Genomic DNA, 241,153 nt, shown 5'->3' on the forward strand with positions numbered 1-241,153 from the left:
TGCAGTGTGTGACTGTGTGTGACAGAAGACAGAAGAACTAAAGTCACTTCTTGCAACTTGCAGGCAAAAGTATCTCTCTCTCTCTCTCTGCTGCTGGAGGCAAAGCTCAGCAGAAGCCATAACCTAAGGGAAATAGGACAGCCTTTCAGCTACCCTGCAGAACCAAGTGTGTCCAAACCAAAGTCAGCTCTACTGGAATCACCCAACTTAATAGCTGCAACGTACTGCCATCTACACCTCACAGACAAGTCAAAGACATTCATATAAATACTTTTTGAACTTTTATTTGGACTCTTAACTTCTCATTTCTGATCTGTGTGTAGGTGTGTTACATTTTTATTATTTTTTCTCGAGTTTTAGTAACCAATAAACTTACTCTTTCTTTGACTCAAGAAAGCGTGGTTAAATTGCCCCCTTCTAAGAAATAAATACGTTTGGACTGGGGAAAGGTATCCATGGGCGGGGGGGTTGGTGGTGGGGGGAAGGAATCCCCTTTACATTAATCTTGTTGCGAGCAACCAAGGGGGTTGAATAAAGAAGGGGAGTCAGCACATTCCTCCATATCCGGGAGCGTAACAAAATTGGGGTCCTGTTTGGGAAGTTAACGAATTGGGGGAATCCTGTCCGGGGACTGGTCGTAACATTAGTCACTGCGTATTAAAACTTGTTGCTTAAAGTCACTTGGGTCTGAGTCGCAGGGAGATTATTGTTGCAGGTCTGACAATACTTTGTTATGACCATAAACATATGCAATCCACTAACAGCGAGTCTTTGATTGAAATGAATGATTCCCTTTCAAGTTATGTCTCAAACTTTTCAATGTCACAAGTTTGTTTTCCTTTTCTAGGTTTTGACCTGGCAGGGCAGCTAGCCATTGGTCTGTCTGGATGGTCAGCACCCTATCCTCAAGATGGCCCATTGCCTTCCCCTCAACTCCAGTACACGTGTAAGGACTTCCGGCTGCCTCCTTCCAAGCCATTTGTTTTGCAGATGGAACAGTCAGCCCCTGCCTCATGTCCGGCTTCGCTCTCCATCACTCCAGTGCCTTCTTGTGACAGCAGCAGCCAGGAAACTCTCAGCCAAGAAACTGAAGGTAGGATAAATAACAAGGCACTTTTCCCCTTGTTTTTTTTTTAACATTGAAAGTGATAACTCAACATTTCAGCCAAATAAGGTCACCTACCTGCACTTGCGTTTCAGCAGCACCTTCTAAACCCACGGCCGCTACCACCTAGAATGACAAGGGCAGCAGATAGATGGGAACACCACCACCTGCAAAGGCACTCACCATCCTGACTTGGAAATATATCGCTGTTCCTTCACTGTCATTGGGTCAAAATCCTGAAACTCCCTCCCTAACAGCACTGTGGGTGTACCTACACCACAGGGACTGCAGCGGCTCAAGAAGGCAGCTCACCACCACCTTCTCAAGGGTAACTAGGGATGGGCAATAAATGCCCACGTCCCAAGAACGAATTTGTTATAAAGAAAATAGCTGGGACTGGCACCTCTTTAATGAGTCCGCCACATTGAGAAAGTAAAACACCCCAAGGCTTTTCACAGGAGTGTTATTAAACGAAATGGAGCGTTTTTTTTCTTTATTCTTTCATGGGATGTGGGCGTCACTGGCAGTCAGCATATGTTGCCCATCCCTAAGTGCCCATGAACTTTGTGGCTTGCTCAGCCATTTCAGAGGGGCAGTTAAAAGTCAACCGCACTGCTGTGGGCCTGGAGTCACGTGTAGGCCAGAACAAGTAAGGACGGCAGTTTACTTCCCTAAAGCCTGGGCCTCTGGATTATTAGTCCAGTGACATTGCCACTACACCACCATCTCCCCTGAGAGTTAAGAATTAGAGCTGTATCCTGGATTCAGGCTGCCCTCCTGTGTTAATGAGTGCCATCAGTTACAATGGCCCAGGCCTAGCACTGACCCTGCCAGCCCTACACTCACCCAGGTTAAAACTAGGGCGCCAGAAAGAGGAATTATTATAACTTCGTTAAGTGCTATTTCTCTCCTCCACACCTTGAGGTCTAGACTGCTCCTTGTCTCCGCTCCTTCTCGTCCATCTTTCAGTCAGTGTGATCCACTTCTTCAGCAGCTCCCTGTCCACTTCCTTCCATCTCACTATCTCATTCTGCCATTCCTGAAACCCTCTCATCAACCCTGGCTCTGATCCTAACTCTCTCCATGGGCCGGAATTTTACAGCCCTGTTACAGTGGGGATGGGGTCAGAAAATGCAGCGAAACATTCTAAACTCCATTGACTTCAACGGGACCGTAAAATCCCACTGCCATAAAATTCTGCCGCATGTTCTGTTTCCTCCCCCTTTTAGTGTGAAATACTTTGCAATATCTATGACAAGACGTATAGAATTGTATAGTGCTGTCTTTGTTCCTTTATTCCGATGGGTTTGATGCTGTGACACTCCACTAAAATTGCAATTTCTAATGAGCTGAATTTCTAAACACTCAGCAACAACGGTCCCAGCAAAATTCTCACCAAAAAAACACAATTATTTCAATAATGGAAAATAGTGGAAATATGTAAATTGCACCTTCTTCACTGGTGGTGTTTTATCATTCATGGTTCGATGATTTAATGGGTTGACAGTATGCACTGATCTGGATTCAGTGCCTGATCTGGGATCGATTGATTGCAGGACTACTTTGATACGGAATTTATTCAAAATAAATAGGTTTTCTGCACTATAGGGATGCAGAGGGAAGTAAAATAACTTTCTGGACCTCTTCCGCGTTGGTCCCATTTCCTGAGAGGTTTTAACCAGCAGTGAAAACCACATGGTTTTCCTCACACAGTTTTTGCCTTAGGAATGCATTGTGTCCCAATGACATTGTCAGAGCTCTGATGTGATTTAAGGAAGGAACTGCCCCAGCTTTAGGGCAGGTGCCTGTCATTTAAAGTTGCAGTCAGAAAGGACTGGTGTAGGAGGTCAATGGCCACAATCAGGTTGGCCATGATCATATTGAGTTGCGAAGCAGGCTCGATGGGCCGAATGCCTACTCCTGTTCCTATATAATCCGATGACGAGACATAAATGCAAACTGGTAAAGGGCAGGTTCATGACCTATAGGCTCCCAAAACACACATTATAATCGATTTACCTCATACCTGATTGTGAGAAGATTGACTCCTGCAGGTTTGTATTCAGTTATTCAGAACTCTAATTTAAACTGAGGTTCTTCATTCTTGAATTTGTAATTAGTTGCGAGGCTGAATGACAAACAATATTAAGCAGATTACTGGCAGTTGGAAATGGGTAGATTTGACATTTATGTGCCTTTGGTGGTTTTAACCGGTAAACCTCCAGCGATTGTGGGCTGCAAATTTGTTAGACACTATTTTCCAATATTACTGAACCATTTTTGTCCCCCGAATAGTTTTATAAAAATTCATTCACAGGATGTGGGTGTCGCTGGCTAGGCCAGCATTTATTGCCCATCCCTAATTGCCCTTGAGAAGGTGGTGATGAGCTGCCTTCTTGAACCGCTGCAGTCCATGTGGTGTAGGTACACCCAGAGTGCTGTTAGGGAGGGAGTTCCAGGATTTTGACCCAGCGACAGCGAAGGAACGGCGATATATTTCCAAGTCAGGATGGTGAGTGACTTGGAAGGGATCTTCCAGGTGGTGGTGTTCCCATCTATCTGCTGCCCTTGTCCTTCTAGATGGTAGTAGTCATAGATTTGGGACAAGCACATCTCTTTCAAAGAAAAAGCAGCTTGAATAAGGTTAAAACACATTTGACCAAAATGTCAATGTTGATCTTGGATTATTGGTAGGAACAGAGGAACATAGGAGTAGGCCATTCGGCCCTTCAAACCTGCTCCGCTATTCAATAAGGTCATGGCTAATCTTATTGTGGCCTGAATTCTGCTTTCCTGTCTGTACACTCATAACCCTTTACTCCCTTGTCTATCAGAAATCTAACTCTGCCTTGAATAAATTCAATGAACCGGCTGCTCTCAGGGGAAGAAAATTCCACAGAATACCCTCTGAGAGAAAATATTTCTCCTCAACTCAGTCTTAAAAGAGAGACCTCTTGTTCTTAAACCGTATCCCTAGTTCTAGTCTCCCTCACAAGTGGAAACATCCTCCTGGTGCCCAGCCTGTTAAGTCCCCTCAGGATCTTATCATTTTCAATAACATCACCTCTCATTCTTCTAAAATCCAATGGGTATAGGCCCAGCTCAACCTCCATTCATAGGATAAGCCCTTCATCCCAGAAATGAGTTGAGTGTTGTATCATACTTTGCTTTGGGAAGAGGGGTATTTTCCTGGCTGTATCCCTTTTATTGCCTGAGGAGACATTTCTGAATAGCTTGACTCTGGATGGGCTGTGAATCAGCCATCACCTGATGTATGCTGTTCGACATCAGCAGAAAAGATTCTGTTCCTTGAACAAATGGTGCACAGTTGGGTTGCTGCAGAAGCCACTAGGTGAATACGTGATTTCTTAACATAATGTAAAGAGCAGCATTGATTGAGGAGTAGATCTGTGTATACAAATGAATCTTAGGCATCTATGCAATGGTCTGAAGCAATAGAGAAAAACCCACAGAATGAAGTGTGGGGGAAATTGGAGAGGTTTGGGGGGTGGTGGATGGGTTGTGGGGTGGGGGACTAAAATGAGAGGTCATCAATAAAAGATAGTCACTAATAAATCCAGTAATAAATTCAGGAGAAACCTCCTAACCCGACAAGTAGAGTGTGGAACTCACGACCGCAAGGATTAGTTGAAGCAAGTAGAATGGGTACATTTGCCAGAAAGTTAGAATTTTTAAGAATTCGTTCTTGGGATGTGGACTAGGCCAGCATTTATTGCCCATCCCTAAATACTCTTGAGAAGGTGGTGGTGAGCTGCCTTCTTGAACTGCTGCAGTCCATGTGGTGTAGGTATACCCATAGTGCTGTTAGGAAGGGAGTTCCAGGATTTTGACCCATTGACAGTGAAGGAACGGTGATATATTTCCAAGTCAGGATGGTGTGTGGATTGGAGGGAAACTTGCAGGTGGTGGTGTTTCCATCTATCTGCTGCCCTTGCCCTTCTAGATGGTAGAGGTCACGGCTTTGGAAGGTGCTGTTGAAGGAGCCTTGGTGAGTTAAACACATCAAAGGGGAAAAGAGTTGTAGGATATATTGATAGGATTGGATGAAGAAAGGTGGGAAGAGTTGACTCTTGTGGAGCATAACATCTGGCATAGGCCAGATGGGTGAATAGCCTGTTTCTGTGCTGTAAAAACTATGGCTGGTATTCTACCAGGCCAATGGGGGTCACACCCACCAGTTGGAGAATTGGCGGGGTACCCCATTAGTTCGGTGGGGGATGCCAGACAGAATCAGGTGCCTTTCAGCCATTTAATTGGCTGCAGAGAGGCCTTCCCCACAACTGAGGTCCTCAACAGTGAAAATCCTGCCTGCTGAGAGCTGCCGACCAATCAGAGGCCAGTAGCACATTGTTGCCACCAGCACCAACGATGGCTTTCAGTGGCCACACCCTGCCTGATCCCAGGTCCCTCATCACTGAATTGGGGATTGAGATCCTGCTGCTGGCCAGGAATCCCACCTCAGTCCCTTTCCCCCTCCGATTTAATCAGGCCAGGCTTTCCTGCCACTGGGAGACTGACACGGGGCCTCTCCTGCAAGTAAGTTGGCCCTGTGCCCTGGCTCCCACTGCATAAAATCCAGCTCTATGAATCTGGGATGAATCATGTAGGGCGCTAGGTCAATTGCTGAGTTTATTTTGGCAATGCTGATGGTTTGTAAAAGATAGTTAGTGACATATATATACAAGATAAACCAAGGATAAGGAAAAACATTGAGCTTCAAGTTGATGTTGAGTGAATGGAATGGAACTGGAGGTGAGAGAACACCAGTGGTTTGGTGATGTCTGATGTTGGGGGAGATGTGCTCTGCCAACAAAGTGAGAGGTGCAGAGTTCAAGAATCTGAACTTTGAGATGATTTTGTTTGCATGAAATGACACTCATGATAATGATGTGAAGCATCTTTGGTTTATAATCTGGCGAGCTTGTATGGAATAATCAATGACATTGCAACCCAGTCAATGATATTCTTGTCCCGTGTTCTGCATATGTGAAAATAACCTTGTCATACAGTTTGTCTGTTGAATTCTCTTTTTGTACATTGTGAGGAGGCACAGATTTTGCAGGTGCCTGAATAACATATGGAAATTGAAGTAGGAAGTATTTATGAAGTACATGTGCCTACTGATTGTGTTAGTCTTTCATTGTGATTAATAATATTTGCCTGCCGGCTTTGGGAAAGAACTCCTGTGGCCGTAATTGACAGTCAATGGCGAATGAGTGACGCTTACCTTTGCTCACAAAGCGTCAGTGAGCTGTCGCACGGCAACTTGTTCCAATTAGAGAACTGAAACAGCTCACTGACCTGTACAAGGAATCTTGGGATCTGAGTGACCAGGACAAGCAAGGTTCCGTCTCTCCAATGAATAGGATTGAAGAGTCTTTACTGAGGCACACAGGGCAGGGTTCACAGGCCCCGCCCACCGCCGGGATTGGTCCTGCCGTAAATCAACGGGTGGCTGGGCTGCCGAATCTGCCATGGCACATCCCATCAGACCGAGGCTGGAAAATCCCAGCCATAGAGTCTAAACCAAGAACTGTAAATTAGAATATTTAATTCAAAATAAAATCATGTACAGAGAGGGAAAGAAACACGGGATGAAGGAAGAAAATGTTGAACAAAACGTTTTTTTAAAAAAATCTCCAACAATAATTAAAATCTGAAGGAATGGAAATTGGAATATGGACAACCATGTCTGACACCAACAAGCTCGGAACAGCCTGAATCATCATGCAACAGGTTTTTCAAAGGCATTTGACAGGGTTGATCATACAGTTGCGGTTACAACGTTAATAAAATTAAACATACGTGAGACTTTTGTCCAACGGATTACTAACTTCCTCACTGATTACACTCAGTGGGCAGAATGTTATGCTGGTGGGAATTTACGGTCCTGCCAAAGAAAATGGACTTTTGAATGGCTCGCCGCATTTTACAGCCCTGCCCCCAACACGATGGGCGCATAAAATTCTGCCCAGTGTGTCCGATACCCTGGCTGTCTATGCAAAAATGTTCAGTTAGCAGCTGGTGTGCCTCAGGGTACTCGACTAGGTCCAAAACTTTTGCTAATCCTCATCAAAGATGCTTTCTCTTCTGGCCTCAAATCATAGAAACACATGGACAATGTGACGTGGACAGTGTCTGGGCTGCAGGCCAGTGAAGTTCAGAAAAATTTTGATGCCCTCAATGAACGGTGTGGGGAAAACAGCATAAAGTTAAATGCTACTAAATGTAATGCCATGCCAGTAGACTTTGGTACACATGAGCGCATTCCCTTTTATATAAAGTTAGGCAGTTGCACCCTGACATAGGTGAAAACCTTGAAAATCTTGGGTATATACATTTAAGCTAAGTTGAAGTGGGATAGCCAAATGGACAGTATGTTGAAACAAATAAACTGATATTTATTCTCAGACCCCTCATCTCTTTCAGACTCCCTATCCCTAACATATTGTTGATCCACACTGGCTACATCCATTGTCACACTCATGCAATATGGACACATGGATTTATGGATATAAATTCAAAGTGACGCCTTTACCCTGAAAAAAAATGGAGAATGGGCACTTTACTTGTAAAACAAAATGGCGTTGAGAGGTCAGGTGATCTTTTCTTTCCTGTCAATATACATAGAACTATACAAGGCCCTGAGCCATCCTTTATGTCTGGACAATACATTAAAATGCAAACAAACTTTTGAGACAATCTCATTGAGAAGTCATTAAAATGCAACAGACCTTTCCCGTGGATTAATGGTTGCCCTTACCCAAATAATTTTTAAAAAACTAGTTCACAAACTTCTTGCAGACTTTTCATCTACAGAGTGGAATTCCAAAGAATGGATGTGAGAAACCCATATTCTATCATGATGATATCTGAAAGGGTGAAACTCAGATCCCATTGTTTGACAATGGCCAAGTTGCCAGAGACCATTTGTGAGGACAATGAAAGACAGATACTCCGGTTACATAACAGAAACTCATTAAGGACATCTAATAAGGCACATTTTTGGAGCAGATACAGAGGAGAAAAGATCCAGGGCAGCAGAGGAACATTCATCAGCAGGCAAAAAAGTCTTTACCTATTTATTTGAAGAACCAAGCCATATTTTTGCTAGATGGGTTCAACTGCACCTTGACTGCAGGCAGTAAACCACTGCAAATCCATCCTCATCAACCTCCAGGCTCTATTTCTACAGTAGACCAAAGGAATGACAGGCCTGCAATGTTTCAAGACTCCATCTCGGGAGAAGTAAGTGTGACAGTGAACTTTTGGGCTTTTTATGACCTAAGTGCATGCTGTCTCCTTTGTGATCAGCATCTTTCCTTGAGTGTGTGTGTCTGTATGAGTGTGTGAGGATGCATGTGACTTTGCATGTGATAGCTTAGCGGTATTGCTGCTGGACTAGTAATCCAGCGACTCAGGGTAATGCTCTGGGGACCTGGGTTCGAATCCCACCACGGCAAATGGTGGAATTTGAATTCAATAAAAATCTGGAATTAAAAGTCTGATGATGATCATGAAACCATTGTTGATTGTTATAAAAACCCATCTGGTTCACTAATGCCCTTTAGGGAAGGAAATCTGCCATCCTTACCTGATCTGGCCTACATGTGACTCCAGACCCACAGACCCACAGCAAAGTGGTTGACTCTTAAAAGCCCTCTGAACAAGGGCAATTAGGGGAAATGTAAGAATTGCTGGCCTGGCCAGCGATGCCCACACTCCATGAATAAAAAAGAATACGTTTTGGGTGTTGAGCAATAAGCATTTATCCTTCACTTTTAAAACTCTGGAGGAAACCTGTCGTTTGTCTGTCCGTAACAGTTACAGCGCTTGGGGTTACAAAACGTTTTCTTTTTCAAAAACACATCTGTCTTCCGTCAGCTGAGGGATGGTGACCCTCTCTCCACTCTCTGTAACACTGTCCCTTGGTCGAATGCACTGTCCCTGTGGGGAACCCCGGTCTCACACACCTGCAAACAGCCCAGATCGAAAGAACACAGAAGCACATGCTGAGATTGATCTGAAGCCCTCAATATCAGTCACACGACAGCACGTTTCAACTCACAAAGCTCAAAACTCTACAAACAAGGAGAGTTAATATTTGTAGTAAGTTTGGAAAACCCCTTATGCAATCTCCCCAATTTCAGAACTGGCTACTCCCACCATGCCCAGAGCAATCATGGCATTAACATCTCATGAATGCCCGAGCCTCACCTAGAGATGTGACCCACCAAGGTGCGTGTCTATGTGCTGCTGGAGGGTGCGGGTGAGCGATGTGACAATTCTTCATCATCTTCTTCCTCGTGGTCTGGACGCTGGGCGTTTTGGTGGTGCCCCTTGTGGGCCTCGATCTGCAGACCCCTATGAGATAGAGAATGGAGTTGCAGTAGATGAACGTGAGGATTATAAGGCTGCATGTCACTCACTGTGATTGTCAGGATGTGATGAACTCATGGAGGAGTGATCCGTACTGGGTTGCTAACACAATCCGATCACCCCTTCCCCCACAGGAGCGACCCCTGTTCTCCCCAGCGATCTGGGTTGCAGCCTCCTCGATCTCTGTGAGGTCGATGATGTCGGCTGTGCTCCCCCCACAACCCCTGGTCCCGGTCTGGGAACTTTCCCGCCTGTTGAGGGCAAGCTTGGCCTGGGTGGAGACACAAGAAAGGCAGGTGAGGAGGAGGGATAGAGCATAGGTTAGCAAAGATGCATGCCCCCTGTGTGTGGTGAGCCCTCCACAGCAGGTGTGAGGATGGAGAGTGCGCAGCATGGTAGACGCGGTGGCTGTGATGTAAAAGGTTCCTTTAGTCTATCGGTGCTGATATGTGTCCCCTGGTAATGGTTGTGTGAGATCCCTGGAGAGAGTAACCATTTGAGCGCATGATGCCATGATGTTAGAGGAAGTTGAAGGACTTACCCTGACGGAGCGGGTGAGATCATTCATCCTCTTCCTGCACTGGATCTCATTCTGGGTGTGGCTGGGACCTGCGCTGACCTCGGTGTCGACGGCCTTCCAGGCCCAATAGGTGGGGCTGGTGTGCTTCCTGGAACCGTCCCTGGTATAGAGCACATCCCTATGCATCCGCACTCCTCTGGTCAGGGCCTGAAGGGCGTCGTGTCTAAAGCAGGGAGCAGCCTCCTTGTTGTGCATGGAAGATATCTGTAACGGTCTCCTGGAGACAGGTGGGCTGCAGAGAGTGAGATGTGTGTGTCCGACTGGCATTTAAATGTGGCGCCCTGACCTTCGACCCCGCCAGCTGATGATGGGGCAGATGAATCAGCTCCCAACCCACCAGGTCATCAGGCCCGATCATTGCCTGTGCGTAATTAATGAGTTTCCAAGAGCAGAGTATCGGGCACGGGTTCCCACCATTCCGAGCAGCGGCGTGGGTGCCAAAACAGCCGGAGACCCCACCTATTCTCATAAATGGAGAATTCTGCCCGTGGACTCTGTTCCTATGGAAACTTCTGGAATTGTCTTTCATTTTTTAAAAAAATTGGACACTGACAAGGTGGCTAAGATGGTTACCACAGAGTCAGGTGACCTTTGCAACTTCAACACAGACTATCTCCCGGAAAGTTCCAAATTGAATCATACTGGGTGGTGGGGAACCACCCACTTTGAATGGGCATGCTCAGACAGCACCCATTGGTGGAATTCACACTTGCCATTGTTCGTGGTTTACTCCAAATACAGAAGCAATAGACTCCTAGAGCCTCTGCCTCCAAGTTTGCAATTTAACAAAAGAGCGCTGGTGAGACTGTTTTCCTTGGAGAGGAGAAGGCTGAGCGGAGACTCGATCGAAGTTTTCAAAATCATGAGGGTTCTGGACAGAGTAGATAGGGAGAAACTGTTCCCACTCGTAAATGGATCGAGAACCAGCGGGCACAGTTTTAAAGTGTTTTGCAAAAGAAGCAAATGTGAGGTGGGAAAAAACTTTTTCACACAGCGAGTAGCTAGGGTCTGGAATGCACTGCCTGGAAGTTTGGTGGAGGGAGGTTCAATTGAGGCATTCAAGAGGGCATTGGATGATCATTTAAATAGAAACAACGTGCAGGGTTATGGGGGGAAAGGCAGGAGATTGGCACTAAGTTAAAATGTTCAGAGAACCAGTGCAGAAATGATGGGCGAAATGCCTTCCTTCTACATCATAACAATTCTGTGGGACCAGTTATCCATAAGTTAAGTGTGAAAGACCACCATCTATCTCTTCTTTTGTAGTGATGGCTTTGGACTTCCAAACTATTCTGGTTGGATTCTACCAGCGTTGGTCATGTGTCCGAAATGGGCGTGTGATAATGGGTTTTATCCCAAGATCCAGGAAAAGGCCTGGGAAGTCCACTGAAGAGCTCTGGAAGCCAGAGTAGCTGCAGAAAAGGCAGTGTCATGTTTGTCTTTTAAGAACCGGAAGGCTGAAAGTCTTTAATAGCCTCCCAGCCTGATTCCAAACTCCAAGCCCCTCTGTAAAGAAACTTGGCCTCCTAATGTGGAAACCATAACTGCCTAGCTTTGCAACCTGCTGAACATTCATCTCTACGAAGGAATCCTGCAACAATATGGATATTTGACTTCAGCTATTTGAACCCATATGAACTACCAGTCAAGAGTGGAAAAATATTTCTTTCTTTGTTGGGCGAGTGATGACTGATCTCTTACAACAAGACAAACAAGTGAGCTGTTAACTATTCTTTTCATTTAACACTTATAGAAGTGCACTATCTTCTTTAATTGTACCTTTCTTGAGTGTGTGGTGTGTGACTGACGTAGCGTTTAGATTTTGAGGATGAGTATGTGAGTAAATAGCCTTCTTTATTTTTAAACCCACAAAAGCCTGCTGCTGAATATTTAAATTGAAACACATGGTAACAACACTGATTACGGATAGTAAGAGAAGGGAAGTGGGGTCTATCAGTTTATCTCTCCTCCCTGTCCATAACAGTCACACTCCAATTCAGCCTTTGGGCTGCTAATGTGTTTCTTGAATAAGATATCATTATTAAAATACCATTATTAAGACTCTACACTTTAAGAGATCATTTTCAGTGTCAGCATCTTATTTTTGGAGGTAGTTAAGACTGGACATGCCCTTAAATATTCGCTTGTGTTTGAACGGACTAGTCCTAACTTGCCCTGGATTATTTAGTGGGTAAGCATTTCCCTTCACGCCCTTTATATGTTTCAAAGCAGAATCTTTCAGTTGGATACTGGTGTAGCAAAGCTTCAGGAGGAGCAGGGCAAATCAGACCAGCATCTTCTGTGTTTCCATATTTAACTGCGTAAGAGCGATGGCGAGAATTTGCTTTCTGATTTCCTCCATAACTGTGAGCACTGCTGGCCTCACTTATATCCCCAGTGCAAAATGTGGGCCAATACCTTTCTCAAAGTTCAGATTATCAAACTGTTCCCATTTTAGTTTTGCCTGTGAGCTGTAACCGCTGTTTGCACGGTAAGGGGTGTCATCAGAATGTGACTCCTGTGCAAGAACTTGCACATGTGCCAGTCGGGAAAAGATATGCTGGTCCACCTAAGCCTGTCCTGTGCCCCACGATTACAGACACTCCCGCTCCACCCAGAGCCATGTTATCTCCTGGGAGATGCAGAGAACACAAGGTAGAAACCTCAGGCCAATTATGGGGGCGATAAAATATGAAACACATGAACATAAGACTAAGGAGGAGGAGTAGGCCATTCGGCCCCTCGAGCCTGCTCCGCCATTCAATAAGATCATGGCTGATCTGAGTGTGGCCTCAACTCCACATTCCCGCTGACCCCCCCCCCATAACCTTTCACCCTCCTTGTTAGTCAAGAGTCTATCTACCTCTCTGCCTTAAAAATATTCCTTGACCCTGTCTCACTGCTCCCTGGGGCAGAGAGCCTCACAGACCCATGACCCTCTGAGAGATAAAACCTCCCCCATTCCCGAATTCCTCTGTGTCCCCTTTATGCAGTGGAAGTTCATCCTTGATGCGTGTGTGTACTCCAGGGTCATCTTACCTTTTGTGCAAGGTGATATCCACCTCTGCCGGAGGCTACAACAATGCAAAGCTAGTTCGGTGAGTATGAGATAAGGTCTGGTGGGGGGGTGGGGGGTGGTTAAATGGGCTCCCAGGACATTCAAAAAGGCGGAGAGGGCTTTTGTCAAGAAATATATGACCAGGATTTTCCGGTGGTCGGGCAGGCTCGGTGGGCGGGCCCGAGAGCGGTCAGGAAGCTGACCTCTGCCCTCGAGGGCCCCGACCCTGATTCCACGTTGGCCGGCCAATTAACAGCCGGCCAGCCTGAATCGCGCGCTGCAGTGCTCAGCGCTGCTGGGGTGCGGGGGTGCGGGGGTGCAGGAATTAGTGTATGTGCGCGGGGTGCGCGCTGTAAAACCTCCCTGACGCACAGAGCTGCCTCAGGGAGCTGAAGATTTTTAAAATAAAAAGTAAAGATATTAAAAACAATGAAAACATGCCCCCTCATGTGGTTCTGTCACATGAGCAGGGACATGTTAAATATGAACGTTAAAAGTTTTTATTTTTTTTTAAATCACTGGTCGAAACCTCGTCCTGCCCGTGGATGAGGTTTCGCCAAAACTGCAAAGGCCGCTTGGCCTTTTCACCCGCCCGCCAACCCAACGGTTGGACGGGCAGCGAAAAATTCCAGTCAATTCATTCGTGAAGGGCCTTAATAGGCAGCTTAACTGTCGGCGGGCGCGCAGCCGACTCCTGCACTCTCGCCCGCTGACTGAAATATCGCACGAGTGCCCGATGATTGTTGGGACACTCGCCCGACGTCATCGCGCGTCATTTTTACGCTCATTCGGGTCGGGCGCTCACCCGTCCGGCGAGGGAGAAATTCTGTCCTGCGTGTTTTTAACAGAACAAATCCCATTTCGTGCGATAGTTACAGCTCGCATTATATAACGCTGTCTCCAAGAGTCACCGCACTTGGGGCTTCTTCACATCACGCCCGATCTAAGATGCTTCTCTGTTAAATTGACTGGCTGCCCCAGTAGCTTTTAGTTATGAGGTTATGAAAAAAATTGCAGCTGTTCTTTTTGACTTTGAGAACCCAGTATGTTCCCTCATGAATGCTGTTTAAACGTGCAAGGGAGATAAAGACGTATATCTGCAAAATTATCTGAAGTTATTGGTGCTGAACAAAATCTGCAAAACATACACGCTGACGTTTTTATTTATTTTAAAAAATTTACTGTAATGCAAAAAAAAAAGGCAGGGCTTAATCAGTTAGTTTTCCTCCTTAATCCCTCAGACAATCAATTGTTATTGACTGAGGATTGTGTTATTATCACTCCAGCGCTCGGAAGTGCAGATGAGAAATTGCCTTCAACGCAATCAGCTAACAAGGCAAAATGATTTGGTCTTTACACGGCCCTCTGCCCTCCCATGAAGGACTGTTGACGGTCCAGTCTAGCTACAAGTACAAGTCTGTTGCTGCACTGCAGCACAATGGATTCAGAGTTGGAGGCTTCACTACCCCACAAAGTCCGACCACATCACCCTGCAGAGATTTTGGTTTTAAGATTTGCTTTTGAGCACATTGTAAGTTGGTGGCTAATGTTTGTGTTTTGTCTTTCTTGCAACAAATAATTTCCTGCATTCTGAAACCTATAGAGAACGCACCGGTCATTTTAATTTTGCTGCTAGGCTTTCAGATTCATTTGCATTGTCTTGATGTTATTGTGTTATTTAAAATAAAGATTCAGATGTTTGGAAGAATCGATTTAACTTTGTCTAAATTTAGAAGTTAATTGCATATTTTTTGTACTTGAGATTTTAATGTATTTTGCAGCATGTGCTTAAAGGGTTGAAATTAAAATGATGATAAAAGAAAAATCTATTTTTAAATCTTTTTTTATATTAGATTACAGCTACGATACCCTAGATTCTTTACATAGTCCAGCATCACTTACTGAAAGTGCTAACAATTATGTTACAATCTCCCGGCTACAAAAGCAGAATCAAAGTGTTGCCTGACTGCAATGTGTAAATATTGCTTCAGTTCTGAGGGTGAGCTGTTTGGAGGGGAGATCATTACTTCACGACTTTGAGCTGTGCCTAATCACAAGATGGATGAAGCGGGATGGTGTTCGGAGTCAGTGTTTGAGACAGGGAGCAGAGCCCTTGCTCGCTCGCACCCCGTGTTTCAGCATAATTATTATTTGGAAATCATGAACATGCTGCTCACCCCGTGGCCCCGGGATGTCCTGGCCTGGATTTTTAGCCCCGATGGGGTTGGGAGCCGAGGCTGACATGTGCTGAATTTCGTGTCATCGGCCTACGTGCCTGTCCCCCAGCTCTGTTTCACGCCTGGGCTGTTTTCCCAGAAGCTGGATGGGATGGGGGAGGGGGGAGTTCTGGGCACGACTGACTACCCACCCACAGGCACAGATAACTGATGAAGGCCTACAGAAGCCTATTATCAGAGGCCGACCGGGATTTTCCAGTTGGCCTCCATGCAGGTCCCTGCAGGCAGCGGGGGACAGTAAAACTGCTCGGACGTGACCTCCAAGCAGCAGACTGAGCGACCAGCACTCCCGGCAGGCTTAGGGGCACCCTCACGACCTGTGGGTTCAGCAGCCACACACACAGCCCCCAGCATACACATACACACACACACACACCCTGTGAAAAGACTCTCTATACCACCCCATTGTGGTAACCTGCAGCTTCAAAGGCCTTTTTTTTTAATATAAAAATTTATAAGTTGGAGAGGGTGCCTCCATTTTGAAGCACCCTTTTAATTTACCTGTCATGACATCTTGCTGCCACTTCCAATGGAGGCCTCCTGTTGGCTTCAAGAGCCCACCCCAATTACACTATAAGCAGGCCCTCTGGTCACAAATGGTCCAAATCACAGGTGAGTGACTATTCCCCACACAGGGCGACCTGAATTCGAACCTGATGCTGGGGCCCTGAAGCCCACAGGAAAATTCTGCCCATTTTGTATTGGCAGCCAGGCACAGGTGCAAATCAAACGCTAAAAGGTTGTGGCATTTTGGGCATCAGTGAGTGATGTGGGGAAGTACAATGCAGCCAGGTACCCACTTTTTTGCAATTTTTTATCGATCTTCCTTCCATCCGAACAGTTGTCTGATAGAATAATGCCCCCCTCCCCATAACATACAGAGCTAGGGGACAGAGAGCTCTGATCTCTGATAGAATAATGCCCCCCTCCCCGTAACTTACAGAGCTAGGGGACAGAGAGCTCTGACCTCTGATAGAATAATGCCCCCCTCCCCGTAACTTTCAGAACTGGGGAATACAGAATTCTGATCTCTGATAGAAAAATGCCCACCTCCCCCTAACTTACAGAGCGAGGGGATCGTAGTAATTATGGTTTTATTTAGTGTGTAATGTACCTTTAAGAATAATACTTATTAAGGATGATCACGTGACCTCAGCAGTCAGTCAGAGACAGAGTTTGAGTTGAAAGCGCTCGTGTAGTCGCTGTTGAGTATGTTGTAAATAAACTAAGTGTTTCCACCCAACAAGTGTCTGCAGATGAACTCTATCAATAGTAGAGTAGCAACTCGGCACCCTTACAACAAACTGGTGATGAGGATAAAACAGGATTGAATAGAAGAAATCAAGTTAGTATGAAATTGGCACTGGACCTTGCCCAGTGATTGTAAGTAGCAAGCTCTGTTAGAGTTGAAGAAGTTATCCTCTCTCAAAATGCTACAGTTTTGGAGAATTGATCCTTTTGAATCAGCCACAGATGATTGGTTTCATTACATAGAGCGCTTCACGTACTTTTTTCAAGCAAACTAGGTTATGGGGGAAGAGAAGAGGCGAGCGATCCTCTTAAGCACTTGTGGGACTAAAATGTATAGCTTGATTCAAAGTTTGATGGCACCCAATGCCCAGATTTGAAAAATTTTGATGAATTGGTGGACCTCGTGGAGGGTCAACTAAAGCCCTCAGTCACGATGCAGAGGTTCAGGTTTAATTCACGAAATAGAGCCGGGGTGAGACAATTGCATGCAATGTGACAAATTTGAAGCAGCTAATGGAACATTGTGAGTTGAGCACAACTCTAAATGACATGCTTATAGGTTGTTTAATGTGTGGTGTGAAAGAGAACTCTATTCAGAAAAGACTATTGCCCAAAGGGAATCTGGATTTCAGCACTAGAGATAACGTTGGTCGTGGAAAGCGTAGTAAGAGATCCAAAAGCAATACAGGGTGCGCAAAATGGTGCCGTCCTCCACATCGGGCAGGAAACCTCAGCTGAAAAGGGCACGAAAAAGTGAGACTCGGCTGAGAAGCCCCTGCTAGCCGAAGAATAAAGAAAAATAATTTAGCAGCGAAATTGAAGAATAAGTTTAATAGAGGTGGAAAGAAGCAGTTTTTTTTAGCAACTGGCAGTTTGAAAAAATGCACATATGATGAGGCAGTGCAAGGAAAGATTCAAGCAGGCTTCTAAACAAAAGAAGAAGAAATCTACAATGTAGAAGAGCCAATTCAGATACTTACCCATTGTTTAACCTGAAAGTTGGAAAGACAGAACCAATATTGTCACAGTGAAAGTAAATGGCAGACCTGTTAGAATGGAAGCGGACACGGGAGCTTCCACTACAGTAATTGGGGAACATACCTTCAGGTATCTGAATAATGGTGAACATCAATTAGAAGAAACAGCTGCCAAGCCAAAAACATATACAGGTGAAGACATTCAAGTAAAAGGCATAAACAGAGTAACTGTCCATTGTGGAAGCCAATCAGCAAAGCTACCAGTGTTGGTATTGAGAGGCAGAGGACCAAGCCTTCTAGGGCGAAATTGGCCAAGGGAAATCAACCTTGATTGGCCACTGAGATTTCAAAAGGAAGCTGGAAGCATTCCTGTTTTGAAAAAGGAGTGTGTAAGGACTCAACAACCTGAAGAAATGCAGGCTGTCTTAAGCCAAACCCTGGAAGAACAGCAGAAGAAACTTGAAGAGACGCTGCTTGATGACAGAGTTTGAGATGAGGTGAGAAATCTCCAAAGGGAAAAAGAAAACCTGTTAAAAGACCTTCACACACAACAACTTGCCCTCAAGTCAGAGTTTGTACCTCTGGTAAAGTATAAAGAGAAACAGAAAGAATTCAGCACCTCTCTGAACAAACTGAAGAATGAGTTGGCAGAGAAGACACAACAATGCTCAGTTTTCCAGGAGGCAGCAAACAAATACAAAAAAGAAATGGAAGAGCTGAAGAATCAGCTAAATGAAGCCAAAGAGGCTTTGGAAATAAAAGTCACAGAATTTTCCAAGAAGTAGACAGATAATTAAATTTCAGGAGACTCAGCTACTGAGCTCAGACAAGTTGAGCTTGCATCTGAGAGAAGTCTGACCAATGGTGAAGTCAAAAAGAAGGTCGAGCTTAAAGTCTGCGCTAGAGAGAAGAAGGCACATAGAAAGAAGATAAAGAAATACTAATAGGGCTTTAATTCTGGCAGCATACGAGTATGTTTTCGTACATAGTCCTGGCAATTAAATTCCAAACACCGATGCTCTTAGTCGTTTGCCTTTACGTCCCAGTTCCACGGGAACTTGTTTTACTGTTAAATTTCTTAGACTCCTCACCGGTATGTGCTCGACAAATCAGAGACTGGACAAGTTGGGACCCAGTCCTATCTCAAATACGAGAATAAGTGCTACAGGGTTGGACGCAGGAGCCTGCACCTGATTAAATGAAACCGTACTTCAACAGAAGACATGAAATAACCAGCCAGATGGTATCTTGTTATGGGGAGCATGAGTGATAGTTCCTCCAAAGGGAGGGCAGCCGCTTTCAATTGAACTACACAGTGCCCATCCAGGAATTTCCCGAATGAAGACCATAGCATGCAGTTATCTATGGTGGCCTGGGATGGATGGTGAAATAGAGAGTTTAGTAAAGCTTGTGTGCAATGTCAGCAACTGCAAAAGTTGCCAGTGACAGCTCCATTACACCCATGGGAGTGGCCAGATAGACCCTGGGTGCGGTTACACATTGACTACGTTGGACCTGTCCTGGGAACAATGTTTCTGCTCATTGTCGATGCCCATTCAAAATGGTTGGATGTGTATGAGGTGAAGTCACCAATGTCGACTGCTACAATTGAGAAACTACGCCAGAGTTTTGCCATTCACAGACTACAAGAAGTAATTGTTTCTGATAATGGCTTGGGCATTTGCGTGTGCTGAGTTTCAAGGGTTTATCAGCCTCAATGGTATATTCATGTAAAATCTCCACCATACCACCCTTCCTCAAACAGACTGGCTGAAAGGGTGGTTCAAATGTTCAAGGCAGGCATGAGAAAGCTAACTGGAGATACCTTGGCAACCAAGTTAGCACGCTTTCTTTTTCATTACAGGACCACCCCTCACACAACAACAGGTCTTACACCTGTGGAGTTATTGTTGAAACGCTGTCTCAGGACGAGATTGAGCTTAATAATGCTGTATTTAGAGGGGAAGGTAGAAAGGAGTCAGGGAAGTGAGAAAACTAGACACGACTGGCATAGTCGCTAGAGGAAATTTACTGTGGGAGAGACGGTGTACGTGAAGAATTTCACGGAAGGACCAAAGTGGTTACCGGGTGAAATAAGTGCGGTGACTGGACCTCTATCTTACCACATGGAGGTGGAAGGCATAACTGTGGTTTCATTTAGTGTGTAATGTAACTTTAAGAATACTACTGATCCAGAAACGTGTGGACCATTTAAGGAAGAGAGAGACAAATCACCAAGATAATCACCAATGATCAAGACCAGGTCTGCATTTCTTGTTGAGGATACTCAACCCAGGACAGACATGTCTGATTTTCATGTAAGAACTGAAGATACAGAACTGCGAGAACCCATCGAAGCACCTGATGTTCAGGCAACTCCGGAAAAGGAGGTTCCTGACAAAGAATCTGAAGTTGTGGAGTTGTGACGTTCCACACGTACCAGGAAACTACCTGAAAGACTGAACTTGTAAGTTCCTTACCCAGTGTAAATATTATGTTGTCTTGAAAAATATGTACTTGTAAATATAATATGTAAGGGGGAGGAATGTAGTAATTATGGTGTTATTTAGTGTGTAATGTACCTTTACGAATAATACTTGTTAAGGAAGATTACATGACCTGCAGTAACGACTAGGAGAATAGCGTGGATTACCTCAGCAGTCAGTGTAGAAATAGAGTTGGAGTTGAAAGCACACGTGTAGTTGCTGCTGAGTATGCTGTAAATAAACTAAGTGTTTCCATCCAAGAAGTGTCTACAGGTCATTAATATTACAACTCAGCCACCTTTACAACAGTGATGCAGAGCTCTGACTTCTGATAGAATAATGCCCACCTCCCCCTAACTTACAGAGCCTCATACATGAGTTTCCTGTCTTTGGTTCATTTTACAAGAGTGGAAGTTTCCTGTAACTTTTATGTAAATACACAAAACCTGTCCATCAAAAGTCATTTTTGTATGTTAACCAGTTCTGTCTTTAGAAATACAGGAGCTACTGTGGAACAAAAGGATAAAGCATTTGAATGTAGATACATGTCTGGTAATCTGAAGAATTTGAAAGTGAAGAGATCTTAGATGAGATTTTCATTGTTCATTGAAATTACCCAAAAATATAATACCATATCAATGGCAGTCAAATAATAGGATGCGTTTTACTCAAAGATGAATTGGTTTTGTTTAAGAACATAAGAAATAGGAGCAGGATTAGACCACACAACCTATCAAGCCTGCTCTGCCACTCAGTATGATCATAGCTGATCTTTGGCCTCAGCTCCACATTTCCCGCTCACTCTCCATATCCCTCGATCCCCTGAGAGACCAAAAATCTGTCTATCCCCGCCTTAAATGTATTCAACGATGGAGCACCCACAACCCTCTGGGGTAGAGAATTCCAAAGATTCACAACCCTTTGAGTGAAGTAATTTCTCCTCATTTCAGTCCTAAATGATCGGCCCCTTGTCCTGAGACTGGGCCCCCATGTTTACTAGATTGATACCTGGAATGAGTGGGTTGTCTTATGAGGAAAGGTTGGACAGACTGGGCTTGTTTCCACTGGAGTTTAGAAGAGTGAGGGGTGATTTGATTGAAGTAAACAAGATCCTGAATGGTTTCAACAAGGCAGACGTGGAAAGGATGTTTCCTCTTGTGGGTGAGTCCAGAACTAGGGGGCACTGTTTTAAAATTAGGGGTCACCCTTTTAGGACAGAGATGAGGAGAAATTTTTTCTCACAGAGGGTTGTGCGACTTTGGAACTCTCTGCCTCAGAAGGTGGTGGAGGCGGAGTCATTGAATATTTTTAAGGCAGAGGTAGATAGATTCTTGTTAGGCAAGGGAATCAGAGGATATTAGGGATAGATGGGAATGTGGAATTCAAAACACAAACAGATCAGCTAGAATCTTATTGAATGGAGGAGTAGGCTCAAGGGGCCGAACAGCTTAATTCTGCTCCTATGTCATATGTTTGTAGGTTCTAGATTCCCCAGCCAGGGGAAACAACCTCTCAGTGTCTCCCTGGGACCAGTTGCCTTGCAACTTCTCCGCCAATAAACCCCAAATATTGGTCCTCTAATATTTTAACAGGGTTACCAAAGGACTTGCCTGTTTAGGCCCATGTCTAATATGTATGTATGTATTCTGCGATGTGTACGGCACTCCGATTGCCATGCCTACTCAGATTAGTCCCTCTGGTATTGGAATCGAAGATGTCTGGGAAAGATCAAGCTTTCAAGTTTCTTAGTGAGGCCATGAGATGAAGGAATATTCCTCCAAGCCCAACGAAAATGCCCCTCCTGGGTTGGGATTGCACCTCTAAACCCCACCCCTGCCACCGCCCACCAGGGGGCCACCTGTAGGAGCTTACTGGCCCGATTCAGATGAGGCGCCCCTCTTCGTCCATTTCTGCACCACCCTGACCATTCGCTCAAAATTCGAAATCTGCCCGAATGATGTTGCGAGCATTTTAGAAAAAGCAATGATGTGAAATACAGGTGGATAATGCACCTTCCACCATTCAAGTAATGCCTGGATAGGTTGACTCCTTGAAGCTGATCTCTTTGGTCAAGCTTTTAACAGCTTTTAAGTGGCTCAGTGTCAGGTTTTGTCTGAAAACACTCCTGTAAGTGTCCTGGGATGTTTGACCATATTCGTGGTGCTATATAGATGCATGTGCCGGTGGTACTTGTTTGATAGAAACTGCATGATGTGAGCCAACTACTGTCTATGTGTCGTCTGATCTGTAGCTGGCCTCACACGGTGTTTATTATCCATTTTCTGCTCATTGCCTTTACCTACTGACCACGGGCCCCTGTGTGCTGACAGCATTGCATTGTCCTCAACTCAATGCTCTTGTATGTGTCAGAACCGGGTCATAAATTTGGATCATTCTTTGCTTTTTTTCTTAGTTCAGAATTCTGTAAGTAAATGAAACAAACCTGACTTTAATGCTTATCCATCCCTTTCTAATGTCTCCTGTTGTGGCTCAGTGTCAGATTTTGTTTAATAACACCCTCCTGTGAACGATCTTTAGATGTTTTCCTACATTCAAGGAGTTTCATAAAGTTCCACACAACAGGCTTGTCAGAAAAGGTGAAGTTTGTGGGATAAAAGGCACAGTGACAACATGGATATGAAGTTGGCTCAGTGACAGGAAACAGAAAGTTGTGGTGAGCAATAGGAAGGTTCCCAGGGGATCGGAATTTGAGCCACTGCTTTTCTTGATCTATATTATTTCCTTGACTTGAGTGTATAGGGCATAATTTCAAAATTTGCAGATGACACAAAATGTATTGTGAACTGTGAGGAGGATAATGATAGACTTCAGGAGGACAGAGACAGGCTGGCCGAATGAGTGGACACATGACAGATGAAATGTGATGCAGAGAAATTATTCACTTTGATCAGAAGAATGAGGAGAAGCAATATAAACTAAAAGGTAGAATTCTAAAAGCACTACAGGAGCAGAGAGGCACGTGTAGGAGTCATTGAAGGTGGCAGGACAGGTTTGAGAGGTCAGTTAATAAAACATACAGAATCCTGGGCTTTCTAAGTAGAGGTATAGAGAAAAGCAAAGAAGTTATATTGAACCTGTATAAAAGACTGGTCCAGCCTCAACTGTAGTATTGTGTCCAGTTCTGGGCACCACACTTAGGAAGGATGTGAAGGCATTAGAGAGGTTGCAGAAAAGATTCACGAGAATGGTTCCACGGATGAGGAACCATAGAACCATAGAAAAGTTTCGGTGCAGAAAGAGGCCATTCAGCCCATCTGCGCCGGTCAAAAAAGAGAGAAAGAAGGAAACTAGCCCCTCATTTTAATCCCATTCTCCAGCACCTGGTCTATAGCCTTTCAGGTTACAGCACTTCAGATGCAGATCCAGGCACCTTTTAAATGAGTTGAGAGTTTCACCTTCAACCACCAACTTAGGCAGTGAATTCCAGACACCCACCACCCTCTGGGTGAAAAAGTTTTTCCTCATGTCCCCTCTAATCCTTCTACCAATCACCTTAAATCTGTGCCCCCACCCCCCCCTCCACCCCACCCAGTAATTCCAGCAATTAACCCTCAGCTAGGGGAATCTTCATGTATGAAGATAGATTAGAGAGGTTGGGACTGTTTTCCTTGAAGAGAAGGCTGAGAGGAGGTTTGGTGGAGGTGACCAATATCATGAGAGGTCTGGACAGAATAGATAGGGAGAGACTGTTCCCATTGGTGGAAGGATCGAAAGCCAGAGAGTGCAAATTTGAGGTGATTGGCAAAGGAACCAAAGGTAACACAAGGAAAAATGTTTTCACGCAGCGAGTGGTTAGGATCCGGAATGAACTGCCTGAGAGTGTGGTGGAGGCAGGTTCAGTCGTGGTTTTCAAAGGGCATTGGAAATTATCCGATGAGAAAGGAAGTGTAGGGCTCCAGAGAAAAGGCAGGGGAGTGGGATTAGCTGAGTTGCTCTCATGGGGATCTAGTATGGACAGGATGGGCCAAATGAATTGGAACCATTCTGTGAGCAAACTGTTACCCTGTTCCAATAACTCAGAGATATCCCTCTAAAATGATAAACCTCTAAAAGTTTTGATTTTCCAGTTTATTTCACTCAATATTCTTTAATTGAAATATTTATGATACCATGCACTGCTTCAATACAAGCTAGGGAATCATTTGTACTCTTGTTATGAAGTATAATATTTGTAGGATTTAGCAATTTTAAAAAAAAATGATCCAACATTTTTATTACTTCAAACCAAATCATAGGATTCACTATTTTTAGTGGACAGGAAGCCCCCCATCAGTCCAGCCAGAGGTGTTCGAGTAGTTTCTTTACTTTCTCCTTCTTTGCTGAGATATTTTGCGAGTGTTATTTACTCAACAAGAGGTCGAGTGGCTAAACTTGATTGTGTGGGAGCTTTTCACTCATTTGCTGGAGCGTCGCTCTCACAGTAGATGCCCAATGCTGACACACTTCATTCTGCTGCGATTGGCTGACTGCAGTCCCTGCTCGGGAATACTAAAATCTTCATGCAGCTATAGCTCCTGGTCCAAATGTGCAGAAATCAGCCTGGAGTGTGCACGCTGCAGACAAGAGAGTGAGTGGCACATTGTGGAGTTGATTCTGATAGCCAGAATCAGCCAAGTGGACTCAGCAGATCTTCGGCAACACTTGACACCAGTCTGAACCTCCAGTGATTAATGACACCACCCCCCCCCAACCTTTTTTTTTTGTTGTTGTTGTTGTTTGCTAATGCCAGTCATGTGATTTTGCTGAGTTTTGCTCGGGTGTCTTGTGTGTGTGTGTTTTGTTTTTTTTGCATCCTTCTGAATGGGGCTGGCCAATTGCTGTCCCTTCGTATCGGATGCTGGTTAGACTCTGCCCGCAACAGATAAACGTAAATGGTCGATGCAGTTTTGAAGTGGACATTCATGCCTCTATTGGTAGGTGCTGAGATATTTGTAGTCGTTGTGTTAAGACTTCAGTCAGTGGCAGATTGCTGCACACTATAGTTCAGTGACCTTCAGTCTCAGCAAGGGCGAAATAAAATTGTGGTCATTATATATGCAAAACCTTCACAATCTTAAATTGTATCTAACGGGTTTTAAATGTTGCAGGAGGCTTCGGCTGCACTTAGAATGTTTTGTACTTTGCATGTCCTTGGCGAGGAGTAGATTGGATATTTAATTGTGTTCCCCCTCCCCTCCCCTCCCCTCCAACAGTCTATAGGTGCGAGGAGCTTGTTGTCTGTAACGTTGCGGCTGTGGATCCGGGAATGTTGTAAGGTAGGTAAGGGTTGTCGTGAGAGGTTCCAGTCCGCTTTTGTTTTAGCGGATGCGCTGTGTAAATACTGAAAGTTGCAGGTCTGGATTATGGTGTGGACACACACACACACATCCGAATGACACTGCAGAACGAGACTGTGGACAGGAGCTGAGCATCCCAGAGGTTAGCTGGACCGAGTGAACAGCGCACTTGACTACCTGGGCTTTGCACTGTTTTTTTAACATGTGCGATGTTTAAATGCTAATCAGGGTAATCTTCTTCTTTGCAATGAGCTGTGATGGTGTTTGTCTCTGAATTGAGTGCCGGCTGACGTTAATAGGATGTTAACTGAATGCTGACCTTGTGGAAGGAAAGCTGCCTAGTCTCTACGCAGTTGGTTGGATTTTGTAACACATCCCACGACCCTTTAACTGAACAGAAATTGGATCTGCTTGGGGTTTGTTTTTTAAAAAAAAATGTGGGAGGAAAAAGCTGTAGAGTACCTCTGTTCCTGAGCGTCTACTGCAGGGCAGTCCTGTGGCACATATAAACAAGATACTGTGACAGAATTATCAAGCTGAGACACTGCAGTTCTCATTCGTGTCTGGGACACCCATAGGGAAGTAGAATATTTGTGACTTATACAGGGGGGGGGGGAAGAAAAAAAGTTCATTTATTTAACATTATCCCAGAATCATCTTTTCAAAAATCTCTCTCCTTTTGTAAGGACAAGTTTGTTTCCCACAAGGGGTTATTGACCAAGTGCAATAATATTAACTGATAATGAGATCACTATTTATATTAAAAAAATGCTGGAGCATATCAAATGACTGCATTAAACCTTTTGTTTTTGAAGAGAGGCGTGAATTCACCTGCCCAAATTGTTTTTGGATCAGCTGTGGTGGATCAGGCTAAAAGATAAAAGCAAAATACTGCAGATGCTGGAAATCTGAAACAAAAACACAACATGCTAGACAAGCCCAGCATGTCTGACAGCATCTGTGGGGAGAGAAACAGAGTTAACCTTTTGAGTCCGTCTGACCCTGTTGTGGGAGGGCAGGCATTCAGCCCAATGCTTCTCGTCCTGTCGGTCAGGATGAGGAATTGTGCGACTGTGAGTTTTCCTTCTCTAAAAATATTAATAATGTTGGATGGAATTTTGTAGGTTTCTTGCTGCATCAGTTCTAGGGTTATAGTTTTCATTATGTAGAATCGTGGATGGCTGCAGCATAAAGGAGTCCTTTTGCCACGTCTGTAACCAATACAATACAGCTTTTGATGGCCGCTGATGTGAAGAAATTTGGTTTTATTTTCATTGAACTCTTGCAGGCTATTTGAGAACGATAGCATGATGTAGAAGAATTAGAAAAATGATTTGCAGAAGGTGTGTGTGTGTCTGTCTTTGTTTTGCTAGGGCTGGTTAAATATGTAGAGTGATGGAGGGGGAAAAGCTGGTAAACAGCTGTGTATTTTTATATTCTTTGTAGAAAACTGGAATGTGTTTTGTTTTTGAAAAAAAATAGCATATCCTAACACGTAGCTTTCCAAAAGGGATTAATGCAACCAACTGATGCAGTCATAGTTTCATTACACTTTCTGGGAGCTGTAAAATATGAAATTATTACTAAAGGGTCCATAAGAAATCATTTCTTTTAAGAGATTGAGCAGGCTGGGGCTATTCACTCTGGGTAAGAGGAGACCTATAGAGGCCTTTGACATGACGAAGGATTCATTGGGGGTCCCATCCACTGTCTTAAACACTCTCACTCCCTCCACCGTGAGCACACAGTGGCAGTAATATGTACCTTCAAAAAGCTGCTTCAGCAGCGTTTCCAAGCCCGTGACCTTTTACCATCTAGAAGGACAAGGGCAGCAGATATATGGGAACACCACCACCTGCAAGTTTCTCCCCCTCTTTCCCCCCCAACCCCCCCCATCCTGACTTGGAAATATATCGCCGTTCCTTCACTGTCACTGGGTCAAAATCCTGGAGCTCCCTCCCTAACAGCACTGTGGGTGTACCTACACCACATGGACTGCAGCGGTTCAAGAAGGCAGCTCACCACCACCACCTTGAGGGCAATGAATGTTAGCCTGGCCAGTGACACACACTTCACTCCATGAATGATATTTAAATTGCAGAGAAACTGTATCCACTTGAGTCTTGGAGCATCCATTGGAGTTTAGAAGATTGAGAGGTGATCTTTTTAAAACATAACATTCTGTGGGGACTTGACAGGCTGGATGCTGAGAGGATGTTTCCCCATGTGGGAGAGGCTGAAACTAGGGGACACAGTTTTAAAATAAGGGGTCTCCCATTTAAGATGGCGATGAAGGGAATTTTTTTGTGGGTCATTGGTCTGTGGAATTCTGTCCCCTAGGGAGCAGTGGTGGCTCGGTGATTGAATATAATTAAGGCTAAGTTAGATAAAGCCTTGATTGACAAGGGAGTCAAAGGGTTTGGTGGTTAGGCAGGAAAGTGGAGTTGAAGCCACAAATCAGCCGTGATCTTATCGAGGAGCCAAGTGGCCTTCTCCTTCGTATGAGCCCAAAACAAGGTGATAAATGAGTCACTAACAGATCAAATGAATAATTTTGGGAGGCATTTGAGTGGTGAGAATGAAACTTGCTGCCGTGTGGACTGGTTGATGCAAAACATCGATGCATTTAAGGGGAGGCCTGGTGCACACATGAGGGAGGAGGGATTAACGAGCAGAACGGGAATCATGTGGAATCAAAGCATCCCCATAGATCAGATGGGACGAATGGCCTGTGTGCTATAGGCTCTATGCACCTGTTTTACTGTGTGCTAAATGCTTTGAAGCTTTTTTTAAAAAAAAAACTGCATTGGGTCTGTTCTTGGCTGGAGAGTAAGTTACAGCTCGTGCGCATATTAACGTTAAGCTGTTAACATGTATTCCTGCATATTGCACATTTGCCTGTTTATTTAGTGATCGTATCTTTGATCATCTCATTTAGTGTATTGGTTGTGGTACAGCCTCTAAAACGAGGGTAGATAAGAGACACTTAACCCAATCAGCTGACTATTAGATGACATAGAAGCAGAAAGGCCAGGTCCGTGGATTGTGAGTTGGACTTGGTTGTTACGAGTCTACAGCCCAGTGATTCTTCTTTTAATATTCATAACTGCAATTGAGCCTCTGCAGCCCTCTATTAGTAAGCATGGCCTGGGAGAAGGTTCAGCACAATCTTCCCAAGTAACAATGTCTGAGGAAAGCCTTGGGGCGGTGAGGGTGATGCAGCTATTTTAATCTGAGAAGCTGGATGCAGGTACTGTGGGACCTCCCCTCCATCTCACTGTTAACTGTGAGGAGCATCTTGCCAACATGCTGTTTTTCTGCTATCTCTAATTTTTAAGTCTATTAATGGAATCTAACAGTACAAATACATCGTAATCCAATTATACCTCGTTGCTGATGAGCATTTCTAATGTAGATCCTTTCTCTCTCTCTCTCTCTCTCTCTCTCTCTCTCTCCAAACACTGTATGACTTCATGCGCACCACTCTTGAGTCTGAAGGTTGTGGCATCACTCGAGTGACTTGAGCACGGAGTCGGGGCTGACCCTCCCAGTGCAGTACTGAGGGTTTGCCACACTGTTGGAGGTCTTGTCTTTCAGATAAGGCAAATTGAGGCCCTGTCTGGCTCCTTGGGTGGGTATAAAAGATCCCAAGGCACTGCTTCCCAGGAAATAGGGGCTTTCCCTCTGGTGTTCTGGCCAGTATTTATCCCTTAACTGACATGACTAAATCGTACTATCTGTTTATTTAACTCTCTGCTGATTGTGTGCAAATGAGTTTACTGTGTTTGTTATATTATAGCAGTAACTATACTTCAGAAATTATCCCAGAAGGAAAAAGCAGTTTGGACCAGTATTCTTCTGTCCCAGTTTTTACTGATGTTCCATTTTAATGTATACAAGACCAGTTCGGACCAGTACTCCTTATTTCTCAGTTTTTACTATATTTTTTTCTCCTCCTGGGATTTCATTGGCTGGAAGGCAACTTGAGGTACCCTGAGATTGTAAAAGGAGCTACAAAAATGCAAGTTTTTGTTTAGTATGGAGTCCAAGAATGCTTAATGCATTCATTTCTGTAATCAGCACCTATCTATTACATCTGCTTATGAGTCTCTGCCAGAGTTAGGAATGCGAAGGGGGAGAGCTCAGGGCAGCTGTGTTCACCTTGGACAGTGTATTGGCCAATGTTTATCCCTCGATCAGATTTTGGTCATTGTTCACCATCATTGCTGTTTGTGGGAGCTTGTTCTGCACACAACTGGCTGCCTCATTTCCTATATTTTAACAGTGGCTACAATTTTTTTTAAAAAAAGTACTTCATTGGCTGTAAAATGCTTTGAATCTGGTTGTGAAAAGTCCTATATTAATGCAAGTCTCTTTATGGACCCCTAAATCTCCCCCTCTCCCTCCACACTTCTCGCCATTTAGCTGATACTTTGATCAAACATCGTTTTAGTTCAAAGTGGATGACTTCCCCACACTTGAACTCTGTTTTCCCCGCACTTTTGCTTATTCACATCACCTGTCACTGTCCCTTAGCAACATGTTCTTCCTATCTCCATTACTTGCTGTGCTGCTTAATGAGATTGCATTTGAAATTTCACTGATATTTCTGGAATTGAATTCAATAAATCTCCCAGCTTGTGGACTGGCAGCTGATAAATGACCCACTATGATTCCAGATTGTTGTATGAACCTGACTAGGCTGTTTTCTTTCAGGAATGTGAACAAGTTATTCCGACAAGTAACCCCAGCCCCAAGAAGTGGCTGACTCTCTCGAGCAAATCACTCGATTTGTACATTTTAATTTTAAGCGAATTTCCATCGGCTTTAAGATTTTGGGGGAAACCCGTTATTATTTCTTCGTGTGTTTACCTGCTTGCTGCTGGCATCTGTGAGTTGTGCAAAGGGATCTGGTCTGAAGCGTAAAGCCAGATCCTCTTAAAATTCAGCCTTGAGATTTTAAATGTTCACATTTCCTAAACTAACCGGAGTACTTGCAGTTTGTTAGGGGAAGCTGAGTCATGTGTTGCCTCTGCTTTGTCTATTTTACCAGGCGGCTACGCGGTTGACAGGCCAACTAAGCATGAGTGCAAAACCCACTTGTATGCCCCTCCTCAATTTTTTTTTAAATCACCCCTGCCTAACCTTGAGTGAAGTGTGGCAGCAACACTGAGGCCAACAATAGCATAAAACCCTTGCTGCCCCACTGGCCACTTCTGGTTTCGGTGGGTGGGGGGGGAGTGTTAAATTGGCATCCAAAACAGGGGTTAGAAAATAGCATGAACTTCATTTGAGGGGAGGCAGTGGCACAGTGGTATTGTCACTGGACTAGGATTCCAGAAACCCAGGGTAATGCTCTGTGGGCCAGGGTTCAAATCCCACCATAGCAGATGGTGAAATTTTGAATTTGATTTTAAAAATCTGGAATTTAAAAATCTGACCGAAACCATTGCTGATTGTCGTAGAAATTCATCTGATTCACTAATGTCCTTTTAGGGAAGGAAACCTGCCATTCTTACCTGGCCTGGCCTACCTGTGACTCCAGACCCAGAGCAATGTGGTTGACTCTGAAGAAAGGCATTTAGGGATGAGCAATAAATGCTGGTCTAGCCAGCGAACCCCGCATCCATGAATGAATAATTAAAAAAGGAAAACTCTTAAGAGTCACTCGGACTCGAAACGTTAACTGTGTTCCTCTCAGCAGATGCTGTCAGGCCTGCTGAGTTTTTCCAGGTATTTTTATTTTTGTTTCTGTCAAGTTTCGAGTTGGTTTACTGCAACCGGACACAGTCATGTCTTTTGTTGCTGCTTTCAGCACCAAAGTTAATGAACCAGGAAAGATGGTGACCATTGATTATTCACTGCATGTAGTTTGAACAGCTCCATCCTGCCTTCTGAGAGAACTGGAGCAGTAAAGGATGCTGTGTTTACCACATCCAAAATGTTTGTGTGTGTGCGTGTGTGTGTGACGCTGCTAAGTAAGCTGTGACTGACTAACCTTGCAAAGCATTGTTCATTAACTGAACATTAAACTGGCATTCCACTACTGTGCAACTGAAGGGCTATTGTGCTACTTGTGAAAACTGGGTTGGGATTCTTACCGGTATAGCAGTTAAATAAGAATAGTTATATCCTTCTGTCCCATGTAGCCATTTCAGGATCCACCAATTTGAACAAAGCTGTAAAGAGAGTTCTATATTTTTTTTTAAAAAGCGTATTTCACAAAAGTTATCACTGTATCAGCTGTGGTTCAGCGGGTAAAACACTCACCTCTTGAGCAAGAAGGTTTTGGCTTCAAGTCCCACTGCAAAGACTTGTAGTAATCTGATGTGTAATATACCTTTTAGAAGAATCTAAATGGAAGATCACATGATCTTAGTATCCAATAGCAGAGTAGGGTAGGCTACCTGAGTGGTCTAGAATCAGTCTGTAATGTAGAGACAGAGTTTGAGTTGTAAGTACATGAGTGTAACTGCTGAGTTACTTTGTAAATAAAGTGTTCTACATAAGAACCATCTGATAATCTACTGTCTATGGTATCAACTGGGCCTTCCCGAAACAAGCATGCAACCTGGATCTTTTAGTCCAACTAAGCTAAGGACCAGGGCCAACAAGACTGAGCACAAAAAAAAATTAGGTCCACTCAGTATTTTACTAGAGAGGGAGTGCTGCACTGTTGGGTATGCCATCTTCTGGCTGAGATGTTAAACGGAGGCCCCATCTGCTCTCTTGGGTCGATGTAAAAGATCACACGGCTTTCTTTGGAAGAGCAGAGAGGTTTCTGTTGTATTAGAGGTGATGGATAAATGCAAGTTGTTGTTGTTGTCAGTAGTCCATATCCTGGCAAATATTTATTCCTTGGCTAAAATCACCTAAAAACAGATTGTTATCATATTGCTGTTTGTGGGATCTTAGTGTGCACAAATTAGCTGTTAGGTTTCTGGCATGACGACAATGTCTACATTTGTAAAGTACTTGGGGATAAGTTCCAAATATCTGCAGCTCCACAGAAAATGAAAAACACTTTTTTTGTGGAATATTAAATATTTAGATAATTTAATTTTAATTGACTTTATTCTAAAAGCACCATGACACTGAGCTATTGAGTGATCAACTATTAGTTACATATCCTTATTTTAAAAGTGCACCATTTAAGAAACCTCTGTCATAGATGTGTAAAATGACACAGCTCAACAACTTATTTACATGGCATCATTTAACAAAATAAAACATCCCAAGGTGCTTCACAGGAGCATTATCAAACAAAATTTGACACTGAGAGACATGAGAGATTAGGTCAGATGACCAAAGGTTTGATCGAAGAGTGACGTCTCAAGGTGGAGAAGTGAGGTGGTGATGCAGAGAGCCTTGACAGATGAAGGCACAGCCACCAATGGTGGGGTGATTTTAAATTGGGGATGCTGAAGAGGCCAGAATTAGAGGAGCGCAGATACAAGGGTTGTGGGCTGGAGGAGATTAGAGATAGGGAGGGATGAGGCCATGGAGGGATTTGAAACAAAGATGAGCATTTTGTCATAGAAATGTTGCTTGACTGGGAACCCGTGTAGGTCAGTGAACATGGTGGTGGGGAATGGGACTTGGTGCGAGTTGTGACATAGGCAGCAAAAGATGGCCTCCAGTTTCTGGAGGGTAGAGTGTTGATGGCCAGCCAGGCGAAGGCCATTTGGCCCACAGTGCCTGTGATGGCTCTTTGAAAGAGTAACCCAATTAGTTCCACTCCCCTTGCTCTTTCCCTCCATAGCCCTGCACATTTTTCTCCAATTCTCTTTAGAAAGTTATTGTAGAATCTGCTTTCACTGCCCTTTCAAGCAGCACATTCAGGATCACTTAAGCTCTTTTTTTAAAGAAACAAATTCTCCTTGTTTCTACCAATGGGTCTTTTGCCAATTACCTTTAAACCTGTGTTCTCTTTGCAGCTGACCCTCCTACCACTGGAAATATGTTTTAATTTGCCTGATAAACATGCTTCATGATGTCCTTATGAATCATAGGCTACTGTTCTTTTACTCAACCTTCAGGAACAAATTTGTAACACTAAAATCTGATCATTATTCAAGCTCTCTCACCCATATACCTGGCGGAGTTCAGGTTGCCAATCTGAACTCCGCCAGGTATGTGGGCAATGTGAAATAAATCCTAGCTAAAAGCACTGATACGTATAGTGAATTAAATATTCCACTTCAGTTAGGATACTGGTTGTTCACAATATGCTGGAGTTGCAATCCTCCCACACTTTGCCTCTTTATTCTGATTAAGTATCATTCTTTTATACCTACAAACAATACTGAGACTGACAACTTTATTTAGGAAGCTTGCTGTGTACAAATTGGCTGCTGCATGTCTCACATCACAAGTGATTACATTTCAAAGATACCTCATTGGTTGTAAAGTGCATTAGGATATCCTGAGGTTGCGAAAGGTGCTTTATAAATGCAAGCCTTTTCCTTTACCGAAAATGCTTAGCACAACCAGCACTCACTCCTGTAATATCAATTTCCAAGTTTCTGAGAATGAGGAAAGTGAGCAAGACCATTATGCTGTTCTGCAGAGACTCGGCAAATGAGTATATGGACTGTGTAGTTCACGTAAAAGTGGTGTGCTTTGAAACAAAGCAGAGTGTCTGCAGACTCCCATCGATCATTGCAAAATGGAAAGGCAGTGGTACAAACCAACTCTATCAAAATCCATAAACCTCAAAGACAGACTGTGTGCTTTGATCACGATGTCGCTTACCACTTTGCCGTTTCTGATTTTTTTTACTCTGAAAGGTGTTGTTGGAATATAGTTTGGTTTTTTTTTAAATAGATTTTTGCTTTAGCAATTCACTTTTCTCCTCTTCATCTCTCTCCTCCTCCTCTCGCTCTTCTTGCATTTCTGCACCTCCCTCTTTTCCCTTTAACAGCATTACAAAGACACATGTATGGAGTAATAAAGACACATCTGAATTAATGAAGCACAATTTGCTCTTGAAGCATCAATACAAAATTATTGCTAATTTGTGCATAAACACTCCTCCACAGGGAGCTGTGTGGAAGGAGTGCTGCATTGCCATTGTTGTCTAATGATCCTGCTTTTCTTACCGGGCTGTAAAAAAATTCAGCTTGTAAAGTGAAGGTGGGATCCAAAACACAATTCCTGCCCATTCATCACATCGGGCTGCCTGTATAGGACCTTGCTGTGAAAATTAGCCGCTGCATTTATCCAATATTTAAATGAGCTTTAAAAATAATCTGTTGTATGTGAGGCACACTTTGCTATTCAGATACAAGTTTGTTCTTTCACACCAGATGCCTATGCTGAACAATTATTAATTTCACATTATTTGGTGTGCAGTCCCATTGCTTCATTGTGGAACAAGAAGGCTGAGTGCATCAAAATAGCTCTCGCCATGGCAAGTGAAGTATATATTGTCGATCAATTGCACATCCCACCAAATGTAATGAATTGCTAATCAGCCTCGGTGTAATTTATTTTCGCTCCCTACCCTTTTATTTTGTTCTAGTCATACTCCCTGCTGGTCAGAGGAATACCAGCACTTTCCTGACAGCTGATGTCAGGCTAACTGACTTGCTGTTCCCTGTTTTCACACTCCCTCCTTGAATGGTCGTGTTATATTTGCTACCCTCCAATCCACTGGGACTATTCCAGAATCTAGGGAACTTTGGAAGATTGCAATCAGTGCATCCACCTCTTCCCTGGCACTTGGGTCATCAGGTCCAGGGAATTTGTTGGGTTTTTTTTTAGTACCATTAATTTCTTCATTGTTTATTCTTTACTGTAAGCTCATCTCATTTAAACTCCTTCCCTATTATTTATGGAATTTTTAATGTCTTGTACTGTGAAGACAGGCACAACTTTTTTCATTTAATGTCTCTGCCATTCCCTTATTTTCCCCATTATAATTTCTCCTGTCTCCACTTCTAAGGGAGTCACCTTTTACTTCCACTACTCTCCACTGTTACATATTTGTAGAAGTTTTTGCAATCTGTTTTTATTTCTGGTTAGTGTTTTTTTTTATTCATGGAATGTGGGCATTGCTGGCTGGGCCAGCGTTTATTGCCCTTGAGAAGGTGGTGGTGAGCTGCCTTCTTGAACCGCTGCAGTCCATGTGGTGTAGGTACACCCACAGTGCTGTTAGGGAGGGAGCTCCAGGATTTTGACCCAGCGACAGTGAAGGAACGGTGATATATTTCCAAGTCAGGATGGTGTGTGGCTTGGAGGGGAACTTCCAGGTGGTGGTGTTTCTGTGTGTCGGCAGCCCTTGTCCTTCTAGATGGTAGTGGTCGTGGGTTTGGAAGGTGCTGTCTAAGGAGCCTTGGTGAGTTGCTGCAGTGCATCTTGTGGATCGGTGGTGAAGGAAGTGGATGTGGTGCCAATCAAGCAGGCTGCTTTGTCCTGGATGGTGTCAAGCTTCTTGTGTTGGTGCTGCTCTCATCCAGGCAAGTGGAAAGCATTCCATCACTCTCTGTAGATGTTGGACAGACTTTGGGAAGTCAGGAGGTGAGTTATTCACCACAGGATTCCTAGCTTCTGGACTCAAGTTTACTCTTATTCTACATTTCCCTCTACCAATTTTTTTTTCTTTTTTGCTGATATCTGCTTCTGGCTTATTTACATTCCTTCTTTATTTAAGTGCATTACCCTAGTTTTGGGCTTATGTACGTCACAAACTATGAAATTGATCATATTATGATCACTCTTTCCCAGAGGGTCCCTTGCTACGAAATTAATTAACCCTGATCATGACACAACAAGATCTAAAATAGCCTCTTCCCTGGTTGGTTCCATGATGTATTGCTCGAGGAGACCATCTTGAATGTATTTCATGAGTTCATCCTCCAAACCAATTTCCTCAATTTGATTTGTCCAGCCCATATGAAGATTTAAAGTCACCCAATAAGCTTATATTCTTTCTTGATTAATGCTCTACCCAGCAGTATAACTACTGTTAGGGGGCCTATAAACTACTCCCACAGCATTTGCTACCCTTCTTATCTCCATCCATACTGAATCTACTTTTTGCTCTTTCCAGTCATGATGTTTCCTCACCACTGTTTTTGTCATCCTTTATTATCAGTACTGCAGCCACCCACCCCCACTCCTTTTCCATTTTGTCTGTCTTTTCAAAATGTCATGTTTCCCAACTTTGATTGCCGTGCAACCTCATCTCTGTAATCGCTACCAGATCAAACTGTTTATCCGTGTGCAATTAATTCATCTATCTTGTTGCAAACGCTTTGTGCATTCCGATAGAATCACCCTTATGCTATTTTTTATTTTAACCTTTTTATTTACTGATATGCCAAAACATTTTGCCCCTGCCTGTCACGTAGTGTTTATCATTACTCAAAATACTACACTGCTCTGTGGCCTCAAACCTTTTTTCTCTTCAGATTTATTAATTTTTTTCTTCTCATGAAACCCCTTCCCCATTCCCACAACTGGAACTCACTTTTCTTGATGGGGAAAGACTGAAGTCTGTTAATCTTCTACAACAAAGAGCTGTAGTGGATTCAATGTTTTGGTTTATTTCTCATCCTACCCAGCGTAGACAGTGATTTTGATTTTCTGATTCTGTTTGCTGTGAGGTTCTCATGATCTGTCCCTCCTGGGAAATTCCAATCTCAAATTACTCTTGCCTGGTTCTATTGCATTGAGCAAGTGCTTGCTTGCTTTGTTTTTGTTTTGGCATTGGTTGGTGCCCAACAGACAGTGCCTACCTGGACAGACCAACACTGGCAGAAGGAGACCTCAATTATGTCAGGTGACCCAGCATTGTCAGGAAGCCACCTTGTGGGGCTGGATTAGAATGGGAGGGAAGTGATGTTTCGGCTGTGCTGAGCCTTGGCCAGACCCCTCCGGAGTAACTGTTCAGTTCTGTGCAGTGCACCTCAGGAAGGATAGAATGGTCTTGAGTGTGTGCAGTGCAGATTCACCAGGGTGATACTGGGGCTAAAAGTGGTAAATAATTTGCATCAGACTTGACTTGTACTCTCTTGAATTTAGATTGAGGGGTGATCTGACTGTAGTGTGTTAAGATGATTAAAGGATGTAATAGGATAGATAGAGAAAATATTCCTTGTCATGGGAGAATAGGGGGACATTTCTTAGTTTCGAATTAGTTCACTAGAGTCAAAATCAGGAAGTCACTTCTCCCCAGGAAGCACATGGGAAATTTGGAGCCCTCTCAAAATGGATGCTGAGGACCTGTTGGTGCTTTCATCCTCGAGCCTGATGGATTTTTGGGTAAGGGTTTGAGGGATATGGAGTGGAAATATTGATCTGATTGGCTGAACAGACTTAAGAGGCTTAATGGTCTCCCCCTGTTCCAGTGTTCATATGTGTTGTTTAACCCAATGAGCTAATGTTGCCAAAGAGTCCTTGTGTCAATAATAACTGGCACCTTGTTGCTCCCCAGAGTGGTATCCACATTCACTCAGTATAAACCATTGCTTCTATTCCTGGTATTTATTTGGGAAATTCCCAGTTGATGCTTGGATTCCTAATATTCCCTGATCTTCTCCTGTGTGGCACTCTGCTTCAGACTGCAATGATATAACTTCAGCAGTTGCCTCTTATTATCTGTGATTCAGAGGAATCTGGATCTGGTTGGAAGAAATCCCGCCATGTTGATTGTGTCCCCTCTTTTGGATTTTGTGGTTTTTACAACGGGCACAAACCTGGCAGGATATTGTACGATAAGGGTCTGGAACATATAGGGTTAATGTGCGACTGAGTATAGTACTGCCCACAGTGTTGTAAGAAGACACATGGCCCAGACCTAGGGTCAGTGTGGTGTTGAGCAGAGATGTGTCTAGACCTAAGCATGGAGACAACTCCTATCTTGTACTCTTTACTGTACATGTGTAAATAATTCTAGTAGTTAATAAAGACTTAGTTAACCTACTAAAGACTACAGAGACTTCTTTAAGACATAGTGTTCTGTAACCAACGCCCTCTCAACAGATATGCCCTCCCTTAGGCTCTCATCTCCTGGTGGGTATTCTCCCAGGAGTGGAATTTTGGGTTTGTTTCTAGATCCCTTAATTCATATCCTTCCTACGATTCCCTCTGCTTTCTCAAATAGCCTTCCCATCTACAAACTCAACTCTGAAATCCTCTTCTTTGTTGCCTAAGCCAGAATTATGCCTTGTTACGTACAGGACCACTTTCACTAATGGTAGGCTGATAACAGTACAAGAGGTGGAACACTTTTTGTGAGTAATTATTGAAATTAAGCCTTTCTCCCTGCAGAAGGGAGTGGGTGGAAACACTAAACAAAAAGTAAAAATCAAGTCAGATTATATAGTTCATATGTATTTTGCAACCAAATCAAGCGGTGACTGGATCCTGTTTTAAACACGCTTATTTTAGTGAAAACGCCTCTCACTGCTGACTGGTGTCAGCCATGACTCAGTGGGTAACACTCGCTTCTCTGATTCAGAGGATTGTGGGTTGAAGTTCCACTCTCGGTAATCCAGGCACACTTCAGTGCTGTACTGTTAGAGGTGCCATCTTTTGGATGAGATATTTTGGCCCATCTGCCCCATTGGGTGGATGGGTAATGTCACTAAGCTAGCAACCCAGAGGCTCAGGCTATGGGACATGGGTCAAATCCCACTATGGCAGCTGACGGAATTCAAATTTAATTAATAAATCTAATTATAAAGCTAGCCTCAGGAATGGTGACCATGCCAACTATTATCATAAGAACCCATCTGGTTAAGTAATGTCCTTTTTAGGTAAGGAAATCTGCTGACCTTACCTGGTCTGGCCTACGTGTGACTCCAGACCCACAGCAATGTGGTTAACTCTTAACTGCCCCCTGAAATGGCTGAGCAAGCCACTCAATTCAAGGGCCATTAGGGATGGGCAACAATTGCTGGCCTCCGTGATGCCAACATCCCATGAAAGAATAAAGACCATAAGACATAGGAGCAGAGATTAGGCCAATCGGCCCATCGAGTCTGCTCCGCCATTCAATCATGGCTGATAAGTTTCTCAACCCCGTTCTCCCGCCTTCTCCCCGTAACCTTTGATCCCCTTACCAATCAAGAACCTATCTATCTCGGAAGAAGAGAGGCTCTATTTTGAAGGGCAGGGGCGCTCCTCATGGCCAATATTTATCCCTCAACTGACACCTAAAATCTGGTCATTATCTCATTGCTGTCCACGGGAGCCTGCTGTGTGCATATTGACTGGTACATTTTCCTTCATTACAGCAATGGTTATGCTTCCAAAAAGTGTACTTCATTGGTTTTAAAGTGCTTTAGAACCAGTTGAGGTTGTAAAAGATGCTATAGGAATGTGAAGCTTTCTTTCCTCCTCTTTGTGAACAGAAGTGTTCAATGAACATTTGGAGGGAGTGCAACACAAGTTGACTAGATTAATTCCTGTGATGGCGAGGGGGCTGTCTTCTGAGGAAAGATTGACTAGATTGGGCCCATCTTTTGGCATTGAGAAGAATGAGAGGTGATCTCATTGAAACATTAAAAATTCCTGAGGGGGAGGGCTTGGCAGGGTACATGCTGAGAGCTTTCTTCACCCGGATGAAGAATCTGGAACACTGCATCAGTCCCAGGATAGAGGGATGACAGTTAGGACAGATGAGAAATTTCTTCAGTCGAGGGTTGTGAACCTTTGGAATTCTTCACCCCAGAGGTATTTGAGGTTGGGATTGACAAATTTTGGGGATCTTGAGGGCATGTGGAGTGGGCAAAGGGCAAGAAAGTGGAGTTGAGGCTGAAGCTCTTGTTTTGATCAGTTGAATGGCAGAACAGGCTCACAAGGCCATATGGCCCTACTCCTCCCATAGCATCTGTTTTCCAACAGATGATTTAGAAAGTAGATATTCCATTTCCAAAATAAAAGGACATAATTGACTCAGTGCTGGCCCTTATGAATGTTTACTTATGTGTTGATTTTGATCCAAACTGTAATTAGCACAAACCTTCCCTCTTGCTTCAAAGTCAGTCATTTATCACTGACTTAGACGCCAGTCTGGACCATCAATGTTTCCACAGAATCGGATTTGTTCGCATGTTCAGATTGCTAACTTATTCACACCTATTGGGTTTCACCTGCAATTTGATTTTTCAAAATGTGAATGTTATCAAGAACAAAATTAATCCGCTGCGCTGAAAGATTTAGGCCAGTTTTGATTCAATTGCACGTTTCCAGCAGGCATTCAGACTAGATTAGGGTTAGTAGAACACTTACGAATATGATTGTACACTGGCAATGCAGGATACCATCACTCCATTACTGTCCCTGTACTTTTAATTCTTCTATCTCTCTTCCTAAAATCCTTTTTTTGGCTGTTTGGTTCCAACAGAATCAGGTGAAAGACAGTGGCTTTGCTGGAGATTTTGACACATTCTGTATTGTCTCTCTACCATCTTCCCAGGGCACCAGCCACCATTCAATTCAAAACGGGAACACTTCTTGAAAGTGGATTTTAAAGCTGCCATCCCACGTTGCTATTGTCTCCAAGTGCCTTGCACTAAATGAAGTGAAGTCACTTAAGCCAACATCGCAGCCACTTTTCACACAGCAAGATCCCACAAATAACAATGAGAAGATGGCCTCTTTTTGTTTTGTGATGCTCATTGAGGGATAAATATTGGCTACGATGCTCGAGGACTCCCCTTCAAAACAATGCCATGGGATCTTTTACATCCACCTCTTAGACAATGGACAGAGATAGTGGCACAGTGGTAATGGTACTGGGCTGGTAATCCAGGCTAATGCTCTGGGGACACAGGTTCACATCCCACCAAAGCTGGTGGGATTTAACTTCAATTAATAAATTTGGAGTTAAAAGCTAATCTCATTGATTGTCATAACTAGCTCACTAATATCCTTGAGAAGGAAATCTGCCAACCTTACCCTGTCTGGCCTACGTGTGACTCCAGACCCATTGGCAATGTGGTTGACTCTTAATTGCCCCCTGAAATGACCTAACAAGCCTATCAGATCAAGGAAATTAGGGGATGGGCAACAAATGCTGGCCTTGCTAGTGATACCCACATCCCAGGAAACAATAAAAAAAAAAGACTAGACGAGGCCCCGGTTTAACATCTCATCCAAAAGAGAGCACCCCCTCGTGCTCTAGTGTAGTGCTGAGGGACTGTTGCCATGTTTAATTTTGTGCTCCAATCTCTGGAGGGGCACTTGAAACCATAACCATCTGACTCAGAGGTGAGAGTGCTGCTTCCTGAGCTGTTGCTCAGAAGGTGATGTACATCATCTTCCACCCTGCACTCCTCCTCCCTCTCTGTCATCATTCAGCTGTAGTTTTTGCTTTGAGATCATTTTTTTCCAGATGTCCCTTTGGGTTTCAAATATTGCACCTGTAATGACTGCCAAGTCTCTGTGTGCTCTCACCTCAGAACATAGTATCTCCATATCATAAACTAACCAAATCAAGTGCCAGTGAACTGTGCTTGTGTCTTTGGTACTGTCATCTGCCAAAAGTGCATGTCAAAGATTGTTTGTTTAATTGGTTAAACAGCATTGTTGTAGGCTCATAGATAAAGACAAAAAACTGTGGATGCTGGAAATCCAAAACAAAAACAGAAACAGAAATACCTGGAAAAACTCAGCAGGTCTGGCAGCATCGGCGGAGAAGAGCACAGTTGACGTTTCGAGTCCTCCTGACCCTTCAACAGAACTCTTGAACAGAACAGTTCTGTTGAAGGGTCATGAGGACTTGAAACGTCAACTGTGCTCTTCTCCGCCGATGCTGCCAGACCTGCTGAGATTTTCCAGGTATTTCTGTTTCTGTTTTTGTGTTGATGTAGGCTCATTATACTGACTCATTGAGTCATCTGTAAGTTATAAATCGTTCTTGTGGGTGTTATGGAAGTTGGAGGGGAATTCGATCTTTTTTTTTAAAAAAGAAAACCATTCTAACCAATCCAATCACTGCTTTTGAAATATTTTGCTTTAGAAAAGTTTGCTTAAAAGCATAACATCTGAAGGGTTGTTTTTATATTTATGGGATGTGTGCATCGTTGGCTAGACAAGCATTTATTGCCCTTGCAATTATCTTATCAAATGCTAAGCAATTGATATCTGGTCTTTGACATGTTGTTCAGCAATGTAGGGTCACTGGAATCCTTGAATGTTGAGGTAGTTAAAAAGTTTTAGTTTGCGATCTCCTATGGCACCAACTGATGGTGTGGAATTCATCTTGAGGGATTCCATGTATTTTTTATTTTGTCGCTTTCTGGCACATGATTGACGGATGCAATTTATTCCAAGTTCTGTGATTAAAACAGGATGAATGAAAACAAAGTGCCGGAAGCTGGGAGTCAGTGGATATCTTCATTATTGGCCCAATCTCCCATAAAACACAAACAGCTGATGCTCACAGATCCTGGGCAAGAGGGCACAATTATCTTGTTTCATATTGGATTTTCTAAATAGGAACAGGAGGCAGCCATTCAGCCCCTTGAGATTCTACTGCCATTCAGTTAGATCATGTCTGCGCTGTATCTCGCATGTTATAGGAATCATAAAATTAGACCTGGGTATGACTTTTTAATTGGGGTTGCAATTTTTAAATGTAAGATTTAAAAACTCCTGGTTTGAGGAGCTTGTAAGTGGACCTAAAGAAATTACAATTCATTTGATTAGGTCAGAGTTGGAAGTGGGGCAACACTAAACAATAGATGACCCCTCCTGAGTTTCTTCTTCTAGGAGATGAGTTGTCTACACCTGTCTTCATAGGAGGTTTAAATCATTCATATTGTTTCCCATCCAGGACATCCCAGGTGTGCCACGTTGTCATGGGGATGGATTGCAGGGAGGAATTTTCTTTTGGTTTTGGGTTTTCTCTGCGTAATTTCGCAAACGGAAAATCAGCTTTTGGACAGGCGGAGAGAATCTGCCAGTAGCTGGAACCGGGAGCAGAGGGCTGTCAGAGAAACAAAAGGTGTTTCCTGATTTGGAGTCACTCGGGAAGAAAGCAGTGATGCTTCTGCTTCAGCTAGGGAGTACACAATCGTGAGGGTTTGACTAGCTGGATGCCAGTGAAAGAACCTGAAGAAATCTCATGCCTTGGGAGAATAGCGGGAACAATCAAGTGAGTTCCTGAAAGCTGTGGCACACCTTGGTTTGGTCCCAGAAGTGAAGGAACCCTCAAGATCCTGGGAAGTATAGGAGAACTCTTGGGTGGGAATAAAGTAGAACAAGGAGTGTGCTATTGAGTTGAGACCTTCGGTTATTAAGTTCGTACTACTTTTAATCTTGTATATTTTAAGATTTTATGCTGTATTTTTTCAGCTAATAACTGGGAGTTTGAATTTCTTAAGTCACTGGTCTCCGGTGAGATCATCATAACAACCACCTATATGCTGTTGTTCCATATCCCATAACCCTCATGCAACAAAAATCCACTCATCTCAGTCTTAAATTTCGTTGAACTTCCAGCCTCTCTCGGGGGAATTCCAGATTCCTCTACCTGTGTGTTGGGGTGGGGGGCAGCCAGTGGGGTGGGGTGGTAAGGGGAGAGAGTACTTCCTGATCTCACTCCCAAATGGCTTAAGTTATATCTCCTTGTGCTGGACTCTTTCTCCTGCTGCCCGCTCCCCACCCCACTAGAAGAAATAGTTATTCTATATCTACCCTGTTGAATCCCTTTGTCATTACTAGATCATCTCTTAATCTTCTATACTTCAGGAAATACAAGCCTAACCTATGCAACCTGTCCTCATAATCTAACCTCCTTTAGTCCCGATGTGAGTCAGCGCTGCACCCCCCTCCAAGGCTGATTTTTATATCCTCCCATGTGGTTTGCTGCCCAGAAATGAATGGTTAGACCCCGTTTGGAGTAAATGCAAAGTCCTGTAAAATTGAAGCATCACTTTTTCTCCCCTTCAGAGAGTGCAGGTACCTGCCATGGGATAACCTTTGTTTGGTACAATTTTCTGAGCAGTAGACCATTTTATGGGAGTGTTCAGACTAGTTGAAACACCTTTTGCTTAAGCTCTGTCCTGCTCGCCATTTATGCTCTGCGTCTTATCAACATAATGTGTGTTTTGTGTGTGGTTTATTCCAGGTATGAGTGTAGCTATTCATGGGGCTGAAAACTGCGTTCAGATTCATCGGAGAAGTGTGCCCACCTATCAAAAATCGGCTCGGATGTCTGGGACTAGGCACCCCTCGTTTCCTCCAGTCACCAAGTCTGTGACCATGGACTGTTCCTCTTCAGGATCAATTGAATCTGCTGTTATCAATGGGAAATATCATTATCCAGGTTTGTGCTGTGGGACTTCTTTTTGCGTGTTGGTTTTCCAATTAATAATGGAATTTAGATAGTAATTTAATCACTGTTACTCCAATGAGTGCTTGTTGTGGAAGAACGAGCCCAAGGCTTGTCCTTTGCTTCAAGCAGGTTTATTCTCAAGACCAAAACAAAAATTGCTGGAAAAACTCCACAGGTCTGACAGCATCTGTGGAGAGAAAGACAGGGTTAACGTTTCGAGTCCGTATGACTCTTCTTCAGAACTAAAGAGGAGTAAAAATGTGGCGAAATATCTACTGTTTAAGGGGGGTGGGGACAAGTGAAGCTGGATAGAAGGCCAGCGATAGGTGGAGGCAAAGGAGAGATTGTGAAAGATGTCATAAACAAAAGGTTGAAGGGGTGTTGATGGTGGTGATACTGGCTAAAGTAGGTGCTGATGGTGACATTGAGTAGAAAGCAGAACCACTATCAACACCCCTTCAACCTTTTGTTTATGACATCTTTCGCAATCTCTCCTTTGCCTCCACCTATCACTGGCCTATCCAGCTTCACCTGTCCCACCCCCCTTAAACAGTATATATCTCACCACAATTCTATTTCTCTTTAGCTATGAAGAAGAGTCACCTGGACTCGAAACGTTAACTCTCTCTTTCTCTCCACAGATGCTGTCATCGCTGAATTTTTCCAGCACTTTTTTTTTGTTTCAGATTTCTAGCGTCCGCAGTATTTTGCCTTTATTCTCGAGACAGCTCTGCAGTGTAGCAAACTCTCCCAGTCCCTTCCACACTGGACTCTTATAGCTGTACCTGTTATAGGTGAACCAATGCACTTCACCTGTTTTAACAAGCACCGGTCTTAGTGTAATTGTTACACAATGTAATTGCCAGTCTACAAGAAGATTGTTGAGGTGTCAGCTGTGGCTCAGTTCATAGCACCCTCGCCTTTGAATCAGAAGGTTCTGGGTTCATGTCCCACTCCCGGAAACCAAGAACTGTGAATGTACTCGAAAGAGTTACATGCGATCTGTTGATAACTCGAAAGAGTTACAAGAAGATTGTTGAGGTCCAATAACAATGTAATTACTGACAGTGACATTTCAGAACTCAGTGGTACAGAGGAATCTGGATGTCCTGATGCAACAAAGGTTAGTATGCAGTTCGAGGAAGTGATTAGGAAGTCCAATGGAATGTTGGTGTTTATTGCAAGGGGAATGGAATGTAAAATTGGGAAGTTTTACTGCAGTTGTACAGGGTCTTGGTAAGACCACATCAGTTTGGTCATTACTTGAAAAAGGATATAAATACATTAAAGTTCAGAGAAGGTTCACATGACTCATTCCTGGGATTAAGGGCTTATTTTATGGAGAAAGGTTGAATAGGTTGGGCCTATACACATGGGTATTTTGGAAGAATGAGAGGTGATCTTAGTGAAACACCAAGACCTTGAGGAGACTTGACAGGGCAGCTGCTGAGAGGATGTTTCTCCCTTATGGGAGAGAGTTGAATTAGAGGACACAGTTTAAAAATGGGAGGTCTCCTTTTTAAGAATGAGATGAAATATTTCTGAGGGTTGTTAGTCTGTGGTTTCTCCCCCCCTGAGAATGGTGACAGTGAATTTATTCAAGGCTGAGTTGACAGATCTTTGATAGACAAGGGGGGGGGTGGGGGGGTGCAAACTGGAAGTTGGAGCTGAGACCACAACTAGACTAGCTGTGGTATTATTGAATAGCAGAGCAGGGCCAAATAGCCAACTCCTGTTCTTAAGTCCTATGTTCCTGGATGCTGCTTGACCTGACCTTTCCAGCAATTCATGGTTTATATCAAGAGGCCCTGATTCTCAAACATTAGAAAGATTCCTTTGCATCTCTGAACTCCCCAATGCAATCAGCAGCTTCATACTCCAGAGCCAGTGTTTCTGCCGGCAGTTTGAAGATTCCTATCACGCTCCTTTCCTCTTCACCGTCTTCCACTCAAAAAAAAACCATTTGCTTTTCACCCTCTTGTATTTGTGAAGTGGACTCTTCAGATTCTCACAGTGAGACGATTAGCTGTAACATCTTCCCTTTGGTCCTTGAAAGCAGTCACCGTGTGCCTACAAATAGAAATTGGTGCCTTCTTCCAGAAACAAAATTGTTATGCAGGTGATTGTCTCTTTTAAGAACCTTCCTGGTCAGATGATTTTTTTTTTTTCCCTATTATGTTGTGACGGTGAGTGAACAGAAATAAACTACAGGACCAAATTAGAAAGATTAAATTGAAAATAATAAAGGCTAACTTTTTTAAAGAGGGTGTCAAGGCCTTGGAGGCTGAAGAGGAGATTAATGAGAATTGTACCAGGGATGAGGAACTTCAGTCAGAAACTGGGAACTCTGTGGTAAGTAACTCACCACCTCACTCCCCAAAGCCTGTCCACCATCTACAAGGCATAAGTCAGGAACGTGATGGAATACTCCCCACTTGCAGCTCCAGCAACACTCGAGCTTGACACCATTCAGGACAAAGCAGCTACTTGATCACCCCATCCACTAACTTAAACACTCACTCCCTCCGCCACCAATCTACAGTGACAGCAGTGTCTATCATCTCCAAGTTGCACAGCAGTAGCTCATCAACCACCCTTCAACAGCACCTCCCAAACCTGGGACCTCTACCACCTAGAAGGACAAGGGCAGCAGATGCATTGGAAAGCCACCACCTGCAAGTTCCCCTCCTAAGCCTGACACCATCCTGACTTGGAAATATATCGCTGTCCCTTCACTGTCACTGGGTCAAAATCCTGGAACTCCATCCTAACAGCACTGTGGGTGTACCTATACTAGATGAACTGCAATGGTTGAAGGCTGTTCACCACCAACTCGAGGGAAATTGGGGATGGGTAACAGATGCTGGCCTTGTGCATGTCCCACAAACAAATGAAGAAAAAAAAAATGACATGAAGCAATAAGAGAGAAACTTGTGTTTGCCTTTTGAGCAGGGAAGGGTAGCTGTGTTTTAAATTGAGGGGCTTTGGTAAAGTAGATAGGGAGAGACTGGTCAGCTATTGTCCTGCCAAGGGAAACGGGGCACTGATTTAAGATAATGGGCAGGATTTTCCCGTTGGGGGGGCGGGGCCCACTCGCCGACATGGGCGGAACCCCCGACATCACCCCGCCCCATTTAAATTTTCAGGAAGGTGGGGGCACAGCAAAATCAGCTGCGGGCCCACCGACCTGTCAATGGCCACTTGAGGCCATTGACAGGATCAATTAAGCAATTAAATGACCTGCCCGTCCAACCTTAAGATTGGTGGGCAGGCCAGGAGCCCCAGGCGGCTAGAGAAAAACATGAAACCTCATCCAACGGCGGGATGAGGCTTCATGTAGGGTTTTAAAAATTGTAATAAAGTTATAATGGAAATTATGAACATGTCCCAACTCATGTGACATTGTCATGTGAAGGGACCTGTAAGGGATTTTTTTTCTTTATTTTTAATATTTTTAAAAGTCGAGGCGATCTCCCTGAGGCTGCACTTAGCCTCAGGGAGATGAGTGCGCTCTGTTGTGCGCATGTGCGGAAGAGCGCACTCTCGATGTTAGGGCTTCCCCTCCGTCCGCACAGGGAGCGTCCCTGCGGACGTCACGCCGGGCGGGCCTTAATTGGCCCGCCCACGTAAAATGGCGGCGCGGCCCCGATTGCTGGCGGCGATCGGGTCCGTGCCCGCCCGTGATTGGGTCAGCTCTGCCCGCTCGACAAACGGAAAATTCAGTCCGTTGAGTTTAAAAACCCGGGGGGGAGATGAGGAAATATTTTTATGCAGCAAGTTTTATGAGCTGAGATGCATTATCTCAAAGCAGATTCAACAGTAACTTTCCAAAGGCAATTGGATAAATAATTTGGAAAAAGAAATATTTAAGAGCTCCCAGGGAGCGGTGGGAGGAGTGGGACTATTAGCTTTTTTGCAAAGAGCCAAGACAGGCAGGATTGACTGAATGGCTGCCTCTGTTCTTACTCAAAATTATATCTGAAACAAAATGTAAGGATATTTGAGAACTTAGTGCAAACACCTTGGGTATTGTTTGAGCCCATTACAGGATCACTTGGACTGTTTCAACCTCCCCTGTGCATTGAATGCACAGGATCTTTTATTTTCTGTGAATTATTTATTATTTAATCATTTAAAACTAGTGGACGGTTATAAAAAAAATAATTGAAAAGGCTAATGGAATGTTGGTCTTGTTTCTCGAAGGTTGGAATACAAAGGGGTGGAAATTGTGCTTCAATTATGTAAAATTCTGGTCAGACCTTACCTGGAGTAACTCTGTACAGTTGTGGGCACTGCACCTCCGGAAGAATATACTGACCTTGAATGAAATGGATTCACCAAAGTGATACCAGAGTTTAACCATTTGAATTAAGAGGACATGTTGCATAGACTAGCCCTGTACTTCCTTCAATATAGAAGATTGAGTGATCTAATCGAGGTGGTGTTTAAAATGTCAAAAGGAATTTTATAGTGTAGTTGGAGAGAGACTTTACGCTGGTTTGGGAATCCAGAACAAGGTGGCAGAACCTTTAAAATTAGTGTTAGTAATTCCGGAATCATTTCTTGATGTGCAGTGGAAATCTGGAACGCTCTTCTTCCAGGAATCTGAGGCTGGGCATCAATTAAACATTCTGATTTTGTTGGTATGAAAAGCTCTTAAAGGGTAAATGGAGTTGAGGTACAGATCAGCCATGATTTGATTGAATGTTGGAACAGGCTCGAGGGGTTGAATGGCCTCCTCTCTAATAAGCACCCCAGTCCTAGAAGATCAAAGCATCTTCGCTACTGTAAAAGCATAAGAGAACTTCAAACTCAAAGAAAAGTCCAAGACAATAAAAGGTAAGAATTACAAAGGCAACATAAATGAAAAGGAATAAAATAAGAATGAATTAAAGAATATTGCAGGACAGGTTTTTGTTGTTAAAGTGAAGATTTTTTTCAAGTTGTCCCTAGATATGTCGCATGATCAAATAGACAGTGTCTTTTGCCATCAGCTCTTGAGACACAGATCTAAATTTTGACTCTGGAACAGTTCCTACAGATTGGAGGGTAGCTAATGTAACCCCACTGTTTAAAAAGGGAGGCAGAGAGAAAACAGGGGATTATAGACCAGTCAGCCTGACGTTGGTAGTGGGGAAAATTCTAGAGTCCATTATAAAAGGGATTTAATAGCTGAGCACATGGAAAACAGTGGCAGAATCGGACAGAGTCAGCATGGATTTACAAAAGAGAAATCATGCTTGACAAATCGACTGGAATTTTTCGAGGATGTAACTAGTAGAGTTGATGAGGGGGAGCCAATGGATGTGGTTTATTTGGACTTTCAGAAGGCTTTCGACAAAGTCCCACATAAGAGATTGGCATGTAAAATTAAAGCACATGGGATCGGGGGGGTAGTGTATTGAGATGGATAGAAAACTACAAACAAAAAACTACTGCGGATGCTGGAAATCCAAAACAAAAACAGAATTACCTGGAAAAACTCAGCAGGTCTGGCAGCATCGGCGGAGAAGAAAAGAGTCGGCGTTTCGAAAACGTCAACTCTTTTCTTCTCCGCCGATGCTGCCAGACCTGCTGAGTTTTTCCAGGTAATTCTGTTTTTGTTTTGGATAGAAAACTGGTTAGCAGACATGAAACAGAGTAGGAATAAATGGGTCTTTTTCCGAATGGCAGGCAGTGACTATTGGGGTACCGCAGGGATCGGTGCTGGGACCCCAGTTATTCACAACATATATTAATGATTTAGATGAGGGAGCTAAACGTAATATCTCCAAATTTGCAGATGACACAAAGCTGGGTGGGAGGGTGAGCTGTGAGGAGGCTGCAGAGATGCTTCAGTGTGATTTGGACAAGCTGAGTGAGTGGGCAAATGCATGGCAGATGTAGTATAATGTGGATAAATGTGAGGTTATCCATTTTGGTAGCAAAAACAGGAAGGCAGATTATCTGAATGGCTATAAATTAAGAGGGGAATGTGCAACGAAACCTGGGTGTCCTTGTACACCAGTCGCTGAAGGTAAGCATGTAGATGCGGCAAATGGTAAAGAAGGCAAATGCTATGTCGGCCTTCATAGCCAGAGGATTCGAGTACAGGAGCAGAGATGTCTTGCTGCAATTGTACAGGGCCTTGGTGAGACCACACCTGGAATATTGTGTGCAGTTTTGGTCTCCTTATCTGAGGAAGGATGTTCTTGCTATAGAGGGAGTGCAGCGAAGGTTTACCAGACTGAGTCCTGGGATGGTGGGACTGACATATGAGGAGAGATTGAGTCGATTAGGATTATATTTGCTGGAGTTCAGAAGACTGAGGGGGGATCTCATAGAAACCTATAAAATTCTAACAGGACTAGACAGGATAGATGCAGGAAGGATGTTCCCGATGGTGGGGGAGTCCAGAATCAGTGGTCACAGTCTGAGGATATGGGGTAGACCATTTAGGACTGAGATGAGGAGAAATTTCTTCACCCAGAGAGTGGTGAGCCTGTGGAATTCACTACCACAAAGTAGTTGAGACCAAAACATTGTGGACAGAATTTAGCCCTTGATGGGCGGGCAGGACCCACCGGCTCAGCGGTGGGCAGGCAGCCGAACTCTGCCGCCGAAACGGGCCCCACCGCCACTTTGAGTGGGCGGGCCAATTAAGGCCCACCTAGCGGCCTGCCCAACGGGAAGCGCTATGCACTTCCTGTGCGGGGGTGGGGAGGGAATCCCCATCTGTCAAAGTGCGCACTGCTCCCTGAGACTAAGTGCTGTCTCAGGGAGAGCGCTGAAAGTTTAATAAACCTAAAAAATAGCAAAATAAAAAAATTATTAACATGTCCCCCTCATGTGACAATGCCACACGAGATGGGACATGTTAATAAATATTGCATTAAGTTTTTAAAAACAGACATGAAACCTCATCCGGCCGGTGGATGAGGTTTCATGTCTTTTCAGAAGCCCGCTGGGGCTCCTGGCCTGCCCGCCAGCCTTAAGGTTGGACGGGCAGGTCCTTTTAATTGGGTTAATTATCCTGTCAATGGCCTCAATTGGCCATTGACAGGTCAGCGGATGGACAGCTGATTTTCCTGAAAATTTAAATGGGGCGGGATGTCATCGGGGGTTCCTCCCAACGTCATCCCGTGTCGGTGAGTGGGCCCCGCCCCCAACTCGCCAGCGGAAAAACTCTGGCCTGTGTGTTTTCAAGAAGGTGTTAGTTATAGCTCTTGGGGCGAAGGGGATCAAAGAATATGGGGAAAAAGCGGGAGCAGGCTATTGAGTTGGTTGATCAGCCATGATCGTAATGAATGGTGGAGCAGGCTCGATGGGCCGAATGGCCTACTCCTATTTTCTATGTTTCTATGTTTTCTAGTCCCACCCACTGGGAATCGTTGCAGGTGGGACCAGAAAATTTGACGGACCAACTAAAGGTCTGTTGACTTTGGGCAGGAATTGCCGGGCGGTTAGTAAAGTTGGTAAAGGCTGAGTTATTTAAAATCCCAGAGGGAAACTTTAAACAACTGTCATAACCTATATATATTCAAGTGGTATGTTTTGGAGATGCAGCTCTAAATTTGGGAATAAGACCACCAGTTCTCGAGAGGGTTTTTATATCACACTGAGACATTTACTAATTTACACAAGTTAAACATATACACATGGCTACAAATTACTATTGTCATAATTTTTAACAAATTCCCATACTAATCTCCACTAAGGAAACAACAGCCCGTTGATTTTAAGCAGACACCAGGCAAAGCATTTTCACCTTACAAATTCAAAATGAGGTTCCTTTCACTTTGGTTCCTGTGCAGACAGTCGTAGGCTTACAGCTGCTTTGATGTTACATTGCCTCTGCCCTACCCACGAACAACTGCTTTCTGTTATACCCAGCACTTCTCTTTGAATGTAAATTATCATTGTATCATCAGGCCCTTTGAACTCCACCTCTTCTAATGATAAAACTCCTTTCATAGTACCAATTTATTAGTAATATAAACATTGCTTGGTCTCTCCTAGCTAGGTGCAAGATTTCACCCCCCAGTCTTTGAATGCTCTATTCAACAAAATGCAGATGTCCTCTGCCTGTCTTTACATCCCAAAACTACTATACATCAAAGCACCCAGACTAGCTGTCTTTAATCCAATTCACACAGACACGCCCACAGACTAAACCTCCATTTAATTAAAAAAAAAATTCCAATAACATTATAGATGAATAGCTTCATGTCAGGACTGGTTACCAAAAGCTTACAGGGTTGGATTTTAAGGAGCATCTTGGAGGAGACAGTGGTAGAGAGGTTTAGGGAAGGAAAATTTGCTGATCTTGGGGCCCAGACAGTGGAAGGTACTGATACCAATGGCCAAATTTGAGGATGTGCAAGAGGCCAGAATTGGCGACAATGTTCAGGATTTTGGCCACTATTTGTGACAACACACAGTTGTGTGTTTTTAATTAAAGGAGGGTTGTTGTTGCAGTTCAAGCAGCCCCTGTGATAGTTTTCGCACATTGATTGGCCAGTACTAGTTGACCCAAGAATGCAGCAATCCACACTCTCTTGAATGCCTAGTTTGTAGCTTTTTGCGACTTAAGTGGCTTGAGAGCTACTTCCTCTAGTGTGATCAGAGAGAACCGAATTGACAATTAATTTTCACACTTGGCAAATCTACATTTTTTTTTATCATTGTAAGCAGGGAGATGCTCGTTGACAAATCTCTTAATTTCGCTCAAATAATCCATGAAAGATGAAGATGGCCAGTTAGCTCAGATGGTTAGAGGGTGGTGTTAATCAGGCCATGGCCACGGGTTTGATCCCCGTGCTGGCCATGAGCAGTCCCTGTGTTGAAACGGGCTTGAGGCTGACTGTGGTCAGTTGCAATTCCGATACGATTTGGGGTGCTCCACTGGGGCATTTGAAATGGGGGTCCTACAGCTATAGAAGCATATCGCTTCTTGCCAAATTTCTACGGGTGGCGCAGTGGTATTGTCACTGGACTAAGGTTCCAAAGACCCAGGGTAATACTCTAGGGACCTGGGTTCGAATCCCACCACAGCAGATGGTGAAATTCGAATTCAATAAAAATCTGGAATTAAAAGTCTGATGACCATGAAACCATTGTCGATTGTCATAAAAACCCATCTGGTTCACCAGTCTCCTTTTCAGGGAAGGAAATCTGCCTTCCTTACCTGGTCTGGCCTACATGTGACCCCAGACCCACAGCAATGTGGTTGACTCTTAAATGTCCTCTGAACAAGGGCAATTAAAGATGGGTAATAAATGCTGGCCTGGCCAGCAACACCCACATGAATGAATTTAAAAAAAAATGAAAAATGGAGACTATATTAAACTATTCATTCTAACAATGATGTGAAGCTTCAGTTGTATAGAAAATTAGAAAACAAATTTTGAGGGCTTGACAGAGTAGATGCTGAGAGACTGGCTGGAGAGTCTAAAACCAGGAAGTTCTAGAACCTGGGGTCACAGTCTCAGGATAAGGGTTAGGGGTTTAGAACAGATGAGAATTTTTTTCACCTGAGTGCTATGAAATTTTGGAATTCGCCACTCCAAATATCTGTGGATGTTTAGTCATTGGGTTGAGGGTGTCTCTGGCTAGGCCAGCATTTATTACCCACCCCTAATTTCCCTTGAAGGTGGTGGTGAGCTACCTTTGTGACTTGCTGCAGTCCATGTGGTGCAGATACACCCACAGTGCTGTTAAGGAGTTCCAGGATTTTGACCCAGTGATAGTGGAGAAATAGTGATTATAGTTTCAAGATAGGATGGTGTGTGGCTGAACACCACCTGAATCTACTGTCCTTGTCCTTCTAGATGGTAGAGGTCGTGGGTTTGGAAGGTGCAGTCATCTTGCAGATGGTGGTGGAGGGAGTGAATGGTGGATGGGCTGCCAGTCAAGTGGGCTGCACTGTGCTGGATGGTGTTGTGCTTGTTGGAGCTGCACTCGTCCAGGATAATCAGAGTATTCCATCACACTCCTGACTTGTGCCTTGGAATACTCCTACTATTCTTATGTTCTTATGAAAAACTGAATAACTATCAGGAAAGATTGAATAAGTTGAGGCTTTTTTATTGAGAAAACTGAGGGGTGAACTAATGGAGATCTTGTAAAAAATTTTTAAAGGGTTTTTACAAGAATACAGAAAAGATATTTTCACCTGTGGTGTGGCGCGCCAAAAGGTGGGGGCTGTAAATATAAGGTAGTCACTAATAAATCCAAGGGGGAGTTCAGGAGTGAGTTTGTATAACTTGCTGCCACAAGACATTATTGAGGTGAATAGCATAGATGCATATATGAGGAAGCAGGATACTCAAATGAGTGATGAAGGAAAGGCTAAGATAGTGGGAGAAGATTTTGTGCCAAGCAAAATTCTGGCACCCAGCTGTTAGGTTAGTTAGAATGTGCAGTGCAGAAACAGGCCATGCACTGTGGGCATCTCACCTCGTGTAGGAACGATAAAGTCATCAATTTATTCCCACTTTTCTTTTTTCCTCACCTGAGCAGCATTATGGGAGACTTGTATATTGTTTTTAGCATGTAATCATATTTCATTACTGACGAGCACAAACTCTATCTTCCCTAATCAATTTCCTGACATTGAGGATCATCAGGGTAGTGTCCTCGGCCCAACCATTTTCAGCTGCTTCATCAATGACCTTCCTTCCATCATAGGTCAGAAGTGGGGATGTTTGCTGATGACCGCACATGTTTGCTGGATGTGCAGAACTATTTGTGACTTCTCAGATGCTGAAGCAGTCCATGTCCAGGTTTTGCTGCATTTGGACAATATCCAGGCTTGGGCTGACAAGTGGCAAGTAACATTTATGCCCCACAAGTGCCAGGCAATGACCATCTCCAACAAGAGAGAATCTAACCATCGCCCCTTGACATGCAATGGCGTTACCATTGCTGAATCCCGCACTATCAACATCTGGGGGGTTACCATTGACCAGAAACTGAACTGGACTAGCCATATAAATACTGTGGCTACAAGAGCAGGTTAGAGGCTGGGAATCCTGTGGCGAGTAACTCACCTCCTGACTCCTCCTCAAAGCCTGTTCACCATCTACAAGGCACAAGTCAGGAGTGTGATGGAATACTCTCCACTTGCCTGGATGAGTGTAGCTTCAACAACACGCAAAGCTCAACACCATCTAGGAGAAAGCAGCCCACTTGATTTGCATCCCATCCACAAACATCACTCTCTCTCCTCCACTGTCTACAGTGGCAGCAGTGTGCACCATCGACAAGATGTGCTGCAGAAACTCACCAAGGCTCCTTACACAGCACCTTCCAAACCCACAACCACTACCACCTCGAAGGACAGGGGCAGCAGATACATGGAACACCACCACCTGGAATTTCCCCTCCAAGCCCCTCACCATCCTGACTTGGAAATATATCACCGTTCCTTCACTGTCGCTGGGTCAAAATCCTGGAACTCCCTCCCTAACAGCACAGTGGGTGTACCTACACCACATGGACTACAGCGGTTCTAGATGGCAGCTCACCACCACCTTCTCAAGGGGCAATTAGGGATGGGCAATCAATGCTGGCCTTGCCAGCAACGCCCACACCCCATAAATGAACCCCAAAAAAAAAAGGACACATGCAATTTGCAGTCAATGAATTTAAAAGGCGCATACCAGACCAGCTTAGTTATTAACTTAAAGGATGGCCCACTCCTGTCCCTATGTAATCTTCAGGACTATAACCAAGCCCACAGAGCAATGGGAAATGGCTGAGTGATCAGCTGCACATCAGTAACTGAGAGTTGTGATTCAGTGTCTTTAACTCAAACATCATCTTCACAATTAAATGTATTGCTTCCAATCTTTGGCAGAAAATGGAGATCCCAAAGTACTTGAGGAACATGCATCATAACTTACAAATCAAGCTTATCTTAACCGGGATGATGAAACAAGTTATTGCAAGCTTGCCTGCAGGAATTCATCTTAAATTTAATCCTTTATTTCCTTCAGTCTATCCTTGGCACCATGCCTTAACTGCCTGGGCCTTAAACTCGAGTTCCCACCCTAAGCCTCTCTCTCCTTTTAGGACCTTCCTGTAAACTTACCTCACCTGTCCCAAGTTCTCTTGTGGAGCTTGGTACCAAATCGTGTGAAACGTCTTTGGATTTCTTGCTGGAGGTAGTGTATAAAGGCAAGTCATATCATATTGCGCAGTATTTACAATACTGAATTGGGTCACTTTTTTTTATTTATTCTTTCATGGGATGTGGCCTTCGCTGGCTGGGCCAGCATTTATTACCCATCCCTAGTTGCTCTTTGAAGATGGTATTGAGCTGCCTTCCCGAACCACTGCAGTCCATGTGGTGTAGGTACACCCACAGTGCTGTTAGGAAGGGATTTTGACTCAGTGAAGGAACGGCGATATATTTCCAATTCAGAATGGTGAGTGACTTGGAGGGGAACTTCCAGCTGTTGGTGTTACCATCTATCTGCTGCCCTTGTCCTTCTAGATGATAGTGGTTGTGGGTGTGGAAGGTGCTGTCTAAGGAGCCTTGGTGAATTCCTGCAGTACATCTTGTAGATGGTACACACTGCTGCTACTGTGCATCGGTGGTGGAGGGAGTGAATGTTTGTGGATGTGGTGCCAGTCAAGGGGACTGCTTTGTCCTGGATGATGTCAAGCTTCTTCAGTGTTGTGGGAGCTGCACTCATCCAGGCAAGTGGGGAGTATTCCATCACACTCCTGACTTGTGCCTTGTAGATGGTGGACAGGCTTTGGGGAGTCGGGGTGAGTTACTCATCGCACTATTCCTAGCCTCTGACCTGCTCTTGTAGCAACAGTATTTACATAGCTAGTCCAGTTCAGTTTCTGGTCAATGGTAAACCCCAGGATGTTGATGGTGGGGGATTCAGTGATGGTAATGCAATTGAACATTATGGGGCAATGGTTAGATTCTCTCTTGTTGGAGATGGCCATTGCCTGGCACTTGTGGTGTGAATGTTACATGCCACTTGTCAGCCCAAGCCTGGATATTGTCCAGGTCTTGCTGCATTTGGACACGGACTGTTTCGGTATCTGAGGAGTCGTGAATGGTGCTGAACATTGTACAATCATCAGTGAACATCCCCACTTCTGACCTTATGATGGAGGGTTGGGCCAAGGACACTACCCTAAGGAACTCCTGCAGTGATGTCTTGGAGTTGAGATGACAGATCTCCAACAACCACAGCCATCCCCGATTCCCATTGACTCCAGTTTTGCTAGGGCTCCTTGATGACACACTGTCAAATGCTGCCTTGATGTCAAGGGCCGTCACTCTCACTTCACCTTGGAAGTTCAACTCTTTTGTCCATAAGTAGGCATAAGGGTAGGCTGATGGGGTGGCAATTGGCCGGGTTGGATTTGTCTTGCTTTTTGTGTACAGGACATATCTGGGCAATTTTCCACATAGCCGGGAAGATAACAGTCTAGTAGATGTACTGGAAGAGTTTGGCTAGGGGTGTGATAAGTTCTGGAGCACAGGTCTTCAATACTATTGCTGGAATATTGTCAGGACCCATAGCGCTTGCAGTATCCAGTGCCTTCAGCTGTTTTCTTGATATCACGTGGAGTGATATGCTACCATTTGTCAGTCTAACCACCTTTTAGCCTCTACTCTGGTCTCTGGCAAGGTTGCTATCTATTCAATAGTTTGTTCCCAACTCTACCTGTTCTGACCTTTTTTAATAACAAGTAATGTTCCCTCTCAGCTGCGTCAGTGTGTGGCTGAGCAGCAAACAATGCACTGTGCAGCGGGATAAACAAGCCATGCACAAGCTGCTGTCCCTCTAAGATATGTGCATGAGTTGCCACGCAGTAGTCTTAAAGGGGCGGCACAGCAAAGTGGCCAAAGCAGAAGGGGATTTGGAGGCAGCATTGGTCATTGGTCGCATGTCTCCTCTCAATGTTGAAGGCATCTTCTACATCTACTATGTTACCCTTGTTTAACCCTTGTTGCTACCTTCTGCTTTGAATTCTATTGTATCATCATGTACTTCATTAATTTGTATTATTTGATTTATGAAGAGCAAGAGTTGTAAGGTTGCAGGGAGAAACAATTATCTCCTTGAAATATTGCTGAAAAAAAAGAGACCTGGTATCTGAAATATTGCTGAAAAAAGAGACAAGGTATCGAAGCTTTTCATCTTGCACCCAGCAGAACAGCTATGCAAGATAAACCAACAGTGAAGGGAACAATGGTTTATACTACCTGAGAAGAGAGTGCTGATAGAGGTGTTTGCCACGGAGAATGCAGCAGAGAGCTTTTAACTTCCTAGCTTTTGTTTCAAATTCAAAGCAAGCAGGTCGACTCTGGTCAAGGCACTGACATGGAATGGCTGTCCCCCAGGCTTCTCCTTAATTGGAAAAGGAGTAATGCGTGGATACGCTCCTTCCTTCTGAAAAGCTGCCCTGATAAGTGCAAGGTGAAAAGCTTTGGCAGCATGGCTTTTTTTTCAACAATACATGAGTTCTGTGCTGCCAAACGACTATCTCCGATAGAAACATTTTTGACATGGAGGTACCAGAGAGAGGTTAGTAATGCAGGTTAATCATTTTGTTCAAATTTCTACATTATAACTAACCCTTACTACCTAGTAGTGCTTTTAAATCTATTATTACATATGGGCTGGATGGTAATAATGAGCAGAATAAGTATCAATTATCTGGAGATAAGTCAAAGTTGTGGGTGTTTTGTTGAATTCTGACTCACTCTGAAGTAATTTTAGCTGAATTGCCCTGTCTATTTTTTTGCAGATCACTTAAGTTGTCTTTTTAAATGTGTTCTTAAAAATTTGCATGGTGGACATTGAGCAGTGATCATATAAAATGTTCAAAATGAAGCAATTAGATAAGGTCAATACAGAGCAACTATTTCTTCTAGGGGAATAGTCTAGAACAAGGGGACATAACCTTAAAAGTTGAGTTAAGCCATTTAGGAGAGAAATCAGGAAACACTTTAGATGTAGACTGGATGCAGCTTCTGGCTGGGGTGAGGAGGGTGGGGGGGTGGTCTAGAACAGGGGGTCACAGTCTCAGGATACAGGGTAGACCATTTAGGACTGAGATGAGGAGAAACTTCTTCACTCAGAGGGTGGTGAACTTGAGGAATTCTCCACCACAGAAGTCTGTGGAGGCCAAGTTACTGAATATATTTTAAGAAGGAAATAGATTTCTTGGCTCTAAAGACATCTAGGGGAATGGGGAGAGAGCGGGAGTACGGCGTTGAGATGGAGGATCAGCCATGATCATATTGAATGTTGGAGCAGGCTCAAAGGGCTGAATGACCCAGTCCTGCTCCTATTTTCTATGTTTCTATGTCTCCATCACTATGGAAATGGTACATTGAAGGTCTCTTCAGACTGACTTGGCCCAGAAGGTGATTGTTTCTCTTTACAAAAGGATGATGCCAAAATTACCTCCTCCACTTCTACCTCCAACACTTGGAAGGACAATTTGAACTCTGAGCTGTAAGGGTCTGAACAACATGAGTGTGTCTCACTTGTGAATTCAAAATTACTTGGTTGTCCTTGCAATCCATATGGATAAAAATCTAGTTCCAGATTGGCTTTACGTCTAGGAGGAACTTTGTGTAATGAGTTTCGTACATCTCATCGAGTGTTTAATTGCTGCTCCGATCTGCAGTTACTCCAGACCCCGAGGTGGGGCATTTACTTGTGAGGAATGATCTTAATGCCTGTTTTCATTCTAGAGTGTGCCCAATACTAGTTGCCCTAAGGTTTGATACAACTAATCGGCTTGCCTCTTACACAGGTAGTTAAGCATCAACCACATTGCTGTCGACAGTTGCATAATAAGCCGAGACCTGATAAGGACAGCAGCTTTCCTTCCCTAAAGGACATTGTTGGTAAATCTTTAGGATTTTCCAATTTCATGGTAGCTTTACTGAAACCAAATGTCTGAACAGCTTCCAAAATCCTGTTTGGTGTTTGAAATTGTCCTTTTAGATGACTAGTCCAGTACCATGACCACTACCTGATCATAACCCACGATCATGACGTTTAGGGAAAGTTTTTTATCTTGGGTTTTTTTAATCTTGTCCTAACTTCTAATGGAATTGTCATTTTTGATATTCTTCCAAGGCATTTGGCACGGGAACCTCTAGCACTTAACATTTGCTTTGGTTGTTGAATGCTGACAGCCACCATTCATGATAATGCAGATTGTCTAGTTCATGTTTGCCAATTTCCCAATATTGATGATCTCCTGCCTAACTGTAGCTGTTAGCTCTCTGCCTTCCTCCCATGTATTTGAGCTATTCAGCATTATACTTCCCTTGTCAACTAGCAAGATTAATAATTTCCTACAACACTGCTCCCCATGACAGCAAGAATCCCAGCATCACAGGATCTTCTATTCAACCCTTGCCACCCGTTCTGTTTTTAATTTTACTCCTCATTAGTGAAAAATTTCTTCATGAGTGTGTACAATTGTAAACTCTTTGTCATTTTAAAGTAAATTTATCAGGTTTGGGGGGAAAAAAAGGTTTGGATAATTTTGGGTATGACATGATCTGAAATACCCCTGCATTAAAAACGTGGGACTTGGGCCAGGATTAAGGTTACCAATCCTCCAGAATTGGCTTGGATTCTCCAGGAATTAAAGATTAATATCCAGGACACTCCTGGAAGTAAAAACCCAGGAGAAAAATCATCAGGACATGAAAATAAATTCTAATTTTTATTTTCTTTCACGATATGAAAATTGGAGATGGATGTGGCAAGAAAGACTGTCTTGTCTGAAAGTCCAGCCAGAGAATGAATTTTTATCTCCCAATTGGTGATGAGAAGCTGGGGCACCATGGAGATAGAGGTGTTAGGTGACCAATGATGAGGCCAGGATGGTGTTATAAGGTCCTGTCTCCATTAAGCAAGCAATTAAGAAGAAATATGGCATGTTGGCCTTTTTTGCAAGGGGATGAGAGTGCAGGATTACAGTCTTGTTACAATTGTACAGGGCTTTGAGACCTCCTCTAGAATAATGTGTGTCGTTTTGGTATATTTAAGGAGAGATATCGTTGCATTGGAGGCACTATAGTGAAGATTCACTAAGTTGGTCCCTAGGTTGATTAAATTGGACCCATTACTATTTGGAGTTTAGAAGAATGAGAGACGATCATATTGAAACATACAAGATTCTAAAAGAGCTCAAGAGGGTAGACGCTGTTCTTCTGGTCAGGGGAACAGTCTCGGGATAAGGGGCTGATCATTTAAGACCAAGATGAGAAATTACTTTACTCAAAGGGTTGTGAATCTTTGGCATTTTCTACCCCAGAGGGTTACGGATGCTCCATTATTAAATACGTTTATGGCTGAGACAGATTTTCGGTGTCTCAGGGAATCGAGGGATATGGGAGCAGTTGGGAAAGTGAAGTTGAAGCCAGAGGTCGGCCGTGATTGTATTGAATGGCAGAGCAAGCTTGACGGGCCATATGGTCTACTCCTATTGTGTTCATTAAAATCTCGTGGGCAGGTATAAATAATCAAAGGGTAATGGAATCCTGTCCTTGATCTTGAGGAACAGAATACAAGAGAATAGAAGTCCTGCTTCCATTATACAAAGCCCTGTGAACAGTGCTGGGCACCTAACTTTGAAGGGCATGTTGGTCTTCGGAGGGAATGCAGTGTAGATTTACCAGAATGATACCTGGATTCCCAGGTATAGGAGGTGAGATTACACAAACTAGTGTCATATTCTTTGGAATTTAGAAGGTTATTGGGGATTTGATATTTAAGCTATTAAGGGGATCAATTAAGGTAGATAGAGAGAAACTACTTCCACTGGTTGAAATCCAGGATTAGGGGACATAATGTAACACTTGGGACAACTCCGTTCAGGAGTGAAATTGGGAAACACTTCTACACAGGGTGGTAGAAGTTTGGAACTCTTTCACAAGTGGCAATCTGTTAGATCAGTTGTTAGTTCTAAGTCTGATATTAAGATTATTGTTAAGCAAAAGTATTAAGGGATATGGGGCATAGGTGGGTATATGGAGTTCAGCCACTGTTCAACCATGATCTCATTGGTACAGGTTTGAGGGATTGAATGGCCTCCTTCTGTTCCTATTTCCCTGTTCTGCTTCACTTAACATTGTTGCCCCAATGTTTGTAGGCTGTTTTTATTTACCCTCACTCAATCCTACAATTCGACAATAATAGGTTGGGAAAATAATTTTCCTTGTGAGTTTCCACTCAGTTAGCAATCAAATTTGAGCTCTTGTGATATCGACTGCATGAAGAACATGGTCACTGGAATAAATGAATTTCCCAGGAATTCAGGTAGGAAATGCCTGTATAAAAATGACATTTAACCCTTGGCTCAATCTAGTGATGCTTTCAACATTTAGGATGCGGATGCGTTTTTTTCCCCACCAGTAGGACCCCTGCATTTTGACTGTTTAGCGATGGGTTTTGAGCCAAGACTTATTCAAAAATGGCTGCATATCAACAACCTGCATTTACAAAGAATAAAGAAAAGTACAGCCCAGGAACAGGCCCTTCGGCCCTCCAAGCCTGCGCCGATCACATTGCCCGTCAACTAAAGCATTTTGCACTTCCGGGGTCTGTATCCCTCTATTCCCATCCTATTCATGTATTTGTCAAGCTGCCTCTTAAACACCACTATCGTACCTGCTTCCACCACCTCCTCTGGCAGCGAATTCCAGACACTCACTACCCTCTGCGTAAAAAACTTGCCCCGCACATCTCCTCTATAGTTTTCTCCTCTCACCTTAAATCTATGTCCCCTAGTAATTGACTCTTCCACCCTGGGAAAAAGCTTCTGACTATCTACTCTGTCCATGCAACTCATAATTTTGTAAACATCTATCAAGTCGCCCCTCAATCTCTGTCGCTCTAGTGAGAACAATCCAAGTTTCTCCAACCTTTACTCATAGCTAATAACCTCCAGACCAGGCAGCATCCTGGTAAACCTCCTCTGCACCCTCTCCAATGCCTCCATATCCTTCTGGTAATGTGGCGACCAGAATTGCACGCAATATTCCAAGTGTGGCTTAACCAAGGTTCTATACAGCTGCAGCATGACTTCCCAGCTTTTATACTCAATACCCCTGCCAATGAAGGCAAGCATGCCATATGCCTTCCTGACTACCTTATCCACCTGCGTTGCCACTTTCACCCAGATCCCTCTGCCCGTCGATGCACTTAAGGGTTCTGCCATTTACTGTATAATTCCTGCCTGTATTAGACCTTCCAAAATGCATTACCTCGCATTCCCAAGTCTCCAAACGATCTATATCCCGTTCTATCCTTTGACAATCCTCTTCACTATCTGCAAGTCCTCCAACCTTAGTGTCGTCTGCAAACTTACTAATTAGTCCAGTTACATTTTCCTCCAAATCCATTTATGTATACTACAAACAGCAAAGGTCCCAGCACTGATCCCTGCGGAACTCCACTAGTCACAGCTCTCCATTCAGAAAAGTACCCTTCCACTGCTACCCTCTGTCTTCTATGACCAAGCCAATTCTGTATCCATCTTGCCAGCTCACCTCTGATCCCGTGTGACTTTACCTTCTGTACCAGTCTGCCATGAGGGACCTTGTCAAAGGCCTTACTGAAATCCATGTATATAACATCCACTGCCCTTCCATCGTCGATCATCTTTGTCACTTCCTCGAAAAACTCGATCAAGTTAGTGAGACACGACCTCCCTTTCACAAAACCATGCTGCCTCTCACTAATATGCCCATTTGCTTCCAAATGGTAGTAAATCCTGTCACGAAGAATCTTCTCCAATAATTTCCCTACCACTGATGTAAGGCTCACCAGCCTGTAATTTCCTGGATTATCCCTGCTACCCTTCTTAAACAACGGAACAACATTGGCCATTCTCCAGTCCTCTGGGATCTCACCCGTAGCCAGTGAGGATACAAAGATTTCTGTCAAGGCCCCAGCAATCTCCTCCCTTGCCTCCCTCAGTACTCTGGGGTAGATCCCATCTGGCCCTGGGGACTTATCCACCTTAATATTCTTCAAGACTCCCAACACCTTTTTTGATCTCAACATGACCCAGGCTATCTACACACTCTTCCCTAGACAAATCGACCGCTAAGTCCTTCTCTTTGGTGAATACTGATGAGAAATATTCATTTAGTATCTCTCCCATTTCCTTTGGCTCCACACACAGATTCCCACCTCTGTCCCTGAGTGGGCCTATTCCTTCCCTGGCTACCCTCTTGCTTTTTACATATGTATAAAAGGCCTTGGGATTTTCCTTAATCCTGGTTTCCAGTGACTTTTCATGGCCCCTTTTAGCCTTCCTGACTCCTTGCTTAAGTTTCTTCCTACTTTCTTTATATTCTCCACGGGCTTCATCTGTTCCCAACCTTCTAGCCCTTACGAATGCTTCCCTTTTCTTTTTGACTAATCTCACAATATCCTTCGTTATCCAAGGTTCCTGAAACTTGCCATGCTTATCCTTCATCCCAGCAGGAACATGCCAGTCCTGAATTCTTATTGACTGACGTTTGAAAGCCCCCCACATGTCAGTTGTTGATTTGCCCTCAAACATCCGCCTCCAGTCTAGATTCCTCAGTTCCTGCCTAATATTGTTATAATTAGCCTTCCCCCAATTAAGCACCTTAACCCGAGGACTCCTGTTATCCTTATCCACCAGTACCTAAACTTACTGAATTATGGTCACTTTTCCCGAAATGCTCCCCTACTGAAACTTCGACCACCTGGCTGGGTTCATTCCCTAATACCAGGTCCAGTATTGCCCCTTCCCTAGTTGGACTATCTACACATTGTCTCAGGAAGCCTTCCTGGATGCACCTTACAAATTCTGCACCATCCAAACCCATAGCGCTAAATGATTCCCAGTCAATATAGGGAAAGTTAAAATCACCCACCACAACAACCCTATTGCTTTTACATCTTTCCAAAATCTGCCTACATAACTGTTCCTCAATCTCCCGCCGGCAATTGGGAGGCCTATAGTAAACCCCCAACATTGTGACTGAACCCTTCCTATTCTGGAGCTCTACCCATATTGCCTCGCTGCATGAGCCCACCAAGGTGTCCTCCTGTCGTACAGCTGTGATATTCTCCTTAACCAGCAGTGCAACTCCCCCACCTCTTCTACATCCCTCTATCCTGCCTGAAACATCTAAATCCTGGAACCTTTATCTGCCAATCCTGTCCATCCTTCAACCAAGTCTCTGTAATAGCAATAACATCATAGTCCCAAGTACTAATCCAAGCTCTAAACTCATCTGCCTTGCCTGTTATACTTCTCGCATTGAAACAAATGCATTTCAGACCCCCAGTCCCACTGTGTTCAGTAATTTCTCCCTGCCTGCCCTTCCTCTTAGTCCTACTGGCCATATTCACTAGCTCCCAGTCATTTATTTCACCTGCTGACCTATTGCTCTGGTTCCCACCCCACTGACATACTAGTTTAAACCCTCCCAAGTGACACTAGCAAACATCGCAGCCAGGATATTGGTGCCCCTCCAGTTTAGATGCAACCCGTCCTTCTTGTACAGGTCCCATCAGCCCCGGAAGAGATCCCACTGATCCAGATATCAGAAACCCTCCCTCCTACACCATCTATTCAGCTGCACTATCTTCCTATTTCTAGCCTCACTGGCACGTGGCACAGGGAGTAATCCTGAGATTACAACCCTAGAGGTCCTGTTTTTTAACTTTCTGCCTAACTCCCTGAACTCTCGCTGCAGGACCTCGTCACCCTTCCTACCTTTGTCGTTAATACCAATGTGTACCACGACCTCTGGCTGTTCTCCCTCCCCCTTCAGAATGTCCCGTACCCGACCAGAGACATCCTGGACCCTGGCACCAGGGAGGCAACATACCATCCTGGTGTCTCTTTCACGACCACAGAACCGCCTATCTGAGCCCCTGACTGTAAAGTCCCCTATGACAATTGCTCTTCTGTGCTTTGACCCCCTCCTGCTGAACAACAGAGACAGCCGTGGGGCCACTGCTCTGGCTACTGCTGTTGTTTTCCCCTGATAGGCCATCCCCTCCAACAGTATCCAAAATGGTATACCTGTTAGAGAGTGGGTCAGCCACAGGGGATTTCTGCACTGACTGCCTGCCCCTTCTAGCGGTCACCCATCTATCTGCCTGTACCTTGGGTGTGACCACGTCTCCAAAGCTCCTGTCAATGACGCTTTCCGCCACCTGAATGCTCCTAAGTGCATCCAACTGCTGCTCCAACCGATCCATGCGGGTATGTGAGGAGTTGCAATCGGGTACACTTCCTGCAGATGTAGTTGTCCGGGACACTTGAAGCGTCACAGATTTCCCACATCCCACAGGTGAGGTATTTCACCCCAGCAACTGCCATTTCTAGAACTATTTAATAAATTAATTTAAATCTAATAACTGCTTATTGACTCCTTATTGACTATATGTTCCCTAGGGCTAGATTTCTACTATAAATGCTAAATTCTAAGAACAGTAATCCCCTGATTCTGGTCTAGATACCCTCTACTTATTAATTAAGTGATTAATTTATTTGGTTTAATTAGTTTAACAATGTTTTAGTTTCAAATTCAGTGTAGATTCTCTAGCAGCCAATCAGGTCCCAGATTTACCGTGACGCCACTTTTTTTTCAAGACCCGAGGTCCGCGAATCCCCGAGGTCAGGTTTTTATAATCAGCACCCGGCAACTCGGGCCCTCCCGCTCTGCTACCCCGCGTCTCTGCCGCTCTCCTTGCGCTCTTTTATCCTGTTTTTTATAGTAAAAGCACTTTTTTTATAGTAAAACATCCCAAGGTGAATCACAGGATCATAAAGCGGAACATTTGACACTCTCACAGGGAGATATTGGACTGGTGGCCAAAAGCTTGGGTCAAAGGTTTTAAAAATTGAATTAAGGAGGGAATCCCAGAACTTGGGGCTTAGCCAGCTGAAGACATGGTTGATATTTGAGTGATTAAAATCTCAGCTGACAAGCCGATGGAAGTCAAGTTTGCTTGTTTGTTTCAATTTGAAGAGGTCACAGACAATAGCCCAGTGTTTAGTGACGTCTGGTCATTTGAGAGACACTGATCACCTTTTTGGTGTTGACCGATTTTTTTTGTACTCTGCTTGTCTTTGAAGAGAAGCTTTTAAAAATCAATACACACCACAATGTCCATCCAGGCAGCAGAAAGGCCACGCAAAGAACTAACCTACACAAGTTGACAGGGTAGACCTTTGAGTTAGGGATCAATTCTCCCAAATGGGCTAGTGTAGTACTTCACGTGAAGAGAAATTGAAACCATTTTGTACCAAGTGACTTTCATTGCATTTTACCTACTGTTATGGATGGGGAAAGAAAATTGGAAGTAAATCGAGGCAAGCAACGCTTCACCTAGTGTTAACTCGGTCCAATTTCAGAGAGGTTAAAGAGAGAATTGAGCACTAAATCTAGTCTGACACACCCAGTGCAATACTAAGGGAGTGCTGCACTGTTGGAGGTGCTATCTTTTAGCTGAGGTGTTAAAACTGAGGCCCCTGGGTGAACCAGATAGATTCCATGCCTCTTTTGAAGAAAATAATTCTTCCTTGTTCACTGGCCAATATTTTGCCCTTGACTCAACATAATTAAAGGAATAAATTAGCTTGTCATGATCACATTTACCATTTGTGAGAGCTTGCTGTGCATAAATTGGCTGTTGTTTTTCCTACATTACAACATTGACTGCACCTTATAAAATGCTTCACTGACTGTAGAATGCAATGGGACGTTCTGAAGTTGTGAAAGACACTTCTATTGCAAGTTACTTCTCTGAGAAGGGTGGTGTGAGAATTGCCTTCTGCAAGAAGTAGATCACCACATCGCTCAAGGGAGTGATAACATTGCTGAACCCAATTTGATGCCTGTTTTTCTAGCAGCCCCTCTCTCTCTCACTCTCATTCTTTCTCAATGTCTGTTTCAGTGACTCGGGATGTAAATATTTACCTGGGTGAATCTGAGGGGAGGAACAGTCCTTCGAAAGATGACGATTCCCTGCTTCATCCTGGCAATTTGACCAGCACATCAGATGAAGCAAGTCGACTGGAAACTGGTGTCGAGGTAGGACATTTTTATCACCTTTTTTGATATGGATGCACAATTTTGAAATGTAGGTTTTCAGTTTATTAGAATGCTACAAGCATGAATTGCTGATTAAAAGTGAATTGTTAAAATGGTCATGTTTTGAGTTTTCTATTGCTCAATGAATCAGTAACTAAAGTCCACAAATTAAAAAGGCAACACTGATGAAAACGAAGCAAAGGATAGAGGCAATATTCCCCCCCCCCTCACCCCCCCGCCAAACAGAGGGCTATGTTTTAGCACAAACCGTAGCAAAGTCTATAACAACGTTGAAAGGGCATTGGAAAAAACGTTTGAAAATGGCAAATACTGTGATTGTATGGGAAGGCTTTAGTTTGAAATGAAGTAGTGCTGTCCCTTTTGTCACTGTTTTGATATACTCGCTGTAGCAGTGTGACACTTGATGCCTTAACAATGACCTTGGCACCAATGCTGCACACAAGTGAGCACTCAAATTTCCAATAGCTTTGGCAGGATTAATTATTCTACCCATCCCTTATTTCTATCCACAAATAATTGGGATATGTTTTGGGGATTACAGAAATTCCAACTGTTGAGCACCTTTTTTTTTGTACCAAGCCTAGATTTAGGTAAAGTTGGGCTTGCCAAATTCACTTGAAAAGGAATTAGTTATACACTCTAAGCCTTCATCATTGCTGGATCCAAATCCTGGAACTTTCTTCGGGACAGCACTGTGGGGACACCTTCACCACACAGACTGCGCCTACTCAAGAAGCAAGGAGGGGATGGGTAACAAATGCTGGCCTGGCCAATGATAAGTACATCTCTGGAATGGCCGTTTAACAAGAAAACAAGCGTATGTCAAACAGGAGTTAACTAGAATTAGCGAAAGGAGCTTAAACACTGGGACATAAATACAATAAGTTTAAAAGAGGCATTGGTGGTTCTTGTCTAAGTGGGATAACTTTTTAGAAACACATTGCATCTTGTGAAACCCAGTGCATTCACAAAATCTTGATGGAACTGAGGTTGACCTGGCTTTCAAATTCTCCGCTTAAATTCATCAAGTCTCAATTATGAATCAGTAACTGCATTCAAAAATGGTGATTTTGTGTTTTTCTGTTCACTGCCTTCCGATTGTAAATATGGATTTTTATCTGGAATTCTTGCCATAAAACCCATTACAAGCCTGAAAAGCCTAACTGAAATCAATTGCTGATTACATCATTTTGGGCATTTAGTTCAGTTTAGTTTAGTTTGAATTAAAATTTGAGTAGCGACCATTTTAAATATGAGCTGGGGACCTGGATTGTGCAATGGGTTAGACACTGGCTTCCTGGCTCTGGAGCCAGGCTGGACTCTAACTCTAGGATGTAGGTAAGCTTGGCCCGATGACCGAGAGTTCTTTGTGCAATGGGTATGGCCAGTCCAGTCCTGTTCCCGCTAGGCTGGGGGCTCTACAGCACAAGAGCCCTCCATTTGGTTGACCACGCCCACCCCATTCAGGCAGGCGTAAGGATAGCTGATGGAACATAATGTGAAATATTGCCATGGTGGTGCAGTAAGGGTGCCCCAGAGAGTCAGGCTTGAGGCATGTTGCTGGGGCAGGGAATAGAATTTGGTGCTAACGCTGACCAGCCTGAGATACAAAATGTTCACTTCCCCCCCACCCCTCATACTCTCCCCAGTCTACCATCCCTCGTCTTCATGAGCATAAGAAAATGTGACATGCGCTCTAGCTTTTTAATGCTGCATCTCAGAACAATTTCGTCTCCTGTCTGAGTGATGACACACAATATCAGTGCATATTGCTTCAGAAGCCCAGTGCAGTCTGTCATTAGCTGCAGACGACTCTGCAACTTCCAATGCTGTAGCAATCCTCAAGTACTTGCTGCAGCCATCTCTGCAGTCTTACTATATGCGGGGGGGTGGGGGGGGTGGTGGAATATCATTTACTCTTTCCTGATTCTTTTACTAAATTACGCAAATCTGCCTTGCCAACACGTTCTCCTTATTTACTCCGTCAGAGGCCTTCGTGATTTAATGGAGGTGTTTAGGATTTCCAGGATTTTAACAAACGAGTAATAAAATCATTGAACGGGAAAGCTGGAAAACGCTGTAAATTATTCCTAGGAAGAGTGGGAAGAACTTGTAGGTGCAGGGGAGATTTATTAGAATTGTCCTGGGGCATGAGGGGCTTCAGTTGTGTAGAGAGACTGGAGAAGCTGGGATTGTTCTCCTTAGAGCACAGGAGGTTAAGGGGGTTTTGTTGGAGGTGTTCAAAAATGGTGAAGGGTTTTGACCCAAGTGCGCTGGCAGGTAACCAGAAGACCGGATTTGAGGTAATTTGCAAAAGGATCAGAAGGGAGGTGGGATTTTTTAAAAAATTTTTTACATGGCAAGTTGTTGTAATCTGGAATGTGCTGCCTGAAAGGATGGTGGAAAACTGATTCGATAATAACTTTTTGGTTTGGATAAATACTTGGAAAGGGAGACATTTACAGGACTATGCAGAAAGAGTGAGGGACTAGAGACTAATTGGTTAGACCTTTCGAGGAGCTGGCATGGGCACTGGGCTGAATGACCTCCGACCTTGTAAGACACTGCGTGGACATTTTGTGTTGTTCCTCTGTAGGAAGCTGCGGATAGAAATAAAGGAAACGGCCTGTTCTTCAGGGATGGGAAGTGTCGAATTGATTACATCCTCGTGTACAGAAAATCTAACGTACAAACGGAGAAACGGGAGGTGTTTGAGAGAAACTTGAGAGCTGAAGGATTGAACCTTGAAAAGGAGGTAAGTCTGATTTATTATCTCTTTTTTTTAAAAAGCAACTGTTTGGTTATTTATAGTCTTACAATCAGCTTTCTTTAGCAGTTAGCAGCCTCGCAAGACCCCAGGAGGATCCCAGATAACCTCCCCTGACCCTGATCTTTTGGACATACCTTTCGAGTGCTGCAGGTTGAGCAATGGCACAGCTGCATTAAGGAGATGTAATCTAGGATTTTTTAAAATTCCGATTATAAGGTCCACCAGTGGCTAACATTTATTCATGTCTATCATTTGTTAAATATGTATTTGTGAATTTGATAGGTTAGAAGGATGTGCCCAAATTGAAGCTGCTGTGCTACTTGGATAGGAACAGGAGAGACCATTTAACCCCTCAAACCCGTTCTGCCATGCTTATTCCTTCATGGGATACGAGTGTAAGGCCAGCGTTTGCAGCCTATCCCCAATTGCCCTTTGAACTGAGTGGATTACTCAGCCATTTTCAGAGGGCAGTAAATAACCACATTGCTGTGGGTCTGGAGTCACATATAGGCCAGACCAGGTAAGAACAGCAGATTTCCTTCCCTCAGGAACGTTAGTGACCCAGATGGGTTTTTTACCACCAATCAATAATGGTTGCTATTACCGATTTTATTTAATTGAATTTAAGTTCCCCAGCTGCCCTGGGTGGGATTGGAGCACCTGACAATCGATGACAGTTGTCATGGTCACCATTACTGAGACTAGATTTTACATTCCAGATTTATTCATGGAGTTAGAATTCCACCAGCTGCTGTGGTGGGATTCGAACCCATTTCAACCCCGAACATTAGCCTAGGCCCCTGGGTTACTAGCCTAGCGACATTACCATGTCTCAGCCTCCCCATTGAATTAGATGATGACTGAATCTCAACTCCATCCTTTCAACTGACACCCCCCCCCACTTTACAGCAATGTATTTGAGGGAGAAAGTTCTGGATTTCCACTACTTTTTTTGTGTGAAGCAGAGCTTCCAGACCCCATCACCAGCGAAACAATGAATGACCCAGCTCTACTTTTAAGTTTATGCCTCCTTTTTAAAATAATTTCTGTACTTCAACCTGTTCTCTCTACGTTGGTTGGAAGCTGAATAATGGGGAATGCGCGGACAGACCAATGTTGGGGGATTTAATTCGTCGTTGTTTATAACTCTTCAAGAAATATTTTGGCAGAGTTTTTCCACTGGTAGTTAAATGAATATGTCAGACTCCACAGGATAGATTGTGTGGCTTACAGAACCTCCTTCAATCTATTTGCATGGAAAATGGTTTCATTCTAATTTTAATTAACAAAAAAGGTACATTTTGTCAAATTTTCCTTCGAATGGAAAAAAGAATATTGAGTCCATAATTTAGATGCGATCTGTAGCAGTTGGTCTCTCTCCTTTTGTCTGTTTTAAATTCAAACATATGAATACAAGGGACATCTGGGTCTATACTCGATGGAGTTTAGAAGGATGAGGGGGGATCTGATTGAAACTTACAGAATACTGAAAGGCCTGGATAGAGTGGACGTGGGGAAGATGTTTCCATTAGTAGGAGAGACTAGGACCCGAGGGCACAGCCTCAGAGTAAAGGGAAGACCTTTTAGAACAGAGATGAGGAGAAACTTCTTTAGCCAGAGAGTGGTGAATCTATGGAATTCATTGGCACAGAAGGCTGTGGAGGCCAGGTCATTGAGTGTATTTAAGACGGAGATAGATAGGTTCTTGATTGGTAAGGGGATCAAAGGTTACGGGGAGAAGGCGGGAGAATGGGGTTGAGAAACTTATCAGCCATGATTGAATGGCGGAGCAGACTCGATGGACCGAATGGCCTAATTTCTGCTCCTATGTCTTATGGACATGAATAGATCTGCTGGCCCACTGATCCTGGTGTAACTGTTACCAACCATGCCCCCATCTAACCACCCTCTGTCCATCAGCCAGGCAATCTCCTGGGAGAGGCAAAAAATAACATGGACCAATTCAAAAACCCCTGGGAAAGTTCCTCTCAGACCCCTGAAGATAATCGAACCCAGTCATGGTGACAGGGAGACACATCGCTCCACACGCCGACCACCTTCCCTGTATCATTTGGGTGGCTGCACTCGGGAGCTCTCCGCTTCCTGCTTTTCCCAATATTTTGATTCCCTGGTTTGCTTGGCACTCCCTCTGAGCCCTTCCGCCTTTTAGGGAAGGAATCCTGCCGCCCTTAACCGATCTGGGTGGGCCTACACGTGACTTCAGTTCCCATGCACTAGCCTGGTTAACCCTTAAGAGCCACTCGGTTGTATCAAACATGCAGCGATGCCGAGGAGGTGGCCCACCACCTCGGGCATGATGGAAATGGGGTAATAAATAAGTCTTGCCAGCTATGTTTCTGCTAAGCTGCCATGCGGTAGCCTGGAAGCTATTGTGTAGACCGTGTTTCATGATGCATAATGTGCAAACAACATTTTGAAGGAACCGTGCACTGAAAACAAAACTGGCCATGCACAACATTTTGAAAGGAGTGTGACTTGCCAGCAAACAAAATTTGCCCCCTCATCCCAGGGCCCCCTCTTGTACAATTGTGGTAACGGAACAGGGCTGTAGTGGTTTATAATTTCAGTCAGGCCTGACCTGACTTGCAGATGTAGATTGCTTGCTCAGCAATCGGACACTAAACACCCAGACACAAGCTTTCTGGTTCTAAATAGTTCAATCCGATGACTGTGGATTATTTAAAATAGTTTTAAGGTCTTTGATGTGCTTTGATGAAACTGGATGGACAGCACGCTCCCATTATTTCCTAATCGGCACGTGGTTGAATTGCCAGGGGATTATTTAGCCGTTGGTGTCGTGTTTGCATTTGTGGTGCAGACTGTTCCTCGCTAGTGGCCTCTCAGAGTGAGAAGATTATGAAAGGTGCAGCATGCTGTAAAGAGTTTTCACACACCGCCAGCAGTTATAAGGATTACTTGAGCTTTGAAACCAGCTGACGATTAGTCACTTTGGCTAATTGAGCACATCGCTAGTTGTACCTGCACTCTTGAGTATTACGATTGAGGGATAAGGGTTAGTTTCATATTCGAGCCATGACCCCCTGCTCCCCATGACTCTGCTTGCAACACACCAGCCAGACCCCTGCATTTGAAAGATGATGGGCGTGTCGCATCTGGATTCTGTGGTGTCGCATGTTGATGTGGCGGATCATTTTCCTGGGCGCTGCTGACTGCGTTCGTGCCAAACGTCTCCAGGTTGTGTACGATTGCTTTGACTGCAGGCACCAGTATCTCCAGGCCTGTGTAGTCACCTCCTAATGAACCCTGTCGAGACAGAATTGAGCCTGCCATCCTCCTGGAACAATGCATCAATCATCTCGCGAGTATAAGAATGTGTCGCCTTACTCGATATCTGGGAAATCAGCTGATACCCAAAGAAAGACGGTCAATGGAAAATTAATGGCTGCTGTCATTTTCCAATGATTTTGATTCCTCCTTTGACCCTGATTATATCTCACTGTGCACAAGGGATTAATATTGATTCGGGGCACCAGTGTACAATGTGTGACATTGCTTCCCCCTTTATAATTTTTATTAAAGGGCCTTGAGGGTAGATTGTGATGTTACCCCCTGGCTGGGGGAAATCTGGAAATGGGTGCAACTTCAGGACAAGGGACCCATCATTTAGGACTGAGATGAGACAAAATTACTTCACTCAAAGGGTTTTGAACCTTTGGAATTCCCTACCCCAGAGAGCTGTTGTGGATGCTCAGGTGTCGAGTATATTCAAGGCAGAGGTACAGATTTTTGATTTCTCGGGGGAATCCAGGGCCACAGGAAGTGGGCAGGAAAATGAAGTTGACATAGCAGATCAGCCACAACCTTGCTGAATGGAGGAGCAAACTCAAGGGGCCGAATGGCCTACTCCATAGTTCTTATGTTCTTTTGAGGAAATAGAATCAGAAAGGCATTTTGAGTGGCTGAGTTAATATTGCATATTTATTAATTTTTTTTATTCGTTCTTGGTATTTGAGTGTCCTAGTTGCCCTTGAGAAGGTGGTGGTGAGCTGCCTTCTTGAACCGCTGCAGTCCATGTGGTGTAGGTACACCCACAGTGCTGTTAGGGAGGGAGTTCCAGGATTTTGACCCAGTAACAGTGAAGGAACGGCCGATATATTTCCAAGTCAGGATGGTGAGTGGCTCGGAGGGGAACTTCCAGGTGGTCATGTTCCCATGTGTCTGTTGCCCTTGTCCTTCTAGATGGGTAGAGGCCAAGGCTTTGGAAGGTGCTGTCAAAGGAGCCTTGGTGAGCGGCTGCAGTGCATCTTGTAAATAGTTGCAGATGCTTTAACATGAGGTTATTGAGGAATAGATGTTAACATCATTTTAAATGGTGTCGAATGCATATTTGAAAAGGGGGAATACTAGATACTGTAAAAGGGCAGAGGGCTGGGATTGGCTTGGACTGCCCGAGTGGCAGCCATGTGCTATTGGTCTGCGCTGTAAATTCTGATCTTTTTGATTTTGTAGCTAACTTTTTTAAAGAAATACCAATGAGACCATTGCTTTGTGCATGTGCTGTGGTGTAGTAGAGACAGACTCTGGGTTCCGGTCATGGCTGGACTGAAAACAGGCATTACAGAGGATTCCATCCTCTCCCAGCGTACCGACAATTCTCCTGAGAACTGTTATCTCCCTGTACAACTGGGAGGGCTAATGTATCACGCCTCAGTGAGGTAATGAAAAATAAATGCTGCCAAAGTGATGCATAGTGCAGTGATCCATCTAAATGAGTTTGAAATCTTCTTCCCACTTAATTTGTGTGGTTTTTTGAAGACACCACAAAAAGCCCTTTGGAATTTAGTAATCATTTTAAACGTGCAGTAAACTTTAACTTCTTCCCTGCGCTCCTGCCCATACCCACCTCCCAAGTCAAGTGAAATTGACCTCCAAAGTCTCAAATGACCAGGTCTGTTTTTTTTTGTTCACCCTCCCCACCCAACCGAGGAGTACATATGTTGGCAAGACACCAGAAAGAATGTCCTGGAATTTAAATTCAATTAATAAAATCTGGAATTGAAAACTAGTCTCAGTAATAGTGACCATGAAATTGCCATTGATTGTCGTAAAACCCCAACTGGTTCACTAATGTCCTTTTTAGGGAAGAAAATCTGTGGTCCTTACCTGGTCTGGCCTACATGTGACTCCAGACCCACAGCAATGTGGTTGATTTAGCTGCCCTCTGAAATGGCCGAGCAAGTCACTCAGCTCAAGAGCAATTAGGGAAGGACAACAAATGCTGGCCTTGCCAGTGACACCCACATCCTGAGAGAATTTTTTTTGAAAAAGGACCGAGGGAGGCAGAGGAATGACTGACTGGGGTGGGGGAAGTGGAGCCTGGGGTGGGGGAAGTGGAGCCTGGGGTGGGGGAAGTGGAGCCTGGGGTGGGGGAAGTGGAGCCTGGGGTGGGGGAAGTGGAGCCTGGGGTGGAAGGGATGGGCGTAAACTCTCATGACTGGGGGAGGGGATGGTTTGAAGGAACAGGGAGGGTAAGTATCATTTCAGTCATTTAGTCCCACGACTGAGGCCATATGGCCAGGGTGTGAGATTAAAGCCAGTCCTGGAGCTGTATGGGTCATGCTACAGGATATGTGTGGTACATGTGCCATGGTCCCTGTCTGGGGGCAGTGGGGGGTGAAGGCCTGTCTGCACAATGGGGGTCATCTGCAGGATGATGTGCAGGGCATGGTCAGTGCCTCTCACATGGGGGTCCTGGGGATGCACAGCCCAGTAGTGGGCTGCAGATTATATTGTCATGGTCAGAGGAGGCATCTGCAACCTGTAGATTGGGGGGGGTCTCAATGTCACAGTGCAGACTGCCTTAAGATGGGGAGGGGTGAGGTCCACTGGGCATAGGGACATTTACAGTGATGGGCTCAGGAGGAGGGCAGGAATGTCCAAATCAATGGCGATGGGCTCCAATGTTACTGGGGGAGGTAGGAGAGTGACCAGAGGGAGGTCTGCCTGCCCATCGTGGTGTTCCAGGAAGATCAGAGGGACTTCCATGGGGGCTGTGAGCTGGTCTCAAAGTACAAGTGCAGCACCATGTTGAGTACCAGTGGAATGATGCAGTTAAAAAAGACTCTTAGAAATATATTGCCGGGGAGGGGTTGGAGGCTGTGGGAGAGGAGTCAATGGCTGGACTCATAAGTCCATTCAAGGAGCATCCTCCTCTTTCATTGAGATCTAGACTCAGCTGAGGTTTATTGAAAAGGGAATGATTGGCGAACTTTCTCCTGGTGCGCTTTGATGTGATAATGCACCAGGGCTTGGGCTCACGTTTGAGTTGGTGATATTGAGCCTGTTGCAGTTGAAGGAATGTGAGAAGGGAAGAGGGATCGCACCATTGAGAGTACAGCAGCAGGACGTATGCTTGTCTACAAGATGTTCCATGAGACCCTGCACATTGCTTTGTGGAATGGCTGACCGGGCACTAGGCTTCCAAACATTCAGAATGTGCCAGGCAGGGGTGTATTCAAACGAGGCAGCCTGACCGAGCCTGGGGATGAGGCTGAAAGCACATGGTGTGCTCAACCCTCTGCAATCCAATTATGATTTGTGCTGTCAAGTTGCTGTGGGGATTATTAGGCACTGATGAGGTAGAGCCTCGGCGGTAAGGGTGGAACAGGGGATGACGCACATTTTAAGGAGTGCAGCCCGAGGGCTTCACACTGGATTTCTGCCATGGAGTGGGAGGTTGATCATTGCAGGGTAAGCTGCAGCTTGATCTATCCCTCCACAGGGAGGAGGAGGAGAGCAGGATGGAGGGGGTGACAATGCTGCCTTCCTGATGGTTGTGTTCAGAAGGAGCAGGAGGGCCCATCGCCATCTGGCAGTGCTTTAAGAACCAAGGCCTGAGGCGTATGGTCTGGGGTGGGTCTCAGGAAGGCCGAGGAGGTGAGACCCTGCCCATGGAGGCAACTGGTGTGACCCAGGGTGCAACGAAGACTCCTCTTGTACTTGGAGATGAGAGAGTGTGAGTGCTGCAGATGCCTTCATTTGGTAAGGGATGTGGTGGTTCACATCTGCCAAATTCTTAGGGAGGATCTGATGCCATGTGCACTGGGTGGGGGGGCATCCCTTGCCAGGGGTTGTAAAGTTGGCTGCAGCACAATTTTTGCAAGCGACTTGTTCCAGGGATCTACTGGGGACCTATGCAGCATCTCTGGCATCCACACATATATGTATAAGGAAGTTATGGATGCCCTTTACCCTAAGGCACATCATTACATCTTGTTCACAATGGATGAAGCCAGCCAGACTGCTAGATTTCTGGGATCTGTGGCGATCGCTAGCTCCCCATGAGTACAGGCTGCTATAGATTGTACACGTCACTGAGCTGCCTGGCAGCAGCCACTGGTCTTCAGCAACAGGAAAGGGCTCCCTCCCTCAAAGTGCAGCTGCTCCGTGATTATCAGAAGAAGATCATGCACATCTGTGCCTCCGGAGTTCTTGTGACTCCTACATCCTGAGTCACTCCTGGGTGTCACAGATCTTTTGAGGGCTTGGCTGCTGAGTGATGAGGGGGACCTGCAGAATATTTGGCATGTGACACCCATGCATTGTCCTCCAAAAGTGCCTCAGGGGAGAGAGAACTTGGTGCACTCTGACAAAGTTCATCATAGAGCAAACCATTGGCATCCTGAAGATGTGCTTCCAAGGCTTGAACTGTTCAGGTGGGGCTCTGCAGTCCTCTCTCCTCAGAGGGTGTTGCACATCATTGTGGTCTGCCATGCATGGCACAGGCTGGTGCTTCAACAGGGAGATCACTTGCCAAAGGGAGACACGGAGGAGGCGGAGATTTCCTCGGACAAGGTGGAGTTGGAAGGGCAGGAACCTGAAGAGGGTGATGATGGAGACATTCGCATGAGGATGCCATCGCAGTGGCATGACATGGAAGATGTGCCCATGACCCATTGACTGCCACTATGTTCCAGTACATGCACACAAGATCCCTTAAAGGCATGAAAGTGATCAGGAAGTCCCTTCTTATCATTGATATCTCAAGCAAACTCTCATCATTCAGCCTGGGACCAGTAACCCTCCAAGGATAATGAAGGGATCAGTGTTGGAAAGGTCAGGCAGCATGTGCAGCAGTGGATGCTGTGAAATGCAGCACAGCAGTGCGCACCCTGAGTCGATGCACATTGTGCAGTCTTTGCCACCAGCACGCCACACTTTCAGTGGCCATTGAGAATTGGATTTGGTTGCAGTGAACATAATGCATCCAGGATGTGTGCTTTCACACTCCAGGAACACGACCCAGTGCTGATGTCACTCTCTAAGACACAACACATAATTCAAAGAACATTTCTCTACCTGCATGTACTGTCATGCTCTGGCATGACACATCGCCTTTAAATGACATGAGGGGCAAGTGACTAATTGTTGGATCCAGTGCCCCTGGTTTGTTGGGGCTAAAAGATCTAGTTTGCACACTTTGTTATATTCCGGGGTGACCAAGTTGGTACAGAGACAAAACATCCAGAGATGGTTGTTAGAATAAACATGATGTAACATGTTTACAAACTAAACTCTACAGCTACACTTGTGCGCTCATTACATAAAACTCTCTCCACTCATCAGTGACTAACTCAAGACTCTCCCACACAGAGGTAGCCCGCTCTACTCTGCTATTGGATATTAAGATCATGTGACCTTACATTGCAATACTTAAAGGTATATTACATATCAGATTACTACATCCCTCCCTTCCCCCTTTACTGAAAAATACATTTTACAATTTTTCAATATACCAAGTTAATTACACATCAATTATTTATGAAGTCAGCCTCTCTGGGGGTTCCCTTATGCATATAGAACCTCTCAGCTCTACAGTTTCTGAAGTTTCCTTTGGAATCTCTCTTACTGAAGTCTTCTGAGCATCAGGTTCTTCAGATCTGGTAAATTTTGTTTCTTCGACTCCTTTCAGGTACAATCAGCCCTTCAAATACATTTGTTCTTGGGTGAGCGAATCAACATTTCCTGTTGAAAGAAGTCACGAACACTGGAATCACGTCTGGAAGTGGTTTCCCCACTTCGTATGTGATCTACATGTCATCTTACTATTCGATCTCGACTCTCACGTGGTAGCAAAGAGGTCCCATTAGGGCACTTATTTCACCAAACAACCATGCTGGTCCTTCTCTGAAATTTTTCACAAATACTTCTCTCTCCTACATTTAAATGTTCCGTCCTAACTGTGACAATCATGTCCCAACTTCTAATTTTCCTGCTTGCTTGCTTTCTGCCTTCCCCCCGCAAGTTTGGCATGATTGGGCTCAGTCTCCACAATTCCGCAGGTGTGGACACCTGTTGTCGAATGAGGGGTGGTTCTATAATGGAATAGAAATCGTGCTAATTTAGTCGCAATCAAATCTCCACAAAATTCCTTCATACCAAATTTGAACATCTGAACTGCTCTCTTGGCGAGTCCATTTGAAGAAAGGTGGTATGGAGGTGTTTTCACATGAACAATACCATTTGAGGCTTGTAAATCAGCTAAATTCAGCACTTGTGAATACTGTTCCGTTATCTGATGCTAGCACTTCAGGTAATCCATTTTATACTGAAGCTTTGTCGTAGCTTGTCTATTGTCGCAGAAGATGTGGGTGACCTCACTTTGTCTACATCCATTTTGAGAGTCTATGATAAGGGGAAACATTGTTCCCATAAAAGGTCGCACATAGTTGATGTATACTCATACCCATGGCCTTCCTGGCCCCTCCCAGGGGTGTAGCGGAGCTGTTGCAGGTAATTTTTGCACTTGTTAACACCGCGTACAACTTCTCACTTAAGATTTCAATCTTTCCACCCATTCCCAGCCACACATGTAGTTACATGCTATTGCCTTCATTTTGGAAATTCCGGGATGTGCACTGTGATAACAAATGGCTTTTGTCCTTTTTGAAGGAACAATCACTCAAGCTCCCCACAATAAGATACCTTCTTGGCCGATTATCTTGTATCTTCTCTGGAAATACAGTTTCATTTCATCGGATTCTTGTGTTTGGGACCAACCATAAAGAACTTGATTTCTCACTTTGGATAATACTGGGTTTCGGTTTGTCCAATCGCTAATTTGTTTTGCACATATTGCACAGGGAGTTCAATAACGAGATGTATTCCTGAGGAATTGGAACATCCTCGTCTTTTACTTGCAAGGTTCTGTGAATGAAAGTATACTCATACACTGCCAAGATCAATGACCATCTTTGCACTCTAGCTGAGCCTATAGGGGGTATAGCCTTGTTTCACTGAATAGTCCTAATAATGGCTTGTGGTCCGTTATGATAGTAAAATGACGACCCTGTACATATTGATGAAACTTTCTAACACCGAAAATGATTGCCAGGCCTCCTTTTCCAATTTGAGTACTTTTTTTTCTCTGCAGTACTAAGTGTTCTTGACATATCCTACGGGCTGTTCTGACCTATCGTCCATTCAATAGGAAAGCACTGCTCCCACTCCATAAGGTGATGTCGCACATTAATGTTAACGCTTTCTTTGGGTCAAAATGTACTAGCAGTGTAGATACTGTAACAACCGTTCACTTTTATAACAGCTACTTCTTGTGGTGTTTGCCATGACCATCTCTGGTTTTATTTGAGCACGTAATAGTGGTGCCAGTTCTCTTGACAAATTAGTCAAGAAGTGTCCATAGTAATTTTAATCATCACCAAGAATGGTTTGAGTTTGGATCTATTCTTTGGCACTGGGGCTTCTCTAATGATTTTCACCTTCAATTGGATGTAGGGCTTGTGAATTGACCTTGTGACCTGGGTAAGTTACCTCCTTTGCCTGGAATGTGCACTTTTTTGTTTCCTTTTTCAATCTCTCTCCAACCTGCGAAAAACGTTTCTGAACTTCTTTCAAGTTCATCAAATGTTTCTTTTTCGGTGAGTCCAGTCACGAGAGCGTCATCCAGATAAACTACAACTTGAGGAAATCCCTGTAGTAAACTTTCCATGGTTCTTTGGATATGAGCAAAATATATGCCAAATGGTAAAGGGGTGTATTGGTACAATCCCTTATGTGTATTTATGTTGACAAACGTTCGGCATGCTTGCTCTAATTCCAATTACTGTTAGACATGATTCATATCTAACTTCATGCAGACCTGCCAGTTTCTCTCAAGTTATGGGGTGTCTATCCAGTTTTACCACTTTATTAACTGTTAATTTGTAGTCCCCACAAATTCTAATGCTTCAGTCAGGTTTGAGAACAGGTACAGTTGGTGCTGCCCACTCTGAAAACTGCACTGGTTGTATCACTCCCAGCTTTTCCAATCTGTCCAGTTTGGCGTCTACCTTATCTCGCATTGCATAAGGTACTGATCTTGCCTTCATGAATCTTGGTGTTGCCTCCTGGACCCACGTGGAATTTTGCTTGTAGCCCCTCAATTTTTCCAAGTTCTTCTTGAAAACATATTTTTGTAATAGCTGTGAAAACCCATTGGTTCTGCATCAGAAGATTTCAATCCATTCCAATCTAATTTATTTCAGCCAGTTCCATCTGAGGAGACTAGGTCCCTTGCCTGCTGCTACTATGAAGGGTAAATCTTCACTGTTTGACCTTCATAGTTCACTGTGACTCTAGATACGCTCTTGACTTGTATGTCTTCTCCTTTTATAAGTTTTTAATTTTTCATTAGTTTCTTCTAAATTCAACTTACATTCTCCATGATTCAGGTATTTGAACATATGCTCACCAATCATCACTGTAGTGGCTGCTCCAGTATCCACCTCCATTCTGAGAGCCTTCTCATTCACTCTTGTGGTTCCGTTCTTCCTACCTTTTAAATTATACAATGAATAAGTATCAGCACTATTACTTCAGGCTTTTCAACACTGTTTTATCTCATAGAGTTTTTGCTTTTGTCTGAAAGCCTGCCTGATTCTATCTTTACAATGCCTCATGAGGTGTCCATTACAATGGCACAAGAAACATTCAATCTTTTAAAGTTGTTTCAGTACAGGGCTGTCTTCTGTTACTATTATGCCATGTTTTTGTTCAGAAAGTTTTTTCCTAGTGCTCTAGCAGTGGCTGCTTCCCACTTCGGAACAGAGTGCAGAGCTTTTGTGCTTTCTGTTGTTGAAGCTCAACGTCCAGCTTGGAGGATGGCACCATTTTGCGCACCTTGAATGGCATCGGAATCTCGCACTGCGCTTTCCATTGCGGGAACAATTTCCAATGCTTTCTGAAAATCTAGATTTGATTCAGCCAATAATCTCCTCCTCTTCTGAATTGTGTTTCTATTTATACTGCAACCAAACAATCTCTAAGCATATCATTAATAGAAAACTCGCAACGCTCAGTTAATTGGTTCAGACTTGCCACATAACAAATGACCGTCTCCCCCACAGTTCTGTTTCTGGAGTTAAATTTAAACTGTTGTATCCTCACCGACAGCTTGGGCTGGTAATGATTTTTTGTTTACAAGATTCAATAAATCATCAGATCTGAGCCTGGGGCACTGGGCGCCAACAGATTCTGAATTAGTCTGTATGTCTTAAGTGGACAGGAGGATCACGCGCCTCTTCCCCTCCCCTGCAACGTCGCTTGCTTGGAAGAAGAACGCGAGGTGTTCAACATGAGTGAGACCAGTCGCCCGAGGTTGGATTGAAAGGCTCCACTCTTTCAAATTGTGCCGAGCTTTGAGGGGATTGCTTCGACTCTCAGCAGGAAATTGTCTTTTACTCGTGGCTACCATGCGAGACATGGCCCCATTTCAATTCTTCTGGATTCCTTTGGGTTTTTTTTTCTGAGCTTTTCACCTCCATCGCCATCAGTTTGTTGGATCCAGTGCTCTTGGTTCGATGGGGCTAAAGGATCCGGGTTGCACATTATTTCTGAGCGACCGAGCCGAGACGGAGGCAGAGAACATGATCATTGTTAGAGTAGACACATGCTGTTTATTTACAAGCTAAACTCTACAGCTATACTTGTGTGCTCACTAAAAAAATCTCTTCACTCATCAGTGGCTGACTCCAGACTCCTCACTTAGAGCCCACGCCACTCTGCTATTGGATATTAAGATCATGTGACCTTCCATTACAATACTTGTCTTAAAGGTGTATTAAATATCCGGTTACTACACAATGCCTCTGTTAAACATAACACGAATCTGAGGGACATGACCATTTGAGGAGTCGGAACTTGGGTCATCCTGGAAATACAGCTGCACTGCACATGGAGTCCGATACAAGAGGCATTCACATCATGAGAAGTTGAGTCCTAAAATCAAATTGTGTTTCCAAAGGTACATTATATATACAATGAGTGAGCACCCGTGTTCAATCATAATTTCTTAACTCTACACACTCATGCCTGGGTGCAGCCCCAACAACATCTCCAGCAAGGGTGGAGGCATCTTGCTGACGTCGGGTATCCTCTAGAGGCCCCAGCCCTGCTTTGGGTCTCTTGCTGCGGGGCAGGTAGAGCTGATGGGCTCACAGGCAGACGGCAGTTAATCATATTGCTGCGGGTCTGGAGTCACATGTAGGCCAGACCAGGTAAGGACGACAGATTTCCTTCCTTAAAGGACATTAGTGAAGGGTTTTCACAATAATTAACAAATGATTTCATGGTCGTCTTTGAATTCCATGTCTTTATTGAATCTGCTGTTGTGGGATTTGAACCCGGGTCCCCAGAAATCACCACCACTGTGTATCAACCTGCATTACCCTGGGTCTCTAGAGTACTAGACGAGTGACAAAACCACGACGTCACTCCCTCCCTCCTCTCTGGAGGGAGAAACGGCTAGCGGGTGGAATTGTCCATTTTTCAGACTAGGCTGTGATGGGTGGGATAGTCGGTGTGTTTCCTGCCGATCAGCTGGGTGAGTTCTCACGCCTGATCTTCCGCTTGAAAGCTGATAATGCAACAGTGAGCTGCTCACTGAATCGCATGGTGGGGCGGGCACTGATTCGACTGCCTGCCGTTACCTTATGAGGTCAAAGTTCCTGGTACCATATTTAAACTGCACCCAAACGCATGCACTCTGTACAGGCCAACTGTGTGGTGTAACCCAACCGAATGCCCACCACGAGAAGCCAGCCCTGTACACCACATTTCAGCCACGACTCCCTGGTGACTCTCTCCCAGGCCCTGCATGAATGCCCAGATGTCCTCCTTGCTTCCCAAGACATAATCGGGATCTAAATGAGACTTGAGCCCAAAATGGGCATTAGGCTTGCAAAATGGTTGCTTTGGAAACGGAGGCAGTCTGTGTTGGATTATGGCCTGAGCAGCCCTCTGAGCTTTACCAGCTGAATGAAGCCAGTACCGACGCCACTTGCCGGTCAGCGCCAGACCAATTCCAGATGGCTCCCATATGCAGCTGAGTCCTGGGAGCCCGGACCAGCAGCATTTGCATGGAGCAGACCTTCTGACTGGAGACTTTTCAATTTGGGAAAAGTTACTCCTCGAGCAAGTTCCAGCGGCCCTTTAAAGGCTGTTGCTCAAACTTGGTCCAATTGGACTGAGTGTTCACCCTGTGCATTTATAGCCCATGTCCTACAGCTGGGCATCTGGTCACTGTATTGCACCCACCGGTTGGCTAACACCTGTTTTGGGCAGATTGTCGGGAGTACTAAAAGTTTCTGACTTCAGATATAGTGACCATTATACTTAACAGCACAGAAGATCATATTTGTTTCAGATTTCCAGCATCTGCAGTATTTTGCTTTTAGGTCATATTTGACCCTTTTTTTAAAAAAGGTCTGTAATGAACAGTAAAAACATTTTAAGTTGAATTTCTCCCTTCTGATATTTGGGCCCACACTTCAGTCTACTGTTGTAACTTCCACTAGTCCAATAACAGGGAACATCCCAAAGCTTTCACCTGCTTTGTCTTTTCTATGCTCTCTAAAGATATATCTACATGTCCCAGTAAAATCTTAGGAAATAAATTTATCTTTTAAATTCAGTGGAATGTTATTAGCCATTCCTTTTCCGAGTTTGTGTCAGTGTGGCTCGGTGAGTAGCACCCTTGCCTTGGAGCCAGAGGGTCATGGTTCAAGCCTCAGAATGCAGGTCAACACTCCCAGTGCAGTACCGAGGGAGTGCTGCGCTTTCAGAGGCAATGTTAAATAGAGGCCGACCTCTCTCTTTCTTTTTTCCCCCACCCTACCTCCCCTCGGATGGACATAAAACCCCCGCAGCTTTCGAGAAAGAGCAGGAGAGTTCTCCCCAGTGAACTGTCCAATATTCATCAACATCACTATAAGAATAGATTATCTGGTCATTATCACGTTGCACATTCCCACACACAGCAATGCCCAAACTGGCTGCTGCATTTCCTACTTGACTGTAGTGACTGTGCTTGAAGAGTCCTCCATTGACTGTAAAGCATTTTGAGATGTTCTGCGATTCTGAAGCACGCTTAATGAGTGCAAGTACTTAATTCAAATATTTAATGACAAAAACAACGTTCCTTTTCCTTCAAGACTCGAACATTCCTGCCAGATGTAGAACCCTCAATACACATTCTATTTACAGAGTCTTAATTGAGGTCATTGAATATAGATATAGACTGTTTCACTCGAGACTGGGAGCAGGATTAGATGCCCATAAGTCACATTTTAAATCTTGTGTCTAGCAAATCCAATTATCCTATATGAACAAAAGCAATTAACTAGGCACTCAATCAAGGTGAAGTATTCCCTTCATTCTACATAACAGTTCTGAACAGACTCCCCCACTGGTTTTACCCTCTGATTTTTTTTTTAAACATGGTTTGTGTTTCTCGGGAGGTGGGGGCGGGGGGTGCTTTACATATTGGATGATTTGAGGAATGAAAACTAAATGTATTGTTCAGACGAAACTGTTAGCAGGCAGGGGAATCTTTGACTGAAGTAAAGTAAACTCTGACAAGCTGTCCTTTTTTTTATATACTTTCAATATTAACTCTTATGTCCACATTTATAATGGAAGCCGCTTTTATGTGGACGTGTGATGCGCACTCTCGCCAGTGGTTGTGCTGCGGTGTCTTCGATGAGAGCCCATGTGTAATCGCTGAGTAAGGAGTTTACATGAGGCGTTTCCATTAGAAACATGGGCAGGAGAATTTGGGCAGCAAGTGCTAGTGGGTATAATAATATTTCTAGATGTCAAAGTTTGTGAAGCAAAATTTTTCAAGAGTGAATGGTGAGCAGGGTACTGGCAGTCTTCAGAAGGACATGGATGGTCTGAAATGGGCAGACACGGCAGATGCAGTTGAGTCATTTGGTAGCACAGAACTTGAGTATTGCTGAAGAAAGGGGTGTCTAAGCTTTTCATCTTGCGCTCAGGATATTTCACAAGAATTTTTGACCGTTAACTGTCAGTGACCATCACTTGTGCATTCACCATGGCAATGCTACTTGTCAACCAATCAGCACTCTCTTTAAATATACAGTATAAATTGTTGTTTCCCCCTTTATTGGTATTCTTGAGAAGTGTCCTGATGAGTGCAAGACAAACTTCGACATGTCTTTCTCTTCAGCAAGACGCAGTTTAACATGGATAAGTGCTGCACTTTGGCAGGAGTGACATAGGGAGGCGGTAAAATTGGAATTGGTGCCATGCTGAGCAAGGTGCAAGAACAAAGGGACCAGGGGGTCATATTCACAAATTCTTGAAGTGGCACAGGGTAAATTTATCCTGCCACCTAAACTTTTGGGATACTTGGCTTTGTACACAAGCATTTGATATACACACAAGGAAGTTTTGCTAAAACTGTACAAATCTCTGGTTAGACCTCAGATGGAGTATTGTTTTTAGTTCTGGGTGCAACACCATGAAGAGAGGGGGCAGAGGAAGTTTACCAGGATGATACCAGGGATGAGGGATTTCAGTTATGTGGAAATATTGACAAAGCTGGGATCGTTCTCTTTGGCGCAACAGAAGGTTAAAGGGAGACCTAATAAACACATTTAAAATTAATGAGGGGCTTCAATAGAGCAACTAGAGAATAACCATTTCTGGTAACAGGATCTGTAACCAGAGGTCATACATTTAAAATAATTGACAGAAAAACTAGAGGACAGAGCTACCTTCACACAAGGTTATGGGAAACGATGAGGTGTAGGGCTAAATTGGATTGCCTCTGCGGGGAGGAACTAAGCCAAAAGGTCGTCATCTGCGCTGTAAGATTCTGCCCATGAAATCTTTGCCTCACTGAGAATTGTAGGTAAATGATGGCTGTGCAGCCGCTGTGTGAAGCCCATTCAAGCAACAAAGCTGTTATAAAGCATTCCACATTCTACACGGAAACTATGAAGCCTTTGTTTCACCATGGAGTGATGCTCCTTTTTACAGGGGGAGAATATGAGGTATCCCGGATGAACTAATTGGCCATCTGACTGGCAGAACAGAGACTGAGTAATGATGGGGACAATTTTACTCCGATCAATTCTCTTTAATGGAGTGTGAAATGGTGAAAATTACTTCCTACAATTGCCGTTACTTAACAGTTGGAAAACAAACAAACAATGTGTTGCAATGGAGAGGTGACTTTGTTTCGTAGTTAATAGTAAATCTTTTCCTAAAAGGTGCACTATATTTATTACTTTAGAATCTGCTTGTGGTTTATTGAATTTAATATTTACCTACCTTTTTTTAATGTAAGACATCAGATATTTCAGTAGAGAAACAAACCACAGGGAAACGAGACAGCCAAGCTAACGTGAGCATCGCTGGCTAGGCCAACGTTTATCGCCCACCCCTTGTTGCCATGGAGAAGGTGGTGGTGAACTGCTGCCTTGAACCACTGCAGTCCATGGGGTGCAGGTACTCCCACAGAGCTTTTAAGAAGGGAGTTCCAAGATTTTGACCCAATGACAGTGAAGAAGTGGTTGATGTACCGTGAAACTATGAAGCCTTTGTTTCATCATGGAGTGATGCTCCTTTTTACAGGGGAGAATATGAGGTATCCCGGATGAACTAATTGGCCATCTGACTAGCAGAATAGCTGCACTCATCCAGGCAAGTGGGGAATATTCCATCACATTCCTGACTTGTGCCTTGCAGATGGTGGACAGATTTTGGAGAGTCAGGGGATGAGTTACTCGCCACACGATTCCTAGTCTCTGACCTATTCTCGTAGCCACAGTACTTTATATGGCTAGTCCAGTTCCATTTCCGGTCAATGGTAACCCCCCCCACCCCAGGATGTTGATAGTGGGGGATTCAACAATGGCAATGCCATTGAATGTCAAGGGCAGATGGTTTGATTCTCTCTTGTTGGAGATGGTCATTGCCTGGCATTAATGCTTGCCACATTTAACTTTCTTTAGCTTGGCCTAATGCCAAAGACAGGAATTTACATTGTTGTGTGCCTCTCCTGAGGGAACCCGAAAGCATTTCACAATGAGTTACTTTGATGTGGAGTCAGTAAATTGCTACAACCGTTTGTGCACAGCAAGGTCCCACAAATATCACTGAGGGGATGGTCCGCTAAGCTGCCTTTTTTAGTGATGGTGTTTAAAGGATGAATATTCAGCAGTGACCGCTCCCTGCCCCTCTTTTTAAGATAGTGCCACAGGATTTTTTTAAATATATCTACCAAGAGATGCGGATGAGGCTTCCAGTAGACATCTCGCCTCATCCAAGAAACAGCATCTCTGACAATGCAGCACCTCCTTGGCCTGTCTTCAGCACTCTGGGCCTGGAGTGGGTCTTGAACCCACGTCCTTCTGACTTGGGACAAGACGATTACCAACTGAGCCAAGGCACCAAGATGCATAAAAAAGCATTTATGTTGTCTTTTGTGTGGAGAGAGGCTTATATTTATCCTGTTGTTGTGCACTTCAGTGAATTGTTTTATCACATTCTTTATCAAAACCTGAGAATATCAAATGTTATCATTTCTTAATCAAGTTTAATCTGTAGCCATACACTCTTATTGAGCCAATGAGCCAGAGACTTCTGTTCATGCAACTTAGAAATTTGTGTTCTCCATAGCAGTCCCAGGGACCTAGCCACTGTGGCACACTGTCCCTCTCACCGCTGAGTCAGAAGGTTGTGGGTTCGAGTCCCACTCTAGGACTTGAGTGAAGAAATGGAGGCTGACAGCAGTGCAGTGCTGCACTGTTGGCGATGCTGTTTTTCAGATGAAACGTTAAATCAAGACCACGTTCATCCCCTCGGATGGATGTAAAAGATCCTAATGCCAACTGTTTTGAAGAGCAAGGGAGTTCTCCCTGGGTTCCTGGCCATTGCTTATCCCTCAATCAACATCACAAAAACAGATTACCTGGCCTTTACCACATTGCTGATTGTGGGAGCTTGCTGTGTGCAAATTGACTGCCACATTTCCTATATTACACTTTTTTTAAAGGTATTTCATTGGCTGTGATGTGCTTCAAGACCTCTGCTGGCCATGGAAGGTGCTATATAAATGCAAATCTCTTATTTCGACCTGATGTCACCTGTTGTTTTACCCTTCAGGCAATTTCTTATGCAGTCACGGGGTTTATTCTAAGTCCTTTAACACTTGGAGATGGGCAGTGGTGTGGGGAGCGGGTGGGGTGGCGATGGGGGTGTGCGGTGAGAAATTGCAGCCAATGGAAAAGGGTGGAGAGGGGTGTAAAACAGACTGCTGATTCACTATTGCCAAACACCAATTTCACCAGAATATGGGATACACGACCTTGCAGGCTTTTCCATTATCTACTTGGAGTTTTGCTTCCTGAAGAAATTAAGCAGCCTGATCAGGCTGCATCTGATTCCATGCTGACTGCGATTTATTAGCTTCCTTTCGTACAATGAATCAAGTTTGCAGCTGATAATTGACTCAATGTCTTGCAATTTCACAATGCTATCATAATTCTCACCACGATGTGTGACATTGTGGTAACTTAGCAAAGTTAGATGAGTTGGGAGGTAGGCCTCTAACTGCTGGACTGTAAAGCAAATGAAGAATGAGAGGAAAGGCTTTCATTTTTATATAGCAAATTTCTGGATGTTCCAAAGCACACTGTAGCCAGTTTAAAAAAAATATATATTTAAGTGTGGTCATTGTCATAATGTAAAAAACTTTGGCAGCCAATTTGCACACAGCAAGATCCCATAAATGGGCAACCTGGCCATTCTTTTGTCAGCTGCCATTACTAAATTTTTGTTTGTGGGATCTTGCTGTGCTGTTCCATTAGCCAATATCAGTGTCTGCACTTCACAAAGAATTGAGAAGCGCTATGGGATATCTCGACGATGGAATAAAGCGCTATATGAACACCAGTATAGTTTTTTCTTTTTAGGTGTTAAAACTGATAGTTACGTTAGTTTTTCCAGCAGCTCTACTGAGGTAGATTGGGCCAGTTCAGCAGCTCGGGGCACCATTCAAAGTGAAAAGTCATCACTGAGATCAGCAGAAATACCCCCTTAGCTCATGCATCCCAGATCCATGTATTGGGAAGTACACTGCTTAGTTTGCAAAAGGAAAATATTTAGTTACACTCCTTCTAAGCACAGCACCAATACTTTGTTCAATCACTGGGATCACAGTGGGACTGGATTTGCATTGGGCCTTGGAGTGCTCCAAGCTACAGGGTGAGATTAACGTCACCTGCAACCTGGGCTGGTCTATTCAGTGAGGGTAAACTGTGGTTAAATGTTAAAGCTATAAGCACAAGGGAGGCAGCGGCGCAGTGGTATTGTCACTGGACTAGTAATCCAGAGACCCAGGGTAATGCTCTGGCAGATGGTGTAAGTTGAATTCAATAAAAATCTGGAATTAAAAGTCTAAAATTGACCATGAAATCATTGTCGGTTGTTGTTAAAAACCCATCTGGTTCACTAATGTCTTTTAGGGTGGGGGAAATCTGCTGTCCTTACCCAGTCTGGTCCACATGTGACTCCAGACCCACAGCAATGTGGCTGCCTCTTAAATGCCCGGAACTTATACCCCACGGACTGCAGCGGTTCAAGAAGGCAGTTCACCACCACCTTCTCAAGGGCAATTAGGGATGGATAAAAAATGCTGGCCCAGCCAGCGACACCCACATCCCAAGAATGAGTGGCGGGTGCGGGGGGGGAAACAAAAACCCCATGGATAGGTGAAAGACCCTCATTAGAGCTGGAAGTTGCTTGAAATGAGGACCCGTCTGGGTTTGGAGTAATGATTTTGTATGTGAGGCATATTCTCACTGGGATAGAGATGGTTAAGAGGTGATACGATTGTTTTTAAGATTGTAAACAGACTCGATAATGTTGACTACGATGAGCTGGTTCACCTTGTCTAGAACAGTGGATCCAGAGAACACAGCATGAAGGGGGAAAATTCAAAACAAACCTGCTGAAACAATATTTCAGTGAGTGGTGGGTCTATGGAACATGCTCCCTAGGGAGGTGGTGGGAATAGTCAGTATTGATTAATTCAGATGCAAGTTGGAGAGATTTGTTTTGGATTTTTAACATTTGGTGACTCGGGTGTCCTGAGCGTAGCCTGCTCAGGAGGAACAGGTAACTTTGGATCTATGGCTCCCAAAGCTCTCCGTCTCTGGGGTTTTCCCTTCACCATGTCTGGGGTCTGTTGTAGACTCATTGATGAGGATTAATCGCTGTGACTTTTTAATAACTCCATCACTGTAGAAGGTGAACTGGATGGACGCTGGTCTTTTTTTACCTCTCAGCAATTCCAGTGTTAACCCTACCTTCTTCACTATACTAATGCTGCCTGATCTGCCCGAGTGTCTGCAGTAATTTTATGCTGAACTAATTTGATATTGCGATGAACTGAGTGTCCTTGTCATCAGCTTGTCCAGCTAATGAACGCGTGACTGAGCCAGATCACAGGCTGGAACGCAGACTTCAAATCGTTCCTCGATTTCTCACGGGAGTTAAGGAAGTAGAAAATGCTATCGTCTCCAAAAATCAACGTGACAGAAAACCATATCTAAAAGCCGTTGAGTAATTTAAATGTCACAAACACCCTGGAATTTCTTAACTCTTATCTGCTCACAGATCATATTTTGAAGACAGATGGGGTTTGTCTAACTGTTTTATCTTATGGGTTAGTTTTATTTTTCCCTGGCAGGCCAATATCTAATAGAATTCTCTCGCACCAGGATCCATCGACCTTGAGGTCTCGATGTTGGGTTTTTACTGAAACCCATTTACCAGAACAGCCAACAGCAGCCGAAATTAATTATTTAGATTCGGAGTTCCTGGCAATTGTTTTGTTGTTTTTTTTAAATCAATTTGCTTCCACTTTTACCAAATATCAACCTTTCGCAAACATAATGATCCTTATCCCAGGGATTGACTTCCCACCATCATAAATCAGATCTCCCTATTCGTTGCCTGGTTTTCATTTTCACTTTATCAGAATTTTTGAACACTTGAACATCTTTTTGAAACATGTAGAGTATGAAATATTCAGAATCTAGTACATGGCGATTGATGTAGATTTAATTTTAATTTCTTCAACTCAACCCAATATAAATTCATAGAATCGGAGAAAGGTTTTTGGTCCATGTCCGTGCTGGCCCTCTGAAGGAACAGTTCATGTAGTGCCATTCTCGTGTCTTTTGCCCATGGCCCTGCCAATTCATCCTTTTCAGATAATGATCCAAATTCCTTTTGGAAACTTCAATTAACTCTTCCTCCGCCCGCACTCCCAGGTTGCACTCCAGTTCCTAACAACACACTTTCCTCATGTCATCATTGCTTCTTTCACCTCAAATCTGTGCCCCCTCATTCTCAATTTCTCCCTATCTATTCTGACCAGACCCCTCGTGATTTTGAACACCTCTATCAGACCTTGTCTCCTCCAAGGAAAACAGTCCCAACCTCTCCAATCTATCTACGTAATTGGTTCCATGGATGAGGAACCTCCATTCTTGTGAATCTCCTCTGCAGCCTCTCTGATGTTTATACATCATTCCTAAAGTGTGGGTCTGGAACTGGATGCAGTGCTGAAGTTGAGAGGAACCAGTATGTTGTACGGGTTTCAATGTACTCTCTCTTTGTTCACCCCCCTCCACTATTGATAAAGCCAGGATACTGTATACTTTAACGATTCTCTCAATCTGTCCTGCCATCTTCAATGACTTATTCACATTAACAGCCAGGTCCCTGTGCTCCTGCACCCCCTTTGGAGTTGTATCCTTTATTTTATATGGTGTCTCCATGTTCTTCCTTCACAAAATGATTCACAAAAATGAATCACTTCACACTTCTGTGAATTAAATTTAACTTGCCATTCCACTGACTTGGCTGTGACCTTTGGAAGTTCTATACTATCCTCCTCATTGATACTCAATACTTTCAAGTTTCATATCATCTGCAAATTTTCAAATTTTACCCTGTACACCAAGATCTCTGTCATTAATATATATTGGGAAGAGCTGGGATCCTAACACTGACCCCTGGGTAACTCCACTGTAAATCTCCCTCCAGTCTAAAAATAAACATTGCCCACTGCTTTGGCTTCCTGTCACTCAGCTAATTTCTTATTCTTGAGGCTACTTTCCCTTTTATTCCATGAGCTGTAACTTTGCTAACAAGTCTGTTGCGTAGCACTGCATCAAATGTCTTTTGGAAGTCCATGTACACCACATCAACAGCACTGCCCACGCCAACCTCCTGCAAGTTAGTTGAATGCTATTTTCCCTCCAGTCCATGCTAGCTTTCCTATAATTAACCTGTATTTGCCCAAGTGACTATTCATTTTGTTCCAGATTCATGTTTCTAAAAATTTGACCACTGAGATTAAACTGACAGGCTTGTAGTTGCTGGGCTTATCTTACACCCTTGTTCAAAAAAAAAGGGTGCAATCGTTTGCAATTCTCCAGTCACCTGGAACCACCCTGGAGTGTAATCGAGGTGGGAAAATTATGGCCAGTGCCTCTACTCTCTCTCTACCTTCAGTATCCTTGGGTGCATCTCATCCAGTCCTGGTGCTTTATCAACTCTTAAGTACAGACAGTCTATCTAATGCCATCTCTTTATCAATTTTAAACCCTTATGCCTGAATTACCACCTTTCACCATGACCTGGGTTGCATCATCTTCCTTGATGAAGACTCATGCAAAGTATTCATTTAATACCTCAGCGATACCCCCTAACTCCACGTGTAATTCCCCTTTTTGGTCCCTAGTGGGCCCCACTCTTCCTTTTACCACCTTTTTTTTGCTATTAACGTGCAAGTCTACTTTGGGATTCCCTTTTTTTTAATGTTAGCTGCTAGTCATGCGTCTGAATTGATGAAAGGTCACTTGGCCTGAAACATTAACTCTGTTTCTCTCCCCATATGCTGCCTGGCTTGAGTTTTTGTTTTTATTTCTAATATTCTGGGCTTATTTGAATTGCATTCACATCAGGAACTAAAAGTTATATTCTAAAACACATGAACCAGATATTTGCAACAACGTTAATCTCTCCCTCTCATCATCCAGGGAGCTCTGGATTTGTTTGCCTTATCTTTTTCCTTTGTGGGAATATACCTGTGGTGTTCAATGGTTTGTTTCATCTGTGTTTGATTATGCTAGTCTGGTAACTGATTCTTGTTCACTTGCTTGATTTCTTAAGCCTATGGTGGAGCTGGAGTGTTAAGATATGAGAAAATTCCAGAAAGGATTTGGGGCTCAGTGTGAAGACGTGTGAAACTCCAAGTTATGAGATGTTTTAAAGCTCTGTAAATAGGCTGTTTGTTTATTTGGATTTAGAATTAAACAGCCCTGCATTGCTCGGAGATAAATGAGATATACAGCAAACCAATGAATGCATAACAGTACCTTAACTATACTTGAACTACCTTTTTAAAGGCAGCCCATTGTTCACTTGCAGTTTTTTATCTGCTAATCTTTGATTCCGCGTTATCTGGGTCAGATGCATTCTTACCCCATTGAAGTTGGCTTTTCCGCAGTTAGTTAATCTTACTATTGATTACTGTCTTACTGTCCTTTTTCCTAAAGCTTATGATACAATGATTACATTTTCCCCTACTGATACTTCATCCGCTTGGCCCATCTCATTCCCAAGAACGAGGTCCAGCAATGCATCCTTTCTTATTGGAAACACCTGTTATAGAAACTTCTCCTGAACACCCTTTAGGAACTCTTGCCCCCCCCCTTTACTCTATTATCTCGGTCTATATTCAGATAATTAAAAGTCCTCCATTTATAACTACTCTCTAATTTTTGAACCTTTCTCTAACTTCCTTGCAAATTCGTTCCTCTACATTTTTCCGGCTAGCTGGTGGTCTATAGACTACACCGAGCAATGTAATTGCACCTTGACTTTTTTTTGATCCTTAGCTCTAGCCAAGTACTATAGATTCTGTCCATGACCCCTCTGGGACATCCTTTCTCCAGCACTGCAATATTCTCCTTAACAACTACTGCCACCTTTCCTTCCTTTTCCTATCTTTCCCGAACACCTTGTATCCAGGAATACTTAATACCAAGTCTTGCCCTTCCTTGAGCCAGGTCTCTGTTATCACCACAACAACACTTTGTTTTTTCTAATAGTTGCTATCTGCATCTGCAACTCGCCAATCTTATTTACCCCACATTCACACGTGCACTGTTACCCTTTTAATGAATGTGTATAAGGATAAGCTCATTACTATAGGGGGAATTTTTCTTGTCCTAGTAGCCAGTTATGACCGTTGGTTAATTTCCATTGATTAAATCTCTGGGAATTCTGAGATGTTGCAGAAAGTAGCATTGAACAGTTCAGCCCTTCTGGTGCTGGTCTGAGCAGTTATACTGCTTTACAAATTTAATTGTTTTTAACTGAACTGTTCTTTCTCTTACCGGAACAGTTTGTAAAAACATACCTCATCCTGAATGAGCATTAACCCAGTGAGGAATGTCTGCAATGGATCTTGGGCCAAGCTTTTGGTCATCTGTTCTACTATCTCCTTATGTGGCTTAGTGTCAAATGTTGCTTTATAATGCTTCTGTGAGGTGCCATTGGGCATTTTATTATATGTAAAGGCACTAAATGAATACAAAACGTTGTGTATTTTATGTTCTCAACAAAGTAGAGAATTTAGTAATTTAGTGGTTGTCATTGAACTAACCATCCAGAGAGATTAATTCCAATCCCGCCCCTCAGTGCAGCTGGGGAATTTAAATTCAACTAAATAAATCGGTAATGGTGACCATGAAACCATCGTTGATTTGTTGTAAAAACCCATCTGGTTCACTAATGTCCTTTTTAGGGAAGGAAACCTGCTGCCCTTACCTGGTCTGGCCTACATGTGACTCCAGATCCACAGCAATGAGGTTGACTTCTAACTGCCCTCTGAAATGGCCTAGCAAGCCACTCAGCTGCATTCAAGAAGTTGGCTCTCTGAATCGGAGATAAGCAATAAAGGCTGGCCCAAATCCCATCAGTGATTTAAAAATTCCAAAACCTCAATACATTGAGGTGTTAATATAAATTTATTTCTCTTTTTGCAGTCATCCCTGACCAACAGTGACATAATATTTGTGAAGTTGCATGCCCCTTGGGAAGTTCTTTGTAGATATGCAGAATTAATGAATGTACGAATGCCTTTCAGGTAAGCAAAACTATGCGACTTTTTTTCCCTCCAATTGTCCCGTTGATGGTTTTGTTGGTATTTTTGTTGGATTGGGGTAAACCTGGACTGTTAACGTGATGCTGGAAGTACACAGGTTGTTGGCACCTATAGGGAAAAGGTAGGTCGACATTTTGGGGAGCAGTTTCTACTCCAGATGTTGACCCCTCTCCTCTCTTTGCAGGAGTTGACAGTTCTGTGCTTTTCTGTGTTTTGTTTCCAAGACTTTTTGCAGTGTTTCCCTTTCCAAAACTCTTGGCTGTGTCCCACCATGAAAAATCGGACTAAGAAAATACATTACATTACATCATCTGCTTAGAATCAAATCTTGATTTATGTTCCCAGAACGTTCAGTGTTTTTTGGCTGGAAGCATTGTAGAAACATCCATTAACTGACCAGTGAGCTCCAATTAAATCAATATACAGTCTCAGTCAATTATCATTAGAAGGTCAAAGAGCCATCTGACCAAGGTCTTGAGGATTGAGTTATAATGTTTTCATTGGCTGAAGGGAGTAGTTATGCCACGATAAACCCAAGATATGTCCCACAGGCATGATGGGCTGAATGGTCTCCTGTGCTGTATCATGCTATGATTCTCAAAGTAACTGAGGGAATAAAAAAAGTTCATAGCACAGAAGGAGACCATTTGGGCCATCGTGTCAATGCCTGCTCTTAAAGCAATCCAAAACTAAATCCTACTGACCTGCTCTCTCTTCCCCATAGCCCTGTAACTTCCTCCACTACCCTTTAAAAGATGCAGCGTGTTCTCATCGACTCGTTTGCCAGAAAACCACTCCAAGCTCTGCGGAAAGAAATCTTGCCAAACCCCTCTCTTTCACTCTAATTTCTGTGGACCCGGGTTTAAAAATCTCCCTTTTCCATCCATCACAATGTTTGAAAAGCAAATTGTTTGACGGCTTCTCGTGTCTTTTTGAATTGTTTTCTTGTGTTTGATCTGTTAATCTCTCCTTTTAGTCTTTTTCTCCTACCTCTTGCAGGCTTATATCTTCAATCTCCCTTTCCTTCCTCGATAGTTCATACTGTAACTGACGACGGGTTTTCTTCTCGACTGGCTTCATTTTTGCTGTTCTTCCAGGAGAAAAATCTATTACCTGCAGCGGCGATACAAGTTCATGAGCAGGTTCGTGTGTCTGGGCATTGCCTGAAACCTACTCGGGCTGAACTGAAAGGGCTGTGCGTGCTTCTGTTTCCTGCTCAGAGACTAAGGTTCCCTGTTTCTTGACCACGTTTACATTGTCTCGAGACTCAATACTAAGTTAGGGCCACAACACGATAGAAGCTAAGACCCACTTTCGTTACCTTCTGACAGGACTACATTGCACAGCAGAATTTCCTAAATAAAAACACCTTGCTTTAGACCCCTGGTTACACCTTTTTATATTTTAGTTAAGTAAAAATATTGCACGGAGTCAACAGTGTCAATCTCCAAACTACTTGCTGACTGAATAAATTGTAATGCTGCTGACATGTGTATAGGTCCCTTAATGTTGTTGTGGGAAGTCTTTACTCAACTGGAGGTAATAGCACCATCTGCCATAGCTTTTTTTTTTAGAGGACTTGTGTGTCTTGCAAAAAGCTTTGCTTTGCATAGTAGGGCACTTTGCTAAGATTGAGCAGGAGCAAGCCATGTAAGGGCATTAATAAAAAATAGCAGCTGGAGTAGGTCACATGGGCTCGTGACCCTGCTCTGCTTTTCAACGAGATCATGGCTGATCTCCCGACCTCAACTCCACTTTCCCACCTGTTCCCCATATGTCTAATTCCCTCCTTAATACCCAAAAAATTATCAATCCCAGGCCGAATATTCTCGAGGACTGAGCTTCCACAGCTCTCTGGAGCGGAGAATTCCAAAGATTCGCAACCCTCTGAGAGAAGAAATTTTCCCTCCGTCTCAATCCAAAATGGCTGACTCCTTATCTGAGACTCTGACCCCTCGTCCCAGGCTCACTGTTAAACTGCGTAGGGTATAGGATGGGGCTGCCAACAAAGTGAGAAATATGTGCCATACCTTGTGGTAAATAGAATGAATCTCAGGGAATCAATTTTGTGCCATTGAGCTGACGAACAACGGGGAAATGTTCCATCATTATTAAAATATCTGTGGAATATAATCTAATTATACATACCAGCAACTCTCCTGTGGGGTTGCTGATGGGTAGGTTGCAGGAGGTGAGGAAAGTGACACCGTAAGCCCAGAATTTCCTGGAACTTGAAAATGTTGACGGACTGCAGTCATTAGACTCTTACACGTTCTGTGGAGAATTTGAGGCAAAGTCTGTTCTGTAACTGATTAGAATAAACTGCAATGAGCATCTGGATGGGTCCAGAGCAGAGATGGGAATGTTCAAGGTGACAGGGCCAGAGACGACTCTCAGCAGATCATTTTAACATTTTCATAAAAGTGACAAAAGCTGAACAATTCTTGCAAGTCTCACATTGCAAAAAAAAAAACAAATCTTTCTACTCCTTTTCCCCGAGTTGATTTCAATTCCAGTCACATCAGTTTATATTTGGGATGGCCAAATCAGTGCCAGAGCCAAAAACCAAGGCTCCTCATTAACCCAAGCGTCTTTTTTTTTTTAAATCTGAACTTTACTGGCGGATGTTTTGGCCCAAGGATGGGAAAAAAATTACCCAAACAACTTACTGCTGGGCAAGTTAACAAGGCAGAAACCTGGGCAATGGACCTTCTGAAGGCAAATGCTAAATGGACTCTAGGAAGCCATTTCTTGTCTCAAAATGTAGACAATTAAATTAATGAGATACCAGCAAAGCTGAATGTACTTTATATTGTCCAGATTAGATACTTTCAACTTTAAACTGCCCTTCAGTGATCGTACCATTTAACCAAGTAATCTAATGTTGTTTCACTGATGTTAAACGTATTGTGAGTGTCCTGTGTATAAAGTGATGACAAAGTTTAATTGTGAATCATGTAATCAGTTTAAATCTGATCACAACTGGTACAATGGATTTGCTTTGAGAATGTAAAGTGTAAAAGATAGATAAGAACTTGCATTTGTACAATGTCCCTGCAACCTCCCAATATCCGAAAGCACTTCTCAGCCACTTCTTTTGAAGTGTAGTCACTACCCTAACCCAGGAATTGTGCACAGCAAGATCCCACAATGTGACGGTGGCCAGATCACCTGTGTTAGGGATGTTCATGTATTTATTGACTCCCCCTGTGACCAAGCGCCCTTGGCACCAATTTTAAACAAAATACCCTTGATGGTCAGGGCGTTGTTAATTCGGCAAACTCGCGAGCGCCATCGGTTTTTGACAGGGACCGGGAGCTGTTGAAGTTAGCCGTTCAACATTTTTGGCCAAGTGAAACGGCAGAGCCATGCCAGAGTCCCAGGAAATTACCGTGTGACACAAGTAGTGGCGTGAGTCACTTACCCCAGAAGCCGCTGGGGGCAGTTGCGCCATCAAAGCGACCCCACAGCCTTGCTCTGTCATTACAAGGGCACAGGTTTCTGGGAAATTCTGAGTCAATGCACAGAGTCTATTACTCGGCTGTTAAATTGTGCTCTGTTCTTAGTGAAACCTGCTCCTAATCCTGCAAGGGCCACAAGGTGTAATTGTACCTGACCCAGGTCAGTAAGAGATTAATTGCTCTAGCAACTACGCAGATCTGTTAGAATTCAGACTGAATTCAGACTTGACATCTTTACTCTTTTTTTTAAAGTTGCATTTGCAATACCTGAAGTATTTGAATTTTTATTTGTGTATATATCCCGATAAGGTGTAAACATTTAAGATATTAGACCGTTAATAAAGATTATACGTTTTTATAAACAGGATGGAGAAAAGGTTGAGCAGGTTTCGAGGATGGTTACCTAGGAAACCTATGAAGCTGGACAAGGATACATTACCGGACCTGGAGGACACAGACTGCTACACTGCTCCTTTCAGCCAACAGAGGATCCATCAGTAAGTATTGCGCTCCTCTGTCGCAGCTCCAAACATTGAAAAATGGTGCTGGATGATGCCGTTTTTGGCTCTTCCACTCCAACTAAAGTAATTTCCCGAGTATTGGCAAAGTCCTCTGAAGATAAATGCAAAGTGGCCACTTCATACAAATTTAAAAGCAAAATACTGCAGATGCTGGAAATCTGAAATATAAACAAAGTACTGGAAATACTCAGCAGGGCTGATGGTATCCGTGGAGAGAGAAACAGAGTTTACGTTTGGAGTCCGATATGACTCCTCTGAAATGAGGGATGGTGGAAATGTGCCGGTTTTATACTGTTTGAAAGTGGGAGGGGGAGGAAGAACAAAAGGAAATGCCTGGGATAGGTTAAAGGGCAGGAGAGATTAAATAACAAAAGATGTCATGTAACAAAAGGCAATGGTAACAGTTGTAATAAAGATTGGCCCAGAGCAGGTGTCAATAGCAGAATAATGAACCGCTCTGTCTGAAAGCAAAATCGTGAAAACAAGGTGCAGACTTGCCCTTGGCAAAAAAAAAAAATCAAAATGGGGCTAGAGTCCCTGGTCTGAAGTTTGTTGAAATCAACGTTGACTCCATTGCGTCCCAAAAGGCTGTGAAGTGTCTGAATGGAAGATGAGCTGCTGTTCTTAAGCTTAGGCAGAGCTTCATTGGAACACTGCAGCAGGCCAAGGACTTAGTACTAAATACATTCCCTCTGCCTCCAGAGGAGCATCTTTGTTGTTGTCCCTAATTAGTCCTACCCTTCCTTTGCCTGTCCGTTTGGCTACACTTCTCAATGTCTTGGACGAAGCATTAGAGAATTCAGTTTCCAAGTTGACTAATGACACCCAGTTTGGTAACACAGTAATAATGTAGATAGGGGCTTTGGAATAACAGGAATATCTGAGACAGCATTTTTAGGGAAGAGAGTTCCAGATTTCCACTACCTTTTGTGTGTGAAGAAATTGCTTCCTGATTATGACTCCTGTACAACCTAGCTGACTTTTTATTTAAGGTTAGAGCCCATGTTCTGGACCCCTATACATGCTAACTTGGACCCTGTGGATGCTGTAGCATAGCTAAGAGTTTTGTCATAATGGCTTTAATCCAAAAGTCCCAACTAGCCTCACATTCAGTTATCGAGCTCAAATACTTCAGCTGGAAATTCGTAACTGCTCAGATAATATAACAGTCCGTGCCTTCATACTGCAAAACCGACACAGCATTGAGGCTTGGGCTGATAAGTGGCAAGTAACTGAAGTGCCTGGCAATGACCATCTCCAACAAAAGAATTTAGCCATTCCCCTCATTTGACATTCAATGGCATTACCATCACCAAATCAACTTAACTGGACTAGCCATATAAATACTGTGGCTACAAGAACAGGTCAGAGACTGGGAATTCTGCAATGAGTAACTCCTTTCCTGACTTCCTGAAGCCTGTCCACCATGTACAAGGCACAAGTCAGGAGTGTGGTGGAATAAGCTCCACCTGCCTGGATAAGTTCATATTCAACAACACTCTAAGCTGACACCATTCAGGACTTAACAGCCTGCTTGACTGGCACCCCATCCACCACCTTAAACATTAATTCCCTCCACTATCAATGCAGAGTGGCAGCAGTGTGTACCCATCTACAAGATGCACTGTTGCAGCTCACCAAGGTTCCTTCGACAGAACCTTCTAAACTCATGACCTCTACCACCTAGAAGGACAAGGGCAGCAGGTAGATGGGAACATCACCACCTGGAAGTTCCCCTCCAAGCCACTCACCATCCTACTTGGAAATATATCACCGTTCCTTCACTGTCGCTGGGTCAAAATCCTGGAACTCCCTCCCTAACAACACTGTGGGTGTATCTACACCACATGGACTGCAGCGGTTCAAGAAGGCAGCTCACCACTACTTTCTCATGGGCAATTAGGGATGGGCAATAAATGCTGGCCTAGCCAGCACTACTCACATTTTAGGAACGTGTATTTGTGAATGCAGATGAAGTTGTATACTGATTCTGGATTTTGTGGGGTGTGTTTAAATATACAAAGTCTTTCATCCTGGGCCGGCCACCATCTCCACATTGAATTGGTGGGATTTACCCCTATTGATAATGATGAAAACTTAATCACGCCCCTGGGGGAAAAGTTTAACATCTACCTTAATCATTTTGTTTTCCCAACAGGAAATGTTTACATTAAACCTTGTGTAGCCAATGGTTAGAGCGGACTATTCATAAACATTACCCTTTTTACCCAATCAACAATGATTGCACGGTTGAACAATGAGATTAAATGAAGCTACTGGAGTTAAAATACCCTAAATCTAATTTCTGGAACAGCGCATGTGTTATTAACTGACACTAGATGACCAACCAAAACTAGTCCTGGAATTGCAATCTAGCCTTATGTCTGTGGACCTGAGGACGACCAGCACCTTCTGGACCCAGTGTGGGTTATATTAACTGTCACGTTCCATAGAACCATAGAAGAGCTTTCCCTGTATACATACTCCTCGTTAAATCCACTTCAGTCTTTCTACTTGATTAACCATTCACCTTGGGAATTTCTCCCTAGGCTAGCAGTTTTACTAAAGGTACAACGTTCCAAGGTGACTTTACAGAGAGAAACTGGGCTGGATTAGAGGCTGAACAGCTGAAACTTCCTAATCATCAACGTGCAGGATGAAGAAAGTGAGGGAACTCGAATTGAAGGACCAATCTAACAAAGGGCCATTGACCCAGCACAGAGCCTGGCTTTAAGAGCCTCTTTAAGAGCCTCTTTAAGTATGGATGTTACTCTTTCTAGGAGCAAATATTTCACAAAGAAAGTAATCAGATACCCATTAAAATTACAAAAAAAAACTCATTGGTATACAATTCAACTTGAAGTGATGTGTGATGAAAATAGAAACTTAATTTAGCCAGTAAGCATCAGATATTAAGTTGGAGTAATAGAAAATGTTTTAATCCTAAATTAATGAATTGGTGGTGAAAGGAAAATAATTAAGTTATTACAATGAGTTTACAGAAAATTAGATTGAATGTTTCAGAACATAATTTGTCCAACTTTCCATGAATAGTCGTTTGGTAATGCAGAACTTGAGTATTGCTGAATAAGAGATTTTTTTTTGACTTGCACTCAGGACAATTTGCAAGAAAATACCAATGTCGGAGGAAACAGCATATTTATACTGTATGAGAAGAGGGTGCTGATTGGTTTTGTTGGCAAGTGGACTCCGGTAGAGACGCTGTGCCATGGAGAATGCACCAGTTGTCCTGATGAGTATAAGACAAAAAGCTTCAACAAAAATAAAAGCCTTTCTTTTCAGCAATATTCAACCTTTCATCAGTTAATGTTATGCATCAGGATGTTTCCTAAACACCAATAGTAGTCTGTTGCATTGTCCCACTTTTTAAAAAAATTCATTCATGGGATGTGGGCTTCGCTAGCTGGGCCAGCATTTATTGGCCTTGAGAATGTGGTGGTGAGCTGCCTTGACTGGATTAAAGAGAGACTTGCATTTGTATAGTGCCTTTCACTGCTTCAGGATGCTCCCACAGTGCTTTGCAGCCAGTGAAGTGCTCTTGGAAGTGTAGTCATTGTAATGTAGGAAACACCAGTAGCTAATTTGTGCACAGCAAGCTCCCACAAACAGCAATGTGAGAATGACCAGATCATCTGTTTTAGCGATGTTGGTTGAGGGATAAATATTGGCCAGGACACTGGGGAGAACTCCCCAGCTCTTCAAGTCGAGGCTGTAGGGGCTTTGTGCTGATAGACAGGGCCTCAATTTAACGTAACAAAATAATGCAGATGCTGGAAATCTGAAATAAAAACAGAAAATGCTGGAAACGCTCTGTAACTAAGCAGGTCTGGCAGCATCGGTGGAGAGTCGAGAACAGTTAATGTTTCAGCTCTGTGACCTGACATCAGAACTCATTTAATCCCTCAATCTTAACATCTCATCCAAGTGACTACACCTCCGTTGGAGGCGTTGTCCCTCAACAATGTGCTGGACTTTTGACCTATATTTTTGTGCTTGTGCTTCTGCTTCTGGAGTGGGACATGGACCCACGACCTCCTGATGGATGCCAGAATGCTATCCATTCAGCCTCGAGGCCCACAGCTTGGACCTTTTGGCTGGTCATAACCCCCTGGAAGATGTGCTTGGGGTTGGGGGGGGGGGGCCCTCTCTGATGTCCTAATACACTGGCTGTGGGAATTGTCTGGCAAATTTGGACTTTGATTGGGTAACTCCCCTGTGCCTGGAACCCTCAGAAACTGATTTAGACTCAGAGATTCCGAATGGTTCCAAGTCACTTAACCAGAATGGTTACCCAGAAAAAGTTAGAAGGATTAAAATCAGTCCTACCTCCTGGTTAATTAGACTACTGAGCTCCTCCTCCACCCACTTGCCTTATGCTTGTACCTTCTCTTGTATCGTAACGTGGAGCTCCGGTGCAAGTAAATAGGAGCAGAGTGGCAAGGTGACTATTGTCATTCTTCAGAAAATTCAGCCCAAAATGTTTGGAACTGAGTAGCATCGAAATCTGTCATGCACTGTTTATGTTTGTAAAATTCTTAACCTTTGTTAAGTTCTGCCAATGACCTCGCCCCTCCCTATCTCTTGCCCCTCCCTATCTCTCACCCCTCTAACATCCACCAGCCCAAAACCCTCAGATCTCTTCACTCCTGCACGTCTCTGAATCTAATTGCTCTGCTAATTAATGCCAGTACGTTTCTGCTCTCTGATTCAGGCAGGAGGATGTAAGGCTCATCCTGTGCGTTGTTTGATCAATATCAGTATATGCTTCAGTTAGCTTGGAGACTCCCTGAACCAGCAAATGTACTGTGCAATGGAAAACCTAAGCAGTTTATCTTTGAGTTAATCAATGCAAAATATGTGGTTGGTCTCACTCAATACTGCTTTGCAGAGGAAAATGCAAATAGCAAAAAAGCGCATAAACTAGATCCACACGTACAATCCCAAAGGGATTAATTTACACTGTAATGTTCTCACATTCATTCCTATCACTATATAGTTTGGGGGGGGGCTGCAGTGAAGTAAGCTTTACTTTACATGCATTATATGCGGGATATAAAGTAGGGAAGTTATGTTACAGCTGTACATGGCATTGGTGAGACCACATCTGGATTACTGTGTATAGTTTTGTTCTCCTTGCTCAAGGACGGATGTAATTGCATTAGAAACAGTTCAGAGAACGTTCACTTGACTGATTCCTGGGATTGGGGAGTGGGTGGGGGCGGGGGGGGGGTGGGGTTACCCTATGAGGAAAGGTTGGGCAGCCTGGAGTTTAGAAGAATGAGAGGTGGCTTTATTGTGAAACACAAGATCCTGAGAGGACTTGATGGGTGGATGCTGAGAAGATGTTTTCCCCTTGTGTGGGAGACTAGAACTGGAGGCACAGTTTAAGAAAAATAAGGGGCCTCCCGTTTAGGACGGAGATGAGGAGAAATTTTTTCTAAGGGTCGTTAGTCTGTAGAATTCCTCCCCCAGACAGCCGTGGAGGCTGGATCATTGAATATTTTTAAGGCCGAGTTAAATAGATTCTTGATTGACAAGGGAGTCTAAGGTTATGGGGGTTAGACGGGAAAGAGTTGAGGCCACAATAAGATGAGCTCATGGTGGAGCAGGCTTGACTGGCTGAATGGCCTACTCATATGCACTCTGAGCTTCAGACAGTAATAAAGCACACGACAGCAGCGGTCAGGGAGCCAAGTTAATTTGGTTGGAAAGGTGGTTGCTTTTGTAATGCCAAAATTATCTATTTCAGGAAAAATTAAAACTGTTGCCCCATAAAACTCTCTTCTTGCTGATGCCAGTGGTCAAAGTCTTGGAAATCATCCAAGAATCTCGGGAATCACTGTTCCTGTGCATAGGGAATCATACAGCACGGGATGAGGCCATTTGGCCCATTGCACCAATTAATCTCACTCCCCTGCTCCCTGCACTTTCTACAGAGCCCTTCAAACGGTTCCCTTTTCAGTATATTTCCAGTTTTCTTTTGAAAGTTGCTCTTGAATCTGATTCTACAACCCTTTCAAGAATTACGTTGAAATAATAATAATACATAGTGAGTTGTATAACTGGGCATAATGGACAGAAAGCACAAACACTTCGTACAAAATGCAGCTTAAAACTTAAAACGAGCAGGGTTGGTACTTTCTTAAAGGAAGTAGATTTCTCCGCTTTGATTATCTGAGTCAGCGTTGCTTTAACCCAACAGTAACCCATTGATCATAAAGAGGTTGACCCATTAAGACTGACCAGAAAATCCAGCCAGCCGACTAATGTAGTTTCTCCTGCTCGATCACTTATCCTGAGCTCCCCGTTCCTGCAATCACCAGGGGTTTTTTGGTTGGCAGACAGGTCCAGCCTGTGACCTTTTTACATAAACCTCCCTTTTATGGAAAGCCAATATTCCAACAATATATCAAAGCCAGGCTAATCCCCCCCAAACTGCAGGTGCACACATCTCGAAATAATTCTGCTCCACGAATTAGCTTTGGATAACTGCTGAGAGAATTGGATTTGTAGGGAGTTGTTAATATGCTTTGTGGTGCAGCTGTTACTGATGACTGGCATCCAACATTTATAACTTAATTAAGGTATTTTATTAAAAACTTTTGCAAAACTGCCAGCCCTGAACTCTGGCAATGTTTAACCTAAATGGTGAGGGAGCACAATATAAATGTAGGAGGTGTGTGTGTGTGTGAGGGTTTCTACCATGTTTACTCATGCTACAGTCACGGTTTAACTTGAAATGTTCAGGATCAATCATGACTATTCTTTTGGCCAACTTACTTTGCATTTTCAAGTCCAGGTCACTTTATTGTAGATCAGAAGCAGTGAGTACCTCAACTGTCCACACAGTACTTCTCCCCAGTCCAGCATCCATTTCTTTATTGGAGCTTGCTGCTCCCTTTATCAATGATCTTATTCCTTATCTGTACTTTTACTCAACATGCCCATACCTTGAGTTTGTGCAGTAGCCTTAGTCAGGGCCTATTGTATCATAGAATATTCAACATCACCCCCAGCTCCTCAAAACATGTTGAAGGGAGCTGGTTAAACCAGACATGATCCTTCTGAAACCACTTTGGCTGCCAGTTAACAGGGGATCCAGATAATTGTATATTTCTGTTGACCAATTTGTAGTGCCAATGCTGGAAATACTCGGGTTAAGCAGTTGAGAGAAGCAGAATTAAGGTGGTGAATTTTCTGGAGGGATGGAGTACCCTCCCTGCTCCCCACCTAAATCATTTGGCACTTGGCTAGTGTGAAATCCAGCAGCCCCACCCACAGAATTTTACACTTGGGGTCAGGGGGCATCCTTGATTAATTAAGAGTGGGATTTCCACCACTAAGGGGCAGGAAGTCCTGCCCGAGAGAGCTGCTGGCCAACCTGATTGGCTAGCAACTCTGTAGTCCCAGCAGCGCCAGAAGTGAGTGGTGGCCACTGCTGGCATTACAGGCAGCTCCCAAGAAGAAGGTGGATACAGGAGTTAAGGTAATTCCAGAGATTTTGGGCAGGCTGTGAGGCTCTAGGGAGAGAGGGTGAGGGGGTTAGAGAGTCCAAGGGTGGAGAGGTATAAAAAGGAGTACTACCTTTGGGGGTGGGTGCTTCCCATTGGCCCAGGGGACCCCCAAAGAAGGTACCCCCTCCCCCTCTCTGCCTGGCAGCAGCCCACTCTGTCAAAGCTGCTGGGCTGTTCACCTTCCTCCTGCCATACCCCACAAGCCAAATAATTGTGGCAGTGGCAGAGGGTGGCCCTTGAATGGCAGTTAATTATCCATTAAAGGGAGTCAGGCAGCCCGTCCACCCTTGGGCCTATTGACAACCTCCCTGCCCCTCATATAATATGAAGGGTAGGTCAGGGGTGGAGCCTAACAGGGGCTGTACAATTCATCGCAATGTCTCAGGTCTGTGACCTTCAATCAGAACCCTGTAGCCTCAGCTTTCTTTTGTCATCGTTTTGTTTCTGATCCAATTGGACCTCCCCTGTGTTCATTGACTCCGTTGTAATGAGTGCCAGCAGTTTGTAGGCTCCATCCCTTAACTCAATTACCATCCTAGGGTACATACACCGATTTACTGGTTTTGAGTCCTTTTAAACTTAGCTAGAATATTGAAACCAGTCAGTTCAGTTATGGAATCTTCTGTGGTGGATGATGTAGTAATGTGAGTGAGGCTGGTGTCGCTGGCCAGGCCAGCATTTATTGTCCACCCCCTAATTACTCTTGAGAAGGCGGTGGTGAGCTGCCACCTTGAACCGCTGCAGTCCATGTGGTGTAGGTACACCCATAGTGCTGTTAGGGAGGGTGTTCCAGGACTTTGACCAGCGGCAGTGAAGGAACAGCGATATATTTCCAAGTCAGGATGGTGAATGACTCGGAGGGGAACTTGCAGGTGGTGATGCTCCCAAGTATCTGTCTGTTCTAGCTGGTAGAGATTGCTGGTTTGGAAGCAGTCTTGGAGTTGTTTCAGTGCATCTTGAAGATGGCACACACTGCTGCCATTGCATTGGTGAAGGGAGTGATTGTTTGTTTAAGTTGGTGAATGGGGTGCTCATCAAACAGGCTGCTTTGTCATGGGTGGCTTGGAGTTTCTTGAGCGTTGTTGGAGCTGCACTCACCCAGGCAAGTAGACAGTACATGTTGTGTAGTGGAAAGTATTACTTATGTCTTGTAGATGGTGGACAGGCTTTGGGGAGTCGGAAGGTGACTTCTCAAAGCAGAATTCCCAGCCTCTGTTTTGCTGTTGTAACCACTCTGGTCCAGTTCAGTTTTGGTTCAATTCAGTTTTGGTTAATGGTAATACACAATATGATGATGATGGGGGATTCGGTGATTGGTGTCATTCAATGTCATGGGGAGATGGTTAAGTTCTCTCTCGTTGGAGATAGTCATTGCTTGGCACTTGTGTGGCAGAAATGTTACATGCCACTTATCATCGCAAGCCTGAATATTGTCCAGGCCTTTCTGCATGTAGGCAGTGACTGTTTCAGTTTCTGAGGTGTTACAAGTGGTACTGAACACTGCAATTCTAATCAGTGGTGAATATCTCCATTTCTGATCTTTAATGATGATGGGAAGGTCATTGATGAAGTAGCTGAAGATGGTTGGGCCGAGGACACTACCCTATGGAACTCCTGCAGTGATGTCCTGGGACTGAGATGAGTGACCTCCAACAACCACAACCAACTTCCTTTGTGCTAGGTATGACTCCAACCAGTGGAGAGTTTTTCCCCCAATTCCCATTGACTCCAATTTTGCTAGGTCTCCTTGATGCCACATTCGGTCAAATGCTGCCTTGATGTCAAGGGCAGTCACTCTGCATCTCACCTCTGGAGTTCAGCTCTTTTGTCCATGTTTTGACCAATTGGCTGTAATGAAGTCAAGAGCTGACTGGCCCTGGTAGAACCCAGGAGCAGGGTCTTGAGAGACTGTACAGCCTGCTCCTGTTGCTATGGTGAACTTTTGGTTGCTTCTCAGTTGCAATCTTGCTGAAAGAATTCTTAATATTGGATTTGGCTTAAACAATTATTCATTTCTACTTCTCTCTAACATTTTTACATTTCTCAGGATCATGGAATTTTACAGCATTTTGGCCCATCATGACCCTGCCAGGTCTTTGTAAAGAGCTGTTCAGTTTAGTCCCACACCTCAGTCCCAGCACTGCAAATTAGGGCTTATTAAATAAGAGCATAGGAGCAGGAAGAGACCATTTAATCCCTTTGCCTGTTCTGCCGTTCAATGAGATCATGACTTAGTCCATATACCTGTTTTTCCCCATATCCCTCAATATCTTTAACAAAAATCCATCAATTTCAGATTTAAAATTAATAATTGATCTATCATTTGCTGTTTGCAGAAGAGAGTTCTGAACTTCTGCCAACCTTTTGTGTAGAAACGTTTCCCCATTTCACGCCTGAACAAACTAGCTCACACTTTCAGACTGTCCCCTAGTTCTCATCTCCCCAAGCAGCAGAACTATTTTTATTCCATTTGTAATCTACTCTATTCCCCTGAATAGATCAAGTCGCCTCTTAACCTTCTAAATTGGAGAATACAACTCTAGTTTGTGTAACCTCTTCTTGTAATTTAACCCTTGGAGCCCAGGTATAATTCTGGTAAATCTACACTGCATTACCTCCGAGTCCAAAATATTCTTAAGATGTGGTGCTCAGAGCTGCTCTCAGTAATTCCCAGGTGTGGTCTAACCAGGGCTTTGTTTAGCAGCGGCGTGACTTCTACCCTTGCATTCTAGTCCTCTGGATATAAAGGCCAGCATTCCATCAGTCCTTTTGATTATTTCCTGTTCACGACAATTTAATTGTCTCTCTACCTGGACCCCAAAGTCACTTTGGACCTCCACAGTTTCAGCCTCTTAACAATGATTCCGAAAATACCCTGTTCCTTCCTTTTTGAGGTTTCGATAACCTTCAAGAGTGCTTTGTTGCACCGTTTCTCCTGCAGGCTTTGCCCAAATCCCTGCAAAGTTTCTCCTTTTTAAGTACTTATCCAGCTCCCTTTCGAAAGCCTCTGTTAAATCCCTTTTTGTGCAGTGAATTCAAGATCATAATAAATCACTTGCGCTCAAATAAAAAGATTCTCGTGTTACCTCTGAACCTGTGACTCTGGTTAATGACCTTTCAGCTATTGGAATGATGGTGTTGTTATGTTTATTATGTCATTGTGATAACAGTGATGCAATCATTTGCAAATTGCAAAGAAGTTGAAAACCTTTGGCTTTAGTGCATGGTGCTACCCCTCTTCAGGGGTTTCTTAAGCTTAAAAACGTAAATCAACATTTTAGGAGCCTCTACGTTTCTGATCAATGGCCTGCACATGCGATGAAAATGGTGACTGAGAAAAACCCATTCTGTTTCATTTCAGCTTCATTATAAACAACAAAGACACGTTCTTCAACAATGCAACAAGAAGCAGAATTCTGCACCACATTTTACAGAGGGTTAAATATGAGGAGGGCAAGAACAAAATTGGTAAGCCTTGTTGCTTTATTCCGAGAGAACGAGTGAATGCTATTGATTACCTGTTGTCAATAGCAGAATTTTTAAAGCTAGAAGCTGCTTGTAAGAGGCAAATGGACCATATCGTTTTCGGTCAATACGAATTGTATTTAAAAATTTGCCTTTGTCAATTCTTTCCTGTCAAGTTCCCCATTTTACAAATTCTTTTGTCTCCATTTATAACGGAAATTTCCGGTTAGCTCTAGCACCTCCACTGTCGAGAAGCGTGAGTTGTTGACGTGGGGCAGTTTCCATTATTAAAAAAAAAACGACTAAGCATTTTTGCAATAAGAATACAAAAATGACAATGTTTGACTTTAAAACCCGAATTGAATGCCATTTGCCTTGGTCTAATTAACCCCACCATCCAGACCATCTTTACCCACAAATTAGGCTTCATCTTGCTTCCCCAAGCCCAAAGCCATGCAAGCCAACCAGTAATTATTCTCCCAATCACCAGTAGATGCACAAATACACATAACACAAATTGCCCCACTTGTGTATAGGGGCTAATTTTAACATGTGATTTTATCCAATTAAGTAGAAAAGTGATCTTATGCCCACTGCCAGCAAGGAGTTTTGCTGTCAGCAATATTGTTGTGACTTCTCTTTATCGGCTCATATTTCTTAATGTGCCTGTATAACATGACTTATTCTCAATAGCTCATCAATACTTCGGTTCAAACAAGCCCTCTTTCTTTGAATAAAGAAATAAGAACCTTTGTCCAATAATATTTCCATAGTTTCCCATAAACTACCAATTGCTCTGGGTTATGAGTGTGATCATTTATATATCATTATTACACCCCCCGAGCCTCGACAATTCAGCAAATTAACTTCATGGAACAAAACTGAAAAGGAAAAATTAAGCCTTATTATTTTCAGGTGGAGCTGAATCCCTTGTTTAATATTCAGCATCACTTCAGTCCAAAATGATATCCTGAACTGATCTCTAAATATCCAGTGGGTTGGGAGTGATGCTATTGAAGATCTGCACTGCATTGCAGAGGAGTGTTAAGAGAATTTATTACACCTGAGAAAGGTCAATTTCCAGAATTCCCTAGATTTTGGAAACTTTCCATCAGACTGGAAAGTAGCAAATATAACCCCTCTATTCAAGAAGGGAGGGAGGCAGAAAACAGGAGACCATTGGCCAGTTAGCTTGATGTCTGCCGTGGGGAATGTGTTAGTCGATCATTAAAGAGGTTACAGCTGCACACTTTTTAAAAACTCCAGGTAATTGGAAAGAGTCAGCATGGTTTTCTCTTGTGGGTCCAGAACTGTTTTAAAATTAGGAATCGCCCTTATAGGACAGAGATGCGGAGAAATCTTTTCTTTTGGGAAAACTCTGCCTCAGGAAGCAGTGGAGGCGGAGTCACTGAATATTTTTAAGGCAGAAGTAGATAGAATCTTGTTAGGCAAGGGAATCAAATGTTATTCGGGATTAGATGGGAATGTGGAACTCAAAACACAAACAGATCAGCCATGACCTTATTGAATGGCAGAGCAGACTCGAGGGGCCGAATGGCCTACTTCTCTTATTTCATATGTTGGTATGTTTAAAGACACCACATGTTAAACATAAGTTAATCAGTCACTGGCAGGATTCTTACACTTCATTGAGAAGTTACTTTACATCACTCCATTCATCATCTCAGGTTATTATGCAAATTTATTCTGCAGGAGCGCACACTGAAGCCAAAGATGGTATTGCAAAAATTTAACATTTTATACTTTAGAAAGTAGCATGGAGCAACGTAAGTAAGAAGATAAATGGTGTGATGTAAAGTAAGCTTTCAACTAACTGAACAGAAAGCTGCCAATGACTGATTAACTTTTGTTTAATGTAACTCATTACTGTAGAATCCATAAGCTGTTGATTTAAAAACAATTGTAGATATAGCACTGAGAAGTTCATTGGCCCATTGACCTTTTTCTGATGTAACTATTACGCTTTACACTGTATTGCACAGGAGTGTTAAGTGTTAAGATGTTCAATAGCGTCAATCCCAACATATTTGTTGTTTATAGATCAGACAGTATATCATTTTTATTCTGAAATGATGCTGAATATTAAGCATTCAGCTGGACTTGGAGCCCCTATTGTCCATTAGTATTCACTGACCTGTTCTTGTGGTGTTACACCTATACCCTGTGTATGATTAACCGGAGTCATAGTCCAGAGAAACCACTAACAGTATGACCACCTTAAAAAAAAGAGGGGCGGGGGAAGCAATCGCACGATTTTTAGTCTTCTCAGAGTTGTCACAACACAGAAGGAGGCCATTCGAACCAACATATCTGTACTAGCTCTCCGAATGAGCACTTCACCTTGTGCTACTCCCCATCCTGGCCCTGTAACCCTGCATGTTCGCCCCTTTTTCAGATAATCTTGCTGGTTGTACAAGCTGTTAATCATAAGGAAATCTCCTCTTGTGCAGGAGAGTGTTGATGATGACTTTCTCCCCATTACTGAGTCTTTAAATTAACTTCCTTTTAATTCCTGTCCCAACCCCACCACCACCACATGGCAGTGATGGCTCAAAAATAAATTGTCACTTATGCAAATCTCGTGTGTGTCTGTGTGTGTGTGTGTGTGTCTGTGTGTGTGTGTGTCTGTGTGTGTGTGTGTCTGTGTGTCTGTGTGTGTGTGTGTCTGTGTGTGTGTGTGTCTGTGTGTGTGTGTGTCTGTGTGTGTGTGTGTCTGTGTGTCTGTGTGTGTGTGTGTCTGTGTCTGTGTCTGTGTGTGTGTCTGTGTCTGTGTGTGTGTCTGTGTCTGTGTGTGTGTGTGTGTCTGTGTGTGTGTGTGTGTCTGTGTGTGTGTGTGTGTCTGTGTGTCTGTGTGTGTGTGTGTCTGTGTGTGTGTGTCTGTGTGTGTGTGTCTGTGTGTGTGTGTGTGTCTGTGTGTGTGTGTCTGTGTCTGTGTCTGTGTCCATCCTGTGAAAGTCCAGATGAGGTACATTAGGAATGAGAGGGGCCAGAGGGGTGGAGTAAGGTGGTCAGTGGTTACCTCCACCTGTCAAACACTTCATCCCTGATTGAAAGGATGGGAATTAAACACCCCCGACTGGTTTTACTTCTGAATGAGACTTGCCAGGTCATAACCGAATCGGAGTGGGAGTGCTCATCAAAACACGGTGTCCGTATTAAAGACAGAGGGGCAAAGCCTGGCCTCCATCAGCTTAAATTGCCTTTTGCTGACCAAACTTGGACATCCCAAATAAATCTATAGCTGACCTGATTTGTAGGAAGGTTCATTAGTGATGGGCAGTTAACAAAGAAAGAATTGGAGGTGAGGGAAAGGTGACATTATTTCCATTAGGTAACACAGCGAGTAAGTTTGACACAGTTGTGTGGTAAGTTGCCTGTTTTAATCCTACTTGTCAGATTTTCAGCACTACTTAATGTTCATTTCTTTAGGACTCAATCGTTTACTTGGCAACAACACCTATGAGGCAGCATTCCCACTTCATGAGGTAAATGTGGAGCTTTGTGTCGGAAAATGATCATAACTTATTGCTTAACTGTATTAATCATGCTCTCCTGTGGTGCCAAATTCACCTGAAGCCTTGAATGAAAAGTTTGTTTTAATCGTAATTTTATTAATCTTCCCAAGCAGTGTGTCCGAAGCAAAATGCTGCAGTAAAATTCTGGAATAACCAATTAATTGCTGAACCTGACACAAGTTTTACTTAATAACAGCAGCAGCAGGGTTTGGTGGTGAGGAGCTGGGGTTGTGGGGTGGGCGAGGAGGCCGGGGGAAGACTAGTTCTAATATTTTAATCTTTTTACTGTTAAGTTTTTTTTTTGTGCGCTTTTCAGGGAAGCCACAGAAGCAAAAATTCCATAAAGACTCACGGAGCCGTGAACCACCGACACCTCCTCTTCGAGTGCTGGGCCTGGTGGGGAGTGTGGTACAAATATCAGCCACTTGACCTAGTCAGGTAACCCTGTCCAGTCACCACCTGCAATGTTGGAACAAAGTCATTGTTGTTGCGTGAATAATATATAATTTCGACACTCTCTCTCATCCGTTACTTGGCATCGTAGAATCTTGTAGCGCAGGAGGAGGCCATTCAGCCCATCGTGCTTGTGCCGGCTCTTTGAAGGAGCTGTCCAATTAGTCCCACAATCCGCCTCCTTTTTTCCTCATAGTCCTGCAAATTTTCCGTTTTGAGGGAATATCCAATTTCCTTTTGTAAATTACTATTGAATTAACTTTCAGACATTGCGTTCCAGATCATAACTCATGTGTGTTTATTTAAAAAGTTTCTCCTCACTCCCTCCAACGTTTCCTCCCACCCTCCTCCACAGCACCACCCTGGCTTTGCCAGTTACCTTAAACCTGTGTTATGGTTATTGGCCCTTCTGCCACTGGAAGTAGTTTTTCCCCCAATCTACACTATCATTGTCCTTCATGATCTTTAACCTTTCTGTCATGTCCTTAACTTTCTCTATTCTATGGGGAATAATCTCGGCTTCTCTGGTGACTCCACATAAGTAAACTCCCTCATCCCTGGGACCATTTTAGTAAGTCTTCCCTGTGGCCTCTTCACCCCTTTCTGAAGCATGGTGCCCCAGTATTAGACATATTCCAAGTGGTGCCTAACCAGTGACCAATAAAACTTTAACAAAAAATGCAAAAACAAGGATGTTTTGCTAATTTTCTTTCCATTTTCTAAAAATGTTTTGTTTGGTTGACCATGAATGATTTTCTTTTTTATTTGTTCATGGAATGAGGGCGTCACTGGCTGGGCCCAGCATTTATCGCCCATCTCTAATTGCCCTTGAGAAGGTGGTGGTGAGCTGCCTTCTTGAGCCGCTGCAGTCCATATGGTGTAGGTACACCCACAGTGCTGTTAGGGAGGGAGTTCCAGGATTTTGACCCAGCCACAGTGAAGGAACGTTGATATCGTTTCAAGTCTAGAAAAGCATTCCATGCTAGGGACCCATTTATTGTTGCGAGAACATGGGAAGTATATCTTAAAGTGTTGTCATAGATCAGATTGAAACCTATTACAGTGAGAGGCACAAGACTAGTTCCCATGAGAGAGACTCTGTCATTGTGGTTCCATGTGTGAGACTTCTGATCGTTGAGCAGCAAGGGTTGTGAATAGTGACAGTATAACCTACCTCCATTGGTTATGCACCACCTTATACAGGGTCCCAATCACAAGTTTATAGTACCAGTGATATAACCAGCCCATTGCATTGATCTAGAACCAAAACAGGCAAATTCACAGGAGCTATAATTGGACCTGTCTTTGTTCCTGCAGCAAGTCTTGTATTGTAAAGGGAGATTCATCCCTGCATTGCGAGTTTCTTTAGTCATAACAGAACATAGTCAGAACATAAGGAACAGGAAGAAGCCATTAGCTTATTTATTCTGTTCCACCATTCTGGTAGGTAGATGGTATTTGATCTGTATCTTAACTCTCATCTACCTGCATTGGTTCCATATCTATTAATGCCCTTGCCCAACAAAAACCTATCAACCTCAGTTTTGAAATTTTCCATTGACGTCCACTGTCCCCTACTCCCTCCCCCTCCCGAGCCTTAACTTTTGGAGGAGAGAGTTCTAGATTCCAACTACCCTTTGTGTGAAGAAGTGCTTCCTGACATCACTGCTGAACAGCCTGGCTCTCATTTTTAAGGTTCTGCCCTCTTGTTCTGGACACCCCCCCTAACATAAATAGTTTCTTTTCTATCTACCCAATCAAATCCTTTAATCATCTTAAACACCTCAATTGGACCATCCCTTAATATTCCATAATTCGAGGAAATACAAGCCTAGTCTTTGCAACCCTTTAGCCCTGTCTTTGTTAGGTGAATCAGTGCTGCACCCCCTCCAAGGACAATATATCCTTCCTGAGGTGCGGTGCTCTGAACCGAACACAGTTACTCCAGGTGCAGTCTAACCAAAAACTTATACAGCTGTAACTTGATTTTTTTAAATTATTTATTCATTCGTGGGACCTGGACGTCACTGGCTGGGCCCAACATTTATTACCCAACCCTAGTTACCCTTGTGAAGGTGGTGGTGAGCTGCTGCCTTGAACCGTTGCAGTCCCTGTGGCCCATGAAAATCCATGACTTTCACCCCTTTGTAATCTATCCCCCTTTTGAGATAAAGGAGAACACAATCTTATTAGTTTCGCTTTTAAAGATTCATGTACACGGACCCTTAAATCACTCTGCTCCTCCATGGTTTCTCACTTACGATTCAGAAGATTTTACCATTAGCTGTTGACAATGATTTCTTTTGTTTTAATTTACATTCCCTGGGAGAAGTTGATTAAGTGCAGGAAATATCACCAAATAAAAGCAGCTACAGAGAGCATCCTGATATTTCAGAGGCTTATGTTAACCTTCACATTGAGTTGAGTTTGACAGATGGATTTTGGAGATTAGTGGTTTTGTGCTGTTCCCTAGAGGAAGTGGTGAAATATTTATAACATTGAGAAATATCAGACTGTGGCGTGCAGGTCAGCTTATGAGAACCTTGAGGACAGTTACTTTGGAGTAGGTCCTGACTTTGCACAAGAGACTAAAACGGCCCATAGCGAGTAGCAGCCCTTTCATATCTCTCCACGTTGTTATTTCTGTTGGATTCAAGCGAGAGAGATGCGGAAAGGGTTGCCGACTTGCTGTTGCATGTTGGACTCTAACCTGTGAACTCTGAATTAGTGCCAGTGGGTGAGCTGATCGATCACTTACAAAAAAACTTGTTTCTGGTCCACAAGAAGCACCAAAGACCTTCAGAATTGAGATTGGATACATTGGATCCAGACGTTTATGAATACGTTTCTCAAATAAGTACTTCAAATCTCAGATTCGCTTATCCAGGGGAAAAGGAGCACGAAATTGAACTTAAAAGGCTTGTTCACACTACAGTTGTACTTTGGTGTGAGGCTGTTTGCCTTTGCAGTAATAGTGTGATCCCATTATAGAGATGTGTCAGGGTCTAGCACTTTACCAAAGATCCCTGACGGTTTGGCAGTGGTAGACCTGCTCAGCTTCACTTCGGAACCATTAGGGCTCTGTCACCTCCAAGTTGGTGCAAAATCAGTTTTGGATTTACACTAACCAGCTTGGGTGTGTTTAAAGCCGCTTCACTTTCTCAGCAAGAGAGCTAGAACTTACTGCAGTGATGAAACTTTGGCCAGTTTAAGTGTTTATAACGCCATTGAGTTCGCTTTGGCTTAAACTCTTTGACTTGTGCGGCACAGTATTGTATATTGTACTGGTTATTGCATTAATGCAACATATAGCTTTTAAAATAATGAGAACATTAAAGAGAGCCAAGTTCAGCAACACCAAACATGTTTGTCTGCCAAGCTTTCAAAGCCAGGGCACCACTGGCTCAGGGATAGCTCATAAAGGAATTAACAGCCCAGATTTTTGCTGAAAGCTGCAAACTGAAAGTTAGGGAAAAAAATCAATGACTTCTTGTAAAATGAGGAAACCCAGGATAACAGGACACTTTAAAACAAGAACAGGCTGTCACATCTAATCAGACGCAGTAAGCCTTTTGGGCCTAATGGTCTTCCCTTGTTTGATAGACGTGTTTCATTTCAACTTTACCTGCGTTGCTTTGAGCACCATGACTGACCTGTCATGTCATTTTCTTTCCCTTTTTTTTTCTGGGACTAAATAATTACAGGTGGTTATCCATGGATAGCCTCGCAGTTCAAGGAATTTTCAAGTCGTCTTCTCCACGTTCCTTAGATGCCAGCATTAGCGTTGGCTTCAACTGTAGCCTGAACCATTTTTTCTTTCTGTTCTTGAGTTCCTTTGGCTGTTTCGAAACCTTCTGCTTCCAATGGAGCAAGTCCTGCCAGCCTGTGTTTGGTGTAATCCAGGGCATTGTAAACGAAGCCTAAAAGGGTTCTCCATGTTTCACTTTCCATGCTATAGTGAGTTTGCCATCATTTGTCTCCTTGAATTGGGAAACCCGTGTTCGTTTATTGAACGGTTATTGGTGCGTTGGAAACTCGATCTAGAGGTATGTAGGTTAGCGGCTTCCCGCCTTCCATGTCTCACCAATAATCTGTTTCCTTCGATGTTTGCAGGCGCTATTTTGGTGAGAAGATTGGTTTATACTTTGCCTGGTTAGGCTGGTACACCGGAATGCTATTCCCAGCAGCCATTGTTGGCTTACTAGTGTTTTTGTATGGAGTTTTCACTCTTGATTACTGCCAAGTAAGGTAAGGATGAGAATCATGTTTGGGGATTTTTTTTTTCATTTGGTCTTCGATGGGATTAAGTTGCATTTAAAGTGTTGCTTTAAAACAGGGCGAACTTGGGCATTGTTTTTTGTTGTTGAAATTGTGCAGGCATTGAAAATTTGTGATCTAGGCCAGATGATTGTTGTTAGCTGCGGCTCAGTGGAAAGTGCGCACTCATCTTTGAGTCAGAAGCTCTTAGGCTCAAGTCCCGCTCCAGAGATTTGAGCGCAAAATCCAAGCGGACACTCCCGTTGCAGTACTCAGAGTGCTGCACTGTCAGAGCTGCCATCTTTTGAATGAGATGTTAAATCATGGCCACGTCTGCCCTTTAGGGTGGGTTTAAAAGATTGCGTGGCACTACTTTAAGAGGGAGAGCTCTCCCTAGTGTTCTGGCCAATATTTACCCCTCAACCAATGCCGCTTAGATTGTATGGTCGTTATCACATTGCTGCCTCTGGGAGCTTGCTGTGCATAAATTGGCTGCCACCTTTCCGACATTAACAATAGTCATTTCACTTGGAAAAAGTATGTCACTAGGTGTGACATGCTTGGGGATGTCCTGGGGTCATGAAAGTCGCTGTATAAATACAGTTGTAATCTCTACATACTTTGGCATAAAAAGCAGGTGAGGAAAAGTGAAAATGTATTTGCTAAACCCTGGTCACAGGTTGCTGGAATATACAGGGCCAAGTGCTGGAAAATGGGATTAAAATAGATAGGTGCTTGATGGCCGGCATGGACACTGGGCCGAAGGGCCTGTTTCTGTGCTGTATAACTCTGACTCTGTGACAATGAGCTCTGATGGATTTTATACCCGGCCACCTTTTTTTATTCATAAGTCCGGCTTCCTGCTAAAATGCACAAGGAGCTCTCTGCTCACTTTCTCACCCTGGACCTGCTGTCGATCTTTGCAATGCGAATCCCCTTTCATTCCAAATTTAATTTAGTTCACATCACCAGCACATGTCACCTGCATTAGTTACTTCTCTAAAATATTTTGAAGGATAAATCGCTCTGAATCAGTTGGATATTTACATGTAGTGCGCAGCTGGCTAGCAGCAAGGATGATATCAGCTGCTGAACCGTTTCTGATGATCAGTCTAGGCACTGTATCAATTTCACCATAAGTAAAGCATAGATTATTAATAATGAGAAATGAAGTATCTTGCCATTTTTATTTTAGAAAAATTTGTCACTAGGGACGAATTTTATTTGTTCATCCCCCTCCTCCAGAAGAATTTAGCATTTTCCTTTTACTGGTTTTGAGCAATCCAATGCTGTGAAAGTAGATGCAGCACAGAAGGAGGCCATTCAACCCATTAGGTCTGTGCTGGCCCTTCAAAAGAGCTATCCAATTAGTTCAACTCCCCTTGCTGTTCCCTGGAGCCCCGAAAATGTTACTCTTTCCAAATAGATCTCCAATTCCTATTTTAAAAGCTGATATTGAATCTACACGCAGTGCCGTCCAAATCATCATAACTCTGAATTTTTTTTTCTCTCCTTTTCTTTGCCAATTGCTTTCTATCTGTCCTCTGGTTGCCGGCCCTCCTGCCACTGGAAGCAGTTTCTCCTTATTGACTTTATCTAAACCTTTCATGATTTTAAACCCCTCTAACAAATCACCCCTTTAACTTGTCATGCTCTAAGGTGACCATTTCTAGGTCTCGCCATGTAATTCGAGTCTCTCGTCAGTGGCCTCTCCTGTATTCACTCAATACCTTCAATGTAATGTCATGTCTCTTCTTTCTTCCTCTAGTAAAGAAATCTGCCAAGCAACAGAAATAATTATGTGTCCTCTCTGTGACCAGCATTGCCGCTACATGCGGTTGTCATACAGCTGTGTATATGCCAAGGTATGGTATTCTACCAAATCTGCTTTAATGGTGATGCAAAAAAAAATGTTAAGGAAAAGTGAGGTAGATTTACAACTACTACAAGGTATTTTGGGGCATCTGCTTGTTACGGAAACCATTCTATTCTAAGCCAAAGCTGGACCTGATGTTTAAAGTGTGTCCGGTTTATGCTGGAAGTTAATCTTCCTCTTCCCATTGAGTTGGAACGTGGTCAACTGCGAGAGGATTGACTTAAAGATAGTTTTGTTTGTTAAATCTTTGGATTCTTCCCTTTTTTTTTCAAACGGCAATGATTGATTAACCAAAGCTGATTTTGAGCACTTGTTGTGCTTAAGGAATTTAAGGGGTGTAGGACCCAAGGACATTCAGCCCCTCAAGCCTGCTCTGCCATTCTGTTAGATCATAGCTGATCTTTAACTTGGGCTCCATCTACCTGCTTCCGATCTGCAATCCATAATACTCTTCAACAAAAATCTACCCATCTCCGTTTTGACACTTTCATTGGTTCCCAGGGCAAGATTTTCGATACTGAGGCTGAGATTTCCCAACGTGGCAGACCTGCCTCAGGTTTAAACGGTCCTGTCCCACCCAATTTTCTCCCAGAGGTAGGATAGAGTTGGGCCCCGCCAACTGGAAGCGGATCCTAGGCAACCACAATAGAGCCCCGGGTGAGACAGTTGCATGCTACGTGGCAAATGTGAAGCAGTTAACGGAACATTTGAGAGTTTGGTACATCTCTAAACAACATGCTCAGAGATTGTTTAGTGTGTGGTGTGAATGAGGGCACGATTCAAAAGAGATTATTGTCCAAAGTAAATCTGGATTTCAAGAAGGCTCTAGAGAGTGCTGGCCATGGAAAGCGCAGTAAGAGATTCAAAGGCAACGCAGGGCGTGCAAAATGGCGCCACCCTCCACATTGGGCAGGAAACCCCAGCCGAAAAGGGCATGAAAATGCAAGACTGCCGAGAAGCGGGGAAAACCCCCCCGCTAGCTGAAAAGTAAGGAAAAATTAACTTAGCAGCGACATTGAAGAATAATTTCAATAGAGGTGGAAATGAGCCGTCTTTTAACGATTGGCAGTTTAAAAAAACAAATGATATTTTCACAGAAATGGACATCTAATGAGAGAGTGCAAGGAAAGATTCAAGCAAACTTGCAAATAAAAGAAAAAGCCCAGTGAGATCGACAATGGAGAAGAGCCTGAAACAACAAATTCAGACATTTACTCGTTGTTTAATCTGAAAGTTGGAAAGACAGAACCAGTATTTGTCACAGTGAAAGTAAATAGCAGACCTGTTAGAATGGAAGTGGACACAGGAGCTTCCACTACAGTAATTGGGGAACATACCTGAAGATATTTGAATAATGGTGAATGTCAGTTAAGTTTAGAAGAAACAGCTGCCAAGCTAAAGACATATACGGGTGAAGACATTCAAGTAAAAGGCATAAGCAGAGTGACTGTCCATTATGGAAGCCAATCGGCAAAGCTACCCTTGATGGTGGTAGCAGGCAAGGGGCAAGCTTCCTGGGGTGAAACTGGTTTAAATGAGATTTAAGTTAGAATGGGCTGAAATATGCCAGCTGAGAGCAAGTGGGTTACCATTTGGAAAGTGTGCCACAGTCTTTATGGAGGAACTTGGGGAAAATCAGCTCTGCTGTAATAACATACGTTGGGAAATGTCATCAAAGAACTCTATTGAAATGGAACAGAGGGTAATGGTTTATTCTAACCTACATCAGATGGCCTGTGAATCAAAGCAGTCCAGCAGAGGGTGTTTATACTTTAAATTTTGACAGCTTTACCTATTTTATTTTTAACATTTAAAGAGTTGGGGATTTAAAAGGCTGCAGATCATGACACTTAAACAGACTTTGTCCACCCTTCAAGAATCATGACTCCCACACTACAGGTTAAGGCTCTTGAAACAGCCAAATATGGGTCTTTTTGAACTCAGCAGGACCATTTGAAATTAGTGCTGAGTTTGGGTTTTCTGCCTGTGTAGTTCACACCCTGCCCCCTTCCCCTGCCAGGAAAAAAACTGGGATCTGTTGGAAATGGGGGCAGGACTTCTGCACCTGGGCCCTGCCCACCATTTTGACATGTCTCTGGAGTTAGCCTAACTCTGTGACCACCTGGTCCCAGTCTCAGCAGCTTTTTTAGAGGAGAGTGTTCCAGAGAATTTTTTGAGGGGAATTCAGGCCTATCTTCTTCCGTTTTTTTTTAGTCGTTTCAGTGCAAGTTGAAATCTGTGGAGTGTAATATCTCCATCAGGAAGGTCACAGTGAAAAATATATAGAGCACTGTTCCTGGGCTCATCCACAGACTAACTAGTGAGAGCTAATATAATGTAAAATAAAAACTGAAAATGCTGAAGAACTCTGGTCAGGCTGTGGAGCAAGAAACTGTTTTGGGTCGATGAATTATTTTTGGCAGAACAGAGCACTGATGATAGATGAGCAATCTAAAATGTTAGCTCTGTTCCTCTCTCCACTGTCTGACTAGCTGAGCATTACCAGCACTCTGCGTGTCTGTCTTCCAGTTCTTGCAGTATTTTAGCTCTTGTGTAAGGAGCGAGGGTTCTTTGTCCATAAACCAATCATTGGAACTGCACCCAAGCACAGAACAGGTCCAGCAAGCCACAGAGTCCAGTTCATGTCCATTATGAATGGCTGTAAACCTCTCAGCATTCTGTATCAGCAACAGCGTCTGTAAAATCAATATGATGCTCTCTTGGGAAAAAAGGAGACTTGTGCCTTCAAGGCTACTTAAAGAAGGCTGATCTTCAGAGCAGATGATTGCCAAACCTTCCCCATTAAGGGGAACAGGAGGAGGCCATTTGGCCCGCGGGAACCAGCTCTGCCATTCAATCGGGTCATTCAATCGGGTCATACCATATGTGCACCTCAACTCGGCCTTTGCTCCATATCACTTGCCCAAGGAAATCTTATCGATTCCAGCTGCCCCTCTGCATCCACAGCCTTTAGAGAGAGGGCGTTCCAGGTTTCCAATACACTTGTGTGTGAAAGAGAGTCAATCACATTGGCGTGAGACTGGAGTCGCAGGCCCAGACCAGGTAAGGACAACAGGTTCTTCCCCGAAGGACATTCGCGAACCAGTTGGGTTTTTTACATCAATATGACAACTTCATAGTCGTTTTTACTGAGACCAGAAATTTATTTCCAGATTGAATTCAGTTAAACAGACTCTCAATCTGTATTGTGGAGGGTTTAATAATTTTCCACCTAGCTGCTAGGGGTTGGATCCCTGGGTCTCTGGATTATTAGTCCAGTAATGTAACTGCGACACTCTTGTTTTCCTCACGGATCTATGACTGATGGCCAAATTATCCTGTGCTTTCCATTTGGTATTCCAAAGGGACATTGGAAAGCTCCGAATACTTCAAGTGAATATCATATTTCAAGCACAGTCATTTAAACAACGTCCGGCAGTTTTACTGAAGCAAGTTGTTTCAAGGTTCTGAGGAGAAAATGTCACTTTCAGAAATCTGTTTATTGAGCTTAGGCAGGAAATGGGCAGTGTTATTGGCAGTGCATTGTGGGATGTTTGGAAAGTTCGCTCCTAAAGAGAAGTCCGCTAATTCCTAATGTGTCCAATAATGAAAGAATGTTTTCCATTTGCAGGTGACTCACCTCTTTGACAATGGAGCAACTGTATTCTTTGCTGTTTTCATGGCTGTGTGGGGTAAGATTCCTGTTGCTGAGGAAATTATGGGATAGAAATGGAGCTTGAGGGGGTGGGGGCGCCATTAGCAAATTGACAGCTGGTTTTACACGTTGCCTGATTTTCCTTCACCATTGACTACTTGGTTCACTATTGATTTTATATTGCTATAATTTTGATACCACACCACCAAAATGTGTATATTATCAAGGCATTGATGTGGAAAGCAACTGCTTTGTCATAATTAAACATCACTCTCTAAAATAAAGTTGGGTTCAGGCAGTGTTACTCCTTCCCCATTCCACAACCATGACAGGATGGAGTTAAGAGGTCATTTCATGAGGCCCCAAAGCCACTAAGCATTCTTACTAATGGATTGCAGAGCTGGAGTTGTAATCTCACCCTGACCTGTGTTCTCACTGGGCCAAACTCCGTGTCAACAACAACAATCCTGCAAGTTAATTTTCAATCTTTTAATTGGCTTGCTTTCTTTGGCAGGGGTGGGATCTGGGCATTTTGAGTGTCTGTTCAGTATTCAAGGTCTAATATGCATGAGGATGTAAAAGTTGGCTTGAAGTCAGGTGTAAATAATGGTGAATACATTGTACTTATAGTCCATAAAGAGGCTGTTTGACCTCATTAGTCTGTGCTGGTGTTTTATGGTCCACAGTCTCCTCCCACCCCTCTTCATCTCACCCTCTCACCATGTCCTTCTATTCCTTTCTACCTCGTGTGTTTATCAGCTTCCTCTTAAATGTATCTATACTATTCACCTCAATCACTCCCTGCTCTCTGTTGTAGTATGTGCCACGCTCTGGCTGAAGAGGTTTCTCCTGAATCCTTAGATTTCTGGCTCCCGGTCTCACCCAAAAGTGGAAAAATCTTCTCCACGTCTACCCTATCAAACGTAACCATAATGTTAAAGACCTCCTATTAGGTCAACCCCTCCATTCTCTCTTTTCTAGAGAGTAGCTCCTGAGCCTGTTGAGTTCTATCCCAACCCACAAACCTGCCCAAAACATTAAAGTTAAAATCAGAACAAGAACAGAATTACCTGGAAAAACTCAGCAGGTCTGGCAGCATCGGTGGAGAAGAAAAGAGTCGACGTTTCGAGTCCTCATGACCCTTCAACAGAACTGAGTATAGTTAGGAGAGGGGTGAAATATAAGTTTTTTGTTTTTAAAGTTAAAATCAGGAGCTGTAGAGACTCTACAAAAGTGCAGGACGCAGCTCCTTCACCTTTCCCAAAAAAAAAATAATCAAAAGTAAAGTTTGTTGATTATATTGTTTTTTTTAAAGCATGCCTTGGTCTAGATGTGGGGCATATTGAATGGACAATGTTTGTTGTATTTATCAATCAGAGTTCAGGTGTCAGCGAGAAGGAAGTGGAACAAAAATCCAGAGCTGAGTCCAACTTGGCAGTCACGGGTCCCCAGGTGAACCTGCAAGGCTGGTTGGGGTGGGGGGTGGTGGGTGGCATTTAAAAGACCCATGGTTTTTATATCAAGTGCGTTACACCTGTTCAGGATCCACTTGCAGTTTTTTTTTGTTCCCAACTGCCACCCGGTACAAATCATGTGCCGTCTGTCCATTTTTGCACAATTATATACCACAGAAGGAGGCCGTTTGGCCCATTTGTGCCTCTTCCAGCTCTTTGAAAGATTAGGCCCACTGCCCTGCTCTTCTCCTATAGTCCTGCAGCTTTTTCCTTTTTAAGAATTTATTCAACTCCCTTTTGGAAGCTCCTATTGAATTTACCTCCACCAGCCTCTTAGACAGCACGTTCCAGATCATCATAACTCACGATTTTTATTTATATATTTTTTTAAAAAGCCTTATCCCTTCTGTTTTGTTTTGCCAAGCATCTTAGGTTCTTAGAAGAGGGTTATCTGTTTTGGTCAGCAGTGAGGGACAGGAGGATGTGACTGTCAGTGAGGCAGGTAAAGGGTCTGAGCCGCCAGTAGTGGAGGACCCTCAGACTTCGCAGTTGTCCAACTGGTTTGAGGTGCTCACAACCTGTGTGGACGAAAGCGAGGCCTGCAAGGTGGATGAGCTGGCTGGCTACAGCATCATGGTATAGGAAGCTGTTCAAGCGGGTGGAGCAAAAAAGAATGTCATGATAATAGGGGACAGTAAAGTCAGGGGGATAGACACCGTTCTCTGCAGCCAAGAGTGGGAATCCAGAATCCTGCGTTGCCCAGTGTCAGGGTTTGGGATAAAAACAAAAAACTGCGGATGCTGGAAATCCAAAACAAAAACAGAAATACCTGGAAAAACTCAGCAGGTCTGGCAGCATCGGCGGAGAAGAACAAAGTTGACGTTTCGAGTCCTCATGACCCTTCAACAGTTCTGTTGAAGGGTCATGAGGACTCGCAACGTCAACTTTGTTCTTCTCCGCCGATGCCGCCAGACCTGCTGAGTTTTTCCAGGTATTTCTGTCAGGGTTTGGGACATCTGCTCAGGACTGGAGAGGAACTTGCAGTGGGAGGGGAAGAATCCAATCGTCGTGGTCCATGTAGGTACCAATGACGGGCAGGACGAGGAAAGAGGTTCTGCATAGCCAGTATGGAGCTAGGCACAAAATTAAAAAGCAGAACCTCAAAGGTGGTAATCTCTGGATTATTACCTGAGTCATGTGCAAATTGGCGTAAAATTAGAGACACGAATGTGTGGCTCAAAAACTGATGCGGGAGAAGTGAGTTCTGGTTGGTGGGGCAATGGCATCATATTAGGGAAAGTGGGGGCTGTACTGTTGGGACGTTCTACACCTGAACCATGCTCGGACCAGTGTTCTAGCGAGCTGCATAACTAGGAAGGTGGAGAGGGTTTTTAAACTAAATGGTGGCGGCAAGGGATCAAATTTGGGCAGATGTGGTAAATCAAGGAGTAGAGACAAGGCAACAGAGACAGGTATTAATATGGGAACTGACAGAACAGATTGTGACTGAAAGGGACAGAAGAGTAAATCAGATGAGGCTAGAGGTTACAAAAATAAAAGGACAAAACTAAAGGCTCTGCATCTGAATGCATGTAGCATTTAAAACAAAACAGATGAGCACAACTAGAAATAAGTAAGTACAATCTGATAGCCACTACAGAGACATGACTACAGGATGACATGGATTAGGGTCTGAATATTGAAGGGTATATGACATTTAGGAAGGAGGGGAAGCTAGGAAAAGGTGGAGGGGTGGCCCTATTCATTCAGGATGGTATTAGCACATTAGTGAGTGATGATATAAATTCAGGAAACCAAGTGGTTTGGTTAGAGATGAAAAATGATTAAGACAAAGAAGTCACTTATGGGAATGGTGTACCCTTAACAGTAAGCACATGGTATTGCGCAATGAGATGAGATAAATTAATGACCTCATAGTGAAGGTGCCTCTAGATAGCAATGATCATAATATGATTGAATTTTATATGCAGTTTGAGGGAGAGAACAGTGGGTCTAAAATTAGTATTTTAAACTTGAATCAGGACAATTATGAGGGATGAAAGCAGAATGCAACTAAAGTGAACTGGCAAATTAGGTTAATGGATAAGTCAATAGAGATGCAGTCACAAACATTTAAGGGGGTATTTCGGAATATACGAATAGATGCATTCCAATGGGAAGAAAAATCCAAGGGGAGGACCCATCATTCATCGATGAAAAAAAGTTAAAGATGGTATCAAACTTAAAGAAAAAGCATTTAATTGGATGGCTGGACAGAATATTAAAAAAACAGCAGAGGATGACTATAACATTAAGGAGGGTATGAGAGAAAGCTAGTTAGAAATATAAAGACAGGTAGTAAGAGTTTCTAAAGATGTTTAAAAACAATTAACAAAGTGAGCGTGGGTGCTATAGTGAGTCTGGGGAATTAATAATGGAAATAAGGAGATGGCAGATAAATTGAGCCTGTATTTTGCATGTATTTTGCATATTATACAGAGTACAAGTTCCAAAAATGGGTGTAAATCAGGAAATGGGAGGGAGGAGCTTGAGAAAATTACAATCACCAGGGAAGTGGTACTTAGCACAAGTCCCTGGGTCCCTGATGGACTTCAGCCTAGAGTCTTAAAAGAAGTGGCTAGTGAGACAGTTAATGCGTTGCTTTTAATTTTCCAAAATTCCCTAGATTCGGGGAAGGTTCCATGTAGATTGGGAAATAGCAAATGTAACTCCTTTATTCAAAAAGGGAGGAGGTTAGAAAGCAGGTAACTACAGGCTAGTTAACACCGGTCATAGGGAAAATGTTAGAAGCTTTTATTAAAGACGTTATAGCCGGGCACTTAGGAAAAATTCAAGGTAGCCAGGCAAAGTGAAAGGGGTATCATGTTTAACCAATTTATTGGAGTTCTTTGAAGAAGTAACACGTGCTGTGGATAAAGGGGATCCAGGGAATGTACTGTACTCTGATTTCCAGAAGGCATTTGATAAGGTCAAAGGTTATTGCTGAAAATAAAAGCTCATGGTGTAGGGGGTATCACGTTGGCATGGATAGGAGATTGGTTAGCTAACAGAAAACAGTAGGTATAAACAGGTCATTTTCTGGCTGGCAAAATCTAACGAGTGGAGTGCCACAGAGATCAGCGCTGGGGCCTCAACTTTTTACAATTTACATATAAATGACTTTGATGAAGGGACCGAAGGTATGGTTGCTAAATTTGCTGATTGCACAAAGATAGGTAGAAAGTAAGTTGTGAAGAGGACACCAAGAGGCTACAAAGGGATATAGCTGGGTTAAGTGAGTGGGCAAAGACCTGGCAATTGGGGTATAATATGGGCACGTGTGAAATTGTCCATTTTGCAGGAAGAATAAAAAAAAAAGAAGCATATTGTCTAATTGGTGAAAGATTGCCGATCTCTGAGATGCAGAGGGGTCTGTGTTGCCCATTTTAAGATAAGAGGGTCGTGAGTCTTTGGAACTCTCTTCATCAAAAGTGGGTGGAAGGGAAGTCTTTGATTATTTTGAAGGCAGAGGTGGATAGATTTTTGATGGCAAGGGGGTGAAAGATTATCAGAGGAGATGGGAGTGTGGAGTTGAGGTTACAATCAGAGCACAATCTTATTGAATGGCAGAGCAGGCTCGAGGGGCCAAGTGACCTCCTGCTCTTCATTTGTGTTATTGTACATGTTCTCGCATCTTAATAGTACAAGGACCACAGACCACAGACAGCACGTTGCAGTGATATCCCATCGTGTGCAAGCTACGCTTTGAACAAGCTTCATCTTGTCTTGATTTATTAACCAACAGAGCATTTTAGTTCCGCATAGAAATGATAAAAGCTCCCCTTTGATCTCTTTCTCCGTGAGAACCTAATAAATGGTGAGGTTTTCTGGCCTCTGAGGGCCTTTGAATCTAACCCCATCTCTCCTCTCTCTCTTGTCTCAGCCACTGTGTTCCTGGAGTTTTGGAAACGGAGACGAGCAGTTATTGCTTATGACTGGGATTTGATTGACTGGGAAGAGGAGGAGGTTAGTGATGAGTAACTAAAACCTGAAGAGCTGTCAATCGCATGTTCTAAACTTGACTGTGCTTGAGGGAAGCCAAATACTTTTAAAGATGTAGAAATCAGCAGCTCCAGTGGTCAATGGAATTAAGTTATGATGTTTACTGGTTCCCCCTCAGGAAAGCTGATTGGCTCAAACGTCCGATTAATTAAAATCACAGAATCGCTTGATGATCAAAACGGTCAGAACTGATCAGCTTTCAGCCATGGTTCAGCCAGCAGCTCTTTCTCTTCTTGCTGAGTCAGAAGGTTGTGGGTTCAAGACCCATTTCAGAGGCTTGAGTATATCACAGCACCAGCGCTGAGGGAGTGCTGTGCTGTTGGTGTGGGCAGCAAAGGACAGCGCCAGGGTGGGTTATGCCTGGGGAGCACCATTGGCGGGGAGGAGTGGCACTGACAGAGCGTCACATTGTCGGCGGGGGCAGTGCTGGGGCATGTCGTGCTGTCGGCGGGGAGGGAGCAATGCCAGGGGAGTGCCGCACTGTCGGCGAGGATGGGGCAGAACCAGGGGAGTGCTGCACTGTCGGCGGGGAGGGAGCAATGCCAGGGGAGTGCTGCACTGTCGGTGAGGAGGGGGCAGAGCCAGGGGAGTGCCGCACTGTCGGCGGGGAGGGAGCAATGCCAGGGGAGTGCTGCACTGTCGGCGAGGAGGGGGCAGAGCCAGGGGAGTGCAGCACTGTCAGCGAGGAGGGGGCAGAGCCAGGGGAGTGCAGCACTGTCAGCGAGGAGGGGGCAGAGCCAGGGGAGTGCAGCACTGTCGGCGAGGAGGGGGCAGAGCCAGGGGAGTGCCGCACTGTCAGCGAGGAGGGGGCAGAGCCAGGGGAGTGCAGCACTGTCAGCGAGGAGGGGGCAGAGCCAGGGGAGTGCAGCACTGTCAGCGAGGAGGGGGCAGAGCCAGGGGAGTGCAGCACTGTCAGCGAGGAGGGGGCAGAGCCAGGGGAGTGCAGCACTGTCGGCGAGGAGGGGGCAGAGCCAGGGGAGTGCAGCACTGTCAGCGAGGAGGGGGCAGAGCCAGGGGAGTGCAGCACTGTCAGCGAGGAGGGGGCAGAGCCAGGGGAGTGCAGCACTGTCGGCGAGGAGGGGGCAGAGCCAGGGGAGTGCAGCACTGTCAGAGGGGAGGGGGCAGAGCCGGGGGAGTGCAGCACTGTCAGCGAGGAGGGGGCAGAGCCGGGTGAGTGCCGCACTGTCGGCGAGGAGGGGGCAGAGCCAGGGGAGTGCAGCACTGTCGGCGAGGAGGGGGCAGAGCCAGGGGAGTGCAGCACTGTCAGCGAGGAGGGGGCAGAGCCAGGGGAGTGCAGCACTGTCGGCGAGGAGGGGGCAGAGCCAGGGGAGTGCTGCACTGTCGGCGAGGAGGGGGCAGAGCCAGGGGAGTGCAGCACTGTCAGCGAGGAGGGGGCAGAGCCAGGGGGGTGCAGCACTGTCGGCGAGGAGGGGGCAGAGCCAGGGGAGTGCAGCACTGTCGGCGAGGAGGGGGCAGAGCCAGGGGAGTGCAGCACTGTCGGCGAGGAGGGGGCAGAGCCAGGGGAGTGCAGCACTGTCGGCGAGGAGGGGGCAGAGCCAGGGGAGTGCAGCACTGTCGGCGAGGAGGGGGCAGAGCCAGGGGAGTGCAGCACTGTCGGCGAGGAGGGGGCAGAGCCAGGGGAGTGCAGCACTGTCGGCGAGGAGGGGGCAGAGCCAGGGGAGTGCCGCACTGTCGGCGAGGAGGGGGCAGAGCCAGGGGAGTGCCGCACTGTCGGCGAGGAGGGGGCAGAGCCAGGGGAGTGCCGCACTGTCAGCGGGGCGGTTCTGTGCAGTTGGAGGGGATCAGGGCCACACAGGTCAGGAATTCCAGCTGAGTTTTTACCCTATTGCAGAGTCTGAGCCAACAGGGGATATAGAAATGGGAAATGTTTATCTCTCTCCTGCAGGAAGAAATCCGGCCCCAGTTTGAAGCGAAGTATTCCAAGGAGGAGCGGATGAATCCCATATCTGGAAAACCAGAGCCTTATCAAGCTTTCACAGACAAATGCAGCAGAATCATTGTATCAGCTTCTGGAATATTCTTCATGGTTAGTCAATTACATAACATCGGCTTATACAGAATAAACTCCAGAGGAAAGGCCGTTCAGCCCACAAGCCCCTGCTCTGCCTGTGTCTCCTCCCAATTCCATCTGCTTCATCTCAGCCTTTCAGCCTATCCTCCCATCCCCTTTTCTCTCATGTACTCGTCTGAGAATATCAAAGCCTGTCATAGCGGATTCCACCTCCTAGCCACTCTCTGGGTAAAGACATTTCTCCTCGTGTTCCTACTGGATTAATTAGTAACTCTCTCTCTTGTGTTTAGGTTTTGGATTCTCCCGCTAGTGGAAACACTTTCTCCAGGTCTACCCTGTCCATACCATTCATAATTTTAAAGACCTCGATCAGCTCTTTTCTCAAGCGGAGAGCTCTGATTTGTTTCATCTTTCCCGGCAGCGCAAACCTCTTCCGTTCTGGCCCCATTCTTGTTGATCTTTGCACTCTCTCCAGGGTTCTTGGTCCTTTTTTTTACAGTTTGGAGACATGTGAGAGATGGTGGCCGAGATGGTGACATAGTGGGCCAATAATTCAGAGGCCCAGGTCAGTGCTCTTGGGACATGGGGTTAAATCCCACCATGGCAGCTGGTGGAATTTTAAATTCCAATTGATAAATCTGGAATTGTAAGGCCAATCTCAGTCTTGGTGACCATCAATTATCATAAAAGCCCTTCTGCTTCACTAATGTCCTTTTTTTATGGAAGGAAATCTGCCATCTTTACCCGGTCTGGTCTACGTGTGACTCCAGACCCACAGCAATGTGGTTGACTTTTAACTGCCCTCTGGAATGGCCGAGCAAGCCACCCAGTTCAAGGGCAATTAGGGATGGGCAACAAATCATGGCCTTGCCAGTGACGCCCACATCCCATGAAAGAATAAAGAAAAATAGCTACGCGAGTGCCTGAGGCTATCATTGTGTGGCCTGTGAGGCACAGGTTTCCAAAGTGTTGGCTGCTTAGACAGTCCTCCTCTCTGCCATGTGCCGTTAACATTAATTCTAGCTAATCCTTCAGCAGGATGACATGAAGAGATTGTTTATGCTAGACCCATCATTCACCATGTTGACTGCGTTGGCAGGATTTAAATCTCTAATGCATTTTCTGTTTTTATTTTTTAAGAGCAGCGACTGAATCTATCAACAAAATTGGGTTATCAATAACTTAACTCGTGGACAACGAGTTCAGAATTTGACTAATTCCTGATGCAGTTGAAAGTGTATAAATGTCTTTCTCTGCGCTAGTTTATAGGAATAGTCATTCTTCCTAATGCAATCAAACAGGCTAAAATAATTCTTTTTGACCTGAGGATACGTAGGGATGTGCCATGTCAGTGGAAGGACAACCAGAAAGTTCCGAAATTGAAAATGCTAGCTTTAGTGTGTGAGTAATAAGACATGACATGTGGTGAGTGGAGTGTGTCTGGGGAGGAACGTGTGACCTTGAGCCTATGGGTCCCAAAGCTCTCCTTCACTGGGGGCTTTCTCTCACTATCGTGGCTGAGTTTGTTGCAGACTCATTGATAGAGATTGAGCGCTGTGATTGGTCAATGGAATGTGAGTGTCGCTGGCAAGGTTGGTATTTATTGGCCATCCCAGTTGCCCCTTGTGAAGGTGGCGATGAGCTGCCTTCATGAACACTGCTGCAGTCAGGTGGTGAAGGTGCTGTGGTGTTGGGGAGGGAATTCCAGCACTCTGACCCACTAATTGGAAAGTGGCTAATGGTTTCCCCCAAGCAATGAATCAGACCCCACCTTTTCCTTTTCAATTGAGACTGATAACGTTTCAGCTAATTGATTTTAAATTTGACAACCTGTCTCTGAATTCCTTCTCTTTAGATCTGTGTGGTGATTGCTGCTGTTTTTGGAATCGTCATTTATCGGGTGGTGACTGTGAGCATTTTTGCTGCATTCGAGTGGGCTCTAATTAGGAATAACTCTCAGCTTGCTACAACAGGAACTGCAGTCTGCATCAACTTCTGCATCATCATGCTTCTGAACGTGGTAAACTTTCTTAGTCTGGACAAGAGATGCTAATGTTATTTTAATTGCATTTGAACACTCTGTAGGGAAGTTTGTGCTGCACTGCTGTGCTGTGCACCGATCTCATGTCTTGCATTATTTATATATTACCGTCTGGTCATCTCTGTGGAAAAGCATTGCAGTGGTACTTGATGAAATGATTGCAGTGAATGATCTACTTTGGTTTCATAATGGATCCAGATTCCTTTTCATTTAATGAAACCTGTTTTGAGGCTCATCGGAGAGAAATGAAATTGAAGACATCAACCCAGAGGTCAAACAGTTATTTCTAAAATTAAATTGGAACTATGTTTTGTAATTTTTATATTTAATATAGGAATGCTAATCCAGACTAAATCAAAATATCCATCTTGTTGTCACATTGGCGCTACAATTGATCCCTGAGTTGTTGCTTCAATACATCTTTCAATTAACAACATAGCTTGAAAAGGATTTAAGTTAAAGGTGAGGAAAGCCAAGGATAGATCTTTTGTTTTTACTGCTGACAATATTGTGTTATTGAGACAGCAAATCTCTCTTCCTTTCTGAACCTATGTTCTCGTTGGCAAGCTGCCTGTTCAGCAGAACCAGCTGAGACTGCAGAACGCGATTAAATTGATTCAAGGCTCTAGTTTGTAGAACCCAGCAGCCATTCAGCCCATCATGCCTATGCCGGCCCTCTGAGTGTACAGCCCAATTAATGCCACTTCCCTGCCCTTTTTTCCCCTTAGCCCTGCAAATCGTTTCCTTTTCAAGTCTTTATCTAATTCCTTTTTAAAAGTTTATTGCTGAATCTGCATCCACCAACTGGAAATATTTTGTACAGCCACAGAAGCTTTAACATATTGGATCTCTGCTGTCAATTCCAACAGTCCAGGTCTAGCCACGTGCACAGAGTATTGTGGATGTTCTGTTGTAGTTGGCATTGCGGAGTATCAAAGTAAAGGCACTCAACACTTAGTCGTAAGTAAATCAGGCTAATTTTACTACCATACAGAGGAGACCGTCTCTCGCCTGTGCCAGGGAATCGACTCAACTTGCATTCATTCAAAGAGTAAATTTATTGCCACACTTGTTCAGCTAGCTGCCTGTTTCAGCATATAGCTGCCTCTGTTCAATCTATCAGCTCCCAAGGCCTTCTAGCTGTAGCTACTCATTTTGTTCCCTTGTGTTTCACTCCCTTCCCTCGATCCTGTCATGTCCTAAGTTTATCTTGAGCATGACTCTGTCTCATACTTCTCAATAAAAACTTGCAGCTATCAGCTATTCACAGCGTTAGCAGTCCCCAACTTTGATATCATGAAATCCCATGGTTCTGCACTTCAGTTGGCAATGCCTAAATCAATTGTGCATTTTCCAAGGGTTCCGCAGCTCAGATTTCTGTCAGATAGCAATTCCCATTCACTTCTCTTTACCAAAATCCAACACTGGGCGACAGCACTGATTGTGCCCATGAATCCTCTGTGGCTCTCACCTCTAGTGCTGCTGTTGCCAAGTTCATACCCTTACAGCACAGAAAGAGGCCATTTGGCTCATTGTGTCTGTGGTGGAGTGTTGCTGGCACTGATCTTTCCCCGTCACCCTAATTTTTTATTCTCCCCTTCAAGTACATCCTTTTGGGTAGCCCATTCTAGAACATTAAAAATTGGAATTGGCTAAGATTGATGAGATTGCTGGTGACTGACTGACTGACTATTTTGAGTGCGATGCCTGTCCAGCAGATCAACCTTTCTCACAAGTCAGCGGTCAGCCTCCTTTGTCAGCTGGTCATCTCTGCTCCTTACTGACCCTTCCCAATAGCCTTGCTCGAATTGAAGGCTTCAAATGAGGACAGCATGGGATCACTGTCTACTGATTACTCAGTTATAGTTATCATCTTGGACCCTCTCTGCTAGTTTGGCTCACCCTATCTTCCTTCAGAAAGGTGATGGATGTTTACCATCGCAAGGACACAGGTTGTGTTTAAGGCCCCAGAGAGCACATGTCTGAGTGCAGCCCTCATGGAATTCAGATGGATTAAAAACACACCAAAATGAAGGCTGCAGAAAGAACAGTTGGTTCCTCAAACCTGCCTTGGTCTAAATTCTGAACTCCATCCTCCCAACCAGGCAGCCTTGGGGCCTTGGTTTAATACCTCCTCTGAAAAACAGCATCTCCCACAGTGCAGCACTCCCTCAGTACTGCACTGGAGTGTCAGCCTCGATTGTTGGTCTCAAGCCCTGGAGTGGGCCTTGAGCCTGGAACCGTCTCACTCGGGTGAGAGAGCTACCAACTGAGCCACAGCTCTCAAAGACCGGGGTGGGCCTGGTGGTGAGGCTCAGCTGTTCGATTCCAGTGAATTCAAATAATCAAACTTGCTCTGTAGGTTGCTGACTCTCCTGAAGAGTAACACTCCCTAATGCCGAATTTAATCGTGTGTGAGAAACTTTTACCTGTGAACCCTGGGCCTCCCTAGCACAACTAACTTGAGTTACCTATATGCATGGATTGAATCTAATCCTTTCATCGGGTGGGATTTTCCGGTCCCGCACACTTTGGGAATCGTCAAGGATGGAACGAAAATTTGACGGACCAGCAAAAGGTCCATCGACTTCGCGGTGGGTGGGACCGGAAAACGCCGCCCATCATTATTCCGAACGTCAGTCTCGTTAATTTAGACGAGCCAATTGTGAACTTTGTCAGTTGCACTTGTGGTTGAATATCCAATTCCGTGAGGCACCATCCATCCCGCAAAAGAGGTTTAGTGATTATTGATACGGGAAATTTTAACCGGCTACCCTCCCTTAACTGACTCTGAAGGCATAGCAGGGTTCTTGCAGTGGGATTTGTAGCACTATGTTCCCTGGGCTGGGCATTTCGATGATTTTTGGGACTAACTGTAATTTGGTTCTGGGTACCGGATCTCGGGAAGGATGTATTTACCTTGGAGGCCAGATTCACCAGCATAACGCTGGGGCTGAGTGGGTTCAATTGAGGCTATGTTGAAAGGCTAGGCTTGCTTTCCATTGAGTTTAAGAAGCAACCTGGTTGGGGTGTTAAAGATGATTTAAGGATTTGATGGAGTAGACAGGGAGAAACTATTTCCTGTGGCGAGGAGTGTCCAGAACAAGGGGGAAGAAGCACAAAATTAGAGCCAGGCCGTTCAGGGGTGATATAAGGAAAAACTTATTCACACAAAGAATAATGGAAATCTGGGACTATCAACAGAAGCTGTTGAGGGTGGAGGTCAGTTAAAAATGTCAAAAACTGAGATTGATAGATTTTTGTTAGGTAAGGATATTGAGGGATATGTATAAAAGCAAAATATTGTGGATGCTGGAAATCTGAAATAAGAACAGAAAAACTCAGCAGTTCTGACAGCATCTGTGGAGAGAGAAACAGAGTTAACATTTTGAGTCTGTATGACCCTTCTTCAGAGCTGAAGGGCCAGGGATAATTGAGGGATATGGAGTTGAGGTACAGATCTAATTGGCTGGGCAGAACAGGTCGGATGGGCTGAATGGTCTGCTCCTGGTCCTGTGTTCTAGATGATGGGAAAGCAGGTATTGGGGACCTAATGAGGTAACTAAAGAGAAACGTGACAGTTTCCCAAATGATAAGGTGGGGAATCAGCCATTCAACTTCCTAACGAGTGATTCAACACCCTTCAAACAAATTGCAACTTAAATCTTCTCTCTGGTGTCCCTTGCACCCAATGTTTTTATATTGCAAATAACCAGAAATATTTTGCAGTTTGCAATTATAATAATAACAATATATACATGTGTTATATACTCTGGTCGCTTCACGAAACAGGGTGACATCAGTTAGGGGTTTGGGGGAGAGTTGGGGAGAAATGGGTTTTTGTCCCACCCCCTTCAATTGTTTTGAAGTCAGTCAGTGCACCTCTGGAGAACAGCTCCCACTCCCAGAGACCTTCATCTCTTAGCTCAGTCTTCCTACTTGATAAGTCACCCGTTCCTAGCTCGGTCTTGCTACCCGCCAAGTTGGCTTAATCTTTAGTTTCAAGCACCCACCAGCACCGCAGTTGACTAAACACAAACTCTGTGGTTGACTGGGTGAATGAGAAGTGGGGGGGTGGGGAGCTGGCAAAGTGGCTTCCGAAGGGTTTCCTGATACCCTCCACCTGACTTACCCCTTGCGAGTTTGGTTACAACTCATGCTGTTAGCTCAGCGTCATTACTCAATTAAGTAAAACCACATAGTGACGTGGGAAAACTGGCCACAACCAATTTTTATGTCTCGACAATAACTTATTTAAAATATTTATTTTTCAGCTATATGAGAAAGTTGCACTTCTTCTGACCAATTTAGGTAAGTGCTTATGCCTTTCTACTGATGGCGTGTTTCGGGGAAGGTTAATATGCGGGTTAGTGAAATCTCAAAGACCACGAGGTAGAATTAACCATCACCATGGCGATTGGTGGAAAATTAATGGAAATGGATGAGCTTCTCGTGATGAACTCCAGTCAGCTTCCTATCGAGGGCAAACCCCATGGTCTTTGAGGATTTAATGATGATAGAATGATACAGCACAGGAGGGGGGCCATTTGGCCCATCGTTCCTATACCGACTCTTTAAAAGAGCAATCCACTCCCAGTCCCAAAGCCCACCCCTCAGCTCCTTCCCCATTGCAATGCAAATTTTCTCCCCGTGTTTAACCAATTTCCTTTTTTTGAAGGTTATTAATGAATCTACTTCTCCTGCCCTTTTCAGGTAGCGCATTCCAGATCACAACTCGCTGTGTTTAAAAAAAAACCCAGAAAATATTCATCTCCCCTGTCGTTATTTCTAATTAACTTAAATTTTGCATGTCATTTGGATGAAAACTATTACAGAAGTCTTGTGCTGGTTTATTTGTAGATGTTAAACTTGAAAGAGATTCAGACTCAAGCTTGTTGTTACATTCCTAGTTTCAGGTTGTTTAATTTCTCCTATACCTGAGTGTGGTGCATTGCTTTACAGCCAGGAGATTGACATCAAAGCTTTGTGCTGATGTTACCCATGATGTAACCCTGTGTAGATGTGACTGCCACGAGGGTGAATTCCCACTTTATTTACCCACCCCCGCCCGGCACCATCTCACACTCTTAAGAGATGAGAGGGAATGTGAGGGGGAACCTTTTTACACAGGGCGTGGGGATGACCTGGAACTCGCTGCCCACGAGGGGCAGGGTGGGGGGGGGTGGTAAGCGGTGACGATCGATGATTTTAAATTGCAATTGGACGGGCACTTGAAGGAAATTAACCTGCAGGGCTACAGGGATTGAGCGGCTGAGTGCAACTGACTGGATTGCTCCATGGGGAGCCGGCATTGCACTCGATGGGCCGAGTGGCCCCCCTTCTGTGCTGTAAATGACCTCACGCCTCCGCCACTCCCCTCCGCAGCTTGGGCTCCATTCTGTGCCCTTATATGGCAGAGCTAAAATCTTTTTAAGTTTATTGTGTGGGGAATTTGATTTTCTCTTTTGGGTTGTACAGAAGGGGACAATTTAAGAACAATTATTAAATGGAGAAAATGATTTCGCCTTACAAAGTTCATGTGCATTAAGACTGAATGAGACACATGGGCTGTACCTTCCTTAACCACTTTCCAGTATATAGGTATCCAAAAGCCCACGTTTTATCCTAACCTGCCCAGTAGGAATAAATCTTGTCCTTTGTTTTGCACTCTGCCCATTGACTTCATGTGTTTAAAAGAGGGTCCAATCTACCCCCTGGGCAAGTCGGGTTCAAATCGGGTCTTAAATGTATACACATTTAAACAAATGTCTAATTGTTCACGCTCTGAAATGTCCTATGACAGCTAGAGTAATCTAATGCACTATGGCAAGGAAACAGATTTCTGGACTCCAAAGGTGCCAAGGGTTATGGGAAGAGTGCGGGAGTGCGGTGTTGAGATAGAGGGTCAGTCATGATCGTATTGAAGGGCAGAGCGGGCTCGAAGGGCTGAATGACCTTCCTCCCACTCCCATTTTCTATGTTCTTATGGTACGGTGTGGGATTGGGAAAGAGGAGGGTTAGAAGGACGATGGAGGGACTGACACCCCGAATACTTCCTCCTGCTTCTTCGGCCTTTGGTGATGATTTTATCTGAAGTAACTTCCCACGTCTGAGTAATTTATCAAAACAGAAATTCACATTAGGGCATATCTATCAGTATGGAATAGCAGCAGAAGTAGGCCATTCGGCCCCTCGAGTCTGCTCTGCCAAGAAAAGTAAGGATAAGCTCTTTTTCTTTCTGGTGTAAAACCTTCATCAAAAGGTTCCTACAACCTGGGAATAAGGCCTGAATATTTTTGTTCCTCTCTCTCTCTCTCTCTCTCTCTCTCTCTCTTTTACAGAACAGCCTCGGACTGAGTCAGAGTGGGAGAACAGCTTCACGCTAAAAATGTTTTTGTTCCAGTTTGTTAACTTGAACAGCTCCACGTTTTACATAGCGTTTTTCCTGGGCAGGTAAACCCTTTTATTTGGCATTGGTCAGATTGTTTTTTTTTTGAGAGAAAGCCATGGTCAAGCAGCTCTGAACGTGCCGATGATGCATAACATCTGCTTGCAAGTTTAATGAGCGGGGGTGGAGGGGCTTACAAAGGTGAGGCACATTCAACCCCAGCATCCCTGGGACTCTGGCCTGTGAAGCTCAGCGAGTCCCATCGTGATTTTGCTTATCCATCTGCTGATTGGCCTGAATATTGTGGGTCTGGAGGAGGTTCAGAAAGAGCCGCCCTTTAGTTGCCTTGGTTAAATCCCCGGGTCAGAACTCTTGACGCATTGGCATCATCGGTTTATGATTTCATCTGCGGACGAAGGAAGGAGTGAATTTCAGCTTTGTAAAAACCCTCTGACACTCCCGAGGCCCCTCGAAATGCAAGGATAGTGGCCAAGAATAAAATACTGCGGATGCTGGAAATACGCGGCAGGTCTGGAAGCGTCTGTTGGCCGGGGGCGGGGTGGGGGTGGAGGAAGAAACAGAGTTAACGTTTTGAATCTTCAGGTCTTCTGAAGAAGTCATTGGGCTCAAAACATAAACTCTGTTTTTCTCTCTCCACAGACGCTGCCAGACCTGAGCTGCTTTTTGTTTTTATTTTGTTTACTTCAGATTTCCACCATCCGCAGTATTTTGTTGTCAGACGGGTAACATTATGTGTTTCTGAGGTAGATCCCTGATACCTTTTTTAAGGCATGAATCTGCAACTATTTTATGATCAATGAAGCAGTATCCTCAGGACAAATGAAGCAGAAACCGCCTGGCTCTAAAAGATGACAAATTCGAAATTGGATTCTTGTCCTGATCAGACCTTTCCCGGCTGACCTTGGTGTGTGTTTTTTTTTTGAGTACTTTCCTGCAAGCTCATTCCGATCGACACAAAACCTGGCACCAAAAAAAAGGCTGTCAGTTCCTCCTCAGTCAGCATTCATGTCAGATTCATATCATAGATTTTCTCCCACTCCATCGCCAGCCTGACTATAAAAATCGACCGGTTAACCTCCTTTTTAGCGAGATAGGTTTCCTTCCTCCTCGACACCCACCACCCCTGCATTCCCTGGGGAAATAAATGGAGATACGTGCCGCTGATGCCTCTCTCCCTTCCTTAACCGATTAGCAATCATTTTTAACCCCGTCATTTGACCCCAGATTTCCTGAGAACATATAGCTTTGTCCCGGGGAGGGAAGTATTTTTTTTAATTCCTCACATTCTTTTCCAAGAATTTTGCTCTTGAATATAAACCCACTAAGAATATCACAAGGGAGCAATTTCCACCTTTTGCCCTCCCTCTCTCCCCATTCGTTTTTCTCTGACTATTCGACGCGGTAGTTTGCTCCCCCTGTCGACGTATTATCTAATGAACTTTTCTTCCTTTCTGTTCTCAAACGTTTTTAAGAATCTAAGAAATGGGATTGTGGCTGATCTTCTGTCTCTATTCCAGCCTCTTCCCCCATTTCCCTTCCGACTCTTTCACAGGATGCGGGCGTTGCTGGCAAGGCCCAGCATTTGAGGCCCATCCCTAATTGCCTAATTAAATTGAGTGGGGGCTTGCTAGGCCATTTCGGAGGGCAGTTGAGAACCAACCACATTTGCTGTGGGTTTGGAGTCATGTGTAGGCCAGACCAGGTGAGGATGGCAGATTTCCACATCGCGATGGGTTTTTCTGACAATTGATAGTTTCGTCACTGAAACCAGCTTTATATTCCAGATTTTAACTGACGTTAAACTCCACCAGCTGCCATGGTGGGATTTGAACCCATGTCCCCAGAGCATTACCCTGGGCCTTTGGATTATTAGTCCAGTGACATTACCATGGTGCCACCATCTCCCCTTAACTCCCTAATGCCTTGAACGTACTCCTCTGGATCAGACAATTTCAAAGATTTGCAGCCCTCTGTGTGAAGAAATCGCTCCTCCTCCTCTTTGTCCGAAATGACCGAGCCTTTGAGGATGTTCCCTCGTTCTAGATGCTGCAGCCAGGGGAAAATGGCATCCGCCACGTCAAGTCCTCTCAGAATCTGATGTTTCAAAGAGATCACCTCTTAAATTTTCTAAATTCCAGCGCATAAAAGCCTATTTCGCTCGATCTCTCCTCCATAGAGCAACTCCCTCTTGTGACAGAAATCAATCTATTGTTGTGCTCCCTCTGAGGCAAGTATACTCTCCCTTGGGTAAAGAGGGCAGAACTGTACACAGTACTCCGTGTGCTCACGCCAAAGCCCTAGATAACTTCAGCAAGACTTCCTTACTGTCATACCACAATCACCTGAAAATGAAGGCTAACATACCATCTGCCTTCCTATTTTCTGGCTGTTATCTGCATATTAACTTTGATTTGTGTAAAGGCACACCCAAAACATTTACTGGTGTCTCACCTGTTTTTTAAAAAAAAATGCTGCTTTTAAATCACAAGATCGTAATAGGAGTAGGCCCATCCAGCGTCTTCTGCCTTTGGGTCAAAATTCTGGAACTTCGTCCCTAACAGCACTGTAGGTGCACCTACACCACATGGACTGCAGCGGTTCAGGAAGGCAGCTCATCACCACCTTCTCAAGGGCAATTAATAATGGGCAACAAATGCTGGCCTAGCCAGTGACGACCATATCCCATGAATGTATTTTTTTTAAAAATTCAGAAAGATCATAGCTGATCTGATTGTTGCCTTAATTCCACTTTCCTGCCTGTACCCCATAACCCTTGACTTCCTTGTCGATCAAAAATCTGCCTAACTCCACCTTATGTATGAATATATTCAATGACTGCTCTCTAGGGAAGGGAATTCCAAAGACTAACAACCCTCTTGAGTGAAGAAATTCCTCCTCCTCTCACTCTTAAATGGGAGACTCCTTATTTTGAAACTGTGCCCCCTAGTGCAAGATTCCCCAACGAGGGGAAATCTCCCCTCAGCATCTACCTTGTCATGACCCCCAAGAAATTTGTTTCACTAAGAATGAGGGGTCATTCTTCTAAACGCCAATGAGTATAGCCTGAACCTTTCCTCATAAGAAAACCCTTTCATCTCAGAACATAAGAAATAGGAGCAGGAATAGGCCATTCGGCCCCTCAAGTCTGCTCCGCCATTCAATAAGATCATGGCTGATCTGCCCCAGGCCTCAACTTCTCTTTCGTGCCAGCTCCTCATAGCCCTCAACTCCCCGATATTTCAAAAATCTATCTACCTCCTCTTTAAGTACTTTCAGTGATCTAGCCTCCACAGCTCTCTGAGGTAGAGAATTCCAAACATTCACTACCCTCTGAGAGAAGAAACTCCTTTGCATCTCAGTTTTAAATGAGTGTCCCCTTATTCTGTAACTAAGTCCTCTAGTTTGAGATTCCCCCACTAGTGGAAACATCTTCTCAACATCTACCCAGTCAAGCCCCCTCAGAATCTAGTACATTTCAATAAGATCACCCTTTATTTTTCTAAACTCTAATGAATAAAGGCCTAACCTGTTTAGCTGTCAACCCCTTCATCCCAGGAATCAGCCGAGTGAACCTTCTCTGAACTGCTTCCAATGCCAGTATATCCCTCCTTAAGTAAGGAGACCAAAACTGTACACAGTACTCCAGGTGCAGTCTCACCAACGCCCTGAATGGTTATAGCAAGACTTCCCTGCCTTTAAACTCCATCCCTATTCTCCCTAACCAAGTGGATTATTTCACACTTTCCCCTATATTATACCCCACCTACCACCACCTAGTCCAATTACCTAATCAGACTATATCTCTTTACAGCCATTCTGCATCCTCCTCATAGCTTACTTTCCCATCTTATTTCTATCTCTCTATCCTGAATATCCCATCTCCCTTTGTCTTTCTCCTCCATGTAATAGAGCATGAAATCCCTTAGAATATGGGTTTAACAAGAACTGCTTGAATCCAGTAAATATTTTGTATGTGTCAATATATTTGAAACATTTCCAAGTTCCTTTTCTATTACACATGGAGTAATCCTACTGGCATTGCACTGAGCACCCCTCTAATCTAAAACATTAATGATTTTCTTATTCCTCTTATATGCTCTTTGTTGTCATATAAAGACAGCAAGGCAGTGTGTAAATTAATGTTTTCTTCCGTGTGAAAACAGGGTCATTAGCCAAATTGTGCAATTGATTTATATGCTTATTATGTCAAGAGCTTGCATTTATGTAGTGCCTTTAACATTGTAAATTGCCTTGGGACATTTTGCTATAACATAATCAGCCCAGGGAGCTACAGAAGGAGATATTAGGTGGATAAAACCTCGGTCAAAGAGGAAGGTTTTAAGGAGTGTCTTAAAGAAGGAGAGGGGGGCAGAGGGGTTTAGGGAGGGACGTCCAGAGTTTTAAGGCCCTAAGCAGTTGAAGGCATGATGGGTGGAAGAGAGTTGGAGAATTAGAAATGAGTTACCGAGGCATTTGCGTGAAATGTCAGAGAAATCAATGAGAAAACAGGCTGACGAGAGGGGAAAAGATGCACGTTGATTGGTTAGTTTCTGCTCTTCCTGTTATTGAACTCCATCCAACTCCCATTTTAATTGGGTATTTAAAGCAATTTTTTTTGCTTACCAAAGGAGGAAAATATATCTCTTATTTTATGCTAAGATATTTTTAGGTGCTGCTGTTCAGCTAGTGATTGTACCTTTCTCTTAGATTAACAGGGCGCCCAGGAGCCTATCTGAGAGTCCTGAACAGGTGGAGGCTGGAGGAGGTTAGTACCCCTGGCCATAAAATTATGTCACACAGGAACATTACAACCCAGTAAGCATGTTATATATATAAATATATATTTAAACATTTCCATCTCATTTTCTTTTCCATTTAACAAGAAGGCTGCAGAAGTACAAGAATTGTTCAGTTTGATCAGAATATAGACTGCCTAGTTGGTTTCTTCAAACCAAACACCAGTGAGCCTTCAAGCTGTCCCGTGCACTGGTCCAACATGTACAGAGCATCCACACCCATCCTTTCCTCCTCCTCTAACTCCAGCTATTTTTCTCCTAGTGTGTTTGTTTTTATTCATTCATGGGATGTGGGAGTCACTGGCTAGGCCAGCATCTATTGCCCTTGAGAAGGTGGTGGTGAGCCACTTGCTTGAACCGCTGCAGTCCATGTGGTGTAGGTACACGCACAGGGAGGGAGTTCCAGGATTTTGACCCAGTGACAGTGAAGGAACAGCGATACTTTTCCGATTCAGGATGGCGAGTGGCTTGGAGGGGAACTTCCGGGTGTGGTGTTCCTATGTGGCTGCGTCTGCTGTCCTGGTCCTTCTGGGTAGCAGGAATCACGGGTTTGGAAGGTGCTGTCGAGGGAGACGTGTTTAGTTGCTACAATGCATCTTGTAGATGGTACATACTGCAGCTACTGTGTGTCGGTGGTGGATGGGGTGCCAGTCAAGTGGGCTGCTTTGTCCTGGATAATGTTGAACTGCTTGTGCTGTTGCAGCTGCACTCATCCAGGCATTCTGATGTTTCTATCAAAATCCCCACAGTTAATTGAACAACCTGCTCAACTTCAGGAGTTTAGCTGGGTCTCTGATAATTCTCTCACTATGCTTTTCAGATTGAATATTGTTTCATTTTGTACGCTGTATCCCCCTTCCACTGTTTTTGTGTGAGTGTGCACACTTTTGTTTTGCTACCTGTGTTTATTTGTGTACATGTGGTGTTTTACAATTGGAGCTTTGTACTTGGAGCTATTGAGATCAGGTGTACTGCTCAATTCATTTCCCTCAACTTCAGCCAGAGGGAGCTAGACCCAAGGACACATAACTGGGCCCACTGAATCCAACTTGTGCCCCATCCAAAGGAAGGAAACCTGTCAAGAGTCTTACCCTCTTCCTGATGCTCTAAATTTCAGTAATATTTTAGCTCGATTGTAGTTTTCCCAGATATTATAATGGTCTGGATAAAATTCCTCTGAAAATATTCCCCCACCAACAGGGGAATTGGAGTTGGTTTCACTAAGCTTGATACAGAAGACAAGATGAAACAATTGAAGTTTTAAGTATACACAAAAATTTGTTATAATAATAAAGCACGCAATCTGGTGGTTATACAAAGAGTATAAATTGCAAAGCTAAATGAATCCCGAAAAGGAAAAATAACTAGTTCTTAATTCTGAGTATAAAGAGTATAAATTGCAAAGCTAAATGAATCCCGAAAAGGAAAAATAACTAGTTCTTAATTCTGAGTATCCAAAATTCAGACTTTTACTTGTTACAGGTATAAGATTTCTAAGAGAAAGTAAGGCTATCCATCAAATATTAATGGGATATTACCTTAATCCCCAGGTACATGAGATTTGCTAGGTACAGAACAGGTCTGAAGTCTATCTCAGAGAATCTCACGCGTCTGAAGATTTGAGTTTGGGTTGCAATATTTATAATGAATTGAATTTGGGGTTATACAGTTAATGGTTACATGGAAGATGTTCATTTGATCAGTAATAGATCTGTTGGCGCTGTGCGGAGGGAGTGAATGTTGAAGGTGGTGGTTGGGGTACCAATCAAGTGGGCTGCTTTGTCCTGGATGGTGTCGAGCTCCTTGAGTGTTGTGGGAGCTGTTCTCATCCAGGCAAGTGGAGAGTATTCCATCACACTCCTGACTTGTGCCTTGTAGATGGACAGGCTTTGGGGAGTCAGGAAGTGAGTCACTTGCCTCTGCCCTGCTCTTGTAGCCACAGTATTTATATGGCTGAGCGGTTCCGTTTCTGGCCAATGGTAACCCCCAGGATGTTGATAGTGGGAGATTCAATGATGGTAATGCCATTGAACATCAAGGGACGATGGTTAGATCCTATCTTGTTGGGGATGGTCATATAAGGCCTTTTGCAGTCTTGACAGGGTTGATGTGCAGAGGGTGTTTCCTCTTGTTGAAGAATCTAGTACTAGGGGGCACTGTTTAAAAATAAGAGTTTGCCCATTTAGGACAGAGATGAGAATTTTTTCTGAGGGTTGAGAGTCTTTGGAACTGCCTTCCTCAAAAGGCGGTGGAAGCAGAGTCTTTGAATATTTTCAAGGCCAGGTAGATTTTTGATAAGCAAGGGGGTGAAAGGTTATTGGGGGTAGACATGAATGTGGAGGACAGGTTACAATCAGATCAGCCATGATCTCATTGAAGGGCAAGTGGCTTACTCCTCCTCATTCATATGTTCGTATGGTCATTGCCTGGCACTTGTGTGGCATGAATGTTACTCATCACTTATCAACCCGAGCCTGAATGTTGTCCCGGTCTTGCTGCATATGACAAGGACTGCTTCAGAATCTGAAGTTGCAAATGGTGCTATTCGTTGAACATCCCCACTTCTGACCTTATGCTGGAGGGAAGATCATTGATGAAGCAGCTGAAGGTGGTTGGGATGAGGATACTACCCTGAGGAACTCCTGCAGTGATGTCCTGGGACTGAGATGATTGACCTCCAACAACCACAGCCATCTTCCTTTGTGCTAGGTATGACTCCAACCAGCGGAGAGTTTTCCCCCTGATTCCCATTGACTCCAGTTTTACTAGGGCACCTTGATGCCACACTCGGTCAAATGCTGCCTTGATGCCAAGGGCGGGCAGTCTCACCTCACCTCAGGAGTTCAGCTGTTTTGCCCATGTTTGGACCAAGTCTGTAATGAGGTCAGAGCCTAGTGGCCCTGGCGGAACCCAAACTGAGCGTCAATGAGCAGGTTATTGCTAAGTAAGTGTCACTTGATAGCACTGTCAATGACCTCATCTATCACTTTGCTGTCAATCGAGAGTAGACTGGTAATTGGGTGGATTGGATTTTTTCTGTGTTTTGTGTACAGGACATACCTGGGCAATTTTCCACATAGCCGGGTAGATGCCAGTGTTGTAGCTGTACTGGAACAGCTTGGCTAGGGACGCAGCAAGTTCTGGAGCACAAGTCTTCAGTAATATTGCCGGAATGTTGTAATGGCTCATATCCTTTGCAGTATCCAATGCCTTCAGCCGTATCTAAAAGATAACTATAACAACAATAAAGTTGGAATCAAGGCTAGCAGCACAAGATGGAAGAGTCAATAACAAGATACTGCTTGAAGCACAATGTGAGCATACGGACATACGAATTGGGAGCAGGAGTAATGCACTCGGCCGTTCGAGCCTGCTCTGCCACTCAATAATACCGTGGCTGATCTGATTGTAATCTACTGCCAATAACCTTTTACCCCCCTTCTTTATCAAGAATCTATCTACCTCTGCCTTAAAATTACTCAAAGACTTAAAAACAAAATCCCACTGCCTTTTGAGGAAGGGAGGTCCAAAGCCTCACTACCCTCTGAGATGAGAAATGTTTTCTCTCAGACTTAAATGGGCGATCCTGTATTTTTAGTATTGAGACTTGTGTTCCGGAGCTAGCTGTACCCCCTAGCCAAGCTGTTCCAGTGCAGCTACAACACTGGCATCTACCCGGCCATGTGGAAAATTGCCCAGGTGTGAAGCACACTGTCTGGATTTCTTTCATTTGTTGGCATTAAGCATCGAGGCCTCGGTTGCGAAATGCTCGTACTGTGGGTGATTTGCAGTGAGGTACAGATTCTGTAGCCTCCGATGTCTGGCTGACCTGATGGATAGGATGGAGAAAAGGGAGACTGGCCAGAATGGCCTGGCCTTGACCTCAGAACCACTTCACTAAAGAAGGAGGTCAGGTTTGGGCTTCCTGACTGACAGAGATCGGAGCTCCGAATGTTCCAACAGTTGATGTAGCTGAAAACATGCTTGATGCTGATAAAATTGTCTCCTGGTATTGAGGTCACTGAAGCTAACCCATCAACAAGAATAGAAGGGCAGTCTCTATATGAATTCTGTTGATGCAGCTCCTATATTGACAATGACACAGGAGTGGGCACTTGGGAAGATGGTGTAGCGGTAATGTCACTGGGCTACTAATCCAGAGGCCCAGGCTGATCCTCTGGGGACACTGGTTCAGGTCCCATTGCGGCAGCTGGTGGAATTTAAAGTCAATTAAGAAAATCTAGAATTAAAATATAGTCTCGGTAATGGTGACCATCAGTTTTTTTTTAAATAAAATTTGGTTCACTCGTGTCCTCCTAGGGAAGGAAATCTGTCACCCCTACCAGGTCTGGCCTGGCCTGGCCTGGATGTGACTCCAGACCCACAGAAATGTGGTTGACTCTTTACTGTCCCTTTTTGAAATGGCCTAGCAAGCCACTCAGTTCAAGGGCCATTCGGGATGGGAAACAAATGCTGGTCTTGCCCACATCCCCTGAAAGAATACATTTTTAAAAATCTTTGAAAACTCCTAGTCATGGTTTAGCAATCTGATACTTCTCACACAAGCTGCAGTGAGTCGGCAGTGTTCTCCAGTGCACTCTGTGTATGTGTGATCCACTCCCTTGGTGTGCTTGTCTCCCCCCGCCCCCTCCGCACATGCAAGAATGCCAAGTTTCAAACAATCTCAACAATTTATACCACAGAAGGAATGGGTGCCGATTGAAGGAATGGGTGCCGATTGAAGGAATGGATGCCGATTGAAGCAATGGGAACTATTGTCTGCCAAGTTACTGCGTAATTCAAAAAAGTGCAAGTTTGATCATATTCCTTTTATTTGCAGAGAACAGATCCCTCAGCACGAATGCAAATCGAACATGTTCAAGCCTTTTTAAAAAAAATTATTTTGGGAAGTTGGGGAACCTATAATTCCCATTTTGCTATTGTAAGGAACCTATTTTTTATTTTTCTTAGACTGTGGCTTTAAAATTGGACTGTAGCTTTAAAAACTACCATGGCTGCAGTTGAAAGATGTTCGCTGGAACAGGGTGAGGAATATCTACAATGTTGCTATCCTGGAAGGCAGTGTGCCATAAGAGAACAGGATGGTGCTGGAAAGGAGTTCTGGACTAGGGAAAACTGCCTAACGGCAGCATTTTAATTGGCTCCTGACCAAGTGACCAGGGTTTTTTTTTTGTGGTAAAAGTGCAGGCAGAACAACTCCTAGCCTGCAAAGAGGGGAGACCTGAAACCTCTCTCTCCTGTGTTAAGATTCCAGCAATTCTACCATAGTAGCCAACTGGCTAACCTTCATATCTATGTAACCTGCTTTCTTTGAAAACCCCTGTCAAGAGGAAAAGGGGAAAAATCACCAGTAGTTGGTACATTGAAAAGCAAGTTTTTCAACCAGTGAACCACAGACTGAGAGTGCTGGGAGACCACCTCATGTCATCAACAACAAACTGCAAGGAATTTGGAAGACATCAATCAAAATCAACCCATCTAATCCTGTGCTCCGGATTGGTGCTATTGAACTGTTTTATCTCACTGTGCGCGTGCATGTGTGCCGTTGGCAATTAGCCGTTCATATTTGTTTCTTTTGTTTAATGAATGGTTATTTACTTAATTTTACAAACCTGGTGCTTGTATTTTGTTAACCTAAATTAAATCATTGGGTAGAATTGGGGTAAATTGGTGGTCTGATCATACTTTTCACATTTTGTCTTGGCTCAGGGAACAGTGGGGCTTGATATGACAGTGCACTATCTCCATGGCAATGCCTCAATCAATCAGATTTGATATGCCAACCAATCAGTATCCTTCTGTCCTGTGGTATAAATTGTTGTGATTTTTTTTTTGAAATTTGGATTTCTTGCATTTGTCCTGATGAGTGCAAGATGAAAAGCTTCAGCAATGTCACAATGCAATTTTATTTAGCAATCAAATTATTTCATTAATTATTCCTCCATGTTGAACAACATTTTGAGGAAGCACTAAGGATGGCAAGGGGGCAGAATGTACTCTGGGTGGGGGACTTCAATGTCCAACACCAAGAGTAGCTCGGTAACACCACTACTGATTGAGCTGGCTGAGTCCTAAAGGACATCCCACTGTAGGAGTTTTTCAGGGTAGTGACCTCAGCCCAACCATCTTCAGCTGCTTCATCAATGACCTTCCTTCCATCATAAGGTCAGAAGTGGGGATGTTCACTGATGATTGCACAATGTTCAGCACTATTCGCAGCTCCTCAGATACTGAAGCAGTCCATATCCAAATGCAACAAGACCCAGACAATATCCAGTCTTGGGCTGACAAGTGGCAAGTAACATTTGTGCTACACAAATGTCAGGAAATGACCGTCTCCAACAAGAGAGAATCCAACCATTGCCCTTGACATTCGATGGCATTACCATCACTGAATCCCCCACTATCAACATCCTGGGGGTTACCATTGACCAGAAGCTGAACTGGACTAGCCGCGTACATACTGTGGCTACAAGAGCAGGTCAGAGGCTAGGAGTAACCCACCTCCTGACTCCCCAAAGCCTGTCCACCATCTACAAGGCACAAATCAGGAGTGTGATGGAATATTCCCTGCCTGACTGGATGAGTGCAGCTCCCACAACCCTCAAGAAGCTTGACACCACCCAGGACAAAGCAGCCTGCATGATTGGCACCCCTTCCACAAACATTCACTCCCTCAACCACCAACTCTCAGTGGCAGCTGTTTGTACCATCTATAAGATACACTGCTGGAATTAACCAAGGCTCGTTGGGCAGAAGCTTCCACACCCACAACTACTACCACCTAGAAGAACAGGGGCAGCAGACGCATGGGAACATCACCACCTGGAAGTTCTTATCCAAGTCACTCACCATCCTGACTTGGAAATATATCGGCCGTTCCTTCACTGTCACTGGGTCCAAAATCCTGGAACTCCCTCCCTAACAGCACGGTGGGTGTACCTACACCACATGGACTGCAGCAGTTCAAGGCGGCAGCTCATCACCACCTTCTCAAGGGCAACTAGGGTTGGGCAATAAATACTGGTCTAGTCAGCAAAACCCGCATCCGGTAAATGAATTAAAAAAAAATAAGTTGACCATTATAAATATCAATGGGCAGCATTTTCCCCCCATCGCGGGGCGGGGGGGAGGCGGTTGTGTGGACACAGGTGGGTGGGTTCCCGATCAGCGCCCCCATTTTACGTGGGCGGACCAATTAAGGCCCACCCAGTGTGACATCTGCTTGGAAGCGCTATGCGCTCCCCGGGGGAGGGTGGTGGGGGGGGTAGGGTAGATCCCCTGAGCCAGGAATGCACTCTAAGGTTGGACGGGCAGGTCCATTAATCATTTCAATTATTTTTTCAATGGCCTTCAGCCGTTGCCAGGTGGGTGGGTGCACAGCCGAGGGCGCCGCGCCCGCCGAACTGAAAATCTAAATGACGTGGGGAGACATTTGCACACCTGACATCTCCCCCTCCTCCTCCCCCTCCCCCTCCTCCTCCCCCTCCCCCTCCTCCTCCCCCTCCCCCTCCTCCTCCCCCCCCCACCCCGCCAACCGGAAAAAGCTGTCCAAAGAAGCAGACTGATGGGAATTGATATTTTCTCCCCGGATTTAAATAATTTACCTTCGAATTCTTCCTTTTGCATTACTGCAAAATGAAACCATCTCTCGCTGAAACAGCAGTTTAATAAAGAGTGAACTTGTATTAATAAAGCACATTTGTGACCTCGGGGAATCTTAAAATAGTGTGGTCATTGTTGGAATGTAGAAAATGCAGCCGATTTTGTGCACAGCAAGCTCCCATGAATAGCAATGTGACCAGATAACAACGTGTTTTTATTGACGTTGATTGAGAAACAAATATTGGCCTCAGTCGTCCAGGGAGAACTCTTCTCCCTCCTTTCCGAATAGTGGCCATTGGATCTCTTGCGTCCACCCGAGAGGGCAGACGAGGACTCGGTTTAGTGTCTCATTTAATGAAGGCATCAGCAGCAATGCAGCTCTCCCCTCAGTACTGACACTGGGAGTTTTTGGAATGGGACTGGAAGCCTTGACTTTCTGATCCTGAGTGTGGTATCCACTGAGCCCCAGGCTAGTAGCTGCAAAAAAAAAACTGCTGTGTTTAACTGAACGCTCTGTAACTCTTGTCACCTTCACGTCCCATCGCTCAGCCTGCTTTTTGTCTATCTCACAGTGCCACCCAAGTGGCTGCCTTATCGATCTGTGTTTGCAAATGGGGATCATCATGGTGCTGAAGCAGAGCTGGAACAACTTCATGGAGCTTGGTTACCCGTAAGTAGATGCGGTTAATGCCTGGTCGGTTATTCGAGCACAAGCTGATTCTACTTCTGCATTCGTATTCACGCCTTGTATCAGTCCAATAAGTCTTCAGCCTGCTCATGTTTAGCATGCTTCACGTTTAATACAAACCGGTCGATATTGCTCATTGCCCCCACTCAGGATGCAGCTTATCTGTAACTGCCCTTGTGCTTCCTGATTCATCCCACATGCAAGCACCCCCCCCACCTCACCCCGACCCTCCTTGGCTGAACCAGGGGCTGGAAACCAAGGCAGAAAACAGGAGTGTAGCGGCAGGCCTCAGGAGGCTTATTCTTGTACATCTGGCGTTAGGACTTAGTGACTGTTGCAAATATTTCCCCTTTTGCTTTGTTGTGGCACAGCCGGTGGTAAATGCTGAGTTGTTCAAATCCGAAAGGGAAACTTGAAACAACTGCCGCAATTTGTATAAATTTCGAGATGCGTGCCTTGAATTAAGTCGTAATAAGCTCACCAAGTCTTATAGGGTTTTACAAAACTAAATTAAACATTTATTAATAAGAGAAATGATTACAGATCCACAAATTACTATGATAACTTCTAAATCCCCTACGTAATCTGACTCCCAGTTACACTTTCATTAAGGCAACAGTAAGACACACAGGTTTTATAGGACCCAGGCAAGGTGACACACAACCACCCTGAACCAGTCGAATTCAAAGTGAATTTTCTTAACTTCAGTTCTTTGAAAACAGCCACTTGAGGAATAGATGCTGAAGGCTTTTCACACTTGTTAGATCTTAAAAACGCCTTCTCTCTCAGGCAGCCTTTGCTCCTTTATACATATTTTCCCCTTTGAATGCAAGTTCCCATTGTTTCACTATGTCTTTGGACTTTATCTTTCCTGATAATAAAAATCTCTCATAGTATTAAGTTTTACCAGTAATCTTTGGGGAAAAATAAACACACTGGGGAGAATTTTCTCCCCATCCGGGGGGGGGTGGTTATGGGGGGGGGGTGGTGGGGGAGCGGGGGGTTGTGCAGAGGTAAGTGTGGTCGAGCGTGCAGCCAATCGGTGCCCCCGATCAGCTGGGTGCCGCCATTTTACGTGGGCGGGCCAATTAAGGCCTGCCCAGCGTGACGCGCGCCCAGAAGCGCTGAGCGCTCCATGTGGGCGGGTTGGGGGAGGGGGGTGGGGGTTGCCTGAGTCGGGAGTGCGCTCTTTCACGCGTGCACATGAAACAGCACAGAAATCTCCCTGAAGGGGTGCCTCAGGGAAATTAGTTTTAAGTTTAAACAGTCTAAGTGTTGTAAAAATTTTTATGACCTGTCCCCTCGTGTGAAACTGTCACATGAGCTGGGACATGTGCATAAATTTTAATAAAAAATTTTCGGAAAATTTTAAGTCATTCATGAAACCTCGTGTCACCCGTGGATGAGGTTTCATGAAAAATTGCGAAGGCCGCCTGGGCTCTTCGCCTGCCCCCCCGCCAACCTTAAAAGTTGGACGGGCAGCTCAGCTGATTGCCTTAATTGCTTTTTAATAGGCCTTTGACAGTTCAGCTAGTCGGCTGCGTGCCCGCCGCACTGAAAATCTAAATGACGCGTGACGACGCCGGGACACACGCCCGACGTCACCCCGTGTAATTTTACGCCTCGGCGAGAGGGCCCCACCCCCATTCTCCGAGCTGAAGATTCTGCCCACTGTTTCTAAACTTCACCTGGTTAGGTGACGCATTTCATCCCTTTGAAAACAATCTCGTCTGGTTTATTTAAAAATGTAAATGTCCTTTTAAACCTTACATTCTAAACTTCCCCCACGTTTACATCAAAGCCTTCAGAACAGCTGCCTTTAATCCAATTAAGTCTCAATCTCTCTCTCTCTCTCTCTCTCACACACTCTCACATCACAATTTTACAATATATTCCAATAACATTGAGAATTATTATATCTTCCTGACCGCTTCCATCCCAGAAAAAGGTGAAACTCTATAGGAGGATCAACTTTGCTTCTCCTTCAATCTTCCTCCTGCTTTCAGCCTGGTTTCTATAGTAACACTGGGTCTGTGCCAATTCCAAGCACAGACCCTCTGATGGAGCTTGGGGTGGGATGGGGGGGAGCGGAAGAGGTGGGAAATCCAGGGGTAGCAGAGCTCCAACTTAACTCATCTTCACTGTTTTCCTCTTCACTGAACCTGCTTCCCCGGTGAAGAGAAAAAAAGGTGCATCCCAAAGAATCTAGTCAAGGTGGGAACTAACCTGCCCAGTTCAGGTATTCTGGCCATGCAACAAGTGTTTCACGCTGTCTACCTTGCCTTCTGTTGACTAACACATTTCTATTATAATATGTTGTATGCAATTGATTTTATCACTGGTCCTTTGCTTATTTTGGTGGACTCTGACAGATGAGGTAACTTTTCCAAGACTTTAGTCCCAGCAGGACCTCGGAGGCCATTGAATCTTGGCTTGGCGTGCTCCTGATTTTCCAGAACTAATAACTGAGAATTTATGGGTGGGGGTGTCCCTGAATTGGGTGCATGGATCTCTCTGGATTCTCCCCTCAGTGATCCCACTGGGCAATGAGACTTGGGAAATGTATTCCAACAAAGTACCCAAAGGGAAAAGGATGGAAAATTCCTGGGCCCTACCTGTATACTCACTTTGTTACTTTGTTTGGCAGTGTGAACCTCAGTGGGAGGTAGAGGTAGTGAGCCAGAAGGGAGTGGAACAGACCTCCAATATTGGGACATTGTTACCTTTCTCTCTCTCTCTCTCTCTCTGGATCCTGAGTGTTGATGAAGAAGCTGGGGAACTAAACAGGTGCAGAACATTAGCTTCCTGTAGATGGTAGTTAGCACCTTGAGTTGAACAAGAGTTAAGAGGGAAAAAGTAAAACGGGCTTTGGTGTGGAAGTGGTGGGAAGGTTTATATTCCTGGGAAGTTGTATGTTCACTGGAGGCAAGAAAGAAAAGAAACAACAAATACTTGTGTTGATATAGCACCTTTTTAACATAGTAAAACACCTCGAGGCGCTTCACAGGAGTGTTGTACCAAGCCACATAAGGGTGGGTGACCAAAAGCTTGGTCAAAAAGATAGATTTTAAGGAACGTCTGAAAGGAGATAGAGGTAGAAGAGTGAAGAGATTTAGGAAAGGAATTCCAGAGTTTAAGGCCCAGCCAGCTGAAAACATATCCATCAATGGGGGAACATTTCTTAAACTATAGCACATTCAGCCATTCAGCCCATCGAGATCTTCAACTGAATCTAACCCAATTTCCCTTTCCTTTCCCCAGTCTGTTGTCCCCAACTCCCAGTTGACCAACCAGGTGCAAACAATTTTTCACTATTTGTCCTTTTTGAAACCAAATCCATCCATTCTTTGAGAAAACCATCATCTCATCATCTAATTGAGCTTTCTCACTGCTACACTCTTTCTCCCTCTCTCACACAAACTCTCTTCTGTTTTTCTTTTCTATTGCTACCAGGTTCCAGAGGGCTGTCAAAAAGATTTTTGGAAAATTATTATGGTTAGTGCCTCTGCCATCTTTTCCCCAAACTCCTTCATTATCTTCTGTCTTGATGGGTTGGAATATGCACATTTTACCAATTTAGTATCTCATGTAGCGGGTGTGATTTTCCACTTGGTCGACCAGTTTAGATTGGGCTATTCTCCACTGTTGAACTGCTTTAATGGTCTCCTGCTGTCGCATTGAAGTAACCACACTCACCCAATTACAAAACAAGTGATCACTCCCAAATTTTAACAATAATATGACCAACAAGAACATATACATGGCTGAACATGAGCAAGAGTTCCTATCTCAGGAGTGTGTGTCATTGGACAGAAATTGTCACGAATGATTGTTGGGTTAAGACTCACTTGTAGACACTCCAGTCTCTGCTGGATTCTCAAACCCATGTAATAACCAAAGAACCTGCATTTATACGGCACCTTTGTACACCCCCGGGGCACCCCACTGCATGTCGCAACCAATGCATTATTTTTGATGTGCAGCCACTGCAGTACATCAAATGCAGCCGTCAAGTTGCACACAGCAAGATCCCAGAAAGAGCAATGAAAGGAAAATACGAATGGCCTGGGAGAATTGAAGAATGGTTCATTTTTCTATTAACTTGCGCTGAGGGAAACTAAAGGACATTTTTTAATTACGTTAAAATGGTAACAGGAAATGGAAAATCTAACCCTCTGTGTGTGTGTGTGTGTGTGTGTGTGTGTGTGTGTCTGTGTGTGTATGTGTGTACCTTCTATAATGGTGTATGCTCATGGGATGTAAATGAGTTGGGTTTCTCACTGGGTAGTTTTAATGATAATGATTAAATTGATGGTTTTGAGAGCAAAACAGTGACAGACCGTTTCCCCTGGTTGGCAAATCAATAATGAGGACGGGACAGACTGAGGATTCTGACTTGAAGAATGAAGGAGGAAATTAGAGGAATTTCTTTTGATGAAGGAGAGTGACTAGAATATGGATCGTTGTTCTGCAAAAAGTGAACAAAGAAAAGACTAACAACATTCCAATGGGGATCAGGAAGGCAGGGGGGGGTATGGTCTGGGGGAGCAGGTGAATAAATGGGATCAGAGGAGGTGGTTCCTGTTGAAGAGGTGTCAGCAAGGCAAACTTGATACACTTTATCACAGTTCCAAGGAGGAACTGTGGGCTAAATTGAACTTCTGTGGGAATGCTAAATGGACAGCCTTGCCTTCAGCTGCCTAGGCCCTTAGCTCTGGAATTCCCTCTCTATGTCCCGTGCTCACTGGCGCACACGTGTGTGCATGTGCGCCCTCTCGTTCCCTCCATAAACCCATCGCCTTGGCCAAGATTTTAACCCATGGGTTTACTTGTAGAAAATAAATGGCGCTGTGCTAGTTTTAATCAAAGAATTGAAGAGAGTTGAAGGAAAGTACTCCTGAAATATTGAAAAAAAGAATGATAAAGTTGCTTGTGCCGTGCAGTTTTTAATGTTTTAATCACATCCGTTGACAGGGCTTGTTTTCCCTTTGCCCGTAGGCTTATTCAGAACTGGTGGACAAGAAGAAAATTAAGACAAGAGCACGGCAATAATGGCAAGCTAATCTTTCCACAGTGGGAGAAGGATTACAATCTGCAGCCGATGAATGCTTACGGCCTGTTTGATGAATATTTGGAGATGAGTAAGCCAGGCTTAAATTATTAATAATAAGCCTGAGGGCAGTGTGCCTTATGTTGAAGATTCATAGAGACTAATCAAGTTTAAAAACATGTAACAATCGTGCAGGAGCCAAACGGATAAATTCAGCAGATAACAGGGAAGTAGTGGACAGGATATTAAAAGAGAGAATATTGAATTAAAATTACAAATCAATACGCCATTCCTAAATTATAGGCACCGAACTACATCTAAATTTCGTCATTTTAAGTACTTCATTGAGGACCTGAAACATGTAAAGGGTAAGGCCACATTTTCATGATCTCTCCCTCGTGCATCTTACGGGGTTGAATTTCGCCGAATTTTTAAGTTGCCTTTATTGCTCTGGGCATGGTGGGGGGTAATCAGTCCTGAAATTGGATAGATAGCACAAGGGGTTTTCCAAACTTGGTGCAGATGTTAACTCTCCTTGTTTGTGGAGTTTTGAGCTTTGTGACGTGAAGGGTGCTGTCTGTCGGACAACTGGTACTGAGGGTCAAAGATCAATCTCAGTACGCCCTTCTGTACCCTTCCGATGTGGGTTGAGTGTGTTTGAGGTCACACGGGGCACAGCGTATTTGACCAAGGGATGGATGTAACCAGCGTGGATGATCAACAGGTTACAGAAAGGGATGAGGGATCTGAGAATAAGCGTCCGTTTATTTGTTTTCTGTTAGCATACTGTTGATTTGGCAATCCCATTTCAAATCAGCTTGTGTGTCTATAATCAGGATTTTCAAGGCTTTCACCTCTGTCAGTATGTAACTGCCCCACTTTATGCCAAAGGGCATGTGCTTATGTATACCAAAGTCTACTCACATGGCATTATACCCAGTAACATTGTTATGAAGCTATTAATGTATATATTTTGGAAAATATTTTTCTTTTAAAATAGAGGTTTAGTCTGTGGGTGTGTCTTAATTGGTTTAAAGCCAGCTAGCCTGGGTGCTTTGATGGGTACTAGTTTTGATTTGGAAGAGAGATAGCGTGCATTTGCATTTTTTTTGAATAGGGCATTCAAGAAGTGGGATGAAAACTGACGCCTTTCTAGCAGCTACCAAGCAATGTTTATATTACTAATACAGTTGGTACGCTGAAAGGGGTTTTATTGTTAGAGAGGTTTAGTTCAGAGTTTGTTGATACAGTGAGAATTAACATTGAATGGGGCTGGTAGGTATAACTTCAGTAGTTTTTGGGTATGCAGAGCAGAGGCAATGTGAGATCAAAAGGCAGCTGCAAGCCTCCAACTGGCTCTGCAGAAACCAAAATGAAAGGACCCCGTTTTGAATTTGTAAGGTGAAAATGCTTTGCTTGGTTTTTAAGTCTATGGGTTGCAGTTGCCTTAATGGAAATTAGTTTGGGAAGTTATGATAGCAGTAATTTGTAGCCACCATGTGTATAACTAGTTTAACCTGTTTAACTGAAAATGTTTCATTTAGCTTAATGTAAAACCCTCGAACTGGTGGTCTGATTCCTGAATTTAGAGTCGCATCTCAAACATAACACTTAAAATTATAGGTTATGACAGTTGTTTAAAGTTTCCCTCTGGGATTTTTGAATAACTCCACTTTAGCAACTGCATCGGTCGTAATAAACATTTAATTGCAAACTGTTTTCCCCACATCATTCACTTTGCGCAGTGAGAGTTTCCTGGGGATGTGTGAAATGTTTTACAGCACAATAGTTGACTGTATTACCTTGGGACACTTGGTGACTGTCAATGTATCTTTGCTTCTTTTCAGTTCTTCAGTTTGGTTTCACAACTATATTTGTGGCAGCTTTCCCATTGGCTCCTCTTCTAGCCTTATTGAACAATATCATTGAAATTCGACTGGATGCCTACAAATTTGTCACGCAGTGGAGGAGGCCTTTGGCTTCAAGAGCCAAAGATATAGGTGAGGATAAGGCAAAGGTGCAATAACTTTACTCTCCAAGGTTAGTGATTGAACTTGTATGTGGCTAATAACTTGCTCTGGGGCTGAATTCCCCACCCCCACCCCGGTCAGCATAATGACATCATCTGAAGAGTCGGCGGGAGAATGTCCCTGCCAGTGCCGGCTGCCCGCCCCTCCCTCACTCGGGAGGAAGTCCCGCCTCAGAGAGCTGCAGGCCTATCAGATTGGCCACATCAGGCCCTCAGCTGGGTCGTTAGGCCTTACCCGCCCAGTAAAATTGCGGCCAGGTCAGGGGCGGGTGGAAAGGCCGCCCAGGGAATTTTACCAGCCTCCCTGCCCAGCAAACCCACCGGTGGGATACAGTAAAATTCTTCTCATGGGGTGAACCTTCGTTATAGGAACAGGAGGCCGCCACTTTAGGCCCTTAATCCTGTTTTGCCACTCAGTGAGATCATGGCTGATTATTGAAACTTGGAACAAAAGACTCGTTAATTAATGCCTGGTCCTCAGTCACTTCTGCTGTTTTGGCCCAGTTGGATAGGAGTGGCTTTATAATTACAGAACTAGTAATTCAGATAGGCCTGGATTCATGCAATAAGAGCTCAAACACCCCTCGCACACCCAACACCTCTGAGGGGAATTGAGACATTGAATTCAGATTTTTTTTAAAAATCTGGAACTAAACGTTGGCCTCATTAAAAGTGACCATGAAGCTGTTGGATTGTCGTAAAAACCCAACTGATTTACTAATGTCCTTTTAGGGAAGGAAACCTGCCAACCTTGCGCAGTGGGGGCCTATATGTGACTTCAGTTCCTTTTTAAATGTGACGTTCCCCTCCCTAACAGCACTGGACCACGTGGACAGACTGACTGTTCAAGAAGGCAGCTCACCACTGCATTACGGACGGGCAATAAACACTGGTCTAGCCAGCGATGCCCATGTTCAATGCTTTTAAAAAATACGCCACAGTGACTGACTGATCTTAGCAGGTTCAAGTCATTAGAAGGATTATCACATGGACTGGAGCAGTTTAAGAAGGATGGGCCACTTAGAGCAAGTCAAGATGGTCAATTATTGTTGGCCGTACAGAAATACCTACATGTGGAATCCCTTGCTCAGCTCTGTAAATAGCTCGTTGCAAAACAGTGACATTGTCACACACGGTTGTAATTCTTGCTTCAACCAGGCAGAGGCAAAAATGTGTCAAAAATCTCTCCTCCTCTTACATTCTGCAATCACAGTGCAATTTAAAATACAGGATCTGTCTCTGAAGGAAACAACATGATTCCAGTCACTAATTGTAACTGCAGAGTACACGAGAGTAAAAAGCACTTCATTAGAAAGAAGTGCACACTGAGCCTGAGTGGACAGGTGGACTAGACAAGCGGTGTTGAGCCTACAGCACAAACAGGCTAAGTGGCCCAACGGGTCTAATGAGCGTCCTTCCGTGCCACCTCATCCCACCCTATCAGCATGTCCCTCTATTCCCTTCTCCTCCTTATCATTCCCCTTAAAGGCATCTTTGCTATTCACCTTGACCACCCTTTATGGTAGCAAGTTCCACATTCAGTGATGAATGACACGGTCGAAGAGGTCAGTGTTAAGGAGCAAGAGAATCCCAGAGTTCAGGACCAAGGTAAGCTCGCCATAGTTTTTATCATCTGGGGCCAAATGGGGAACCTTCCAGGAATCCCTTCAGGATTAATTTAATAAGAAGAACGAACACCGTAAATGACATACTTTTGAAGTATATTTTGCAATGTAGGAAATATGGCAGACAAATAGCTGCTTATTGAGAGTTTGCAATGCAATCATGACTAGATAATCTGTTTGTGATGTTGGTTTGAGGGATAAATGTTGGACAAGACATCAGGGGGAGGACTCTCCCCTTTAGAACAGAGCCGTGGGATGTTTTGCATCTTCCTGAGAAGACGGGCGGGGCCTCGGTTTAACATCTCGTTCATAAGACAGCACCTCCAGCAGTGCAGCACTCCCTCAGTACTGCACAGAGTGTCAGCCTGGCTTTGGTGCTCAAGTCTCTGGAGTCCGAGTCACAGGAAAGACAAACCCATGCACCCTTGATACTTCTACAACACCATAATTTAAGAATTAGCTCCTTAATTTAACTTAGTTTGGTTTAGTGAATTTGCCAATATTTTATAACACAACAGACGTTGGGAGGGGATCTTTCCAGAGGTTAATGTATTTGCTACTTCTGTAATTTTTCTTGATTTACCAATTATAGAATTTGTGCGTTCTGAGTTTTGATAGTGCATATAATGTTTATTATCTGGCACAGGGCTTTATATTGTGAATGGGGTATGGTAGCCTCGTGGTTATGGAGGTGAACTAGCGATCCCATGTTGTACCCCTGATAGCCAGCTTCTGAAGGATAAAGACTGGAGCCAATCTTAATCCACAGAGGTGAAACATTACAAATGTATACCTCCTAACTCAGCAGCAAATGTCTCTCTATATTGCTCAAGACAATGCCCTCCACCTGCATGTAGTTGACCACATGATACACGATTAACGATCTAGAGATTATCAAGGTCAAATCACACAACAGCAAGTTCTGGAATTGAACTATGAAAGCTGCCAGTTTGTTATTAAATCCCATTTGGCTCACACCCGTCCTTCAGAGAGGAACACCATGCCCACCACGACACCGTGTAGCCCACACGTGACTCCAGTTCACCACAATTTCAACCCTGTTCATAGGTGAGAATGAGGGTCAAATACCGGTGTATCCCATTGTTCCGCTTAGCACCATTTTGATTGGGGCCTTCCGTCCACTGGGAGCCTTCACCACCTATTTGAAGAGGCAAGTGATCCAATGAGTGGATTGCTCGCTGTATATCGGACATTGAGTAGCCCGACTGCAATTCTGTAAAGAGACCACTGCAGATTGTAGGCAGGAAGGATTTGGTTTGCTGATTTTTGAGGGGCTGGGTAGACCTTATAGGGTTCCCACTCGCCACCATTTAATCAGAAAACACCAGTGTGTTTCTGAGGCGAAGCTACTGACATCTTCCTCCCCCATTCTTCCCATCCAATCAGCAAACTCATTGCCAGTGCCCCAGATACGTGGCGAGCTGACCTGGGAATGTTGGAATGAGGGCCCGATTATGTGAAAATGGTTCAAGCCCCTCGCTGTTGTCCTGGTCTCTTACTCCCACCACATCCCAATGACACTCAGCCCATAAAGTAATCTACCCTGCATGTGCTTGACTCAACTCTCTCTTGAGGGCATCTAGGGATGGGCCACGAGCATCCACTTGACATTATTGCCCACAGCCCAAGAACAAATCAAGAGGAGTTGTGGTTTTGATTTGTTCATCCAGTTTTATTTACAATGGTTCTGGATTATGAAGCTTTCTGAATTTTGTGCACATGATTTGTTTGTTTGTTTGTTTAGGAATCTGGTATGGAATTCTGGAAGGCATAGGGATCCTGTCGGTCATCACCAACGCATTTGTCATTGCAGTGACCTCTGACTTCATCCCTCGCTTGGTGTATGCATATAAATATGGTCCTTGTGCTGGCCAAGGGAAGGCAGGAGAAAAGTAAGTTTGCCTTTCCTGCCTTTAGGGATAGAAGTTAGTCTGGGCCCATGAGCAACACGTAACCCAACAGGAGTCCCAGCCTCCAATGGGAAATGTCTTTCATCCCACTGCTTTACAGATACTCCGAAAGTAGTGATGTCATCGCATGCCAAAATGGCACATCAAAGGTGCTTCAGATGTAATTGATAAATTGAGGGAGAAATGCTGGATAATTAGAAGGAAAAGGTTGAATCAACCCCCAGAGATAATGGAGTCAGTTCTCATCTGTTGGACTGATGGGATCGGGTGCAATGGTGGTTTGACACCTATCCAATTCAACTCTGCATTGAAGCCAATGGAGAGTGACATTTGGGGGGGACACAAGATTGGCCTTCCATCCAATCTCTTGGGATCTCTGCCTGAACACTGAGGTAAAATTGATGATCTCTGAGTTGTTGGTAAATACGACATCCTAATGTTGATGGGACTGTCAATCCAGTTCAAATCCCACTGGGGATTAACACCAGGAACCCTCGAATTCAGCCTTTGGATCAGAGCAGAAATACTGACCTTGACTGTGGTTCTGTTTGAGAGGGAGACCCTTCACTCTCGCTCGATCATTGTTGATTAGACCACAGGTGTCGATCAAGGAATGACCGAGATATCACTTAGCATCTACTGCCTGGAGCTCAGACCAACTGGTCCTTATCTTCATCACTCACTGGCTTGTCTTGTTTGAATTCCACAGACCTGTTCTCAGCCCTGGATAAATTCTAAATCACAGCCCCAACGCCCGTCAGCATCAGCAACTCGAGCCATCTCCAGATGAGTTGGAAGGGTGAATTTGAACTTTTGCGTCTGGTCCCCATAAGTCTTAAGCAGCCATGAAGTCGGGTGTGATGTGTTGCGCAGGGTGTGAGTTAACCGGTTGTCTATTGTACCTTCCCAGATGTATGATTGGTTACGTGAATGCCAGCTTGTCAGTGTTCCTGGTGGCAGACTTCGAGAAGCGTTCTGAACCATATTTGAATGGGAGTGACTCTTTCGGCCCAGTAGAGTACTGCAGGTAGGAGCCTGGGAGACACCGCGCTGGCCCAGAACCAATTGTTGTTGCCCCTGAAGCTCATTCAAATACCCTTTTACCTTTTATTAGAGAGCAGTGTGGTGCAGTCGAAAGCTGTATAAATCTAAGTGACATTGCATTTCAGTTAACAAGGTGGTAGTTGTGCAAGGCTTCTGTGCCCTCTTAATACAGGAGAGCAAATCTCAGCCAAGTATTTGTGTTGATGTCTGAGTTGAATTTGAATCCATGACTTTCTTACTAACTGTGCTACCCACTGAACTGCAAGATAATCCAAATTTAAAATTGGATTAGTCAGAGTTGATCAACGTGAAATTGTTTTATTTTTGTGACCATTCGCTAGGTATCGTGACTACAGGGAGCCACCTCATTCCAAGGAACCGTATGCCTACACGCTGCAGTTTTGGCATGTATTAGCAGCTCGCCTGGCTTTTATCATTGTATTTGAGGTAAGCAGCCTGTTTCCTCCTGTCATTGTCCAGCTACAGTCACAAGATGATGTTCAAATAATGGCAATGGTCATGGGAAACAGACAGCTAGAAATACTCAGGCAGCATCCATAGAGAGAGAAACAGAGTTAATGGTTTAGGTCGGTGACCTGTCATTGGGACAGAATTCACTGAGTGGTCTAGAAGCTGAAATTAATGCTGGTTCATCTTGACTGACTTGAGTCAAAATTTCCTACCAGCCTCATCACCATGGAATTCAAAAAATCAGCTTAAACAAGTAGCAATCAGTCCCCGAGCATATCCTTGAGCCATACATCATCTTTAAGTCTCTCCCTTGCTCGCCCCCTTATCTTGCTCTCGCTCGCCTCTCCCCCTCCACAGCAGCAACTCAACAAGGTTACACTGATGTGACCTCTGCCACCCAGAAGGACCAGAGTAGCAATGTTGTGGGAACAGCAATATCTCCAAGTTGCTGCTAAGTCACTCTCCCTTACCAACTTGGAGCTCTATCACCCTTCCTTCACCACCAAGACATAACCCTGGAACTCCCAGCCTAACGGCACTGATGGAGCACCTTCTCTATAAACAAACTGCAGCCATTCAAGGAGCCTATCTCCACTAGTTTATGCTTTTATTTCAGATATTGCAGTTTGTGTGACAATGCTGCTCTAACAGAATCCACAGAAACAGGCAGAGTCTTCCCAGGCTGACGGATGTGGGTTCAGGGCAGAGCTGGATGGGAAATCCCATGTGGCGACGTTGGGTCCCGATCCCAAGTGCTTCCTGCTTTCCCCAGGGCAGCAGAGAAGGCCAGGATCCCTGCTGGATCTGTCAGGTAAGTATTTAAGACAAAAACAGAATTACCTGGAAAAACTCAGCAGGTCTGGCAGCATCGGCGGAGAAGAAAAGAGTCGACGTTTCGAGTCCTCATGACCCTTCAGCAGAACTGAGTGAAGTTAGGAGAGAGGTGAAATATAAGCTGGTTTAAGTTCGGGGGGGGGGAGGTGGAGAGAAGTTGGGGGGTGGGGGGAGGGGGTGGTTGTACGGACAAGCAAGCAATGAAGAGGAGCAGATAATCAAAAGATGTTACAGACAAAGGAACAGGGAGGTGTTAAAGGTGGTGATATTATCTAAGAGAATGTGCTAATTAAGAATGGATGGCAGGACACTCAAGGTACAGCTCTAGTGGGGGTGGGGTGGAAAGACTGACAGGGTATTATAGATATAGATTTAAAAATAATGGAAATAGGTAGGAAAAGAAAAATCTATATAAATTATTGGAAAAAACAAAAGGGAGGGGCAAGAAACGGAAATGGGGGTGGGGATGGGGAAGGGAGTTTAAGATCTAAAGTTGTTGAATTCAGTATTCAGCCCGGAAGGCTGTAAAGTGCCTAGTCGGAAGATGAGGTGCTGTTCCTCCAGTTTGCGTTGAGCTTCACTGGAACAATGCAGCAAGCCAAGGACAGACATGTGGGCAAGAGAACAGGGTGGAGTGTTAAAATGGCAAGCGACAGGGAGGTTTGGGTCTTTCTTGCGGACAGACCGCAGGTGTTCTGCAAAGCGGTCGCCCAGTTTGCGTTTGGTCTCTCCAATGTAGAGGAGACCGCATTGGGAGCAACGAATGCAGTAGACTAAGTTAGAGGAAATGCAAGTGAAATGCTGCTTCACTTGAAAGGGGTGTTTGGGCCCTTGGACGGTGAGGAGAGAGGAAGTGAAGGGGCAGGTGTTGCATCTTCTGCGTGGGCATGGGGAGGTGCCATAGGTGGGGGTTGAGGAGTAGGGGGTGATGGAGGAGTGGACCAGGGTGTCCCGGAGGGAACGATCCCTACGGAATGCCGCCAGGGGGGGTGAAGGGAAGATGTGTTTGGTGGTGGCATCATGCTGGAGTTGGCGGAAATGGCGGAGGATGATCCTTTGAATGCGGAGGCTGGTGGGGTGATAAGTGAGGACAAGGGGACCCTATCATGTTTCTGGGAGGGAGGAGAAGGCGTGAGGGCGGATGTGCAGGAGATGGGCCGGACATGGTTGAGGGCCCTGTCAACGACCGTATTTAAGCACTGCTGAGGTTATTAAGCCAGTTTTGAGGTTCTCTTTTTTTTTCCTTTCGTTCAGAGGACGTGGGCTTCGCTGGCTGGGCCAGCATTTATTTCCCATTCCTAATTGCCCTTGAGAAGGTGGGGGTGAGCTGCCTTCTTGAACTGCTGCAGTCCGTGTGGTGTAGGTACACCCACAGTGCTGTTTGGGAGGGAGTTCCAGGATTTTGACCCAGTGACAGTGAAGGAATGGCGATATATTTCCAAGTCAGGATGGTGAGTGGTTTGGAGGGGAACTTCCAGGTGGTGGTGTTCCCGTGTGTCTGCTGCCCTTGTCCTTCTAGGTAGAGGTCGCAGGTATGGAAGGTGCTGTCTAAGGAGCCTTGGCGAGTTGCTGCAGTGCGTCTTGTCATGGGAGACATCATATGTCTATTTTTTACAGGTCATTTTGTGTAATCGCAAATGATTTTTGAACAGTTCACCAACTTTGAATGTTTTAAATTACTCAAATGTAAAACTCTGATAACTCTGTTAAAAGGACAACTTTTATAAAATCTTACATGAGAAAAAATGTTCCAGCTGGTATGTGTGAATCTTTCTTCTGGTGTGATGATTTATGTATTTGATTCCTTGCAGCATTTGGTTTTTAGTATAAAGAATCTGATTGCGTATTTGATTCCCGACTTACCAAAAGACCTCAGGGACAGAATGCGCCGCGAGAAGTACCTGATTCAGGAGATGATGTATGAGGCTGAGCTGGAGCGTCTTCATAAGGAACGCAACGAGAGGAAGAGGAATGGGAAAGGCTCTCACAATGAGTGGCCGTGAATACAGATATCAACCACCTGAGGTATTATTATTCCTTGTCTTTTAATCCTTTATCCTTTAAATAGACCACTTTCTTCAATGCAAAACATTCGTCCCAGTGCTGTTAACAAATGCCTGCATGGTAGATCGATCCACCCTGGGGAGGAAGTGATAAGCAGGATCTCTTTGGGCTAAAGGTGACTTCATGGTGATCTGATGATGGAAATTGAAACCAAGTTGGATTGAATCAGTAACCTCAACCAAACTGGTCAGCAATACCTGAAACAAAAATGAAAATAGCTGGAAAGATTCAGCAGGTCTGACAGCGTCTGTGGAGAGAGAAACAGAGTTAACGTTTCAAGTCCAGATGACTCGAAACGTTAACTCTGTTTCTCTCTCCACAGATACTGTCAGACCGACTGAGTCTTTCCAGCTATTTTCGTTTTTGTTTCAGATTTCCAGCATCTGTAGTATTTTGCTTTTATCTTATATGGTTAGCAATATTGTTGGTAATTATCTCTTTAATGTTTGTTCATGGAATGTGGGTGTCGTTGGCTCGGCAAGCATTTTTTGCCCATCCCTAGTTGCCCTTGAGAAGGTGGTGGTGAGCTGCCTTCTTGAACCGCTGCAGTCCATGTAGTGTAGGTACACCCACAGTGCTGTTAGGGAGGGAGTTCCAGGATTTTGACCCAGCGACAGTGAAGGAACGGCGATATATTTCCAAGTCAGGATGGTGAGTAACTTGGAGGGGAACTTCCAGGTGGTAGTGTTCCTATGTGTCTGCTGCCCTTGTCCTTCTAGGAGGTAGAGGTTGCAGGTTTGGAAGGTGCTGTCGAGTGAGTTTCTGCAGTGCATCTTGTAGATGGTACACACTGCTGCTACTGTGTGTCAGTGGTGGAGGTATTGAATGTTTAAGGGGTGGATGGGGTGCCGATCATGCCAGTCTGGATCACAAATGGAATCTGGAGATGCAACCTATCACAGGAGACTAAATTGTTCTCACTCAACACCTGTAAGCCAATGGCTGAAGGAGTAGGATGGTTCTAGCTGGCCAAGCACTGGGAAGTTTCACTGTCCTTTGGAATGCACTGCTCAAAAGACAGGTGGGTGCAGACTGAAATAATAAATTTCAAAAAGAAACTGAACTGGACTAGCCATATAAATACTGTGGCTACAAGAGCAGGTCAGAGGCTAGGAATCCTGCAGCAAGTAGCTCATCTCCTGACTCCCAAAGCCTGTTCACCATCTACAAGGCACAAGTCAGGAGTGTGATGGAATACTCCCCACTTGCCTGGATGAGTGCAGCTCCAACAATACTCAAGACGTTTGACACCATCCAGGACAAAGCAGCTTGCTTGATTGGCACCCCTTCCACAAACATTCACTCCCTCCATCACCGATGCACAGTGACAGCAGTGTGTACCATCTACAAGATGTACTGCAGGAACTCACCAAGGCTCCTTAAACAGCACCTTCCGAACCCACAACCTCTACCATCTAGATGGACAAGGGCAGCAGAGACATGGGGTCACCACCACCTGGAAGTTCCCCTCCAAGTCACTCACCATCCTGACTTGGAAATATATCGCCGTTCCTTCACTGTCGCTGGGTCAAAATCCTGAACTCCCTCCCTAACAGCACTGTGGGTGTACCTACACCACATGGACTGCTGTGTTTCAAGGCAGCTCACCATCACCTTGAGGACAATTAGGAATGGGCAATAAATGCTACCCTGGCCAGCGATGCATTCATCCCATGAATAAATTTTTTAAAAAAAGATTATTCTCAAAAATGGGACGAGCAGGAGCGTGTGGCTAACTGGATGGGCTGAATTGTCTCCCAAAGTGTTGTGTGATTCTACTGAAATGTTGTTGATTCCAAGGGGCTGAATTCATGTGAACCAGTTGAGGTACGTTTCCATTTCTGGTTCTGTTGAAGGGTCATTCGGACTCGAAACGTTAACTGTGCTCCTCTCCGCAGATGCTGCCGGACCCTGCTGAGTTTTTCCAGGTATTTTTGTTTTTGTTTTGGATTTCCAGCATCCGCAGTTTTTTGCTTTTATCTTCATATTTTGCAGATGGATTTTTTTGCTTACAAAACTAAAAACAATTTCCAATTTTTAAAATTCTTTTCCCTCCCTCCCTCCACAGGTGAAGCCTGCCTTCTCTGTATTCTACAGTTGTTCCCTGCAACTTCCGAAAGTACCATTCTACAGACTGGATAAAATGCAGCTTCAGTGCATGTCAGGGAAAAAAAACAAAAAGAAACCATTCAGTATCCAATCATAAGAGGATGTACTGCGAAGACTTTTGCAACTCCAAAATGATCCTTTCAATATTTATAATGCTGCCAGCATGTTGAATATGTTATTCATAATATGGTACAATCCTGTAAGCCAATTTTTACTTAAAAGGGGTAACTGTTTTACACCAATTTGCTAAGTTGCCCAGTTCCGCATCTTCTCTCTCCCATCAACCGACTCCCGCCTTTTACATACTGTCACATCCAATGTGTAAATAAAAAAAAAATCTGAAAACTATTTTGCATAATTTCTGTAACCTACCTTGCTGTCTCTGTGACCTAGTTTGATCCATAACTCCACCGAACTAACAGCTCAACAAAAAAAACCAAAATCCTGTTTACAGGTTTTAATTTCCTTGAAGCTTGCTGCTTCCTGACATGGATGTATGATGCAAACTATCTGTAAATAGCCAAAAAGCAGAAGGTGGAATTTTCATGACTTATGGATCAGTTTGGGAACAGAGAGCCCCATCTATTGCTTGTACATTGTGATGCAGAGATTTAAAATAAATATGCACTTGGAGTTTAAAGATGGCTGCGAAGTTTGTTTTCTTTTGGGGAAAAAAAAAATCAATTTTCAAAAATGGATAAAGTAGGGTTGCCATCCTTTCAAGTCACAGCCTTGCATTCCATTAGGAACATTGCTTATATAAACTAACCACTTAACACTAGTTAGTTTATATTACCATTATATTCACTATCACATCTTTAATGTGGCAAGTCTTGATTGCAGAATGGCTCTACAATCGTCAAAATAATGGAAAGTATGAATGAAGTCAAAATGAACAAACTTGCATAGGATGTACAGTACAGAAACATCTGTTCAGTCTAACCAGTTGTTTATGTTCCACTCAAGCCATTTAATTGTTGGACAAAGATTTCATGCCAGAAGATTGGCAGTGATACCCATATTTAAGAACTGTATAAAACACATCCAGGAAACTATAGACCAGTCAGCTTAACATTAATGGTAGGAAAAATAATGGAATCTGCTCTAAAGGAGAGAGTAGAAGAACATCTAGAAGCCAAAAGTACAATAATGAAAAATCAGCAAAGATTTCAAAAGGGAAAATCTTGCTTGAACAATCTTATTTAACGTTTTGAAGAGGTAACCCAGTAGCTCGGTAATACAGTAGATGTCATTTCTCTAGATTTTAAAAAGATCTCTGATAAGGTACTACGTGATGGATTAATGAATGAGGTCAGTGAAGGCAGAGTTGGTGCAATAACAGAACGAATAGCTAGCTGGCTTCAAGAAAAAAAAATAGTTGAAGCTGGACAACGAATGCCAGACGAGAGGACACCAAGCACCATTTTTGCATTGCATGGATTAATGCATGATTTAAGGTGAAAGGTAGGAGGATTAGAGGGGATATGAGGGAAAAACTCCTTCACCCAGAGGGTGGTGAGTGTTGGAATTTGCTGCCTGGGTTGGTGGTGGAGGCAGAAACCCTCAACTCTTTTAAAAGGTACCTGGATCTGCACCTTAAGTGCTGTAACCTGCAAGGCTATGGACCAGGTGTTGGAAGGTGGGATTTGAATGGGCATCTGTTTTTTAGTTATTTTTCTTTTTTGGTCGGTGTTGACACAATGGGCTGAATGGCCTCTTTTGGTGCCATAATTTTTCTGTGATTCTAATGGAGATTGTGATGCGTCAATTGACTCCTTTTTTGAAAAAGGGATTGCATCATCTATTGGGGAAAGGGGGTTGAGGGCTGGAGAGAATCGGAACCTCTTGATTATTTTTTGGGGGTATTTTTGCAAGACAGATTGGGGTAAACTTTGAATTAGTTTTCTGGGGCAGATCTTTATGCAGTGGAAACATAGAAGTGCAAATTCAGGCATGGATAACTCATACCTAAGCTTAAAAAAAAATCTTGTGTGGGTCATGAATTCAGGCCAGTGAGCTCTAACCCTGAATTTGAGGTTTTTACAGTGTGAATGTAGCATGGGTGGGGATAGCCATAGATAAAGCAATCGTACATAGATTCTGGGTTTATGCATCGAATAGCCGTTCCTTGCTCTTTAGGCTTACTTTTCCTCTGTGCTGTCCAGCTCCATGTGACTGAAGGCAAGATTGCTGTTTCCAGTAACACTGTCACCGTATGGTTGCCAACCCACAACCTCAATTCTATCCTGTAAAACACAAGGAACACCAAATTATTATTCCCTGTGCCCATATGTTTGCTCATCAAGAATTAGAAAACGGAAATCCTTATTACAGCCCTAGTGACGGACCAAAGATATTCCAAAAGTAACATTTTATTCTTGACACGCGGGCATTGCTGGCAAGGCTGATATTTGTTGCCCACCCCCATTGTCCTCGAAGGTGGTGGTGAACTGCTGCCTTGACCCCATTGCAGTCCATGCATAGTAGGTGCATCCTCAGTATTATTAAGGAGGGAGTTTGAGGATCTTGAACCATTGACCATGAAGGAACTGAAATATATATCCAAGTCAATGGTGTGTAGGTGCTGGTGTTCCTATACATCTGCTCTTATAATTATAGGTGGTAAAGGTTGTGGGTTTGGAAAAGTGCTGTTCAAGAAACATTTACCCATTTGCATCAAATGTCCAAAGTTATGGATAAGGATGACCTATGGCAATTTATGAAAAAATGTGGATAAGTATTTGCTCCAACATTCTTGATTTCTTCTGCTGCCCCTCCCCCCCACCCCCTATCCTTAACTGTTTGGTTATATTTTGGTCAACTGAATGGATTTACCAATCTCAGTTATCCATAACATACAATGTGAGTATGATTCAGTGATAATGGTTTGGAACCTGCATGAATTCAAGGCTCCATGTCCATTGCCCTCTGTTGGAAAGAATTTTGGGCATTGAAAGTGTTACTGGTAAATGTTTATTTATTTTTCTGTAATTGTTTCCTGCCTTTATCATGTTGTAAACTAAACTTACTGGAGAAACCCAAGAGAGCAACTGTAAAGATTGTTAAAATGTGTTTTGAGTAGTTTGAATTATTCCCACACTCCTTTCTTAATTTTGCAGATTCTTAAATCTCTATTTTCATGTCTTTAGTAGTCCCTGAACAGAAATTTATGTATGTATTCCTTGTATTTGATTGGTCTACACCGACCTGTTCAGTTGTGATTTGCAATTTTACGAATGCAAAATTTGGGCCAATGAGATGCAAGTCTGACATAGAGTTTTGTGCATGAGAAGGTATGATGGACACAGCTGTGAGTATTACACAAGAATTCATATAAAATGGATATACACAGAAAACTAACAAAAGGTCTTTACTTACACCACCAGAAGACCCTGGAAAATAGCACAAGAGATCTGTGCGGTTCAGGAGTAAGTCTGTGCCAACTTGAGCCTTTCTTCCTCCTAACAGAATATTTATCCATGAGTACCATGAAATGACAGCACGTTTTACAGAAAACCAACTACTTCATAAACTAATGACAACTGTCCTTCATTAAGCATGAGACTGAGTTATTGTCATGATCGATGTAGGACTGCTTGTAATGACATTAGTCACAAGCAAATCTGATCAACACCACACCTCGCGTTTATATAGTGCCTTTTACCTGGTGAAACATCCCAAAATGCTCCACAGGAATGGTGTCAGACAAAAAATTGACACCGAGCAAAATGAGTTCAAAAATCTTTTAAGCTTGCTTTAATTTTCAATCCAATTGAACAAGTCAGGACTGTTGGAAAACTTCCAACACTTTCAGTTCCATCCTGGAGAAGCTAGGGTTGTTCTCCTTGGAACAGAAAAGGTTAAGTGTTCAAAATCATGAATAGTCTTGATAGAATACATAAGAAGGAACTGTTTCAAGTGGCAGAATGGTCAGAAACTGGAGAACATAGACTTGAGGTGAATTTGCAAAAGAGTCAGAAGCAACATTGCATTAGAACATAAGTAGGAGCTGGATCAGGCCATTTGGCCCTTCATGCCTGCTCTGCATTCAACGCTATCTTGACTGACCTACCTCAGCTCCACTTTCCTGCACTATCCCCAAATCCTTTAATGGTCTTCGTATCCAAAAATTGACTGGCCTCTGCCTTGAACATACTGAACAACTCAGCATCTATGGTTCTCTGGATCCACAATCCTTTGAATGAAGAGATTTCTCCTCATCTCAGTCCTAAATAGCTGATCCCCTTATCCTGAGACTGAGGCCCTGTGTTCCAGATTCTGCAGTCTGGGGATGTTCAGAAACATTTTCTTACATGTGAGTTGTGATCTAGAATGTGCTGCCTGAAAGGGTGGAGGAAGCAGATTCAATAGGGACTTTCAAAAGGGAATTGGATAAATACTTGAAGGGGAGAAATTTGCATGGCTATGGGGAAAGAGTGGGGATGTGGGATTAATTTAAGAGCTGTACCAGAGAGCACAATGGGCTTAATGGCTTCTTGCTGTGCTATAAGAGTCAATGATTCTGTGGAAAAGCCAAAAGTTATGTACGTACCTGTTAGTAAGCTGACGATTAGACCAACAATTATAACAATTAAAGTTGCAAAGGTGCTCAAGTATAAGTAGGATAAAGAATACCAGGAATCCAGTGTTTCAGATCTGCGAAATGAGAGTAATTCTCATTAAAATGTAACTAGAACAACCACCTCATCCATCAATACAGCTCTTATGCACAACATGAGATGCAAACATTAATGAGACTTTAGGCCAAATAATTGCTTCAACTTTTCAAAACTCCTTTTACTTTTCCAAACTCTTGGACCTTCACAATCTGCACCAATGAGCAGGCAAGAAACCCGCTTCCAGTGCGGTACACCAATTACAATGTGACTTACTGTGACTCATTTCCAATCTCAATGAGTGTGAGGATTCCAACATGGCATTGCTCATACATTATGATCCCTAAATCCTTCTCTGATTCCATAGACATCCAATTGAGGGACTCTCATTGGGAAGACCCTCTGTGCCAGTAATGGTATTAGGAGCAGAAAAAATAAGCTAGAACAAAAAAAAGTTCATGAGTGTCAAATCGGACACCCTGGGGATGGCATGAAGGATTCGGACGTCCTCTTCCCCACCCCTCCAAAATTAATCCTTAAACCACACTCCAGCCCCCACCCCATCCTCTGGTTTAGGTAGTTATGTGCATTCTCTGCTGGGACCAGCCACTAGAGTCAGAGGGATGGAATTAACCCTGGATTGCTAAGTACCAGCCACCTGATACATGCCAGAACAATGTGCAATCAATGTGGGAAACCCTTGGTGTAAAGGTGGGTAGTTTTGAAATGAATTGTAACCTTAACCCCTTATGGGGATATTCTAGATCAGGAGAACTTCCCTGATAATTACCCTCACTTGAGTTTAGAATAGCTAGCTGCTACAGATACTTGCCTAGGTCTGGAGAGAGAAATATTTCTCCCTGAAAGAGGATTATTAGCAGAAAATATTACCTTCTTCCAGACAGTTGTTCTACCTTCTCAACAGATTCAAAGAATCTAAATGTCAGACCCATTTAAATCTCAATCCAAATGTTCAAATCTAATCAAATATTGGTTTCTAAAAAGCATCTTTATTGTATATAAAATGAAAAAAAGTTTAGAATGTTGTTCGAACATATTTATAACCTAACTCAATAAACCGGGTGTTTTCCTCCGCTATTATAAAATCTTGCTATTTACATAAGCTGAAACTACAAAATATTTAAGATAGATATAAGACCTCATTGAGCACAGTTTATGGGTATAAAACATGGACAATTTTGGGGATCAATGTATCTACCTTAATGAAGAACTGAAAGATGCTTGACCTGATATTAGGCTGTGCAATTGTTTAAGGCTTCCCAAGGAACTGTCTAAAACATCCGTAAGACCTGTTACATATGTAAACAAGGGATTGAAGACCTGCATTTGTCTCCCTCTGCTAAATGGGATATTGCAGAGCCCAGCAGGGAGGTGCGACCACACAAAGAGACAATCGCTGATAGGTGTGTTATATATTTCTTCTCCACTAGTTTGTTGCGTCTTGTGGGGCTGGAGGTTTGGGAAAGTGCCATTCCTAATGCTGTTGCTTCATGCATTGGATAAATCCTAAATCAGAACACCAATTATCAACAACTTGATGTATCTGGGAATTCATGGAAACAGAGATTTAATCTTTATATGCAGTTGCTCCCCCTCCCAAGATGCCACGGTGTCATGAAACTATTAATGTATATAATATTATTGGAAAATATTTTTCTTTTAAAATAGAGGTTTAGTCTGTGGGTGTGTGTTAATTGGATTAAAACCGGCTAGCCTGGGTACTTTGATGTGTACTAGTTTTGGTATGTAAGAGAGATAGAGTGCATTTGCATTTTTTGAATAGAACATTCAAGACGTGGGGTGAAAACTGACACCTATCTAGCAGAGACCATGCCATATGTTTATGTCATATGTTTACATTACTAATAAAATTGGTACTATGAAAAGGGTTTTATTGTTAGAAGAGGCTGGTGATACAATGAGAATTTACATTCAGTGGGCAGTGGTAGGTATAACTTCAGCAGTTTTCGTGTGTGCACAGCGGAGGCAATGTGAGATCAAAAGGCAGTTGTAAGCCTCCAACTGTCTCCACAGGAACCAAAGTGAAAAGAACCTCATTTTGAATTCGTAAGGTGAAAATGCTTTGCCTGGTGTCTGGTTAAGTCTATGGGTTGCTGTTGCCTTAATGGAGATTAGTTTGGGAATTTGTTAAAATTATGATCATAATAATCTGAAGCCATGTGTTTATATATTTTAACTTGTGTAAATTAACTAAGTGTTTCATTTAGTTTAAAGTAAAATCTTGAGAACTGATGGTCTGATTCCTGAATTTAGAGTCTCAAACATAACACTTAAAATTATAGGTTATGACAGCTGTTTAAAGTTTCCCTTTGGGATTTTTAAATAACTCAGCTGTACCAACTACATCGGTCATTACAACAGTAATACCAGTATGGTCGATAGAGACAAGGGCTTAGATATGTGACCAATGAGCTGAATGACTTATCCCTGAATTTCCATGTATAGATTTTACCGACCTGTTGTTCCTGAACATTTCAGTTACTGTTGTGAAGAGGGTCTCGGTTGTCCGGGATGTTTCGTTACTCAACTGACTGAAGTTACACGCGGCAATACTGAGATTTAGAGGCATTGTCACCTCAAGGGGCGGTGGGTGCATCTGAGATCCAATTCCAATCCACAGTGCAAATACAAACCCAGCGATGAGTCCCACGATTCCACCCTACAGTACACCAGAAAGGCAACAGCTCAGATCAAATGAACTTAATAACATGGAGGTCAGTAGAGTCCTTATTCACTGTTGGACCTGAAAATTCCTGCCAGCATTGAACGTTTGATTTATTTTTGATACACTTTCATTTCATCCATTCAGACCTCTGCCCATGACTTTAAGGGGAAATTCGCCAATTCAGCACTCCCCGCAGGGACTTACACTCAATGGGATGGAAGTGAAAGTCAATGATAAGACTACAACACTGTAGGGTAGGAACACAGGTGCAAGAGAAGGCTTTACAGCTCCTCAAGCTGTTCTGACATTCAGTTAGTTCATGGCTAATCTGCACCTCAAGTCTATTTATCAACCTTTTCTCTACATTCCTCGGTATCTCCTCCGAGCAAAAGTCTATAAATCTCAAGGTCGGTGAAAGTCCTCTTGTGTGCTGAGGTGACCATTTTCCCAGCTGTCCGTGGTGTGCAGTCGTTGGATAGGCTGCTCAACCAGTAAACCTGCCAAGAGGAGAACTGGAATAGTTACCGTTTGCATCTTAAAACAAGCCCTTCCTCTGATTCACCCCTCCACTGATGGCGTGCTGTGGCTGCAGTATGTAGCATTTACTGCATGTATTGCAGCAACTCACCAAGGCTTCTTCTTCAACACCTCTCTGTTCTGCAACCTCGCCCACCGAGAAGGGCAACAGCAGCAATATCATTGTCGCTCAAAGTTATGCTACACCACCCCGACCTGGATATATGTTGACCATTCTTCCAATGTTGTTGGGTCAGATTTTGAGGATTTCCTAAGTCCCCCTAACTCCTTCTCGCCTCCCCACACTGTACTGTGGGAACACCCTCACCACAAAGCCTGCAGTGGCTCATGAAGAAGGCTCACCACCATTTTCTCAAGGGCAACTAGGGATAACTAGCGGTCTACAATAAACACCATCTATGCCAGCGACGTCCACATCCTAAGAACAGATTACAAACATATGGTTGTACTCCAGCCCCTCTAAAGACAGGACTGCTATTTCCTTGTAGGGAACAGGAGGTACCCAGGCAGCACAGGTTAAGAGTATTCTCATCTGCCTTTGTCTCTCTCATCTAGCATTGGCATAAAAATAGAGCACAGGAGAAAGAGAGGAGACCGTTCAGCCCCTTGGGCCTGTTCCACTACTCAATTATATCTGAACTATACTGTATCTTAACTCCACTGACCCGCCTTGATTCCATATCCCTTAATACCCTTACCTAACAAAAATCAATGAGTCTCAGCTCTGACATTTTCAGCTGACCCCAAGCCTTAACAGCTTTGGGGGAGATAATTCCAGATTCCCACTATCCCTTGTGTGAAGAAGTGCTTCCTGGCATCATCCCTGACTAGCCCCTTTGTTCTGGACCCCCACCACCCCATCGCAAAAATGAACGCTGAGCTAAAATAGCTCATGTCCCCATAACTTGATGCCATGTTTGTATTACTGGTGTTTTAGAAAGTTTGATCTTGAAGCTTAGAAAAAGCCAGGATAGTTCAAGAGGAAACTTTTAGATAATTATTAACTAACATGTGTTAATAAAATATTGAACAAAGGAGTAGGCCATTCAGCCCATCGAGCCTGCTCCACCATTCAATATGATCATGGCTGATCATCCACTTCAATGTCTTTTTCCCCCACACTATCCCCATATCCCTTTATGTCATTGGCATTTAGGAATCTGTCAGTCTCAGCTATAAACATACTCAATGACTGAACTTCCACAGCCCTCTGGGGTAAAGTGTTCCAAATATTCACAACCCTCTGAGTAACACAGAAAATAGGAGCATAAGTAGGCCATTCGGCCCTTCAAGCCTGCTCTGCCATTCAGTATGATTATGGCTAATCCCCTATCTCAACACCATACTCCCGTTCTCTCCCCATACCCTTTGACGCCTTTGGAGTCTACAAATCTAACTATTTCCTTCTTAAATATATTCAATGACTTGGCCTCCATAGCCTTCTGTGGCAGAGAATTTCACAGGTTCACCACCCTCTGAGTGAAGAAGTTTCTCCTTATCTCAGTCCTAAGTGGCCTACCCCATATCCTGAGACTGTGACCCCTTGTTCTAGACCCCCCCAGCCAGAGGGAACATCATCCCTGTATCCAGTCTGTCCATCCCTGTCAGAATTTTATACATTTCAATGAGATCCCCTCTCATTCTCATAAACTTCATTGAATACAGACCTAATTCTCTCCTGATACAACATAACTGCCATCCCAGGGATCAGTCTGGTGAACCTTCACTGCTCTCCAGGTAAGGAGGCCAAAACTGCACACAATACTCCAGGTGGGTCTCACCAAGGCCCTGTACAGCTGCAGTAAGACATCCTTGCTCCTGTACTCAAGTCCTCTCGCAATGAAGGCCAACTTACCATTTGCCTTCTTAACTGCATGCTGTACCTGCATGCTTACATTCAGTGATTGGTGTACAAAGACACCCAGGTCCCTTTGTACATCAACATTTCCCAATCTATCACCATTTAAATAATACTCTGCCATTTTGTTTTCCCTTCGAAAACATTTCTCCTCATCTGGGTCCTAAGTAGCTCCCCCCCTTATTTTGAAATTGTGTCCCCTGGTTCTAGACTCCCCAACCAGGGGAAACATCTTACCTGCATCTACCCTGTCTATCCCTTGAATCATTTTGTAGGTTTCAATGAGATCACCTCTCATTCTTCGAAACTCTAGAGAATACAGGCCCAGTTTCCCCAACCTCTCTTCATAGGACAGTCCTGCCATTTTGGGAACAAGTCTGGTGAATTTCCGTTGCACTCCCTCTATGGCAATAATATCCTTCCTAAGGTAAGGGGACCAAAACTGCACACTGTCCTTCAGGTGCAGCCTAACCAAGGTTCTATACAATTGAAGCAAGACTTTGCTACTCCTGTACTCAAATCCTCTGCTGCACCTGCATGTTCAGTGACTTACTAACAAGGACACCCAGGTCCCTTTGTACATCTACACTTTCTAATCTCTTACCATTTAAGGAATGCTCGGCACATCTGTTCCACCTGCCAATGTGGATAACCTCACATTTTTCCACATTATATTCCATCTATCATGTTCTTGCCCGTTCACTGTGCAGAGTTTTACAGCCCTGTCACGATGGGGGCGGGGCCATAAAATGCAGTGAGCCATTCCAAAGACCATTGATTTTGGCGGGATGGTAACATACCACCAGCATAAAATTCCACCCAATAAGTCTGTCCAAATCCCCTTGAAGCCCCTTTGCATCTTCCTCACAATATACATCCCCACCTAGCTTTGTGTCATCTGCGAACTTGGAAATATTACATTTGGTCCCCACATCCAAATCATTGATATATTTTGTGAACAGCTGGGGCCCACATACTGCTCCTTGTGGTATCCCACTAGTCACAGCTGCCAACACGAGAATGACCCGTTTATTCCTACTCTCTGTTTTCTGCCTGTTAGCCAACCCTTAATCCATGCCAGTATATTACCTCCTATCCCATGTGCTTTCATTTTGCTAATCAACCTCCTGTGGGGGACTTTATCAAAAGCATTCTGAAAATCCCAGTACACTACATCCACTGACTCCCCTTTACTAATTCTATTAGTAACTCTAACAGGTTTGTCAAACATGATTTCCCACTCCTAACTCCAATGTTGACAATGCCCAATCAGATCATTATTTTCCAGTGTCCATTTATCACATCCTTTAGATCAGGTTCTAGCATTTTCCCTACTAGTGATGTAAGGCTAACAGGTCTGTAATTCCCTGTTTTCTCCCTTCCTCCCTTCTTAAACCGTGAAGTGACATTTGCTACCTTCCAATCTGCAGGAATCATTCCAGAATCAATAGAATTTTGGAAGATGATCAACAATGCATCTACTATCTCCACAGCTACAATCTTTCTGGGATGTAGAATATCAGGTCTTGGGGACCTATCAACTTTCAGTCCCATTAATTTCTCCAATACAACCCTCTTTCTTATACTAATTTCCCTCAACCCCTCATTCTCCCTAGTCCCTTGGATCCCTAATTCTGGGAGATTTCTTGCATCTTCCTCAGTGAAGACAGACACAAAGTAATCATTTAGCTTCTCTGCCATTTCTCTATTCCCTATTATAAATTCTCCTGACTCTGCCTGCACTTATAGAAGAATGAGCTGTTAAGCAATAGAACAACAATCTAGCCAAAAAACCCTGCAGGGATCTTATCTGTGACACAAACCCTGCATTGAGTTTCAGTCTGAGTCGCCTTAATCCTTCACAATCAGAGTGACACGAGGTCAGTTATATTCGGGTCACCCAGAGTGCAATTACCAAATGTGAAATGGCGGGAATGCATTTTGTATCCTACCGCCATCGTTTTTTATTTATTCTTTCATGGGGTGTGGGTGTCACTGGCAAAGTCAGCATTTGTTGCCCATCCCTAATTGCCCTTGACCTGAGCGACCTGCTAGGCCATTTCAGATTCCCGTAAAGAGTCAACCACATCGCTCCACATCTGGAGTCACATGTAGGCCAGATCAGGCAAAGGCAGCAGATTTCCTTCCCTAAAGGACATAAGTGAACCAGATGGGTTTTTACAAAATATTAACGATAGCTTCAGGGTCACCATTACCGAGACTAGCTTTATAATTCCAGATTTAATTAATTGAATTTAAATTCCACCAGCTGCCTTGGTGGGATTTGAACCCGTGTGCTCAAAGACTCTAGACTTCTAGCCCAGTAACATTACCACTATGTCACCATCTCTCCATTATCTTTGCTAAGTGATGTTACGTGATAGTGTAATGGATGTGTTACAGGATTAATAATCGCGAGAATGTCAGTGCCAATCCCCTGCACGGCAGTTTGAGAATTGAGAAAAAGCTGGTGTCAGTGAAAAAGTGACCCTGAAACTGCTGGACTACTGTAAAAAACCCAACTGATTCACTAATATCTTCAAGGAAAGGACACCGGTTGTCCTTACCCAGTCTGGCATGTATGGGTTCCAATCACACAGCATGTGTGGTTGACTCTTAACTGCCCTCTGAAATGGCCCAGCAAAACCCTCGGTTTTATAAGGGGCACCGCTCTTCAGGGCACCTCGGGATGGGCAATAAATGCCAGTTCTACCAGTGACACCCACATCCCGAGGATGAATAGGAGAAAGACTTTCTCAGCTGCAAGTCAAACTTTGAATCCGGGTGGAATTTCATCAGGTGACATAAATTTCACACTGGAAGCTCAGAGTTTAATTATTAATTGGGAGACTGCACACGCTCGCTGCTAAGGATGAATTGCCACACAATAGACACCTAAGACATTCAATCCAGCTGTACGGCGTACTTACAGTGCAATTGGCCCAGGAAGACAAAATGCCTAAAGTGAACAATCCCAAGACCGGTCCTCCAACTATTCCGAAAACAGTGAGGGCTGCCTGTGAATATAACCATATATAACAGGTGAAGTACCTAGAAACAGAGCCTTTCACAACCTTGGGACATCCCAAAGTGCTCTACAGCCAATAACGTAGAATTTACAGAACAGAAACCAACTATTCAACTCAACGGCTTTGTATTGGTCCTTATGCTCCACACCACCGTCCCTCCCGCCCTACTTCATCTCACCCCATCAACATATCCTTCTATTCCCCTTGTCCTTCATATGTTTATCCAGCTCCCCCTTAAATGCTTCTATGTTATTTGCCTCAACTACTCCTTGTGGTAGCAAGTTCCACATTCTCGCCACTCTCTGGTGAAGTTTCTCCTGAATGCGCTCTTGGATTTATTAGTGACTATCTTATATTGATGGCCCCTAGTTTCATGCTCACCCACAAGTGGAAACAGTTTCTCCATATCAGACCCATTCATAGGCCGGAATTTTCCCATCCAGCCCGCAGCGGGTTTCGTGGTAGGAGTCTGTTTAGAAAGAAAGGAGGAAGACCCCCTGGCGATGAAAGCCACTGAAAGCCAATGGCTTCATTAGCACTGTGAAAGGACTACTCAGAACTCAGTGGCTGCACATCACAGTCGCTGCATTTCAAGAGTAACACATAGGAATGTATAATTTGAGAATGCAGGCAATAGTGAGGGAGACACAGCTGTATCATATATGGCATTCCATCAATGAAGGCCTGTCACGTGTTCACCAGATGTGACACATCTAATGGGCCTAAGGGCATCCACTCATTGACCTGAGTGACTGATTGGTCATTAATATGCCACATCAGAGATTGGAGCACAGAGCTAGGTTGGGTCACTCATCTCACTTAAACCTTAGCCTCCCACACAGAGCTCAAGATGTTACTTCTGCGATGCCATCTTGGTCACCTCAATATGTGTGCTAGTGTCTCAGGGACAAGGCAGCATCAGCCACCGTGCAGGTAGGGCGGGAAAAACTATGGACCCTTCGAGTCTCCAAACAGTGTCATCCTCTGAGCTTCACTTTCTTGCCCCTTGAATAATTAACATCTTCAAAGTTTCCTTTCAGAGAGAAGGCAAATGCAGATATGGATCCAGGGCTCAGTGCTGCCTCTGTCAGGCTCCTGATGCAATGGAGGAGGTGAAGGAGGGAGAGGTGACTCTACACACAGCTCCAGGTCTGCCTATTCCAGCCTTAGGTCTGACGAGTCACCCCCGTTGTCTGGGTCTCTCCTCCTGACCCTCCTATTCATGCTGTGGCTCCAATTGACCACGTACCTCCTGAGGCTTGGAGAGCCCCGGCCTGATAAGGGCCACTTGCTCAGGGGCAGAAGCGCCCTCAGTGGCCTGAGAAGCTGGAGTGGATGGGGTCACAGGCAGAGGGGGGCTGTGAGCGGCTGCACACCCTTGGAGTGCCCTGAGAGGAGGCCCCCGGGGTGTCCGGCTGAAGCTCATCTTCCCTGTGGGTGCCCAAGGGCCCCGCCCTGACTCCTGCAGGAGATGGTGGACCTGGAGGAGGGGTCAAGGTGTATCAGCCCAATTTTGCCTACATCCTGATGATGCCCACCAGGGTGGGTGACCATGGAGCGCAGGGCCGGGCACAAATCTGGCAAGACCTGCTGAACCAAGATCTCCGTGGTGGTTACCAGCCTTCCCAAGGTGACCTGCATGTCAGAGCCACGACATCAGACCGAATGCGGACAGACCCCTCCAGCATTCGCTCCAGACTGCTGAGTGACTGCCGGATCTCTGCCTGATGTTGCGCCACCTGTCGTTGCATCTCCAGCATTTGGCCTTCCAGAGGCTCATCATCTGTCTCAGACTTAAAGGGGGGTGGGGGCTGATCTCCAGCAGCCCTCCGAGTGCCAGAGACCTGGGCTGTCCCTGCCTCCGACTGCTGCGGGGACGTGTCAGTGAGGTGTTCCCCAGAAAGTGAGCCCGAGCCTAACCTATAGCTGTGCCCCACCGACGTGTGTGTCTCTGAGCTGGTGGAGGGTGTGTGTGAGCGTCAGGACGGTTCTTCCAGAGCTTCCTCTTCAGATGAAGTCTGAGGCTCGGACTGGTGGTGCTGGACTGGCTTGGGGGCCTCGATCTGCTCGGGCCTAGAAAGTAGAAAATAGGGTTTCAGCTAATGAGCATGAGTGAGATAAGACTGCACGGGACTCACTGTGAATGTCAGGATTTGATGGGGTGATGGAGCTGTGATCTGTACTGGGTTGGTGGGAGAGGCCGATCTCCCCTTCCCCACAGGAGTGATCCCTGTTTCCCCCCCCCACCCCCAGCCAGGTCGGCTGCAGCCTCCTCAAACACATTGACGGCGATGATGTCAACCATCCCTCCCCCGGTCTGTGCTCTCTCATGCCCGTTGTGCACCAGCTTGGCCTGTAGGAAGAAGGGAGATAGGCAGGTGATGAGGAGGGAGGGAGCAGAGGTTGGGTGAGATGTGTGTCCCCTGTGTGTGGTGAGCCATCCCCAGAAAGGCCAGAGGATGGAGGGTGAGCAACATGATGGATGGGATGGTGGAGATGTGAAAGTCTCGGTAAGAGAATGAGTGTTGATATATGCCCCCCTGTTAATGGTTGTGTGAGACCCCTGAAGAGAGTAGCCATTTGAGTGGATGAAGCCATGATGAGAGTTTGATATTGGAGGGAGTTGAAGGATGACTTACCCAGGTGGAGCAGGTGAGATCATTCATCTTCTTCCCGCACTGAATGGCACTTCAGGCCCAGGTGCCAGCCGCGCTGACCTGCTCTGTGCCGGTTTCCCAGGCTGGAGAGGCGAGGCTGCTGTGCGTCCTGCAGTCATCCCTGGGATAGAGCACTTGCCTGTCTGCCTGCACCCCTCTGATCAAGGCCTGGGAGGTGTGGGGTATGAAGCAGGGTGCTGCCTTCCTGTTCAGGCTCACGGCCTTCCCCTTCGGTCTGTCAGACATCTCCGGTGGGCTGGAGAGAATGAAGTTGTTTGCCGGACTGGCCTTTAACTGTGGCGGCCGGACCTTCGGACCCGCCACTGACCGCGGCCACTCGAATCAACCCCTGACCTGCCAGGTGATTCGTACCCTTGCAAGATTAAGGAGGCTCCAAGCGGGGAATACGGTGCGAGCTCTCACCATTCCGGGCACTGCCATAAAACGCCCGCCACCACACTTTGTCCCATTTATGTAAAATTCCGCCCGTCATTTTTGAAGATCTCTATCAGGTCATCCCTCAGCCCTTCTCTTCTCCAGAGAAAACAGTCCCAGCCTGTTCAGCCTTTGCTGATGGTTATAACCTCTCAGTTCTGGTGTCATTCTAGTAAATCTCTTCTCCTGTGCCGCTACAACCTTTTTGTAATATGGAGACCAGAATTTTTCAGTGCATTGTAGGCGTGCTCCAATCAATGCTCTATATAAGTTTAACATAACTTCCCTACTTCTCAATTTTCTATCCCTCTAGAAATTGTGTTTTGTTTACATTTTTATGGCCTTTTTAACTTGTGTCACTACTTTTAGTGACCCGGGTATCTGTACTCCTCTGCCCTTTTACCCTGTTTAGACATTTATTTCCAAGGAATAAGTGGGCACTTTATTCTTCCTAGGAAGTGCACCACCTTACACTTAACATGCTGAAATTCATTTGCCAATGTCACATCCAGTCTGAATTCATTACTGTCTTCTCGTATTTTGTCACAATCACAGAATCAGAATCACAGAATCACAGAATCACAGTGCAGAAGAGGCCCTTCGGCCCATCGAGCCTGCACCGACACGTGAGAAACACCTGACCTACCTGCCTACCTAATCCCATTTAACAGCACTTGGCCCATAGCCTTGAATGTTATGATGTGCCAAGTGCTCATCCAGGTACTTTTTAAAGGATGTGAGGCAACCCGCCTCCACCACCCTCCCAGGCAGTGCATTCCAGACCTTCACCACCCTCTGGGTTAATAGGTTTTTCCTCACATCCCCCCTAAACCTCCTGCCCCTCACCTTGAACTTATGCCCCCTGTGACTGACCCTTCAACTAAGGGGAACAGCTGCTCCCTATCCACCCTGTCCATGCCCCTCATAATCTTGTACACCTCGATCAGGTCGCCCCTCAGTCTTCTCTGCTCCAACGAAAACAACCCAAGTCTATCCAACCTCTCTTCATAACTTAAATATTTCATCCCAGGCAACATCCTGGTGAATCTCTTCTGCACCCCCTCCAGTGCAATCACATCCTTCTATAATGTGGCGACCAGAACTGCACACAGTACTCCAGCTGTGGCCTCACCAAGGTTCTATACAACTCCAACATGACCTCCCTACTTTTGTAATCTATGCCTCGATTGATAAAGGCAAGTGTCCCATATGCCTTTTTCACCACCCCACTGAAATTCCCCTCTGCCTTCAGAGATCTATGGACACACACGCCAAGGTCCCTTTGTTCCTCAGAACTTCCTAGTGTCATGCCGTTCATTGAATATTTCCTTGTCAAATTACTCCTTCCAAAGTGTATCACCGCACGCTTTTCAGGGTTAAATTCCATCTGCCACTTATCTGCCCATTTGACCATCCCGTCCTCTCCTGTTTTAACAATACCCCCGCCTACACTATAGAAGCACTTTTTTTGAAGTGTAGTCACTGTTGTAAGGTAAGAAATGCAGCAACTAACTTGTGCACAGCAAGATCCCACAAACAGCAATGAGATGAATGATCAGCTAATCTGTTTTTAGTGATAGCAGTTGAGAGATATACATTGGCCCAGGAGAGTGGAGGGAGCCCCCTTAGATAAAGAAAAGGTCTCTGAAAATTCAGTTCCAACAAGCAACAAAATACCTGTAAAAGGCTTCCCATCATCGATGCTAAACCAGCCATTCCAACACATACAGCACCGAACAACAGGCCTAAAAGCAAATTCAGGACAGAATGATGAGCTTGACTGTGAAGTGGAACTCTAACCAAACACAACATCAAGTTGCATTAATATAGCACCTTCAACAAAGTAAGACATCCCAAGGTGCTTCACAGGAGTGTTAACAAACAAGCCACATAAGGAGAAATTAGGACATATGACCAAAAGCTTGGTCAAAGAGGTACATTTTAAGGAGTGTCTCTAAGGAGGAGAGAGAAGCAAAGAAGGTGAAGAGGTTTATGGAGGGAATTCCAGGGTTACAACCCAGGCAGCTGAAGGCAAAGCCATCAATGGGGAAGCGATTAAAATCGGGGATGATCAAGAGGCCAGAATTGGAGAAGCACAGAGATCTCAGAGGGTTGTATAGGTGGAGAAGGTTACAGAAATAGGGATGGGTGAGGACATGGAGGGATTTGAAAACAAGAGTGGGTATTTTAAAATCGAGGTGTTGTCAGGTTGGGAGCCGACGTAGGTTAATGAGCACAGGATGAAGGTGAACTGCACTTGCCACAAGTTAGGATGCGGGTGTCAGAGTTGTGAATTAGTTTAAGTTTTTGAATGGTGGTAGGTGGGAGGGCATTGGGATAGCCAAGTCTAGAGGTAATGCTATCCCAAGTTTCAACAAACACTAGAAATTTGGAAAGGGACATTTTTGTTAACTTCTGGGGTATTTGGACAAGTGGTGGAGGAAGAATATTTTCTTGGGAAATGTTTGTTTACGACCTTTGCCAGATCAAATAAAAACTCTTTCAGAAGGCCTATTCTTCAAATAGGAATTTAACAATAAGTTCCATTAATTTAACAATTGAAATAAAGCAAACGAAAATAAGTATTGCTTGACAAAACTCCAAGAGCCAGTTAGGTGTCGTTATATTTATCAGCAAAATTCTTCATTGCAATGTCCCTGGGAATGTTTAGGAGCTTGAGCCCCAATAATCCCTTTTCATTGGTTGAAATGCAGAACTGATGAGCTCTGAAAAACATCCTTTCCATCCAGCGATCAAAGGCTTCTGATCAAAAGAAAACGTAGAAATTTTGGCATGTGTTGAAACACTGATCAACCATCTCCACGCTCCACACGACCCCACCCTGCTTATGTCACTGTTGGACAAGTGTAGGGTGTCACTGGGACATTTGTCCATTGGGGACGGGGTGTATCACCTATCAGGATTTGGGATCCTCACCATCTGCTGTGTAGGGTCATAGGATTACCCCTTTAATTAAGTGACCCTGCCCTAATAGATTTTCTATTAAAGAGAGTCATATTCATTGAATCTCCAAAACACAGCGGAGAAGGAGACCATTCAGACCGAAACATATTCTTGCGTTAGCCCTTTGAATTAGCCACCTCATTTGATCATTTAATGGCCCAAGCTTTCCAGCCTCCAGATTGTCAGAGACTGGATGTACGATTGAGAGTTTTGAATTAGTTTAAGTTTTTGAATGGCGGTAGGTGGGAGGGCAATGGGATGGCCAAGTCTAGAGGTAATGTTATCCCAAGTTTCAACAAACACTAGAAATTTGGAAAGGGATATTTTTGTTAACTTCTGGGGTATTTGGACAATTTGGTAGAGGAAGTCCTGACATGGTGACCTACGTGGTAATTGCCTGCTAAGTTTCAACTTCTGCTGGGCAATTCCCTGGCTCCCCATGACCCTTCACGAATGTCTCCAACTCTGAATTAGAGTCTGAGACTTGGGACAGTTCCAAGGTACTTACCTGGATAGTCACACAGGAAATGTTAAACAAATTAAAACCTAGTCTTGCTCCAGTGTAAATACAGTCAACAACTGGGCATCCACAGCTCTCTGGAATAGAGAATTCCAAAGATTCATAACCTGCTGAGTGATGAACTTTCTCCACATCTTAGTCCTAAATGGCTGACCCCTTATTCTGTGACTGCGGCAATGCGATCTAGATTCCCCAGACATGGGTAGATATTTTCTCAGGATCTACCCTGTCAAACCCCTTAAGTTTTTTTATAATTTTCAATTAAATCACCTCTCATTCTTCAGAACTCCATGAAATAGAGACCTAATCTACTCTATCATTTTCAGTTTGACTGAACCAAAGCACGGCGTGTTTTTTTGGTTTGATCTTGCACAAGAGGGTGGCAAGTTACCAAATTAAGAAGACAGGTGACTTACTCAGAGCTCTGGAAATCCAAGACAGCTCCTTCTCAGAAAGGGTTGTGAAATGAGGCTTGATGAGGTCTTCCACTGTTACAGCAGCAAGTGCGTTAATGCTGGATGACACTGTGCTGCAGTGGGGGAAGTTAAAAGGCACCATTGTTATGAGACATTCGTATAGTCATTCCTTCGCGAAGCAAGTTTTTATTAGCGTATTAAGCTGAGTATAAATTAAACCAATGCATCAGTCGACAAGCCAAGAGTTTAAGTTGACAAGCTCTCCAGCACTTGTGCCCACGTTCAAAATGATGCTTTAAAGATAAAGTTTGATTTGATTTGACCAAGTGCCTGTTCTACTGTCCCAACCTACCTTAATGTCCCACTATACGCACAGGCCACAAAGAGACCTGGCAGCCCCGGGTAACCTCCCAGAATGTCCAGCACCATGTAAGGCAGCAACTAAATAACACAACCAACAGGTAAACTATACAGTTATACACCATACAGATACATATATAGGCAATTTTACAACAGGTAATGTACAGGACTAAGTATATGTCTAACTACTTATATAGATGAGCGGTTAAACCACAGCCCCGTTTGCCCTCTCAGGAACATGCAAAAGATCCCACGGCCGCTATTTTGATGACGAGCAGAGATGTTATCCCCAGTGTCCTGGCCAACACTCATCCCTCAATCAACATCACTAAGAACAGGCTATCTGGTCATTATCACGTTGCTGTTTGTGGGAGCCTGCTGTGTACAAACTGGCTGCCGCATTTTGCATTTCAAGAGTGACCACACTTCAAAAGTATTTCATTGGCTGTAAAGCACTTTGGGGCATCGTGAGGTTGTGAAAGTCGCTATATTAATGCAGTGGTAAAAGCAAAATACTGCGGATGCTGGAAGTCTGAAACAAAAACAGAAAATGCTGGAAAAACTCAACGGGTCTGACAGCATCTGTGGAGAGAGAAACAGAGTTAACGTTTCGAGTGCGTATGACTCTTCTTCAGAGCCTTTCTTTCTTTAGGTAATACACCACAGGTAACATTCAGGCATTGTAGGTATGCATATTGATATGTAGGTAAGCTACAGATCTATACAAAGCTAATACACTACAGATAATACATATGTTAATATAATACAAATTATATACAATCACTTTCAACATTGTTTTGAAAAATAGGATCTGCATGCAAGGATAGGGAAATAAAAGGTCAGGGAAATGAATTTGAGTTACAGATCAGCCATAGTCTGATTGAATGGTGGAACAGGCTCATGTTGAATGGCCTTTAAGTTTCTAATTGAGGCTGTGTGCACTTGCATTATATATTAGTAATAAACATATAACTGTTACACGACATGACTGAGTTCCTATCAGATACTTGAAATATGTTTTCTAAGACAAAACTCAGGTTGGAAATGGGGTGGTGTATTTCTGGATATTTTTAATTGTTTGTGGGATCTGATCATCCTTAATACCCCTAGAAAAGGAAGTGATGAGCCACCTTTTTGAATAAACTGAGCGGGGTGTGCCCAGTCATTTCAGAGGGCAGTTAATAGTCAACTTGCTGTGGGTTGGGAGTCACATCTGGGTCTGGATCTGGTAAAAACAGCCGATTTCCTTCCCTTAAGGGCATTCTTACCACAATCCAGTAGCTTCATGGTCAAAATTACTGAGAGTAGCTTTTTATCGCACATTTATTTAATTAAGTGAATTTAAACCCCCCCCAACTGCTGTGGCAGAATTTGGACTCATGTCTCTGAATCATTGGTCCAAGCCTCTGGAGTTTTAGTCCAATAACATTTTTTTTCTTTATTCTTTCATGAGATGTGGGCGCCTCTGGCAAGGCCAGTGTATGTTGCCCATCCCTAATTACCCTTGAACTGAGTGGCCTACTAAGCATTTCAGAGGACAGTTAAGAGTCAACTACATTACTGGGGCTCTGGAGTCACATTTCTTTTTCATTCTTTCATGGGATGTGGGTGTCGCTGGCTGGGCCCAGCATCTATTGCCCATCCCTAGTTGCCCTTGAGAAGGTGGTGCTGAGCTGCCTTCTTGAACCGCTGCAGTCCATGTGGCGTAGGTACACCCACCGTGCAGTTAGGGAGGGAGTTTCAGGATTTTGACCCAGCGACAGTGAAGGAACGGCGATATATTTCCAAGTCAGGATGGTGAGTGGCTTGGAGGGAAACTTGCAGGTGGTGGTGCTCCCATCTATCTACTGCCCTTGTCCTTTTAGGTGGTAGAGGTCATGGATTTGGAAGGTGCTGTTGAAGGATGTGGGTAAGGAGGGCGGATTTCTTTCTCTAAAAGATGTTAGTGAACCAGGTGGGTTTTTATGACCATTGATGATAGTTTCATGGTCACCATTACTGAGGCTAGCTTTCAATTCCAGATTTATTAATCCACTGAATTTAAATTCCATGGTGGGATTTGAACCCAAGGCCTCAGAGCATTAACCTGGGTCTCTGGGTGACATCACCAATATGCCACTATCTCCCTCATGCATAAAAACTTTGCAACCCCTTCTATGCAGCGATTGGGCACACCTTATTTGGCACACACTATGCTAACCTCAGGAAAGTGGGAATGACCCATGGCGACAGAGGTCTGTGCACTGAAAGGCTTATCAAAGTCACATTCGCAGCCTCTCACAATAAGCTGGTACACCTGAGAAACACCAATTTACGTGGTTTGTAACAACATACTCTGGGAAGATTTTGAACTTATTTTTGGATTTCTTTGGCCATCCAAAATGTTTTTGTGGCCAATGGAATACCTTTTGAATTGTAGTGACTTTTGTAATGTAGGAAATGCAGCAGCCAATTTAAACACTGCACGCTCCTACAAACAGCAATGAGTTAAATAGCATCACAGGAATTGCTTGATGAGAAAGGTCTACTCTGCTTCCCTTTAACCACCCTGGTACTCCAATGGTACAGAGATAACGGAGTTCTTGACTAAAGCGACCCACCAGTATAAAAGACCGGATAAACTATTTTAGTGATGTTGGTCAAAGGATAACTCTTGGCCTGGGCACCATGGTGAACTTCTCCACTCTCCTTGAAACAGCGGCCAACTATCCACCTGAAAGACCCATAGGGCATTGGTTTAGCTTTTCATCGGAAGGCCAGCACCCTCTGACAACGCAGCATTGCCTTCCTGAAACATCAGCCTAGATTATGTCATCATATCGCTGCAGAAAAGTTTGTAGCTTTAACCTCCTGACTCAGAGGTGGAAATACATTGAGCTGACTAATTTTAGTGCAGTTTGCATTACAGTGTGGTCCCCTGACGAACTGTATAAAATAGCGAATGATCAGTAAATGACCGAGTGGTGTACCTGATCTGGGGCTTTAACCTTCCCAGAAGTCCATGGATCACAATCATGGTAGAGAGAGTACATGCACAGTCCTGACAGTACTGTAAACACAAGGATGATCCACAGTCCAATGAGGTTCATGTAAAGGGCTCTGAAACAGAGCAAAATAAAGTTTCAAATGTCAACCGGCCGAAAGATCTGATTTGTGTTTTACATTTTCTCATCACAATGGGCTAAAATTGCAGCTGGCGAGCGGTTTGACTGAAATAAAATCCACTGCTCACTGCCAGGGGTAGTTAGTGCTGCTCCTCAGGCTAATCACTGTCACTGCTGTGGGCCAGGATTTTATGGCTCCTCCAGCCCTGAGGGATATTGTGGTTGCGCCAGATGGAATGGAGATTTAAATGGCTTGTCACATCTGTCGGTGGGGCGGCACACCACGGTGGGACCATAAACTCCTGGCCGCGATTTGTACTCTCTCGCAGACCTTCAATAGGAAGCTGGGTTGGTTCTTGGCTGGTTTCACAACCTCAGGGTGTCGCAAGGTTGTTTATATCAAATGAAGCGCTTTTGAAGTGTAGGCACTATTGTCGGATAGGAACCAGGGCAGCCATTTTATGCACAGCAAGCTCCCACAAACAGCAATGGGATAGTGGCCAGGTCGTCTGTTTTAGTGATGGTGACTGAGGAATAAATATTGGCCAGGGCATCAGGGAGAACTGCCCCCTGCTCTTCTTCAGATCGTGACATGGGATCTTGTACATCCACCTGAGAGGGAAGACATGTCTTCATCTGAAAGGCAGAATCTTCGATATTGCAGCGCAGGGAATGTCAAGAGTTAAAAGTCATAAATAGTTTGAGGTTATATAAAAGATGTATGGTGGTTGGTTAGCTTAGATGGCTAGAGTGTGATGTAAAATAACGCCAATAGTGTGGGTTCAATGCCCAATTAGGCTGCGGTAGTTCATGGAGGTCTGCCTCTTTACTTACCCCAAGCCTGACATGGAGTGGTTCCCCTCAAGCTATAAAACCAATTGTCTCTCTGAAATCGAGGAAGATGCCTCTGGCCAATAACCCACCAATATAAAACAGGTAAGCCTAGCAATGCCATGGGGATTGAACTCAATCATCCACCATAATTGCAATAGAAGATCAGCCAAATCATCTTCTCTCCAAAATGAAACTTTACAACATTGATGTTTTGCCAATGTAGGAATGGATATTACTTTCTTGACTTGGAGTTTCCTCTTCCTCCAAAATTTTTAGGTGGTCAGCTAGTGATTTAATAGCACAATTTCAACAACAGCCTCCACTTATATGACACCGTTAATGTAATAAAAAATACCTTCCCAAGGTGCTTTACAGGACCATAATGAGGCAAAATTTGACGATGAGTTGCATAAGGCATTAGGACAGGTGACCAAATGCTGGTCAAAAAGGGAGGATTTAAGGAGTGTCTTAAAAGAAGAGAGAGGGGAGAGAGGCGGAGTGGTTTAGGGGAATTTCAGAACTTAGGGACCAGGCAACTGAAGGCACAGGCTCCAGTGGTGGAGCAATTAATATCGTGGATGCTCAGAAGACCTGATTTGGAGGAGTGCAGAGATCTCGCAGGTTTGTAGGGCCGGAGCAGATTGCAAAGGTAGGGAGGGGCCGAGGACATGGAGGGCTTTGGAAAACAAGGATGAGCATTTAAAAATTGAGGCATTGCCAGATTTTGGTTAGTTCCGAGATTAAAATTACAAAGTAACACTCACGCTTTGGCTTGAGTTCTTGTCTTGCAGGAGATGTATCTCTGAACCTGAGCCTGATTCACTCCGTAGACTCCTGTCCATGTGAAAGTGCCTCCTATTACAATCGTCCAAAAGGTATGTCTGTAGGATGGGTTGGGGCTAAAACTGTACACAGTGGTTGGTCATTAAATTACAAAGCACGTTGGTGAAACATCCAGAGAAAAGTTTTTTCCCCCCGGTTGTGGGGGGGAAGTGCAGGAACGGGTGCGGGCAGGCGCACCTCCGATTGGCGCCCCCCAATTGGGGGGCGCACCGCCATTTTACGTCGGTGGGCCAATTAAGACCCACCCAGCGTGACCTATGCTAGGAAGGGCAGGTGGGGGGGGAGGTTTCCATTAGCCGAGAGAGCGCTGTTTGGCGCATGCGCACAAAAGAGTGCATTGATCTCCCTGAGGCTAAGCGCTGCCTCAGGGAGATCAGCTCCAAATGAAAAAGAATTAAACAAATGATAGCAAGATTTCCCTTACATGTCCCCTCATGTGACACTGTCACATGAGTTGGGTCATGTCCGTCACTTTTACTGAAACCTTTACTAAATATTTAAATACCCTCATGAGACCTCATCCTGCCTGTGGATGAGGTTTCATGCTTTCTCTAATGCCCTTAAGGTTGGACGGGCAGGTCCATTAATAATGTTAGTTACTTTTTAAGTGGTCTCAATTGGCCGTTGACAGGTCGGCGGGCGGACAGCTGATTCGGCTGCGTCCCCGCCGACCTGGAAATGGAGATGACGCGGGGTGACATCGGGAGCTCCACCCGACATCATCCCGCGTCATTTTGCGCGTCGGCGAGTGGGCCCTGCCCCCCCCGCTCGCCAACCGGAAGATCCTGCACCCGCGCCCCCCCCGGCCCCGGTCACTTTAGAATGCATACCTTTGTTAGAACTTACTTCCAGAAGTTGAGTCTTCCCCCATTCTCAGCAGCATTCAGTACGTTACTGATGCCCCCGTTCAGTAGCATTGCTCGAACAAGGACTGCCTCAAGCCCAATCACCATGATTACAATCTGAAACACATCTGTCCAAACAACAGCCTTGAGACCTCCCTAAAACAAAGAGAATAAAGCACCATAAATCAGCAATAGGAGTCAGCCTTAGTTCAGTGGGTAGTCCCCTTGCCTCTGAATCAGAAGATTGCGGGTTCACGTCTCGCTCCCAGAGCCCATGCAACTTAGGCTGATGCACCCGGCATGTGACTGAGGCAGTGCTGCACTGTCAGAGGTGCCGTTTTCAGGTGAGACGTTACCCTGTCTGCCCTCTCAGGCCGTCATGAAAGGTTCCACTGTAAAATTTGAAGGGCAGGTCAATGTTTATCCCTCAACCAACGTCAATCATTATCTCATTGCTGTTTCTGGAACATTGCTGTGCGCAAATTGACTGCCTCATGTCTTCCATTACAAAAGTGACTACACTTTAAAAACATTTGACTGGCTGTCAAGTGCTTTGAGATAACCAAACTGAGCTCAGCTGAGCTACAGTTAACAGCCGAGTACAGAAACAGGCCATTTGGTGCTTTATATCTACCCTGGTGCTGTTGTCAACAAAGACCATTCCCACCATCCTCCTCATTCCCCAGAGCTTTTCCTCTTAAAGCCACATTCTTGGTTTTTAAAAAAAAATAATTGATGAACTCTGTTTCAGCAAAGGCTCCTGGCTAAGAATACCACATTCTAGCCTTATTCCACGTAAAGCCATATTGGGCAGGATTTTTCATCCAGGCGGGTGGGCTGGGTGGGAGCGGGCAGGGGGCAGGCGCAGAGCCCATCGCCACCCCCCATAATCGGTTCCACGCCGCCATTTTATGCGGGCGGGCCAATTAAGGTCTGTCCAGTGTAATACGCAACTGGTAGCACTCAGCACTGCCTGTGCAGGTGGGGGGTGGGGGCGGAGGAGGAGGGAGAGCCTGAGTGTGAACGAGCACAGCAATCGCCCTGAGCGACAGCTCCGTGCCTCAGGGAGATTGAATGGATAGTAAAAGCTTGTGGGCTTGTCGCCTGCCCGCCGAACTCAAGGTTGGACAGGCAGCATTTACAAGTGCTTCAATTCGTTTCTTAACGGCTTTCATAGGCCGTTCACGTTTCAGCGGGTGCACAGCCAACAGCGCGCAACGATGTCGGGACGCCCGCCAAACATCATCGCGCGTCCTTTTACGCATCGGGCCCGCCCCCAAACACCGACCGGAAAATTCTAAAGCAAAAACAGAATTACCTGGAAAAACTCAGCAGGTCTGGCAGCATCGGCGGAGAAGAAAAGAGTTGACGTTTTGAGTCCTCATGACCCTTCAACAGAACTGAGTAAAAGACCGGAAAATTCTGCCCATTATCTATAAATATCCTTTTGAATTCTTTTTAATGATTGCCTTAACCCTGTGCCCTCTCATTGCTAGCTTTACCAACCTGATTATCTTAGCTTACCAAGGTGCAGTAGAAAGTGCAGACCACTCCAGTTGAGACAATAGAGCCCCAGAGATTGAAATTTGTCACTAAAAGCAAGAAAATAAGATACCTGTGAATCATCAGGAGATAAAGCTATGGCTTAACTGACAAATGATGGGGCAGAAAAGTAATACAGACCTTGATTTAATGCCAATGCTGGAGCATAAATAACAATTCCTGTGTAGAAAATCTGAAATAAATGATACATAATTCATATAACCAAGGGCTGACTTCAAAAGCCATTGAAATTAAAGAAAGGGAAAAATAGAGAAAGGGACAGAGAGGGAGAAATAGAATAAGAGGCAGAGAGGACAAGGGAAAGAGAGAGGAAACAAGAAATAGGGAGAGGAGAGAAAGAGAGGACAGAAAGAGAGAAATAAAGGGGAGTGATAGTCAGACTGAGAGAAAGAAAGAGAAAGAGTGAGACTTTCTGAGGTCAGTTATGAGGCACATTTTGAAATTGTGGCCATTATGCCTTGGGAAAGGTTTGGGAGGCGATTTGCCACATGCAATGCAACCATAATATTTATATTTAGCAAAATGAAAACTTATTTAATCAAGTTTACTGACACAAATTCTGGTTTAAATGCTACAAAACACATCAGCATGCAAAATGGAATGCATTGTTAAAACTCAAATAAATGAAACTGCTTCAAAATATGTTGAAAGTGATTCAAAAGGACATAGACTAGTTGGTGGAGCGGGCAGATAGATGGCAAATGAAGTTCAATGCAGAGAATTGTGAGGTCATGCATTTTGGTAGGAAGAACATGTAGAGACGTTATAAAATAAGAAGAACAATTCTTGAGGGGGTGCAGGAGCAGAGGGACCTGGGTGTATATGTGCTTACATCATTAAAGGTGTCAGGACAGGTGGAGACAGATGGACATCGCTGTGGTATTATGCATTGCTGGGGCAACATGTAGTGTCACAGGCTGGTAGGACATGTTAATGTTAGCAATTGCCCACATGAGGAGTTCCCAGCCATCACTGAGAAGCGAAGAGCTCCAGGAAGGGAACTGGATATAAGCTTGAAATGTAAAATCTTACAGGGAATCATAGGATGGTCACAACACAGAAAGAAGACAGAATCAGAATCACAGGATTGTTACAGCACAGAAGAAGGCCAGTCAGCCCATCTTGTCTGTACTGGCTCTCCAAATGAGCATTATGACTTAGTGCCATTGCTCTGCCTTTTCCCCATACCCCTGCATATTGTTTCTATTCAAATTATCATCCTATGCCCTCTTGAATACCTCGCTTGAACCTGCCTCCACCACACTTCCAGGCAGTGCATTCCAGACCCAAACCCATTCGCTGTGTGAAAAAGCTTTTTCTCACATCACATTTGCTTCTATTGCAAATCATTTTAAATCTGTGCCCCCTCATTCTTGATCCTTTTCCAGTTTCTCCCTACTTAATCTGTCCAGCCCCCTCACAATTTTGAACACCTCAATCAAATCTCCCCTTAGCCTTCTCCTCCCCAAGGAGAACAGTCCCAACCTCTCCAATCTATCTTCATAGCTGAAGTTTCTCATCCCTGGAACCATTATTGTAAACGCCTTCTGCACTCTTTCCAATGCACTCATATCTTTCCTATAGTGTGGCACCCAGAACTGTACACAATACCCCAGCTGAGGTCTAACTAGTGTCTTATATAAGTTCAGCATAACCTCCCTGCTCTTGTACTCAATGCCCCTATTTATTAAAGCCGAGGATACTGTGTGCTTTATTAACTACCCTCCCCACCTGTCCTGCCACCTTTAACGATTTATGCACATGTACATCCAGGTCCCTCTACTCCTGCACCCCCTTAAGAATCGTACCCCTTATTTTATATTGTCTCTCCACGTTCTTCCTACCAAAATGCACGACCTCACACTTCTCCGCATTGAACTTCATCTGCCATCTATCTGCCCACTCCACCAACTTGTCTCTGTCCTTTTGAAGTTCTAAACTTTCCTCCTCACAGTTTACAATGCTTCCAAGTTTCCTATAATCCACAAACTTAGAAATTATTTTTGACATTTGGCGCATTGAGTTTATGCTGTACAAAAAGAGCGGAATAGGGCTAATTGGAAAGTTCTTTCAAAGAGCTTGCATAAAGATGATGGGCCAAATGGCTTCCTTGCGTTGAAAACTGTCAATGCCTTAATAATTACATTGTTAAGGTCCAATGGCAATCACTTTGTTAAATGGCAATTATATTGGAAAGGTTTAATGGTGGTTATATTGTTGAGGCAATTGGACTGTTAAACAGGTGATGGGTATTGGCCCACCTGTAAATGAGGACAGCTTCTGTTAATTTATAGACTTCTGTTAATTTGTTCCCCATTGTTATTGGTTTAACTAAAAGAGAATATAAATGGGAACAGCTGGAACACTGAGGGGAGGTGATGGGGGATCTGGGAGAGTCTGTTACTTTTCTTTTCACTTTCACTTTTCTTGGAAATAAACCAGTTTGAAGGCCTCAGACTCATTCTTCCTCAACATACAATTAATGGAACTAACAGGAACCTCTCTGATTCTGAGAAGGGTGTGAGAATCAGTGAGGGGAGTGAACTCGGAGCATTGAATTACACCTTCTAATAGCTGGATACAGGATACCACTGGAGAAACCAGTGCAGCAAACACTGAGTTGATAATTTCGTTGAAGAACAGTGCAAGACAGACAGAGGCCAGGAAGAGGCATTCACGTAGAACACAATTCACGGCCAAATAATTAATCCAAGCTTTATATCAAAACTATAAAGACAGCTCAACATCACGAGTGGCCCGCTGCCAGGGATGGTGATTCGATTATATTTTAATGTTACAGATTGTTTACTGTGGAATCTGTCACTCAGAACTAATGTTTTTTTGGTTATTGCAACAATAAATTAGACAGTAGGAGTTCCACACATTTTAATTGGATACTTACTGTTTGAATCATAAACAATATCGTCCCACATAAACGGACCCATCTATTGAACCGCAACTCCAGGTACTGAAAATCAAAGAGCCACAGGTGAAGTTTGGGTCTAAATCTAATTTCTAAAACTAGCCCATCGTGAAGAGGCATCTTTAGCGCCCCCACCCCCCCCAGCAACTCCCACCCCCCAAGAGCGGCAGGAGTGCCAGGGCCAATTTCGAAACACTCTTCGCTTAACTGGCTGAGTGCAGCTCCAAAAACACTCAAGAAGTTTGAAACCATCCAGGACAAAACACCATGCTTGATCAGCACTCCATTCACCACCTTAAATTTTCAACTTCTTCACCACCGACACATAGTCTAAGTCAGGATGGTGAGTGACTTGCAGGGCAACTTCCAGGTGGCGGTGTTCCCATCTATCTGCTGCCCTTGCCCTTCTAGATGGTCATGGTCATGGGTTTGGAAGGTGCTGTCTAAGGAGCCTTGGTGAACTCCTGCAGTGCATCTTGTAGATGGTACACACTGCTGCTACTGTGTGTCGGTGATGGAGAGAGTGAATGTTTGTGGATGGGGTGCCAATCAAGCGGGGCTGCTTTGTCCTGGACGGTGTCAAGCTTCTTGAGTGTTGTGGGAGCTGCACTCATCCAGGCAAGTGGGGAGTATTCCATCACACTCCTGACTTGTGCCTTGTAGATGGTGGACAGGCATTGGGGAGTCAGGAGGTGAGTTACTCGTCACATGATTCCTAATCTCTGACCTGCTCTTGTAGCCACAGTATTTATAATGCTAGTCCGGTTCAGTTTCTGGTCAATGGTAGCCCCCAGGATGTTGATAGTGGGGGATTCAGTGATGGTAATGCCATTGAACATCAAGGGGTGATGGTAGGATTCTCTCTTGTTGGAGATGGTCATTGCCTGACACTTCAGTGGCATGAATGTTACTTGCCACTTCTCAGCCCAAGCCTGGATATTATCCCAGACACCAACACCATCGCTGGGCAGGACAGACCCAGCAGAGGTGGCGGCACAGTAGTGTACAGTCAGAAGGCAGTCCGGATGCCATGAAGTCTCAACATGGACTGCTTCAGTATCTGAGGAGTCACAAATGGTGCTGAACACTGTGCAATCATCAGCGAACATCCCCACTTCTGACCTTATGATGGAAGGAAGGTCATTGATGAAGCAGCTGAAGATGGTTGGGCCAAGGACACTACCCTGAGGAACTCCTGCATTGATGTCCTGGAGCTGAGATGACTGACCTCCAACAATCATAACCATCTTCCTTTGTGCTAGGTATGACTTCAACCAGGGAAAGTTTTCCCCCTGATTCCCATTGATTCCAGTTTTGCTCGGGCTCCTAGATGCCACACTCAGTCAAATGCTGCCTTGATGCCAAGGGCAGTCACTCTCACCTCACCTCGGGAGTTCAGCTCTTTTGTCCATGTTTGAACCAAGGCTGTAATGAGGTCAGGAGCTGAGTGACCCTGGCGGAACCCAAACTGGGCGTCAGTGAGCAGGTTATTGCTAAGCAAGTGCCGCTTGATAGCACTGTTGATGACCCCTTCCATTACTTTACTGATGATCGACAGTAGATTGATGGGCCGGTAATTGGCCGGGTTGGATTTGTCCTGCTTTTTGTGTACAGGACATAGCTGGGCAATTTTCCACATAGCTGGGTAGATGCCAGTGTTGTAGCTGTACTGGAACAGCTTGGCTAGGGGCGCAGCAAGTTCTGGAGCACAAGTCTCCAGTACTATTGCCAGAATATTGTCAGGGTCCATAGCCTTTGCGGTATCCAGTGTCTTCAGCCGTTTCTTGATATCACATGGAGTGAATCAGATTGGATGAAGACTGGCATCTGTGATGCTGGGGACCTCTGGAGGAGGCTAAGATGGATCATCCCCTTGGCACTTCTGGCTGAAGATTGTAACAATGCTTATCTTTTGCACTAATGTGTTGGGCGGACAGGGATATTTGTGGAGCCTCCTCCAGTGAGTTGTTTAATTGTCTACCATCATTCATGACTGGATGTGGCACGACTGCAGAGTTTAGATCTGATCCTTTGGTTTTGTGATCGCTTAGCCCTGTCTATCACTTGCTGCTCCTGTTGTTTGGCATACAAATAGTCCTGTGTTGTAGCTTCACCAGGTTGACACCTCATTTTTGGGTGGTGCTGCTCCTGGCATGACCTCCTGCACTCTTCATTGAACCAGGGTTGATCCCCTGGCTTGATGGTAATGGTAGAGGGGGGGATATGCCGGGTCATGAGGTTACAGATTGTGCTCAAGTACAATTCTGCTGCTGCTGATGGCCCACAGTGCCTCATGGATGCCCAGTCTTGAGTTGCTAGATCTGCCCCCCATCCCCCGCACCCCCATCCCCAATGCTATTTCCTGGGAGGTGCTGGTGATCTCAAGCCTGTAGAGAACTGGCAGGAAATCTCGGAGGTGAGGGCCATGCTGAAGTGATAGGGAAGAGCCACCAAGGAGAAGGCTGCCCCGAAGAGATAGACCTGAGCAGGGGTCCCGGGCACGGTCACTGCCGAGTTGAAGCTGGTGGTGAGGCTGAGAGCCACGGGCTGGGCTCCCAGTTGGCTATAGCCATCAGATAATGGCTCGGATTTGGCTCCCATCTGCCCAACACTGTATAATAAACCCCGACCATCGCGGAGAGCTGCAGAGACCCAGCAAAGACCAGGTAATCCCAGGCAGTGAAGGAGCTCCGAGTGTCGGAGCTGGACATCCTTCAGGAGCTGCAGCTCCCGGCTCTGCACCTACCTGAGGGAGCGTTAACCTGCTCAACACTTTGTACAAGTGATGCCAGCTTCCACTGCTGTACTTTCACAACCTTATGGTTGGAAAGTAATTGGAATTGTTGAAGGGTTGTTATGAAACATCTCCCCTATGGGCAGACAAAACAAGAAGCTGGACTTAAATAAAAAGAGAACCTCCGCAGATTTAAAATAAGGGCAATAAAATTGTTCAAATTAAAAACGCAAAGAGCCTCAGGGAACCAGTTTGTTCTCCTCAGAGTAGAGAAGGTTGAGGGGAAATTTAACAGAGGTGCTCAAAATCACGAAGGCTTCTGGCAGAGTAAATCAGGAGAAACCACTGTCTCCAATGGCCGGAGGGTCAGTAACCAGTGGACACAGATTTAAGCTGACTGGCCAAAAGAGGTGACGCGAGGAAATGTTTTTATTACCCAGCGAGTTCTGATCTGGAATGTGCTGCCCGAAAGGGCGGTGGAAGCAGATTCAACAGTAACTTCCAAAAGGGGATTGGATAAATATTTGAAAAGGTAAAATTGGCTGGCCTAGGGGAAAAATCGGGGGAAGGGGGAGGGGGTGGGGGGAGTGGGTCTAACTGGACAACTCAAAGAGCCTGTGCAGGCCAAATGGGCCCCTTTCTGTGCGGCATCATTCTATGATTGTTTAATTTTACAGCACGGAAGGAAACCATTGGGCCCATCGTGCCTGTGCTGGCTCCTTGACAGAGCTACCCAATTAGCCCCAATCCCCCACCCGTTCACTATAAATAACACTTCATGAGAATGCAAGTGGTCGCTTTCTTTCATCTGTCCTATGGCTTAATGTCTGGAGTTGTCAGCTCTACAGCAGATCTTTAACAATTGGGTTAAACTCTAAACATTAACCTGTCTTCTCACTTTGCAAATGATGACGACCTGTTGTTTATTTCCTGTGGTTTTCCTTTTCCTTTTGTATTGAGGAAAAGCTTTCCCATAGATTAATTTTATGAATGATTATTACACTTTCGAACCCCGGTTAAAAAAAAGAATTAAAGCTGGGTTTGTTTTTTTGTTTGACTAGGTACAAACAAAACGTTTTATTTCAAATATCTTGATGCAAGTTGCGAACAAGGTTTGAAAGGAGTTTCCATCAGTGTGTCGCTGCTGAGTTAGAGTAGAGCAGATTAAAGAGAGCATTTACATTGTACCTGTCACACCTTCAGGAAATGCCATGTCATTTCAATGAGGTGATTCTGAAATGTAGTCGCTATTGTCATTTAAAAAAATGCAGGGTTATAGTGAGAGGGTGGGTGACTGAGACTAGCTGATGTGCTCTTGCAAGGGAGCGGGTGAGAGCTCGCAGGCTGAATGGCCTCCTTCTGTGGTGTAACTATTTGAGAATTTTATGCAGGAAATGTGGGTTCCTGAGATTGTGAAAGGCACTAAAGAAATGTATGCCCACTTTCCATCTTTTCATCCTTTCTTCCCTCCCTCCTTCTCCCTCTTTCCAGAATAAGTCGGTCTGTACAAGGGAACAAGCAGAGCTCAGCTCTGATCAAACTCTTGATGCCCTATCTCTCCAAGCCAAACACATCACAGGTAAAGGGCTCTTTACAAAGCATTTCCTACCAGGTCGCATGTGGGGCATGTTGGAACGTTGATGCGCGGGATCAATGAGGAATAGGGACACAGCATTGGTGCTGTCAAAACCCAGCCAGCTGCCCTCTCCAGAAAGAAGTGGGGGTGGGGGGCGGGGGAGTAAAGACAGACGGACAGGGAGAGACGGTGAATTGTCTTTCTGTTTAGGAGCTTCAGTGACTGTGTAAGAACAACATTGAGGGTTAGAAGGAGGCTGTGAGTTGCAAGAGGTTCCTCTTTTTGCTGTGTTTTAGATAACTGGAGGGCAAAGCTTTGAGGTAATTAGCAAATGAATCAGAGAGGAGATGAGTATTTCAAAGCAAAATTACACAGTGAGTTGTTGTGATCTGGAAGGCGCTGCCTGAAAGGGCGGTGGAAGCAGATTCAATAATAACTTTCAAAAGGGAATTGGATAAATACTTGAAGGAAAGATTTGCAGGAGCTGTGGGGGAAAAAACGGAGGGAGTGGGACTAATTGGATACCTCCTTCAAAAGAACCAGCACCAGCATGATGGGCCAAATGGCCTCTCCCTGTGGCATATGATTCTCTGAATTCTTCTCCCTCCAACCATCCTTCCCTCCTTTGTCTCCTTTTATCCCTCCCTCCTGCCTTCACAGAATCACTGAATCACAGTGCAGAAGAGGCCCTTCGGCCCATCGAGTCTGCACTGACATGTGAGAAACACCTGACCTACCTACCTAATCCCATTTACCAGCACTTGGCCCATAGCCTTGAATGTTATGACGTGCCAAGTGCTCATCCAGGTACTTTTTAAAGGATGTGAGGCAACCCGCCTCCACCACCCTCCCAGGCAGCGCATTCCAGACCTTCACCACCCTCTAAGTAAAAAAGTTTTTCCTCACATCCCCCCTAAACCTCCTGCCCCTCACCTTGAACTTATGCCCCCTTGTGACTGAACCTTCAACTAAGGGGAACAGCTGCTCCCTATCCACCCTGTCCATGCCCCTCATAATCTTGTACACCTCGATCAGGTCGCCCCTCAGTCTTCTCTGCTCCAATGAAAACAACCCAAGTCTATCCAACCTCTCTTCATAACTTAAATGTTTCATCCTAGGCAACATCTTGGTGAATCTCCTCTGCACCACCTCCAGTGCAATCACATCCTTCCTATAATGTGGTGACCAGAACTGCACACAGTACTCCAGCTGTGGCCTCGCCAAGGTTCTATACAACTCCAACATGACCTCCCTACTTTTGTAATCTATGCCTCGATTGATTCTTTCAATTTCTTCAATTTGATTTAAAATTGTTGAATCGGCTGTCCTCAGTATTCTGTTATCTGATGATGCTGCTGTCCTCCAATGTATTTGGAATGTTCTAGAAAGCATAAACACTGATTGGGGTTTGTGGAGAGGTCCATAGAATTTGGCGACTTCTCCTAAAGCAATATGGAGGGGGGGATCAGAGGAATGCTGGGCACCAGGATTTATAAATTGCCATTTGAATGATTCGAAAAGTGTTGTTCACTCCTCGGTAGTTACAGGTGAAAGGGTCACCTAGCTGAAACATCGGGTTGAAATTTCACAGCCCCACAGAAGTGGGTTAGGAGGAGGAATTGGGAGCAAAGTTGGAAAATAGAGCACTGGGTCTGTTACCCAATAAACCCCTGTCGTTGAGCAGTCTTGCTGGATGTAGTGGTTGGTAGGGGCACTGAGGGTGGCGGGGGGTAAGGTGGTGGTGGCAGTGTGGCAGAGGCTACCTGCCCAGTAGCTGTTGGTATTAAATGATCCAACTGGGAGATCTTTGATGGTGCAGCCAGGGCCTCCTCGAAGGCAGACAAAACTCTGACTGAGCCCAGAGACCGGCAGGCAACAGGGGACAGCCTCCTGTGACAGGCCAGGTTGCCATCGATGCCTCCACTCAATCAACCCAGCGTTGAGTCACTGGGATACGATGGCCATAGCCATGGCTGCAAGCCACCCCATGGAGAGTTTCCCCTCTGCTATGATGGCCTAACAGCTGTGGCCATGCAGGGTTTTTATTTTTTTTCCCAATGCTGCAGAGCCACCTCCATCTCGAGGCTTCTTCTCAATCTCCCACCTGCTATAAGCCAACATATTATTTACTTTTTGAATGTACAATCACTTCTTAACTGTGTAACAGTTTCTTTATTTCTTTTATATTAATTAATGTAGACTGGTTGTGGTGTAACCCTGTGCGTGGAGTCTATCTCATGATGGTAACAAGGAGCATCGAGGTATAAGAAGAACACAGAACCAAGGTATATCTAAAGAACAGAACTGAACTGCACTGTGGGCTCAAAACACAAAGAATGATGGTTAACTTAGACAAGTCAAGGCCTTGTCAGAATCAGCAAGTTCTGCAAAAATGACTTAACCTGTAGGAGGGCTGGTACCAGGGAAGATAAACAGACTGAGCTTCGTTAAGGGGCAATAAATGTGCTGCCTTCTCCCAGTTCTGGAGATTGATAACGGTGTTGGAGGTAACAACGTGGAGTCAAGCTGGTGACAGTACCTTTAGTGTGACCTACAAAGGGGGCCTAGCCAAGGTACATCTGCAGAAAGCACGGAGATGCACAGTGATGTAATTAAAAACCAAGTAAATGGACGAAAAGCAGGTTTTGCCTTAGATGGCACAGGCCCATAGCAAAACAGTTAACAAGAGGCCACGGAGCTGCCTTTGCTGTGGCGGTGAGAGCAATTTGGTCAGTTGCTCAGAAAACGCACACGGAGAATTCGTCATCAGATTGACCACCGAGACGGACTCCGGTTTGCATGGAAGCTAAGCAACTGGAACTATCATGAGTATGTACTGCTGCTTAGTGGTTTAATAAAAGTGTATCACCTTTGGTGAAATTTCATCCAAGTTGTTGTGTGCTGTTGATATCCAAGACAAGAACCTTTAGACCAGGTAGGGGCAGCACTCACCTCTCCCAGGGGATGTTGAGTGGACAGCACCTCTCACTTCCCTGGTCCGTCTGCCATCCTTAATTGGATGGGACTCCCAGAGGCAGGTTCTTAACTGGCCACCTCTGGGAAGATTGCAACCAACCTCCCACGATGACCACTCCCAGGGATCCTGGTCCAGAATTGAGCCTGAATTTGGGAGTGTAACCCAACTGGGAAAATCCGGCCCATTAACTCTGTTTCTCCCTCCACAGGTACTGACTGACCTGCTGAGTATTCCCAGCATCTTCTGTTTTTGTTATGGAAGAACATAACCGCTGGCTACATAATGGAAAATGTTTAAAATCTAGGGCTTCTGATTTGGAAATGACACTACCCAGATTTTAAACAGGAGAAGGGGACTCTTAAGGCCAGAACCTTCCGATACCACCACCGGTGATGGGTTTCCCTGCGGTGGGGTCGGCGAGCCATTCAAATCTCCATTCACATCGGTGGGATCGGAAGATCCTACCGGCCTGAGGGGCTGGAAAATTCCGGCCTAACAGTCTAAAGGAAAGTGTGCTGTCCCTGTTGAAGTTTAGCAAGAACCCGCAAGACAAACCCTGTTCATCTTTCACTCTCCCTATACCTACCCTCCCCCTCTACATTTCGGATTTGATTGACAATAAGGAGTGCCTATGCGTGTACATGTTGGAGAGGTAGGTATCTCTTAAAAGAGGAAACCAGCATGTGTGTTCAGAAGAGAGTTTGAGAAAAAGGATAGATTACAGCAGCTGCTTTGCTTGAGCAAACGTGGAGGTGGGCAGGTCGGCTAATAACTCTTGATCCCTGGGTTCCCGCCTTTGGACTCAACGGCAAAGTGGGGAGGCAGCTGGTGCGCACTCAAAGCCTGTGCCTGTTGGAACTGACCTCTGCCGGGAACCTTGAATACTTTTACAGGGCACAGTCGAGGGAGAATGATAGATGGACTTCCTTGACTCCTGACGACACCTTGGAAAGGTTAATGAGACATCGATGGGGAACTGCAGCTGTAAGTGTTTTTTTTTACGCACAACCACGGCTTTTCCCTTAAGTGAGGAACAGTGAATACAAAATTCAGCGACTGTCAGTCTTTATTGAGAATTCTGTCAGGTTATATCATTGGAATCATATGCATTCAAATGAGTTGCAATAATATTAAACAACAGCAAATCTTGAAAGTGCAAACAGGCTTAAACCTAATGATGAGCATAAAACAGTCAACATTCTGAATGGATACTGTTGTTCAATTATTGATATGGGAATCTAAACAATGTGCTTCAGCCAAGCAAAGATATCCAACATAAGAGCAATGGGGTACATCCTGATTTTGTGTGACAGGGTAAAACAGGCCTTAGTGGGTCAGCAGCCATTTTATATCTCTCCGCATTTGTAATTCCATTGAAGTCAATATATGGAAGATCCTATGGCACTACTCAAAGAAGGAGAGGGGAGTTCTCCCTGGTGCCCTGGCCAATATATATCCTTGAGCCAACATTGCAAACACAAATTATCTGATCATAATCAGATTGCTGTTTGTGGGATCTTCCTGTGTGCAAATTAGCTACCACAACAGTGACTGAACTTCAGAAAGTACTTCATTGGCTGTGAAGTGTTTCATGATGTCCTGAGGTTGTGAAAGACACTGTGGAAATGTAATTTCTTTCTTTCTTCTGAAGCTCAAAGCCTCTCCAGGAAAGAGTAATCACTAGCTTGGTCAGAGAGGCGGGTTTTAAGAATGGTTTGCAAGGGTGAGCTGGACAGGTAGAGAGGCAGATGTTTATGTCAGAGACAGAAGGGAAAACCTCATTTACCATTTTCCTCAGTACTGTTGCTGCTGAGTCTGCTTAATTATCTATACTGGTTGGCCTCCCAAATTTCTTAATGTAGGCTTTTTTTATTCATTCATGGGATGTGGGTGCTACTGGCTAGGTCAGCATATGTTGCCCATCCCGAATTGCCCTCGAGAAGGTGGTGGTGAGCTGCCTTCTTGAACCGCTGCAGTCCATGTGGTGTACGGTCACCCACAGTGCTGTTAGGGAGGGAGTTCCAGGATTTTGACCCAGCGACATTGAAGGAACAACGATATATTTCCAAGTCAGGATGGTGAGTGGCTTGGGGGGATCTACCAGGTGGTGGTGTTCCCATCTATCTGCTGCCCTTGTTCTTCTAGATGGTAGCGGTCATGGGTTTGGAAGGTGCTGTCTAAGGCACCTTGGTGAGTTCCTGCAGTGCATCTTGTAGATGGTACACACACTGCTGCTACTGTGCATCTGTGTTGGAGGGAGTGAAAGTTTGTGGGTCTGGTGCCAATCAAGTGGGCTGCTTTGACTTGGATTGTGTTGAGCTTCTTGAGCGTTGGACCTGCACTCATCCAGGTAAATGGAGAGTATTCCATCACACTCCTGACTTGTGCCTTGTAGATGGTGGACAGGTTTTGGGGAGTCAGGAGATGAGTTACTCGCCGCAGGATTCCTAGCCTCTGACCTGCTCTTGTAGCCACAGTCTGTATATGGCTAGTCCAGTTCAGTTTCTGATGAATGGTAACTCCCAGGATGTTGATAGTGGGGGATCCAGTGATGATAATGCCATTGAATGTCAAGGGGCGATGGTTCGATTCTATCTTGTTGGAGATGGTCATTGCCTGACACTTGTGTGGTGCGAATGTTACTGGCCACTTCTCAGCCCAAGCCTGGATATTGCCCAGGTCTTGCTGCATTTGGACATGGACTGCTTCAGTATCTGAGGAGTTGCGAATGACACTGAATATTATGCAATCATCAGCGAACATTCCCACTTCTGACCTTATGATGGAAGGAAGGTCATTGATGAAGCAGCTGAAGATGTTTAGGCCTCGGACACTACCCTGAGGAACTCCTGCAGCGATGTCCTGGAACTGTGGTGATTGACCTCCAACAACCACAAACATCTTCCTTTGTGCTGGGTATGAGCCCAACCAGCGAAGAGTTTTCCCCCTGATTACCATTGACTCCAGTTTTACTAGGGCTTCTTGATGCCACACTGGGTCAAATACTGCCTTAATGTCAAGGGCAGATTATGTTGGTTGAAGTGCTTGTTTGGAAAGCTTGGACAACATACATCAGTCAGCTCAAAGCACTGGAGAAGTGCCACCAGTGGCGCCTTTGCGAGATCCCCAAATCCGGTGGCAAGTTAAACAGTCCAACAGCAGTGTCCCCTCCCAAGCCAACTTGGTGAGCACCGAGGCGCTAGTCACTCAAAACCAGCTCCACTGGTCATGTTGGTCCTATGCCTGACACCAGGCTCCTGAAGCAACTGGTCTACTCTGAACTCAGTCATGGCAGGAGGCTCCCAGGAGGACATTGGAATCGCTTTAGGGATGTCCTCAAAGCATCCCTGAAGAGGTCAAACATCCCCGCCGACTCATGGGAGTCCCTGGCTTGTGACCGACCAAAATGGGGAAGGTTCATTCAGGAAGGCAGAGAACACATTCTCTGGGACCGTGCAAAGACGAAGTTGAATTGTCGGAGCGAGCGCACCAACCTCCAAACAAGCCCCATCTACCCAACCCTTCAAGCATGAACTGCCCCACAAGTGGCAGATCATGCATTGGACCTATCAGCCACCCCAGAATGTATTGAACCAGAGTGGAAGCAAGTCATCCTCGCTCCCGAGGAACTGCCTAAGAAGAAGCGGAAACTGTCACGTTACCATGTCAGTAAAGAGAAGCATTTAAAGAGCTGATCAGCGATCACATATCAGGATGGAATCCTGCTGATTTGAGGGTTTACTGAATGCGACCGTTTTAATTACTTGGACTATTGGCAATCTGGTATAACCCTCCCCCTCACCTGGCTCTTACCTCATAGCTGCTGGTGACACCAAGCCTGTAGAACACCGGCAGAAAGACCTCGGCACTGATAATCACCACCAACATATAAGCAATGGCAAAGTAGCTGTTGACAGCCCCAAAGTGATATGTATCATACGGGGCCCCCAGCACTGTCACTGCAGACATGAAGCTGGCAGTGAGGCTGAGAGCCACCGGCACAGAGCTCATTTGCCAGCTTCCCAGGAGAAAATCTTCGGACGTCTGCTGTCCTCTTCCCACCACCGCATGGTAGATCCCCACCAGGGCCGAGATCAGCAGGATCGCAACAAAAACCACGTAGTCCCAGGTACCGAAACTGCCAGAAACAAGAGGTGCAGGCATATTTCAGAACTTCCTCACCTCAGCTCAGAGCTTCGCCACAGATCTGTGCTACCTATCCACAACTGCAGTAAGGGGAAACATTGAAGGGGCATCAACCTCCAAACCTGGTACCAAGTTAATGTCAAACCAATCTTACATGCTTCCTGTTTACCCATCTCTCAGGCTGAGTTTGTAAGAGGTGTCCCACACGTTAACCATTAAAGATCATGGTTAACCGGGAAGCACGATTTTTAAATCTGCACATAGAAGTTCATTAACCTTCATACTGCATTTGAAAGATGGTCAGCCTTCAGAAAGAAAGATAATTTTTTAGCTCACTAATTGAGAAGATGCGAGCAAAGGACAAATCTGTGGCAACTGGAATGAGTTGAATTCATCCAGTTTTTTTGTACCCTTCCTCCACCAACACTGGTGGGAATTGCTTCATTTGCAGCTATTGTAGCATATTGTGGAAGGCAGAAATAAAGAGAGGAGGAGAGAAAGAATGGTAGAAAGAAAGAAATATAGAAAGATAGGAAGGAAGGATGGGAAGGAGGGAGGGAGGAAATGATCAATGGGCTCTGAATTCCCTCCTGGGCCTTGGTCAAATGGCCATTATTCCTGTGTGAGTGTGTTGGAAGGGTTATTCAGTCACAGGGTGAGGGTGAGGGGTGTGTCACGTCCACCAGCCACCATCAGTGATCGGGAACAGCAGCTATGGCCATATAGCCCCTCCCTAATCTAGGGGCCCAGAGACTAAATTCGGCCAGCTCAACATTGGCCACGGAGTAGAATCTGGGACTTCCCCAGCCTGTGATTCACTGAACAAGCTCACTGAGCCACACAGTTAGCTTCTGCAGTTAACTTTGGCAGAAAAGTCCTCAGTAATGTTTTACTGAAACGCTGTTGTCTCAATAATTATCTCCCTCAACGAAAGCAACTTTCCAAGCTGACATTCTCACGCTCCCTCTTGACACTGACCTTCAGTTACGCAATCAATTTTTAAAAGATTGACTCAGTAACAGCGGTCCTCGGAGAGATATTAATTCTAGCCTCCCCTGCTTGAAAGAAATACGTGATTTGTTATCCCTGTTACCGAACTGTCGTTGAAGCATTAAACTACAGAAGGATTTCTAAAAACAAAAACAGAAATTCCTGGAAAAACTCAGCAGGTCTGGCAGCATCGGCGGAGAAGAGCAAAGTTGACGTTTCAAGTCCTCATGACCCTTCAACAGAACCAAGTAGAAATAGGAAAGGGTTGAAATGTAAGCTGGTTTGGGGGGTGGTGGGGGAGGAAGAAGGGGGTGGGGGAGTTGTTGGGACAAGCAAGCAGTGATAGGAGGAGATAACCAAACGAGGTCACAGACAAGGTGTTGAAGGTGGTGATATTATCTAAAAGAATGTGCTAATTAAGAGTGGAGAGCAGGACAAGCAAGGTAGCTCTAGTGGGGGTGGGGACAAATAAACGATGAGTGGAATACATTTAAAAATAATGGAAATAGGTGGGAAAAGAAAAATCTATACAAATTATTGGAAAAAACAAAAGGGAGGGGGAAGAAATGGAAAGGGGGTGGGGATGGAGGAGGGAGTTCAAGATCTAAAGTTGTTGAACTCAATATTCAGTCCGGAAGGCCGTAAAGTGCCTCATCGGAAAATGAGGTGCTGTTCCTCCAGTTTGCGTTGAGCTTCACTGGAACAATGCAGCAAGCCAAGGACAGACATGTGGGCAAGAGAGCAGGGTGGAGTGTTAAAATGGCAAGCGACAGGGAGGTCTGGGTAATGCTTGCGGACAGACCGCAGGTGTTCTGCAAAGCGGTCACCCAGTCTGCGTTTGGTCTCCCCAATGTAGAGGAAACCGCAGAACACTTTCGGTCTGCGTTTGGTCTCTTCCACCCATCGTTTATTTCACCCCACCCCCACTAGAGCTACCTTGCTTGTCCTGCTCTCCACTCTTAATTAGCACATTCTTTTAGATAATATCACCACCTTCAACACCTCTTTGTTATTTTGTCTGTGACATCTTATAGTTATCTCCTCCTATCACTGCTTGCTTGTCCCAACAACACCCCACCCCTTCTTCCACCCCCCCCCTTAAACCAGCTTATATTTCACCCCTTTCCTATTTCTACTTAGTTCTGTTGAAGGGTCATGAGGACCCGAAACGTCAACTTTGCTCTTCTCCGCCGATGCTGCCAGACCTGCTGAGTTTTTCCAGGTATTTCTGTTTTTGTTTTGGATTTCCAGCATCCGCAGTTTTTTATTTTTATAACAGAAGGATTTCTACTGGTTCCAGTGGAAACACATGTCCCTTGGTAAAATAAAAATGTTAGTGGCAATTAACCTAGAAACCATGACCAATAATCAGGAGAAAGTGGGTACAAATCCCACCACGACAGTTTTAGAATTTGAATTCAGTTAAAAAAAAAGGTATCGGTTCTGATATTCTGGCCTGGCTGAGACTGACACAGTCACAGTGGGATGTAGCGGGCCAAGCCAAAAGCCCAATGACTTTGGGTGGGACTGGAAGATCCCGGCCGTGTTGATGGTGTGGACTTGTTTCAAACCGGTGCTGTTTATGGTGTGGTCATCTATTGAAGCAACGTAGCAGCTTAAACGGATCAAATAGAAAAATGAAAGAAACTTGCGCACTTCAGACCAAGCACAGTATAGTAAATTAGTAACCGTATTAGTCATCTGTTCAATCTCATCTCACATAAATGTTCGCTCGATCGTGGGACTGTGTCTTGCTTTAGCATTATTGATATGTTTGGAAATGAAAACTGGCATAACTTTGTGTGTAACACACGCTTGGAGAAATTCAAAATAAGTGTGAGCCATTCGCTGGCTCATTCCTCAGGGCAATGCCTTGCCCAATCAGGGTCAAGTTGCCTGGTTAAATTCCAAACAATGCTTGACAGTTAACCGTCAGTCACCATCTCTGATGCATTCTGCAATGCAACACCGCTTGCCAACCAATCAGCGCTCTCTTCACATACAGTAAAAATTGTTGTTTTCCCCTAATACTGGTATTCTAGCAAGTGTCTTGATGAGTGCAAAATGAAAAGCTTAGACGTGTCTCTTTTTTTCAGCAATACTCAAGTTCTGTGCTACCAAACAACTATGAGAATTAATTGTTAAGAATTGTTTCTTCTTTTCTATCACAGGTTTTTTGGTACGTGCTATATTAGTTCAAATGCTTTTTTGTAATGGACAATAGTCAATATATGCTTTCTGTGCAAAGTTTCCAAGAAATTACCCTTAGAGTCTCCTTCTCCACCAGCACATTGGATGTACATACACCATACGGACTGCAGCAGTTCGAGAAGGCGGCTCATCTGTCTAAGGCAATTAGAGATGGACAACAAATGCTAGCCTTGCCAATGACCACATCCCATAAATGAATAATAAAAAAATCTTTCTGCTTTCTCCTTCAAGAAGAGAAGATTGCGAGGATATTTGATAGAGGTGTTCAAATTCATAGAAACATAGAAACTAGGAGCAGGAGTAGGCCATTCGGCCCTTCGAGCCTGCTCCGCCATTCATTATGATCATGGCTGATCATCCAACTCAATAGCCTGCTCCCGCTTTCTCCCCATATCCTTTGATCCCTTTCACCCCAAGAGCTATATCTAACTCCTTCTTGAAAATATACAATGTTTTGGCCTCAACTACTTTCTGTGGTAGCGAATTCCACAGGCTCACCACTCTCTGGGTGAAGACGTTTCTCCTCATCTCAGTCCTAAATGGTCTACCCTGTATCCTCAGACTGTGACCCCTGGTTCTGGACTCCCCACCATCGGGAACATCCTTCCTGCATCTACCCTGTTAGAATTTTATAGGTTTCTATGAGAACCCCCTCATTCTTCTGAACTCCAGCGAATATAACCCTAACTGACTCAACCTCTCCTCATATGTCAGTCCCGCCATCCCAGGAATCAGTCTGGTAAACCTTCGCTGCAGTCCTTCTATAGCAAGTATATCCTTCCTCAGATAAGGAGACCAAAACTGCACACAATATTCCAGGTGTGGTCTTACCAAGGCCCTGTATAATTGCAGCAAGACATCCCTGCTCCTGTACTCAAATCCTCTCGCTATGAAGGCCAACATACCATTTGCCTTCTTTACTGCCTTCTGCACCTGCATGCTTACCTTCAGCGATTGGGTGTACAAGGACACCCAGGTGTCATTGCACATTCCCCTCTCTCAATTTATAGCCATTCAGATAATAATCTGCCTTCCTGTTTTTGCTACCAAAGTGGATAACCTCACATTTATCCACATTACACTGTATCTGCCATGCATTTGCCCACTCACTCAGCTTGTCCAAATCACTCTGAAGCATCTCTGCATCCTCCTCACAGCTCACCCTCCCACCCAGCTTTGTGCCATTTGCAAATTTGGAAATATTACATTTAGTTCCCTCATCTAAATTATTAATATATATTGTGAATAGCTGGGGTCCCAGCACCGATCCCTGCAGTACCCACTAGTCACTCCCCGCCATTCGGAAAAAGACCCGTTTATTCCTACTCTTTGTTTCCTGTCTGCCAACCAGTTTTCTATCCATCTCAATACACTACCCCCAATCCCATGCGCTTTAATTTTACATGCTAATCTCTTACGTGGGACTTTGTTGAAAGCCTTCTGAAAGTCCAAATAAACCACATCCACTGGCTCCCTCTCATCAATTCTACTAGTTACATCTTCGAAAAATTCCAGTAGATTTGTCAAGCATGATTTTCCTTTCATAAATCCATGATGACTCTGTCCGATTCTGCCACTGTTTTCCAAGTGCTCAGCTATTAAATCTTTTATAATGGACGCCAGAATTTTCCCCACTACCGACGTCAGGCTGACTGGTCTATAATTCCCTGTTTTCTCCCTACCTCCCTTTTTAAATAGTGGAGTTACATTAGCTACCCTCCAATCTGTAGGAACTGTTCCAGAGTCAATAGAATCTCAGAAGATGACCACCAATGCATCCACTATTTCTAGGGCCACTTCCTTAAGTACTCTGGGATGTAGATTATCAGGCCCTGGGGATTTATCAGCCTTCAATCCCATCAATTTCTCCCAACACCATTTCCCTACTAATACTGATTTCTTTCAGTTTCTCCATCTCACTGAACCCCGTGTTCCCCAAAATTTCTGGTATGTTATTTGTGTCTTCCTTTCTGAAGACAGAACCAAAGTATGTACTTAGTTGGTCGGCCATTTCTTTGTTCCCCATTATAAATTCCCCTGTTTCAGACTGTAAGGGACCTACATCTGTCTTCACCAATCTTTTTCCCTTCACATACCTATAGAAACTTTTACAGTCAGTTTTTATGTTCCCTGCAAGCTTACTCTCATACTCTATTTTCCTCTTCTTAATCAATCCATTGGTCCTCCTTTGCTGAATTCTAAAGTGCTCCCAATCCTCAGGTTCTGTTGGTTTTTCTGGCCAAGTTGTATGCCTCTTCCTTGGATCTAATACTATCTCTAATTTCCCTTGTAAGCCATGGTTTGCCCACCTTCCCTATTTTACTTTTGCACCTGTCATCCCTTTAAGTAACGTTTCCCAACATCATAGCCAACTCACGTCTCATACCATCGTAGTTTCCTTTATTAAGTTTCAGGACCCTAGTCTCAGAATCAACTACGCCACTCTCCATCTTGATGAAGAATTCTATCATATTATAGTCGCTCATCCCCAAGGGGCCTCGCACAACTAGATTGCCAATTATTCCTTTCTCATTACACAATACCCAGTCTAGGATGGCCTGTTCTCTAGTTGGTTCCTCAACGTATTGGTCCAGAAAACCACCCCATATACACTCCAGGAATTCCTCCTCTATGGTATTGTTACTAATTTGATTTGCCTAATCTATATGCAGATTAAAGTCACCCATAATTACAGATGTTCCTTTATTGCATGCATCTCTAATTTCCTGTTTAATGGCATTCCCAACATCACCACTATAGTTTGGGGGTCTATATACAACCCTCACTAACATTTTTTTCCCCTTAGTAATTCTCAGCTTTACCCATACAGATTCCACATCGTCGGAGCTAATATCTTTCCTCACTATTGCATTAATTTACTCTTTAACCAGCAATGCAACTCCACCACCTTTTCTTTTTTGTCTGACCTTCCTAAATACTGAATACCCCTGGATGTTCAGTTCCCATCCCTGGTAACCCTGCAGCCATGTCTCCGTAATCCCGACTATATCATACCTGTTTACATCTATTTGCACGGTTAATTCATCTACTTTATTGCGAATGCTCCCCGCGTACAGGCATAAAGCCTTAAGGCTTGTCTTTTTAACATTACTTGTCCCGTTTCCACTATTTTTCACTGAGGCCCTGTTTGATTCTTGCCCTTGATTTCTCTGCCTATCACTTTTCTTATTCCCCTTTCTGTCTTTTGTTCTTGTCCTAGATTCCCCCTCGTCTGATCCCTTACATAGGTTCCCATCCCCCTGCCATTTTAGTTTAAATGCTTCCCAACCACTCTAGCAAATATTCCCCCTAGGACATCAGTCCCAGTCCTGCCCAGGTGTAAATTCAGGGAGGGATCAGGACAGTGTCAGTCAGGGAGAAACTGTTCCCATTGGTGGAATGATCGAGAACCAGGGGACACAGGTTTCAAATGATTGGCAAAAGAACCAAATGTGACTTGAAGACAACTTTTTACACAACGATTGGTTAGGACCTGGAACGTACTGCCTGAGAGTGTGGTGGAGGCAGATTCAATTGCTGCTTACAAAATGGAACTGTATAATTAACTGAAGAGGAAAAATTTGCAGGACTACAGGGAAAGGGACCAGCTGAATTGCACTTGGAGAGAGCCAGCAAAGGCACAACAAGCCAACCGGCCCCCTTCTGAGCTTTACCAGTCCTCCATTTTGAGAACTATGCCCTTTTTAATCTTGTCAACTAATGTCTTAAAGCCAAATTGGGTTAGAAAGTGGCTTTTGGGCAAATTATTAAAGAAAAATTAGATAGGAAGTATCATAGTTAATGATATTTGCAGATGACATTGCGCTATGTGGCGGGGAACATGACTGAGTACCTGGATAACTGGAGTAAAGCACTAGAAGCTAAGGGCATGAAGATCAGTAGATCAAAGGCCCAATTATGGACTGTCAGTTTAAGCCTAGGGAAGAGGATCAGAGCAAAGGTGTAATGATTATGGATGAGGACTTGGGGAAAGTGAATGGCTTCAAGTAACTGGAGTCAGTGGTGAGAGAAGATGGAAGTACTGAAATGGAAATTAAGCAACGGTTTAACTCTGATTGCAGTGGAGTGTTATCCGATTGAAAATAATCGCTAAAGCTGAAAGGATTAATCGATGAGACAATTGTGAAACCAGTCTTGTTGTATGGTGCAGACACCTGGGCAACATAAACAAGAGAAGAACAATGACTGGATACTAATAAGGTGCAGATACTGAGATGGATGTGTGGACTGTTGGAAAAGGACAATACCAGGAACCAATGCAACAGGGGTCAGTGAAGATTGTGGGAGAAAGTAGCCAAGAAGAGATTTATGTTCATTCATTCATGGGATGTGGGCATCACTGGCTAGGCCAGCATTTATTGCCCATCCCTAATTGCCCTTGAGAAGGGGGTGGTGAGCTGCCTTCTTGAACCACTGCAGTCCCTGTGGTGTAGGTACACCCTCAGTGCTCTTAGGGAGGAAGTTCCAGGATTTTGATCCAGGGACAGTGAAGGAATGGCGATATATTTCCAAGTCAGGATGGTAAGTGACTTGGAGGGGAACTTCCAGGTGGTGATGTTCCCATATGTCTGCTACCCTTGTCCTTCTAGGTGCCAGTGGTCATGGAAGGCACTGTCTAAGGAGCCTTGGTGAGTTCCTGCAGTGCATAAGACCATAAGGCCATAAGATGTAGGAGCAGAAGTAGGCCATTTGGCCCATCCAGTCTGCTCTGCACTCAATGAGAGCATGGCTGATCTGATAATCCTCAACTCCACTTTCCTGCCTTTTCCCCATATCCGTTGATTCCCTTACTAATGTCTATAAAATATGTCTATCTCAGCCTTGAACATACTTAATGACCCAGCCTCCACAGCCATTTGTAGTAAAGAATTCCACAGATTCACTACCCTATGAGAGAAGAAATTCCTCCTCATCTCTGTCTTAAATGAGTGACCCCTTACTCTCAGGGGGAAACAATCTCTCAGCATCTATCCTGTCACACCCCCCCTAAGAATTCTATATGTTTCAATAAGCTTGGCTCTCATTCTTCTAAACTCCAATGAGTACAGGCCCAACCTACTCAACCTCTCCTCATAAGAAAATCCCTTCATATGTGGAAGCAACCAACTGAAGATTCTCTGGGTTGCCTCCAATGCCAGTATACTCGCCACTTGTCTGCCCAAGCCTGAATATTGTCCAGATCTTGCTGCATTTGGACATGGACTGCTTCAGTGTCTGAGGAGTCGCGAATGGTGCTGAACACTGTGCAATCATCAGCGAACATCCCCACTTCAAACCTTATGATGGAAGGAAGGTCATTGATGAAGCAGCTGAAGATAGTTGGGCTTAGGACACTACCCTGAGGGACTCCTGCAGTGATGTCCTGGAACTGAGATGATTGACCCCCAACAACCTGAAGCACCTTTCTTAGTGCTAGGTATGACTCCAACCAGTGGAGAGTTTTTCCCCCAATTCCCATTGACTCCAATTTTGCTAGGGCTCCTTGATGCCACACTTGGTCAAATGCTGCCTTGATGTCAAGGGTGGTCAGTCTCACCTCACCTCGGGAGTTCAGCTCTTTTGTCCATGTTTGAACCAAGGCTGTAATGAGGTCAGGAGCTGAGTGGCCCTGGCGGAATGCAAACTAGGCATCAGTGAGCAGGTTAGTGCTAAGCAGATGCTGTTTGATAGCACTGTTGATGACCCCTTCCATCACTTTACTGATGATCGAGAGTAGACTGATGGGGCAGTAATTGGCCAAGTTTTACTCGTCCTGCTTTTTGTATACAGGACATACCTGAGCAATTTTCCACATAGCCGGGTAGTTGCCAGTGTTGTGGCTGTACTAGAACAGCTTGGCTAGGGGTGTGGCAAGTTCTGGAGTTCTTCAGAATTATTGTCTTCAGTACTATTGCCGGAATATTGTCAGAGTCCATAGCCTTTGCAGTATCCAGTGCCTTCTGCCATTTCTTGATATCATGAGGAGTGAATTGAATTAGTTGAAGACTGGCATCTGTGATGCTGAGGACCTGAGGAGGAAATTGAGATGAATTATCCACTTGGCACTTCTGGCTGAAGATTGTTGCAAATGCTTCAGCTTTATCCTTTGCACTATGTGGTGGGCTCCCCCATAATTGAGGATGGGTCATTTGTGGGGCGTCCTCTTTCAGTGCATTGTTTAATTGTCCACCACCATTCACAATTGGATGTGGCAGGACTGGAGAGCTTAGATCTGATCCATTGGTTGTGGAATCGCTTAGCTATGTCTATCACTTGCTGCTCATGCTATTTGGCACGCAAGTAGTCCTGTGTTCTAGTTTCAACAGGTTGACACCTCATTTTCAGGTAAGCCTGGTGCTGCTCCTGATATTCCCTCCCACACTCTTCATTGAACCAGGGTATATCCCCTGGCTTTGTGGTAATGGTAGAGTGGGGGGTATGCCAGGCCATAAGGTTACAGATTGTTAAAAGCAAAATACTGCGGATGCTGGAAATCTAGAACAAAAACAAAAATACCTGGAAAAACTCAGCAGGTCTGACAGCATCTGCGGAGAGGGATACAGTTAACATTTCGAGTCTGTATGACCCTTCATCAGAACTAAGACATATAGAAATGAGTTGAAATACAAGCTCGTAGAAGGGGGTGGGACAGGAGAGCTCGATAAGGGGCCGGTGATAGGTGGAGGCCAAGAAGAGACTGCCAAAGATGTCATCAACAAAAGGACAAAGGGGTGTTGACGGTGGTGATATTATCTAAAGGATGTGCTAATGGGGACATTAAGGGAAGCAAGCTAGTGGCAGATGGCCCTAGTGTGGGTGGGGTGGGGGGAAGGGATCGAAATGGGTTACAGATTGTGATTGAGTACAATTCTGCTGCTGCTGATGGCCCACAATCCTTCATACTTGCCCAGTCTTGAGTTGCTAGATCTGTTCTAAATCTATTCCATTTAGCATGGTGGTAGTGCCACACAACACAATGGAGGGCATCCTCAAAGTGAAGATGGGACTTTGTCTCCACAAGAACTGTGCGTTGGTCATTGCTACTAATATAATACTGTCATGGACAGATACATCTGTAGCATACAGTTTAGTGAAGATGAGGTCAAGTATATTTTTCCCTCTTGTTGGTTCCTTCATCACCTGCCTCAAACCAGTCTAGTAGTTACATCCTTTAGGACTCGGCTAGCTTGGTCTGTGGTGGTGCTACCAAGCCACTCTTGGTGATGGACATTGAAGTACCCCACCCAGAGTACATTCTGTGTCCTTGCCACCCTCAGTGCTTGTTTCAAGTTGTGTTCAACATGACGGAGTACTGATTCATCAGCTGAGGGGTGTTAGGGAAGGAAACAGTTAAAAAAGTTAAATTGCTAATTAGTATGTTGTTTAACTAAGTACACATTTGGTGTCAGCTGTGGCTCAGTCCATAGCACCCTTGCCTTTGAATCAGAGGGTTGTGGGTTCATGTCCCACTCCCGGAAAAACCAAGAACTGTGATTGTACTAAAAAGAGTTGCAATCTGTGACTGTTGATAACTCGAAAGAGTTTGGTGTCAGCTGTGGCTCAGTTCATAGCACCCTCGCCTCTGAATCAGAGGGTTGTGGGTTCATGTCCCACTCCCGGAAACCAAGAACTGTGATTGTACTCGAAAGAGTTGCGATCTGTGACTGTTGATAACTCGAAAGAGTTTGGTTGTATAAAAGGGATAACAGCTGAGTCTGGTCTGTGAAGAATTTTATGACAAGCAATAAAACTCCATCTGAAGAAGTTTGTCTTGGTTTCAGTCTTCATTTCTAAACAACTATTGGTACTTGACAGTAGTAACAGAGAATGGTTCCTGCTTGTAAGTAAGAAGATTGGAAACTAAGCTTTCTTTGGACAAAAGACTGTATTTGGAGTTAACCTTAAGTGCAGAAAGGTTTTGAGTCACTCAAAAAGAAACAACAAAAAAAATGGCTGAATAAAAATGTAGAGTGTTGGGGTATGATTACCCACGACTGTTTTCTGAGCATCAATCATATGACCAATGGAGAAATGAAGTAACTATGTGGACACAGGTTACGTCCTTGCCAATGTGAAAACAAGAGATGGCTTTGGCACTTTCGCTACCATATGAAAGCAAAATAAGAAGCAAATTATTTTTGGAGTTGGAGCCTGAGCATTTGGACACACATGAAGGTTTGGAAGCTTTATTAGATTCTATGGATAAGATCTATCAAAAAGATGAATTATTAAGCGCTTATGAAGCATGGACCGATTTTGACAAATTTAGGAAGTTGGAAGAAAATTCCATAGGAGATTTGGAATGGAATTCAGTGGACGATATGCAAGATTGCAAATGTTCCGTTGAGAAGTTCCCCAATCAATGCTGGCTTCAAGTTACTAAACTATGTAAAAGTATCAAATATAGACAAGCTCCTAGTTCTAACGGGAAATTATCTTTACAGAAAGACACACACTGCTAGAACAGATGTCAGAATCTCTTTAAAAAAAAATTCCTCGGAAAACATTCCTTTCCAGCAGCGTTCATGGCACAAATGAGCCATTTGGTGGTAGGACAGAAAATGGAGGATACAAATTTAACGGGATGGCGAGATTGTTTAGAAACAGGACACAGGCATCAGTACGAAAGGAGAGTTATAACTAGAAACAATGGGGGCAGAAACACCTTGCGCAGTTATGGCAGGAGAAAAAAATTGGGGATTTAAAAGAATGAACCCAGGAAAATCCCAGGATGTGGTCAATCGGTGTTTTAGATGGTATTCAAAATACCATTATGCAATGAACTGTCCTAAACGATATAATGTGTTCGAAATTAAACAAGAGACAGAAGACTCTGAAGCAGAAGATGGAGATATTGACCAAAGAGAGGGCATTGTATTAGTTACAAGAGGTTTCAGCCCGGTGATGAATGTCTTGGTGGCAGAGACCTTCAACTGCGCGGTGCTAGATAGTGGATGCACGTCTACTGTCTGTAGAATAGACTGGTTAAAATGCTACCTGGATTCCTTAAAATGGCAAGGACTGGAATAAGGTTAAAGAATTTGAGTTCCACCAGTTTTAGATTTGGAGATGATAATATCCTAGAATCTTTAGAAAGGGTAATGAAAGATAGCTGGAGTCAATCACTTTATTAGCATGGATGTAGAGTCTAGCGAAATACCATTACTGTCGAGCAGACCATCGATGAAAAGTGCACAAATGTAGCTGGACATGGAAAATGACAAGGCCATTGTATTTGTAAAACCTGTGGATTTACACAATCTGGAAACTACCGTATTCCTTTAATGCAACCTAACTTTACTAAGGAGATTGAAGAAGTATTATTAGCATCAGGGGATAGGAATTTGGAAGACAAAAAGCAAACTGTTAAAATTGCATCGGCAGTTCACCCACCCTTCGCAAAGATTAAAAATGTTGCTAAGGGATGGGGAGTACACTAAACTTAAAGAGGAGATAAGCGATAGATGTGATATATGTAAGAAATACAGAAGGACACCGTCACGGCCGATTGTGAGTCTACTATTAGAGAGGGATTTCAATGAAGTTGTGACGATGGATTTAAAGGTGTGGGATAAAGAAAAGAACATTTTTATTTTACATTTTGTAGATTTGGCAACAAGGTTTAGCCAGTCAACAATCATATACAGTAGAGAAAAGAAAATTATTGTGGATCAGGTAATGGCGAAGTGGATAGGGACCGGATTGGGAAGATCAGCGAAATTCCTCACTGATAATGGAGGTCCAATGGAGGTTGCTAATGACGAGTTCCGGGATATGAGTGAAAACAAGAATATAATAGTTATGAATACTGCAGCTGAAAGCCCCTTTAGTAACGGAGTGTGTGAATCATGCGGTTATAGATGAGATGTTTCGTAAAATGTTGGCAGATAGACCAAACTGTAAATTAACATCAGCTCCAGCATGGGCTGTCCATGCCAAGAATTCACTGCTGATGGTTGGGGTTTACAGTTCATATAAGTTGGTTTTTGGCAGAAACCCAAAAATTCCTTCAGTCCTGAGTGATCATCCCCCAGCTTGAGAGGGAACTACGATCAGCTCCACCTTTGCTGAGCATTTAAATACACCACACATGGGTAGAAGAGCGTTCCTTAAAGCCCAAGTTTCAGAGAATTCAGTGAGCTCTAAGACACAATATACGACCATCGGAAACTATTTTCAATCAGGGAGGCATGGTAGACTATAAGAGAGAAGGACTTAACAAGTGGAAGGGCCCGGGAAAGATTATAGGTAAAGATGGTAAAACAATCAAATTTCAACACGGGAACCAGACTCATCAAGGTTAGTTGGCACAGATTACAAATTTACAGGTCCGGAAAGTGTAGGAAGGGATGAGGAACCATGAACTTCTCACACCTATATGTTGCATGATTGTGAGGACCAGGTAGCTGAAGTTGACAGGGCATCTGAAGATGGAGATTGTAATTTGAATGAAGAAGATGAAGCGATTTGTCCCAGAGGACAACTGCCAAAAGCTGGCATGAAAGGTACATACTTGCCAGAAGGGGCCGGCCAATGGTGGGATGCGACGATTGTAGGTAGAGCAGGGAAGGCCACTGGAAAATATAAAAACTGGTTAAATATACAAGATAAGGAGCAGGAGGTTAGGCCTATGGATTGGGAACATGAAGTACAAAAATGGAAGGCACAGAAACATAGTATCAGTTCAGACAGTGGGTCTGGGAGTGAACATGCCTCTAGGAAGAGATCGCAAACTGTTGAAAGAACACCTATAAATGGGAGAGGGAGCTCAAACAGTAATAGTCCGGAGCGTGATAGAAAGCAGGATAGAGGGCAGGATAGAAGGCAGGATAAAGGGCGTAGCTTAACAAGGTCAAGGAATATGGAACAGACTGGTAATGCTACAAGGTGCAGAAGCCCACGTGATTGTGGAGCCTCAGTAGCTGCAAACAAATGAGGTGATAAATTAATAAAGAAAGCCAAACAGCAAGCGCTACATAATTGGAAAGAATTTGGGGTATACGCAGAGGTGCCAGATAGGGGACAACCAGCTTTATCTCATAGATGAATATGCACGGAAAAGGTGCTTCCTGATGGGACTTATAAAGCTAAAGCCAGGCTAGTGGCACGAGGGTTTAAAGAAAAATTGGGTGACCGGGATATAAGGGTAGATTCACTTACGGCAGGGAAAGTTATGCTGAAGATCTTTTTAGTTCTATTAGCTACAAATGCTTTGGAATGTAAGTCCATTGATATTAAAGCTGCTTTTTTGCAGGGACACCAACTTCAAAGGGAAGTTTCTCTCCATCCACCAAAAGAGGTGCCAAACGCAGAAGGGACACTGGAGGTTAAATAAATGTGTATACGGTTTATATGATGTCTCCAGAGTTTTGTATTTCTCAGTAAGGTCAGCTTTGTTGAAGTCTTCAGTCGGAAGCAGACCCAACAATGTTTTATTGGCACCATGGAGGGAAACTTGCAGGCATCTTTATGATGCTTGTAAATGATTTTTTTATGGGCTGGTAGTAGTAACGAATTTGCAACAGTTGTCGTTAATGGGCTCAGAACAGAATTTAAAACTGGAAGTCAGGCTTCTGGTGCATTTTAAGTGCATTGGATTGGAAATCAGGCAGAGTGGATCACACGTCCTTTTACATCGCAATCCTACTTAGAGAACCTCAATCCCATTGCAATTAGTTGTGGTAGGGCCTCCCAGAAAAAGACAGCAGTTTCTGAAACAGAAAGAGGAACTCAGAAGTCTAATCAGGCAACTCCAACTGGCTGGGCAAACAAACAAAGCCAGATGTCAGTTTTGATGTTTTGGAATTGAGCACTAAAATGAACGATCCCAAGATTGAAGAAATCATTCGGGCAAAGAAAACACTGACAAAATTAAAAATGGAGCAGTGTGTTTTGAAATTCCCACCTTTGGGTGATCTTAGAAAAGTGAAACTGATGCAAATCCATATGATGGATTTTTGAGTGCGGGAGGATTTATAATATTTCTCGTGGGGGGAAGACAAATGTTGCCCTTTGGCATAGGATTCTAAAAAGATACGAACAGTTGTAAAAAGTATGTTAGCAACGGAGACCCTCACCCTTGCTGAGGCGGTAGAGATGGCATTCTTTTATATCAAAGATACTGGCAGAAGCTTTAAATGGAAAAGGGTATTGAGGAACAGTATCTATAGAAAACAAGTCACTCTGGGGAAAATATTCACTCTACAAAGTGCATTAACAAGAAGAGATTGTGAATTGACATCGCAAGCTTAAAGCAGATCCTCGAGAATAAGGAGATTGCCAAGATCAGATGGATTGATAGCAGCTACCAATTATCTGACTGTTTCACTAAAAGAGGAGCGAGATCCAAGAAGTTACTAGAGGTAACTCAAAGAGGGACATATTTTCTCTCAGAAAAAATATTACTTTTGCGTGGACATATCTTATATGTTTTTTTTAAGGAGGTCAATTTATTGAATGAAAAAATATATTGATGTTTGTTGTCACCATTTTTTTGTGTGATATATATAAACTTAAGGGTTACTTTCTTTTTAAGAAGAGGGGAACTTGTCGGGGAAAGGAACAGTTAAAGAAGTTCAATTGTAAATTATTAGTTTTTTAACTGAGTACCCATTTGGTTGTATAAAAGGGACAACAACTGAAACTAGTCTGGTCTGTGGAGAGTTTTATGATGATCAGTAAAACTGTCTGATCGAGTATGTTTGGTTTTGGTCTTCATTTCTAAAATAACTATTGGAACTTTAACGAGGGGGAGTGGTACATGGTAACCAGCAGGAGGTTTCCTTGCCCATGTTTGACGTGATGCCATGAGACTTCATGGGGTCCAGAGTCGATGTTGAGGACTCCCAGGGCAACTCTCTCCTGAATGTATACCACTGCACCACCACCTCTACTGGGTCTGTCCTACCAGTGGGACAGGACAGACCAGGGATGGTGATGGTGGTATCTGTAAAGTGTGATTTTTGTGAGGATTATTATGTCAGGTTGTTGCTTGGTTGGCTGTGAGACAGCTCTCCCAATTTTGGCACTAGCCCCCAGATGTTAGTAAGGAGGACTTTGCAGGGTCGACAGGGCTGAGTTTGCTGTTGACATTTCTGGTGCCTAGGTCAATGCCAGGTGGTCCATCAGGTTCCATTCCTTATTGACTCTCTAGCAGTTTCATACAACTGAGTGGCTCGCTCGGCCATTTCAGGGGGCAGCTAAGAGTCAACCACATTGCTGTGGATCTGAAGTCACATGTAGGCCAGACCAGGTAAGGTCGGCAGATTTCCTTCCCTAAAGGGCATTAGTGAACCAGATGGGTTTTTATATCAATTGACAATGGTTTTATGGTCATCATTAGACTTTTAATTCAAATTCCAGCATCTACTGTGATGGGATTTGAACCTGTGTCCTCGAAACATCACTTTGGGTTACTAGTCAAGTGACAATACCATTGAAATGGTATGGTCATCTGTTGCACGGGGAGAGGAAATGTGGTGAGGTGAGTGTTAAAGATGGGGCTCCAGGAAGAAGAGGAAGGCCTAAGATCCAATGGAAGGATGCAGTAGCAAGAGACTTAAACATAGTGGGATTGGAAGAAGAATGTGTGACTGACAAGAGGAGATGCAGTAGGGTGACCAAACAGCATTGTGGTGACTCCATACATCAGTGGGTGGGAGTGGGGTGGGGTGGGGGGGGGTGGGGTGGGATGGGGGTGGGGGGGGTGAGGGGGTGGGTGGGGTGGGGGGGGGGGTGGGTTGGGGTGGGGGGGGTGTGGGTGGGGTAGGGGGGTGGGGGCGTGGGTGGGGGTGGGGGTGTTGGGGGTGGGATGGGGGTGGGGGGGGTGAGGGGGTGGGGGGGGTGGGGGTGGGGGTGTTGGGGGGGGGTGTTGGGGGTGGGGGGGATGGGGGGGGTGGGGGGAGCCGGAGACCGTCTGTAGCTGCCTGTTATCCCAGCCCGGACCCCGACAGCTTGGGAGACCCCCCCCCCAACCCGCCTCAGACCGGCGCAGGCAGAGGCGGGATTCAGTACAAAGTTGCTTGTCCCTACAACCACCCCACCCTCAACTTCTCTGCCCCCGCCCCCCCACCTTAAACCAGCTTATATTTCACCCCTCTCCTAACTATACTCAGTTCTGTTGAAGGGTCGTGTGGACCCGAAACGTCGACTCTTTTCTTCTCCACCGATGCTGCCAGACCTGCTGAGTTTTTCCAGGTAATTCTGGTTTTGTTTTGGATTTCCAGCATCCGCAGTAGTTTTTTGTTTTTATTCAGTACAAAGAGCAGTTTCTGGCCAGGTTGCAGCAGCCCCACGTCAGGCAGTTTCTGTGCACAGGAGTCTCCAAGGACAATCCCTGCGGCTGCAGACATCATCACCGCAGCTATTGGTTTGTGACTGCGACGGATCGGACTCCCAAGGGGGAGGAATCAGACGCATTTGAGGTCGAGGAACGCCGTCGGGGCGGGGTGGGGGGGGGCTGGAAAAATCGGGGTCGTCACCGAAGGCAGCGTCGGGAAAAAAAAAAATTTTTTTTTAGCGAAGAGTTTGGACGCATCGCCCGGAATTGTCACCCACCAGGGAGGTTGTTTTCCCCAGGGCTGGGGAAGGGGGAACGGACTCACGACTCATACTCAGGACTGAGATGAGGACACATTTCTTCACTTAAAAAAAGGGGGTTTGTGAGCCTTTGGAATTCTCTACCCCACAGGGTGGGTTGTAGATGTGCTATCGGTGAATAAATTTAAGGCTGAGATCCACAGATTATTGGTCTCTCAGGGAATTAAGGGACAGGGGGAGAGGGTAGAAAAATGGATTTGAAGCCTGAGGTCATCCATGATGGTGTGGGATGGCAGAACTGGCTCCACAGGCTGTTTGGTCTACCCCTGCTTCTGTTTATGTTCTTTTGGAGGGGGCCCACCTCCCTCGCCGCAGACTGCCCAGAGCAAACAGCTCTGCCTTGGAGGATAAGATAGAAAAACTATTGAGCCTGTTGATGAACTTCCTCCTTGCTGAGGGCCAAGCAAGGATGCAGGTCCCTTCTGTGATGACAGACCCTGTCTGGAGCATTGAGGGTGCTGGACATAGGCAAGGGGGTACAGTCAGTGGTAGGGTTCTGATGTGGTGGCCATGCTCAATCTGTAGTATCTGCCTTTATTAATGGGGGCCAGTGGCAGATAATGCTTGTCAACACAGGCTCAGCAGTGACTATCACTCATACCCCACCTCCTGAATGCCACATGGTGGGAGCGAAGCACTTGCTTTTAACCAGTTTTAAGGGGTCCTCAAGTTGCCACAGAGAATCCCTTTCTTATTCATTCATGGGATGTGGGTGTCGCTGGCTGGGCCAGCATTTAATGCCCATCCCCAATTGCCCCTGAGAAGGTGGTGCTGAGCTGCCTTCTTGAACCGCTGCAGTCCATATGGTGTAGGTACACCCACAGTGCTGTTAGGGAGGGCGTTCCAGGATTTTGACCCAGCGACAGAATCTTATCACCTGCTTCGAGATAGATACATGTGTGTGTGATTTGCTGTTCTCAATAGTTACATGCAGTAAAGATGGAAGAGGGGTTCTTCGGCCACCAATACGTAAGGGGTACTGTTCAGTCACGGGTACAGCAGGGTGTCGTGAGAACTGGCACATTCAGTACAAATTCACAAATTTGGCCGGTAAAGAAACCAGGCAGTTGGGTTATTCACCATTGATTACCACAAGTTAAACTTGATCACACTGGTCTGCCCACCAATAGCGTGGGGAAACACAGACCCGCCGGTCCCAAATTCCAGTAAACTCTTAAGAACTTTTCTGCCCTTGATATCGCCAACGGTTTTTGGAGTGCCCACTTTAGGATTGGGATAAGTTTGCTTTTGCATCTTGAGGATCAAATTGCACTTGGGCTTGTTGGCCCCAGAGGTTCCAGAATGTTGGCACAATCTCCCACAAGTGCAAGGTTGAAGCCATTAAAGACTCCTCTCGGTACGATTGCCTGCTGTAATATATGGACAATCTGTTACAGGCTACCAAACAAGGAGACCACATCCAGCTCTTGGGGTGTTGGAAAATGCTGCAAGAGGCGGAGTTGAGCTTTAGCAGTGCCTAACAACGTTTTAAGCTCTATCTCTGCAGCTGTTCAACAGCCCAACGAACTAAAGGATTGGATCATTCAAAGATTGCCCCTGTCCCATTTCAAGACACTCTCTCTCAGCCACTTCCTGTCTCGCCAGATTTTGGAGGGCATTTATATCCAGGTTTGCCAGACTCGCAAAGCCCCATCGGAGCCTCCGGAAAGGGAAGGAAGGTGATGTGCAGTCCAGTTGAACACTGAGGTTGCACATCTATTAAAACAAGCAGCCAAGCTACCTGCATAGTGGCTCCTGACCTGAGTAAACCTTTCTACCTTTTAAGTGGGGGCAACTGACCAAAGTCTGGCCACACTCCTCCATCAAACAAGGTAAACTGATGGACTTAATTCTGACCGAGGTGAAAAAACATGACCCGATTAGAGGACACTTAACCAACGACTGAGAGCTGAAGCGTTTTACGTTCATACCGACATCTGTAGACCTGTTAAAAACAGAAGATGCTGGAAATATTCAGCAGGTCTGGTAGCCTCTGTGGAGAGAAACAGTTAATGTTTCAGGTTAATGACCTTTCTCCAGAATTACATTCATCCCACACAACGCTTAACTTGCTGATGAAGCCCGGAGATATCTTGGCTGCCTCAGCCCAGCTGAATCATTTGAATGTTGCTACTGATAAAACCTGGACATTTGACCCAGACAAGCTACATTACTGTCTCAGCTGATGGACTATCAAGGGTGAGCCACATGAGTGTCCACTCCCTTTGCTTGATTGCCCTGCACAGCCTGCCCAGAAGACCACAATGGCTGCTGTTCCTGATGGGACATTGGGGCATTCTTCCATACAGATGGCTCTTGGATTTTCAGTACTCTTAACTGGATCAAACTTTCCAGTCCAAATATATACCCCATCCTGTCTATTGTGCCAAAGTAACCTTCCAAACCTGTGACCTCTTCCACCTAGAAGAATGAGGGCAGCAGACACATGGGAACACCGCCACCTGGGAAGTTCCCCTCCAAGCCACTCACCAACCTGACTTAGAAATATATCGCCGTTCCTTCACTGTCACTGGTTCAGAATCCTGGAACTCCCTCCCTAACCTACACCACATGGACTGCAGCAGCTGAAGAGAGCAGCTCACCACCACTTTCTCAAGGGCAGTTAGGGATGGACAATAAATTCTGGCCCAGCTAGCGACGCCTGCATCCCATGAATGAATAAGCTTTTATAAAAATAAACAAGTGTAGCCTTATTGAATGTGTGGTAGTAGAAATCTCCAAGCAAACAGTTAACATTTGGTCTGAAAGTGCTTACACTATCAACACCCTGCTGTCCCATTTCCTCTATCATTGGAATGATTGATGAATGTCCAACGATAGACTGATGGTCTACTCCACATTCTTCAGGCTGTGTGGGAAATGTTCAAGCTAGAGGGCAGCATGTTTCATAGTTAAATTCAAAGCATGTGCCAAGGGTACAGATGCACATAAGATGGGGAAATTCCCAGTTTGCAAAGCAGTCGTCCATCTCTGGTGACCCCTGTGAGGCTCCCGCAGAAACCCCATTTCTGATATAGAGGATCGACAAACCCAACATAACTCACTCTCCCTCAATGTCATAACCAGCCCACGAGTGCACCCTTGCGTGGTAATATCAAATTATTTCCTCGGCCCTATGCGCAGAATGGGCCCACCAGACTCTGTATACCTGAGGAACGGTCTAACCACTTATCCCTGATGTTTTACTCCCAGCGGGACTACTTCCTTGCTGTTTGCATTCCCTCCCCATGCCCCTGCCCCAGCCCTGCATGATGGCGGTTGAGTTCTTCAAAACGTTCTGCCTTCACCTGGTGGCTGGTTATCACTTGGCTGATGCGACAGCAGCCGAGATGCTGAAAGTGGCTTGGTGGCCTTGATGGCAGGAGGATATCAGTCGATAGGTATCTCATTGCCTTGTGTGCCTACAGTGTCACCCAGCCTTGTGTATCAATGAAGCTCTTCTTCAGAGTGCCATGCCCACGAGGCCTGTGGATGCTCCTACAGATCAATTTTTATTGGGCCCCTGCACCCCATTGTTGGGGTACGTCCGCCGCTGATAAATTCGCCAGATAGACTGAGGCTTTCCCTTGCAGGATGAGCACCAATGCAGCCGTGGCCTGTTTCTCGTTGAGTGAGGTGGGGATGTGTTGCACAAGTTAGCAATGATGAATCCCAGATTTTACCGGGTTTTTTTGTTGAAGCAAGCTGCATAAATTTATGGGGATTATGGATGAGTTGCATGTAAGTCACCACTCACAATCCTTGGGGATGGTGGGGAGAGAGAGAGAGAAGTGTTATTGGACCCTTGCAGAACACCTTGCTCAATGGCAACACATTAGCCCATTGTACTAATGGCAATCAGGTCAACACTCCATTCAATGACAGGTTGTTCCTTACAAAGCCGCGAACAGCAGGTCAATACCTACACTTGGACATTTGCTGTTGGCAATTCCATTACCACTGCTTACAGGGAAAGCAAACAATAAGCGGCTCAGGTAGATGGTGGCCTATGTAAATGAGACCAGCACATTTTTAACCAGGAATGTGGGTGAACAGATTAAGTATTTTGGTAATAAAGTTGTGACCTGCTGAACACTAGTTTGGTGATGTAATTGTGATTTTGAATTACAGTTAAAAAAAAATGACCAAAATAGGAAGGGATCCATTTTTTTGATTGCAGACAGGACCAGTCAGGTTTGTACCTGATACATCTGACCAGTAAAGGGTAAAAAAAAGGTGGACAAATGAAACACAGAACAGGAGGAGGCCATTCAGCCCTTTAAGCCTGTTCTGCCATTCAATGAGATCATGGTTGACCCAACTCCATGTATGTATTCCCCATCTTAATGCCTTTGTTTATCAATAATCTGTGAATCTCAGATTTAAAATTATTAATTCAGTTAGCATCTTTCTTTTGTGGGAGGGTGTTCCACATTTCTATCACCCTTTGCAGCGTCCTAGACTCCCCAACCAGCAGAATTAGTCTCTCTCAACCCACCCTATCTGTTCTTGATCAATTAAAACCTGTTACAACCTGCGATCAGAAACGAAACTTGTAGGTAATCAGATACTGTGCTTGATTTTTGACAGGTTGGACAACCCCAAACACATGAGGACTGTGGACAATGCTGCCTGTGAGCTGTAATTGTGTTTGTGATGATGGACACTGTCACCATAACCTCTGACAGGAATTAGTGATCAGGTCACAAGACATTCGATGAGGATGCGCCTACGAAGCAACTGACCATCAAAATAATGCTGTCCGGGCTAGATGGAGATTTGAGGAATGAGACTGCAGGAATATCAAGTGAAAATGAAATTAGTATCATCTGCTCCATGACTTACAGACAAAATTACAACTTGAAACCACAGGTAGCAAAATAAGGCATATAAGACTCAAATGTATTGCAATGTTGGACCCATGGTTTGAATTTGAAACGAAAGCTTGGCAGTTAACTGTCCTCTGTTGCATTCTCCATTGTAACTCCTCCACGAACCAGAGTCCACTTGCCAACCAATCAGCGCTCTCTTCTCATACAGTATAAATTGTTCCCTTTATTGTTGGTTTATCTTGCGTAGTTGTCCTGATGAGTGCAACATGAAAAGGTTCAACAGCATGTCTTTTTTTCAGCAATATTCCAGTTCTGTACTGCCAAATGACTCGTTGGATGCATGTGAATGGGACTATGTTGGATCATTATTTTAAGCCTCGGTTTACACAAGGGAATAAGATCGTAAGGAGGCAGCAGTGGCTCAGTTGGTAGCTCAGTTGCCTGTGAGCACAAAACTCGAGGCTAACACTCCAGTGCAGTACTGAAGCAGTGCTGCACTGTTGGAGGTGCTGTCTTCATATGAGATGTTAGGCTGAGGCCCTGTCTGACCTCTCAGGTGGAAATAAAAGATCCCATGGCACTATTTCCAAGAAAAGCAGGGGCATCCTCCTGATGTCTTGGATAATGTTTGTTTTTCAGTTGACATCACTAAAACGGCATTGTCTGGTCATTATCACCGTGGCGCTTGTGGGATCTTGTTGTGCGCAAATTGGTTGCCACATTTCCTACATAACAAAAGTGCTACGGAATATCTGCTGGTCATAAAAGTCATTACACAAATGCAATTTGTTTAAATAACTAGGCAAGGGGTCCCCAAGTCACTGATACCTCCATACCAAAAAAAAAACATGACAGGAACTAAATATAAGTGCAAAAGTAGAAATCAGGAAGGACATTTGGAAGAATTAAAGGTAGTGATAACCAGTTCTGGGAGGAGTTATGTAACCATGAATATTCATAGATAAGTGAAGGGTCCAGCAGTGTGTTAGTAGCAGAACCAATACCACAGGTTGTACACTCAAAGATTAGACGGAAGTATAACCTTGTCCCGCGAGTATGTCAAAAATCGGTATGACAACTAATCTGGCAAATTCAAAATTTATTGAAAGGACAAAACAAAGAAATCAAATTGGTGAACAGGTAACTGGCCCTGTCCCTCATGGAGCTAAGCAATGGGGCCAAAGAGGTGGTAGAAAAAGCACATGAGGTTATAAAGGATCAAGGAGGGATAGTGGATAATATGAACAAGGGTCTGGTGTGTGGGATCTCTTACTGGAGAACACTGTCAATGACAGACTTGGAGACCTATTAGAGGGGCTCCTTACTGAATCTGGCCAGACTCTGTCCTAAGAGAGAGGCTATCAACAGCTTTTGTGTCTTTTTTTTTTTGTTCAACCCACTTGGGCTGGAAATAAACACAATGAAGAAAACTATATTACTTTTACCAATTTCTGTATTACTTTGCTGGATTGATATATTCTCAATGGAATGCTGAACCCTAAGTTCAGAATTTAGCTGTGCAATTTCACATTAAAGCACAAATTATTTCATATTAACATAGAATGAACAGCCATGATTTCATTTACTCCCTAACACCTCCCAACTACCCTTCACACTTTCTGCCCTCCCGTTCATATTGTCATGGTGGCGTGACACTGATTGTTGGCCTTCTCGCCATATTGTCCACTCATGCCCGCCCAACGCAAACTGGGACGGAAACATCCAGCCTACGATTCTATGAACTGTGATAAAGCCGGTGATAAGAACAGTTCACCCTGTATTTCTTTCCCCACAGATACTACCTGACCTGCTCAGAATTTCCAGCATTTTCTGTTCTTGTTCCTAAAATAAAGCAGCACTTGATTATTATGGCCTCGTTCTTCCCATGTGACATTTTCTGTTTTTGTGATTCAAAACAAAATTGGGGAGGGAGGTTGGTTGGGGTCAGAGGTTATAAGCTGAAGTTATTGAGCTCAGTGTTGAGTACAGAAGTTTGTAAAGTGCCAAAGTGAAAGATGAGGTGCCATTTCCTTGAGCTTGTCGGCTGAAGGTGTTCTGCAAAGCAGTTACCCAATCTGTGTTTGATCTTCCCCCTTGCATTACTGGCAAGGTGATGTTACCCATCCCTAATTGCCCTAGACCATTTCAGAGGGCAGTTAAGATTCAACTACATTACTGTGCATCTGGAGTTATGTGTAGGTCAGACCAGGTAAGAATGGCAGATTTCCTTCCCTAAAGGGCATCAGTGAACCAGGTGGGTTTTGACAACAATCAATGATAGTTTCACGGTCATCATTACCAAGACTAGCTTTTCAATTCCAGATTATTAATTGATCTTAAATTCTATCAGCTGCTATTGTGAGAACCCTTGTCCCCAGGACATTAGCCCGAGCCTCTGGATTAGTAGTCCAGTGACGCTGCCACTACACCACCATCTCTCCCTGAGAAGAATGAGAGATGATCTAACTGAAGCATTTGAAATTCTTAAGGAGCTTGGCAAGCTAGATGCGGAGAAAATGTTTCCTAGGTTAGGGAATCTAGAAACAGGTTCACAGTCTCAGAATAACGGACCAACCGTTTAGGATTGCGATAAGGAGAAATTTCTTCACTCAAAAGTTTGTGAATCTGAAATTTTCTACTCGAGAGTTATGGGTGCTCAGTCATTGAGTATGATCAAGACAGAGATCAATAGATTCCTCCTTTAAATCTATCATAACACCCATCTATTCCCTTCTCCCCTCATATGCTTGTTCAGTTTACCCTTAAATGCACCTATACTATTTGCTTCAACCACTTCCTGTGGTAATGAGTTCCACTTCTCATCAACCTTTGAGTAAAGAAATTTCTTCTGAATTCCCTATTGGATTTCCTGGTGACTATCTTATATTGATGGCCTCTAGATATGCTCTCCCCCACAAGAGGAAACATTCTCCACTCTATCAAAACCCTTCATAACTTTAAAGACCTCTACTAGGTCACACCCCAGCTTTCTCCTTTCAAGAGAAAAAAGACCCAGCTTGTCGATCCTTTCCTGGTAAGTATACCAACACATTTCTGGTACCAATCTTCTCTGTAGCCTCTCCAGTGCCTCTATATTCTTTTTATAAGATGGCAACCAGAAGGTAAGGTAATTAGCCATATTCCACAAAGGACCATAGGCATCTCTCTCCATTAGAGAGGGACACCTGGTTACATACGGCTTGAGGGAGACCGCCCCACAAGTGTGGGGCAAGGCGAGGAGACAGGCCTCCACAAAATATTGCAGCCAGTATGGGGATTAAGCCCACACCATTGGCATCATTCTCAAGTCACCTAAACTAACTGAAACCAGTACTCCTAAGTGTGGTCCAACCAAAGAGTTTAGTAGATGCTGAGGTTGTAAGTGAATTAAGGGAAACGGGGATGGTGCAGCAAGGTGGAGTTGAGGTGCAAGGTGAACCATGACCGCAGATGCAGGACAAATTGGTCCCTGAATTCATTAGTGCCCATCTCTATGAGAACTTTTAACAGGAGTTTGATTTATAGATGAGGATATGCACTCAGGGCTGGACTCACCGACTGACATTGGAATAGCTTTTAATACACATTTTAATTAAAGTTAGATCTTTGTGATATGGAAATTTTCTTTCTTGTATTGCTATCATTCATTTATTTTTACATGTATAACAAATAAAGAGTGTATCTGAAACAAGTTTCCGTATGGATGTTAATGAAGTGAGTTGGATTCAATCTCACTGAATGGTGGAACAGTCTCGATGGGCTGAATGGTCTC

The 241,153-nt window shown here is 44.3% G+C and overlaps 2 protein-coding genes across 2 annotated transcripts; one reads left to right on the top strand and one right to left on the bottom strand.

Moving 5' to 3' along the window:
* The first annotated feature begins 1,064 nt into the window (after positions 1 to 1,064).
* LOC144696418 (anoctamin-4) lies at positions 1,065 to 173,739 on the top strand. Its single transcript, XM_078567672.1, has 27 exons — positions 1,065 to 1,093; positions 44,476 to 44,673; positions 68,622 to 68,758; positions 71,376 to 71,534; positions 97,964 to 98,064; positions 99,180 to 99,224; positions 101,909 to 102,040; positions 112,961 to 113,067; positions 116,515 to 116,570; positions 116,917 to 117,038; positions 121,167 to 121,301; positions 123,079 to 123,175; positions 126,818 to 126,878; positions 132,239 to 132,321; positions 134,264 to 134,404; positions 136,245 to 136,409; positions 140,705 to 140,741; positions 142,772 to 142,883; positions 147,547 to 147,604; positions 155,834 to 155,931; positions 160,948 to 161,090; positions 162,847 to 162,999; positions 166,419 to 166,566; positions 167,495 to 167,611; positions 167,970 to 168,075; positions 170,745 to 170,958; positions 173,066 to 173,739. The coding sequence occupies exons 2-26, from the start codon at positions 44,478 to 44,480 to the stop codon at positions 170,934 to 170,936; spliced, it is 2,901 nt and encodes a 966-aa protein (XP_078423798.1). The 5' UTR covers positions 1,065 to 1,093; positions 44,476 to 44,477; the 3' UTR covers positions 170,937 to 170,958; positions 173,066 to 173,739.
* A 1,508-nt stretch (positions 173,740 to 175,247) lies between these two features.
* On the bottom strand, positions 175,248 to 214,768 carry LOC144696808 (sodium-coupled monocarboxylate transporter 1-like). The gene is made up of 15 exons (XM_078568556.1): positions 214,418 to 214,768; positions 203,297 to 203,362; positions 200,515 to 200,566; positions 200,356 to 200,423; positions 198,833 to 198,987; positions 197,908 to 198,048; positions 196,175 to 196,304; positions 193,198 to 193,286; positions 192,846 to 192,958; positions 190,623 to 190,690; positions 185,755 to 185,841; positions 180,221 to 180,423; positions 177,659 to 177,762; positions 176,485 to 176,498; positions 175,248 to 175,352 (listed from the first exon to the last, which is right to left on the bottom strand). Exons 1-15 carry the CDS (start codon positions 214,766 to 214,768, stop codon positions 175,248 to 175,250), a joined length of 1,746 nt encoding a protein of 581 aa, XP_078424682.1.
* Positions 214,769 to 241,153: the final 26,385 nt, after the last annotated feature.

The sequence above is a fragment of the Cetorhinus maximus genome, chromosome 22, assembly GCF_964194155.1.
Source record: "Cetorhinus maximus chromosome 22, sCetMax3.hap1.1, whole genome shotgun sequence".
In the NCBI taxonomy this organism is placed as follows: Eukaryota; Metazoa; Chordata; class Chondrichthyes; order Lamniformes; family Cetorhinidae; genus Cetorhinus; species Cetorhinus maximus.

Excerpts from the sequence above, each read along its gene's own strand:
- LOC144696418 (XM_078567672.1), top strand. The coding sequence starts at position 44,478 with ATGAGTGTAGCTATTCATGGGGCTGAAAACTGCGTTCAGATTCATCGG. Across the intron at positions 102,041-112,960 it reads AGCCAACAGAGGATCCATCA|CTTCATTATAAACAACAAAG; the intron begins GTAAGTATTGCG and ends GTTTCATTTCAG. Across the intron at positions 155,932-160,947 it reads TTCATGGAGCTTGGTTACCC|GCTTATTCAGAACTGGTGGA; the intron begins GTAAGTAGATGC and ends CTTTGCCCGTAG.
- LOC144696808 (XM_078568556.1), bottom strand. The coding sequence starts at position 214,768 with ATGCCTGCACCTCTTGTTTCTGGCAGTTTCGGTACCTGGGACTACGTG. Across the intron at positions 200,567-203,296 it reads TATTGTTTATGATTCAAACA|ATTTTCTACACAGGAATTGT; the intron begins GTAAGTATCCAA and ends CATTTATTTCAG. Across the intron at positions 198,049-198,832 it reads GGAAGACTCAACTTCTGGAA|TTTTAGCCCCAACCCATCCT; the intron begins GTAAGTTCTAAC and ends CACTGTGTACAG.